We start from the raw sequence: 288358 nt of genomic DNA, 5'->3' as shown, positions 1-288358 counted from the left end.
CACGCAGACACGGGGAGAACGTGCAGACTCCGCACAGAGCAGTGACAGGGTATCGAACCCAGGTTCCTGGCGCTGCGATGCAACATGGCTAACCACTGTGCTACCGTGCTGCCCTTAATCCACCACCCCTATAGCGCATCACATGAGCAGATTACAACCAATTGAAATATGTTGTTCATTGCATCGAAAGTCTGTAAGGAAATTAAAGTTAATTTAGTTACGATTTGCGCTGCCCATTTATTTCCAGTTGATGTAAAGGCACGGCTTTTTCCATAAAACGTTCGAATGTAACTGGGATAAAAGAGTAAAGTGGATTACACAAATCCCTAAAACGCAGAGTTAGATTATTGTGCATTTCATTCCTGCGTTATTGTCCTTTTGAAAATGTATTAATGAATAATTTAGATTCTTGAAGAATGAGGATTCAATCGCAATCTTAAATTTTTTCGATACTTAAAAACTGAGAGAAGAAATCTTAGCATTAGGGTAAACAAATATCTGCAAATATTTTCCAAAGCAGAGAGCCAAAAGAACTGAGAGTTTTACAACTTTTCAGAGTGAAAGGAGAAAAAAGACTTATCTGGATGTGATTTTGGAACAGGTCTGAAATGTTTCAGTGACATTTAATGTTGATAACTGTGGTGTATTGCAATTGTGCAGGGCGAATGTGAAGCCTGTTTGGTGGTACATTACGCCAAATGAGTTTTTAGTTTTGCAGGGCTGTTGCTGAGAGAAAAATAAGAGAGCGCGAGGTCAAGGACGAACGATCACATAACATAAAGACAAATAGTGGTCTTATTGCCGACCTAATGTGGCCTCATCTGGATGTCCCTGTATACCCCAATCTCTCACACATCCAATGTTACATAAAGGTCCGTAAAAATGTAAGGAAATGCACTAGAGAAAACGTACTTGGAATGTTCTAAACCATTTTTATTCAATTAACACCTTAAAAAACAGGTTCATGCAAAGATAAGTGCCAAAGAGTGTGATCGAAATCATTTTCAATTATAGGTTCAAAACATCCAGATTCTCTGGTTTCTGTTGTGTCTGCTTCCATTATCCGAAGGTCACCAGTTGCTATTCCTCCTTGCTATGAAACTCGTCCAAGAAGGGTCAGAATGCGAGAATTCTGCTCGTCCATCTGACGCCCACTTTCTTAAGTAACGGTGATTGCTCGATACAAAACTTTGAACATCACAAATGAAGATTTATTTCCATTCTCCATTGTTTGGCTTATCTTCAAGTTGCTGTAATTAACGCAAGTAATTTTATGAGTCAGATTTATTCATAAATGCGAGACGATCCCAAAACTTTCCTTCAAATGAAACTCCAGACCCAAACGTTTGAAACTGAACGAGCCAATTAATAATGGATATGACCACAAAGACTGAGTTGTTCTAGATTTGGAAGTTTGATTTTCAGGGTACATTTGAGGGTAACCTTGTCGTGCTTTGTTGGAGAAAATGGCTAAACAGTTTGCATGATTACGTTTACCAACTGTAGCGTAGTTTTAATAAATCATCCTTTCCCACAGAAATTATCATTTATCGCACGCCCCCCCCCCCCCAAAGAGTTTTCTTATATTCGTGTGCATGATCAGCTAAGCCTTGGGGAGAAACAGTTCAATTGTTGTCGAGTTCGGATACATGACATCCCCTCCCAAAAGTGATGTGTCATTGGAATATGTTTAAACTGTCTTTCAATGCATCCAGAAATACATTTATGCTTCCATGTAATTTCTAAGAGGCATCAGCTAATTTCAGATTTTAAAAAAAAGTTCGCTGATTTTGCAACCTCACCTGCTCAGAAAATGTAAGTTGTGCTTTCTGCTTTAAACACAAACTTGATAAGCCGACCAGGACCTAATATTGGCCGAAGCAAAACAACAACAAAAAAGATGCTTCATTTATTAAATATTTCCCTTCAGTTTCTTCCATATAAAAACAAGGTAAGTGATCACGGAATCAACATGACAACATTAAGCATTTTATAAGTATTGAAAACAGCAAACTGTTTCCCAAAGTAAAATCTAAAAGCGAGAATGTTAATAGAGATTTTGAACAGAAAGCGCTCGAAAAATCATTAACTATATTTGTAGGTAGTGAGGGAAATGTTGTTTCTCAATATTTACGAACTTTAGCGTAAAATAAATTACAACAAGTACCTCTCCAGGTATTTATGTGAACATTAACACAATATGCTCTACTGAAGGCATTCGAGACACTGGTATTTATCAAACAAACTTTACGATTATAATCTACACATATCGAAGGATATGTTTATGTGCTGAAATGAATTTGCACTTTACTGCGCAATGGATCAAATTCTACAACAGTAATTGGCTGTCAATTATCCCCAGCCTATAATTTTCTCACGCTGCTGCCACGAACGTTCAAATCATTCATCGGTAAAGTTGATTCGCATGGTTTTAGGAACAGGAAATCACTTTTGGGTGATTCTGGAGCTAAACAGATCGTGTACTGACGTCGGTCAGAAATGGGAAGCGTCTGACGGCCAGAATAACATGCACTTTCTTTGGGGACAGCTCTCCGATTAAAGACCTCATTCGAATTCCTCCGCATGCAGCAACAACAACTTGTGGAGCGGTAATAATTTGCATTCCTGTTCTGTTTGCACTTCAGGACCACCAGGAAAATGATTATTGCAAGAAATATGAAGGACGTTGAGCCAAACATGATGATTAAATAAGCATTCAGATCAGATAATTGTCCAGGACTTCTGGGCTGGTGACTCTGCACCGAGTCATTTTCAATAACATTGCGTAAGATCGAAACGAAGATTGTAGCTGTGCTGGAGAGACTGGGCTGCCCATTATCCTTCACCTGGATTATAACTCGATGTATGGTGGAGTCATGCTCCCTAAAACGTCGCGCAGCTCTGATTTCTCCAGAGAGTCGGTCCAGACTGAAGAGACTGGCGTCAGTGGCCGCCAGAATTTGGAAGGAAAGACGCATATTCTGTCCAGAATCCGCATCAGTTGCGATTACCTTGGCGATCATATACCCCGGGATTATGGATTGGCGCAGAATCTCCACGGCCGAGGAACTGTTCCAAGCCAAAGGTGAAACAATAATTGGAGCATTGTCGTTTTGATCCAAGATGATAACATTCACAGTGGCAGTGCTGCTCAAGGATGGAGATCCGCCGTCTTGAGCTTGAACGATGATCTGGAAAATTTTCAGCAGTTCATAATCAAATGAAAGTACTGTATTGATGTCCCCACTCTTCAAGTCAATCATAATATGAGGAGATGCAGATGGATATTTTATATTGTTTTCCAACATAAGGTAGGAAACATCTCCATTATGATCCAGATCTGAATCTGAAGCGGTAACTGTAAAAATAGAAGCGCCGGGCAAATTGTTTTCCATCACAAACACGTTATAGGAGGATTGTGTAAACCTTGGAGAATTGTCATTTACATCAGAGACTGTCACCATTATATTTTTTATTGTTTGAAGAGGCGGAGATCCTTTGTCCCGAGCCCTGATTGATATATTGTAGAGCGGGGTCACTTCCCGATTCAAATCACCACTTGTAACTAATTTATAGTTATTGCTGAAAGAGTTCTCAAACTTAAACGGTATATCCAAGGCAAGTTCACATTTAACCTGTCCATTTTCAGTGGAGTCTGCATCCGTTACACTGATTGTAGCTATCACAGTCCCCGGCTGCGCATCTTCCGGCACTGTACTGGATATCGACGTCACTTCAATCTTCGGGGCGTTATCATTCACATCAATTAATCCGACCATAACTTTGGCATGTCCTGCCATTGGATAAGGATCCACAGCTTCAACATCAAGTTCATACATATGTGATTCTTCAAAATCTAATACTCCTTCAACTCTTACCTCTCCAGTTATCGAGTCCAGTGTGAACAATTCGCGAGCCTTTCGCGAAACGTGGCTGGTGAAAGAATATGTTAGCTCAGCGTGTGTACCTTCATCTAAATCAACAGCATTCAGTTTTATCACTAACGTACCTTTAGGGGTGTTTTCTAGAACACTGGTTCTGTATGTTTCATGATCAAATACTGGTGCGTTGTCATTCGCATCCCCAATATTAACAACAATCCGAGTAGTTGCAGATTTCTGGGGAACACCGCCGTCAGTTGCAGTCAGCACAAGATAAAACGCTGACTGTTGTTCGCGGTCCAAAGGTTTCTCCAAGAGCAATTCCGCACTTTTAGTTCCATCATTTCTTGTCTGAACTCTGAGGCCGAAGTGTTCGTTTGGGCTGATCTGGTAAGTGCTGATTGCATTTGTGCCGACGTCTGGATCGTGCGCGCTCTCGAGAGGCAAACGCGTGCCTGGCGCAATTACCTCAATAATCCATAAAGAATATTCATCCTTTGAAAAACTAGGCGCATTATCATTTATATCTAGTATTTCAACTGCAATGCGGCGCATTTCCGAAGGATTTTCCAGCATTACCTGAAACGAAATTGAACAGCTAGGGCTTTGTCTACAAAGCTGTTCTCTGTCGATTCTTTCATTAATAAATAAAATCCCATTTTCCAGATTTACCTCAATGTATTGCCTTCTGTTGTCGGAGACCAGTCGAACATTGCGGCCCGATAATTCTCCAGCGTTTCGGCTTAAATCCTCAACGATGTTCCCAACAACGGCCCCGTACTCCAGCTCCTCGGGAATCGAGTAACGAATTTGTCCTGAAACCAGGCCCGATATACAGAGCAGGAAAATGAAAGACGCCCGGCTGCTCAGTGTATTCGCCATTGTTCTGGCTGAATTTTCCAAACACTAAAAGTAACCACTGTCACCAAAAAGGAAAAGGATCTTTCAACTGAATACTATTGCTCAATCGAGAAGCAATTTCATTCTGTGTCTTATTTTCTGAACACGTCCGCTCAACATAAGCGCAGGAACAGTCTGACTCTCACCCTTCCAATCTGCTCAGTGAATCTCTGCGAGAGGCGGGGGAGATCTCGAGAAGTATTTCAGCTCCTTATTGGTAGACAGCGACACAAAGTGTTCCAACCAATAACTGCAACATCTGTTCTTAAAGCTACACTGCTTCGAAAGTGTTTATATTTAAAAGTGTGCAATTAAAATATTCAGACAAGCGTCATTACATTATTCGGTCATTAAATAACTATATACAATGTTAAAACGAGTTGAGATGTACAAACGAAATACTCCTGTTGCTTACGTCTGTGATGTTAACAGTCGTCAATGATTCACTCCCAAGCTTCATGTTACGCCGCTCTGTCTATGATATGAATAAATTAGATTAGCTTTCTCATCAATTAATTGCATTGTGAAAAGGTAAGCGACTTCTTTAATGATCTGAAAGGATCGTTTTTGTTTATGCTGCATTTTTAATGCAGCTTTTAGGTTATATACATTTATGTCCGATGCACTCATTTCTGTATTTTTATTGCATGATAATAATTATTTGCACAACCTGTTTTTACATTCAGAGCGACCTTTGCAAATTTGTAACGTTTTCAGTCTACTTTCAAGTCAATGCAATAAGATTTTAATTCACGAAAAAGCTAACACCTTGTTGGGACCTTTGTGCCTTTGACAGACTGCTCTATCTTCAGTGAGACAATAACATGTCTGTTTCCTGAAGTAACTTTCGAAATTGCTTGCCTTTAGCGACTCATCTTGGATAGATTGTACTCTTTATAAATGTCCATTCGAGTTGGGCCGGAATATATCTCCACTTCCATGTTCTTTAATTCCACAGCGTTAAAAATGACATAATAAACTATCTCCCAAACTGGTGCTTTGGGTATATTTTTTCACTTACGATCCAACATGTCGCTTTGTTAAAACTTAAATATGAGGCTAGTCGTTTTAAATGAAAGGACATGAGCCTCGACCATTCACTGCAATTCTACTTCCACAGATGCTGAACATTTTCAGCATTTTCTGTGTTTATCGTTAAATATCCTTACTACCCTGCCTCCTCTCTCTGATACAAAAGAGTTTCCAATATTTTTATTGAAAAACTATGTAATAAAATATGTTGGATTCAGGAACAATATTTATTATTGTAAGAGGTTCTAACGTCAATAAATTTGTTGAAAAAGTAGGTTAGTAAACTTGACCAGTTTCGCAACCCGCAAAGTTTAGACATCGAAGCATGGTCATACACCTGCAACTACCAACCTGATGTTAGAACGAGCACTTCGACGATCATGATTCGTCGGGTTAGGGCTGAAACTATTTTGGGTAAGAACAGAATTATCCTATAGTAATAATGTAATAATGTGGCATTTGAAACATGTACCGACTATGTTTATTTGATGAATAATCATCTACAACAAGCAGCAAGTAAGTCCGGACGGTCCCAGATAACCATAGGCTGTTTTCCCCTTTGAAGCCCGGAGGGGGCGAGGCGGGGGGAGCTGGCTGGTGGCGAATTAACCTGAGAGTCAGCACACCTCATGCGATGGACAAGTTCCAAAGGCGGAACCTTCACGAATAATCTCAGCCGGTACGAGGATTGAACCTGTTTTGCTGACATTGCTCTGGATCACAAAACACCCATCCAGCTAACTGGGCCAAAAGCAAGCATTGCACTATTTATTAACAGCATATTATGAACACAGCACTAGTGTGATTTTTTGTTGTTGCAGTATCTTGTCCAGTATTTGTGAAGAATAATAATTACATAAAAGGTAATGTAAACCTAAGTTTGCATGGATATCAGGATAGTTATAGTGTGGATCAACAGCCGCATCACTGGTGAATGCACGTGGGCTACCAATCATCGCCCATTGTATGACTGTATGACGTAAACTGTAATGTGCATTCTACTGACGTCTCCAATCGATTTCAGATTCTCGCGTTTGAGAGCTTATTCATCTAGATTGGTGATCGGTGTTGTTTCTTACTTAATAAGTTGCACAAACCCATTGTCAATAAGAACTTCTCCCGACTATACCATTCCACCGAACCCATTTTTCTCAACAAGGATAATGTGTGCTTCCCAAATTTATAATTCAGGACAGTTTTATCTTTTTAACCGGAATTTTCTTTTGAAACAGTTGCACTAAAATAAATTAATTGACCTTCCAAGCCGGAATAAGTGTTGTTGAAAGTGAAATGTCAACTTCTGTTGCAGAATAAAAGTTGTTAATCAATTGTTATTTCATTAAAGTGTATACTTTAACAATACGTAGACGTTTTCAGCTGCTTTGGATTAAATAATGCTTTATAATGCTAAATAATACGACATCAGTAGGTGTTCTGCAAGAGTTTTTCTGGCTATCATGGCTAATATTATGGGTTCAGTGCGAATATCACAAGTCAGTGAACTGCAAAGTCGGGAAGGGTGGCTCAGATAATCCATCCAACTAAATAGTGCTTTTACAAGCAGCTGTATTAGGTTAGTTCGGCTTTGCCTTCCTGCCAGCACATTGCGTGGGATATTTTTATCCTACCAGTTGTTGAATAGTATTGATCACATTGCTGCATCTACATATTGTTGGAATCCTTCATTAAATCCTGCGGCAGGTATTTTTTGTGCTGGCATACTGTTAGCTGGGAGAGCAGCTGTTATCTGCAGTTTAGTTTGGTATTTGACGGTCTGTTATACTAATTACTGACAAGATCAGACATCTCCCGGACATGCGAGTTGAGATTTTTAAACCGTACTTCTGATTTTCTTTTATTAGTTCTTTGGATCTGGGTGTCGCTGGCAACGCAGCGTCTATTTCCCATCGCTAAATTCAGTATTGGTGAGTTGTATTTTGAAACTGTAGCCATGTATGTCGTGCAGAGACACTGAAAGAATGTTTGGAAAAGAGTTGCAGGATTTGGGCCCATGGAACATCGTGGCACGACAATACAATTTAAAATCTGTATGGTGTGGGGTTTGGAAGGAAACTTTCAGGTGATGGTGCTCACTTGAGTTTACTGTTTTTGCCCTTCTAGATGACAGTGACCGCACGAGTTTCGGAGAATAGATATCAAAACGGGCAAGAAATAGTTAGCGCATAATGCTAACTGGAGAATGATCATATTCGGTGAGTGAAAAATATCAAACATTTGTCAGAAAAACGGTAACAGTATAATTGGAGGAATTGTTTTGGCTAGAATCATAGACTCCCTATAGTGCAGAAGGAGGCCATTCGTCCCATCGAATCTGCAACGAACCTCTGGAAGAACACTCCAGCCAAGCCCACTCCTGCGCCCAATCCGTGGACCCCTTAACCTATACATATTTGGACACTAAGGGACAATTGAGCATTGCCAATCCACCTAACCTACATATCTTTGGATCTTTGGGATGAAACTGGAGCACGTGGAGGAACCCTATGCAGATACCGGGAGAGTCTGAAAACTCCACACAGAGACCCAGGGTCGGAATTGAACCCGGGTCCCTGGCGCTGGGAGGCAGCAGTGCTTGCCACTGTGCCGCCGTCCGTACAAAGGTGCCGAGAGGTGAAGAAAACGCCTCCATTAGTGTAGCTGCCTGGACGAATAAGACATCGAGATTAAATTTAAACAGAAGAAATAGGTTTCTAACAAATGTAAGGCACAGGGTACAATAGACAACACTGTGGAACACAGAAGACACAGAACATAGAACATAGAACATAGAAAATACAGCACAGAACAGGCCCTTCGGCCCACGATGTTGTGCCGAACCTTTGTCCTAGATTAATCATAGATTATCATTGAATTTACAGTGCAGAAGGAGGCCATTCGGCCCTTTGAGTCTGCACCGGCTCTTGGAAAGAGCACCCTACCCAAACTCAACACCTTCACCCAACACCAAGGGCAATTTGGACATTAAGGGCAATTTATCATTGGCCAATTCACCTAACCTGCACATCTTTGGATTGTGGGAGGAAACCAGAGCACCCGGAGGAAACCCACGCAGACACGGGGAGGACGTGCAGACTCCGCACAGTCAGTGACCCAAGCCGGAATCGAACCTGGGACCCTGGAGCTGTGAAGCAATTGTGCTATCCACAATGCTACCGTGCTGCCCTTGAGAACAAATAAATCTACACTATATCATTTAACCGTAATCCATGTACCTATCCAATAGCTGCTTGAAGGTCCCTAATGTTTCCGACTCAACTACTTCCACAGGCAGTGCATTCCATGCCCCCACTACTCTCTGGGTAAAGAACCTACCTCTGATATCCCTCCTATATCTTCCACCTTTCACCTTAAATTTATGTCCCCTTGTAATGGTTTGTTCCACCCGGGGAAAAAGTCTCTGACTGTCTACTCTATCTATTCCCCTGATCATCTTATAAACCTCTATCAAGTCGCCCCTCATCCTTCTCCGTTCTAATGAGAAAAGGCCTAGCACCCTCAACCTTTCCTCGTAAGACCTACTCTCCATTCCAGGCAACATCCTGGTAAATCTTCTTTGCACCTTTTCCAAAGCGTCCACATCCTTCCTAAAATGAGGCGACCAGAACTGTACACAGTACTCCAAATGTGGCCTTACCAAAGTTTTGTACAGCTGCATCATCACCTCACGGCTCTTAAATTCAATCCCTCTGTTAATGAACGCGAGCACACCATAGGCCTTCTTCACAGCTCTATCCACTTGAGTGGCAACTTTCAAAGATGTATGAACATAGACCCCAAGATCTCTCTGCTCCTCCACATTGCCAAGAACTCTACCGTTAACCCTGTATTCCGCATTCATATTTGTCCTTCCAAAATGGACAACCTCACACTTTTCAGGGTTAAACTCCATCTGCCACTTCTCAGCCCAGCTCTGCATCCTATCTATGTCTCTTTGCAGCCGACAACAGCCCTCCTTACTATCCACAACTCCACCAATCTTCGTATCATCTGCAAATTTACTGACCCACCCTTCAACTCCCTCATCCAAGTCATTAATGAAAATCACAAACAGCAGAGGACCCAGAACTGATCCCTGCGGTACGCCACTGGTAACTGGGATCCAGGCTGAATATTTGCCATCCACCACCACTCTCTGACTTCTATCGGTTAGCCAGTTCGTTATCCAACTGGCCAAATTTCCCACTATCCCATGCCTCCTTACTTTCTGCATAAGCCTACCATGGGGAACTTTATCAAATGCCTTACTAAAATCCATATACACTACATCCACTGCTTTACCTTCATCCACATGCTTGGTCACCTCCTCAAAGAATTCAATAAGATTTGTAAGGCAAGACCTACCCCTCACAAATCCGTGCTGACTATCCCTAATCAAGCAGTGTCTTTCCAGATGCTCAGAAATCCTATCCTTCAGTACCCTTTCCATTACTTTGCCTACCACCGAAGTAAGACTAACTGGCCTGTAATTCCCAGAAAGATAAAAACCACAATACAAAAGAAATATTATGAAAATAAATTACAGACGAATATATCGATTAGGTTAATAAAATCATTAAGGACTAAGTTTCTTCTAAACTTGTGAACAGCCACGATTTGGTCAAAATAAGTATTTAATGAATGATGTTCAAGCCCGAGAGAGAGTGCAGAAGAGATTTACTAGAATGATACCATGAATGAGGAATTTTAGACACAAGGAAAGAGTAGAGAGATTCAGATTGTTCTCCTAAGAGTAAATAAGATTAAGAGGCGACCTTATTGAAGTGCACAAAGTTATGAACAATGTTAGCGCGATAAAGAAGGATACTCTGTTTCCACTCGGTGGTAAGTCGGTGACAAGTGGGGGGGGGGGTAAAAATTAAAAGATGGTCAGCAAGAGAGCTCGGGGTGAGATGAGAAGAAACCTTTTTACTCTGAGCGTTGTTGGGATTTGGAACGCGCTGCCTGGGACAGTGGTGGAGGCCGATTGCATAGAAAGTTTCAAAGAGAGCTGGATAAATATTTGAATGTTATTTATTTAGAGGCCTACACAGATAGGGGTGGGGAATGGAACTAGCTAGGGAGGTCTTTCATGAGTCGGTGCAGACGCGATGTGCCAAAGCGCTTCCTTATGTGCTGCGAAATACTATGATTCTACGATTCTATTTGTATTATTATTATTCCTTCCTGCGTCATTGGCCATACTGACAAGCCAGTATTTATTTTCTACCACTCATTGTCACTTTGAATTCTCCGGGATAATTAATGAAGTTCAGCTTACTATTAAAGACAAATCGTGTTTGACGAACTGGATTAAACGCTTTGTTGAAGCTTTGTTGATTAAGTTAGTCTGACAAATATTGTTAGTTCAAAAAGCATTTCGTTAAGTAGAATGCAAGAGACGTACAATACAAAAAAATAATGACCGTGGGGTTAACAGAGCTGTGGTTGCGGAGATACTAAATTGGCAAAGCTACTGAACACATAGATGTTGTCAATGGTTGTCTTTCAAGATCGAGGGAAATATATAGCGTTCTTTTCCAAAGTTCGGTATGAGGACCATTGCACCTTTGATGTATGTTAGCAGCATAGTCTTGGGTACAGAAGGCATAATTCCAAGGTTTACAGATGACAAGAGACTTGTACATTTAGCAAACAGTGAGGATCGTACTAACAGACTTCAGGACAACCTAGATTAGGTAAATGTCAGGCATATCACAGATGCCATTCAACGCAGAGAACTGCGAAGAAATACTTGTTTCTAGTAATGTTGAATATAAGAATATAAACTAATCGATCTTATTTTAACGATGATGTGGACTGGGGTGGGCACAGTAAGAAGTCTTACAACACCAGGTTAAAGTCCAACAGGTTTGTTTCAAATCACTAGCTGTCGGAGAACTGCTCCTTCCTCAGGTGAATGAAGAGGTAGGTTCCAGAAACATATGTATAGACAAAGTCAAAAGTGCAAGACGTTACTTTGAATGCGAGCATTTGCAGGTAATTAAGTCTTTACAGATCCAGAGAGATCCTCGCATTGTTTCAAATCACTAGCTGTCGGAGCACTGCTCCTTCCTCAGGTGAATGAAGAGGTAGGTTCCAGAAACATATGTATAGACAAAGTCAAAGGTGCAAGACGTTACTTTGAATGCGAGCATTTGCAGGTAATTAAGTCTTTACAGATCCAGAGAGATGCTCCCATTCAAAATATCGTGTTGCATCTTTGACTTTGTCAATGTATATGTTTCTGGAACCTACCTCTGCATTCACCTGAGGAAGGAGCAGTGCTCCGAAAGCATTTGAAAAAAACTTGTTGGACTTTAACCTCGTGTTATTTTTAAGAAACTGCAGGAACGGAGAGGCCTGAGAATTGGTGTGAACAGGTCACTGAAGATGGAACGACCAGTTGAGAAAGATATCCACAAGGATCCTTGGTTGTATTAATAGGGAAAGGGAGTATGAAAGAAACAACGTTATGCTACATCTTCACGAAACAGTGGTTAGGCCTGAACTTGTTTTATGTGTATTTCTGGATACAGCACGTTATGTAAACTTTGTAGCGGGGTGGCATGTTGAAATTAAAATCGCTTTTTGTCACAAGTAGGCTTCAAATGAAGTTACTGTGAAAAGCTCCTAGTCGCCACATTCCGGCGCCTGTTCGGGCAGGCTGGTACGGGAACTGAACCCTGCTGCTGGCTTGTCTTGGTCTGCTTTCAAAGCCAGCGATTTAGCCCTGTGCTAAACCAGCTGTTGCAAAGGCGACCAAAGAGAAGTAGGAGGAGGTGAGTTAAGATCTGTTTTGTTTCTTATTTATGGGATTTAATAAACAAGGGATGCAGAGCATCCTTTGTTTGCAGAATTAAGACTCCCTACATGGTCTGTTCTTATATGGTTCAGAGTGCACGTCAGCCGAAATGTGTTGGAAGAATGTTGGAGGGGAAGTGAGCAGACAATATGTTTGCAGCGTTTGCATTATGTGAGAAAATGTTTCGTGACCCATGGTGTTTGGAAGAATAGAAAACTAGAATATTATTTAATTGGATATTGACTGCAGAGTGCTGTGGCACGGAAAGGTCTGATAAATGAATTTGAAACCGTTAGTGTGCAGGTACTGCAAGGAATCAGAAAGGCAAAGTGAATGATGCTATTTATTGCAAGAAGGGTGGAGAAGAAGATAGGCAAGTCTTGTTATAAATAGACAGATCACCTCAAGCACTGGATAACATTCTCTCCTTATTTAGGGAGAGAAATAATTGCATTGGAGGATGTTGAGCGGAGTCACAGTAGGTTAAATTACAATAAAATAATAATCTTTATTGTCACGATTGGCTTACATTAGCACTGCACTTAATTTGCTGCGAAAAGTCCCCAGTCATCACATTCCGGCACCTGTTCAGGTACACAGAGGGAGAATTCAGAATATCCAGTTCACCTAATAGCATTATACCTTGGATGAAGAGGTTGTTTTATGAGGAAAGCTTAGTTTGGCTGGGTCTCTAGCCATCAGATTTCAGAAGAATAAGTAGTGATCTTGTTGAAATATGCAAGATCTGAGAGGAACGGCAGGGTTGCTGAGAGGACATTCCTCTGTGGGGAAATCTAGAACGAAGGGGTGGAATTTGAAAAAAAGTGGCCTCTCATATAAGACCAGAATGAGGAGTCATTTAATCTCTCGGAGGGTCGTTAATTATTGAAGAGCTGTACAGTAGGGAGCAGTGAGGACTGCAATGTTGAAAAGATGCACGGCTGATATTGACAGCTTTTTTTCTCGCCAAGCGAGTCAAAGGTTATTGAATGTGGGAGATGAACGTAGGAAAATTTGAGTTATTGGAACAGCCATAATCGTATTGACTGGCGAGCAGCCACATGACCTATTTCATGCCCTACACCTGATATTGTAATGCTCTACGGAGAAAGATCCAATCGCTGTGATCCATATTCTGACCAAAATGTTCTATTCATTTGCTGACCCAAATTACGATGAAAGAAAACATTTTAAAGGAACCTCTGTTGGGAGGGCTGAGAGTACACAATTTGGAAGGGAAGATACCCTGCTTGGAACTGGGAACTAACTTAAAGAACAGAACTTCAAAAGTTATGATGTCTTGATTGGTACATTTGTCTTGTACAAGCCAGATTCAGAAGGTGAAGGAGTGGTGTGGGAGGAAAGATTTAATTTCTCGGGGTACTCCCACAAGTGCTGCAAAAGGGATGAAGCGCACTGTTGGCAAGGGCTGAGCCCGAACCAGGCTTGATCACGGATCTTATGGCCATTCAGAAGTATTTTGAAATAATAACCCCAGGTGAACCAGGCAGAATACACAATGGTTTGCAAATTTTAAAAAACAGGATAAATTTGAGTGGCAGTGAAAAATTGCGGTTCAGGCATTACAGGTAAATGGAAAAGTAAAAAATAATTAGACCAGAACAGAGAAATTATAAAAGTCTGTATGTATAATACGACCGCAGAATGATAGATTAAGCAGTTTCACAGAAAGAAATGGGGCGGCATTCACCATTGGCCGATGCCAAAATTGTGAAACGTGATTGGGCAGAGAGTCGGTGGAGAGTCGGTGCTGACATCAATATCGTGGCCGGCGCCGTTTTGGCGACAAATCGCAATTCTCCATCCCCTTTGACAGCAGTGTCATTGCAGTCTGAAGTGCACATACAGTAAACACTATTTGCATGCCATGAGCAGGCCTGACCCGATATTCTCTGTGTCCTCTGCGATTCTCTGCCTCCGCTGAGATAAATTCCTGACAGCGCAGTTCACTTGTGCTTTGAAAAATCGTGAAACAGGCATTGTGGCTGATGAGGGAGATAGAGGTGGTAGGACATAGAGAGGCACAACCATGGGCAGCAGGGCCGGCCACTGGCCAGGCTGGCTGGGTTGGTGGGAGCTGGGCCAAGGCCGGGGGAGGCGGTTGATGGGGGAATGCGCCAAGTGGTTGCGTTGACCCCCCATGGGACTGGGGCAGTACCCAGGCACAGACCGCCATTAACATAGAACATATAGTCCAGAAGGAGGCCATTCGGCCAGTCTAGTCTGCACCGACCCACTTAAGCCCTGACGTCCACCCTATCTCCCCAACCCAATAACCCCCCCTAACCTTTTTGGACATTACGGGCAATTTAGCATGGCAAATCCACCTGACATACATGTCTTTGGACTGTGGGAGGAAACCAGAGCAGCCGGAGGAAACCCGCACACACACAGGGAGAACGTGCAGACTCCGCACAGACAGTGACCCAGCAGGGAATCGAAGCAGGGGCCCTGATTTTCTGAAGCCACAGTGCTAACCATTATGCTACCATGCTGTGAAGCCACAATGCTGGACACTACTCTACCATTGTCACAGCCTGCAAGACAGCCATCTTCCTGTGAACCCCACTGGCCATCCACCATGGCTATCTGGTTGTGCAGAGTGACATCGGCCGTATGGGAGCCGCCATCCCCGCATGCCACCGTACACTATACCCACATCCCAACTTGGCTGCCACCCGCCTGGGGGCGTCAGGCAGCCTACCCAGGGCAACACTCACTGTGGCCCTGTGTGGGGATTTTGGAGCATGCCCCTGGCAAGGGCAGCGACAGCCGATGGTGCCCCTGGCAGATGGGATGGGTGCAGGGCAAGGGACCTCACGATGCAGGGCACGGTTGGGGACAAGGGTAGGTGGGTGGGGATGTGACATGTGGGGTTGGAGCACACAGTGCAATATCGTTCCCCATGGAGACTGGTGGACCTGGCTGGAGACGGGGGTACGCACCATGGTAACATGTTGGACTTTCACCCTCTGGAAACAATGGATATTGGAATTTAACCAGCATGGTGGCCCTCCTGCGAGTCACCACAACCCTGGGGATGCCCTGGAGGAGTATGAGCACTGCACTGCTCGAGGTGGAGAAGACTGCAGCAGCAGCACATGCAGCAGTGGAGCGTGCAGAAGCGAGTGTGCAGCAGCGGAGCGTGCAGCAACAGAGCATGCTGCAGAGGAACTTATGGCAGCCTCCCAGGATGGAGTGCCAACTGCCCAACAGGTCGAGGAGGAGGAGCTGCCAAGGAGGTGCCACATGAGGCCTCGTGTGTACTGGAAGCGCCTATCATTCGAGGACCTGCTGAACCAGGAATGCCATTGAAGACTCTCGCTGAGCAACGAGACAGTGTGACATAACAGCCAGATCATGGCACATCTGGCACTGTGGGGGTATGGGGGAGTAGACATTCTCCCGGTGGCCATCATGGTGATGGTCACCCTGATCTGTTACGTGATGGGGTCCTTCCAGGCACCAAGTGCAGACCTGTCCTGGCCACGCACAAGATCTGCCCATTTCCACTCCCTCTCTGGCTAGTCCAGACCAGCACACATCACCATTCTGACAGAGTACCAGGCAGGTTGTAACATTGTGAACACGTGTGTAATGTGACAACATATATACAGATTTGTGCCCTGGCTCCTATAACTAACTGTGCCCTGCACCTGTGCCAACTTAACACGTGTCTAACTTTCTGGCTTTACGGGCAATAATGCTATGTGTTAGTGGTTCCTCAGACGGTACAGCAGGAGTAGAAGCGGCCTGCTGTGATTGCCGCCCTGCGACCTGTGTCCCCATTGGCGGCCGTCACCTGGGGCGCCCGGGCCTGGAATGGTCCGGCTGCTGTTTGGGCGTCCAAGGTGGCGTGCTGCCGCCATGTTCTGCCTGCCGCCGACCAGCTGCACCAGTGACTGGAGGGGGGGGGGGGGGGGGGGGGGTCCGAGGTGCTGTCGTGTTCGTGCACCTCCCATGCTGGAGTCACCGGCACGTGCCCCATTACCTTTTGCTCCATCCGGCTACTCCATGGGACAGGAGTGCGAGCGGAGCTATCCGCTGATGCTCCCCGCCACCTGGCTCTGCTAGACCAGGAGGCCGAGTCTGGGGTCTGCATGTTGGAGGCCATCAAACACAGGGGGTAGACCATCTTCGTCTGGCATTGTGCCACATCACCCATTGACTGTACTACCACCTTCTGGGTTTGTGTCACATCAGCCAATGACTGTAACATCACCCGCTGCGTTAGGGCCACCTCCCCCTGTGTCGGTAAAACGTTGGTCAGCGGCTGGGTAATGCCGCTGACGCTCACAGACATGGCCCTCTGTAAGTGGGCTTGCTCAGTAGCGCCGCTACGATTTTCAGCTGGCTCTGGCACATGTTTGATTGTCAGGCGGAATTCTTGGGCATTGGTCAGCGCTTGCATAGAACGCCCCAGACCTAGGACATGCTGATCCACAAACAAAACCATCGCCCCCAGTGCCTCCATCGCAGATGCAACCCGTGCAGTGTTGGCCTGATTGAGGATGGTGGAGGGTGAGAGTCATGTTATGGTGAGAGATATGTGGGGGTGAGGGTGGTACGGGAGCGAGTGTGGTGGGATGGCTGAGGGTGGTGGTGGTGGGGGGGGGGGTGTTAGGGGGAATGACACACGTGTCATTGGCAAGTGCAACTCAGCAGGATCTCACTTCATCGCTAGCGGCTGAACTCCACCCGGTGACATAGAACATAGAGCATTACAGCGCAGTACAGGCCCTTCAGCCCTCGATGTTGCGCCGGCCTGTGAAACCACTCTTAAGCCCATCTATACTATTCCCTTATTGTCCATATGTCTATCCAATGACCATTTGAATGCCCTTATTGTTGGCGAGTCCATTACTGTTGCAGGCAGGGCATTCCACGCCCTTACTACTCTCTGAGTAAAGAACCTACCTCTGACATCTGTCTTATATCTATCTCCCCACAATTTAAAGCTATGTCCCCTCGTGCTAGACATTACCATCTGAGGAAAAGGGCTCTCACTGTCCACCCTATCCAATCCTCTGATCATCTTGTATGCCTCAATTAAGTCACCTCTTAATCTTCTTCTCTCTAACGAAAACAGCCTCAAGTCCCTCAGCCTTTCCTCATAAGGTCTTCCCTCCATACCAGGCAACCTTCTGGTAAATCTCTTCTGCACCCTGTCCAATGCTTCCACATCCTCCCCGTAGGCATGGTAGCATTGTGGATAGCACAATTGCTTCACAGCTCCAGGGTCTCAAGTTCGATTCGAGCTTGGGTCACTGTCTGTGCGGAGTCTGCACATCCTTCCCGTGTGTGCGTGGGTTTCCTCCGGGTGCTCCGGTTTCCTCCCGCAGTCCAAAGATGTGCAGGTTAGGTGGATTGGCCTTGCTAAATTGCCCTTAGTGTCCAGAATTTCCCTTAGTGTTGGGTGGGGTTACTGGGTTATGGGGATAGGGTGGAGGTGTTGACTTGGGTAGGGTGCTCGTTCCAAGAGTCGGTGCAGACTTGATGGGCCGAATGGCCTCCTTCTGCACTGTAAATCCTATGATAATCTATGATTTCCTATACTGCGGCGACCAGAATTGCACGCAATACTCCAAATGCGGCCGCACCAGAGTTTTGTACAGCTGCAACATGACCTCATGGCTCCGAAACTCAATCCCTCTACCAATAAAAGCTAACACACTGTACACCTTCTTAACAACCCTCTCAACCTGTGTGGCAACTTTCAGGGGCCTATGTACATGGACACCGAGATCTCTCTGCTCATCCACACTGCCAAGAATCTTACCATTAGCCCAGTACTCTGTCTTCCTGGTATTCCTTCCAAAATGAATCACCTCACACTTTTCTGCATTAAACTCCATTTGTCACCTCTCAGCCCAGCGCTGCAGCTTATCTATGTCCCTCTGTAACTTGTGACAGCCTTCCGCACTGACCACAACTCCACCGACTTTAGTGTCATCTGCAAATTTACTCACCCATTCTTCTACGCCCTCCTCCAGGTCATTTATAAAAATGACAAACAGCAGTGGCCTCAAAACAGATCCTTGTGGTACACTACTAGTAACTGGACTCCAGTCTGACCAATTTCCATCAACCCCTCCCACCCCATCCCCCCGGCCCCTTTTGTCTTCTTCCAGCTAGCCAATTTCTGATCCAAACTGCTAAATCAGCCTGAATCCCATGCCTCCGTATTTTCTGCAGTAGCCTACCATGGGGAACCATATAAAACGCATCCCCTTCCTTTTGGCCACCGACCACATTAGGTGCCCACTGCTCTGCCATGGTGAGGACCGGCAAGAATGATTGTCCCCATCCAGTAATCTCCCTCTCGCGGTGGTTGTGGGCAGCCTTCTCCTGGGAGCAGGGGGGTGGGGGGATGCAAACAGAGAACGACAGTATTAGGCAGTCCAAAGCATGCAGCCCAGGGGTGGGTAGCTGGTGGCCTCAGTGCCCAAGGCACCCGGCCATAGAAGCCGGTATGGGTGCCAGCATGCGGTGCAGGGAGGGTGTTCTGCTGCCCTCTGGGTTGGGAGACGTAGGATAACGGGTGTGTGGGACATGGGTTAGTGCCCGATCTAATCTTTTTCTTGATTTTACAGGCTTCTATGGGATCCCCCCTCATTCTTCTAAACTCCAGCGAATATAATCCTAACTATCTAAATTTCTCCTCATACGTCAGTCCTGCCATCCCACGGATCAGTCTGAAAATAATCACTTCACACTTTTTGCAGCAATTACATTCTTTCACAAATAAGGAGACCCAAATTGCACACGGTATTCAGCTGATGTCTCACCAAGGTGCTGCATAATTGCAGCAAGACATCCTTCATCTTGTCTCGAATCATCTTGGAAGATGACCACCAATGCATCGATTATATCTCGGACCACTTCTTTAAGAACCCTGGGATTTAAAATATCGGACCCGGGGATTTCATCGGCCTTCAATCCCATCAATTTTCCAAACACAATTTCCCGACTAAAACTGATTTCCTTCAGTTCCTCCCTCTCACTAGACCCTGTGCCCCCCATAATTTCTGGTCTGTTATTTGTGTCCTGCTTTGTGAAGATGGAATCAAAGTATGTATTTAGTTGGTCAGCTATTTCTTTGTTCCCCATTTCAAATAACCCTCTTTGTGACTGTGTTTGCTATTTGACTGCCATTTGTCTTAACAAATCCATTCTTCTTAAGATTCCTTTCGAAGCTTGTAGAGCCAGTTTTCTGTACCCTACAAGCTGACCACCTCTTGTTCAATCACTTTGTCCACATTTGCTGAATTCTAAACTGCTCCCGACCCTCACTCAGCAATTTTTTCTGGCCAATAAGTCTGCCACTTCTTTGGATCTAATGTTATTTCTAATTTCCTTTGTAACCTATGGTTTGGCCACCATTCCGGTTTTATTTTTGTGTCAGACAGAGATGAACGATTGTTGTAGTTCACCAATCTGCGTTTTGAACGTTTGCCATTCCATATCCACCATCACGCCTTCAAGTGACTTTCCCCAATCGATGATGTCACAGAATCCCTGAAGTGCATAACGAGATCATTCGTCCCATCGAGCCTGCACCGTACCTCTGAAAATGCGGGGCCCATCCCCCACCCTATCCCCGTAACCGCACCGAACCTACACATCCCTGGAACACAAAGGGACGACACCGACCTCTCATCACAGCTGCCACTTACACCCTCCACCATCCCAGATTCACTCACCTCGACTGGGCACGTAAGTGAAGAGGCTGCTGGGACATCATGTGAAGCGCCGCACACACATGCAGTCGTCCATCTGATGGAGGCAGGAACTCCCGAGGGGACGGATAATCGGAGGGTCGCCTGGTCCCAGGGACTAGCTTCCGGCCAGATGGATTTTGCGTTTCTGGAAAGGGCAGCCCCATCAATGTTAGATATGCCGATGCAGAGCTGGGGACTACCTAAGTATGCAACAATTGAGTGCCTGCAGGTGTACTTGGAGATGTCCAACTGCCAAGGAGCAGGAGGCGGTTCCGAAAATGCATGTCACCCAGGCCAACACTGTGTCATCGAACGGTGCATCGGCGACATGATGATGTGCTTTAGGTGCCTGGATTGCTCTGGAGGCGCTGGAGTGAAGGGTCCCTCCAGAGCAATGCACACACCTGAAGCGCACTTTCAGGACGCTGAAGCACCGCTCGACGCACCTGGTCGCTGCATGGGCATCAGTACAGCGGTTCCAGGCCGACCCCACAGGCTGAAGCATGACATTTGACTGAGCGTTGAGTGCTGAGCGCCCGCCGCCCACCTCGATTTCGGGCTAACGCGTGATTCTCCGCCCATTCACGATTCGCGGCATGGACCGATGGAGAATCCAGCCGAATTATTTTGCGTCGTCTGAAATCAGCTAAGATTTGCGAGGCTGTAATTCTCAAACGTTTAGTTGTGTATCTTCAGCGATATTTTCAACAAAGGCTATGTTGCATTTCCTCAGGAATCGAGTAGAAAAGCTGTTTCGAAACCAGGTAGGACACACAGAGCAGGAAAATGAAGGACGGCCGGCTCATCAGCCCATTCGCCATTGTTCTGATTGTGTTCCAAATTATTGAAATATCTCACCCTGCATTGCATTGACTTGCCACGACACACGCCAACAGTATATCCTTCTGTTACTATCGAATCGACGAATGTAAAGACACAATCTGAGGAGCTTTTCTAATCATGGCCGCGCACAATAAAAGTAGACACTGACTGTCTCTTCGATTCCGTTCCCCTGACAGAGGAGGGGGTCCATCTCTCGCAGAATCTCGGCTTCTTATTGTTGGACAGAGACCCGGAGAGTTCCAACCGGTAACTGCAACAAATATTCTTAAAGCTCGGCTTCTTCTAAATAATTTATATGTTGCCGAACTTCATATTTACGGGTGTACAATTACAAATATGCAGACAAGCACCCATAGACATCGCGTTTTAATTTTCAGCCTATTTTTAAGTGATATATATCGGAATCCAAAGGCTTTTCGTAAATTTCCCTCGAATTGTCGCCAACGTTTAATCGGCACATTTCCAGCAACCCGCCCACACATACATTTAGTTATTGGTAGATTTCATATTTTAAAACGGCGGCTAAACTTTAAACGTCCTTTGTCAGTTTAAAAGGGCGTCGAGATGTCTTGAGCGTTGCATAAATATTAAGCGCATTCTTGATTTTCTTGACATTCATTTCACCTGATGAAATCTGTAGCACGTTGTTGGCGCTTGGGTATAAAAATAAACACTTTAGTGTAAAAATGCCAAAGAATACTTGAAGCGGATTTTGAGTTTTTTGGATATCCTTTCTGTATGACGCAATGTGTTCTGCTTTCACCGCGATACCAATTGATGGCCTGCCTTCTTGCCACCACGCTTGTGAATTGGTGCCCATCAAACAATATATCACCCAACGTTGATTAAACGAGGAATCTTACGTCGTTAGCATCATACCGTTTTGATTCATATTTCCTTTACCAATGACTATATTGCGTAAAGAGGACACAATAAGAATTAGTGAAGAATAATTTTATGTATCACACGATTTTCAGGATACATCTATATTAAATGCAGCGGAGTTTTCCAGACATGTGAGATGCCAGTTGCAGGCGCATGCGCCACTTAGCCCAATATAAAGCATGCCTTTGTATGTTAGTTTGACTGTAAGCTGTAAGTTAATTTGACATTCCAGTACAAATACTAGGATTTGTTTTGAACAATCAGAAATATCTTCATTTCCAGAGGGCACAAATCTGTGACAATGTGGCAATTTCCATCTTCATGCTACCATGTTTGCAGCATTCGGGTACACTTATCTTCAATATTGAAAGTATGGTCAAAATAAAGTCAACGTTGTTACATATTCTGCATGCTTAAATAATTTCAGACTTATATATTTCGGAATTGCTTGTTCATTTCGTTCATTGTCGAATTAAAGTACATGTTCACATCGGACCCCATCATATCTACAATGAGCACGACTTGATGCTTGGTCACATTTATGGAACTGAGTGAGGGTATTCAACTGAACAGGACCATGACTGCACGTATACTCCTCATGAGCTTCCTCCCAACTCCTCTTCATCTAAACGTATTAACTAGTATTTACATTCGTTCCTGCCTCATGTGTCTATCTTGGGTCCCCTTAAATCCGTCCATATTATTGACCTCAAGTTCTCCTGTACCTGGAAGTTCCGCGTTTGAGTAGTAACCACCAACCTGGGTAGGGAATTCAAGACTCCAACTATCCTCTGCGTAAAAATGTTTTTCCTCATGTACACTCTACACCTTCTGCCACTTATCTTGAGACTCTAAACTATTTTGAAAGATACCTGGATCTGCACCTTAACTTCTCTAAGCTACAGGGCTCTGGACCGGGTGTTGGAATGTGGGAATAGAATGTCCACCTGGTGTCGCCGGGCTGGCATGGGCAAGATGGGCCGAATGGTCTCCTTCCGTGCTGTAACTTTCCTATGATTCTATGGCATGGTGGGTTATCTGGAATTGGGACAAAATATGTGTTTAGAAGTATTGAACTAACTGAAATTTGAAGAACATGGAACAAGCAAATCCTGAGGCAGAGTATTGGAATACTTAAATTGAGAGCTGATTTAAAAAAAAACATGGATAAAGAAGAGTTCAGTAGGACAAAGTTCGGAGGTTGTTAAAAGCAGTGCACGTGATACAGAGGACCAGCTCAGTTCGGATGCGAATGGATGCGCAGTTTTCTGCAGATGCAGAGCCTTACCAAGCAAGGAATCTTTTGCAATGCTGTAGAGGTTGTTTTTAAGAGGGTATGCGTGTTTTTGTACTGATTAACAGAAGAACATAGGTCGTGCAAAAGAGAATATCCGACAAGATGTGCAGCTCGAGAAAGACAGTGCATCGCTGAGCGTGAATGATAGAAAGGACGATCTGGTTATAAGCTGCAAACGATGTCGAACCTGGCCCCAAATCTGTGGATGATGTAACCAAGTAGCAACACGCAGAATAGGAAGAAAAACGAGGGAAGTGCAAACGTTTGGTTTGGGACAAGAAAGTGAGTAACGCTTCCTGACGATTGAGATATCATGCACTCTGAGTGTACGACCAAATGAAGGAAGTCACACTGAGGAGGAAACAGAGGGAAAATGTCGGAGGAGCACCATCTGTTCCTTTTGTCAAAGATTTCAAGGAGATCATGATGGTCTTGTAGGGACAGTGTACCAAGGTCACGGTGACAAAGGATATAATTTGTTCCATTGGTTTGGACCATTTTAGTTGGCTGGTGGATCTCTAGTTGGTGGAGATCTTCAAACAGTTAAAGCCGGGTTTGTGTCCTCGATGGAAAGCGTGGCATCGATGTGTCTTGCAATTGCATTTCAGTGGTATTGCTCGCCAATTGGTGTGTTTCTGTCATGGAGGCAATAACATTAGTGTTACTGATTTATGGAATATTGTGTGCTATTCTGTTCGCCACATTACAGGAAGAACGTTATTGCTCTGGAGAGAATGCATTAATAAGTCAAGTTTCATCTTTTGAAATAATTTGTCAATTTTTATTGTTTGGGGGAGTGAAGTATAGAACTCAGGTCAGTTTGCAATAAAAGTAAACCATTTAGGGGAGCGTAAATTGAGTCAATGTTTGCTATAAGTGTATTGTTTGATTCCTTCCTTTGTAAAACTAATAAAATACTGCAATATGGCGCATAGATAGGCGCAGTACACTTTACATTCTAAATTTAGATTTATTGTCACGTGCACCAAACCACAATGAAAAGTATTGTTTTGCGTACAGATCAGGCAGATCCTTCCATGCATATAAACATAGGCCATACGATAAATACATGAGATTACACAATGAAACTACATAAGCTCGGCAGCGGGTGAAGTATATGGTATATAGTGCTACAACTGTATAGACGATGCAGAGAAAGATCAGTTCTATCCATAAGATCACTTCAGATCCGAAGAAGGTCATTCAGGAATCTGGTAACAGCGGAGAAGACGCAGTTTTTGTATCTATTGGTGCGTGTTATCAAACTTTTGTCTCTCCTGCCACATGAAAGAGGGGGGAAGGAGAATAGCCCGGGCGAGTGGTCTTTGATTATACTGCATGCTTTCCCAAGGCAGCGGGAGGTGTAGACAGAGTCAATGGATGAGAGTATGTGTCCCGTGATAGACTGGGCTGTGTTCACGACTTTCTGTAGTTTGCTACGGTCTTGGGCCAAGAGGTTCCATACCAAGCTGTGATGGAGCCAGATAGGCTGCTTTACATGATACATCTATAGAAATTGGTAAGGGTCCTGTTGACATGCCGAATTTACTTAATTTCCTGAGGAGGTATAAGCGCTGTTGTGGTTTCTTGGTCGTAGCATTGACGTGGGTGGACAAGGACATATTGTTGGTCATGTTTACATCTAGGAATTGAACCTTTCCACAATCTCCACCTCTGCACCATTGACACAAACAGGGACGTGGACAACATTTCGTTGTTTCAGATCTGACCCACTTTGGTTGGGTAATCACTAAACGTGTAGATGAAATTGGAGCTGGATTTCGCCATGCAGTCATGTGTGTATAGGCAGTATAGTACGATGCTAAGTATGCAGTCTTGTGGGGCCCTGGTATCGAGGACCATAGTGGAGGAGGTGTCGTTGTTTATCCTTAAAGAATGTGGCCTGTGGTTCAGGAAGTCGAGAATCCATTTACAGAGGGGGGAGCCGAGTCCTAGGTTTCGGAGTTTGGATATGAGCTAATGGTGTTGAAGCCGGAGCTGTAATCAATGAACAGGAGTCTGACGTAGGTGCTCTTGTTGTCGAGATGCTCCACATAAGAGTGTAGGGCCAGAGAGATAGCATCTGCTGTGGACCGGTTGGCGAATTGCATTGGATCAAGCCTATCTGGAAGGTTGGAGTTGATGTGTCTCATGACTAACCTCTTGAAGCACTTCATAATAATAGATTTCAGGGGTACTGGTCGATATTCATTAAGGCATGTTGCCTTGTTCCGTTTTGGCGCCGGAATGATAGTGGTCTTCTTGAAGCAGATGGGAAACTCGGAGCAGAGTAGGGAGAGGATAAATATGTCCGCTAACACATCCAGAAGGTGGTCCATGCAGGATCAGAGTGCATGACAAGTGACTCCATCAGAAGTGTCTACTTTCTGTGGTTCACTTTTGAGAATACCGGTCTTACTTCTGAGACTGTGACAGTCTGTATGTCTGTGTCTGAAGCTACTGGGCAGGTGGCATCGGTTGTTGCCTTCCTCTCCAAAATTAGCATAGAATGCATTGACTTCATCGGGGAAAGATGCTCAGTTGACAGAGGTTCTACTCGGCTTTGTTTTGCAGCCCCTTGTATTGTTTAAGCCTTGCCACGAGAGTTTGTGTCATTAATCTGGGACTCTAGCTTAGTCTGGTATTTTCTATTGGCGTCCCTAATGGCTTTGCAGAGGTCGGACCTAGATTTCTTGTGTAGGTCAGAGTCACCCGTGTTGAACGCCTCAGACCTGGACTTCAGTATGGAGTAGATGTCCCGGGTAAACCATGGTTTCCGGTTGGGAAATGCACGTACGACCTTCTTTCGAATGCAATCTCCTACGCTCTTGCTGATGAAGTATGTGATGGTAGTGGCATACTCTTTTCGGTTGGCTGCTGAGTTCTTGAATATGAATCAGTACACTGGCTCCAGAAAATCGAGTAGGAGCTCTTCAGGGCAGCGTTTCACAACCTTCTCAAACGGATCCTCCCGCTTACATTTCTGCTTGTGTGCCGGGAGAAGGATAACCGTCCGGCGGTCTGATTGTTTGAAATGTGGTCGGGGAATGGAGCGGGAGGCGTCCTTGGTGGTTTGCAGCAGTGGTCAAGGATGTTAGGGTACCTGGGGGATAGGGGATGTGTTGGTATAATTTTGTCAGGACACTCCTGAGGTTGGCCTGGTTAAAACCCCCGGCCATGATGAACAGGGCTTCTGGGTATTCAATTTCCAGGTTGTTTATAGCGATGTACAATTCATCAAGCGCCTTATTTACTTCCGCCTGGGGTGGCATAAAAACCGCTGTGATGATGGAAGAAGTGAACTCCCACGGAAGGTAGGATGGGCGGCACTTCAAAGTCAGGCATCCCAGGTCCGGGGTGCAGCAGTTATCCAGGTTCACCATGTCTGAGCACCAGGAGCCATTGATAAGGAGGCATACTCCACCAACCTTCGCCATGCCCGAGGATACCTGTGGTCTCTAGGGTGAATGGTGAAGCCCTCAGGTTGAATGACACAGTCCAGTGATGCAGGAGTGAGCCATGTCTCTGTAAAAAAGAGCACATATGATTTCCCTTTGAGCGATAAGTCTAGCGTTAAGCTCCTCCAGCATTATTCGACCACTTGGACGTTTCTTAGGAGTATGCTGTGGAGACCAGATTTGAAACCACAGATGTTTTTGTCTCACGTGCAGACCGGCTCATTTCACTCGTTTTCTATGTTGGCGGCTGCTTCTGGGTGGTCTTTGGATACGATGAGAGAAGTCTGACCTTGTGGAAGGTAAGTGGTTGCGTCTGGAGGGGTCCAGGGCTTTGGTTGCGATTTCGGGCTCGCCGAGGGGGCATGTTCACGATCCGGTCGGGTCCCGGGCTTCCATCAGGTCAGGTCTGTTATGACTCGTACTCTATCCAACTCAGAGACAAACAGTTCAGTACTAATGTCCAAACTTTACACTATTCGAAAGATATTTCCTTGAATAGTAGCAGGAATGAAAGACGTCAATTAAGTGCAGGGAGTGGGAGTTTCGGAATGATTTCCTTAGAGTGGCAAAGATTACGTCGGGATTTGAGGTAAGTATGCACAATTATGTTTGGCTTTGGCAAAGATAATAAGAAAAAGTATCTGTTTCCAGATAAAGAGATCATATTCAAATAGTTGACAAATAATCAAGAAGAAAGTTGATGAGAATTGCTTCCGCAGGTATTATACTATGGGATGCATTACCTGAAAGGACGATGGAACAAATTACAATAGTTACGTTCAGCAGGAAATTGATTAGCTACGTGACTAGTAAAGGATTGCACTGGCATATTATTTAACCAACTTAATGTGAAACTTGATTACTTTTGTAAGAAACCATTGCTTTTATATAAAAGCTGGACGAAAGCGCAGAGAACCTTGATGATCGACATACTCTTTAATTATTGTATTATTTTCTTGGGACAAATATGAAACTTTTACAAGTGGACACATTTACTTAAAATTAGTGAATATTCCGGTGCATACAATGATAACAACAAATGCAAATCAGCCCTATATCAGGAAAAAATAATTGTAGTTACGTAAAGGGTTAAAGTCGCCCTGAAATTAATCTTGTCACATTTTCCACCTCAATATATACATGCGATGTAACATTAGCAGAGCAGTGGCTGTGGAATATCAGAGACCATATTGATATGTACTTTAACAATTTTTTAAAAACGGAACAGTTATTAATCAGATTTAAATCTAACATTAAGTAGGAACTGCTCAGGGCTTTGAGTAACTAGGTAGATATATATTTAGCATAATTGAAAGGTAAGAGCATACAAACAGAAGGAAGCAATTTGACTACTTCGGTCTTAAATTACCAAACTTGAGGATCTAGCTGTCCACCAAAGAAAAATTACTCACGAATTCAAAGAATAGTAGACAGCTTTTCAGCAAAATGAATTATTTTCTATTCCCAGCATTGAAATTGCTCCCAACTTTTTTTCCTGCGTTGGTGTCTCGTATACTCAAGTCATTGAATGGCAAGGTAGAATTACAGAGCTTTAGAAACAGAAAATCACTTTTCGATTATTCTGGTGACAAACACACTGTATACCGAAAACCTTCAGTCTGAACAGCTTCGGCATTGTGAAATGATTCGTTTGGTGCAGACCTCCGATTAAAGGGATGGTTCGAATTCCGACTTGTGTAACAACAGTGGTCTTCAACAACATTTCTCTCTTGATTAAACTTCAGCATGACCAGGAAAATTATGGTGAAAAGAAACAAAAAGGATGTTGATCCCAATATGACGATCAGATAACGATTAAGATGAGAAAAATACGTCGATGCTCCAGTATCTTCAGTTCGTTCAGAAGAATTTTCTGTTACATTAGACGAAATGGAAAATGACACTGCAACCGTAGTGGAGAGGCTTGGTTGGCCATTATCCTTCACAACGACGACCAATTTTGTTGTGCTGATATCTTCCTCCCTTACAAATTGTGATGCTCTGATTTCCCCAGAGAGACGCCCCACGGTAAACAGACCGAGCTCATTGGCTCGCAACAATTGATAGGAAAGCCGTGAGTTCTGACCAGAATCTGCATCAGTCGCGATTATCTTTGTCACCAAGTATCCTGGGTATACTGATTGTGGCGCAATGTCCACTGATGCTGAACTGTTCCAGGTCAAAGGCGAAACAATAGCAGGTGCATTATCATTTTGACCCAGGATAATGACATTGACAATGGCAGTGCTGCTCAGTGGGGGTGATCCAACATCCTGGGCTTGAACTTTGATCTGGAAGTGTTTTAATTGTTCATAGTTAAAGGAGCGCTGGGCGTAAATGCCCCCATGTTTGGAATTGATCGAGACGTAAACTGACCCACGTCCGTCTTCATTCTGAGTCTCCGGGATTGAATAGTTAACATCACCATTCTGGTCTAAATCTGGATCCAAGGCGGTAACAGCAAATATAGAAGCGCCTGGAGTGTTGTTCTCCATTAAATATATGTTATATGATGATTGCGTGAACTTCGGCGCGTTGTCATTTATATCTGAAACGGAAACTAAAATGCTTTTGTTGGTTGAAAGAGAGGGGGACCCTCCGTCCCAGGATGAAATAGAAATGTTGTATATCGGGGCGGTTTCACGGTCCAAAATATCGTTGGTAATCAACTTGTAGCTGTTCCTCAAGGCTTTCTGAAGTTTAAACGGAAGTTGCCCTGGAATGTGACATTGTATGTGCCCGTATTCGCCAGAATCGGGATCCATAACACTGATTAAAGCTATCACAGTCCCCGGCGGAGCATCTTCCTGCACCGGGTTGGACACCAAAGTCACGTCTAGTTCGGGGACATTATAATTCGTGTCTATCAGTCCAACCATAACTTTTGCATGTCCAGCCATGCCAGCTGCTGCGTTGTCCAGAGCTTCTATATCAAGTCATAAATACGTGCTTCTTCAAAATCCAATACACCGTGAACTGTAAATTCTCCAGTTTCCTGGTCTAAGTTGAACAATTCGATAATATTCTGAGAAACATGGCTGGTGAATGAATAGGTCAGCTCAGCATTGGTACCTTCATCTATATCAGCAGCGTGGACTTTCACCACCAGCATCCCTTTGGGAGAGTTTTCTGCAACACTAGATTTGTATATTTCCTGATCAAATACCGGCGCGTTATCATTGACGTCAACTACATTGATCGAAATCCGAATTGTGCCAGATCTCGGGGGTACGCCGCCGTCAAAAGCGGTTAGTACAAGATGAAAGGTTGACTCTTGTTCACGGTCCAAGGCTTCCTCTAACAACAGCTCGGCACTTTTGCTCCCATCATTCCTTGTCTGAATTCTGAGGCCAAAATGTTCATTTTGACTGATCTGGTAAGTGCTGATTGCATTTCTGCCGATGTCCGGGTCGTGCGCGCTCTCGACAGGGAAGCGCGCACCTGCCGAAATTGACTCGCTAATCTGCAGAAGGAATTCGCTATTCCGAAAACTGGGTGAATTATCATTTACATCTATTATTTCCACTGCAGTGGGGTGTATTTCCAAAGGATTGTCGTGTACAACTTGCAAAGAAAGGGAACAGGCCGAACTTTGTCTACAAATTTGTTCTCTGTCGATCCGTTCATTAACAAATAAAACACCATTTTCCAGATTTACCTCCACGTATTGTTTCCTTTCTTCGTGGGCCAGGCGAAATTTACGAGCCAATAATTCCAAAATATTTAATCTCAAATCTTCAGCGATGTTCCCAACAAAGGCCCCGTGCTCCAGCTCTTCGGGAATCGAGAAGAGAATTTGTCCTGAAATCAGATCCGACAGACAAAGCAGGAACACAAACGATACCCCGCTGCTCAGTTTCGCCATTGTTCTCGGGCGGATGCTTTTTGCTAAATTTCAATAAATCGTCCAACCGATTGAGCTAACTTGCCTCTTACACGTACCCGACCATAATATTTGGGGGAAAATCCAAATAGGAATATGAAACGGAGAATGGTAAAAACTAGACCTGAGGAATTTTGCTGAACATGGCCGCACAGCATAAACGCAGACACCGTCTGTCTCTTCGCTTCTGTTCTGATTCCCTGTTCAGGGAGCGAGGTAGATCCCTGGCAGCGTATCCGTTTCTTATTGGTAGACAGCGACACGAACAGACTCAACCAATAACTGCAGCAACTGTACTTAAAGCGAGAACGTCTTGTGATTATTTGCAATATAAGGAAACTGAAGGATTAGATGTGCGTAATTTAAAATCCCTTCAAAACACATACATTTTGCAATCTTCGGTTTTTTAATCGGCATAACATTCTGTAGCAGCAAAAAGACTCAAGTCCCTCGCAATAACATTTTGCACTTTTTCCACATCTGTCGCTGACGCAAATCCTTACTGTGATCATGATAGCCTTACCTGCAACATCCAGTTTATTGCTGCTAAATATTATTTGTATTTTTATTAACGCAATCTGTAGGTGGCCATTCATCTTCACGTGGGTGAACAATCATTGTGTTGTTTGATAGTGCCTTGAAAGGTCTGATTAAACTTGGTCACTGGAAGACGAAGTACATTTGGCGATTATATTTCAGGAGTTATCATATTTGAATGATTGTAATTTTCAGTTTATAATCTGAGAGGATAATTTTAGTTATCATTACAGTTTCCAATAGTTATATCAATAGCCGGCTTCACATAACTGGGTCAAAAGCAAAAATACTTTTTGGGGGGACCTATCTGGAACTCACAGAGCTCGGTACACAAGTGCATCCGTGCCATCCTAGAGACCCTATGTCCCCAGTTAGAACAATACACAATACATCCAATTCAATGTGGACCGAGCCCGTCAAGAAGGCCGGGCCGAGATGCCCCGTGACCAGCGGGTGATTCAAGGGATACATGTCGCCCTACGAGCACCTGCAGATGCTAGGCCAATCTTCACAAACTGAAAGGGGTTCAGTCGATGAACATCCAAATGGTGTGTGGCCATCAGCTCCGCATCATTCCCGTCAGCATCCGATAACCGGGCAGTCTGCACAACACCATCATCCTGGCTCACTCGATGGTTCCTGGTCTCGTTGAGGAGCATCTCCAGGGCTGGGGATTGGCTCTTGTGTGGCAGGGCTTATCCGCTGCAGTAGTGGAAGATGCCAACAATCCAGAGGCAACAGCCCGAAGGGTACATCCGCGACGGCAATGCCCATGCCGCAATCAGGGACATGAGTGAACAGTGATTCGGCATCCTGAAAATGTGGTTCAGGTGCCTAGATTGCTCTTCAGGGACCTACAAGTATAAGACAGGGAGGGCCGCCGACAGCGCAGTTGCCTGCTGTATCCTGCACAATATCGCACAGCAGAGGGGCGATGTGCTGCAGGCGGAGGGTGAACGCCAGTCCTACGAAGTTAGATGTGGGAAAGGGTGAGGATGGACAGGGCATGGGGCCTGGGGAGGCACAAGAGGCCGCATAGCATGTGTGCCAAGGCCCAACGTGCACAGTATGTTTGGATTGGATTGGATTGGATTTGTTTATTGTCACGTGTACCGAGGTACAGTGAAAAGTATTTTTTTGCGAGCAGCTCAACAGATCAACAGAGGCTCTGATCACCTCCAGGTTTATCGAGTAGGAGAGCAGGAAAGGAGAGTGGCACGGACACTGCATCTACCCCACACAGCAACCCCGCCACCAGCTGCAACTCCGATGATACATACCTGCTGCACTACGGGGTGCAGGCTCATGATTGACAGCAACAGCAGGTATGGTACATGGCATGGAGGATAATGACAACCAGCCCAGCAATGAGCTCTGGAGCTCTGCATCATTTGATAATTTCTGACTCCTGCCCACGGTAGCAGTTCCCACTGGCCTCGTGGGTGATCCCTACATGAGAGCATCACACGGTCCCATTGATCCCCTCGGGTGGTGGAGGAGGGGAATGTGGGGGACGGGGGGGGGGGGGGGGGGGCGTGGTGAGACACCAGAGTGGTAAGCGTTGGCTGAACCGTGTTCCCTGGACCAAGCCCACCCTCAATGTCTGCAAGTCCCCTCCTCGACCTGCGACCTCTCTGCAGAGCAGCCTGCCACTCACAACTTTCCGACAGAGCACCGAGCAGTTTGTAGTATTGTGCACAGATGTTTTATGTGAAAACATATATACAGGTTTGTGCCCTAGCCCCTATACTGAATTGTGTCCTGTACCCTTGCCAATGTAATTGGTGTCTACTTTTCTGGCCTTATAGCCCCTAACGCTACGCCTGTGGTGCATCCCCAGATGGCATGTCAGGAGTGGAGGCGGCCAAGTAGTGATTCCCTCCCTGTGACCAGGGTCCCCTTTGGAGGTCGTCTTATATGGCGACCGGGCCTGCATGGACCCGGCTGCTGCTCTTGTGTCGCAGGTGGTGTGGTGCCGTTCTGCTCTTCCCGCTGCACATGTGATGCATCAGGGACAGGAGGGCAGACGTCCAAGGTGCTGCAGTGTTCCGGAACCTCCCCTGTGGGAGTCCTCGGCACAGACTAAATCACCTCCTCCTCTGTCGGGTGGCTGGTGACCACAGGACTACACATGGAATGGTGTTTCGAACGGAGGTAACCCCTGAGGCTCTCGCACCACCTGGCGCTGCCAGTCCTGATAGTCCACTGCCATCTCCACTTGGGTCTGTATGCTCGAGGCCATGGAGCACAGGGAGAGGACCACCACTGTCTGGGACTGCATGACATCCGGCTGTGACTATGCCAACACCTTCTGGGTGTGTGTGACATCAGTCAATGACTGTGCCATCTCCCTCTGGGACTGGGCCACCTCCATCTGTATCTGTGCCATGCAACCAGCAACTGGGCAATTCCGCCAGTGTTCTCAGTCATGGTCTGCTCTGAATGGGCCACATTCAGGAGTTCTGCTGCAATGTCCAGGGGTCCTGCTCTGTTATAGCACAGCCCTGTCCTGGGCCTTCTCCAGCCCTGCAAAATAACAGTAATCTGTATTATTTTCACAGGTAGGTTCACATTAACACTGCAATGAAGTTACTGTGAAAATCCCCCAGTCGCCACACTCTGGCACCTGTTCGAATACACAGAGGGAAAATTCAGAATGTACATTCCCCCTAACAGCACGTCACTCTGGATTTGTGGGGCAAAACTGGAGCACCCGGAGGAAACCCACGCAGACATTGGGAGAACGTACAGACTCCTCACAGATAGTAACTCAAGCCGGGAATCGATCTAGGACACTGGTGCTGTGACGCAACAGCGCTAACCACTGTGCTACCATGCCACCCCAGGCATAAAACATGTCGTTCCATGGCTGAAATCTTCGCCTCCAAGGCGTCCACAGGGGACGTGTGTGATGTTGCCAGGTTGCTTGCATGGCTGGCACTTCGGCCTGCTCCTGCACGTGGCTGGACTCCTCCAAATACCCCTGAAGGTGCTGGATTCTCGCCAATGGCACCTCATGCAGTCTCTGGCTCTGCGACTGCATCTCCATAATTGATGGAACCGTCCATTCTAGAAGACCCAAACGTGTCTGGATAGCAGCTGTCCGATCCTCCATCCCCTCGGGAGTTCCTACCTCCACCTGCTATACCAGAGGATGTGGGTGGTGCGCACCAGAAAATGCCCCAGCAACCTCTTCACTCAGGTGCCCAACCGAATTGGGTGTCTCTGGGATGGTGGAGGTTGTTGGAGGCAGCTGTGATAGGAAGTCAGTGTCTTCCCCAGACTCGAGTTCCGGGATGTCCCGGAAAGCAGGTCAAATGCTTCCGTATGTGTCAGTGTCGTCCTCGGCGCTGCTCGGCACCTGGGGTTCTGGATGTGGCTGGGGTCAGGGGCGGGGGACAACAGAGGGGCCTGCTCCATCACCAGCAGTTCATGCAAGACACAAGATATGGCACATGATTGCATCACGGGCCGGGTTACGGAGTGAGGCTGGTGGGGGGGGGGGTGGTGTTGGGGAGGGTGGTGGTTGTGGAGCAGGGATGCGTTTGTAGTGTGCGGTTGGTGTGGGTGTGGGGGTGAATTTGGTGTTGAGATGGGTGTGAGGGTCGTGTCGGGGCGTTGGTGGGGCGGTGACACACGTGCCATGGGGAACCGCAACTCAGCAGGCTCTCACTTCCTGACCATATGTTGTCTTTCACTCCGGCGACTGCCCTTTGTTCGGGCGGCTGACCATGCCCAGTGTCCTCGTTTGTGCTGCCGTGAGGGGCCGCAGGTCCGGCAGTCCACCTCCAGTCTTCTCCCGCTCCCGGCGCATATGAGCTGGGTGAGGGGGGGGGGGGGGGGGGGTGGGGGGGGGGGGGGGGGAGGAACTGAGAAAACGCAGAGAATTAGACAGTTTAATGCATGCAGCCCAGGGGTTGGGTATCTTCTGGCTTCAATGGGCAGCCTATCCCGGCCGGTATGGGTCCCGGCAAGTGGTGCAGGATGGGGTTCTGCTGTCTGCCAGGCAGGGGTGGAGTAGGATTACCGGTATGTGGGACGGGGGTTGGTGCCAGGGGCACAGTGCCACCTTCTCCCCCTGGCCGCCTTGAGGATGTTGAGTTATTTCTCTCCGGCATATTGGCTGGTCTGAATGATGTGGCACATGTCCACTTTTGACACCTACGTCCAGGCCCAGCAAATGGTGTGGCTGGCATTCTCCTTCCCACCCCGGGGTACAGGGTCGCTCACCTCTCCTCCATGGCGTCTAGCAGAGTCTCCAGCCTACTTGTGCATCAGAGAACCTCGGGGCTGGGTGCCTTTCTGCCATCTTGTGGGCTGGGATGGTGTGTGGGGGAGTGCATTGTATATATGCGGCTGCAGCCTGTCAGCCGCCTGAGTGCCAATTCCGGGCCCAGCGAGTCTGGCACGCTTTCTCGTTGGAATCGATTATGTTCCATGTGACGCCAATGCTAGCCCATTAACGGCAATTATACTTGTTAATCTTTTCATCATTATGTGCTGTTTTTGATATTCTGTGCAATATGTTACCTGCCACCAACATTGCACAATTATGTGTTTGTCCTTTAAGGTGATGCTGTATTTAACATATTTGGTTACCCAGTAGCAAAAGCAGCGGGTGATATAGTTGATGCATTATTTGAAATTTTCCAATATATGCTAGATTTGGGCAAGGTCCTCTTCTTGATGTTTTTCATTCTCTTTGGAATGTGTCCATTCTATGTATTTTGCAATACATCGTTCAGAGTTTGCCACTTCATCTCGATTGACCTATCGCTTAACATAATTCGCAAGTTTAATTTAAATATCTGTTTTCATGCCCTCATAATTGTCCACATTTATGTTTAAAGTACTTGTCTTGGACACACCCTTCTCTCCCTGAACTTGAACGTAAATTCAATAATATCATGATGGTGCCATGAATTACAAGGCCATTCTTCAACCGTATTTCTTTGGACATTACTAGGGCTAGTATAGTCTGCTCGTTGGTTCAATCCAGAATATGCAGTTCCAAGGAACTATCCTGAAATAATTCTATGATGTCCTCATCTATGCTTCATTTGGCCACCTGTTTCGTTTTTACTCTAAATGTAGATTCAAGTCCACCACGATTACGATTCTGACAGTCTCTCACTATTTATTCCATTATATTGCATCCTGACATGTGATTACTATTAGGGCCATGTGCCTCACTCCGACAAGTGACTTACCTTTATGATTTTTAATCTCAAACTAAACTGCTTCGATATTCTGTTCGCCTGAATTTAAAACATTTGTTTCTATTGTGCTGATAGCAGCATTAATTGACAGAATCACCATGCCACCTTCCAATGCTATATGTCATATGCTATTCAATATGCAAGTCCAAATCTATGTCAACCTGCAGCTATGTCTCTGTAATGGCTATCATAAAGTATTTATTCGTTTCTTTTTCCGCGATCAATTCATCTCTTGTTTGTGTGGATGCTACGTGAATTAAGATACAGCGCCTTTTGTTTTGTCATTTTATTATTTTTATAACCTCTAGACTTATCTGTTGACATAGTCCATAAGACCATAAGACTATAAGACATAGGAGTGGAAGTAAGGCCATTCGGCCCATCGAGTCCACTCCACCATTCAATCATGGCTGATTTCAACTCCATTTACCCGCTCTCTCTCCATTGCTCTTAATTCCTCGAGAAATCAAGAATTTATCAAATTCTGCCTTAAAGACACTCAACGTCCCGGCCTCCACCGCCCTCTGTGGCAATGAATTACACAGACCCACCACTCTCTGGCTGAAGACATTTCTCCTCATCTCTGTTCTAAAGTGACTCCCTTTTATTCTAAGGCTGTGCCCCCGGGTCATAGTCTCCCCTGTTAATGGAAACAACTTCCCTACATCCACCCTATCTAAGCCATTCATTACCTTGTAAGTTACTATTAGATCTCCCCTCAACTTCCTAAACGCCAATGAATATAATCCCAGGATCCTCAGACGTTCATCGTATGTTAGGCCTACCATTCCTGGGCTCATCCGTGTGAATCTCCACTGGACCCGCTCCAGTGCCAGTATGCCCTTCCTGAGGTGTGGGGCCCAAAATTGCTCACAGTATTCTAAATGGGGCCTAACTAATGCTTTATAGAGCTTCAGAATTACATCCCTGCTTTTATATTCCAAGCCTCTTGAGATGAATGACAACATTGCATTTGCTTTCTTAATTACGGACTCGACCTGCAAGTTTACCTTTGGAGAATCCTGGACTAGGACTCCCAAGTCCCTTTGCACTTCAGCATTATGAATTTTGTCACCGTTTAGAAAATAGTCCACGCCTCTATTCTTTTTTCCAAAGTGCAAGACCTCGCACTTGCCCACATTGAATTTCATCAGCCATTTCTTGGTCCACTCTCCTAAACTGTCTAAATCTTGCTGAAGCCTCCCCACCTCCTCCATACTACCGGCCCCTCCACCTATCTTCGTATCATCGGCAAACGTAACCAGAATGCCCTCAGTCCCGTCATCTAGATCGTTAATATATAAAGAGAACAGCTGTGGCCCCAACACTGAACCCTGCGGGACACCACTCGTCACCGGTTGCCATTCCGAAAAAGAACCTTTTATCCCAACTCTCTGCCTTCTGCCTGACAGCCAATCGTCAATCCATGTTAGTACCTTGCCTCGAATACCATGGGCCCTTATTTTACTCAGCAGTCTCCCGTGAGGCACCTTATCAAAGGCGTTTTGGAAGACAAGATAGATAACATCCATTGGCTCTCCTTGGTCTAACCTATTTGTTATCTCTTCGAAGAACTCTAACAGGTTTGTCAGGCACGACCTCCCTTACTAAATCCATGCTGACTTGTCCTAATCCGACCCTGCACTTCCAAGAATTTAGAAATCTCATCCTTAACAATGGATTCTAGAATCTTGCCAACAACCGAGGTTAGGCAATTTGGCCTATAATTTACCATCTTTTTCCTTGTTCCCTTCTTGAACAGGGGGGTTACAACAGCGATTTTCCAATCCTCTGGTACTTTCCCTGATTCCAGTGACTGTTGAAACATCATCACCAACGCCTCCACTATTTCTTCAGCTATCTCCTTTAGAACTCTAGGATGTAGCCCATCTGGGCCCGGAGATATGTCAATTTTTAGACCTCTTAGCTTCTCTAGCACTTTCTCCTTTGTGATGGCTACCATATTCAACTCTGTCCCCTGACTCTCCGGAATTGTTGGGATATTACTCATGTCTTCTACTGTGAAGACTGACGCAAAGTACTTATTCAGTTCCTCGACTATTTCCTTGCCTCCCATCACAAAATTACCAGCGTCATTTTGGAGCGACCCAATGTCAACTTTTGCCTCCCGTTTGTTTCTAATGTATTTAAAGAAACTTTTACTATCATTCCTAATGTTACTGGCTAGCCTACCTTCAAATTTGATCCTCTCTTTCCTTATCTCTCTCTTTGTTATCCTCTGTTTGTTTTTGTAGCCTTCCCAATCTTCTGACTTCCCACTACTCTTTGCCACATTATAGGCTTTCTCTTTTGCTTTGATGCATTCCCTAACTTCCTTTGTCAGCCATGGCTGCCTAATCCCCCCTCTGATAACCTTTCTTTTCTTTGGGATGAACCTCTGTACTGTGTCCTCAATTACTCCCAGAAACTCCTGTCATTGCTGTTCTACTGTCTTTCCCACTTGGGTTTGCTCCCAGTCGATTTTCGTCAGTTCCTCCCTCATGCCACTGTAGTTACCTTTATTGAACTGTAACACCTTTACATCTGATTCTAACTTCTTTCTTTCAAATTGGAGATTGAATTCGACCATATTATGATCACTGCCTCCTAAGTGCTCCCTTACTTTAAGATCTTTAATCAAGTCTGGCTCATTACATAACACTAAGTCCAGAATGGCCTGTTCCCGCGTGGGCTCCATCACAAGCTGTTCCAAAAAGCCCTTCTGTAAACATTCAATGAATTCCCTTTCCTTGGGTCCACTGGCAGTATTATTTACCCAGTCCACCTGCATACTAAAGTCCCCCATGATCACTGTGACCTTGCCTTTCTTACATGCACTTTCTATTTCGTGGTGCATCTTGTGCCCCTGGTCCTGACCACTGTTAGGAGGCCTGTATATAACTCCCATTATGGTTTTTTTGCCTTTGTGGTTCCTCAACTCTACCCACACAGACTCCACATCATCCGACCCTATGTCGTTTAGTGCTATTGATTTAATTTCATTCCTAATTAACAAGGCAACCCCGCCCCCTCTGCCCACCTCTCTGTCTTTTCGATAGGTTGTGAATCCCTGGATGTTTAAATGCCAGTCCTGAACCCCCTGCAACCATGTCTCTGTGATGCCTACCACATCATACCTGCCAGTCACAATCTGGGCCACAAGCTCATCTACCTTGTTCCGTACACTGCGCGCATTTAAATATAGAACCTTTAATTCTCTATTGACCGTCCCTTTTTGTTTTCTTAGTGTGGTGGACCTTGGTTTACTGAGCCTTTCCATGTACTGTGTCATATTTTGTGGAATGGGGACTATTGTAACCTCTCCTGAGTTCTGTCTTTTCGTTCTTTTTTGTATTCCTAAGCAGCTACGCTTCCCACTGATTACTTCAGCTCTTGGTTCCCTGACTTTCCCTTCTCCCCCAATCTTTAGTTTAAAGTCCTATTGACTTTAATAATCGCAGATTTATACTTTCTATCGTTCCCTGTTGACACCTATTTATCAATGCCCTCATTATTACGTTTCTCACTTGCCTTCTCACTACTTTTTGAGTTAGCTCATCTTCCCAAATTCGATTCCTTAAACTCCTTAAACAGAGAAATATGTGACATTGGTAGTTTCGTGGTTTTTCTCCCTAATAACAGAGGGAAGTGGCAAAGCATGCATTAAGTTCATGAAAATTTCACAGCCAACATCTTTTGATATAATGCTCTTATATATCATAATACGATTAGATTTCAGGGGTTGAGATTGATTCCTGAACAGACGTCATAATCCGTAGCTTCCTGTCTTTCTCTCTTCCTTCTCTGTCATAAAATGTCACCAATCGAATTAGTATACCCAATTGTCAATGTTAAGATGACCCATATTTCTTTCAAATTAAAGGACAATTTAGTGTGGCCAGTCAACCTAACCTGCACAACTTTGAGTTATGAGGATGAGACGCACGTGGACACGGGGAGAATGTCGAAACTCCACAGAGACAGGGAATTGAGGCTGGGATTGAACCGAGGTCATCAGCACCGGAGCATCAGTACTACCACTAGTCCACCACGCCGCCCCAAAATTGTCAAAATTTTAAAATCAATTCAATTTGTGCTAATTCAAGATGGAATTCAAATAATGAAGTTCAGTCGTTTCTTTCTGTGGTTCATCCGACTGCAATTAGGAAGATGAAGGTTTCAATATTCTAAAGGCCACCTTAAACGGAAATAACCGAATGATATAATAATAAACACATTTCTTCAGTCATAGCATTGCGTGATCAATGTATGAATTTAAGAAATATTATATTTTATGCCGTATGTGCAGTAAGATTAGACGTCTGGGTTAGGATGTGACTGTGCAAACATGTTTTTTTTTAATGAATTTAGAGTACCCAATTATTATTTTTTCCTATTAACGCGCAATTTAGCGTGGCCAATCCACCTAGTCTGCACATCTTTGGGTTGTGGGGGTGAAACTCACGCAGGTACGGGGAGAATGTGCAATCTCCACACGGACAGTGATCCAGGGCGGGATTCGAACCCGGGTCCTCAGTGCTGTAGGCAGCGGTGGTAACCACTGTACCACGTGCCGCCCGGGCTGCAATCATGTTTATCAAGATCCTGCATTGAAAGGCAGGAGGAAGTTTGGATACAGACGTGCAATTTAAGCATCATGAAAGTTGGGATCTGTCTGGGATTGGAGTAAAATTGGGGGCTCACCCGGCATCGCAATAAATTTGGGCGCTCTTCACCAGTATTTAAAATTATAATTCCGTGTTTGGATTGCGATTGTTGAAGTTAAAGACAGTGAGTGCGTGTAGAACTGCTACTTACCTTGAGGTGTTGAAGTTTAAATGAGGAGTGACTTGAGAAATGACTTTCAGTTGCAAATGATTTCCTGGATATTGAAGAGGTCTGGCAAAATCAAAGGTTTGGGTTTTGCGGTCAAGCTGCAGTTGACTTTACCTGAAGGGGTTGAAGGCGGTGTCCAGCGATGAGACCTCTTACAACTGAGTAGCTAGGATGCCGCTTGAGTAGTTTTACATAAATTTGCTTATTAAGATTGAGATTAATTATAGAAAGTATAGCCAGTAATCATTATTAACCATTACACCTGTATTTTAGGACATAGCAGTGATAATCATGTAGGCTCTGGCTACAAGCAGTGGCCACAATGCATGATGGGATTTTGGCTAGCTAACGTGCCCATGTTTTTGAGACACACGAGATATGTGGTCAGCAGATTACAAAGTGGACTGAGTAAACAAGTTTAATCGGTGGCCCCCAATATCCTCTGAAACAATCCATGAAGCAAAGAGGAAGCCAGTTCTGACATCCTGTCTCTTGCTGGACAATGGGTGGACAGGATCTGACGGCGATATTAGGATGAGAAAAACAACTTAAAATGGACACAGAACCTTGGTAAACAACAGGTGATAGGATGAGGGTAAATCATGGGTTGGTCACAATTTTATTGGATAGTTTGAACATGACACCTTCAGGGATTCGATCGAGTCAAACTGGGGTGGGCTATTGATTTTTGGAAATCGCATAATTGATGTTTTTTAATCAGTGTTCAGCAGATCGATCTTGGCATCATCCAAGTCCATCTCTCGCGTCCACGAAACCAAGCTTGGGATAATAAAAGCCGTCTTATCCAAGGCTGTTATCTGCCTGCTCAGATTATTAAGTTAAGGCCTAACAATGAGGGAGGGATCCCACGTTAAGGCTGGCTCAATACCCAGGCCTTGGAAAACGTTCCTACAGGGGTGAGGAAGGTGGAGATATACAAGCAATGGTTGAACATTTACAGATCATACTGGGCAACCCCAGCAGATCTGGCATCATCTGTGCAGAATGGAGCTGACGTTTCGAGTCAAGATGACCCGTTAACAAAAAATCATCCAGTCTCGAAACATTAGTTCACTTCTCGCTCCACAGAGCCTGTCAGACCAGCTGAGGTTGCCCAGAATTTTCTCTTTACGTTTCAGATTCCAGCATGTAATTTGCTTTAAGATCAACATTAAAATTTGGTGGAAACGTAGCCTCAGTCTTTAGAATTAGACAGAGTTCAATTACAAATGAAACAATCAGAGGAAAAGGGGAAAAAATGCAAGGAAAGGAGAGAATGGCCAAGGCAGAAGAAAATAAAGAGAGAGGTTTTTCAAAAGGAAATAGAAAAGAGGAAGTTGGAGGTGGAAATAGAAAGACAGAAGTAGAGGGCGCAAAGGAGACACCACATGAGGTCTCGTGTGTACCGGTAGCGTCTGTCAGTCGAGGACATGTCGGAGCGGGCAAGCCATTGAAGGCTCTCGCTGAGCAGGAGGACAGAATGACATATGTGCCAGATCATGGTGCACCTGGCACCGCGGGGAAATGGTGGAGGACAGCCGCTCCCAAGGCCATCAAAACAATATATGTAGCAGGGGGGAAAAACGTGATTGCAGATGTTTTATCATGAATTTGAAATGTGGGACGATGGAGAAGGTGCAAAAGAAAGACTGAAATGAACTATATTCATGTTTGAATATAATATGAAGTGTAACTTATCAAGTAGTGGTGGTGTTTAGTAATAGGTAATGTTCAGAGTTGAAAGGCTTTGTAAAATTTAGACACCTTTTCACGTTGCTGGTTCATTCTTAAGGGGGAAGCATGGAAAATGTAGGAATTTCAGATATATTATATTATATGTAGTTAGTGCAGCAAGGATGAAAAGCCTAGGTTATTATGGACTGCTACAGTCATGCTTTTAAAAATCCTGGTTTGAAAGGCAGGAGGCAGATTTGACACAGTGGTGCAATTAATGCATTGTCAAATATTGAGTCTGCCCGGGATAGTAATATCAGTTCCATTAAGGATATACGTCCCCTCTGAATGTTACGTGCCTCCTCAACTTTAAATAGCTAAGACAAAATTTGCTATAGGTTTGTCATGAGTATCTGGTGGTTTTTTTATGCCTCATTGATAATAATACAGATACTGCCTTTCAAGAATACCATAATTAATCATCAACTGAGTAAATATTTTGAAATTTATTCCTGAACATTTCCTCGAAAGGAATATCGGTGGGCAGAGGTTGCTGGAGCATTCTAGCTGTCTAAATTACTGAACAGATCCGATACCCATCAGAAATGAATAATTGAACGTGCAAAGACAGGACAATCTAAATTCAAGTTACCTCGGTCATGTGATCTGTAGAATTCCACGACCCACGTGTGGGCTTCAAGATTAAGCTTGAATTAGATCACGAATGGACAATTATTTTTGAAGACCTTAATCTTATTGTCAGCTGTACATTATTTACATTTTTTTTTGTTTTGTTTAACTCCTCACTTTCAACATTCGAAATATTAGTTACTGGGGAGCAAAGTGTCACACAAAAAAAGCTTACAAGCGTTTTTAATCAAGTATTAGAGCCCCATGGCTCGAGTGCCCAATCACAATGCCATGTACTCATGCTAAAGCAGAAGTGCACATGCATGTTAGAAGCTGTGGCAGGAAACGATTATTGTGAATGTAAATCACGATGTGACGTATATAGTACAAGCTATCAATCTATTGAATGTGGTGATTGCAATTCGTTAGTACCTAAATACATTTGAAATAGGTTGCTTCACCAACAGCTCAGTTAATTGTGCGATGACAGTAGGAAATCTGACTTCCACGCATTCGATTCAATTACAACATATTATTGTGGATATTATGGAATATTGTTTTCAGACCAATGTTTACTTAAAAAAGCCAGGATTGTCACTACACGCAAGGTTAAATCCAAAAGGTATGCACGTTGGCGTGTAATACACAGGTCTACAGTATTAGATCAAATAACTCTGGGCCGGAAGTTTTGGAACTGTAAAATCAAAGAATGATTCCAGCAAATTCGACGCATCGTATCCATGCCGCCTCCTGCAAGTGCAAGTCAGCTCATCCCACAATTCCATGTCTTTTCCCCGGAGCCCTTCAATTCTTTCTCTACGGTTAGGTACCCAAGCCAATTTGGAAAGCAGAGATTTAATTAGAATCCACTATACTCACAGGCAGACTTGGGCAGTCCCTCAGCGTCGAGCATGACTTGCTTCCACGTCGGGGAGGTGGGTTCTGAGGTGGCTGAAAAGTGTGATCCTGGATGCGCAGACTCTGCCACAGGTTTGTCACGTGGTACTTGATGATTTGGATGGGATGCTCTGGATTCTATGCTCTCCTTCCGCTGTTTAAGCACAGCCTTCGCGAACACCACCCTACGACACTCCAGGTGATTGGCGCCTTAGCGTATTCTTTTTCTCCAGCTTGTGCGTTCTAAGGCAAGCCATCCCACACATTGGTGAGGATGTTCCATTTATTTAGGGAGTCTTTCAGAATGTCCTTATAGCATTTCGTCTGCCCTCCTAATGATTGCTTGCCATTGCAGAGCTAGGAGTGGAGTACGTATTTTGGGAGTCTTGTGTCGGTTATGCAGGCAAACTATCTGGCCTGTCGCTGCGGGTTGAACTTGACCAGTGCCGCAATACTGGGGATATTGGCCTGAGAGGACGCACACGTTGGTATGTGGTATGTGTTTCCTGCCAGTGGATTTGCAGGATTTTGCAGAGGCAGCATTGGAGATATCTTTCCAAGGATTTGATGTGTCTGCTATACATTGTCCATGTTTCTGATGCATACAGGAGGGTGCGGACCACGGTTGCTCTGTAGACCATGAGCTTGGAGCTGGGTTTCAGATCTTGGACTTCATATACCCTGTTCCTCAGGGTTCCAAAGACTGCACTGGTGCATTTGAATCGATGTTGGATTTCATCGTCAATTTTGCTCATGCTGTGAGGAGGTTCGCAAGTTATGGGAAATGATCCACATTATAGAGGAATTCACCTTGGATCTTGATGGTTGGGGGGAAGTTTTGTATGACAAGGGCGGGCTGTGAGAGAACCTTTGCTTTCCAGATGATTTGTCTGAGGCACATCCTCACATATGCCTCGGAGTATGCAACAAAGATGATTTGCAGCTTGCCCTCTAAATGTGTGCACTCACACGCGTTGTCTTCCTACTGCAGCTCAATTGCAGAAGTTGAGTGGTCTTATGTCTGGCATGGAGGCATCGTAGGTTGAGCCTCTTGTCCAATAGGTCGCCGCCACTCCATTGGGGAGTTTCAGGGTGACTGGCAAAGCAGAAAGAGAAGCGAGTGGTGCAATGGTGCGGCCCTGTTTGTCCACGGTTGCACACGTATTGGATCTGTGGTGGTTCCGTTGGTGAGGATCAGGGCTTGCATATCGTCGTGGAGCAGGTGGAGAATGGTGACGAATTTCTGCGGGCAGCCAAATTTGAGGAGGATGCTCCACAGACCCTCGTCGTTGACAGTTACGTCCTCACGTTGAAGCTCTTCAGGCAATTGGAGGATGCTGTTGAAGAGTATTCTCGTGATGACCCTTCCCGTGGCGGAGAGTACGGAAATCCCTATGTATGTCCCGCAGTCGGAACTGTCTCCTTTCTTGAAGATGGTCACAAGCTCTCTCCCAGATCATCCGACATGCTCCCTTCCTTTCAGACAAGGATAATGAGGTTGTGCATTCCAGATCACAACTGCCGATAGCGTAAAATCGTTTTTTGTTTTCTCAAGTCTCCTCTGGTTCATCAACCAATCGGTTTAAATAGATGTTCTCCAATCTTGGACACTTAAGCCAATGGAAACAAGCATGCCTTGTGATAATATTCAGTTTTATATGCATGCGAAAAAACACCAGCTGCTCAATGATTTCATGCTGAGGTTAATACAGCGTGTGTCTCTTAGGGTTCTTAGAAAAGTAGCATTTTACAGATAATCAGTGCCAGGCATTAAACTAACATAGGAAGAGCAGTAATAAAGTAGCCTATCGCGCCTTCTGCTGCCAGTGGAAGAACTTAGTCAAAAATACAAAAACGCATCTGTTAACTGAACACCTGTAACTGTTCATTAAAGTGAATTACCTGCCTGCATCAAAGTTGCTTCTAAATTAATGCATCACTTTCGTTTCCCGGACATTCATTTCCTTGAATGGCAAAGTCGGATGACAGGGTTTCAAAAACAGAAAATCACTTTTCGATGAATCTGGTGATAAACAGACAGTATAACCAAAACCTTCAGTTTGAGCAGGAACGCTGTAATTTAAAGGTTGCTTTGGTGCAGGTGTCTGATTAAAAGCGGTTTTCGAATTGCTTCGCCTGTAAGAACAAGCTGTCGATGTGTAATTTTCTGCGATGTTTCTACTTTGTGTAAACTTCAAGACGATCAGAAAAATTATGGTGACAAGAAACATAAATGAAGTGGACCCAAAAATGATAATCAAATAACGATTTAAATCGGAGAAATGTTCGGACTGGTTCGGGGCGTTACTTCGTTCAGAAAATGTTACAGTAATATTGGGAACGATTGAAAATGAGACTGTGACTGTTGTGGAGAGGCTTGGCTGACCGTTGTCCTTCACGCTAAGGATTAATCGGTCCGCAATGATGTCTTCCTGCCTAAATCGTCCAGTTGTTCTTACTTCCCCAGTCAAAGGCCCCACTGTGAACAGACTGGGATCATAAGCCCCCAACAGTTGGTAGGAGAGCCGTGCGTTCTGTCCGGAATCGGCATCAGTTGCCATTACCTTGGTGATCAAGTAACCTGGATACACTGACTGAGGCATAATCTCGACTGACGCGGAACTGTTCAATGTTAAAGGTGAAACGATAACCGGGGCATTGTCGTTTTGGTCCAATATAATAACATTCACGATGGCGGTGCTGCTTAGCGGGGGAGATCCAACATCCTGAGCTTGAACTTTGACATGGAAATACTTCAGTTTTTCATAGTCAAAGGAACGAATCGCGTAAAGATTCCCATTTTTAGAGTTAATTGTGACGTAGGCTGACGTCGGACCCTCGTCAATCTGATTCTCCAAAACTGAATAGATGATTTCCCCATTCTGATCCAAATCTGAATCCAAAGCGGTAACAACAAATATAGATCCTCCAGGAGTATTGTTCTCCATCAGATACACGTTATATGAGGATTCTGTAAAGCGAGGTGCGTTGTCATTGATATCTGCAACGGAAATCATAATAATTTTGCTTGTATGAAGAGGGGGGGCACCTCCGTCCCAGGCTGAAATAGAAATGTTATAGAGTGGGGCCGTTTCGCGATCCAGATGGTCTCGCGTTACCAATTTATAGTTATTCGCCAAAAACCTTTGAAGTTTAAATGGAACATCTCCGGACACTTCGCATTTGACCTGACCATTTGCTGCAGAATCTAAATCTGTGACACTGATTGCAGCAACTACCGAGCCTGGCATAGCATCTTCAGGGACGCTGCTGGACAATGATCTCACCTCTATCTGAGGGACATTATCATTCACATCAATTAGATTAACCAAAACCTTGGCATGTCCCGTCATTATGGGCGGGGCATTGCCCACGGCTCGCACACCAAGTTCATAAACTCCTGATTCCTCAAAGTCCAGTACAGCCCGAACTCTGATCTCTCCAGTTATTGGGTCCAATTTGAATAGCCCGCCCATTTTGTCGGACACATGGCTTGTGAAAGAATAGGTCAACTCAGCATTCACGCCTTGATCTACATCAACAGCATTGATTTTGGTTACTAAGGTACCTTTAGCGGCGTTTTCTGGTATTCTTGCCCGATAGATTTCCTGATCGAATACTGGTGCGTTATCATTGCCGTCCACTACTATAACCTGAATCTGTGCTGTGCCAGATCTGTGAGGAACACCTCCGTCAATGGCCGTCAGTACAATATGAAAGCTGGACTGTTGTTCACGATCCAAGGACTTCTCTAATAACAGCTCAGCAGTTCTACTGCCATCTGTTGTTGTCTGCACTTTAATGCCGAAATGCTCGTTTGGGCTGATTTGATAAATGCTGATTGTGTTTGAACCCACATCTGGATCGTGCGCGCTCTCGACGGGGAAACGCGCCCCTGGACCGGTTAACTCACTGATCTGCAGAGAGAATTTGTCCTTCGAAAAACTCGGTGAATTGTCATTTACATCCAGTATTTCCACTGTGACGTGATGCAGCTCCAGAGGATTATCGAGAGCTACTTGAAACGAAAGGGAACACGGAGCTCTTTGTCTACAGAGCAGCTCACGGTCGATTCTTTCATTAACAAATAAAATCCCATTTTCTTGATTAACCTGCATGAATTGTTTCCTGTCATCAGAGATCAACCGAAATTTGCGAGTCGGTAATTCCCAGACTTTGAGCGCTAAATCCTCAGCGATATTTCCCACAAAGGCCCCTTGCTCCAGTTCCTCCGGAATCGAATAGCGAATTTGTCCGGAAACAAGGTCTACCACACAAAGCAGTAAAATAAACAATGCCCCGCTCCTGAGTACATTCGCCATTGCTGCGACTGCAATTTGCCGTAAAATCTCAAAACATCGGCCGACCGTTTATTTTAACTTTTCTCTTCTGCCGCAGAAATTGAGCGAATGTATTTCTAAATGCTAACGTGGAACTGAGGAATTAAAAACCCGGTGTGGGCAACTTCCCTGAGCATGGCCGTCCACCGAAAAGGCAGGCACCGTCTGTCTCTTCCCTTCTGTTGCTTCGCTGGCGCAGGAGGCGGGTAGATCACTGGCAGTCACTCAGCTTCTTATTGGTAGACAGCGACACGGCGAGACTCAACCAATAACTACAGCAACTGTTCTTAAAGCTAGACTGTTCCAACTGTTTTAATATTTATGAGTGTGCAACTTAAAATCTAGCAGAAGGTCTTGTGGCTCAATGGGTTTCAAACTTCCTCTGAGACTGAAGCTCTGGATTTGAGTCTCACTTCAAGCCTTGATATCCAGGGAACATGCGTTTATAATGCAGCGTCACTGGAATATCAATCTGAAAATCCTTCCAATGTATCTATAGCAGATGCAATGAGTAGAAGAGCATCAAAGGGGCCTACGCCTCCTTGATTGTCGGGCGGAGACTTCTGCTTGGATGGAGATCCGCAGCACTACTCAGATCCTGAGACTGGCTTTCCGACCGAGTGGATGTCCTAAAGGTAGAAAAAAGAACATTTGAAATGAGGGGCTCAGATGAAGGATTCCGCCGTACGTGGAAACCATTCACCAGCCTCTTCGACGACCTGATCATGTCCAGCAACTAGGACCGAGGGGGAGCAAAAGAGGAAGAATGGGCAGGGCGTAGGGAAGGGAGGAACACCCGGAGAAAGGGGAGTGTCAAGAGGGGGAGTGCGAGGAGGGAACAGCCACACCACAGACAGAAGAAGGGGAACTCTACCTTACGAACCCTGGGGCGCAGGTGCCTGCACACGGAAGTCCCAAACAAAATCTAAATTGTACGGAGACCCAAGAAGCATTAAGATACAAAAAGAAGCACAGAAAATGGAGCCATCAGTCTTCATTGGGAATAGCGCCAGTCAAGGCAATGTAAATAGACCACCTGTTGTTTGCTTTCGTATTTCTGTTCTACCCCATCAATTTATTGCATGTGTTTTCTCTTTCCATTTATTTATCTTTGCGGGAACTACAGGCCGGTGAGCCTTACGTCAGTGGTCGGAAAATTACTGGAGAGAATTCTTCGAGACAGGACCTACTCCCATTTGGAAGCAAATTGACGTATTAGTGAGAGGCAGCATGGATTTGTGAAGGGGAGGTCGTGTCTCACTAACTTGATAGAGTTTTTCGAAGAAGTCACAAAGGTGATTGATGCAGGTAGGGCAGTGGATGTTGTCTATATGGACTTCAGTAAGGCCTTTGACAAGGTCCCTCATGGTAGACTGGTACAAAAGGTGACGTCACACGGGATCAGGGGTAAGCTGGCAAGGTGGATACAGAACTGGCTAGGTCATAGAAGGCAGAGGGTAGCAATGGAAGGGTGCTTTTCTAATTGGAGGGCTGTGACTGGTGGTGTTCCACAGGGATCAGTGCTGGGACCTTTGCTGTTCGTAGTATATATACATGATTTGGAGGAAAATGTAACTGGTCTGATTAGTAAGTTTGCAGACGACACACAGGTAGGTGGAATTGCAGATAGCGATTAGGACTGTCAGAGGATACAGCAGGATTTAGATTGTTTGGAGACTTGGGTGGAGAGATGGCAGATGGAGCTTAATCTGGACAAATGTGAGGTAATGCATTTTGGAAGGTCTAATGCAGGTAGGGAATAGACAGTGAATGGTAGAACCCTCAAGAATATCGAAAGTCAGAGAGATCTAGGTGTATAGGTCCACAGGTCACTGAAAGGGGCAACACAGGTGGAGAAGGTAGTCAAGAAGGTATACGGCATGCTTGCCTTCTTTGACCGGGGCATTGAGTACAGGAATTGGCAAGTCATGTTGCAGCTGTATAGAACCTTAGTTCGGCCACACTTGGAGTATAGTGTTCAATTCTGGTTGCCATATTACCGAAAGGATGTGGAGGCTTTAGAGAGGGTGCAGAAGAGATTTGCCAGGATGTTGCCTGGTATGGAGGGCATTAGCTATGAGGAGCAGTTGAATAAACGCGGTTTGTTCTCACTGGAACGACGGAAGTTCAGGGGCGACCTGATAGAAGTCTTCAAAATTATGAGGGGCATAGACAGAGTGGATAGTCAGAGGCTTTTCCCCAGGGTAGAGGGGTCAATTACTGGGGGGGGGTGGGGCATAGGTTTAAGGTGCGAGGGGAGGTTTAGAGGAGATGTACGAGGCAAGTTTTTTACACAGAGGGTAGTAGGTGCCTGGAACTTGCTGCCGGAGGAGGTGGTGGTAGCAGGGACGATAGTGACATTTAAGGGGCATCTTGACAAATACATGAATATGATGGGAATAGAGGGATACGGACCCAGGAAGTGTAGAAGATTTTAGTTTAGACGGGCAGCATGGTCAGCACGGGCTTGGAGGGCCGAAGGGCCCGTTCCTGAGCTGTACTGTTCTTTGCTCTTATCTTATTTATTATGTTTTTCCATTGCTCTCCGTAGATGCTTGATAAAGCCAGTGTAAATGTTTTTTTTAATAAATGTTTTTTATTGGGTTTTTGAACAAAGTATATTTACCGTTATGTACACAGGATAAGAAACATATATAAAGAAAACACAAATATATAGAAGAGAAGGGCACACCCAAACATACCAAAGAGAAGTAAATAGTTTTTTTTAAAAATACAATAAAAATAAAAAAATAGGATAACAATTGTGCACCAGCTCAACAGCACCAACTCTGTACAATTGGCAAAATTATTTACACCACATAAGTAGGCGACTGTTTGCGGGAGGGAGGGAGGGGGAGGGTGGAGACCGCGGAGGTAAATATACATTCGGGTGTCGGAGAGACATTTACAGTGGGCAATACTCGAATGGGTTCGGTGTTGTTGTCGCTTCTCCCAGATGGATCTCGCTGCCGTTCCACGCTCACCGCCACTTCTGCCGTTCCTCCCGTCTTTCGTCTTCATTCTCCTCGTTCCCTACTCCTGGAGATGCCCTGTTCGTTATTGTTTCCCGTGCCTTCCTTCCGGCTCTCATTTCCCTGCCTCTCCCCCACCTCCCTGATTCTCCTCTCTTGTTCCCTGTCTCTTCCTTCTCCCCTTCCCTCCCGCCCCCCGTGGTTTGCCTTTCTTTCCTCGTAGGCTTAGCTGTCCACCCCACTCTCCCGGTCCACCCCCACCCCCCATGCCGCGGCTACTCCCCGATGATTCTTGGCTACCTGGCTATTCTTCCTCTCGTTCGTTGGCCACAAACAGGTCACGGAACAATTGCGTGGATGGCTACCACGTTCTGTGGAAGCCGTCGTCTGAACCTCGGATAGCGAATTTGATTTTCTCCATTTGGAGAGATTCCAAGAGGTCGGACGGCCCGTCTGCAGCTTTGAGCGGCGCTGCTGACCGCCAGCCGAACAGGATTCTACAGTGGGAAATGAAGGAGGCAAAGGCAAGGGCGTCCGCCCCCCTGCCCAGGTATACATCTGGCTGGTCCGAAACTCCAAAGACCGCCAATTTCGGGCATGGTTCCACCCTCATCCCCACCACTTTGGACATTGTCTTGAAGAAGGCTGTCCAGTACACTGCAAGTCTGGGGCAAGACCAGAACATGTGGGCGTGGTTGGCCGGCCTCCTTGGCACCGTTCACATCTATCCTCCACCTCCACCAGTGTAAATCTTGACCATTTGTATAGCAAGCAATGTAACTTATTTATAACCTCGGTAAGGAGGGATGCAATTGTAAACTGGAAAACCGTGCTGCGCCAAGTCGGAAATTGTTGATGAATATCTGTGTACAGCCCACATTTTACAGAGTCTTCCATCGCACTTCGTGATTTAATGAGTCAAAAGCCTTGGTCAGATCTGTGAAGGCAATGTAGAGTGGTTGATGTTGCTCCTGGAATTTCTCTTGATGTTGCTGAGCGGTGAAAATCATGTACACTGTTCCATGGTTTGGTATAAAGCCACACAAGAGCATCGGATGCCTGGGAACCCCATCACCTGGAGGGTTCCCTCCAAGTCACTCACCGCCCTGATTTAAAAATATATCACAGTTCCTTCGATGTTGCTAGGAAAAAACCCTGGAACTCCCTCCCTAACAGTGAGTGTACCTACAACTGAATGGCTGCAGTGGTTCAAAACGGCACCTCACTACCACCTCCTGAAGGGGAACTAGGGATGGGCAATGAATGCTGGCCTAATCAGCAACGCCCACATAAATGAATAAAACACAAATACTGGCTTTTTGCAAGGATGTCTTCAGAGACTAGGAGACGATGTCTAGCGAAGATTCAGGCACTGATCTTCCCAGCGATAAAGAGGAGGGCTATTCCTCGGTCACTCCCACAATCCGCTGTGTCTATGTTCTTGAAGATTGTGGCGACGATTCTGCCCTGCCATTCCCCTGTCAATCAATATGATCATGGCTGATCATCCAATTTAGTAAACTCTTACGACTTTCCCCTATATCCTTTGAACCATTTAGCCCCAAGAGCTATATCTAACTCCTTCTTGGAAACATGCAATGTTTTGGCATCAAATGTTGCTGCTGTAGAGAATTCCACAAACTCTACATACTGTTGGTGACGAAATGTCTCCTCAGCTCAGTCCAAAATGGTGTACCCCATATACATAGACCATGCCCTCTGTTTTTGGACTCCCCTGCAATCAGTAACATCCTTCCTGCATGTACCTTCTCTAGTCGTGTTAGGATTTTAGACGTTTGTGTGAGTAAAACATTCTTTTACTCATTCTTTTAAACTCCAGTGATTATAATTCTAACCAACTCAATCACAAATTAGTCTGGTAAACCATCGCTGAATTCCCTCCACGATACGACAGCCTTCCCCAGATAAGGATACCAAAACTGCACACAGTATTCTAGGGATGTTCACTCCAAGGCCCAATATAACAGCAGCAGGGCATTTCTTCTCTTGCACTCGAATCCGCTCGTTATGCAGCCAACATAACTGTTGCCTTCTTTAATGCCTGCTGCATCTGCATGCTAACTTTCAGCGACTGATGGACAAGAGCAACTAGGTCTCGTTGCACATTCCCCTGTACCAATCTGTAGCCACAGTTAGAAGTCTTATAGCACCAGGTTAAAGCCCAACAGGTTTGTTTTGAATCACTAGCTTTCAGAGCGCAACTGAGGAAGGAGCTGCTCTTCGAAAGCTAGTGATTCGAAAAAAACCTGTTGGACTTTAACCTGGTGTTGTCAGACTTCTTACTGTTCCTACCCAATCCAACACTGGCACCTCCACATCAATCTATAGCCATTCAGATAATAATTTGTCTTGTTGTTTTTGCTCACAAAGTGAGTAACCTCGCATTTATCCATAATGTACTGCATCTGTCATTCATTTGCCCATTCACTCAACTTGTCCAAATCACATGGAAGCATCTCTGTATCGTCCTCACAGTTCACCCACCCACCCAGTTTTGTGTCATTAACAGTTTTGGAGATATAATATTTAGTTCCCTCATCTAAATTATCAACATGCATTGTTAATAGTTGGGCTAAGCACTGATTTCTGCAGAACCCCCAGAGTTTCCGGCTGCCACCTGAAAAACACCCTTTGATTTATATTATTTGTTTCCTACCTGCCACCCAGCTACTATCCGTGTCAATAAATTACTCCCAATGCCATGCACTTTAATTTGACATGCTAATTTCTTACGTTGGACCTTGAAGAACGCGTTCTGCAAGTCCACATAAACCACATCCACTGATAAATTCGACGAGTTTCATCCTCGAAGTATTCCAGTATATTTGTCACGCTTTCTTAAATCCATACTGAATCTGTTCGATTCTGTCATGGTTTTCCAAGTACTCTGCTATCAAATCTTTTACAGTGTACTCCAGCATTTCGCCCACTACTGACGTCAGACTCACTGGTCCGGAATTCCCTGTTTTCTCTCCATCTCCTCAGTATGTTATGGGGTTATATTAGTCACACTCTAATCTGTGGGCACTGTTCGATATTCTATAGAATCGTGGAAGGTGACCATCAGTGCATTCAATATTTCCATGTTTGCTTCCTTAAATCCAATCCAATGTATAGTATCAGACCCCGGGGTGGTATCCGCCTTCCAACTCATCAATTTCCTCAACACCATTTCCTACCAATACTGCTTTTCTTCAGTTCCCCCCTCTTAATAAACCTTGTGTTACCCAAATCTTCTGGTACGTTATTAGTGTCCTCCTTTGTGAAGACAGGCCCAACGTAGATATTTAGTTCATCAGCCATTTATTTCTGCCCCTATAAATGCCTTAGTTCCTGATTGTAACTCGCCTACATTTAAACGCAAAAATACAGAGGTTGCTGTCAGAGACACCCTGCTCCTCAGGAGGGTTCACTGCTGGAGATGTCACTGATACGCTCAGCCCTGAAATCACGGGCGTTAATCAGTGTATCTTTGCTTTATCTTCCACTTGGGATGACTGAAAATGTAGCGCTCGTGCATTTAGGTATGTGTGCGTTTTCAATTATGTATTGTGAAAATAATCACCTCTGGCCATGGGATCAATATCTGTACAAGTGCAGAGTCATATTACCTCAGAACTAAATAAAAGTGGCAGGGTTAAAAGAAAATCACAATTTCTCTTTGTCTCTTTTATTAGTACAGAGGAACAAGAGTTGGGCATTCGGAACACCGAATCAGCTCCGCCTTTCAAATAGATTATGCCTGCTATGCCAGTTTTCCGACTATCCCCAGATCCCGTACTACAATTAGTACCGAAACAAATCGATTTTTGTCTTGAACATCCACAATGATTGAACTTCCACGCGCCTCAGAGATGGATGACTCCAAAGATTCTCCATGGTCTGAGTGCAGAAGTTGCTCCTCAACTCAGTTTGAAATGTTTTTTCCCTTATTCTGAAACAGCGAACCCGGTTCTAGGCATAAGCATGAAAGGGAAGCCTCAAACAGCTGTGCGGTCGGGCGGCGGTTAGCACTGCTGTCTCACGGCGGTGGGGATCAGTGGTTGACCTGGCCCCGGCTCACTGCCTAAATGCAGTTCGCACATTCTCCCCGTGTCTGCGTGGGTTTCAGCTCCACAACCAATGATGTGCAGGGTAGGTGAATTGGCCACGATAAATTGCACCTTCAAAGAAAGGGTACGCTAAATTTATAGAAATAAAAATGAACGGGAACCATCCCATTCACATCTACCGCATCATGCCCGATAAGGATTCTGTAAGTTTCAATGACATCACTTTTCACTCTTCGAAACGCCTGAGAGCACAGGCCCAGTTTCCTCAATCTCACATAAAACAATCTGATCATTCCAGGTATGAGTCTGTTTACTTCCCATTGCACTCGCTCTGTGGCAAGTACGCACTTCCTTAGGAATGGAGAGCAAATGGTACACGATACTCCAGATGTTATCCCGCTTAAACTCTATGCAATTCCATCAAGACATCTTTACTCCTGTCCTCAAATCGTCTTGTGAAGAATGACACCATACCAGTTACCTTCTTAATTGTTTGCGCAAACTGCATGCTAAATTTTAGCCACTCGTGAACAAGGACACCCAATTCGGTTTGGTCATCAACGATTCCCAACCTGTCACCATTTAAGAAAGACTCGATCTTCTGTTTTTCATACCATGTGGATATCATCATACATATATTGTATCTGCCATGTTGTTGCCCAGTCACTGAACCTGTAAAATCCTCTTGAAGCATCCTGACATGTTTCTCATAACTTATCTTCTCACCTAACTTGCTATCATCAGCAAATTTGTAAATACTACATTTGGTCCCAACATCCAAAACGCCAATGTTGATTATGAACATCTATGATTCGAGTATTGGCAGCCTGCCATCATGAGAATGACACGTTTATTCTTACTCTCAGTTTTCTTTTCATTAGCGGATTCGCAGTCCAGACTTGTCAATTACCCCCAATCTCACATGTTCCAATGATATTTACTAAGTTCCTGTGTGAGACTGTTTTGAAAGCTTTCTTAAGTACCAAAAACAATAAATCAACTGGTTCTACGTTATCATTACTACAAGTAGCATCCTCAAAAGACGCCAACAGGTTTGTGAAAAACGATTTCCGTTTCATAAATCCGTGTTTACTCAGCTTAATAATAACACGGTTTGTCCAGTAGTCATATTTTGGATAACAACTGGTGCCGGATTAGCACAATTGGCTAGACAGATGGTTCACGCTGCAGAGCAAGGCCAGCAGCGTGGATTCAATTCCTGTAATGGCAGAGGTTATTCATGAAACCCCTACCTTCTCAACCTTGCCCCTCACCTGAGGTATCGTGATCCTCAGGTTAAATCAACCCTCGTTAGCTCTCTCCCTCAAAGGGCAAAGCAGTCTATGGTGATCTGTGACTATAGCGACTTTACATTACCCTTTGTAACATATTCTAATACTTCCCCTCCCAATGACATCAAACGACGAATTATGTAGTTCACATTTTACTCTCTACCGCCCTTCTTTAAGACGATGAGATTGGCAACTTTCTAGTCTGCGCGAACCTATTTAGAATCCGTAGAATTTCGAAATATAACCATTAAGGCATCCGATAACCCTCTGGCCAAGTGCTCCAACACTCTGAGACATAGCTCACCTGATCCAATAGATTTATCAATCTTCAATCCAATTAAAGTTTCGAGTCCTACCATTTCATTAATGCTACTTTATTTCAATTCCTCATTTTCATTAGTCGATTGTTTCCCTAATAATACTTGGAGATCATTTGCCTCTTTGTCCATGAAGAAAAATAAAAATTATTTGCTTAGTTTTCTGCCATTATTCAGCTGCATATTCAGCCAATTAAACTATCTATCCCTTTGCTCCCTAGTATAGGGCACTGGGCATAATCTTCAGATTATGGTTTAGCACACTGGGCTAAATCGCTGGCTTTTAAAGCAGACCAAGGCAGGCCAGCAGCACGGTTCGATTCCCGTACCAGACTCGCCGAACAGGCGCTGGAATGTGGCGACTAGGGGCTTTTCACAGTAACTTCATTGAAGCCTACTCGTGACAATAAGTGATTTTCGAGTCGATTTCGGCGGCGTGAGAGCAGCTGGTTAGTCAATTTCAGCGGGAGCATTGCGGAAGGAGGGTGCTGGGAGGTAAGTCAACCTTTAAAAGCACTTCTCTTTGCAGGGGCAGGCCAGTCGGTTTCGGCGGCGTGAGAGCAGCTGGTTAGTCAGTTTCAGCGGGAGCATTGCGGAAGGAGGTTGCTGGGAGGTAAGTCAACCTTTAAAAGCACTTCTCTTTGCAGGGGCAGGCCAGTCGATTTCGGCGGCGTGAGAGCAGCTGGTTAGTCAGTTTCAGCGGGAGCATTGCGGAAGGAGGTTGCTGGGAGGTAAGTCAACCTTTAAAAGCACTTCTCTTTGCAGGGGCAGGCCAGTCGATTTCGGCGGCGTGAGAGCAGCTGGTTAGTCAATTTCAGCGGGAGCATTGCGGAAGGAGGTTGCTGGGAGGGAAGTCAACCTTTAAAAGCACTTCTCTTTGCAGGGGCAGGCCAGTCGATTTCGGCGGCGTGAGAGCAGCTGGTTTGTCAATTTCAGCGGGAGCATTGCGGAAGGAGGTTGCTGGGAGGTAAGTCAACCTTTAAAAGCACTTCTCTTTGCAGGGGCAGGCCAGTCGATTTCGGCGGGAGAACAGCTGGTGAGTGGTGAGTCAGTTTCAGCAGGAGCTGAGAATTTTTCTTTTTTTTTAAATTAGTTTTTTAGGCGGGATCAGGAAGTCGACCCGCGGACGTCTGGGAAGACCCTCAACAATAAATTCTGGTGGAGAGGAAACCCGAGACACTACACGTGTAGTGTCTCCCACCCGCCCTCCTCCTCTAACCTAATAATAAAACCCATTGGTCTGAGGTAAGTACCATATTTTTATTATATTATTTTTATTTTTTATAAAAATTTAATTTAGTTGTTAGCCAGATCTTGGTAGAGAGTTAGAGGAATGGCAGGGAAGGGAGTGCAATGCTCCTCCTGCAGGATGTTTGAGGTGAGGGATGCAGTTAGTGTCCCTGCTGATTTTACCTGCAGGAAGTGCTGCCATCTCCAGCTCCTCCAAGACCGAGTTAGGGAACTGGAGCTGGAGTTGGAAGAACTTCGGATCATTCGGGAGGCAGAAGGGGTCATAGATAGCAGCTTCAGGGAATTAGTTACACCAAAGATTGGAGATAGGTGGGTAACTGTAAGAGGGACTGGGAAAAAACAGTCAGTGCAGGGATCCCCTGCGGTCGTTCCCCTGAGAAACAAGTATACCGCTTTGGATACTTGTGGGGGGGGGGGACTTACCAGGGGTAAGCCATGGGGTACGGGCCTCTGGCACGGAGTCTGTCCCTGTTGCTCAGAAGGGAAGGGGGGAGAGGAGCAGAGCATTAGTAATTGGGGACTCTATAGTCAGGGGCACAGATAGGAGATTTTGTGGGAGCGTGAGAGACTCACGTTTGGTATGTTGCCTCCCAGGTGCAAGGGTACGTGATGTCTCGGATCGTGTTTTCCGGGTCCTTAGGGGGGAGGGGGAGCAGCCCAAAGTCGTGGTCCACATTGGCACCAACGACATAGGTAGGAAAGGGGACAAGGATGTCAGGCAGGCTTTCAGGGAGCTAGGATGGAAGCTCAGAACTAGAACAAACAGAGTTGTTATCTCTGGGTTGTTGCCCGTGCCACGTGATAGTGAGATGAGGAATAGGGAGAGAGAGCATTTAAACACGTGGCTACAGGGATGGTGCAGGCGGGAGGGTTTCAGATTTTTGGATAACTGGGGCTCTTTCTGGGGAAGGTGGGACCTCTACAGACAGGATGGTCTACATCTGAACCTGAGGGGCACAAATATCCTGGGGGGGGAGATTTGTTAGTGCTCTTTGGGGGGGTTTAAACTAATGCAGCAGGGGCATGGGAACCTGGATTGTAGTTTTAGGGTAAGGGAGAATGAGAGTATAGAGGTCAGGAGCACAGATTTGACGTCGCAGGAGGGGGCCAGCGTTCAGGTAGGTGGTTTGAAGTGTGTCTACTTCAATGCCAGGAGTATACGAAACAAGGTAGGGGAACTGGCAGCGTGGGTTGGTACCTGGGACTTCGATGTTGTGGCCATTTCGGAGACATGGATAGAGCAGGGACAGGAATGGATGTTGCAGGTTCCGGGGTTTAGGTGTTTTAGTAAGCTCAGAGAAGGAGGCAAAAGAGGGGGGGGTGTGGCGCTGCTAGTCAAGAGCAGTATTACGGTGGCGGAGAGGATGCTAGATGGGGACTCTTCTTCCGAGGTAGTATTGGCTGAAGTTAGAAACAGGAAAGGAGAGGTCACCCTGTTGGGAGTTTTTTATAGGCCTCCTAATAGTTCTAGGGATGTAGAGGAAAGGATGGCGAAGATGATTCTGGATATGAGCGAAAGTAACAGGGTAGTTATTATGGGAGACTTTAACTTTCCAAATATTGACTGGAAAGTATATAGTTCGAGTACAATAGATGGGTCGTTTTTTGTACAGTGTGTGCAGGAGGGTTTCCTGAAACAATATGTTGACAGGCCAACAAGAGGCGAGGCCACGTTGGATTTGGTTTTGGGTAATGAACCAGGCCAGGTGTTGGATTTGGAGGTCGGAGAGCACTTTGGGGACAGTGACCACAATTCGGTGACGTTTACGTTAATGATGGAAAGGAATAAGTATACACCGCAGGGCAAGAGTTTTCGCTGGGGGAAGGGCAATTATGATGCCATTAGACGTGACTTGGGGGGGGATAAGGTGGAGAAGTAGGCTGCAAGTGTTGGGCACACTGGATAAGTGGGGCTTGTTCAAGGATCAGCTACTGCGTGTTCTTGATAAGTATGTACCGGTCAGACAGGGAGGAAGGCGTCGAGCGAGGGAACCGTGGTTTACCAGGGAAGTGGAATCTCTTGTTAAGAGGAAGAAGAAGGCCTATGTGAAGATGAAGTGTGAAGTTTCGTTTTTTTTGCAATAGCCTACCGTGGGGAACCTTATCAAACGCTTTGCTGAAATCCATATACACCACATCAACTGCTCTACCCTCGTCTACCTGTTCAGTCACCTTCTCAAAGAACTCAATAAGGTTTGTGAGGCATGACCTACCCTTCACAAAGCCATGCTGACTATCCCTGATCATATTATTCCTATCTAGATGATTATAAATCTTGTCCCTTATAATCCCCTCCAAGACTTTACCCACTACAGACGTGAGGCTCACCGGTCGATAGTTGCCGGGGTTGTCTCTGCTCCCCTTTTTGAACAAAGGGACCACATTTGCTGTCCTCCAGTCCTCTGGCACTATTCCTGTAGCCAATGATGACATAAAAATCAAAGCCAAATGTCCAGCAATCTCTTCCCTGGCCTCCCATAGAATCCTAGGATAAATCCCATCAGGTCCCGGGGACTTATCTATTTTCAGCCTGTCCAGAATTGCCAACACCTCTTCCCTACGTACCTCAATGCCATCTATTCTATTAGCCTGGGGCTCAGCATTCTCCTCCACAACATTATCTTTTTCCTGAGTGAATACTGACGAAAAATATTCATTTAGTATCTCGCCTATCTCTTCAGACTCCACACACAATTTCCCATCCCTGTCCTTGACTGGTCCTACTCTTTCCCTAGTCATTCGCTTATTCCTGACATACCTATAGAAAGCTTTTGGGTTTTCCTTGATCCTTCCTGCCAAATACTTCTCATGTCCCCTCCTTGCTCGTCTTAGCTCTCTCTTTAGATCCTTCTTCGCTACCTTGTAACTATCCATCGTCACTATGCTATCCCCATAAACCCCACTCACCAATTTTGGACACTAGGGGCAATTTAGCATGGTCAATCCACCGAACCTTCACATCTTTGGACTGTGGGAGGAAACCGGAGCACCCGGAGGAAACCCGCGCAGTCATGGGGAGAAAATGCAAACTCCGCAGAGACAGTGACCCAAGCCGGAATCGAACCTGGGACCGTGGAGCTGCGAAGTAGCTGTGCTAACCACAATGCTACCGTGCTGTGGTTAAGGGAACAAGGGCGGAGAATGGGTGGGGATGAGAAACATATCAGCCATGATTAAATGGCCGAGCAAACTCGATGGGCCGAATGGTCTGATTCTGCTCCTATGTCTAATGGTCTTTGGTTGAGGTGCGACCACCTCCATAATCGTCGTATTCGCATAGTTATCTGCCCTACGGATGCACCACGGTTTCTGAAGCCTCTGCTCGAGTTTCGGAATCCAGAGTTCAAGTTTTTGCAGCCAGTGACACGTCCTAAATATATGTTTGCCTCGGACACATGTGCCATTCGCCACTTCACACAGACCACAGGGGGCAAATTCCCAACCTTCTTCTTGCTCCATTTATAATGTTTGGATGTAATGTATACAGTGTTTTAATTCCTCGTTTGTCATCTGAGTGCCTCAGTGGGGACATTTCTATTTGATTGATTGAGGAGTCTTTAGTTGATTGACCTGCTCACAGATGCCACCCATGGCGCAGCACTAATCGGGTCACTGACACAGATTAATTACCTCATTCGATAAAATTGGGGAACGCCTATGGGTAACTTTACCCAAGGTGAACTAACAAAGTCGATTCTTAGCTACTGTGACTGAAATCCAATGTTAAAAAAGAAAAATCACTTACGTAGAAAACCGGGGGGGGGGGGGGGGGAGGGGGGGGGTGTCTAGCAGATCGAAAACCATTTAGAAGACAGCCTGAGTACTTTTTTCGGAAGCGTGACGCAATTTTTCTCATTATGACGTTGCAGCAACAATGCGCTACCGACTATCGGGGAAAAGCTGTTAATCTTTGCTTTCGGTAATACCAGTTCAGCAGCACCATCAGAAATAAGAAACGCATTAGCGCTTCCGGAACATGATATCAAATAACTAAATACATATGCAGCAAACCAAGCGTCTGGTGTAAATTCTGGAGCAAAGCTGAGAAAATATTTTTCACCCCTTAACATATTAGATACATAATGAACGTTTGGAAAATATGATCATTTTCCATGGGAATTATTTTTTGTTAAGTGCCAAAATTCCTTCTATGTGCACTGATAATACCAGAGCATTAATTCCACTCTACCTTTTAAAGAAAAGTGTATTCTACGAAACGTCCCGTTTACAATCACGCGAAAATGATGTCTTGTGATACCAATCAGTTTAATGTACATGCAATAAAGCGCCAGCATAGCAGTGGAGAAATGAAAATAGAAAAAGCACATTGATATCACCAAAGCCCTCACTCCACCCTCATCCTCGCCCTCACCTTCATCCCACCACCCCCACTCGCCCCCCGGCCCATGGTCTAATCATACATCTTGCCTTGTGTCTTACAGGAGCTGCTGGTGATGGGGTGGGTCCCGCTGGTGTCCTCCGTCCCTCAGCCAGTGTCAGAGACAAAGCTTTGTCTCACCCCTCCCGCGCCATGTGTCGACCAGCGATGAGGAGAGCAGAACAGATAGCAACCATCGACAAGACCCAAAACAATCCAGAGCTCGAGTCAAAGGATGACAGTGATTTCCCATCACAGCTGTCTCCAACAGCCTCCACCACCCCAGAGACACTCACCTCGGTTAGGCGTTAAGTGAAGCGTCTCTGAAGACACTATCTGTTGTGCACCACACAGCTGATCTGGTATATAATGTCCAGGCGGGAACACCTGAGAGGGCGGACGGTTGAAGGGCAGGCCACCTCAGGAACTGGAGGACGTCCAGATGGGTTTCGGACTTCTGGAACGGATGATCTTATCGATCATGGAGATGCAGTCACAGAGCCATAGTCTACATGATGGGTTGTCGGCGAACATACAGTGCCTGAACGTGCAGTCGGAGCAGTCCAACGCCTGCAGGAGCAGAACAATGTGCCAACCATAGGTGCTACAAAGCCAACATCGCTTGTGTGGCGCCCATGGTGGGGGCACTGGAGGCAACGGTTTTTGCATTGGGTAAGCATGTCCAAAGCCTGCGGCATTCTGTGCAGGCGATGGCCAAGGCGCAGGCGAATGTTGCTGCCTCACAGGCTGCTATATGCCAGAGCCACCTGGAATTTGCAATGGTGCTTCTCAGCATGGCCCAGTCACAGTGGGCCATGGCTGAGAATATTGGCAGCATTGCACAGATGCTCTGTGGCGCTGCGCAGACACAGAGGGAGGTGGCCCCTCCCCAGAGGGACAAAGCACAGTCATTGGCTGATGTGACACAGACCCAGAAGGTGGTGGCACAATCAATAGGTGATGTTTCAGCTGGTTCTGGCCCACTCCCTGTGCTCCATGGCCACGAGTATGCAGACCCTGGTCGAGACCAGTGCGGTCCTCCAGGACTGGCAGTGCCAGGTGGTGGGGGAGCCTCAAGGGATACCTAGTCTCGCACGGCCGTCCCGTGGAGTACGCACGTGACTCCCGCAGTGGAGGTGCCAGAACACCGCAGTACTTCAGACTCCTCACCTTCTGTATCTGGTTGGCAGCGGGCTGAACACAGCAGCACCACGCCACCTGGGACACTCGACCAGAAGTCGATCCCATTCAGGCAGCCCCAGTCGCCCCAGATGACAGACGCCAATGGGGACCCACGCCATGGGACGGGAGTCAGAGCAGGCCGCCTCCACTCCTGCTGTACCGTCTGGGGTCCATGTAGATGTGGCATTAGGAACCCTAAGGCCAGAAAGTTAGACACCAGTTAAGTCAGCACAGTTGAGTGAAAGTGTGTGGGAAACGTGTTGAACCCCATTCGTGATGGGAATTGGGAATTGCAATTATTTCCATGAAATACGAATTACCAGCAAGTGTGGGTCATAAGCTCGCGTTGATTACGTCCTTGCCCTTTGCACACGCATGTATCTAATTATATGTTTTCACACAAAATACCTGTTAACACTGTTAAAGCCTGCCTCGGTGCTCTGTCAGATGCGTGTGAGTGCTGGGCTTTTCTGGGCTGGCCAGATAAGGGGTGCGGGGGTGCATGGGAAAATGTTGTGGGCTACATGATGACCCCGGTTGGCCCTGTGTGTTCTGTCCCCGCATGTTCCTCCCATCACCGCACCCCTAGCCTCGTTGGTGCCTGGCACTGCCAGTCCTGGAGGACCGCACTGGTCTCGACCAGGGTCTGCATACTCGTGGCCATGGAGCACAGGGAGTGGGCCAGAACCAGCTGAAACATCACCTATTGATTGTGCCACCACCTTCTGGGTCTGTGTCACATCAGCCAATGACTGTGCCTGCATCAGAGCCTTTGTCCAAATCAACAGCGTTCTTTTCTTCACCAAGCTGTTTGGAGTGACATTTCCAGCTAGAATTACGCCGTAGAGCTCATGTTCAAATTCAGGGCGTTATCATTCCCCCCACTACAGAAATTATATCCTGAGCGGTGACAGGTCATTGGGGAACCCCATCGTCAATAGTGGTCAAAAGAAGATGAATGGTTGACTGTTGTTCACGTCAGTGGGCTTTCTAATAATCGTTGTGAACTTACACTGCCTCTCCTTTTTGTCTGCACTTTAATACCGAAATGCTCAACTGAACTGATCTGGTAGGACATTGTGTTGCACCCACATTCGGATCACACGCACCTTCGTAAGAAATTATACTCCTGGTACAAGCTTATCCGGAAGGAGAATTTGCTCCTCTCCAAACTGGGTGAATTGTGATTTACATCTAAAATTTCCACTGCGATGCAATGCATTTCCAGACGACAATCGAGCGCTATTTGAAAATAAAGGGAACAGGTAATATTTTGTCTGAAAATCTCTACTCGATCAATTCTCTCATTCACAAATAAATTCCCATTTTCCAGATTAATCTCCAATCGGACATTTGCCGAAACTTCTGTGCCGATCATTTTCGAACGTTTAGTTCTAAATCCTCAGCTACATTATCAACAAAGAACCCATGTTCCAGCTCCTCCGGAATTGTATAGCGAAACTGTCCGGCAACCTGGCCCAGAATGTCTTGAAAAATATGGATCTATGGAAAATGTACTATATATCAATACATTAATATTAAAATGAAGAATGCAAATACCCACCTTCGGCAGCTTTTCTGAACATGGCCGCACAAATACAAAGAGGTGCCTCTGTCTCTTCAAAACTGTTCTGTAATTCCCAGGTGGGGTAGGGGTCGATCTCACTGAATGCTGAATGCCCATGCTGCCAGGGGTACCATTGGCTGGTGCTGCCTTTGCCAGTGACACGCTCCATGGACCGCGTCTGTCTCTCCATAGGGGCTGCAGTGGGCGTTGCCCGGGGTGGGCCGCCTGATGCCCTGCCAGCAGCTGGCGGCCGGTTTGGTGGTGGGGTGTATGGCGGCTGGTGGTGTGAGGGGTGGGGGCACCCATATGGCCGGTGGCATTCTGCAGAACCAGGGGAGAAGGTGAGTGTTCAGTGGGGTGTGCTGCATGATGGCTGTCTTGCACTCTGCCATAATGGCGGTTCATGCCCGGACACCACCCCAATCCCACAGGGGCGGGCTTCATCCCAGCCACACGGCCCACTCCCCCATCACGCATCCACCACTCCCACCCCCTTAGCCAGTCCACGGTCGCTCCTCTCCTTGTCCTAACTCCTCTCTATCGTCAGCCACAAGGCCGGTTTCACGATTTTTAAAAGCACAAGCGCACCTCGCCGTTGCGAATTCGGGCCATCGGTGGCGGAGAATCGCGGTGGACCCGAAGATTACCGAATCAGGCCTGTTAATGATATGCAAACGGAGTGAAACCCCTGTGGAGGCGACAGAGAATTTCTATTTGGCCTCAAATCGGTGGCCGCCAAGATTTCGGCGACGGCTGACGTAGAATCCCGCCCAGAAACCGAGATGCTTTTACGTGATGACAAAGGCGGCGATCCGCTGTCCCAGACCAAGGTGGACATATTGTACGATGTGGTTGTTTCACGATCCAAAATCTCATTGCGAAGCAATCTATTATTATTGCTCGAAAGGCTTTGAAGTTTGAATGGAACACCTACAAGAGCTTGACGCTGAGCATCCCCATCACTCTCCGAATCTGAATCTGTCAGGCTGATTGTAGCAGTCACAATTCCAAACAGCGCATTTCAGGGGACCATGCCAGTTACTGGCGTTACCGCTATCTCTGGGGCATGGTCATTCATACCATTTACGCTGCCGATAATATTTGAATGTTCAGGCAAATTGTCCACAGCATGGTCATCAACTTCATAAATGCGTGAGGATTGGACCTGTACTCTGAACACTCCAGTTTTGGAATTCATTTTGAACAAGTCGCGACTCCTTTGTGAAACGTAATTGGTGAAAAACTATGTTAGGCCTGCATCAGAGCCTTTGTCCAAATCAACAGCGTTATTTTCTTCACCAAGGTGTTTGGAGTGACATTTCCAGCTAGAATTACGCCGTAGAGCTCATGTTCAAATTCAGGGCGTTATCATTCCTCCCACTACAGAAATTATATCCTGAGCGGTGACAGGTCATTGGGGAACCCCATCGTCAATAGTGGTCAAAAGAAGATGAATGGTTGACTGTTGTTCACGTCAGTGGGCTTTCTAATAATCGTTGGGAACTTACACTGCCTCTCCTTTTTGTCTGCACTTTAATACCGAAATGCTCAACTGAACTGATCTGGTAGGACATTGTGTTGCACCCACATTCGGATCACACGCACCTTCGTAAGAAATTACACTCCTGGTACAAGCTTATCCGGAAGGAGAATTTGCTCCTCTCCAAACTGGGTGAATTGTGATTTACATCTAAAATTTCCACTGCGATGCGATGCATTTCCAGACGACAATCGAGCGCTATTTGAAAATAAAGGGAACAGGTAATATTTTGTCTGAAAATCTCTACTCGATCAATTCTCTCATTCACAAATAAATCCCCATTTTCCAGATTAATCTCCAATCGGACATTTGCCGAAACTTCTGTGCCGATCATTTTCGAACGTTTAGTTCTAAATCCTCAGCTACATTATCAACAAAGAACCCATGTTCCAGCTCCTCCGGAATTGTATAGCGAAACTGTCCGGCAACCTGGCCCAGAATGTCTTGAAAAATATGGATCTATGGAAAATGTACTATATATCAATACATTAATATTAAAATGAAGAATGCAAATACCCACCTTCGGCAGCTTTTCTGAACATGGCCGCACAAATACAAAGAGGTGCCTCTGTCTCTTCAAAACTGTTCTGTAATTCCCAGGTGGGGTAGGGGTCGATCTCACTGAATCATAGAGTGCTGAAGAGACACTTCGGCACATCGGGCCTGCACTAACACGTGAAAAACACCTGACATGCCTACCTAATCCCATTTGCCAGCACTTCGACCATGGCCTTGAATGCTATGACGTGCACAAGTGCTCATCCAGGTACTTTATAAAGGGTGTGAGGCAACCTGCCTCTACCCCCCTCCCAGGCAGTGCATTCCACACAGTCACCACACTCTGGCTAAAATCGTTTTTACTCACATCCCCCTAAACCTCATGCCCTTCACCATCAACTTGTGTCCCCTCGTGGCTGACCCTTCACCTAAGGGGGACAGCTGCTCCCTATCCATCCCACCCAAGACCCTCATAATTTTGAAAAACTTCATCAGGCCCTCTCTCAGTTATCTCTGTTCCAACTTAAACAACCCAACCCAATTCAACCTCTCTTCACAACTTAAATGTTCCATCCCAGGCAACATGTTGGTGCTTCTCCTCTGAATCCCCTCTAATGCAATCACAACCTTCCTATAATGTGGGAACGAGAACTGCGCACAATACTCCAGCTGTGGCTTCAGCAAAGTTCTATGCAAATCCTACATGACATCCTGCTTCTAATCTGTGCCTCGATTGCTGAAGGCAAATGTCCATATGCCAACTTCACTACCCTATTAACTTGGCCTTCTGCCTTCAGAGATCTATGGACACACACGCCAAGATTCCTTTGTTGCTTTGATCTTCCTAGTGCAATGCCGTTGATTGACTATTTTGTGGCAAATTACTCCTTCCAATGTGTATCACCTCACACTTTTCAGGGTTAAATTCCATCTACCACGTATCTACCAATTTGGTTATCCCGTCTACAACTTTCTATAACCCAAGACACTCAACCTCACTATTAACCACCCGGCCAATCTTTGTGTCATCCGCAAACTTATTATTTCCACCCCTACAAACCCTTGTAATTTACAAAAGTGTAGATGAAATCATATAAACATTTAACTTCGCCGTTTTCCATACTTAGGGCTGTTTTCCTTCACGTGTCATTTTATTGATTCGTAGTGACAGGAAGAGTTGCAACCAATAACTGCAGCAACTCTTCTTAAAGGGAGACTGTTTCGAAATCATTTCGAATGTACCGACCGTTATATTTGCGGATATCGAATTAAAATATCCCGAAAAGCACGTAAAAATGTTTTATTCTAAGGGAAGTCTGTGCAGCTGATGGTCAAGGCATTTTTGTGAATTTCACCGTTCACATCATCAATGGTCGCCACTGATTGTTCGACATATGGTCACACCGCCGAGCCAAAGCCGATTTCATTAATTCTTGAACAGAGATGGGATCATAGGACCAGGAGTAGGCCATTCAGCCCCTGAAGCCTGTCCCGCCATTCAATGAGATTACGGCTGATCTGCGACCTAACTCCACATACCTGCCTTTGGCCTATATCCCTTCATACGTTTGCTGATCAAAAATGTATCTATCTCTGATATAAAATTAACAACTGATCTCATTTCAAGTGCTGTTTATGGGAGTGAGTTCCCAACGTCTACCAACTTTTCAGTGAAAAAGTTCTTCCTGACATCTCTCCTGATTGATCTAGCCATAACCTTTAAACTATGCCACAGAGTCATAAAATATCCAACCAGTAGAAATGGTTTATATTTATCTACCCGGTCTTTCTCTTTTAATATATCGAATATTTCGATCAGGTCACAAGTTCAATTCCAGCAAAAACATGTCTAATTTGAGAAATATTTCCTCGTGACTCCAACCCTGTCATCCAGGTGTAATTTCGGTGAACCTACGTTGCACTCCCTCCAATGCCAAAATATCCTTCGTGAGGTGTGGTGTAGAGAACTGCTCACCGTACTCCGTGGGGTCGAATCAGGGTTTTGCACAGCTGCAGCATAACCCTTGTGTCTTAATATTTCAATCCTCCAGATATAAAGGCTAGCATTCCATTTGTCGTTTTGATTATGTTCTGCACATCTTCTTGGCATTTTTAGGACCTATGCACCTGAACCCACAAGTCTCTTTGAACATCCACTGCATCTAACCTCTTTCCATTTAGAAAGTATTCTGCTCTAACCATTTTTGGTCCAAAATGGATAACCACCCACTTGCTTACATTAGGTTCCGTCTGCCACAATTTTGCCCATTGACCGAGTCTGTCGATATCTCCTTGCAGTTTTTTTGCTATCATCTGGGCTGCCCAGAATGCCTGCTAATTTTGTATCATCCGCAAAATAAGAATATGGCATTCTATGCCATCTTCCAAGCCATTAATGATTAGTGTGAACAATTGAGGCCCCAACACATATTCCTGTGGTACACTACTAATCACCCCTGCCAATTTAAATAATTACCATTAACCCCAAAGTCTGTCGCCTGTCACTCAACCAGTTTCCTAATCAGTTCAATAGTTTGCCCTCAACTCCGTGGGCTTCCATCTTAGTTAACAGTCTATTGTATGGGTTTAATCAAATACCTTCTGGAATTCCATATCAGTGATATCCATAGGCATTCCCCTATTCACTACCTTAATCATCTCCTCAGAAAATTCAATAACATTAGTCAGACATGATCTTCCCTTCAGGAATCTATGCTGGCTCTCCCTGATCGACCGAAATATTTCGAGGTGTTCAGTTACCCTATCCCTGATAATAGATTCCAGCTATTTTCCCACCACAGTCGTTACGTTAACTGGTCTGTAATTCACAGGTTTCTCCCTTAAAGCCTTTTTAAAACGTGGAGTGACGTGCAATTTTCAAATCCAGAGATCAATGACGAAGAAAGACTTGTCAAGGTCGCATTGAACAGGTGGCGACCATAGAGTGAGAGGTCGCACATTTGGCAGCTCCCGCTCATGGTGGTCTTTTTATGGACTTTACGCGGGTTTGTTGCAGGAATGTTGTAGCGGAAAGGTGCAGAAGTAAGATCAGAAGAAATTGACCCCTAGTTTATGGAGCTGCGGTCCAGAAGTAATCAGAAAAGAACGAACCAGGTGATGGCAGTGAGTGAGAAGCGGACAACGCGTGTGGAGATGATGGATGAGCAGTGTCGGCCCCCGTCAGCTCAGTGTCGCTGGAGCAGCTGGTGAGCTTCTTAAATGAGAAGTTCACCCAACAGTGGAAGAAGAGTGCAGAATACCTGGCCCGGGCGGTGGAGAAGCGGTGGTTGACGGCGTGGAGATGAGACTGGCAGCCCAGGGACAGGTGATCCAGAGGTTGAAGGAGCAGGCGGGGGAACAGGAGGAAGAGCCTCGATGGCAGCAGAGATTGAGATGCTGCGTGAACAGCAGAAGAGACTGCTGGAGCAAGTGGAGGACCTGGAAAATTGTTCTCGGAGGCAGAACATTCTGATCGTTGGTCTGGTGGAGGAAATCGTAGGATCAGATTCCGATGCGTATGTGGGGAAGATGTTGGAGAAGCTGTTTGTAGAAGGTGTGTTTGATTGACTGTTGAAGGTGCATCGGGCCCACAGGGCACTGATGCGCAAGCCCCAAGGGGGTGAGCCGCCGAAGGCGATCGTGGTACGATTACATTGGTTCCTGGACAAGGAACGTATTATTGGATTGGATTTGTTTATTGTCACGTGCACTGAGGTACAGTGAAAAATAGTTTTCTGCGAGCAGCTCAACAGATCATTAAGTACATGAAAAGAAAAGGAAATAATAGAAAATACATAATAGGGCAACACAAGGTACACAAGGTAACTACATAAACACCGGCATCAGGTGAAGCATACAGGGTTGTAGTGCTAATGAGGTCAGTCCATAAGAGGGTCGTTTAAGAGTCTGGTAACAGCGGGGAAGAAGCAGTTTTTGAGTCTGTTCGTGCGTGTTCTGCGACCTCTGCATCTCCTGTACCTCCTTATGAGGTGGGACAGGCAGACGAGGCGATGCACTTGGGAAGATATCGAGATCCGGGTGTATCAAGACCTGAGAGCAGAGCTTGCGAAGAGGAGGGCGAGCTTTAATAAGGTCAAGTCGGCCCTATACATAAATGGCATAAAGTTTGGTCTACTGTACCCGGCTTGCCTATGGGTGACCTGTGGGGCCCGGGAGTTGTACTTTAGTTTGGCAGAGGAGGCAGCAGACTTTTTAAAGGAGAATAGACTGGCAGGAGAAGGAGGAGAATCTTGAACTTTGACTGTGGAGATCTGAACTATGTTCTGTAAATACTTTGGGTTTGCATTATTCAGATGTATTTCGGGGTTTTTGTTTGTTCCTTTGTATTTTTTATGTTCCGTGTGGTTTAGGCTGACATATAGTTCTTTGCTAAGGGAGGAGGGATGGGCCGTTGGGTTCGGACCTTGGGCGGGATGGTTTGTTTGTGTTTACCTCTTGCCTTTGTTTCGATTGTTTCAAATACTTGCACGAAGAGCCGCGGGGAGGTGAACCAGTAGGGGGGTGCGGTAAGATGCTAGGTGCCATTAGCGGAGGCTGCCAGGCTAGCTTTGCGGGCTAGTTCATGGAAGCAAAGTGGGGAGTGAGCTGAAGACCGATGTGTGGGAGGGGGGATGAGAGAGAAGGAGGAAGTGGGGGATTAGATGGGGGTGGGTGGGGGGAGTGGACTGCTGACGGGAGGGGACTTTCAAGGTGGAGGAGGAGGAGGGTGGATAATGGTAGTTGCCCGAGGGCGGGACTGGGGTGGTGTGCGACTTGGGCCGAAGATTGGTCTAAGAGAGGTTATGGTTGATCGGCAGAGGAGGGGGGCGGGGTGCCTCCCGACCAGGCTGGTCACGTGGGACGATCGGGGAGTAAATGGGCCAGTCAAAAGGGCCCATTTGTTCGCTCACTTGAGGCAACTGAAACTGGATGTGCCTGTGTTGTAAGAGACACATCTGAAGGTGTGGGATCAGGTTATGTTAAGGAAGTGACAGGTTGGGCAGGTGTTCCATTCCGGATCAGAATTTAAAACGATGGGGTGGCAATCCGGGTCCATAAGCGGGTGGGATTCGAGTTGGGGAATATAGAGATGTACGGGGGGGGGGGGGTTGATGTATTATGGTTAGTGGGAAATTGGAGGGAATGGCCATGGTGTTGGTAAATATATATGCCCAAACTGGGATGACGTTGAATTTGTTTGACGGGTGCTGGGGAAGATCCTGGACATGAACTCACATCGACTGATTATGCGGGCCGGGGGGGGGGGGGGGGGATTGCAGCACGGTCCTGGATCCAAGGCTGGATTGACCGAGTGCGAGGACTGGGAAGTTATCACCTGTGGCAAAGGAGCTGCGGGGGTTCATGGAGCGCATGCGGGTGTGTGTGTGTGTGTGTGGGGGGGGGGGGGGGGGGGGAAGAGGGGGGGGTGATCCGTGGAAATTTTCTTTTGGGGGGGGCAAGGACTAAGGGGTTTTCATTCTACTCCCATGTGCACAAGTTGTATTCCCGGATAGACTTCATTGTGTTGGACAAAGCGCTGCTTGCTGAGGTGGTAGATGCTGAATATTCAGCAGTTCTGGTGCCAAACCACGTCCCACGCTGAGTAGACCTACAAGTTATCAAAGGAAAGGCCCAGCGCCCGCAGTGGAGGTTAACAATTACGCTTCAAAACTCTTGCACAAATGTTCGATCAAATCCACTCATGCCAAGAAATTGCATTATTTCCCTTTGTCTTGAGGGTATTGAAAACTCCTCAATAACTGTTGGCATTACATCCCATGGGACCATTCGACCCTGTCCGATTGTATGGCCAAGGAAAGTGACTTGGGCTTTTCCAAATTCACTTTTGGCTAAGTTTATACCAAAACCGTCTCCTGAAGTCGATCGAATAACTCCATCGAGATATTTTAAATGTCCTTTCCATGTCTGGCTGAAAATTACCAGATCGTCGATGTGTACCGCACAATTGGGTACTCCTGAAACAAATTTGTTAGTTAACCGTTAAAATGTGGCTGGGGCGTTTTTCATGCCAAATGGCATACTTTGAATTGGTATATACCATGTGGAGTCACAAAAGCTGAAATCTCCTTCGCCCTTTCGGATAAAGGTAGCTGCCAGTAACCTTTAAGTAAATCCAGTTTGTAAATAAAAGCTGATTGTCCCACTTTCTTAATGCAATCTTCCAAACGTTGGATTGGATAAGAGTCCGTTGTTGTAACTGCATTAACCTTTCTATAGTCCGCACACAACCGTTGGGTACCACCTGGTTTTGGTACCATTACTATGGGTGAGCTCCATTGGCTGCAACCCACTTCAATTATGCCATTTTTAAGCATACTCTCAATCTCTTTGTTAACCTGTGCCAATTTTCAAGGGTTAAGTATGTATGGATGTTTTTTGATTGGAACAGAACTTCCCACATCTACATAATGTATAGCCATTTTAGTACTTCCCTATTTATCTCCACAAATATGCACAAGTGATATCAATAACTGTTCCAGGTCAGTTCGTTTATCCTCTGGAAGGTAACTCAACAATTTATCCCAATTTTTAAGAACATCCTCGTTTTCCAATTTAATTTGAGGTATCCAAATTCACAGTCATCTGGTTTTGGTTCGTCACTTTGAATTAGAATCATTAAAATCTCCTCCATTTTCTCTCCTTGCCTTTCAAAGCAACTTTTAATCATATTCACATGACCCACTCGGTGAGTCTTCCTTCTATCTGGTATTTTTACCACATAATTCACCTCACCTAATTTCCTTTCAATCTGATAACGTCCACAAAACCTAGATTTTAAAGATTCCCCTACCACTGGTAACAATACTGAAACTTTATCTCCACTGGCAAAACTACGAACTTTGGATTTCTTGTCCGCTACCCGTTTCATCACATTTTGTGCAAACTTTAAATGATGTCTAGCCAATTCACCTGCTCTATTTACTTGTTCCCTAAAAATTGACACGTAATCCAATAATGTAATTTCCGATTTCTCACCCACCAATTTCTCCATAATCAATTTAAGTGGTCCTCTTACCTCATAAATTTGGTTGACTCATTAGGTGCATCCCTAATTGCAAACAGTACGACTGGAATTCCTTTATCCTAATACTCTGGATAATCGTGACAATAAGCCCTCGACATTGTCTTTAATGTCTCATGCCACCTTTCTAACGATCCCTGCGATTCTGGATGGTATGCAGTTGAGTTAAATTATTTTATTCCTGAGCTATGCATAACTTTTTTGAATAACCTTGAGGTAAAATTTGGTCCTTGATTGGATTGTATTTCTGTGGGCAGTCCATATCTCGTAAATAATTTAAGTAACTCCTCCACAATCTTTTTAGCTGTAATATTACACACTGGAATGACCTCTGGAAACCTAGTAGACACATCCATTATAGTCAAAAGATATTGATTCCCACTTTTTCTTTTTGGAAGCGGTCTTACGCAATCAATTAGGACCCTTGTAAAAGGTTCCTCAAATGCTAGAATGGGTATTAAGGGCGCTGGTGTTTTCACTGCTTGAGGTTTCCCTATCACTTGACATGTGTGACATGATTGACAAAATTTAATTACATCTTTAAGTAGTCCAGGCCAATAAAAATGTTTCTGGATTTTAACTTGAGTTTTCTTTGTTCCCAAATGACCTCCCACTGGTACCTCATGTGCAATTCGCAACACCTCCTTTCTATACCCTACCGGCAAAACTACTTGATGAACTTCTGCCCACTTTTCATCTGCCTCCATATATAAAGGTCTCCATTTTCTCATCAAGACATCACTTTTACTGTAATAACACTCTGGTATACACACAGAGTCCTCTTCTAAGAATGCTTTCTGATACACCTGGTTTATTTCTACATACTTTTGTTTTAACTCCGCCAATTTTCCTGAACTAAAAATATCCGCCTTATCCTACACCTGGTCTTGTTCTTTTTCAACCATCTGATCAAAAATCGTTTCTGATAATTACACTTCAACTTCATCTTCACTCTTTGATTGCTCCTCTTGTCTTAACCTGTGACTTTGCGACCTTGTCACTACACAATCCGGAAATATCCCAGGATATTCGTCCTTCAACACTTCATTTGTCTGATTTTGCACTGGCTTATCAACCACAGTAGGCATCACTCCCACCTGCGATCCAGCTATATCATTACCCAAGATATTCCTGGACAAGATAGTTTATCTATTACTCCTGCTACAACTTCACCACTCTTCACTGGACTTTCCAACCTTACCTTATATAATGGAACACTGCTCCTCTCACCCTGAATTCCACATATTACCACCTTTTCTGGCAACATTCCACCAAACTACATAACTCCTCATCTCTTTCCATTAAAGATTCACTAGCTCCCGTATTTCTTAAAATCGTGGCTTCTTTACCTGCTACTCCTGATACACATGAGTAAACTTTACCCATGCAAGTAAATTCTTTGAAGAGATCTGGCACATTCTTATCAATCACCTCTTGATCAGGCTGTGCAATCTTTTGCACCTCCTTCGCTTCACTTGGGCTTTCCTTCATAAGGCCATACGACCATAAGACATAGGAGTGGAAGTAAGGCCATTCGGCCCATCGAGTCCACTCCACCATTCAATCATGGCTGATTTCAACTTCATCTACCCGCTCTCTCTCCATAGCCCTTAATTCCTCGAGAAATCAAGAATTTAGCACCTTCTGTCTTAAAGACACTCAACGTCCCGGCCTCCACCGCCCTCTGTGGCAATGAATTCCACAGACCCACCACTCTCTGGCTGAAGAAATTTCTCCTCATCTCTGTTCTAAAGTGACTCCCTTTTATTCTAAGGCTGTGCCCCCGGGTCCTTGTCTCCCCTGCTAATGGAAACAACTTCCCTACATCCACCCTATCTAAGCCATTCATTATCTTGTAAGTTTCTATTAGATCTCCCCTCAACCTCCTAAACTCCAATGAATATAATCCCAGGATCCTCAGACGTTCATCGTATGTTAGGCCTACCATTCCTGGGATCATCAGTGTGAATTTCCGCTGGACCCGCTCCAGTGCCAGTATGTCCTTCCTAAGGTGTGGGGCCCAAAATTGCTCACAGTATTCTAAATGGGGCCTAACTAATGCTTTATAAAGCTTCAGAAGTACATCCCTGCTTTTATATTCCAAGCCTCTTGAGATAAATGACAACATTGCATTTGCTTTCTTAATTACGGACTCAACCTGTAAGTTTACCTTTAGAGAATCCTGGACTAGGACTCCCAAGTCCCTTTGCACTTCAGCATTATGAATTTTGTCACCGTTTAGAAAATAGTCCACGCCTCTATTCTTTTTTCCAAAGTGCAAGACCGCGCACTTGCCCACGTTGAATTTCATCAGCATTTCTTGGACCACTCTCCTAAACTGTCTAAATCTTTCTGAAACCTCCCCAGCTCCTCCATACTACCTGCCCCTCCACCTATCTTCGTATCATCAGCAAACTTAGCCAGAATGCCCTCAGTCCCGTCATCTAGATCGTTAATATATAAAGTGAACAGCTGTGGCCCCAACACTGAACCCTGCGGGACACCACTCGTCACCGGTTGCCATTCCGAAAAAGAACCTTTTATCCCAATTCTCTGCCTTCTGCCTGCCAATCGTCAATCCATGTTCGTACCTTGCCTCGAATACCATGGGCCTTTATTTTACTCAGCAGTCTCCCGTGAGGCACCTTATCAAAGGCCTTTTGGAAGTCAAGATAGATAACATCCATTGGCTCTCCTTGGTCTAACCTATTTGTTATCTCTTCAAAGAACTCAAACAGGTTTGTCAGGCACGACCTCCCCTTACTAAATCCATGCTGACTTGTCCTAATCCGACCTTGCACTTCCAAGAATTTAGAAATCTCATCCTTAAGAATGGATTCTAGAATCTTGCCAACAACCGAGGTTAGGCTAATTGGCCTATAACTTTCCATCTTTTTCCTTGTTCCCTTCTTGAACAGGGGGGTTACAACATCGATTTTCCAATCCTCTGTGACTTTCCCTGACTCCAGTGACTGTTGAAACATCATCACCAACGCCTCCACTATTTCTTCAGCTATCTCCTTTAGAACTCTAGGATGTAGCCCATCTGGGCCCGGAGATTTGTAAATTTTTAGACCTCTTAGTTTCTCTAGCACTTTCTCCTTTGTGATGGCTACCATATTCAACTCTGTCCCCTGAGCGGCCCAATGTCAACTTTTGCCTCCCGTTTGTTTTTAATGTATTTAAATAAACTTTTACTATCATTCCTAATGTTACTGGCTAGCCTATCTTCAAATTTGATCCTCTCTTTCCTTATCTCTCTCTTTGTTATCCTCTGTTTGTTTTTGTAGCCTTCACAATCTTCTGACTTCCCACTACTCTTTTCTACATTATAGGCTTTCTCTTTTGCTTTGATGCATTCCCTAACTTCCTTTGTCAGCCATGGCTGCCTAATCCCCCCTCTGATAACCTTTCTTTTCTTTGGGATGAACCTCTGTACTGTGTCCTCAATTACTCCCAGAAACTCCTGCCATTGCTGTTCTACTGTCTTTCCCACTTGGGTCTGCTCCCAGTCAATTTTCGTCAGTTCCTCCCTCATGCCCCTGTAGTTACCTTTATTTAACTGTAACACCTTTACATCTGATTCTACCTTCTTTCTTTCAAATTGGAGATTGAATTCGACCATATTATGATCACTGCCTCCTATGTGCTCCCTTACTTTAAGATCTTTAATCAAGTCTGGCTCATTACATAACACTAAGTCCAGAATGGCCTGTTCCCACGTGGGCTCCATCACAAGCTGTTCCAAAAAGCCCTCCTGTAAACATTCAATGAATTCCCTTTCCTTGGGTCCACTGGCAGTATTATTTACCCAGTCCACCTGCATATTAAAGTCCCCCATGATCACTGTGACCTTGCCTTTCTGACATGCACTTTCTATTTCGTGGTGTATTTTGTGCCCCTGGTCCTGACCACTGTTAGGAGGCCTGTACATAACTCCCATTATGTTTTTTTTGCCTTTGTGGTTCCTCAACTCTACCCACACAGACTCCACATCATCCGACCCCATGTCGTTTAGTGCTATTGATTTAATTTCATTCCTAATTAACAAGGCAACCCCGCCCCCTTTACCCACCTCTCTGTCTTTTCGATAGGTTGTGAATCCCTGGATGTTTAAATGCCAGTCCTGAACCCCCTGCAACCATGTCTCTGTGATGCCTACCACATCATACCTGCCAGTCACAATCTGGGCCACAAGCTCATCTACCTTGTTCCGTACACTGCGCGCATTTAAATATAGCACCTTTAATTCTCTATTGACCGTCCCTTTTTGTTTTCTTAGTGTGGTGGACCTTGGTTTACTGAGCCTTTCCATACACTGTGTCATATTTTGTGGGATGGGGACTATTGTAACCTCTCCTGAGTTCTGTCTTTTCGTGCTTTTTTGTATTCCTAAGCAACTACGCTTCCCACTGATTACTTCACCTCTTGGTTCCCTGACTTTCCCTCCGCCCCCCCCCCAATCTTTAGTTTAAAGTCCTATTGACCACCCTATTTACTCTTTTCGCCAGAACACTAGTCCCAGCTCGGTTCAGGTGGAGACCATCCCAACGGTATAGGTCCCCCCTGCCCCCAAACTGATGCCAGTGTCCCATGAAAAGGAACCCCTCATTCCCACACCACTCTTTCAGCCACGTGTTAACTTCCCTTATTCTTGCCTCCCTATGCCAATTTGCACGTGGCTCGGGCAGTAATCCGGAGATTATGACCCTTGAGGACCTGTTTTTAATTTGAATCCTAGCTCTTTCTAATCTCTAAACAGGTCCTCTTTCCTAGACTTGCCTATGTTGTTGGTACCGACATGGACCTCAACAATTGGATCCTCCCCTCCCTCTCCAGTATCCTTTCAAGCCGGTCAGAGATGTCCCGCACCCTAGCACCGGGCAGGCAACATACCATGCGGGACTCTTTATCCTGCTCACAAAGGATACTATCTATCCCCCTGATAATAGAATCCCCTACAACTACAACTTGCCTATTTACTCCCTCCCCTTGAATGGCCCGCTGAACCATGGTGCCTTGGTCAGCTGACTCATCCTTCCTGCAACCCTGTTCGCCATCCACACAGGGAGCAAGTGCCTCATACCTGTTGGACAGAGTCAAGGGCTGAGGCTCCTGAGTTCCTGACTGCTGGTTCCCTTTGCCTGCCTGACTTGCAGTCACACCCTGCTGTCCCTGGCCACTAGCAGGATTTAAACTACTTACTCTGACAGGTGTGACTGCCTCCTGAAACACAGTGTCCAGGTAAGTCTCCCCCTCCCGGATGTGCCTCAGTGTTTGAAGCTCAGACTCCAGCTCATCAACTCTGAGCCGGAGCTCTTCGAGAACCCAACACTTACTGCAGATGTGGTCGCTGCAGCTCGCAATGGGATCTGCCAGCTCCCACATCAAGCAGCTCAAGCACATCACCTGACCAGCCATCACTAATTAATTAATTAGTTTAATTTAAGTTTATGGTGGGGGCAGCTTCAGCCAATCAGAAACTACCCTGCACTTTTAACTGAAAAACAGCACAATTCACCACTTTAATAACCCCCACTGCCTTATCGTGTTTTACCACATCAGTCTTCCGAGTGCTTTTCTTCAACCACCAACACTGTAACTTTACATGGCCTAATTTATTACAGTGAAAACATTTGAAACTTTTCATTTCTTTTCCACCCTCCTGGATTTCTTTTTTAATCTGAGGTACACTCCCCTTGTTATCACCCATCAGATCCTTTACCTTTACCACTTGAGTATTTCTTATGTCCCCAGTTTCTATCCCTCACAGGCTGAAACTGATGTCGGAAACCAAGCTTTGATTTATAAACTAATTCATAATCACCTGCCATTTCTGCTGCTGAACTCGCAGTTTTAGCCCTCTGCTCTTCTACATGAGTTCTCACTACATCAGGAATTCAATTTGTAAGCTCCTCCAAAAGCATAATTTCTCTGAGAGCTTCATACGTTTGGTGTATTTTCAAAGCCCTTATCCACCTATCAAAATTACTCTGTTTGATCCTTTCAAACTCCATGTATGTTTGACCAAATTCTTGCCTTAAATTTCTAATTTCCAATTGTCGGTCGGCTTCAGGCACTAGGTCATATGCACTTAAGATGGATTTTTGCACATCCTCATACGACTCAGATACCTCCTCTGATAGTGATGCAAACACTTCACCATCCCTACCTACCTACCAGTTTTGTTTGAATCAGTAATACCCACATGTCCTGTGACCATTTCATTTGTTTAGCTACCTTCTCAAATGAAATGCAAAAGGCTTCTACATTCTTCTCATCAAACCTTGGCAATGTTTGGACATATTTAAATAGATCCCCACCAAGCCTTCGACTATGACACTCTTTCTAACTGTCATCCAACTGTAGGTTTCCCTTTACGCCTGCCAATTTTACCTGACTGTCATGTTTCATGGCCATTTTCTGAAGTTTAACCTCTCTCTATTTATCTTTTTCCCTGATCTGTATCTCCATTTCTCTTTCCTTTTCCTCTCTCTCTCTTTCTTTTTCCTCTCTCGCACTTTCGTATTCAAGCTGCCTTAATTCTTCCTCATGTTCCATTTGTTTAATTTGGAACTGAACTTTTGCCATTTCCAATGAGTCAAACTGTATCTCAGGCAGCTTTAAATGCCACCGCCATAATTACCTCGCCTTTTCGCATTTTGTCAGTTAATGTTAACTGCAATGTTTTTGCCAAATCTACCAGTCTGCTTTTAGTCTCTGTCCGTAAGGTGACTGCTTGTGACCGTCTCCACCCCGAAAAACTTCTGAGCCTCTGAAAGAGCCATTGTCCACATCACACTCCCTACTTAAACTAGAATACCACACCTGAAAAGCAACCACAATATGCTTACCCCTCACTGTCTTTAAGTTCACTAAGCCAATCCAATAGATAGACTTTAATCCCCCTCGAGCCCCCAATTTGTTATGGGCCAGGGTATGGAGAACCCCAAAGTGTATCAATGAATTCACCTGACCCACAACTTTTACTAGATTGTGCTATGGGGATTACACGGCCCACTCTCCAGGTGTGGTACAGCAGAAATGGAAAAGTGTTTTTTGAAGCAAAACAATGTTTATTCTATGAACTCAAGTTAACCTTTTTAAAACATACAGTGAACATCGTAGCAACTATTAATTCAAATACAACCTCCAAAGAGTACAGCACTAAGCAATGCTTACGCTGTCCTTTTAACATCCAGAAGCCTTACAAAAAACATAACCTTTAACAGAAGCACATCAGGTTAAAGTCACTCATGAAAACATTTATCTTTCTGTATTCACCAAATGATCAAGAGATAGTCTTTTCATGGCAGAGATATCAACAGTACACCTGATTTGTCTGGCTTGAGCTCCAACACTGAAAACGAAACTAAAACACACCCTGCAGCAAACAGCCTAAAACGAAAGTGAAAAGCTTACAGACAGCCCAGCTCCACCCACACTCTTACATCACTGATAAACACCCATTTCCTAAAGGTACATTTCCTAAACACCCATTTCTTAAATGTACTCTCACATGACAGTTGTGTTTAGAGGTATAAAAAAGGACGAGAGTTCCAGCAACATATGCAATGAGGTACAGACAATGCCGGATGACGTTATGAAGGCAGTAAGCAAACGTTCAAATATAGAGAACATTCGATGTTCAATTCAGGGTAGAATTGGGTGCTGAGTGGAAAAGGTTCCGTGGAGTCTGAAAGAGTGGTCACAGAGGAAGATGGGGTAATTTTCAAGGATGAAAAACTTCTCATTATTTAACTGGAGTCAATTGCAGTTCATTCCAAACTAAATGTCCATCAGGAAATATTGAAACACATAGTTAGTGGAGTGTTCGACAGTGGTGATGGAGAGGGATATATGGTTGTCAACAGCATGATCGGCGTAAGCTGACCTCAACTCTGTGGATAATGTCAGGCAGAAGCAACTTGTCGATGAAGAGCAGAATTGGGAAATGGTAGATAATTGGGGTTGAGAAAGAGTAGCTCTGCTCCGATAGAGAAATTAGCCAGTTATGCAAATGTCTGGACTTTTGCGAGGTATGAATGTAATCAGAGGAGGAAAGCCGCAATTAATATGATAATAGAGAGATGTTGGTCGTTCTGCATCTGGGCGAGTAAAAAGTTGATAAAAGTGATTCAAACAATTAAGAGTTATGATTGGTGTCGCAAATGGAATATATTTTCATGTAAATTAAATGGGTATCTCCATGGAGTGATGCGCCAATAGATGTTTTCGTGAGATGTATACGATAATTCTGGTGCCCCTTAATTATATTAACCATTAGAAGTCAAACTTCAACTATAAAATTGGATTCTGGAATGTTTACTGTTATTTGGGGGATTGATTTTACAAATGAGCAATTCTTCAGGAACTCTTTAATGAGTCATAAAATATCTTTTAGCGCATTACTTTTTATCTCTTACTATTGCGAATCTAGTAATACTTTTCATTGTGGTATGCATAATGTAAAAAATCAAGATAGATATCTCAATTACGCGTCACATGGTGTAATGACCAAGAGTAAACATCACACTTTAAGAGCGTTGTCCGTGCTTTGGTTAGAGACCAGATCATGTTTGCGAGAACCGTATCAAGGACAAACACATTTAGTTATGTGGGGAGCAATTAGAAAATGTTGCATTCTGTGCTTAGAGCAGAAAGGGTCAGGGGAGAATTAATAGATTTGTTCAGAATTCTGAAGAGCTTTGAGAACACAAATCATGAGAATTTGTTTTCACTGCAAATCAACAAGGGGAGGCGGATTTCAGACTATTGGCAAACTGGCAGAGGGAGGGTGGCACAGTGGCTAGCACTGCTTCCTCAAAGCGCAAGGGACCCGGGTTCGATTCTGGCCTTGGGTGGATGTTTATGTCGAGTTTGCACTTTCTCCCCGTGTCGTCTTGGGTTTCCTCCAGGTGCTCCGGTTTCCTCCAAGTCCAAAGATGTGCAGCTTAAATCACTTGGCCTTGGTCAATTGGCCATGATAAATTGCTCGCTATTGTCCAAAGATATGTAGATTCCGTAGATTTACGGGGATAGGGCGGGTGAGTGGGCCTAGGTAGGCTGCTTTTTCAGAGGGCAGGTGAGACCTGATGGGCTCTAGGGATTCTATGATTTTATGTGTTTTTTCCCTGTGGGTTTTTAGAAGAACGTTCATGTAGGAGCTGGATGCATATTTGACATATAATAATTTGCAGTTTAATTTGATCTCCTCGGGTAACCGAATGAAAATGAAGTACCAAAATTATTCGACGAACAAAGCAATGCTTTAAATAAAATTTGGAGCACTACAATATTCAATTTAATGGATGTATGATTTGTTTTTAGAAAATATATAAATCCTTGTATTATTGTTCAAAAACAGGCTCAGGCGGTGTTCACAATGTGTGCATTGCTATAATCGATAATTCTAATACAACCTGCCATCAGAAATATGTTACAGTTCCGTAAAATGTAACTGGGCGAGTTCACTCCGGTGCTGAAATTGTACACCGGATACACATCAGTCCCATGTACATGAAACATCACCTCATCAGCAGAAGAAAAGTGACAGGGGAACACAATGACATGTATTTCACCTTAACAGAATTGAAACAAATAATAATCAGAATTTATGCTGACTTTAATAGATTGCATACTAAAAGCAGAGTGTTCATTCAACACTACAAATAAAAAGGTAATGAGGGCAAGTGAAGCACTTTAGCCTGCCAGTGCTTCTGATCACAGTTTGTGGTGTTATACAAATATTTTACCCACTTCTCATCGCATAATGGCAGTCCTTCGGCAAAGTAAACTAACGCATATTCCCAGCATGGCAATTGTTTCGAAATTATTTTATTCCCTTGTGTCCCGATTACCCAGGTCATTGAATGGCAGCGTCGCATTACAGGGCTTTAGAAACAAAAAATCACTTTTCGATGATTCTGGTGATAAACACACTGTATAACGATAACCCTCAGGCTGACCAGGCCCGGTATGATCAAATGCCGCTGCAGGTCTCGGATTAGAGGCATCATTTGAATTCCCACCTTTGCAACAACAAATTGGCGAGTCGCGGTTTTCAGCAAAGTTTCTGCCTTGCTTAAACTTCAGGACGACGAGAAAAATGATGGTTACAAAAAACAGAAAGGACGTTGATCCTAAAATGATAATCAGGTAGCGACTAATATGCGAAAAATATCCTGGCTGGCTTGGTTGATCACTTATTACCAAAGATTTTTCGGTAACATTGAACACAATTGAAAAGAATATTGTGGCGGTACTGGAGAGGCTCGGCTGTCCAGTGTCCTTCACACAGATGACCAGTCTTTCTGCTATTATGTCTTCGTCCATTAAACGCCGCGTTGCTCTGATTACTCCAGAACGAAGGCCCACAGTAAAAGGACTGGGTTCAGAGGCCCCCAACAGTTGGTAGGAAAGCCGTGCATTCTGACCGGAGTCGGCATCAGTCGCGATTACATTCGTGATAAAGTAACCTGGATACACTGACTCAGACACAATCTCCACTGTGGCTGAATTGTTCCAAGTTAAAGGGGAAACAACAACAGGAGCATTATCATTTTGGTCCAGAAGAATGACACTGACAGTGGCCGTGCTGCTTAATGAGGGAGATCCAGCATCCTGGGCTTGAACTTGAAATTGAAAACCTTTCAGTTTCTCATAATCAAAGGAACGCAGTGGGTAGATGTTTCCATTTCTGGAGTTAATCGTGACGTAAACTGACGTTGCGAATTCTTGGAACGGATTCTGCAGAATGGAATACGAGACCTGTCCATCCCGATCCAAATCAACATCCAAAGCGGTAACAGTAAATATAGAAGCCCCTGGAGTGTTGTTCTCCATCAGATACACGTTGTATGAGGATTGCGTAAACTGTGGTGCATTGTCATTTATATCAGTTACCGAAACTAAAATGGTCTTACTTGTTGAAAGTGGCGGAGAACCTCCATCCCAGGCTGAAATTGAGATGTTGTAGAGCGAGGCCGTTTCACGATCGAGAAAATCACTTGTAATCAATTTATAATTGTTTCTTAAAGGGTTTTCCAGCTTAAACGGAATATTGCCCAGGACCTGACACCGAACCTCGCCATATTCACCGGAATCTAGATCCGTTACGCTCATCAATGCTATCACAGTCCCCGGAGGAACATCTTCCCGCACATTACTGCTCACCAAAGTCACGGCTAACTCAGGGGCATTATCATTAATGTCAATTATATCAACTACAACTTTGCAACGCCCTGACAACCCGGGCGGAGCATCATCCACAGCCTGGACGTAAAGGTCACAAACACGTGATTCTTCAAAATCCACTTTTCCTTGAACTCTGATTTCTCCAGTTTCCGGGTCCAATGTGAACAACTCACGATTTATTTTAGAAACGTGATTAGTAAAAGAATATGTCAGGTCAGCGTTGGAGCCTTCGTCTAAATCTGCAGCGTTAAGTTTTATCACTAATGTGTCTTTAGCGACATTTTCTACTACTTGGGCCTTGTAAATTTCTTGATCGAATATAGGAGCGTTATCATTCGCGTCCACTACGGTAATAATAATCCGCACAGTACCAGACCTGTGAGGAATCCCGCCGTCAATGGCCGAGAGTACAAGTTGAAATGTCGACTGTTGCTCACGGTCTAACGGCTTCTCTAATACCAGCTCGGCACTTTTACTCCCATCTCTCATTGACTGCATTTTAATACCGAAGTGCTCGTTTGGACTAATCTGGTAAATGTCGATTCTGTTTGTGCCCAGATCCGGATCGTGCGCGCTCTGGAGGGCGAACCGAGCCCCAGGTGCTATTAGTTCACTGATGTACAACGAGAATTCATCCTTCTCAAATCTGGGCGAATTATCATTTACGTCCAGTATCTCCACTGCGACACGGTGCAGTTCGATGGGGTCACTGAGCGCGATTTGAAAATGAAGGGAACAGATAGAGCTTTGTCTGCAAAGCTGCTCTCTGTCGATTCTTTCATTAATAAATAAATTCCCGTTTTCCAAATTTACCTCCATATATTGCTTTACATCATCTGACACCAGCCGAAACTTGCGAGCCGATAATTCCCTCATATTTAGTCTTAAATCCTCAGCGATATTTCCAACAAAGGCCCCGTGTTCCAGCTCCTCGGGAATCGCGTAGCGAATTTGTCCCGAAACGAGTTGCCAGACAAAATGCAGGAAAAAATAAGATGCCCCGATCGTCGGTATATTCCCCATTTTTCTAGTCCAGAATTTATTTCAAAATGTCGAAATAGCGTAAAATGATTAGAATAATTACCCTTTTGTGTCACGACTGCATGAATATATTTCAAAAGACTGAAATTGAACCGTGAATTGCAGAGACTGAATGGGCGCAGCTTTCCGGAATATGGCCGCACAGCAGAAAAACAGACAACATCTGTCTCTTCGATTCTCTTCTGTGATTTCTCGGCGGAGGAGGGGGTCGATCTCTCGCAGCGCCTCAGCTCCTCATTGGCCAACAGCGACACGAAGAGTCTCAACCAATAACTGCAGTACGTGTTCTTAAAGCTGGCTTGCTTCGCAATGATGAGTAACGTGGTAAGCAATATTTATGAGTGCACAATCAAAATACTCTGACACACACGCATGAAAAGTATTGGATATGTTTTCCAGAGTTGCCGTAAAATTCTGCCTGTGCAATTACATTCGAGAGGTTGTTTTCGATTACATCATCCACGTCAGCAATGGTCGTCATTTATTTCATGCCAATGCTGTTAACCTTCAATATCTTTTCGAAATGTTGCACATTAGCCATTCAAAAGGAGTTCCATAGTGTACTGTATGAAAGGCTTATAATTGTTACTGACTTGGATAAGATGAAATGGACACTAATGCTTGATAACATAATTTGCAAAGGGACAGAAAATGCTGGTGCTGAGCATTTTATTTTCGACGAGAGAAAAATGCGAAGTGATAACTATCGTCCTCAAAAATCTGTAGATATTCGTTAACACTGATGCATAATTATAATTAAACACGAGAGTAATTATTTTGGTGGTAATTTTGACCCGGTGTTGGAACCAGAATTGAAAATTAATTTTTGAAGCTCACAACGTTCAACTTAACGCGCGACAAAGCCGTAGAGGTCACACACTGTGACGCTGGAGGCACCCGGCCGTATCTTAATTAAATATTTAAGTAATCCACATCAAAAAGCTTGTACTGACAAGTGTCAAGCAAGATGTTTGCCACACAAATGTCAAGCAATGGACATTTCCAACAAGAGAGATTCAAACCATATCCCCTCAGCATTCAATGTCGTTACCGCTAATGAATCCCCACGATCATCATCCTGTAGTTTACAATTTACTTGATTTATAAATACATGGCTACAAGAGCAAATCAGAGGCTAGAAATCCTCTGGCGAGTAACTCACTCTTGATTCCTCAAAGCCTGTCAACATCTACAAGGCATCATTCGGAGTTGTAATCCAACACTCTCCAATTGCCTAGGTGACTGCAGCTCCAACAATATTCACGAAGTTTGACACCATCAGGATAAATTAGCCCACTTCATTAGCATCCCTTAAGCAAAGATTCGCACCCGCCACCACCGACAGACAAAGAACAAAGAACAAAGAAATATACAGCACAGGAACAGGCCCTTCGGCCCTCCAAGCCCGTGCCGACCATGCTGCCCGACTAATCTACAATCTTCTACACTTCCTGGGTCCGTATCCCTCTATTCCCATCCTATTCATGTATTAGTCAAGATGTCCCTTAAATGTCATTATCGTCCGTGCTTCCACCACCTCCTCCAGTAGCGAGTTCCAGGCATCCACTACCCTCTGAGTAAAAAACTTGACTCAGTGGAAGCAGTGAGCACCATCCACAAGATGCACTGGAATAACTCAGCAAGGCATTTTAGGCAGATCCTCCCAATACAGAGCCATTCCATTCAGAATGATAAGGGTCGCAGATACCTGGGGACACCTCTGCATGAACGTTCCTCTCCAAGTGACTCACTATTCCGACTTGGAAATATATCACCCCTCCTTCACTGTCGCTTGGGTAAAATCCAGGAATTTCCTCCCCTACAGCACTGTAGATGTATCTGCACCACACGGACTGCATCTGTTCAAGAACAGAGATCACCGCCACCTTCTCAATATGATTAACGATGGGCAGTAAATATTAGCCTAGCCAGCGATGCACATTATGTCCATCTGGCATGTCGATACAAATCCTTCTGTATCTGTTTTACATCTCCCTCGCAACGTACGTTCCCACATAGTATTGTATCATCCACAAATTTCAAATATTCCCCACATCCAAAGTGTTGATATATGTAGTGAACAGCTAGGTCCCAAGAATTGATCTTTGCAGTGCTACACAAGCCTCAGCCTGCCAATGCGAGGATGACACATTTATTGCCACTCTTTGTTTTTTTGCCTGCTAGCCAATCTTTATTTCATGTCAGTACATTAACATAGAAACAAAGAAAATAGAAGCAGGAGCAGGCCATTTGGTCCTTCGAGCCTGCTCCGTTATCCATTATGATCATGGCTGGTCATCAAGTTCAATACCCTGATCCAGTCGCCCTCCACCCCCAAATAGGTGATCCAAATAGCCCCAAGAGCGATATCTAATTTCTTCTTGAAATTACACAACGTTTTGGCCTCAACTACTTCCTGTGGTAGCGAATTCCAAAGATTCACCACTCCCTGGGTGAACAAATTTCTCCTCACTTCATTCCTCAAATGTTTAGTCCTTATCCTCAAACATTGTCTGCTATACTATGTGCTTTTAGTGCACTAATCAGCTTCCTGCCGGGGACTTTGTAAAAGGATTTCTGAAAATCAAAATATGCCTCTTCCATCGAAATTCTTTCATCAATTCTGTTCGTAACATGTCAAAACATTCCAACAAGTTCGTCAAATATGATCTACTCTGCGTAAATCCATGCTGACTGGGTCCAATCATATCATGATTATCAGTCCATTTATCCCATCCTTTATAATAGATTCTAGGATTTTCCTCTGACTGATGGAAGGCTAATTGGGCTGTAGTTTTCTGTTTTCTATCTCCCTCATTTCTGAAATAGTTGGTGATATTTGCTACCTTCCAAAAAGAGGGAAAAGTCTTACTTGACCTCTTACTCCCAAATTTACTGCACCAGTGCATCTGTCAGCGAAAGGAAATCGGCGATTACCACGCAGTTCTTGTGGAGACGGTCCCATTTTCACATTGATGATACCTCTATTGACTTCTCTGGCAATACTACCATTTAAGGTGGGATAGGTTTTGATCAGATCTAGCAATTCGAAACTGGACATTCAAGAGACGTGGTGGGCCATCAGAGCAGAATAACTGGATACAAACACAATCTGTCAACTTTTTGTTTGGTAAATAACCATTACCACCAAAACGGTGGCCAACCCTAGTTCCATGAAGAGCACAGGACGTCATGCCAGGAACAGCACCAGGCCACAATAATCTGGACAAATCCAGCCTGATCAATTATGCCTCATCAGTCTACAGTCGATAATCAGCAAAGTGAGGGCAGGTTTCGAAGACAATGCTGTCAAGTGCTACCTGCTCAAAAACAAACTGATTGCAGACGCTCAGATTGGTTTCCACCAGAACCATTCAGATATGGGCATCATTGCAGCCTTAGTCCAAATATAGACAAAAGATCTGTACACATGGCGTGAGGTAGTGTAGCCATCTGGGATGTCCACTTTCAGAATACAAAAGGGACATTTGCAAAGATTGCAGGGACAAATGGACAATGTTAAGAAAGCAAGCAGGCACAAAGCCTGTCTGCATATTGGAGCCACAGCTCCCAGACAAGACTGAAACTGTAGACCCATTAGCATATGGATGGCCCATCTCCGGGAACAAAGGAAGATACTTAAGTAACCGATCTGGCCCCAGACCTCGCGGCGCCAGTTCCCCAAACCGAAAGGAGAAAACAAAGCAGGCCAACGGCCACCTAGGACACACCCAGCCATCAGGGCAGCCACCCCTTTATTGGTCAAGATCAATACGAGTGATCAAGAAACGGACCAATTGATTGGGGCCAAGTTCAAGGCCCGCCCAAAAGCGCGCGAAGCCCCTTCGGGTATAAGAAGTAGGCCCCAAGAGAGAATCGCTCTATTGGACTCGGCTCGGGTCCACCAGCTGCACCAGAAGCAAGTAAGTCCAAGGTCAACGCTCGCTACCAGACAGACGACCTTATCTGTTCCCCTCTACCACTTCGACCCCAGCATCCTCAGAACCGAACAACGGCCATTGTTCCTCTGACTGAGTGGGCGCCCGAAGCTAAGTATAGGCTTTAGCAGTATTGCTAGTTTAGTATGTAGTATTTCGTGCATGAGTAGATATTACTGTGTGTGTAAATAAATAGTATTGACTTTGAACTAATTAACTTGTGTACCGACTCTTTGATCAGTATTCGGGTTTGAACCTTGTGGCGGTATCGAAAGACATCTGGCGACTCTAGAGCAAACATAATTAGGATGAAGGAAGGCGACTATATTGACCGCCTTATTCAGAGCGAACCAAAGAGAGTAACAGTAGCAATGAACGTCTTGACAGCAAGTGTGCTTTTGATCAATTGTGGCATCAAGAAGCCCTAGAAAATCTGGAGTCAATGGGAATCAGGAGGAAAAGTCTCCACTGGCTGGAGTCATACACAGAACAAAGGCTGATATTTGGTATTATTGGAGATCAATTATCTGAATCCAAGACTATCCCTTCATGAGTTCCTGACGGTGCTGTTCGGGAGTAAGAATCTTCAGCTGCTTCATCAAGGACATTCGCTCCAACATAATACCGGCTGTGGAGACATTCGCTGATGATTGCACAATATTCACAGCCATTCATGACTCCGCAGATATTGAAGGAGTCCATGCGTGCCAAACATACACAGATCACCAGTCCGGAGTGTCATGGAATGCTCTTCAGTTGCCTGGATGAGTGCAGCTCAATCGTACTAGAAGCTCGATACCATCCATGGCAAAGCAGTCCGATTGATTGGAACACCATCAATACCTTCAACAGCCTCTCCCTCCACCACCGACGCACAATGGCAGCGGTTTAGAGATAATGGGCTGCAGAAATTCTTTAAACAAATCCTTTGTCGGCGGCTTCCAAATCCGGGGCCTTCAGCACCTCGAAGAACAAGGACATTAGATTCATGGGAACACGACCACCTGAACGTTCCCTTCGAAACTACACACCAGCCTGACTTGTAACTATATCGCCTTTCCTTCAATATAGCTAGATCAAGGACCCGGAACACTCCCACCCCACGCCCTACCTCCACCGTCTAGCAACACTGCAGGTGTACCTGCACCACATGGACTGTGAATTGCAAGACGTTTTCTTACCACCACTTTCTTAAGGTCAATGAGGGATAGACAACCTCAATGTCCGCCTTGCCAACGGCGCCTACATCTCAAAACAAATAATAAAAATGACTGTGAGTGGACTTCCGGTGACGGAGATGTGCTGAGCGAACGCACGGAAAATTGCCCCCTCCTAGGTAATCAAATTTAGGAACTTTTATCCGAAATAGCACTCCGGAACCGAGGAAATCAACCTCCACTCATCACGCTCTTCAACCTACAAGTGAATATATCATATATTTGCTCACATGCCAAACAACAGCTGCGCCAGAGGCCGCAAGGAGGCAACAGGCGCTTGGAAAAACCGGCGAGTGAGCCAGTGGACTCACGACTCGAGTAAACCCAGGCAGCACCTGAAGGAGACAGATCAACCAGCCGTGCAAGGAATCCGCCCTCGCCAGACGGTGGCTGGCTGAAGAGCCTGATCAGAGGGTTAATGGAGCTCATAAGGAGGACATAAGGCTTGTAATCCAGGCAACGGTCAAACTGGCGGTCACACAAACACTTGCTGCCATGCAGGTGGCCCTCGACAAAGCAGAGGGGCGACTAGGTGACCTGGGGAGCCCGATCAGGAAGGTTTAAAAGGCCTCCATTGGCCAGACCGACCGGATCGTTGCCCTCGAACAGAAATAGCCAGATGGGTGGTGACGCAGGGGGACCTTAAGGGGAAGATGGAGGACCAAGAGAACCGCTCGCGGTGCCAGAACCTCAGAATAGTGAAACTGCCGGAGAAAACGAAAGGCAGAAAGCCCACGAACTGCCGATCCCAGATGCTAGGAAACCTGGTAGGAAGGGCCGCCAGAGAGCGGGAAGGTACATAGGTCACTCCGGCCGGAATCCATGCCGGGTAACAGCTGACGCAATAATTGTGAAATGAACCATGAGCTGCCATGTGTGAATCCTGAGATGGCCCACACAGACGAGAACCTGTAACTGGAAGGGACACTAGATATGAATATATCAGGACATTGGGGCAGGCCTGGCCAAGGTCAACAGAGCGAAGGAGACGCTGTTCAGAATTGGGGTGAAGTTTGTGATGCTCCACCAAGCCAAGCTGTGGGTAAACCTCAAGAGGAAAGAGCCCTATTTACGGCCCCTGCAAAAGCTGGTGCACTCGTCCAAAATAATGGGCTGGGAAAGGAACAGCAGGAACAGCGGTGACGCTTTCACCCTGAAAGACTGAGAGACTGAGCGACAATGTTTGTGGGACTGTACCACATCATTCTGAAACCGAAAGCCAAGGCACACGAAAGAGGGGGTGAGGGCAACGGGGCTCTGGGTAAATGGAGAATGAGGAAGAGTAAAAAGAGAAAAAATGCAGCCGGGGTAGGAAAGGCTCAGACCGACCCCGGGATGGAGGCCAGCACACTAGAGGGAAAGCTACCGTCAGGAGGTATGGGGGCGGGGGGGGGGGAGGGGGGACGCGGCGCAACTCCCGCGGGGGAGAGAGTACCTGGCAACAAGGGGGGGGGGGTAACTATCACAAGAGGACGATAAGCAGAGGGGTAGAAAGGGGGGGGGGAAGTGAGAGAGGAGACATTGGTAAGAGGGGAGGGGAAGACTGGGGAAGGGGCAGAACCATAGGAGGAACAAAAGGACGAGACGGGAGAGTTCTCGGCTGGCCAGAATAGGCTACATATGGCAATAGGGAACAAGATGGCAAGAAGCCACTTTGGACTGTCCCCAAACGAAGGGAAACCCCGGAATGCAGGGGCTGACTCAAATGGCGTTAATATAGTTGGCTGCAATGTTTGGTGGCCCCTGGACAAAGAGAAACGATGGCGCGCAGGGGCCGGCATCATGCTGATTACCGTGACTGTGGCAATTTTGGGTGGCCCCCTAACAAACGGAAATCCCGGAGTCTAGCGGTCCGTCCTCCAGGTAAGTATGGTTGATCCCAAAGGCGAGGTTGGTCGACCCCCCCCCATCAGAATAGTCACCTAGAACGTCAGGGATCTTAACAGCCCAGTTAAAAGATCAGAAGTCTTCGCCTACCTGAAAAGTATGAAAACCAACAAAGTCTTCCTCCAAGAGACACGCCTAAAGGAGAAGGCCCAACAGCAGACAAGAAAGAGCTAGGTGGGGCAGACATAAGATTCGTGCGATGAGACAAGAGCTAGGGTTGTAGCATTACTGCTCAGTAAGAGGGCGGTGTTTACAGTGACGAGGACAGTTACGGACCAAGTGGGGCGGTACATTATAGTCAGCGGGTGTCCTGGATGGGGACCCGTGGTCCTGTTTAACGTGCCTGCACCCAACTGGGACAACATAGATTTATTAAAAAGACCAGGGCGGAAATTCCCGACATAGATACACCATAGAAATGCAGGACCCATGCACAGACAAGTTGAACCCCAAACCACGGAAAACCTCCAACGTGGCGACAGAACTCAGCACATTTATGGAACAGATAGGGGCAGTGGACTCGTGGAGGTTCACACACCTAGGGGAGACGGAGTTCTCCTTCTTCTCCCATGTACATAAGACATAAACACGCATTGACCTATTAGTAGTGGGGAATATGTGCTTCTAGGGATAAGAGGGGAATACTTCGCAATAGTGATCTCCGATCACGCTCCACACTTCCCCAGCGCCCCCATTGCATTTTGAACACAGCTTTCTTATCCGACAAGCCTTTCTGTAAGAAACTATCACAGGCCATAGACAGGTATATTACCACCAACCAGAATGGTGGTGTCTCACCCCCCACATTCTGAGAGGCGCTGAAGGCTGTGATCAGTGATGAGATTATTGCCTATGAAACACGTCGAGAAATAGACGAGAAGGTGGATAGGAAACGTCAAGTCGACTCTATACTGGAGATAGACCAAATCGCTGAATTTGAAAGCAGACCAAGGCAGGCCGGCAGCATGGTTCAATTCCCGTACCAGCCTCACCGAACAGGCACCGGAATGTGGCGACGAGGGGCTTTTCACAGTAATTTCATTTGAAGCCTACTTGTGACAATAAGCGATTTTTATTTCATTATACTCCACGGCCACAACCGGAGAGCTTCTGTCGGAGGGGAAAGCGCTATGAATGGGCTTTCGCTTGCTCTTCACGAGAAAAGATGTGCAACAACTCCACCAGGCACGGGGGATCTTCTACTGACACGGAGTCAAATCCAGCTGCCTGCTTAAACACTCAGCGAGAAAGCAAGCAGCCACGAGGAGAATAGGTTAGATCGGGGACAACAAAGGCAGACTAGTAGTCGAGCCAGAAAAGATCAAATTGCATTTTAGCCTTATACCAGGGACTGTACACCTCTGTACAGAGTCGTGTTGAAGTACTTATTTGACATCCTGGAGCGATGTGGGCTTAGAGCAGCCTTCAAAACATAGGTAAAAGTTCTGTACAGCCCTTCCATGGCGAGCGTGCGGACCAACACCAGAAGTTCTAAATACTTTCCAGCTGCACGGAGGTGCAAGACAGGGATGCCCGCTGTCTCTGCTGCGATTCGCCCTGGCAATCGAGTCACTTATGGTGGGAATCAGGGTGGCGATAAACATGAAGGGGATCCGGAGGGGTGACAGAGATGACAGAGTCTCACGCTTTATGATCCTCTGCATCGCAGAACCCCAAAAGTCTGGTGGTGGAAATTAAAAAGAATCTGCAGAGCAGGAACACATTGTCACTCTTCATGGCGGGAAGGGTGCAGCCAATCAAGACCATAGAACCATAAGGTCAGAAGAAAAGGGAGCAGAATTCGGCCTCTCGGCCCATCAAGCCTGCTCCGCCATTCAATGAGGGCAGATATTTTCTCATCCCCATTCTCTAGGCTGCTCCCCATAACCCCTGACCCCCATATCAACCAAGAACCTATCCATCTCTGTCTTAAAGACACTCAGTTACTTGGCCTCCACAACCTTCTGGGGTAAAGAGTCCCACAGATTTACCACCCTCTGGCTGAAGAAATTCCTCCTCAACTCAGTTTTAAAGAGCAGTCCCTTTAGCTCGAGATGGTGTCCACTGGTTCTAGATTTTCCTACAAGTGGAAACATCCTCTCCACGTGCACTCTTTCCAGGCCTCGCAGTATCCTGTACGTTTCAATAAGATGCCCCCTCAGCCTTCTAAACTCTAACGAGTACAGACCCAGAGTCCTCAACTGTTCCTCATACGACAAGTTCTTAATTCCAGGGATCAGACTTGTGAACCTCCTCTGGACCCTTTCCAAGACCAACACATCCTTCCTTAGATACGGGGCCCAAAACTGCTCACAATACTCCAAATGGGGTCTGACCTGAGCCTTATACAGCTTCAGAAGTACATCTCTGGTCTTGTATTCAAGCCTTCTTGGCATGAATGCTAGCATTGCATTTGCCTTCTTAACTGCCAACTGAACCTACACATTAACCTGAAGAGAATCGTGATCAACGACACTCAAATCCCTGTGTGCTTTTGATTTCCGAAGCGTTTCCCCATTTAGAAAATAGTCCATGTCTAAATTCCTCCCTCGAAAGTGCATAACCGCACACTTTTCCACATTCTATTTCATTTGCCACTTCATTGCCCACTCTCCTAGCATGTCCAAATACTTCTGCTGCCCTCTTGCTTCCTCAGTGCTACTTGTCCCTCTGCAGATCTTTGTATCGTTCGCAAACTTAGCAACAGTGCCTTCAGTTCCTTCTTCCAGATCATTTATGTATATTGTGAAAAGTTATGGTCCCAGCAAAGACCCCTGAGGCACACCACTAGTCACCGGCTGCCATCCTGAAAAAGACTCCTTTATCCCCACTCTCTGCCTTCTACCAGTCAGCCAATCCTCTATCCATGCCAGGATCTTACCCTTAACACCGCGGGCTTTTAACTTATTTAACAATCTCCTATGCAGCACCTTGTTAAAGGCCTTCTGGAAATCTAAAGAAATCACATCCACTGGTTCTCCTTTGTCTAACTTCCATGTTACCACCTCAAAGAACTCTAACAGATTAGTCAGACACGATCTCCCTTTGACAAAGCCGTGCTGACTCAGTCCTATTTTACCATGCACTTACAAGTACTTTGCGATCTCATCTTTAATAACAGACTATAAAATCTTACCAATGACCGAAGTCAGGCTAACCGGTCTATAATTTCCCATCTTCTGCCTTCCTCCCTTCTTCAAAAGTGTTGTTACATTAGCCATTTTCCAGTCCTCTGGGACCCTTCCTGCCTCCAGTGATTCCTAAAAGATCATCATCGATGCCTCCACACTTTTCTCAGATATCCCTTTTAGGACCCTGGGATGTAGTCGTCCGCTCCAGGTGACTTATCCACCTTCAGACCTTTTAGCTTCCCCAGAAACTTCTCCTTAGTAATGGTCACTGCACTCACCTCTGCCCCCTGGTTCTATTGAAGATTTGGCATCCCACTGGTGTCTTCCACCGTGAAGACTGATGCAAAGTAACTATTCACTTCGTCTGGACAAATAATTCTTTGTTTCCTATTATTACTTCTCCAGCCACATTTTCCAGTGGTCCAATGTCTATTTTTGCCTCTCTCTTACCTTTTATACGTTGGGAAAAAACTTTTCCTATCTTACTTTGTATTACTAGCTAGCTTGCACTCATACTTTGTCTTCTCTCTCTCTCTCTCTCTCTCTCCCCCCCCCCCCCCCCCGCCCCCCACCGCCCCCCCCCCCCCCCCCCCCCCCCGGCGTATTGCTTTTTCAGTTGTCATCTGCTCGCTTTTAAAGACTTCCCAATCCTCTAGCTTCCCAGTGGTCCTCGCCACTTTATTTGCCTTTTCTTTAGCTTTTATGCTGTCCTTGACATCCCTCGTCAGCCATGGATGCCTTATCCTCCCTTTTGCCTGTTTCCTCCTCCTTGGGATGAATTTCTGTTGTGCCTCCCTAATAACCCCCCAAAAATCCTACGATTGCTGTTCCAGTGTCTTCCTTGCTGGGCTCCTTTTTCAATCACCTCTGGCCTGCTCCTCCCTCATGTATTTGTAGTTACCCATATTTAGTTGTAATACCGTTACATCTGATTGCAGCTTCTCCCTCTCAAACTGCAGGGTAAATTCTATCATATCGTGGTCACTGCCCCTATGGGTTCCTTCACCTTAAGTTCACTAATCATGTCTGCCTCATTACACATCACCAAGTCCAGAATTGCCTGTTCCCTAGAAGGCTCTACATAAAGCTGCCCCAAAAGACATCTCTTAGACATTCTACAAATTCCTCTTCTTGGGATCCACTAGCAACCTGATTTACCGAGTCCACCTGCATATTGAAGTCCTCCATGATTACTGTTATATTGCCTTTTTTACATACCTTTCCTATCTCCTGACTTATTTTCTGCCCCACATCCTGACAACTGCGAGGTGGCCTGTACATACTCCCATCAAGGTGTTTTTAACTTTGCGATACCTCAACTCTACCCACAGAACTTCTATGCCTTCTGAATCCTATATCGTTCATTGCTATCGACTTAACTTAATTCCTTAATGACAATGCCACCCCGCCACCTTTACCCATCTGACTGTCCTTTCCATAGGACATATATCCTTGCATATTTCGATCCCAGCCCTGATCCCATTGCAGCCACGTTTCTGTGATACCCAGAACATCGTGCCGGACACTTTCAATGTGCGCAACAAGCTCATTTAACTTGTTCCATAGACTGCGTGCATTTAGGTACTACACCCTCAATCCTGAATTGACCACCTCCCGTTTCACATTGTCCTCAGTCACTGTACCCTGTACTATGGCTCTTTTTGATTTTTGACTGTGGCTTCTCTGCCTTACACTTTCCCCCTTACAGCTGGTTGTTTCTGGCCCCGTCTTACTTCCCTCTGACTTCCTGCATCTGTTCCCATCCCCCTGCCACATTAGTTTAAACCCTCCCCAACAGCACTAGCAAACACTCCCCCGCTCGATCATCGGTCACAGTCCTGCCCAGGTACCGACCGTCCGGTTTGTACTAGTCCCAACCCCCGCCCTCCCCCCCTCCCCCCACCCCCCGCCGCCCCCCCCCCCAGAACCGGTTCCAATGCCCCACGGATTTGAATCAGTCCCTCTTGCACCATCTCTCGAGGCACGCATTCATCCTATTCCTAATCTGACTAGCCCGTGGCACTGGTATTAATCCTGAGATTACTACCTTTTACGTCCTGGTTTTTCTTTTAACTCCTAACTCCCTGAATTCAGCTTGTGAGGACCTCATCCCGTTTGTTTATCTGTATCGTTGCTGCCTATGTGCACGACGACAGTTGGCTGTTCACCCTCGCAGCAGCCCCCCCCCCCCCCAAGAATGTCCTGCAACCGCTCCGAGACATCCTTGACCCTTGCAGCAGGGAGGCAACATACCATCCTGGAGTCTCGATTGCGACTGCAGAATCGCCTGTCTATTCCCCTTACGATTACCCAATCACTATAGCCCTGCCAATCTTCTTCCTGCCCTCCTGCGCAGCAGAGCCAGCCACGGTGCCATGAAGCTGGCTGCTGTTGCCTTCCCCTGGTAAGCCAACTCCCTCAACAGTATCCAAAAAGGTACACCTGTTTTGCAGGGATGTGCCCGCAAGGGACACCTGGACTGCCTTCCTACTCTTACTCTGTCTTTTGGTCAACTTAGTGCCCATCTTCCTCTTCCTGCTGAGATCCACACTGATCTGATCATGAAGCGCATCACCTCCATACTCCCAGAACGCCTTGATCCACTGCAATTAGCATACGTCCGCAACTGGTCCACAGCAGACGCCATATCCATGGCCCTACCCTCCTCCCTGGAGCATCTCGACAACAAGGACAACATGAGACACCTATTTATTGACTAAAGCTCCTCCTTCAACACCATAATACCAACCAAGCTAATATCAAAGCTTGAAAGCCTAGGACTTGGCTCCTCTGTCTGCAGCTGGATCCTCGACTTTCTGACCCACAGACCACGATCAGTAAGAAACCACAACACCTCCTCCACAATAATCATCAATACCGGGGCCCCGCAAGGCTGCATACATAGCCCACTACTATACTCCCAGTACGCACACGACTGTGTGGCAAAATTTGGTTCCATATCCATCTCCAAGTTTGTTGACGATATGACCATAGTGAGCCGGATCTCGAATAGCGACGAGTCAGAATGCAGGACAGAGATAGAGAACCTAGTGGAGTAATGCAGCGACAACAATCTCTCCTTCAATGCCAGCAAAATTGAAGAGCTGGCCATTGACTTCAGAAAGCAAAGTACTGTACACACCACTGTCAGCTTCAATGGGGCCAAGTTTCAGATGGTTAGCAGTTTCAAATTCCCAGGAGTATACATCTCCAAAAATCTGTCCTGGTCCATCTACGTCGACGCAACCACCAAGAAAGCACAACAGTGCTTTTACTTCCACAGGAAACTAAGCAAATTTGGCATGTCCACATGAACTCTTACCAACTTTTGCAGTTGCACCATAGAAATCATCCTATCTGGCTGCATCAAAGCCTTGTATAGCAACTGCTCGGCCCAAGGCCGTAAGAAACTTCAGAGAGTCGTCAACACAGCCCTGTCCACCACATGCACCTGCCTCCCATCCATTGACTCCATCTACACCTCACGCTGCCTGGGGAAAGCAGGCAGCAGAATCAACGACCCCTCCCACCCGGCTTACTCACTCTTCCAACTTCTTCCATCGGGCAGCAGATAGAACAGTCTGAGAACTCGCACAAACAGGCTCAAAAACAGCTTCTTCCCCGCTGCTACCAGACTTCGAATCGACCCTCTTATAGACTGACCTCATTAACGCTACACCCCTGTATGCTTCACCCGATGCCAGTGTTATGTAGTTACATTGTGTACCTTGTGTTGCTCTATTATGTATTTTCTTTTATTTCCTTTTCTTTTCATGTACTTGATGATCTGTTGAGCTGCTCGCAGAAAAATACTTTTCACTGTACCTCGGTGCACGTAGCAATAAACAAAATCCAGATCTACATCCTCAGGCCTTCTTTATCACAGCAGAAAAAAGATTATGGCGTTTGTGTGTGTGTGTGGGGGGGGGGGGGGGGGGGCGGGGGGCGGGCGGGTAGAGAATCCAAGAATCCCCAAATATGTTTTGAAAAGAACGGGAAGCATCGGGTCCTCGCCCTCCCAAACCTACAATATTGCGACTGGGCAGCCACAGCCGAAAGAGAGAGGGATGGGTAAAGGATCCAAAAGCGGAATGGATGAAAATGGAGGAGAGTTCCTTTACACGGACATCCCGCCGGCCCCCAGCAGCTCTCCCATCCCCACTGGCCCAAACTCTACGAGCCCAGTGGTAGTACCCACGCTCCGGATGTGGAACGAACTAGGGCAACACTTTTGGTTTGACCGAAATGTCCACCACGGCACGCAATTGCAACAATCGAGGTTCGCACCAGCCAAAATAGACGTCACCTTCAAAAGGTGGAAACATGATGGGGAGCTGGGCACTGACAGCTAGTGACTTCAGCACCGATAACAGACTGAGAACGCTAGACGAACAGACAGGGAGGCTCCAACTGACCAAGGGGAACGACTTATGACACATGCAATGCACAGGCGTCCTCCGTAGGGAAACAAAGACAAACCCACGGGCATAAGTACAATCACGATTAGAGGATCTGTTGGAAGTGGGCAACGTACCAGGGGCGCGGCTGTGGGGACTTGTATGGGTGACGGTTGGGAAAGGCACGCTTCCCACTGGACGAGACATGAGAAAAATTGGAGGAAGCACTAGGGATTGTAAGAGGGTGGAGACTCTGGAGCGAAACACTGAACAGGGTCAACTCCACCTCCACATTCGCAAGGCTAAGCCTAATACAGCTGAAAGTGGTACATAGAGCACAACCAGCCATAACCCAAAAGAGCAGATAAATCTGAACGGTGCCCGGGAGTCCCGGCCAACCACACCCACATGTCCTGGGCTTATCTCAGACATGTCGGGTTCTGGACAGCCTTCTTCGAGGCAATGTCCAATGTTCTGGGGGTGAGTGTGGATCTTTGCCCAAAAGTGTCAGTATTCGGGCTATCATATTAGTAAGAAGTATTCATGGGGAATGGGACGACGCTCTAGCCTTTTGCCTCGCTATTCGCCCGCAGAATTATCCTGTATGGCTGGCGATCAGCAGCATCGTCCATAGCTGCGTACTGGCTGGCCGGCGTGTCGGCATTTCTCCGGCGGTAGGAAAAGGGCATCCCCAGAAGTATGAATCATTCACCACCTTGTTCCAGAACCTGTTTTTAACCAATAGAGGAAACTGGGGGGGGACCCACAAAGGGACCACAAACATCAACGAAAAGGGAGACGGGGATGGAGGTGAGGGGGAAGAGTATAGGGAGGCACATATGCTGACCACACCTTAAATGGTGGGCCCCACTACCACCCCTCAGACCAAAGGTTTGTAAATACAGGAAGTCGATTGGTAACAACTTACCACGGTGTAATTCATATATGTATCGCTATACGACCTTACAATGAATGATAATGAAAAACGGATAAAGAAAACTTGCCAGAAAATACAAAGGGGGTGTTGGGGGAGAAAGGGGAGTTGGAGTGAAGCGGCTACGGAAACCAGCGGAAAGCAATTGGTCCTGACTGACACCCTGGTTGTGCACTCATGTCCTGAATGGACCAACTGGTGGGATTGTTCGTGGACATGTTCAACCTCTCCCTACTTCATTCTGAGGTTCCCATTTGCTTCAAGAATAATAATCTTTTTATTATTGTCTTATGTAGGCTTACATTAACACTGCAATGAATTTACTGTGAAAATCCCCTAGTCGCCGCACTCCGGCGCCTGTTTGGGTATACAGACGGAGAATTCAGAATGTCCAATTCACCTAACAGCACATCTTTCGAGACTTGTGAGAGGATACCGGAGCATCTGGAGGAAATCCACGCAGCCACAGGGACAACGTGCAGACTCTGCACAGACACTGTCCCATGCCGGGAATAGAACCGGAGATCCTCGCATTGTGAAGCAACAATGCTAACCACTGTGCGACCGTGTAGCCAACCATCATAATAATAAGAAGAACAATCTTTAATAGTGTCACAAGTGTGCTTACATTAATACTGAAAATGAAGTTACTATGAAAGTCCCTGGTCAGCAAACTGCGGTGCCTGTTCGGGTACACTGTGGGAGAATTTAGAATGTCAAGTTGACCTCACAAGCACGTCTTCAGGGACTTGTGGGAGGTAACTGGAGCACCCAGAGGAAACTCACGGAGACACAGGGAAAATGTGCATGAATTCGCACAGACAGTGACCCAAGCCAGGAATCGAACTTGGGTCCCTGGAGCTGTGGAGCAACAGTGCTAACCACTGTTCTACCGTGCTGCACAAACCGGTGCCAAAGAAGAACCAGGCAATGTGCCTCAGTGACTACCGTCCAGTGGTCGTGTCATCTATCACCATGATGTGCTTCAGGTAGAAGTTCATGAGACACATCAACTCCATACTCCCAGAATGCCTTGATCCACTGCAATTCACATACCCCCGCAACCGGTCAACAACAAACGCCAACTCTCTGGCCCCTCACTCATCACTGGAGCATCACGACAACAAGGACTCCTTCGTCAAACTCCTATTCATTGACTACAGCTCTGCCTTCAACACTATAATCCCAGCCAATATCATATCAAATCTCCAAAGGTTAAGCCTTGGCTCCTCCCTCTGCAATGGTTTCCTCGACCTCCTGACCCATAGCCCTCAATCAGCAAGGATAAACAACAGCACCTCCTCCACGATATTATTCAATAGCGGTGCCCCGCAAGGCTGTATACCTAGCCGCCTGCTGTACTCCCTATACACACACAACTGTGTGGCAAAATTTGGCTCAAACTCCATCTAAACGTTTCCTGATGACACGACCATAGTGAGTCGGTTCTCAAACAAAGATGAGTCAGAGTACAGGGGGAGATAGATAACCTGGTGGCGTGGTGTAATGACAACAATGTCTCCCTCAATATCAGTAAAACTAAGGAGCTGGTCAATGAATTCAGGAAGGGAAGTATTGTACACCCCTGCCTGCATCAACGGTGTCGAAGTGGAGATGGTTGACAGCTTCAAATTCCAAGGTGTGCACATCACCAAAAATCTGTTCGGGTCCACCTACGTCGATGTTACAGCGATGAAAGCAGAACAGTGCCTATGCTGCATCAGGAGACAGTAGCGTAATGGTGTTGTCACATGAGTAGTAAACCAGAAACACATGGTAATGCTCTGGAGTCTCAGGTTCGAATCCTACCATAGCTGATAGTGAAATTTGAACTCAATCAAAATCTGGAATGAAAAGTCTAATGACGACCATGAAATTGATTGTCTTTAAAAGCCCACCTGTTTCAGTAATGTTATTCAATTATGAAATATGCCGCCCTTTCCCAGTCTGGCCTACACGTGATCCGAAGAACGAATAAAAAAAGGAAACTAAGGAAATTTTGAGTCCACATTGATTCTTACCATTTTTTACAGATGCGACATAGAAAGCACCCGTATGGTAACTGCTCAGCGAAGACCATAAGAAATAACATAGTCGCGAACACAGCCCAATCTATCACGTGAATCCGCCTCCCATCCATTGCATCTGTCTACACCTCCCGCTGCCTTAGGAAAGTGGGCAGCACAATCAAAGACCCTCCCAACCAGGTTAGTCTCCCTTCTAACCTTTTGCAGAGGGCAGGAGATAGAAAAGTCTCAGAACACGCACTAACACATTCAAAACCAGCACCTTCGCCATTGTTACCAGACTCCTGAGAGACGCTCTTATAGCCTGAACTGAACACACCACGCACCTTCTCTACTGAGTAGAACAACACTCTGTATGCTTTACCCAATGTATATGCCTATGTATTTGCATTGTATATTTATCGTATATCCTATGTTTTTTTCAAATATGGAATGATCAGCCTGGACTGTATACAGAACAATATTTGTCACTGTAACTCGGTACTCATGGCAATAAATGTAAACTCCAACGTGGGGCTTTTGTAAATTGCAATTGGTTTCTACAGATTTGTTTATTTTTACTCTCGTTGTGTATAAAAGGAAAAACTCTAATATTAAAACATTTTTTTAAGAAATGACTGTGAATAATTGAGGATTCATAGTCAGTGTGAAATTAAAATCAAGCAAGGGTAAAGTTTTACTAGAGATCGGGTCATACCTCACTCAAAGGTATGGCGTTTAAAGCAGGAGACCAATCACTTCAACTTCCGAACAACGTGGAACGAATCCCTTCGGCCAGAGTTACATGCCCAATCGCCTCCAAATGCTTGTGCGAGCGGTAAACTTTAGAGCAGACATGCGAGGCAGTTTTTTTACAGAGAGGATCGTGGGTGCCTGGAACTCGCTGCCGGAGGAGGTGGTGGAAGCAGGTACGATGGTGATAGTTAAGGGTGTCTTGGAAAATACATGAATAGGATGGGAATAGAGGGAATCGGACGCCGAAATCTAGAAGGTTTTAGGTTAGATGAGGACCATGGGTCGGTGCAGGCTTGGAGAGCAGAAGGGCCTACTCCTGTGCTGTACCTTTCTTTGTTCTTTGTTCCTTCTACTTCATATATGCCATTCGCTCTGCATCATAATCAGATGTGAGAATATTCGCTGATAAATGCAGTTTAGTTTACAACTCTTAAGGTAATGCAGACGTTCTCAGTCGGAAACCTGGAAATATTTTCGCTTGGGTTCATCAATGGAAGGTAATATGGCTTCCAAAACTGTCAGGCGATATTTGTATGAAAAGAGGGAACTGACCCACATCAGCTTCAAATTTAACGGCATTAAAATAAAAACAATATCTCACATCATCTACATCCTGAGGGATCAACATTGGCAGTAACTGGATCAGTCACGTATATACGGTCGGCACAACAGCAGGTCAGAAACCAGGAACTTTGCAGTTTGGACCATCTGTCCCGGCTCCCTAAAGGCTTTCAATCATTAGCAAGACAGAGCAACAAGTGTGTTGGGATAGTCGATGCTTGACCTTATGACTGAAGCTTCGACAAAATGTACGCTGCTTGACACCATCCAGCACAAAGCAACCCGCTTGATTTGGACCCACCACATCGCCTTAAAGATTTACACCCCACCAGTAGTGCACGGTGGCTGTAATGTTTAGCATCTAAAAATGTAATGTAGCAACTCGCCAATCTGGGCAAATCCTCAAATACTTCCACATCGAAGATGGGAAATTGCCTTATGGGAACACTGCGAACAACATGTGCCTCTCCCCGTCACTCGCCATCCTGACGTTTAACTATAACAGTCATTCCTTCAGCGTCACTGGGTCAAATTCGAGAGCACCCAATCTAACAGTACCCCAAGAACAGTAGTACTGCGATAACGAAGCTCAGCATCACTTCTTTAAGGTTGTTTATTATTCTTTCACAGGATATATGTGTTTCTGGCGAGGCCAGCACTTACTGCTCTATGCTGATGGTTGATAAGATGATGGTGAGCCACCTTCCTGTGTTACTGTTTTCCATGTTCTGTGACGACATACACTCTGCTGCTAAGGCGACAGTTCCTGGACTTTGAGACAGTGACAATGAACGGTAAGTGATCCAATTAAGAATGGCTTCTGGCTTGGAGGGAAACGTGCAGGTGATGGTGTTGTCCTTCTAGGTGGCAGAGATCGTGGGTTTGGAAATTCCTGTCGAAGGAGGTTTGGTGAGTTGCTGCCTCGCAGCATGCACATGGTAGAACCTCTTCTATTTAGAGGGAATGGATCTTTACACTGCTCGATAGAGTGCCAGAAAAGCACGCTGTTTTATTCTGAATTATATAGAAGTTCTTGAGTGTTGTTTGAGCTCCACCAATCCAGACAAGAGGAGGGTATTCCTTCACACTCCTCACTTTAGCCTTGCAGATGGTGGATAGATTTTGAGGAATCTGGAGGTGAATGACTCGCCACAAAATTCCCTCCCTCCGACTTACTCCTTTAGTCACAGCATCTAGATGGCTGGTGCAGTTCAATTTCTGATGAATGGTAAGCACGACACCCGAGTGTTGTCTGGGTCTTGCGACTCCAGAACTGCACACAGTACTGTAGCTATGGCCTAACCAACGTCTTATGCAGTTCCAGCATAACGTCTTGCTCTTAAAATCTATGCCTCGGCTAATAAGATCAAGTACACGATATGCCTTCTTAACCATTGTATCCACCTGCTCTGCTACATAAAGGACTGGTGTGCATGCACACCAATCTCCCTCTGATCATAGGTTCTTCCAAGGGTCCTGCTATTTGTCATATATTAGCATGCTTTGCGTCTGCTGCCCAAGTGCATCACCTGACACTTATCCGGATTGAATTCCATGTGCCACTGATCAGTCCATCTGACCAGCCCGTCTATATTCTCCAGTGATCGACATCTATCCTCCTTACTATTTATCACCCCACCAATTTTCGTATCATCTGCAAATTTACTGATCGACCCTCCTACATTCATATCTAAATCATTCACAAAACCCACAAACAGCAAGGGCCCCATCACCGATCCCTGTGGGACCCCATTGAACACAGGCATCCAGGCAGAAAAACACCCCTCGACCATCACCCTCAGCCTCCTGGCACTCAGCCAATTCTGTACCGAATTTTCCACATTTCCTTGGACCCCATGTGCTCTTACCTTCGCTATCTGTCTCCCATGTGAGACCTTATCAAAAGCCTTGCTGAAGTCCGAGAAGCCGACATCAAATGCATTTTCCTCATTTACACACCTGGTCACCTCTTCGAAAAATTTAATCAAGTTGGTCAGACACGACCTCCCCTTACCAAAACGATGCTGATTGTTCATAATGAATCCCTGCCTCTCCAAATGCAGATTAAGTCTGGCTCTCAGAATTGCTTAGTTTTCCATCACTGAGGTTAAACTGACTGGCCGGTAGTTTCCTAGTTTATACCTTCCTCCCTTCTTGAATAATGGCACCACATTGGCTATCCTCAAGACCTCCGGAAACTCACCTGTGACCAGAGAGCAATTGAACATTATAACCAGTGCCTCTACTATTACATCCCTTGTCTCATCAACTACCTGGGATAAATGGCATTTCACCCTGGATATTTGTCTACTTTTAAGGTTGCCAGACCATTCTGAACCTCCTCTCTGTCTATGTGAATTTCTTTAATTTTATTACAGTCCTTCTCTGATTAATATACCCACACTCTCCCTCTCACAGTAAACGCTGCCACCAAGAATTAATTTAGAAAACTACCTATATCCTCCAGCTGCACACACAAATGGCCACTGTGGTTCTTAAGGGGCCCTACCCTTTCGCTAACTTTCCTTTTACCCTAATGTCCTTGTAAAACAATTTAGGATTTTCCTTTATTTTATCTGTCAGTATCCTTTCATGTCCTCCTTTGGCTCTCCGAATTTCCTTCATAAGTTCGCTCTGTACTCCTCTCGCACTTCTGCTGCTTTGACCCCTCCATATCTGCCGTTAGGGGCTGGCTTAGCACAGTGGGCTAAATAGCTGGCTTGTAATGCAGAACAATGCCTGCAGCACGGGTTCAATTCCCGTACCGGCCTCCCCGAACAGGCGCCGGAATGTGGCGACTAGGGCTTTTTCGTAGTAACTTCATTGAAGCCTACTTGTGACAATAAGCGATTATTATTAGAAGAATCAGCCATCTTTTTTCTGTTTATCCATCGCTGTATATGCCTCGACATCCACGGTTCACTGGCTTTTTGGTCCCACCCGTTTTCTTGATTGGACCATGTTGGCCTTGTGCTCTCCCTGTTTCCTTCTTCAATGTGTCCACTGTTCTGTTACAGATTTGCCTAGTAGTGTCAGCTTCCAGCACACTCTGGACAAATCATATCTGATCTCATGAAAATCGGCCTTCCCCCAGTTTAGAACTTTGATCTTAGGCCCATCCTTTCGTTTTTCATAACAATCTTGAACCTAACGGAGCTATGTTCACTCTCTGCAAAATACGCCCCCATTGATTCTTCAACCACTTACCCAGCTTCGTTCCCGAAAATTAAGTCCAGGACGTAACATGCTCCCTCTAAACATTTCAAACCGGCTACCCCCGTTAATATTTCGGAAGTTGAAATCCCCCACTGTCACTAACCTATTAATTTTACACCTCTTTGAAATTTGCCTACATATCTGCTCTTCTATTTCTCTTAGTTCCAGCAATGTGATTGCTCCTTTTTGTTTTCTTTAGTTGTATAATATGAGTTAATATCTCCACTTCTGTTCTTATTATAGAAGGAATGTCATTGATCAAGCAGCTAAAGATGCTTAGTCTTGGACTCTACTATGAGGAAATCCTGAAGAGATATCCTTGGGCAAGAAAATTGACATCCAACAACCGCAACTTCCCTCCTTGGCGCGAGGTAAAACTCCAACCAGTGAAGACATTTCCCCCAAATTCAGATTTACTTCACTTTTGTTAGTGCGATGAGCACAACAGATTCTAATTGCTTAGCAAGACAAATCCCGGAGGGGAACTTGCCGTAATGTGCCATACTCTTTTTTTCCGTAGTCTGGAACCGAGATTTTAAAAACGCATTAATCTTAGCAGCACGAAATCCAGTTATACTTTTGGATTTGAAAATTAAAAGAAAACGGTTTATTAACAAGAAGAAAATAAATCTTAAGCACACAAGGTAACAGTTGACCAGTTAAAATTGGTTTGGCAAAACATTCCCCAAACATACTCAATACTTTGTCGGCCCACAAATAAGCAGCTTCCAGCTAACACTCCCTTAGAGATGCTTTCATATACAAAATCCGGTGATTTTACCCCAATTAAAAGCTTCTCTCGGTGTACTAAGGTAAACCACATGATCCCTCAAAATGGCTTGAATTCTGCTCTGGAAATCCAAGAATTCAGAACAATAATGCTTTTCTCAGCCAAAAGAGTTTTCTGGCTTAACTGGAAGGTTGGTTCAAACTGCACCATCTCCCAGCTCAAAACTGTTTCTTACAGGTCTGCCTCACACAGTCCAACAACTAAACTCTCAACACTTCTCCTTAAATATCCATTTTCCCTTTCATCTGCGACTCCACTGTCCTCAGCATTTCTTTGAACTTGACTTCTCCAAGATATTTTTTTTGAAAACATGCTTTCCTATCACCTCCACCTTTGGGTCAAATAAAAATTAACAATTTTCCTTTGTTTATTTATGAATTATTTTCAATCTGTAAAAGCCTTTTACTTCCCATTGTAATTTAAAGCGGAAAACAACAGATCTTTAGCTATCTTCTTCTTAACAATTCTAAACCTCGCTGTTTTAATGATAACCCGCTTGACCAGGAAAGTCTCATTATAAAGCTTGTAGCTGGCACCTTTGTTCCCGTACTCTCAACTCTTCCAGTCAAAAGAACATCACTATTGTTCTCAGCTTAATCACACACACACAACCTTCTTCATGACATTGCAGAATATTGCCTATATATATATATATTTTTTTTTTTAAATTAAAATGCATTCTCACACTCCGGCTCATTGATGCCACATTCGGTTGAAGGCATTCACTTTCACCTCACAACTTGATTTCAGATCTTTGGCCCCTGTTTGGACTAAAGCTGGAATGTGGTCAGGAGCGTAATGGCCCTGTCAGAACCCAAACTGAGGTTCAGTTCGCAGGTTGTATCTCAGTAAGTGCGAGTTGATGGCATTGTCGATGACTGCTTCCAGGAAACTACTGATGATCGAGGGCAGACATGTGGGGTGGTAATTGGCTGGGTTTGATATTTCTTGCAGTTTATGAAGAGGACACACCTGGGCGATTTTCAAAATTTCTGAGTAAATGTCAGTGTTGCAGTCGTTCTGGAATACCTTAGCTCAGACCGTGAAGAGTTATGGGGTACAAAAATCTTCAGTACTATTGCTGGATATTTTTCAATGCCCAATAGCCTTCAGACATGTCTCATATTACTTTAAGTGAAATAAATTGGTTGAAAGTTGGGATCTGTGATGCTGGGGACATGAGGAGGACGTCGAATTGAATTATTTACTTTAGACTGCAGATGCTTGCAAATGTTTCAACCTTGTCTTTTGCGCTGATGTGCTGGGCTTTCTCACATTGAGGATGGGGGTATTTATGGATCCTCTTCCTCCTCTTAGTTGTTATTGCTAAGACACCAGCATTTACGACGGGATATGGCAGGACCTCAGTGTTTCCATCTGTTCCGCTAATTTAGGGATCACTTAGCTCTGTGTATCACAGGATGCTTCCGCTATTTCCATTCAATTAATCCTATGTTGTACATTCGCCTTGTTGACACTTCAGTTTAACTATGGCTGCTGCTGCAGCTGGCATCTCCTCCTACATTCTTCATCAAAGTTCATTCTCTCCATTTTTTTGGTAAAGGAACAATGGCAGATATGATAGACTATGAAGTTACAATTTGTGGTTCAATTCTTTACTCAGAGTAGAATCTTCACTCAGAGAGTAGTAAGGGCGTGGAATGCCTGCCTGCAACAGTAGTGGACTCGCCAACACTAAGGGCATTCAAATGATCATTGGATAGACATATGGACGATAAGGGAATAGTGTAGATGGGCTTTAGAGTGGTTTCACAGGTCCATAAGACCATAAGACATAGGAGCGGAAGTAAGGCCATTCGGCCCATCGAGTCCACTCCACCATTCAATCATGGCTGATTTCAACTCCATTTACCCGCTCTCTCTCCATAGCCCTTAATTCCTCGGCGCAACATCGAGGGCCGAAGGGCCTGTACTGCACTGTAATGTTCTATGTCTATGTTCTAATACAGTTCTGCTCCTGATAATGGCCCACAGCGTATCATAGGTATCTAATTTTGAGTTCCTCGATCTGTTAGAAATGTATCTAATTGAGCATGATGATACTGATACTCAATACAATTGAGATGATCCTCAATGTGAAAATGGAACTTTGTTCCCACAACGACTGTATGGTGTATATTGAACACCAATTGGAAGAAGCACTGGAGGCAGCAAGGGAATGGAATGTATTCGCGGTGCAGTCTTCAATGTCCATCATGTGAACTGTTCCAGTACCACCACCAATTATGATACCAATAATGTAATGGACAGATGCATCTGCGGCAGATAGATTTCTGTTAACGGGATCAAGTAGGTTGTTCCTCTTGTTGTTTATCTCACTACCTGCCGTAGACACAGTCCAACAGCTATGCCCTTTATGACTCGACCACCTCGGTCAGTGGTGTTGGTACGGAAACAGTTTGGTGATGGACATTGAAGACTGCCACAGAGAGTACATTCCATTCCATTGCTGCCTCCAGTGCTTCTTCCAATTGGTGTTCAATATAAAGGAGTACTACTTCATCAACTGAGATTTTTTTTTTTTTTGGGGGGGGGCGTTTTTGGTGAGGGCGATAGGTTTTACTCAACAAGACCTTTCCTTGCGCAAGTTTGTCTTCATGCCATGAGATTTCATGAGGTCGGGCGTCAAAGTTGAGGCCTCCCAGCGCAACACCTTCTTGAATGTTTACTACGGTACCAGCCCTCTGGCGGGACTGTCCTGCCGGTGGGACAAGGCATACCTAGGCGTGGGGGTGGTGGTGTCGGGAATACGGTCTGTCACCTATGATTCCGCGGGCATGACTATGCCAAGCGGTTGTTTGAGCTGGTGTGGTGAGCAGTGGGCCTATCAGAAGCAAATGTGGAAGAGGAACAATCTCGGATTAGCGGTGCAACAAGCAGTGAGCTGCGTCTGTTCGTTTACACAGCGTGCACTCTCTCTACGTCTGGCCACACTACCTCTCGCCCACCCCCGCAGGTACCGGATCCCAAAAGGAGCACAGGAGTCAACATGTTATTGCGGGCCTGGGAGTCAACGGGACCGCAGACGCAGCAACAGCGCCTGTGTAATTTATAGGTATTATTTGAACATAAGTTCTCATCTTGTTCACAATGATCCTGCAACCTTTGGGCTTCCCGTTCCCGATTGCACTATGAGCCTGTCAGATAAGGGGCTGGTTTAGCTCAGTGGGCTAGACAGCTGGTTTGTGATGCAGAACAAGGCCAGCAGCGCGGGTTATTACCGTACCAGCTGAGAGTTCTGAATTCTCCCTCCATGTACCCGATCAGGCGCCGGAATATGGCGACTCGGGGCTTTTCACAGTAACTTCATTGTAGTGTTAATGTAAGCCTACTTGTGACAATAAACCGATTATTAATATTATTCACGGATATCTTTTGTCACAATATCAGGGGGTTAGATAGTTCTGTACTAGTAATTGTTCAACCTTTATGTCTTACATCAATGCTGCAAGGCCATATCTTCTTCGTCGCTTGACAAGTTTGAGTATGACGCTATTACAAGTAACTTGATTAGGGCAGCACGGTAGCACAAGTGGATAGCACGGTGGCTTCACAGCACCAAGGACCCGGGTTTGATTCTCAGCTTGGGTCACTGTCTGTGAGGAGTCTGCGCGTTCTCCCCGTGACTGCGTGGGTTTCCTCCGGGTGCTCCGGTTTCCTCCCACAGTCCAAAGACGTGCAGGTTAGGTGGACTGGACATGATAAATTGCCCTTAGTGAACAAAAAGTTTCGGAGGGGTTATTGGGTGAAGAGGATAGGGTGGATGTGAGGGCTTAAGTGGGTCAGTGCAGACTCGATGGGTCGAATGGCCTCCTTCTGCACTCTATGTTCTATTGCGTCCCAGACTTCAGTAAAAAAAACATATTGGGGTGACATAATTCGGCTGTGTGCAAACTAAACTAAAATCAATTATTAAACATCAATTTCCTACATCTTCCCGGCCCACGACACCGTCAGGGGCAGTCGGAGTCTCCGGCAGTGCGGAGTGAGGAAGTGCATCATGGCAGCCTCACAGCCATCCTGAGTACCTCCCGGCAGTTAAATGTCGAAACCGGCCTGGGTGGGGAATTAATGAACCTATAACAATTTGTGAGTCTGTTTTTGAAGTTTGTGGTAGTCACCTGCACATATCTTTCTGTGCACATATCTTTCTGTGTCCATCTCTCGCTGACACTAGCATATCTTCTGCCATTTTTAGTATCCAATCTATAAATTGAAAAGTATTTTGTTAAAATCATGAGGATATGCCATCAATAAACAGGATTGAGTGGTATTGATGCATCCTCAGAAATTGGTGGCACTAAGCATTCTGAGGTGTCACATTCCAAATTCAGCACCCAGAGAGACATCACATGCAAACAACCTCGTTTGCAACCCGAGGATTTTAGACTGTCCTTCGACTAAAATTTATAACTGGGTTATGAAAAGATAATTGAGCTGCCAGCTTCAAAGTTTCAATCGTATAATTCGAATGTTTGCACCTTTTGTGAATTTATTCACGTGTACTAAACATATACTTAACCATTCTGAATTATAGGTACTTGAAAATTAAACGCATTTGAGCAGTTTAGAGAAAACCCGACTCTACTGCTTTCACTGGTAAATAACAGCAGCACCATGTGACTGTTTTCGCTCTGAGAATAATACCACAATAAAAATATTTATATTTGGGGCAAATTAAAAACAAAATTATGTCCAGTATACTCCTTTTAATTGTCATTATTTGTTTTGGAAACCAGCAACCTTTTCAGATACACGTATTAACTAAAAGTCTCTATGTTCTCACTGCATGCACTCATTAAATACTATCCTAATTCCGCGTGGGATCTGAAATGAAGGCTACAGTTTTATCAGAGTTCCCTTTTGCAGTCGCAAATGAATGCGCTTCAGACGCCTTATAATGTTAATTAAACTTATATATGCATGCGTAAAAACACCATCTCATCAGCGGATAAATTACAGGAATTAATTGATATGTAGTTCTTCAAACGAAATAGATGAAACAAACAAAAGCAAGCTTTCATTCTTATGCTACTATTGTATATACTCAAAGCGCTGCCACAAAAACAAGTATATCATTACTGGCATCTGTGATCACAGATGCAGCAGTAAACAATACGGCCCATCCGGCCTTCAATTACCAGAGCGAGAATCCAATAACATGAAGAAACGTTAACATTAATCGATTTGTTAAAGGCAAATGGTGCCCCTCAATAAACTGTTTGAGTTATTTGATGAAGTAACGAAAGAAGGCTGATGAAACTACTGCAACAGATATATAATTATGCATTAAAATGATGTTTGATAAGTTACCACACAACAGCAGTACGGTAGCACAGTAGTTAGCACAGTTGCTTCACAGATCCAGGGTCCCAGGTTCGTTTACCGCTTGGGTCACTGTCTGTGCGGAGTCTGCACATTCTCCGCGTGTCTGTGTGGGTTTCCTCCGGGTGCTCCGGTTTCCTCCCAGGGTCCAAAGATGCGCAGGTTAGGTAGATTGGCCATTCTAACTTGCCCTTAGTGCCCAAAAGGTTTCGGTGGGGTTACTGGGTTACGGTTGCGGGCTTAAGTGGGGTGCTATTTCCAAGGGCCGGTCCTGATTCGATGGGCTGAATGGCCTCCTGCTGAACTGTAAATTCTATGATTCTGTGACAACAGATTTATTCAGAACATGGCAGAGTATGGGATTGGCAGATCGGTGGAAACTTGCGTAAATAAACGACTAAAAGAGAGGAGGAATAGCGTAATCCTGAACGAAACGTTTGGCCCGTACCTTCCCCAGTGACAATCTCCGGTGGATTGCCACTCTCGCCACTCTCTTACCCACGCTGCGATTCCGAAGCGCCTGTCTCGCCCAACCTTTCCCAAACAGGTTGCGCGGGACAGAAGCAGGGAAGCGCACTTCCGCAACATCTTCGTGGAGTAACTGAAGCGAGAGAGATTATTTACTCCCCAGTTTTACGGTGGGAGCTGCAGTAAAGAAGAGGTTTAAACGGACAATTTATAGGAAACCAATAAGTATAGGGACTACGAGGTGGGGGGGGGGGTCGGCTTGGAGTCGGGTCCCGTGGTTGAGGAGGGGGTGGAGGAATCGAAAATGGAACCAATGTTTGGGGGCTTCGGTCCCGGACCCGGTAGTTGGGAGGCGTCTGGGTCAACCGGAGGTTGTGGACTGGGCGTGGGTGGGGGGGGGGGGGAATTCGGGCACGATTGCTTGTGGGGGGGGAGGGTGTGGCCGACATGGTTGTCGGGGAGAGGTGGGACCCGTTGATTGGGGAGGGGGCCAATCCGGCAGAGGCACAGTTTGAGAGGGGTGCAGTCCAGGGTTGGGATGAGTCTGGATGGGGCTAAGTCCGGGATGGGGCTCAGTCGGGGATGTGGGGGCTCAGTCCGGAAAGGAGGAGAGAGAGGGAAGGAGGGAGGGAGGGGGGAATCAGTCCGAGAGGGAGTGGGCTCAAATGTGGGAGAGAGAAATGGCCGAAGGGAGTACAGTCTGGAAAGAGGTTTATTCTGGAAGGGGAAGTCAGTTCGGGAGAGGACTCAGTGCGGCTGGGGTCAATCCGGGAAGGGGGAGGTCGGACCAGGTCGTACCGGGAGGGGGTGTCGGATCGGGTTGGTGAGGGGGTGGGGGAGACAGGTCTGGCCGGGTGAAACTGGGGGAGGGGGTGCGGACGCTCGGCTATGGCGGGTGGAGTTCAGGCGTGAGCGGGGAGTGGGTTGAGGGATTTCGGGCTGGGATTTGATTCTGGCCGATGTACAGTGTTGGGTCGGCTGTGCGGGTGTGTGATGGGTCCACTGAGACGTTTTGTTTGTGAGGGGTGTCCCGTAAGATGCTGAGTCTGGATGAGTAAATAGTTACTCTGGATTCCCAACGCAGCATAGGCGTACCGCCTAAAAGCGACACTGCGGAAGGCGGAGGTTGTGTGTCATCATTCTTTTTCTTTGACAGGTGTTAGCCATGCAATAGTACCCCTCTCCTCTCCCACCGCCACCATTGATATTACAACCCTGGCTTATATTGTTACATATTTAATAACCGGGACCATGGAACAGGAACAAAGATGTCTTGCTGTAATTGTAGAGAGGTGTGCTGTGGCTGCCGCTGGTGTATTGTGCACAATTTTGGTCTACTTATATTTGCACAGACGGAGTGCAAATAAAGTTCACCAGGTTGATTCCGAGGATAGTGGGGTGCTCCTGTGAAGAAAGATTTCCTCGAATTTGCAAGAATAAGAGGTGATCGCTCTGAAACAAGCACAATTCTTACGGGCCTCGACAATATTGATGTTTCCACTGGCTGGGGGATCTCGAAGCAGAGGCCGCAGTTTCAGAGTAAGGGATAGGCCATTTAGGTCATCAGATGAAGAGGAATTTCTTCCTCATTGGGAGGTAAATCTTCGAAGTTCCCCGCCCCAGGAGATTTTTGGCGCTCAGTCCTTAAATATGTTCAGGACTGAAATCTAGAGATTTAAATATAGTAAATACATCAATGGATATGGTAATAGTGCGGGGAAATGACTTTAAAATAGATCAGTCATGATCAAATTGAACAGAGGAGCAGACTCCTGGGGCCTAATCATGCTCCTATTTCTTATGGCATAGAGTCATGAAATATTACAGCACAGAAAGAGGCCCTTTAACCCATCGCGTCCACGGACCATCAGCACCTAACGCTTTGAACCCCATTTTCCAGCTCTTGGTCTGTATCCCCGTCTGCAGATACATTTCAAATGCTCAACTAAACACTTATTAAAAGTTGCGAGCGTTCCTATGTGCCTATAATGCTTACGATGTGGAGATGCCGGCGTTGGACTGGGGTGAGCACACTAAGAAGTTGTACAACACCAAGTAAAAGTCCAACAGATTTGTTTTGATGTCACTAGCTTTCGGAGCTGCTCCTTCCTCATGTGAATGAAGAGGTATGTTCCAGAAACATATATATAGACAGGCAATCTCTGCAAGACGTGCCAGATCATCGACATGGATACCACCATTACACGTGAGAACACCACCCACCAGGTACACGGTACATACTCGTGCGACTCGGTCAACGTTGTCTACGTCATACGCTGCAGGAAAGGATGTCCCGAAGCGTGGTCCATTTGCGAGACCATGCAGACGCTGCGACAACAAATGAATGGACATTGTGCGACAATCACCAGGCAGGAATGTTCCCTTCCAGTCGGGGAACACTTCAGCTGTCAAGGGCATTCAGCCTCGGATCTCCAGGTAAGTGTTCTCCAAGGCGGCCTTCAGGACGCGCGACAACGCAGAATCGCCGAGCAGAAGCTTATAGCCAAGTTCCGCACACATGAGTGCGGCCTCAACCGGGACCTGGGATTCATGTCGCATTACATTCATCCCCCACCATCTGGCCTGCGAAATCCTACCAACTGTCCTGGCTTGACACAATTCACACCTGGGGTTACCCCATCTCTGGATCTGTAAAGATTTAATCACCACCTAATGCTCGCATTCCAAGCATTGTCTGGCATCTTTGAATCTGTCTATATATATGCTTCTGGAACATACTCTTCATTCACCTGAGGAAGGAGCAGCGCTCCGAAAGCTAGTGACATCGAAACAAATATGTTGGACTTTAACCTGGTGTTGTAAAACTTCTTACTCTAAAGCTTACAATATCCAATATTTTTTTTTTAAACATGACTGCGTAACAAAAAATTGTGGAGGCAATTAAAATATTTCAGGAGAACACAGATGGACTAGTGACATCGGCAACACATGATAAATACTATTGAATACGATTGAATGCGAAAAACTATACTTTCGGAGAAACAGTATGAAGCACCAAATAACTGAAGCTGTGCTATTTCAGGTGCTGCAGGAACAAAGTAAATCAATGTGCATTTTCACATATCCTTGAAGATAGGGGTTTGGTTAGGAAGGTCAGTGGGGTATTTAGATTAATGAATAAAATACAAAATAATTAAGGCATAGGTAAATTTACCCCATCAACAGTTACCTTTCAGCGGAATTATCCATTAGAATTGTGGGCACAAGACTTTGGAATGGATGTTTAAAATATGAACAGGGTGCTCTGATGATTTGCCCGAATTAGACCCGAATTGAAGTGTTTAAATGGTGTGGAGACAATGGAAAATTTGAATTTGGCCCCCTTCGAGAAACCAATGCTGAAGAGAGATCGCACATAATAATTCGAAAGGTGGGGGTGGTCGATTTTGAGAAACGGCTTCTTCTGATAACTCTTGGTAATCGGACGTCACAGATTTCAAATAGTTGACAAAAGAACTGGAAAGAAAATTAAAAGAAAAATGCTTTCAAAAAGGAATTTGCTACAATCCGGACCGCTGGGTCTTGAAAGGATTCAAGGTTCCATGGGAAAATTTAAGTGCGATTTGACATGTACTGGAAGTTGTGTGGTTACCCAGAACGTTCTGGAATGAAGACTAGACTGTTCAAACGACTGACACTGGCACGAAGGGCAAATGGCTTGCATCTGTGCTTTATCATAAGAACATAAGAACTAGGAGCAGGAGTAGGCCATCTGGCCCCTCGAGCCTGCTCCACCATTTAATGAGATCAAGGCTGATCTTTTGTGGACTCAGCTCCACTTTCCGGCCCGAACACCATAACCCTTAATCCCTTTATTCTTCAAAAAAATGCTTCAATTATATACACCATTCTCAGCAGAGAAACTGATCTAAAATTATGCTTATGCGATTGAGTGTGGGATGACCGGGTCCGTGAAAGGAAGGGTAGGATGACAAGGCTTCAGAAACAGAAAATCACTTTTGGATGATTCTTGAGATAAACAAACGGCATAACGGTAACTTTCAGCCTGACCTGGCCCAGTGTAATTTAATTGTTCGTTTACTGCTGGTCTCCGATTGTAGCTATTGTCTGAATTGCTCCGGCTGTAACAGCAATCTGTAAAACAACTCTCTCCAACAACGTTTCTGTCTTGTTTACATTTTAGGACGACCAGAAAAATGATGATTACAAGAAACAAGAAGGATGTTAATCCCAATATAATGATTAAATAACGATTTATATCCGAAAAATATTCCAAAGATCTTGGTTGGTGACTTAGTTCCGAAGTTTTTTTAGTAACATTAGACATGATTGAAAAGAAAATTGCGACCGTAGTGGAGAGAGCTGGTTGGCCATTGTCCTTGACGCAGAGGACGATTCTCTCTGTGGTGAGGTCTTGATCTCTCAAATTGCGAGTTGCTCTAATTTCTCCAGACTGAAGATCCACAGAAAACAGGCCCGGATCAGACGCCCCCATCAGATGATATGAAAGTCGTGCATTCTGACCAGAATCCGCATCCGTCGCCATTACCTTCGTGACCACATAACCTGAATGTACTGTTTGGGGCTGAATCCCCACTGTTGCTGAATTGTTCCAGGTCAACGGCGTAACAATGACAGGAGCGTTGTCATTTTGATCCAAGATAATAACATTCACCAAGGCCGTGCTACTCAGTGGGGGAGATCCGTTATCCTGAGCATGGACATTGATCTGAAAATGTTTCAGTTGCTCATAGTCAAAGGAACGCAGTGCGTAAACGTCACCATTTTTTGAGTTAATGCTGACATAAGCTGATGCAGACATGTTTTGTATCGGATTGGATGAAACAGAATATGATAACTCCCCATTTGAATCTATATCAGGATCCACAGCAGTAACAGCAAAGATAGAAGCACCGGGAGTGTTATTCTCCATCAGATATACATCCTTGGAAGATTGTATAAACCTCGGGGCGTTGTCGTTTACATCAGTTACTGAAACTAACACAGTTTTATTTGTTGAAAGTCGGGGAATCCCTCCGTCCCAGGCGGAAATGGAAATGTTGTACATCGGGAAGATTTCGCGATTCAACATGGCTGTGGTAACCAATTTGTAGTTGTTCCTCGAAGATTTTTGAAGGTTGAAAGGAAGCTGCGGTGGAACCTGACACTGAACCTCTCCATATTGGCCAGAATCTAAATCGGTTACACTGACAAGAGCTATCACAGTCCCCGGAGGAGCATCTTCCCTCACAGCGCTGGACACCAAGGTCACGTCAAGGTCGGGAGCGTTATCATTCGTGTCGATTAGTCCGACGACAACTTTAGTGTGTCCTACCATGCCGGCCGAACCATTGTCCACAGCTTGTAAGTCAAGTTCATAAACACTTGATTCCTCAAAATCCAGTAAACCTTGAACTCTGATCTCTCCAGTTGCGGGCTCCAGTGTAAACAATTCTCGAAACTTTTGGGAAACGTGGCTCGTAAAAGAATATGTCAGCTCAGCATTCGTACCTTCGTCTGAATCAACCGCATTAATTTTTGTTACCAAGGTCCCTCTGGCAACGTTTTCGGCTACACTCGCCCGGTACGTTTCCTGATCAAATACAGGAGCGTTATCATTGACGTCCACTACAGTGATCCGAATCCGAGTTGTACCAGATCTCGGAGGAAAACCGCCATCAACTGCGGTCAGTACTAATTGAAAGGTTGCCTGTTTCTCGCGGTCCAAATATTTTGTCAATAACAACTGAGCACTGTTAATCCCGTCACTTCTTTTTTGCACTTTGAGACCGAAGTGATCATTTGGACTGATGTGGTAATTGCTGACTGTGTTTGTGCCCACGTCCTGATCGTGCGCGCTCTCGAGGGGTAAGCGCGCTCCTGGCGCAATTAATTCATTAATGGGCAGGTTAAATTCACTCTTTGTGAATCTGGGTGAATTGTCGTTAACATCTAGTATCTCCACTGCAATGGGGTGTATTTCCGCCGGATTATCGAGCGCTATTTGCAAATTAAGGGAACAAGTCGAGCTTTGCCGGCACAACTGTTCCCGATCGATTCTATCACGAACAAACAATTTTCCATTTTCCAGATTTACCTCCACGTATCGCATCGGTTCATCGGAGACCAGCCGAAATTTCCGAGCTGTTAATTCCCAGACGTTTAATGCTAAATCCTCTGCGACATTCCCGACAAATGCCCCATGTTCCAATTCCTCAGGTATTGAATAGTGAATTTCTCCCAACACCGGGTCCAGCACACAAAGCAGCAAGAGAAAATACGCCCCGCTCATCGCTGCATTCAACATTATCCCGGGCTGGATTGCGTCTTCAAATTTCAAAATAATTTCCAGTCAAAAACATTAACTGACCGCTGATGGTGATCCAATCGCTCAAGAATATATCTATGTACAATTATGGAATCTGGAAATGCAATGTCTCGGACTGAGCTGCTTTGCTGAACATGGCCGCACACCACAAACGCAGGCACCGTCTGTCTCTTCGTTTCTTTTCTGTGTTTCCCGGAGGCGGAGGGGGGAGATCCCTGGCAGCATCTCAGTTGCTTATTGGTAGACAGCGACACGAAGAGCCGCAACCAATAATTACAGCAGCTGCTCTTAAAGCTGGACTGTTCCGACATCGTTTACAATTATGACACACAGAAATATTTCAGAGTGCGCAATTTAAAATGCCCACAAAAGCACCTGTAAAATAATTCAAAGATACAGGGGTTGATGGTCGCGTCACATTTGCAACGCACTTCAACATGCATTGGAAGTGTCCTGATTTACAACGCCAGGGGTAGGAGGTGGAAAATTGAAAATGGAAAAGAACTGGAAAATGTAATGAGGTTGCATTTCATAGATTATCATAGAATGCACAGTGGAGAAGGAGGCCATTCGGCCCATCGAGTCTGCACCGTCTCTTGGAAAGAGCACCCTACCCAAGGTCAACACCACCACCCTATCCCCATAACCCAGTAACCCCACCCACACTAAGGGCAATTTTGGACACTAAGGGCAATTTATCATGGCCAATCCACCTAACCTGCACACCTTTGGACTATGGGAGGAAACCGGAGCACCCGGAGGAAACCCACGCACACACGGGAGGATGTGCAGACTCCGTACAGACAGTGACCAAAGCCGGAATCGAACCTGAGACCCTGGAGCTGTGAAGCAATTGTGCTATCCACAATGCTACCGTGCTGCCCCAATTTGTCTTTTGTTTCAGGTCAACACCAGGACGGAAGTAATTATCATCTTCAGTGTAACTGCACGGTGTTGGGATACTCGAATTTTGGATTTTAAGCCGGCTTTCCCACTGTCAGAGAGGTGTCCGCCACTGAGGCCAGCGGCTGGCAAAGCGGGATAAAAACTGTCGATGCAAGTCCAGCAGGGCTCTGGCACATTTTAGTGAGTTTCGGTATGTAATATAACCTTCCATTAACGGTAACATTTCATGGGCTTAACAAAACGGAACAGAATTTTCAAGGGTAATCATTGTCGAAATAAAGTCCTGAACGGAAACGTTTTCGTTGAAAGATTGTGTGAGACAGCTGTTTCCAAATCGGCAGCCTGTTTTATATTCGTGTACATAACTGCTTGACCTTAATTAAAATCACAAAAGGGGTTGATCGAAAATGTGTTACCGACCCGTTCCCCGTCGTTATACACTTACACAGTGGTTAACATAATTGTCCACAGCTCCGGGGTCCCAGGTTCGAGTCCCGGTTTGGGTAACTGTCTGTGAGGAGTCTGCAGGTTCTCCCCGTGTTTGCGTGGGTTTCCACCGGTTTCTCCGGTTTTCTCTCACAGTCCATAGATGTGCAGGTTAGGTGAATTGGCCACACTAAATTGCCCTTAGTGTCCAAAAATGTTTAGGTGGGGTTACTGCGTTACGAAGCTAGGGTGACGATTTGAGGTGCTCTTTCCAAAGGTCGGTGCAGACTCGATGGTCCGAATGGTCTCCTTCTGCACTGTAAATTCTATGTCTGGCTATGTCTGCACACAAAGTCAAGATCCAGCGAACACAGCCCCTTGTCAACCATTTGCATTCAAGTTGTAGATCACAATTTAAAAATTAGGGACGGAACGTCAATACGTTCCGGAGAATAAGACCTATGATGGGGTATACTCGGTGTGCGATAGAAGGTGACAGCAGCGTTTTTCATTAGCTGAAATTTGCGCAATGTGGAGGACAGGCCAGGAGGCCGATCAGAAGAACTTTGAACTAGCAGAGTCAGGAATTGATGAAGGTATCAGAATTGCTTCACTGCGAAATGGGCTGGGATATGAATGCATGGAGGTGTAAGCATTTGGGATTGCAAGCAGAATTGATTGGGTATGGAGCGCTGTGTCAAATTATTGAAAACACTCCTGTTCCGATTGAGGCAATGGCTGAGATGAATTAAACGATGGATCACTTACGATGGAAGCTGAAAACGACAGGTCTGTCTTCTCAATTCTTAATGGAAATGAACTGCTGCTCATCTAAAACTTGTGTGTTTGGTCAACATTCACATAGTATAGACGTAATGGACTCCTCATTGTAATTCGAGCTAACTGAGATAAATTAAACATAGTTATGGATCTTTTTCATGCTAATCGCTGAAGTCCCTCGTATTCATAGTCGACGACGTTTAATTCCGGAACAGGGAGCCGGGAACGGGCGTGGGTAGACAGTTGGATGGCTCCAGAAAGAACACAATGTGTTCAGAAACAGAAGTTACCAATGTCCTTCAGGGAAGGAAACCAGTCACCGCACCTGGACTAGCCAACATGTGACTCCAGATTCAGAACAATGTGGTTGACTCCTAAATGCCGTCTGAAATAGCCTAGCAAGCCACTCAGTTGTACCAAAACCACGACTGTATACCACTGTGCCGCCATCACTGCTGTGTTTGTTCTGTCGGTCGAAAAAGAAAGAAACAGGACGAAGCCCCGGGCATTGACCTACGCACTGGAAACGACAACGGCAAACCCAGCCGAGTTGACCCTGCAAAATCTTCCTCACTAACATCTGATAGATTGTGCCAAAATTGGGAGACCTATCCAACAGACGAGTTAAACAACAGCCTGACATAGTCATACTCACTGAAACATATACAATCCCAGACACCATTCTCACTATCCATGGGCATGTGCTGTGTCACCAGCAGGACAGTCCCAGCAGAGGTGGTGGCACAGTGGCATACAGTCAGGAGTGTGAGACTCTGGACCCTATAAAGTCACATGATTCATGTCAAACATGGGCAAGGGAGCCTCTTGCTGAATACAACCTACCATCCACTCTCAGTTGATGAATCAATACTCCTTAATATCGAAAACCACTTGGAGGGTGGCCAAGGCACAGAATGCACTCTGGGTGGGGGAGTTCAATATCTATCACGAAGTGTGGTTACGTAGCACCTGGGTGGCATGGTAGCACAGTGGTGAGCACTGTTGCTTCACAGCGCCAGGGAACGGGTTCGATACCGGACTTGGGCCACTGTCTGTGCAGAGTCTGCACATTCGCCTCATGGTGCTCCGGTTTCCTCGCACCAGTCCCGAAAGACGTGCATGTTAGGTGAATTGGACATTCTGAATTCTCCCTCAGTGTGACTGAAAAGGCGGCGTGATGTGGCGACTAGCGGATTTTCACAGTAACTTCATTGCAGTGTTATTTAAGCCTACTTGTGACACTAAGAAATATTATTATTATACCTACTGAGCTGACCGAGTTGTAAAGGACATAACTGCTAGACTGGGTCTGCGACAGCTAGTGAGGGAATCAACAAGAGGGGGAAAACATAATAGACCTCACGCCACCAACCGGCCTGCCAAAGATGCATCTATCCATGACAGTATCGGTACGAATGACCACCGCACAGTCCTTGTGGAAACAAAGTCCCCTTTTCACATTAGGATATCTCCATTGTGTTGTGTTGCACTATCATCGTGCTAAATGGGAGACATTCAGAACAGATCTGGCAACACAAGACTGGGCAACTATGAGATGCTGTGGGCCATCAGCAACAGCATAATTTAAATGGTGCACAAAAGAATGCTTCACACGATCCATAGTCAAAGAGGAATCAGAAAATGTCCTCTTTTATAAAAATACTGGTTGGTTATACCATATGGAAGTAAACATGGGGATAGATATTTTAATTGACCAAATTCGATTTGAAGAAAATTGATTCTGCGATGTTCACTGCTCCTTTGGTTATCAAGTTTTTGGTATGTAAACTCCAAGAGGTGGATAACTCTCCAATATACATTTTGCATGGCAAAGAGTTTGATTTTCTTTCCTGCAACGTACTGCAAGCAAAGGTCAGAATATAATAATCCCGAATGTATATTGAATTGTGTTAAGAATATTGTGGGGCATTGCACACCCACAGTTCGTGTCCTCTCATAAAACTGCAGGTAGAGTCTGTAACATATCAGTCATGGCACGGTCTATAGAGTAGTGGGCATTGATCATGATATTGTTGCGAGTCCCGGTATCCTATTATTATAAAGTAGATTAATTCATCCCAACAAATCAGAGACATTAGAAGCCAATGTAAGAAATTATATGATTCGGGCAAAATCGATCGAATTGGTGCATATTATATGAGGAAGACATTCAATATTTAAAATGGTGCTTTAATTGAACAATTTCACTATACGTAATGAGAAAGGGAAATAGCTGAATTCAGCGTGGCTTCGAAGAGAACGCTTTCAAGGTTGCATTCAACTTTGCAAGCCCAAGCTCCGGAATGATGCTGTCTGTTACTACTCAATTCATTGCACATGCGGACAGATACGAAGGAAGCAGGGGAGAAAGGGATCACAGAGAGACAGATTAATATATTCTTCATGTAAAGATAAATTGAAACAAGTGAAACCCTTGGTTTCATGCTAACCTTACTATTCATTTCATAGTGTGCACTGCTCATCGCTGTCAAATAGTCGATAATTATTTCGCATTGTGGACATATGTGAAGATAGGAACAGCAGGATGCAGTTTCTCCTATAATGCCTTCAAATAACTGCACAAGGAGTTAATCAGATATACAAAATACTTTGTGATCGAACACTAAAACTAACTCTTCATCAAAGTGAATTACCTGTCAGCATAACGGTTCTTGTCTAAATTAAATCATCGCACTGGTGTTGCAGATATTCACTTCCGTGAAAGGCAAAGTTGGATGACAGCGTTTCAAAAATAGAAAATCACTCTTGGATGATTCTGGAGTTATACACACAGTATAACCAAATCTATCGGCCTGACCAGGTCCAGAAGAACTTAAAGATTCATTGCCTGCAGGTCTCGTGTTAACGGAGTGAGTAGAATTCCTCCGGCTATAACAACAAACTGTGGCTTCAACAAAGTTGCTTTCTTGTTTAAACTTCAGCGTGATCAGAAAAATTATGATGATAAGAAACAAAAACGAAGTCGATCCTAAGATGATTATTAAATGGCGAATTAACTCCGAAAAATAAGCCGAACGTTTGCTTTCGTAGGTTCGTTCAGAAGATTTCTCTGTAACATTGGACAAGATTGTAAATGAGATTGTAGCCGTAGTGGAGAGACTCGGCTGCCCATTATCCTTTACCAAGAGGACCAGTCTTCCTGTGGTGATATCTTTGTCTCCACAAGATCGAGTTGCTCTCATTTCTCCAGAGAGAAGACCCACAGTAAACAGGCTGGGATCAGTGGCCTCCAGCAATTGGTATGAAAGCCGTGCATTTTGTCCAGAATCGGCATCAATAGCGATTATCTTGGTAACCAGCTGTCCTGCATAAACTGAATGCGGCATAATATCCACTGATGCTGAACTGTTCCATACTACAGGTGAAACAATAACCGGGGCATTGTCATTTTGATCCAAGATAATAACATTCACGGTGGAAGTGCTACTCAGTGGAGGAGATCCAGCATCATGAGCTTGAACTTTGATCTGGAAGTGCTTAAGTAGTTCATAGTCAAAGGAGCGAAGCGAGTAAATGTGGCCATTTTTGGAGTTAATTGTGACGTACCCAGTACCCTGCTGTAGCCTATTCTCTAAAATAGAATAGGCTACCTCACCATTCTGGTCCATATCAGAATCCAAAGCTGTAACGGCAAATATGGAAGCACCAGGAGTGTTGTTCTCCATCAGGTACATGTTATATAATGATTGTGTGAAACTCGGTGCGTTGTCATTTATATCAGAAACAGATACCATAATGGTTTTGCGTGTTGACAGAGGAGGCGATCCTCCGTCCCATGCTGAAATAGAGATATTGTACTGTGGGGTTGTTTCACGATCGAGAATATCACGTGTAACCAACTCAAAGGTGTTTCTCAAAGACTTTTCAAGTCTAAATGGAATACTCACAGGAACCTGACAATATATTTGGCCATTTTCTTCTGAATCTAGATCTGTCACCGTAATTACAGCAATAACAGTTCCAGGTTGGGCATCTTCGGCGATTGCACTGGATACTGACGTCACTTCAATCTTCGGTGCGTTATCATTCACATCAATTAGTTCGATCATAACTTTGGCGTGTCCTACCCCACCGGGTGGAGCGTTATCGACTGCTTGTACATCCAATTCAAATACACTTGACTCTTCGAAATCCAATGCTCCTTGAACAACAATATCGCCCGTTAGCGGATCCAATTTGAAGATTTCACGAATTCTTCGGGGAACGTTTCTGGTGAAAGAGTATGAAAGCTCAGCGTTGGTCCCTTCATCTAAATCAGCAGCGTTGATTTTTAACACTAATGTGCCCAAAGCCACGTTTTCTGCCACACTCGTCCGGTATATTTCATGGTCGAATAGCGGTGGATTATCATTGCTGTCCAGCACAGTAATAACGATCAGAGCAGTGCCAGATCTGTGAGGAATCCCGCCATCCATGGCCGTTAGTACAAGTTGATAACGGGACTGTTGTTCCCGGTCCAAGGGCTTCTCTAGTATCAACTCCGCACTTTTACTCCCATCGCTTCTGGTCTGCACTTTGAGGCCGAAGTGTTCGTCTGGACTTATCTGGTAAGTGTCGATTGCATTTGTGCCCGTGTCCGGATCATGCGCGCTCTCGACGGGAAAGCGCGTCCCAGTTGCAATTAATTCACTGATCTCCAATGAAAATTCCTCCTTTTCGAAACTCGGTGAATTATCATTTATATCTCGTATTTCCACCGCAACGCGATGCATTTCCATAGGATTGTCGAGCGCTATTTCAAGAGAAAGGGAACAGGTCGAGCTTTGTCTACATATATCCTCTCTGTCGATTCTTTCATTTATAAACAAAATTCCATTTTCCAGATTTACCTCAATATATTGCTCTCTGATATCGGAGAGCAGCCGAATGTTGCGGGATGATAATTCCCAAATCTGCAGTTTTAAATCCTCGGCGATGCTCCCAACAAAGGCCCCATGCTCCAGTTCCTCGGGAACCGAGTAGCGAATGTGTCCCGAGACCAGGTCAAACACACTAAGCAGGAAAATAAAAGGCGTTCCGCCGCTGAATGAATTCGCCATTGTTCTGGGCTTGCTTTTGTTGTAATAACATCCAAATCTCTGCCAATCTTTTGCATAAACTGAATGTCTATGTCACATGGAAATTGTAAACCGATATTAAACCGAGAAATTAAAATATTAAACCTGACTCTTATTACTCAACATGGCCGCAGGGCAGAGCAGACACACAGCATCTCTGTCTCTCTCTGCTTCTGGTCTGCGCTTCCTCGATGGGGGAGGGGGTGGATCTCCTGCGACGTTGCAGCTCCTAATTGGTAGATAGCGACACAAAGAGACTCGCCCAATAATTGCACCAAAGCTTTCTCAAAGATTGCCTGTCGCAATATTATTTCGGATACAGCAAGCCACGACATTAAAACTTATGCAACTAAAATCTTCAGAAATGTATATCGCATAAAAGCACCGTTAACATTTCAAGCCAGCGAAAACTGTTGTTCATCCTGTTCATTATTTTTTATTCTGAACAGCACCGATGCACATACCACATGGATTTTCCTGTGTAATTATTATCAGTACATCTTGGCTTGCGTGACGCAATTTGGAAACATCATATAAAAGATGAATAAATACACTGCTGGCAGAAACATAAGTAAATCTGCCGCTTGTAACACTTGTCTTCAGTTAAGCATTGCTTCATAAATTCACTGGACTACCAATTCGTCGGGCGGCTGCGTTGGCGGGTGTTCCACTGTCGAAACGCATCATATACGGCAAAATGCCAAACGAGAAACTTGCCTGTCCCAAAACCGTAGATGCAAGCAAAACAATTTTACAATGTCTTGCTCGTAATTCTGGCAATACTCTTCCGATGAGCTGACAAGACTCGAGTGACAAATTGAATGTGGCGTAACCAATAGTGAAAGTATAAATGTTCATAAATGCGCAGTTAACTTTACAATTTACCTCATTAAAAAAATATATGCAAAATACAAAACGGAACAATTACTTAGCAGCATCGAGCGGGGTCGCAGTTATTTGTGGTATAGGAGGAGGTCTTTCGGCCTCCGGCCCACCGAGTCCATTCAGTCCCATCACCCGCTCAATCCCTTAAACAGTGTAAGTTTACTTCCTTGGCGTGCGCATCCAATGTCCTTATTCAAATTGTTGATTGTTTCTTCCTCCACCAAACTTGTGGGCAATGAATTCCAGATCATTGCCACTCGCTGCGTAAAAATAACTTTTTCAGATCCCCACGTATCCCTTGCCCAAAATCTGCACCCTGCAGCCCTCGTATTATCAGCTAATCCGAACAGTTTATCCTTCTCCTTAACCAATCCGACCATCATTTTGCACACTTCCCACAGGCCTTCCCTCACTCTCCTTTGGTCGGGGGGGGGGGGGGGGGGGAGAGTGGCGGGGGGCAACTCTTCCAACTTATCCCTGCAACTGAAATCCCTCACCCCTGGACAGATTCTGCAAAATCGATTCCAGACCATATATAAGACAGTCACATCCTTCCTAAAAAGTGATAACCAAAATTTGTCCTAAGGTCGGCACCAAGCAAAGCTTTATAAACGGTCAGCATATTTCCCCTGCTTTGTTACACAATGCCTTTCTTTATGAAGTTTAAGATACCATGTACTTTGCAAACCACTCTCTACAATTGCTCTGCGACCTGCAGAAAAGTTGATGCACATGCACTTCCAGGGCCCACTATTCCCGCACACACTTTAGAGCTGTGCCATTAGGTTTAGGTTTACTCTTACTGTCACTTCTGCCAAAATACATCATCTCGCACTTCCCCATGTAAAATTTAAATTGCCATTTGCAAGCCTAATCTGCTCGCCTGTCCATGTCAAGTTGCATACCATCCTTATGGTTTGCCAGTGCTCCAGGCTGGAACATCGGCAACGTTTAAAATTATATACGGCATTTCATGATCTGAGCCATTACATGTAGCGAGGAGCAGTGCTCCAAGTCCAATAATCTGTACTTTACAAAATGGAGCAGCCTATTCTTAATTAGCTGAAGTCTCTCTCAGTGCACGTTGAATTATTCCCTGATTCTTGTTTCTCAAACCATTCCCATTGCTGGCGTTGAAGTAACTGGCGTAGTGTTGGGAATTTATTTCCACCCTTTTTGATACTAATTTATACATTCTCCCCTCACTAATCCTCCACACCTCCCTCGTATATCGGGAACATTGAAGTTTTATTTCAAACCCCTCCACTATCTCACCTCCATTTCCTCCAGCAACCTATGGTGCAAGTCTATGGACAAGATGGCCTATCTATCCTAAGATAGTCAGTTTTTCCAATATCGCTTCCCTTTCAATTTTAATTCTATCCATTGCTTCTATCTTTGCTTGTACATATAGTTTGTCAGCTTTCTCCAGCTTAGTAAACACCTATACCAATAACTCATTCATTATTATAGCCTTGATTTCACGCGACCTGCATCGTGCATACTCTTTTTTGCTTTCGTCGTGGCACATGTTAAGATCTGTCAAGTCAGGCTCCACTCTGGAGTTTCACCTGTGCATTAGTAAAACTAGCTGGGGTTTAACAACAAACAGTTGGGCATCTGGTTCACCTAATGTCCCCAAACCCTATCAGGCAATGCCTATTTTCCCATTCAAACAGTTAACATACTGAACAAGGAAGCTTTCCTTAACACATTTACGAAATTGCTCCCCTTCCTTTCACTTGACTCTTGCCAGGTACTGAGCAGGGCCCAACGGAGTGTAGAAGAGTAGCAAATGTATCTATGAATGAAGTGAAGCTATTGGAAATGATTGCACGCATAGCAGACAGCAGAAGCAGCACAGTTCAGACAGAGGTGAATGATCATGCAACCACGCCTGCGACATCCAAAGGTGAATGGTAGCTGGTAGTTAAATGGGTAACCGTAATAGACAGCCCGATGACCATCGCCATTCCCAATGATCTCGCAAGTACAAAAGACAAGGCTTTTGCACTCAATTTCAGCCAGAAGTGGCGGATGTATCACCTATCTTGACCTGCACCTGAGGATCCCTCCTTCCCAGCCGCCAATCTTCAGCACTTTTATTCAATCCACGTGATATCAAAGAATATCTTCGCACAACGGATGGAGCAACAATTCGGGGCCCAACCACGGGCTAGCTGTAATGCTAAAGTAAAATATTGGCAGAAATCGTAAAAGACGGAATAATCTCCAGGTCTGTCACGTGCACAGTATGCGAAACACTTTCAATCTGGCCCGTTATTGTACCGCCAATCTACTCTGAAACATAAGATAAGTGATTGAAGGTGTCAACGACACGGCTATCAAACAGCATTTTCTCAGCATTGACCTGCTCACCCATGCTGGGTTTGGATTTCTAGACCTTGAGTTCCTTCGTCCAACAATGAACAAGACTCAAATTGCATAGGTAAGGGCATTTTCCCTTCAGTGAAAGGAAATATGTGACCGAATGTAACATGAAGTAAAATTGAAGTCATTTGCAACCCTGGCAAAAGCTCCACTTGTTGGAACCAGACCTCGCACTAAGAATGAAACTTGTGGCTGCAAAAGGTAATTTCTCACAACCCAGGGTGTGGTTGCAGAAGTTCTTCGAAGCACTGTCCTAGGTCCCACCGTGTTCAACCTCTTCATCCATAGTCCTCCCTACATCATAACATCAAAAGTTGGGATGCTCGCTGATCATTGCGCAGTCCTCATATCCATTCACAACTCCTCAGATGCTGATACTGTTCATGTGCATATGCAGCAACAAATGGGCAATATCCAGCTTTGGTCTCAAAAGTGGCAAGTGACATACTCACACCGTACAAGTGCACGTCACAGAACATCACAATCTACGTATTGCGTTCCATCACATTATCTTCGCTCACTCCCCTACTATCAACAGGCCTGGAAATCACCAAAGACCAGGTCAGTAAATGCACCAAAGGCATATATACTGTGCCTTTAGCAATAGGTCAGATTCTGGGAATTCTGCGATGAGAGGTTATTCTCCAGTCTCTCCAAACCCTTTCCGCGTTTACAAGGTGCAAGTCAGTTATATCTTTGGGTTGTGGGGCGAAACCCATACAAACACGGGGAGAATGCGCAAACTCAGTGACCCAGAGCCAGGATCAAACCTCGGACCGCGACGCCCTGAGGCAGAAGTGCTACCCATTGCGCCACCGTGCTTCCCCCTTGTGCAGATAATTAACAATTTTTACGACCGTCTGAGAAAATAAATTCCTGCTCCCCTACATCTTACATGGGCTACCCCAGATTCTGAAAGGTGTGCCTAACTCAAGATTCCCCCATGGGTGGAAGAATCCTCTCATCATCTACCCTGTCAAGCCTCCAATAAACTCATGTGCTTTAATAAGTTAATTTCTCTTTCCTCTGAACTTCAGTGAATATAATCCCACCCTGATCAACCGTCCCTCACTAGGCAACGCGCTTATCCCAGGATTCAGTTTAGTGAAACTTCTCTGAAGTGTTTTCAATGCAAATAAATCCCTCCTTAAGTAAGGAAACAAAACTGTGCACAGTACTCTAGGTATGGTCTCACTACAGCCCTATGCATTGGAACAAGACTTCCATACTTTATACTCCATCCTCTCTTGCAACAAGGACCAATGTTATATTTGCCTCCTTCAATGCGTGCTTACTTATGTTAATTTAGTCGTTTTGGGATGCAGCCGTCGCTGCCTAGACCAGAATTTATTGGCAATCCATAATTGTCCTTCAGAAATTGGAAGTGAGCCGCCACCTTGAATCGCTGCAATCCGTGTCTTGTATATATGTCTGTAGTGCTGATAGGAATGAAACTTGAAGTGAATTCCTGGAGTTGCAGTCATCCAGGCAAGAGGAGATGGTCCATTTGCACATCTGCCTTGCGTTTGTAGACGGTTGGCAGGTTTTGGGAAAGAGGTTAGTGAGTTACTCGTCATTGAATTCCCAATCTCTAACCTGTTCATGTAGCCACAGAATTACTATGGCTGGTACAGCTCATTTACTGGTCAACGGTGTCATGTGGGAGTATGTTTAAGAAATGGGTGTTTATAAATAGCTGTGTATATAAATACCTGTTGTGAGAGTACCTTTACGAAATGGGTGTCTACTACTGCAGTAATGTCAGAGAGTGGTTGGAGCTGGGCTGTCTGTCAGGTTTTTACGTTCGTTTTAGGCTGTTTGCTGCAGGGTGTGTTTTAGTTTCGTTTTCAATGTTGGAGCTGAAGCCAGACAGAGCAGGTGTACTGTTGATATCTCTGCCATGAAAAGACTACCTCTTGATCATTTGGTGAATTCAGAATAATAAATATTCTCAGTAGTGAATGTAAACCACATGTGCTTCTGTTAAAAGTGTTTCTTTTGTCTTCTGCATGTTGTTTGGGAAGTTATTAAGGATTACTTAGTGTTGTATTCTTTTGGAGTTGTATTTGAATTGATGGTTGCTAAGATGTTCGCTGTACTTTTTAAAAAGTTTAACTTGAGTTCATAGAATAAACATTGTTTTGTTTTTAAAAAAAATTTCCATTCGGGCAGCACAGTATCATTGTGGATAGCACAATTGCTTCACAGGTCCAGCGTCCCAGGATCGATTCCGGCTTGAGTCACTGTCTGTGCAGAGTCTGCACGTCCTCCCCGTGTGTGCGTGGGTTTCCTCCAGGTGCTCCGGTTTCCTCCCACAGTCCAAAGATGTGCAGGTTGGGTGGATTGGCCATGATAATTTGCCCTTAGTGTCCAAAATTTCCCTTAGTGTTGGGTGAGTTTACTGGGTTATGGGGATAGAGTGGAGGTGTTGACCTTGGGTAGGGTGCTCTTTCCAAGAGCCGGCGCAGACTCGATGGGCCGAGTAGCCTCGTCCTGCACTGTAAATTCTATGATAATTTCTGTTCTACCACAACTGTAGAGTGGGCCGTGTGCACAATCTATTAAAGGTTGTGGGTCAGGTGAACTCCATGATAGACTTTGGGGTTCTATAAACCCTGGCCCATAACAAGAGTAACCTGCAGAATGTTGCTGGTGGGTGATTTAGCGATGGTAAGGCCTTTGAATGTCACGGGGAGATGACTGGATTCACTCTTGTTGGCATGGCCATAGCATGCCATGGCCATGACACTTGTTGGGCGTGTATTTTACTTGAAACTTATCAGCCCACGCCCGAATGTTGTCCACGTCTTGCTTCATATGGAAACAGGCTACTTGAACATCCGAACAGTCACCAATCTTGCACAATCATTATGCAATCATCTTTTAATATTTAGACCCCTGATCATATGATGTAAGGCAATTCCGGGGCCCTCAAACGTTGCTGTATCGAGAACGCTCAGCCATTGTTTTACTTCTCTGGCTGGTACCTATATGACTGAAGACTGAGATCTGTGAAGGTGAGACACTTAGGTAAAGGCCCAGTCGAGTCATCCCATTGAAAGCTCTGACTGAATATGATTGTGTATCCTTCAGTTTTGTCTTTTGCACTCATATACTGGGTGTCACCATCATCGCTGATGGGGATGTGCATGCAACCTCTTCCTCGGACTCTTTGCGACTGAATGTTGCAGGACTGCAGTGCTCTAAACTGATTCATTACTTGTGGGATCACTTATCATTCTTTACAGCATGCCACTTCTGCCATTTCGTATGTATATAGTCCTTTCCTGTAGCTTCTTTTGATATTCCCAAGGTTCTACCTGGCATGCCTCATTGAACCAGAATTGTCCCTTGACTTTATTGTAATGTGGTGTCAGGGATATGTTGGGCCATGAGGTTAGACATCGGGGTGAAGTACAATTCAACTCCTTCCGGATGCCCGAAGTGTTTCATTGATGCCCATTATGAGCTTTTAGATGTGTTCTTAATCCATCAGATTTAGCAGGATATTGATACCACATGACACGATGGAGGATGTTTGCAGTGTGAAGATAGGACCGCGTTTCCACAGGGTGTGCTGTGAACCTTCCGACCAATATTGTTATGATATATGGACTTTCACACTGTTGGTTATTCAGGAAGAAGATGAGTAAATGTTTTCCTGCGTGTTGGTTTCTCTCACCACTTGCGAGGCGTCACGTCTGACGGCCATGCCCTTCAGAATTCAGTCAGCAACGTCAGCAATGGTGCTACCGTCCAACACGAGGATGTTGACGTTCCACCTCACAGAGTTACATTATGTGCCCTTGCTAACCTTAATGTGTCTTCCGAGTGGTGCTCGGCATGGAGAGATACTGAGTCATCAGCTAAGGAATTGATACAATGAAAACTTATGGAGTCTGAAGCCAATGATGAAGACTCTCTATAAATGCGAACAAACAAACATTAATTGAGGAAGTACGACAGGGAACAAATAGGCCATATAGAAGCTAGCTTCCATTTTAATTCCACACTTAGATCACTGCAGTTCAATCTTCATGGGAAGATGCCACCACGCACAGCAAATAAGGCTTAGAGAGCAGGGCTTCGTATTGTAACACTACTGGTGGATCTGTACTTATAATGGGAATGGACACATCCTGGGATAGTGATGGCGGAGTCTTGACATTGATGAAAGGTGTGATCCTGTGAGTAGGAAGATATATCAGGTTGTTACTTGCGGACAGTATGAGACTGCTTGCAATTTTGACGCAATTTGCCAGATATTAGTAACTTCACAGATGCACCTGAGCTGGTTGTATCTTTTTGCTGTCCAGTACCTGAGTCAGTTTTTGGTTTCTCAGTCCAAATATATTCAAGTTTTCTGAAGCAATTTGAATCCACTGAACGGTTTGTCAATTTGAAAGGAATCAACGTTTCTTTAGGTCTGGGGTCACATGGAGGCCAGACAGCATTCATTCACTACACGATATGAGTGAACCAGAAAGAACTACACAACAATCTGGTAGTTTTCAGATTAATTTCTAAACTTGAATAACCCAGCGGGCAAGGTGGGATATGAACTTATGTCTTTGGGTCATTAGTCCAGGTCCCTGGATCACTGGTCCAATAACACCATTATGATGCTACTGTTCCCTTATCTATTCCGAATATTTATTCAGATGTCCACGTACCTAAAATATGGACAAAGATAAAGCTTGATGTTTTCATGCAAAATTAACATTTAACATGTTATGCAATGATTTCTGTTAATATTTTGCATCAATCTGTGAGAGCCTGCTTATGTTAACCAAAGAACATTTTAAACAATTGCACTGATTTATGAGCTAAGGTGCAACTAATACTCAAAAGGAAAAAGGACAATTGAACACAATGCGTTTCATTATTCATTTATTCTCTTGATCAGTTGTTCAGTTTTTATGGACGTTCTTGACTCAGGATTTATCGATATTTATAAAGTTACATTGTAATAAACCATTGCATTCCTATTCAATTTCCCAAGGAAGAAGACAACTACATAGAACTAATTTATTCTGCGGCTGTTTCAATAATAATAACATTACCTAACATTGCTCTTGAGGCAATGAAGAAATGTATAGCTTCAAGAACAGAAAATTAGTGTTGGAAGATTCCGGAGATAAACAAACGGTATAATGATAAGGTTCAGCGTTGGGAACTATTTCTCCAGCGCCAGTATAATTCTGCCCAGGTCCCTCATCATACGTAAACTGTGAATTTACCCATCTGCAGTAACATAATGCGGAGTTGTAGTCTTTGATAATATTTCTGTCCTGTTTACGCTTGAGGCCAACCAGGAAAATTATGGTCACAAGAAAAATTAAGGTGGTTATACCTAAGGTGATGATTAAATAGAAATTTAAATCAGTGGCATATTCAGCATTTCTGACTAAGTTGCTAATTTCAGAGAATCTTTCAGTAATATTGGCCAAAATAGAAAAATGGATTGTAACCGTGCTGGAGATGCACGGCTGTCCATTATCCTGCACTAAGATCACAAGGCTCTGGGTGGTGGAATCCTGTTCCAAAATTCCTCGGGCCGTCCTGATTTCTCCAGAATTAAGCCCCACGATGAACAAACTGGGATCAGTGGCTTCCAGCACATGATAGAGGAGCCGTGCGTTCTGACCAGAATCAGCATCAGTTGCGGTTATCTTGCTGAACAAAGACCCTGGCCCGCTGTCTGAGGCACAATCTCCACCTCTGCTGATCCGCTTTGTGATGAAGGTGAAGCAATTACTGGAGCGTTGTCATTCTGATCCAGGATGATCACATTCAATGTTGCGCTGCTGCTCAGAGGGGGAACGCCAGCGTCTTGGGCTTGGATTTGGACTTGAAAGTTCTTCAGTTGCTGGAAATCAAAAGAGCGCACCGCGTAAATGTCCGCATTATTGGCGTTAACGCTGGTGACAGTAGAGGAAGGCAGGTCTTGGATCATGTTCGCCATCATGGCATAAGAAACAAATAAATTCTGATCCCTGTCTGGATCCAGAGCAGTAACCGCAAAAACGGAAGCACCAGGCGAATTGTTATCCATCACATAGACTGTGTACACATTTGAGTACATTGGACTACGTTATCATTTCAGTCAGAAATCGCAATCTGGATGGTTGTATTTGTTGATAGTGGAGGAGACCCTGAGTCCCTGGCTAACGTGTATGTTTTTCATTCAGACGGTTTCACGATCCAACAAGTCGCTGGTGATCAATTTATAATGGTTACTGGAAGAGGTTTGAAGCTTGAAAGGGATTGTCTTTGTAATTTCACAGTGAACCCGTCCGTTTTCACCAGATTCCCGGTCAATCACATTAATTAAATATATCACGGTTCCTGGCGGAACTCTCGGAAACCGTGCTTGACATGGATGTCACCTTTATCTCGGGGGCGTTGTCGTTTACATCAATTAACTTGATGAGGAATTTCGAATATCCCGCAATTGCAGGTGAACCGTTTATTAATCAAGTGAATAACTGTTTGCTTCTTCACAAACGAGCGTTCTTTCAACTCGAATCTCCTCTGTGTGTGGGTCCACACTTTATAATTCGCGCAGTCTTTGCGAGGCAAGTTTGCTGAAAGAATATGTCACCTCAGCATATGGACCATGGTCCAAATCATTCGCGCTGACCTTGATCACCAAGGTACACCTGGGTGAGTTTTCTCTCACGCTGCTCCGGCAAATCGCAAGGTAAAATACATCCAGGTTATCGTTACTGTCCAGCATATTAATGAGAATCTGAACTGTATCGGACCTGTGAGGGCTCCCACCATCATTCGCTGTAAACACCAGCTGATAGGACGCCTGCTGCTCGCGGTTCAGAGGTTTCTCCAACAGCAGTTCGGCAATTTTAACTCCATCCTCCGTCGTTTGCATTATTAGGCCGAAGTGCTCGTTGGGACTGATTGTGTAAGTTGCGACTGTGATTATTCCAACGACCGGATCTTGCGCACGCTCCAGGGGAAAACACACGCCTGGAGCAATTGATTCAGCCAGTTGTATAGAAATGGTGTTATCCGCGAAACTGGGGGAATTATCATTTATATCCAAGATTTCAACTTCACCGCGATACACCTCCAAAGGATTTTCTATTACTATTTCGAAAGGAAGAATGCACGAAGTGATTGATCTACAGATAAACTCCCTGTCGATTCTTTCACAAATGGATAAAACCCCATTATCCAAATTAACCTTCATGTACTGCCTTCCGTCATCAGAGGCCCGCCGCAATGTGCGGCTGACAATCGCCGTATGTCCAGTCCCAAATCTCGAGCAATATGCCCAACAAAAGCGTCTCGGCCCAATTCCTCAGGAATGGAATAGCGAATCTGTCCGAAAATCAGATCTGGCGTACCCATCAGAAAAATAAAAACAAACGTTTTGCATACGGAAACGCTATTACTGTGTGAATTCGACATTGTTCTAGAATGACTCATTTTGCAAAACCAGGCCTGTCATAGTACATAGAACATGAAAATGAAAATGAAAAATAAAAATCGCTTATTGTCACGAGTATGCTTCAATGAAGTTACTGTGAAAAGCCCATAGTCGCCACATTCCGGCGCCTGTTCGGGGAGGCTGTTACGGGAATGGAACCGTGCTGCTGTCCTGCCTTGGTCTGCTTTCAAAGCCAGCGATTTAGCCCAGTGTGCTAAACAGCCCCTATACAGTGCAGAAGGAGGCTATTCGGCCCATCGAGTCGGCGCCTACCCACTTAAGCCCTCACATCCACCCTATCCCCGTAACCCAATAACCCCTTCGGCCATTTTTTGGTCACGAAGGGCACGTTTATCATGGCCAATCCATTTACCCTGCACGTCTTTGGACTGTGGAAGGAAGCTTGAGCACCCGGAGGAAACCCACGCAGACACGGGGAGAACGTGCAGACTCCTAACGGACAGTGACTCAGCAGGGAATCGAACCTGGGACCCTGGCGCTGTAACGCCACAGTGCTAATCACTTGTGCTACCCTGCTGCCCCCGTGCTGTCGAGGATTAAACTGCAGAAGCGGGCTTCCCACAAATTACGTACACCAATATGTCTGCAGCCGAATTTGCAAAGTCGCAACCTTATTCTGTTGAACTTCTCTCCACAGTCTAACGACAGGCACTGATCGCTCGTCTCGTTGATTGTGATATTTCTCCGTGGTGGGGGGAGTGACAATAGATCCAACACAGCATTTGAGTTTCTTATTCGTACAGAGCGACACAAGTAGGCCTCTTCAATAACTGCATCATCAACTCTTAAATCTAGACTGTTCTTGCAGCTTTGTACAACCACAAAGTGTAGTCGATAATAAAATCACCTGTTCATCTTGCTCTGAGAAAGTCATTGCTGGTTTGAGTGTACTTTAAGCTGAAATGGTGAAACTCATAATCAGTTCAAAATCAATGTGATACAGTCCGCATGTCGACGGCCCAACACATAGTGTAGGCGAACTTATTGACTTGTGACTGTAAAGATTTTGGAGTGAGTGAACTTCAGTTAAGTGAATTGTTAGCAAATGAAGTGCACGCATTCCACAATCACAAGCCTCTCAAGTCAAAAACAGGGATATTTCTTGACTATTAGAATATGAATGTTTCCATATAATGGTGACCTCGTTATCCAAGAATCATGTTCAGAAATGTGGGTTTCAATTTACAGATAATCTAATTAAAATTCAACATTCTTCCAAATTTGATGTTACAAATTATTGAGATTCAGATCAATCTAACAAAAGACAAATTAGCCGTGGGGGTCGGCACAAAAAACTATTAACAAGGTTGTGAAAAAGTGAAAGCTTTTGTTATTTTGCCTTTCAGAGACAAAGAGAATCTGTAAAACAACGATATGGTCCAATGAAAGAAAGTTACAGCCTGCTCCAGTCTATCACTCGCCAAATATCAGGAATATAAACGCAATGTTAAGTCATATCAGTAAAAATCAAGTAACGTAAACTTGTAATGTGAAATAAAGTGAAACAGGTCCTTGTAATACGAATTCATGTCGTAATGGGTCATCCCCACCAAGATGACGAGAGTGTGTTTGGTGGCATCGTGCTCCAAAATAACTCGCCTGTCGACTTCCCTTCCCAGTGAACAGATGCAACATTCACACTCATCGCTGTAGTTTCATTGAGCCTTTTTATTTTACACCATATCTTTTGATTAACAGCACTGGCAGTTGCATGACAAGAACAATCCTTTAATTCTCTAATAGAGATCCAGGACGGGAAAGAGTTTAAATAATTCAAGCGGCAGAGACGGATTTATCTGAGATGGCCATTAATTACAGCCTGCTTCAATGTTGTCAATTCTTTAGAATTTAACATTGGCCCTGAGTCATCGGCGGTGTGTAGGCCTTCAAAAACAGAAAATCGCTCTTAGCTGATTCGGGAGATAGACAAACTGAATACTGATGCGTGTCCGGAATTCGAATAATTTCTCCAGCCCCAGTATCATTTAAAGATTCTTTCAGTGTGGGCCTCAGATTAAAGGTATTATTAGAATCGTCCAGTCCATAGCAACAACTTGGGGAGTTGTAGTCTTGAGGAAAGTTTCTGTCCTGTTTACACTTGATGCCAATCAGAAAAATGATGGTTACAAGAAATATGAAGGAAGTTGAACCTAAAATGACAATTAAATAAAGGTTTATATCAGAGACATATTCAGGATATGTCACTAAGTTACCATTTTCTGAAAAAATTTCAGTAACATTGCCCGAGATTGAAAAGTGGATTGCAGCCGTGCTGGAGAGACACGGCTGTCCATTGTCCTTCACCAAGATCACAAGGCTCTGGGTGCTAGAATCCTGCTCCAAAATGCCTCGGGCTGTTCTGATTTCTCCAGAGTTAAGGCCCACGATGAACAGACTGGGATCAGTGGCTTCCAGCACCTGATAGCGGAGCCGTGCGTTCTGACCAGAATCAGCATCAGTTGCGATTATCTTGGTGACCAAGTACCCCTGGCCCGCTGACTGAGGCACAACCTCCACTCCTGCTGATCCGCTCTGTGCTGAAGGTGACATAATTACTGGGGCGTTGTCATTCTGATCCAGGATGATCACATTCAATGTTGCACTGCTGCTCAGAGGGGGAACGCCAGCGTCTCGGGCTTGGACTTGAATCTGGAAGTGTTTCACTCGCTCGTAGTCAAAGGTGCGCAGCGCGTAAAAGGTCCCGTTCATCGAATTAAAATTGAGATAAGTTGACAATGGTACATCTTGAATAAAGTTATCTGTGAAAGTGTAACTGACGTAGGAATTCTGACCCTGGTCAGGATCGAAAGCAGTAACTGCGAAAATAGAAGCACCCGGAACGTTGTTCTCCATCACATACACGGTGTTCATGGGTCGAGCAAACCTTGGGGCGTTATCGTTTATATCAGACACCGTTATCTGAATCGTTTTATTTGTTGAGAGCGGAGGAGACCCCGAGTCCCTGGCTAAAATAGCTATGTTGTACAGAGGGGTGGTTTCACGGTCCAACATGGCACTGGTTATCAATTTGTAATGACCACTTGACGATGTCTGAAGGTTAAAGGGAACATTCTTCGGGATCTCGCAGTTCACCCGTCCGTTTCTTCCAGAATCTCGATCAATTACATTAATCAGAGCTGTTACAGTCCCGGGAGCAGCATCTTCAGGGACCATGCCAGCAACGGACTTGAATAATATCTCAGGGGCGTTGTCATTGACATCGATCACCTCAATCAGTATTTTGGAATGTCCTGCAATTGCCGGTGAACCATTATCTACAGCCTGAACATCTATTGAATAATTGTCTTCTTCTTCAAAATCTATTATGCCCTGAACACGAATCTCTCCTGTTCGTGGATCCAAAATAAACAGTTCCTGTATTTTCTGTGAAACACGGTGGCTGAAATAATAAGTTACCTCCGCGTTCGAACCTTCGTCTGGATCAGTGGCATGGACTGAAACCACCAAGGAACCTCTTGGAGAGTTTTCTATCAGGCTGACCTTGTAGGCCTTACTATCGAACGCAGGCGCATTGTCGTTGCTGTCCAGCACAGTGATGAGAATGCGAGCGGTCCCAGATCTGGAAGGACTCCCTCCGTCAGTGGCCGTCAGCATCAGCTGAAAGGACGACTGCCGTTCGCGGTCCAACCGTTTCTCCAATAACAACTCGACAATTTTGGTACCGTCTTCTGCAGTCTCCACTTTTAGACCGAAGTGCTCATTGGGGCTGATATTATAAACAGAGACAGCATTTGTCCCCATGTCTGGATCGAGAGCGCTCTCTAGTGGATATCGAGAGCCGGGTGCAATAAATTCGGCCATTTGTAAGAGAATGACATTCTCCGGGAAATTGGGTGAATTATCATTTATATCAAGAATCTCCACTTCCCCGCGGTACATCTCCAAAGGCTCCTCCACGAAAATCTCGAAAGAAATAACACAAGCTGGCATCTGCAAACACAGCTGTTCCCTATCTAACCTTTCGTTCGCAAATAAAACGCCGGTTTCTAAATTCACCTCCAAACATTGCCTTTTATCAGCAGGAATCAGTCGGAATCTTCGAGCTGACAGCCTCCGAATGTTCAATCCCAAATCTTCGGCGACATTTCCAATAAATGCACCCGGCTCTAATTCTTCGCGAATAGAATAGTGAATCTTTCCGAAAACCAGATCCGATACAAGAAGATGGAAAATAATATGCAATGATCGGAAGTTTAAGGCGTTGGTTATCAGTGACTCTGCCATTGCCTGTATTTGGAGACTTGCAAAAATAAATCGGTCGTCGACACAGGTCAAGCGCTGCCCGATCGCATAATCCACAAAATACCTCAATATCAGAATGCCTAGCGAATTGACAGAGACCTTGCCACAAAATGAACGCAGGCAACGATTGTCTTTCTGTGCCGGAGGAGGAGCAACAGATCTCTGCTTGCATTTGAGATCCTCATTGGTCCGCAGCGATACAAAGAGTCCCTGCCCATCATTACACCATTTTTTTCTTAAAGCGGCACGGCTCCTGATGTGAGGGCCTTCAATCACGGACGCTATTAAGAGTGCACAACCATAATACGCACACGCCGGCATAAATTTCCTCCCGCATCCTTTCTCTTTAAAGATCATCACTACTCCTTCCAAAAGCAATTAAATTATAATCTGGAATCTTTCCATTCAAGCCATCACAGCATTTTAAGGTTAGTTAGAAAACAGTATCTTCTGACCAATTAAATTCATGTTTTACCAAAGAAGCATCGACAACATACGTGAAGCATGTCATTCCATTTCGGTTCCTCTGACTAGCTAGCTAGCTTCTAGCTGCAGCAACCTTATTGGAATTATAAACAGGGGGGAAATTAGAAAACTGAAATACAATAAATAATTAAACCATTGAAATAAATGGCGATGGATATGCAAAAAATATATAAAAGAGTATTCAATCATCACTATGCCTGTGCAAGTCAGTAGTGGAAGCATGAATATTTGAAAAATATGTCTTCTTGATCAATCCTAAAAATGCCGAGTTAAGAAACCATTACATTCTACATCGGAGTTTAGCTGGGACTTTCTAATTTATTGATCAGAATGCTGTTTGTCCTTCGTGAAACATGATTGGCAGATATTTGCCACATTCCCCTTCTCGTTATTTTGACTATCATGTTAATCAAACAGTGTTCGGCCGGTCGGACCCTACAGTTGATTGTTACAGAGGAATCTTCTGAACGTGTTCAGTATTTAGGAACTATTGCAGCCGACCATATTTTGTTGATTCTGGATATGTTTATGCCCAATCACAGCCCATGAAAATCAAACACTATCATTAAGTAGAGGGAAAAGCGCATACACATAACGAGAATGAAATACCAGGAATGATAACGGAAATGCAATTCCAGCGTCCAAATTTGTTGGTTTAGATATTTGAAAAAAATATTAACCCATATTAAACTGGCAAAGAAATGTAAACTGATAAAAAAATAATCTTAAGGAGAGTCGGCACCTTATTCCATCCAGAACAGCAGGATAGGTTTATCATTGGGTAAGTGGACCTTGAAACTGGAAGTGGGATTGCCAATGAAATTTCAAGCTTCACTCACCCTGCGTGTAAATTAACCTGGCGTCACCATCACCCAATTGTTACTTGATGAAATCATTTCTGCTCAGAATCTTGAACCAATTCACTCTGATGCAAATGTCTGTCGCCCTCTGTTACTTGGGTAGCTTGAGTAAAAACAGGTTGGTTTCAAACACTAGCTTTCGGAGCACCGTTCCTTCCTCAGGTGAATGAAGAGGTATGTTCCAGAAACATATATATAGACAAATTCAAAGATGCAAGACAATGCTTCGAATGCAAGCATTTGCAGATAACTAAGTCTTTACAGATCCAGAGATAGGGGTATCCCCAGATTAAAGAGGTGTGAATTGTCTCAAGCCAGGACAGTTGGTAGGATTTCGCAAGCCCAGGCCAGATGGTGGGGATGAATGTAATGCGACATGAATCCCAGGTCCTGGTTGATGCCGCACTCATGTGCGCGGAAGTTGGCTATAGGTTTCTGCTCGGCGATTTTGCGTTGTCGCGCGTCCTGAAGACCGCCTGAGAGAACCCTTACCCGGAGATCGGAGGCTGAATGCCTTTGACTGCTGAAGTGTTCCCCGACTGGAAGGGAACATTCCTGCCTGGTGATTGTCGTGCGATGTCCGTTCATTCGTTGTCGCAGCGTCTGCATCAAAATGTTGTTTCCCCTCATTGTACCTTTCTCCATGCACTGTGAACTGTCAGCTTCAGTAATTATCACTTTCACAGTTTTCATATTGCTAGACTAAGGATCAGCCCTTCCAGCAGCAATCATCAAATGTCCTGTACACTCGGACAATGTTCGATTATTGACGACTCAAAGGGAGACACAACGTTATGTACATGAATGAGACAACATGACCACAAAGGAAATAATCAGCTGAATGCCCAGCAAACCATCAAGTACAAATACAGCGAAGTTGCAAGTTATGAATCCTTCGTTCTGACAGTGTATTGTAAACATTTTTATAATCGTAGAGCCTTAGCTATTCTGCTTCAGTGCCATTCGCGTCATTTGGGGCCAATTGATTTTACAATGCAGCGAATCACGGGCTGCACAGCAAACGTTCAAACCTTCAGCTTTTTTCTGACGAAAATACCTCAGCGTTTTGTTATTTTTTTTAAACTTAGTTTAGAGAGGGTAAGTCTCTTTCTCTTTTCTGAGGTTCAGTCTTCGACCCATGTTTAAGATCAGATTAATGTCACTTCTGAACAATGAGACAACCTGGGTTGAGTTTACGAACAGCACGGTGTCAGTCACAGTGTCGGGGGTTTATTAGAGGCCCTCGAACTGCCAGCGAGAGATAGAGGAGCAGATAGGTAGAAACATTTTGAATAGGTGCAAACATAACATGGTTGTTGTGGTAGGGGATTTTAACGTCCGCTGTATTGATTGGGACTCACTTTGTGCTGGGTGCTTGGATGAGGCAGGGTTTGTAAGATGTATTCTGGAAGGCTTCTTGATGCAATATGTAGGTCGACCAACTCGGGAAGAGACACTACTGGACCTCGTATTGGGGAATGAACTTGGACGGATGGTTGTCGTTTCAGTCGGGGAACATTTTGGGAGTAGTGACCACAATCCGTAAGTTTAAGGGTACTCAGGATGGTATGTTGCCTCCCTGGTGCCAGGCTTCAGGATGTCTCCGAACGGGTAGCGGGCATCCTGAAGGGGGGGGGGGCAAACAGGCAGAGGTCGTAGTACACATAGGTAGGAAGGGGCATGAGGTCCTGCAGCAGGAGTTCAGCGAGCTAGGCAGAAAGTTAAAAGACAGGACCTATAAGGTTGTAATCTCGGGATTACTCCCTGTGCCACGTGGCAATGAAGCTAGAAATAAGAAGATAGAGCAGCTAAACGCGTGGCTAAACAGCTGGTGTAGGAGGGAGGGGTTCCGTTATATGGGCCATTGGGAGGTCTTCCGGGGCAGGTGTGACCTGTATAAGAAGGACGGTTTGCATCTAAACAGGAGAGGCATAATTATCCTGGCCGTGAGGTTTGCTAGTGTCACAGGGGAGGGTTTAAACTAGTATGGCAGGGTGGTGGGCACCGGAGCAATAGGTCAGAAGGTGAAAGCATTGAGGGAGAACGAGGGAATAGGGCCAGTATGGCTCTGAGGCAGAGCAGACAGGGAGATGTTGCTGAACACAGCGGGTCTGCTGGCCTGAAGTGCATATGGTTTAATGCAAGAAGCATTACGGGTAAGGCAAATGAACTTAGAGCTTGGATTAGTACTTGGAACTATGATGTTGTTGCCATTCCAGAGACCTGGTTGAGGGAAGGACAAGATTGGCAGCTAAACGTTCCACGATTTAGATGTTTCAGGCGGGATAGAGGGGGGGGGGGGGGGGGGGTGTAAAAGGGATGGCGGAGTTGCGCTATTGGTTAGGGAGAATGTCACAGCTGTACTACGTGAGGACACCTCAGAGGGCAGCGAGCCTATATGGGTAGAGATCAGGAATAAGAAGGGTTTACTACAGGCCTCCCAACAGCCAGCGGGAGATACAGGAGCAGATAGGTAGACAGATTTTGGAAAAGAGTAAAAACAACAGGGTTGTTGTGATGGGAGACTTCAACTTCCACAATATTGACTGGGACTCACTTAGTGCTCGGGGCTTAGACGGAGCAGAGTTTGTAAGGAGCATCCAGGAAGGCTTCTTAAAACAATATGCAGACAGTCCAACTAGGGAATGGGCTGTACTGGACCTGGTATTGGGGAATGAGCCCGGCCAGGTGGTAGATGTTTCAGCAGGGGAGCATTTCGGGAACAGTGACCACAATTCAGTAAGTTTTAAAGTGCTGGTGGACAAGGATAAGAGTGGTCCTAGGGTGAATGTGCTAAATTGGGGGAAGGCTAATTCTAACATTATTAGGCAGGAACTGAAGAACCTATATTGGGGGCGGATGTTTGAAGGTAAATCAACACCTGACATCTGTGAGGCTGTCAAATGTCAGTTGAAAGGAATTCAGGACCGGCATGTTCCTGTGAGGAAGAAGGATAAGTACGGCAAATTTCGGGAACCTTGGATAACGAGAGATAATGTAGGCCTCGTCAAAAAGAAAAAGGAGGCATTTGTCAGGGCTAGAAGGCTGGGAACAAACGAAGCTTGTGTGGAATATAAGGAAAGTAGGAAGGAACTTAAGCAACGAGTTAGGAGGGCTAGAATGGGTCACGAAAAGTCATTGGCAAATAAGGTCAAGGAAAATCCCAAGGCTTTTTACACGTACACAAAAAGTAAGAGGGTAGCTAGGGAAAGGTTGGCCCACTGAAGGATAGGCAAGGGAATCTATGTGTGGAGCCAGAGAAAATGGGCGAGGTACTAAATGAATACTTTGCATCAGTATTCACCAAAGAGAAGGAGTTGGTGGATGTTGAGTCTGGAGAAGGGTGTGTAGGTAGCCTGGGTCACATTGTGATCCAAAAAGACGAGGTGTTGGGCGTCTTGAAAATATTAAGGTAGATGAGACCCCAGGGCCTGATGGGATCTACCCCAGAATACTGAAGGAGGCTAGAGAGGAAATTGCTGAAGCCTTGACAGAAATCTTTGGATCCTCACTGTCTTCAGGTGATGTCCCGGAGGACTAGAGACTAGCCAATGTTGCTCCTTTGTCTAAGAAGGGTAGCAAGGATAATACAGGGAACTACATGCCGGTGAGCCTTACGTCAGTGGTAGGGAAATTACGGGAGAGAATTCTTCGAGACAGGACCTACTCCCATTTTGAAGCAAATGGACGTATTAGTGTGAGGTAGCATGGTTTTGTGAAGGTGAGGTCGTGTCTCACTAACTTGATAGAGTTTTTCGAAGAGGTCAGAAAGATGATTGATGCAGGTAGGGCAGTGGATGTTGTCTATATGGACTTCAGTAAGGCCTTTGACAGGGTCCCTCTTGGTAGACTGGTACAAAAGGTGATGTCACACTGCATCAGGGGTGAGCTGGCCAGGCGGATATTTTGGCAACATTGAATTCCATCTGCCAGACTCTAGCCCATTCACCTAACCTATCCAAATCCTTCTGCAGACTTCCAGCATCCTCTGCACTTTTTGCTTTACCACTCATCTTATTGTCGTCTGCAAACTTGGACACATTACACTTGGTCCCCAACTCCAAATCATCTATGTAAATTGTGAACAATTGTGGGCCCACTCTTTGCTTTCCATTAATTAACCAATCCTCTATAAATGCTACTACTTTACCCTTAACTCCATGCATCTTTATCTTTTGCAGCAGCCTTTTGTGTGGCACCTTGTCAAAAGCTTTCTGGAAATCCAGGTACACCACATCCATTGCCTACCCGTTGTCTACCGCACTAGTAATGTCCTCAAAAGATTCCACTAAATTAGTTAGGCACGACCTGCCCTTTATGAACCCATGCTGCGTCTGTCCAATGGAACAATTCCCATCCAGATACGTCGCTATTTCTTCCTTGCTGATAGATTCCAGCATCTTCCCTACTACTGAAGTTAAGCTAACGGGCCTATAATTACCCGCTTTCTGCCCAACTCCTTTTTTCAACAGTGGTGTCACGGTTGCTAATTTCCAATCCGCTGGTTTATCTCGCAGTCTAGTGAATTTTGGTAAATTATCACGAGTACATTTGCAATTTCCCTAGCCATCTCATTTAGTCCACTGGGATGCATTTCATCAGGGTCGGGAGACTTGTCTACCTTTAGCCCCATTAGCCTGCCCATCACTACCTCCTTAGTGATAACAATCGTCTCAAGGTCCTCACCTGTCATCGCCTCATTTCCGTCCGTCACTGGCATGTTATTTGGGTTGTCCACTGTGAAGGGCGACCCAAAAACCCTGTTCAGTTCCTCAGCCACTTCCTCATCACCCATTATTAAATCCCCCTTATCATCCTCTAAAGGACCAATATTTTGGTCTAACATGGAGAAGAAATGTACAGTAAATGGCAAAACTCTTAGGAATATACAAAGTCAGAGATATCAGGGCGAGCAAGTCCACGGATCTTTGAAAGTGGCAACACAAGTGGACAAGGTAATCAAGAAAGCATTCGGATTGTTTGCCTTCATTGGATGGGATATCGAGTTTGAAAACTGGCAAGTCATGCTACAGTTGTATAGAACCTCAGTAAGGGCGCACTTGGACTATTGCGTACAATTCTGGTCGCCACATTGCCAGAAGGATGTGTAGGATTTGCAGAGGGTGAATAGGAGGTTTACCAGGATGTTGTCTGGTGTGGACGGTGTTAGATATGCGGATAATCTTAATAGGCTCGTGCTGTTTTCATTAGAACAGCAGAGGTTGAGGGGCGACCTGATAGAGCTCTACAAGATTAAGCGGGACACGGATCGAGTGGATGGGCAGGCACTCTTTCCCAGGCTGCAAACGTTTTACGCAGAGTGTGGTGAGTGCCTGGAACTTGCTGCCAGGGGAGGTTGTGGAAGCAGATCCCTTAATGGCGTTCAAAAAGCATCTCGACAAATACATGGATAGGATGGGTGAAGGGGATACGGCACTAGGAAGTGCTGAGTGTTTTGGCCAAGCGTGGTTTCATGACCGGTACAGGCTTGGAGGGCCGAATGGCCTGTTCATGTGCTGTGTTGTTGTTTGTTCTTTGGAACCAAACTAGGGACTGGTTTAGCTCACTGGGCTAAATCGCTGGCGTTTAAAGCAGACCAAGGCAGGCCAGCAGCACGGTTCAATTCCCGTACCAGTCTCCCCGACGAGGCGCCGTGAATGTGGCTTTTCACAGTAACTTAATTGAAGCCTACTCGTGACAAGAGGCGTTTTTCATTCATTTTCATTTCATACTTGCCGGCAGTACTTCAAAAAATGTTGATTTTGTTTGACAACTAAAGGCGGGAGGAGACTGATGTGGAGCATTAAAACCCTTTGGACCTACTGGGCCGAAAGCAATGCTTTTCTGTTCAGGATTATTTGTAAAATAAGTAATTCTCTGTTACCTATTCTTTCAGACAATATCGGCGTACTTACAGAAATGGTGGTGAATCATCTACCTCTGATAGACCTTTTATCAACTCTTACTTCTTATTGCACTTATTATATTGGAGTCTGCAGGGTCCGACAATATGTTATAGTTTATCACCCTGATATGCTATATTTTGGAAGTATTTTTCCCGCATGTTCGCGTCATTGTAAAAGGCACTTCTGCAGAGAATCTCTGTGGCTGACAGCATAAGGATCCATTGGGCAAGCTATAAAAATTGAGCCTTCCAAACGTTTATGCTGGTATTTCAAATTGCAAACCGTGAAGGGAAAACACCCAAATATATTCAGGTATCTATGCCCTGAGGTCCATTTTGGAGCCGACCTGACACCAAACTCAATTGTGTAGCTTGTGGAACAATTCGCCTGCCGGCTTCCCTTGCCAGTTAACATATGTCAATTTCAGGCGAGTGTCACGAGAGTATCATCGAGCTATTTATTTCTCACAATGTCTCCGGATTAACAACAATTGACAGTTGCATGACAAGAACGGTCCTTTCATTCTATAATAGGCATCTTCAAAGGGAAATATTTTCAGTGATTCAACAGGCAGGGACGGATTTAACAGAGATGGCCATTAATTTCACCTTGCCTCTATTTTGTCAAATCTTTATATTTTAACATTCGTCCTGAGACATGGGCGGTGGGTAGGGCTTCAAAAACAGAAAATCACTCTTAGCTGATTCGGGAGACAGACAAACTGAATAATGATGCGTTTCAGGGATATGGACAATTTCTCCAGCCCCAGTATAATTTAATGTTTCTTTCAATGTATGTCTCGGATTAAAGGTATTATTGGCATCGTCCAGTCCATAGCAACAACTTGGGGAGTTGTAGTCTTCAGGAGAATGTTTGTCCTGTTTACACTTGATGCCAATCAGCAAAATTATGATTATAAGAAATATAAAGGAAGTTGAGCCTAAAATGACAATTAGATAAAGATTTATATCAGAGACATATTCAGGATTTGTCACTAAGTTGCGATTTTCGGAGAAAATTTCAGTAACATTGCCCAAGATAGAAAAGTGGATTGTAACCGTGCTGGAGAGACTCGGCTGTCCATTATCCTTCACCAAGATCACAAGGCTCTGGCTGGTAGAATCCTGCTCCAAAATTCCTCGGGCTGTTCGGATTTTTCCAGAGTTATGCCCCACGATGAACAAACTGGGATCAGTAGCTTCCAGCACCTGATAGAGGAGGCGTGCGTTCAGACCGGAATCAGCATCAGTTGCGATTATCTTGGTGACCAAGTACCCCTGGCCCGCTGACTGTGGCACAACCTCCACTTGTGCTGATCCGCTCTGTGCTGAAGGTGAAACAATTACTGGAGCGTTGTCATTCTGATCCAGGATGATCACATCCAATGTTGCGCTGCTGCTCAGAGGGGGAACGCCAGCGTCTCGGGCTTGGACTTGAACCTGGAAGTTTTTCACTCGCTCGTTATCAAAAGAGCGCAGCGCGTAAATGGTCCCGTTCATCGAATTAAGATTGAGGTAATTTGACAATGGTAAATCTTGTATAAGGTTGTCTATGAAAGAGTAAGTGACGTAGGAATTCTGATCCAAGTCAGGATCGAAAGCAGTCACTGTGAAAATAGAAGCGCCGAGAGCGTTGTTCTCCAGCACATACACTGTGTCCATGGGTCGAGCAAACCTTGGAGCGTTATCGTTTATATCAGACACCGATATTTGAATGGTTTTATTTGTTGAGAGCGGAGGAGACCCCGAGTCCCTGGCTAAAATAGCTATGGTGTACAGAGGGATGGTTTCACGGTCCAACATGTCACTGGTTATCACTTTGTAACGACCTCTCGAAGTTGTTTGAAGTTTAAAGGGGACGTTCTTAGGGATCTCGCAGTTCACCCGTCCGTTTCTTCCAGAATCTCGATCAATTACATTAATCAGGGCTGTTACAGTCCCGGGAGCAGCATCTTCAGGGACCATCCTAGCAACGGACTTGAGTAATATTTCAGGGGCGTTGTCATTGACATCTATTACTTTAATAAGTATTTTAGAATGTCCTGCAATTGCCGGTGAACCATTATCTACAGCCTGAACATCAAATGAATAATTGTCATCTTCTTCGTAATCAATTATACCCTGAACACGAATCTCTCCTGTTCGAGGATCCAAACTAAACAATTCCTGTATTTTCTGTGAAACACGGTTATTGAAAGAATAATTTACCTCCGCATTCGAACCTTCGTCTGCATCAGTGGCATGGACTGAAACCACCAAGGTACCTCTGGGTGAGTTTTCTATCAGGCTCACTTTGTGGACCTTATTATCGAACGCAGGCGCATTGTCGTTGCTGTCCAGCACAGTGATGAGAATCCGAGCGGTCCCAGATCTGGGAGGATTCCCTCCGTCAGTGGCCGTCAGCATCAGCTGAAAGGATGACTGCCGTTCGTGGTCTAACGGTTTCTCCAGTAACAACTCGACAATTTCAATACCGTCTTCTGCAGTCTCCACCTTTAGTCCGAAGTGCTCATTGGGGCTGATATTGTAAACGGTGACTGCATTCGATCCCACGTCTGGGTCGACAGCGCTCTCTAGCGGAAATCGAGAGTCTAGCGCCATGGTTTCGGCCATTTGTAAGAGAATGACACTCTCCGGGAAACTGGGTGAATTATCATTTATATCAAGTATCTCCACTTCACCGCGGTACATCTCCAAAGGCTCTTCCACGAAAATTTCGAAAGAAAGAACACAAGCTGGCATCTGCTCACACAGCTGTTCCCTATCTATCCTCTCGTTCGCAAATAAAATGCCGGTTTCTAAATTCACCTCCAAACATTGCCTTTTATCAGCAGTAGCCAGTCGAAAGTTTCGAGCTGACAGCCTCCAAATGTTCAATCCCAAATCTTCGGCGACGTTCGCAACAAATGCACCACGCTCCATTTCTTCGCGAATAGAATAATGGATTATTCCGAAAACCAGATCTGATACAAGAAGAAAGAAAATAATATCCAACAGTCTGAATTTTAAGGCGTTGGTTATCCACGAGTCAGCCATTGCCTGTTATATATGAAGACGTGCAAAAATAAACCGGTAGTCTATCAAGGTCAAGCGCTGCGCGACTGCATAATCCACAAAACACCTCAATATCAGAATGCCCAGCGAATTGACAGAGCCCTTTTCACAAAATGAACGCACGCAACGATTGTCTTACTGTTCCTGTTCTGGTTCTGAGCCGGAGGAGGAGTAATAGATCTCTGCTTGCATTTGAGATCTTCATTGGTCCGCAGCGACACAGCGAGTCCCTCCCTATAATTACATCAGTTTTTCTTAAAGCGGCACAGCTATTGACGTGAAGGCATCCAATCACGGACCCTATTAATGGTGCACAATCATAATACGCATCCACGAGCATACATTTCCTCTTAGCAGCCTTTCTCTTTAAAGGTCATCAACACTCCGTCCAAATGCAATGAAATTATAATCTGGAATCTTTCAATTCAGTTCCTTTGCATATAATCTGCCATTAAACAATTTCAGCAGTTGTCAGGGCAGCATCATCGGTGTTTTCCACCTATCACCAGGCGATCTTGCTTTGCGAACAGTGAGAAGTCTTCCAACACCAGGTTAAAGTCCAACTGGTTTGTTTCGAATCACTAGTTTCAAAGCACTGCTCCTTCCTCAGGTGAATGAAGAGGTGGGTTCCAGAAACATATATATAGACAAAGTCAAAGATGCAAGACGATACTTTGAATGCGAGTCTTTGCAGGTTATTAAGTCTACAGGTCCAGACGGAGCAACTGGAGAGAGGGATAATCACAGATTATTAAGCGAAGGAGAAGCTTCCAGACTTTTACCTATTGCCAAAGGGTCATCTGGACTTGAAATATTAGCTCTTTTCTCCCCCTAAAGATGCTGCCGGACCTGCTGAAATTTTCCTGCATTTATTCTTTGGTTTTCTTCCAGACCTATAAAGGTATTGATGCCCTTCTTCTCTCATTCTCTTTGAATCTTTGAGGAGTTGTTCGACTGCTTTCATGAAGTACTTTGAAATGCTGCCAATATCGCATTTCCGGATGCAGAAACGGAATAATCTTTTGAATCTGATCTTGATTATTTTTTAGCACAGCATTTTAAGCTTAGTTAGAAAACAGTATTTTCTGACCAATAAAATTCATATTTTTGCCAAACAGGTACCGACAAGATTCGCGAAGTAGGTCATTCAATGTTGTTTACTTTGTCTAGCTAGCTAGCTTCTAGCTGCTGCAACCTTATCAGAATTATAAACAGGGGGAAATTAGAAAACTGAAACACTAAATTTTAAAAAAAATTGAAATAAATGGCGACGGAGATGCACAAAATACATAAAAGGGTACATGAATCATCGCCAATGCTGTGCAAGTCAGTTGTGGAATCATGGATATTTGAAAAATATGTTTCCTTAATCAATCCTAAAACTGCTGAGTTAAGCAATGAATACATTATATCTCGGAGTTATGTTCGCACTTTCTAATTTATTGATCAGGATGCATTTTATCCTCAGCGAAATATGATTTTTGATATTGGTGAACGTGAGATTGGCACATATTTTCCACATTTCCCTTCTCGTTATTTTGATTCTCGTGTTAACCAGACTGTGTTAGGTGGGTGGGACCCTACAGAGAAACGTTCTGAATGATGCCTGTATTCCAGAACTATTCCGGCCGACCATAATTTGTTGATTCTGGATATGTTTATGCCCGATCGCAGCCCATTAGAATTTAACACTATCATTAAGTAGGGCGCATAACTAGAATGAGATACGAAAAATGATCCCGGAAATGCAATTACAGCGTCCAAATCTGTGGTTTGAGAATTTGAATAATAAAAATACTAACCTACATTAAACCGGCACAGAACTGTAAACTAATAAGAATTAATTTTAACGAGAGTCAGCAACCTATTTCTTCCAAAACAGCAGGATCGGTTTATTATTGAGTAACTGGACTTTGAATTTGGAACTGGGATTCCAATGAAATTTCAACCTTCACTGACCCTCCGGGTAAATTAAGCCTACTTCACGATCACCATGCTGCTACTTGATTAAACCATTTCTGCTCAGAATCTTGAAATTATTCACTCTGGTGCAAATGTCTGTCACCGTCTGTTATTTGGGTGGTTTGAGTAAAATAATCTTCAACTTTTGTAAATGTTGTTTTCTCTCATTGTACCTTTCTCGATGCAATGTGAGCTGTCAGCTTCTGCAATTACTTATCAGTTTCACAGTTTGCGTAATGCCAGACTAGGGATCAGCGCGTCCAGCACCAATCAGCAAATGTTCTGTACCCTTGAACAATGTACTATTATTGACGACTCAAAAGGAGACAGCACGTTATTTAACATGAATGATATAACATGGCCACAAAGCTAATAAGCATCTAAATGTCCAACGAACTGTCAAGTACAAATACAGCTAAGTTGCAAATTCTGAATCGTGCGGTCTGGCCAGTGTATTGTAAACATTTTCATAATCTCAGGGCCTTAGCTATTCTGCTTTAGCGCCATTAGCGTGGTTTCGGCCTGTTGATTTTACTGGTCAGTGAATCGCGGGCTAAACAGCAAAAGATCAAACCTTCAGCTTTGTGCTGACAAAAACACCTCAAGAATGTTCTTATTTTTTAAAACTTAGTTTCCCGTACCAGCCTCGCCGAACAGGCGCCGGAATGTGGCGACTAGTGGCATTTCCCAGTAACTTCATTTGAAGCTTACCTGTGAGAGTAACGATTTTCATTTTCATTTTCATTCATTAGTTTAGAGGGGGTAAGTCCCTTCTTCTATTATGGGGTTCAGTCTTTGACCCCGATTTAGGGTCAGGTTAATGTCAGTTCTAAATAATGAGGCAATGTGGGTAAATCTCAGGAAGGGGGCAATCACAATGTTCATTGCAGGCCCTGCAACTTCCAGCGAGAGAACGAGGTGCAGATAGGTGGAGAGATGTGGATCGGTGCAAAATAAACAGGCAGCCAGACCTACAGCCTGCACCACATGCCAGCACCCATACCGGCTGCCATGGCCGGGTGCCATTGCCACTGCAACCATTAACTACCCACCCACTGGGCTACATGCTTGAGACAGTCTAACACTGTGCATATTCTGCTTCGACCCCGCCCCGTCAGGAGACTGCCGCCCATGCCCTGGCAGGAGCGGGGGAATACTGGAGGGGGAACCGCCGGACCTGCGGCCCCTCACCATGATGGAGCAAAGGGCCCTGGACGTTGTCCACGGCCCAGAGGAAAGGGAGGTCGCTGGGGTGGAGGTCGGCAGTGAGTAAAGAAATGGAAGCCCGCTTAGTTGTGGTTCCCCATGGTCAACGTGTCAAACACCCAAAATGATTCCTGCACGACCCTCACCCCCACACCGCCCTCACCCCCACACCATCTTCACCCCCACACCACCCTCACCACTACCACGCCAAGCGCCCCCCCCCCCTCACCACGCACCCGCAGACTAATTATGCATCTTGTCTTGTGTCTTGCAGGAACTGCTGGAGGTGGAGCCAGTCCATCGAGTGCCCACACCTCCCGAACAGTGCCACAGCCTGAGCCCCCAAATGTCATGAGCAACGAGAACGACACTGAAATGGACGGGTGTGTCCGGGGATGACATAAACATCAATTCACGGTTGTCTCCAACACCGTCCACCATCCCAATGGCACTCGCCTTGGTCGGGCACATTAGTGAAGAGGCTCCTGGGATACTCTCTGGTCTGCATCACACAGCCACTCCGGTACATCTGTTGGAGGTCAGAACCTCCAAGGGGCAGACGGTCTCAGGGCAGACCGATGCCAGGGGTTAACCGCTGTTCACATGGGTTTCAGGCTTCTGGAACGAACGGTCACATCGATTTTGGAGATGCAGTTGCAAAGTCAGGGACTACATGAGGGGTGGGCGGCCAGCAACCAGTGGCTGCAGACGCAGCTGGAGGATCCAACAAACTGCATCAGCAGGAGATGTTGCAAACCATGTATGTCACCCAGGCCAACATGGCAAGGGTGGCGTCCATGGTGGAGGCACTGGGGGCGTGGGTTTTGTTGGGGATCAGCATGTCCAAGATGTGGTGAATTCTGTGCAGCTGCTGGCCGAGGCCCAGGACAGGACTGCCCTCTGACAGGTATCCATGTGCTGGAGCCACTTAGACATTGCAGCATCGCTACTGAGCATGGCCCAGTCACAGCAGGCTATGGCTGGGAACGTCGGTAGAATTGCCCAGATGCTAGCCGACGTGGGGCATACACAGAGGGAGGTGGCCCAGTCCCACAGGGAGATGGCAGCCACTGTCTAATGTGTCCCAGAACCAGAAGGTGGTGGCACAGTCACAATGTGCTGTGGCGCAGTCCCAGACAGAGATAGTCCACTCCCTGTGCTCCATGGCAGCGAACATTCGGACCCTCGTTGAAATGAAAGCGGGCCTCCAGGACTGGCAGAGCCAAGTGGTGGGGGAGCCTCAGTGCCATCTCTACATCCACCCCCTCCCTCCCCCCCTCCCCATCCCATGGACTAGCGCGGGGCCACTGGTCACACTGAGGGAGGAGACGCAGTTGGGGGCTGTGCTGTTGGTCTGGGTAGGGATGGTGCCGGAACACCGCAACATCCGGACTCCCAGCCTCCTGCCCCTGTTGCAACCTGTGGGCAGCAGGTAGGATGGGGTGGCACCACGCCACATAGGACACCCGAGCAACAGCCGAGCCCATCCAGGCACTGGCACCCCATAAACTGGCCGCCAAAGAGGAGCCAGGTCATAGGGCAGGAATCGCCGCAGGCTTCCTCCACTTCTGATGTACCATCTGGGGATGCACCTGGACATAATGTTATGGCCCATAAGGCCAGAAAGTTAGACACTGGTGACATCGGCCCGGGTGCAGGGCACAGTTCAGTTATTGGGGCTAGGTCAGTGTTTTCAAAGTGGTGGTCGCGGCCCGCGCGTGGGTCGGGGGGTGATGTGAAATGGGTCGCCAAAAGTTCTGCAAAAATGATCCCGGGGATCGTCTGACCTTGTTTCCCTTTTCCCCCCTGGATGAATTCTGATTACAGCGCCGTGTGTGGCCGCAATAGGCTGAAGTAGAGGCCTGTGTCATGGACTTTCTACCTCCCTGAGTCACTCTTATAGTCACCGCCACCGATACAGACTCTAGCAGCCACACCCGTTTCTGCAGCAGCTGATTAGCAGGTTAGTCAGCACCTACACATACAACCCAAGAGTTTAAAAGAAAAAAATCAATTATATTTAAATTCATTTTCTGCAGATACTCCTCCTGCACAGTGTTAGTTTGCAATAGTGCGTCGCGCTGTTTTTTTTCCAGGCCTGCAGTTCCCACCCAAAACCAAAGTGGCTGATGACTAGAGTATGTTTCCACAAGTACCCCAGACAGTAACTCGTGCTGTCGCATTGCCATATACAGGATTTCACAGATAGTTCTTGTGTAGCCTATGGGATCTCCCCACCTTTCAATTGGCCCACTGTCACAAAGCTGATTTCAGTTTGTCCCATTCTTAACTCGGCTCTGGGACGACGCATGTGGTGTTGGGAACTCCATCCACTCCAGTCAGGTGGGAAATGCATCTGTTGAAGTGCAGACCAATTGGAACCACAGAGTCAATGATCACACAAAGAGACCAACTTCAGCGTTAACATTCTGAATCGGATGCATCTTTAATGCCTGACACTATTGCCATTGTCAATGAATCTTGTGTTTCTGTTACCATTACTGGGGCACTTATCTGTATGTACTTCTGCACATTACACGCTTGTTCACACCATTACAACCGGCCTTGGTGCTCTGTCGCATAGGTGTGAGTGGTGGGCTGGCCAGGGAGGGGGGAACCTCTGGGGAATGGGCAGACATTTCGGGTGGGCGGGTGTCCCCAATGGGTACCGCTGGCTAGTCACACACGCCCCCCTCCAGCCAGTGAAACTGGAGGCAATCAGAGCGTCCCATGCACATTGGCCGTGGTGCCATGTCATGCGGCCTCCCGTGACTTCCTTGGCCCTCTATCCCGCCCTTCCTGGCCTTACCCCGCTTCCTCCTCATCGGACGAGTTCTGGCCTTCATCCTTCTCCTCCAACACATCGCCTCTCCCCTGTATGATGTTGTGGACGGCGCAGCAGGCCACCACAATCCAGCGAACCTCTCAGTGACATACTGGAGGGCTCCTCCAGAGCGGTCCATGCACCTGAACCACATCTTCAGGATGCTGAAGCACCACTCGATCATGCCCCTGGCCGCTCCTTGGGCGTCATTGTCGTGGGTCTCCACGCCTGTTTGTGGGCTCCAAATAGGCATCATAAGCTACGACCCCAGTGAATAACCACCGTTTCCCAGTAGCCATCCTCCCATCCAGGGCTGCATCTCAAACATCTCCGGGATCATCAAGTTTACCAGGATTAACGCATTGTGCACACTGCCTGTTTATGAGGTGCAGACGTGCATGATGCACATCTCATGGTCACATATCAACTGCACTTTCATCGAGGCAGAGGCTGCAGTGCCAATCGGGGCCACCATGTCATCCATTGGGCCAGGTTGGGCCGGGGGGAGGGTACACACCATGCTAACATGTTCCCTTTCCAGTTTGTGTAAAGCAGCCTGTCATCTGCCAGTGCTCATAGGGCAACATACATCCCATTGAACACCCTCTGGACCCAGGGCATGTTGGCGATGGCTGCAAACCCTGCTGCCCAGCCATCCTGGTGTGCTCAGTCTACATTGAAGTGGAAATATTGTGCCGACTGGGCATATAGGGCATCTGTGATGGCGCCTGTGCACCGAGATCTGGGAGATGCTGGACAGGTCCCGACTCGGCCCTGGAAGGACCTCGTGACTTAGATGCTGAGGGAGACCATCACCTTCATGGCCATCTGAAGCAGGTGTCCTCCCTCATTCTGCTGCAGTGCCAGGTGCGCCATGATGTGGCAGATAATCTGTACTGTCCCCCTGCTCAGCTGGAGTATTCGACAGCATGCCCGCTCTGGCAGGGCCTCAAATGACAGGCGCTGCCAGTACACACGGGACTTCATGAGAACTCTCCTTCACATTTCCTCCTGCGTCTCGGCCTGTTGGGCAGTTGGCTCTCCAACCTGGGTGGCTGCCTCCTTTTACGCAGCTGCACGCTCCGATGCTGTACACGCCGCTGCTGCAGCTTCCTCCTCCTCGAGCAGCTCCAACACATACAGCTGCAGGGCACCGCCCAGGGTTGCGGTGACTAACAGGAAGGCCACCATCGCTGGTCATATTCCAATAGCTATTGTCTACAGGGGGTGAAAGACCGATATGTTAGCATGGTGTGTACCCTCCCCCCGGCCCAACCTGGCCCAATGGGCTACATGGTGGCCCCGATTGGCACTGCAGCCTCTGCCTCTGCATGTCCCCTCCCTCCCCATTCCCGCACCCATGAACCCATTGTTGCCTGGCACCATAGGGGTTTCATGCCCTGGCGCCAATCCCTGCTGCCCGAAATATTATTGGTCAGCACTGCCCATGCCAGCATTGTGCTCTATGGCCCCTGTCCGGCGCCCCCGTAGGAGCTGCTGTGGGCGTTGCCCTTGAGTGGGCCATGTGTCGCCAGCAGGTGGCGGCCGGGAGCTGGTATGATGAGGGTGGGAGAAGTGTGGGGGCAGGGGTGGCAGGGTGGTGACACCAATACGTCCGTTGTCACTCTGCGAAACTGGGTGCTGAGGTGGATGGTATTGGGGCACGTAGAATGATGGCAACCTTCCAGGCTGCGGCAATGGCGGTCAGAGCCTGGGCACCATCTCAGTCCTATGGAGGGCCAAGCCGGTCACACAGCCCTTTCCCCCATCACCCCACACCCTGAAGTCCTGGCAGCTCCCCCCCCCCCCCCTCCGCCTCCCACCCCTGCCCGGCCAGTGTCCGGCCCGGCAGCCCACAGTATCGCCTGACGTCTCCTACATCCTCTCTTTATTCCTCATCTGCCAGGATGCATGTTTTACGATTATTAAAAGCAGAAGTGAATTGCGCCGTCATGAATTTGGCCCCACCGGAGGCGGAGAATCGCGGAGGCCCTGGAGAATAGCTGGTCAGGCCCGCTAATGATATGCAAATGGTGTTCACTGTCCGTGCGGGTGGAATGCCATGACACGCTGTGACACCAGAATTGCGATTTGGCCTGAACCAAGCGCTCGCCGCGATTTCAGCATCGGAAGTGATTCTCCGCCCATTCGCCTTTCCCAATTTTGGCTTGGCCGACGGGGAATCCCGCCCACCTTTCGAGAAACTAGCTAATTCCTGATGTACAGAAACAAACGGAAAATGCCCCACCTTCGTTCCCCATGTCGCAATGCTGCTCGTGATTCTGGCTCTCCTCTTATGAAGTAACCAACGTATTTGAATAAGGAACTAAATGCGCAATAAACAGCGCTGAAGAGAAAACCCGTTGTCCTATTTCAATGACAGTTGCATTTCGCTTGATTTACTTGTCCTGGCGTAAAACCCGTCCAAATAGGGCTCTAAAATGGGAAGAATGAATTTACAGCGAACGTAGTATGATTGTGCATGATTGTGGGACATTGCGCCTGAGAGATTCTGCTTGGTGTTTTATTCACCTCATTGCAATCGGGCGGTGTGAATATTTGACCATGCATTTTGACGCATCAAGAACACAAAATGTAGAACATTTCCCAAAATTGATACAATTGAATGGATTTGCTTTCACACATGCCCAGACGTATAAGTATTAGGTAATATATTTCACTTGAGTGTAAGGAATGGTTACTGCATCAGGAACTGATGAACGTGCATGTAGAGGTTTTTCTAGACATGTAAAAAGGAAACAAACACAGTTTTGATTGTGACGGGTTAATCCGATAATTAAGAAGGCAGAAAGAGCATTGGACTTCATCAATCGTGGCATAGGTGATCAGAACAGGGAGGTTATGTTGCAGCTGTTCAGAACGTTGGTTAGGCACAGCTGGAGTATCACAGAATCACAGAATACAACAGTGCAGAAGAGGCCCTTGGGCCCATCGGGTCTGCACTGACACATGTAAGACCCTACTCTGCCCACCTAATCCCACTTGCCAGCAGTTGGCCCATAGCTTTGAATGTTATGGCACTTTGTGCAGTTCTGGTCGCCTCCCTATAGGAAGGATGAAATGAAATGAAATGAAATGAAAATCGCTTATTGTCACAAGTAGGCTTCAAATGAAGTTACTGTGAAAAGCCCCTAGTCGCCACATTCCGGCGCCTGTTCGGGGAGGCTGTTACGGGAATCGAACCGTGCTGCTGGCCTGCCTTGGTCTGCTTTCAAAGACAGCGATTTAGCCCTGTGCTAAACAGCCCCTTGATTGCACTGTGATTGCACTGGAGAGGGTGCAGAGGCGATTCACCAGGATGTTGCCTGGGTTGCAGGATTTGAGTTATGAAAAGAAGTTGTATCAGCTCGGGTTTTCTTTAGAGCTGAGAAAGCTGAGGGAGGCCCATTTGAGGTGTATAAGATTATGAGGTACATGGACAGGTTGAAAGGAAACAGCTGTTCCCCTGAGCTAAAGGTCAATAAGGAGTGGTATAGTTTTAAAGTAACGCGCAGAAGTTTTTGAGGAACATTGTTTCACCCAGAGGGTGGTGGGAGTCTGGGATACATTGGTTGTGAAGGTAGTAGAGTCAGGAAGGTACATGTATGAACAATTGAGAAGTCATAACATTCAAGGCTATGGACCAAGTGCGGGAAAGTGGGATTAGTGTAAATTTAGTGTTGTTTTGTCGGTGGAGACTCGATGGGCCGAAGGGTTATGTACTGTCGGGTTCTATGGTTTTGTTTCACAATTAATTTTATGTTGCCAACGATCCCGAAATTAGTAAAAAGTTCTTGGACAGATTTTGAAATCGAAGACGCAATTGTCACACCAGGCAAGAATGTTCCCTTCCAGTCGGGGAACACTTCAGCAGTCAAGGGCATTCAGCCTTTGATCTCCGGATAAGCGTTCTCGAAGGCGGCCTTCAGGACACGCGACAAGGCAGAATCGCCGAACAGAAACTTAAAGCCAAGTACCGATCACATGACTATGGCCTCAACCGGGACCTTGGAGTTATGTCGCATTACATTCACCCCATCTCCCCAACCACCTGGCCTGGGCTTGCGAAATGCTACCAACTGTCCTGGCTTGAGACAATTCACACCTCTTTAACCTGAGTTTACCCCTCTCTCTGGATCTGTAAAGGCTTAATTACCTGCACATGCTCGCATTCAAAGCATTGTCTTGCATCTTTGACTTTGTCTATATATATATGTTTCTGGAAGCTACCTCTTCATTCACCTGAGGAAGGAGCAGTGCTCCGAAAGCTAGTGATTTGAAACAAACCTGTTGGACTTTAACCTTGTGTTGTAAGACTTCTTACTGTGCTCACCCCAGTCCACCGCCGGCATCTCCACATCATGGCTGCATCATAAGAGTGTACACCTCCATCAGGTCATCACTCATCTTCTATGCTCCAATGAAAACAACCCAAGCCTCTCTAATCTCGCTTCATAGCTTATATGTTCCATCCCAGGCAACATCCAGGTGAATCTCCTTTGCACCCTCTTCAGTGCAATCACATCTTCCCATAATGTGACGACCAGAGCTGCAGACAGTACTCCAGCTGTGGCCTCACGAAAGTTCGATACAACTCCAACATGACCTCCTTGTTTTTTAATCTATGCCTCGATTGATAAAGGCAAGAACCATATGCCCTTCCCACCACCCTCACAAAGCCATGCTGACTATCCACGACAAAACCTTGCCTCTATACGTTGCAATAGATTCTCTCCTTCAGAATTTTCTCTCAGTAGTTTCCCTACCACTGATATGAGACTTACTGATCTGTCGCTCTTCTTAAATAGTGCATCCACATTAGCTATTCTCCAGTCCACTGGCACCTCCCTGCGGCCAAAGAACAATTAACATTTTGGGTCAGAGCCTCTGGAAACGCTTCCCTCGCCTCCCACAGTAGTCTCGGAAACAATTCACCGTGACCTGGAGATTTGTCCACTTTTAAACCAGCCAACACCTCCAACACCTTGTCATTCCCTCTCAATTTTCTCAAGGCTCACAGCCTTTCTCCCTATGTTCCACACATACATTCTCAATCACCTGGGTGAAGGCCGATGTGAAGCATTCGTTCAACACCCTACCAATGTCCTCTGGCTCCACCAACAGATTGCCCACTTGGTCCCAAATGAGTCCTAACCTAGTTTTCCTCTTTTGCTTGACATACTTATAGATTATTTTGGGGGTTTCCCTACTTTTACCAGCCAGAACTTTCTCACATTCCCTCTTTTCCCTCCTAATTGCTTTCCTAAGTTCCACCTTTCACTTTCTGCACTCCGCTAACGACTCTGCTCATTTGATCCCCCTGTACCTGCTAAAAGCCTTTCTTTTCCTTCTTATTGTATCCTAAATATAGCTGGTCATCCATCGTTCTCTGGGCTTGTTACATCTTCTTATCATTCCCAGAGAGAACATGTTGGGTCTGTACCCGCCTCCGTTTCGTTTTTGAACGCCCCCCATTGCTGTTTAGTAGATGTCCCCACAAATAGCTGTTCCCAGTCTACCTTTGCCAGACCCTGGCTTATTTTACAAAAATCCGCACTCCCCCAATCCAACATTTTGTTTTGCAACGTGTATATTTATCTGTGTATAGCAAGCTTCAATTGTAATATGCTGTGGGTGCTATCACTAAAATGCTCCCCGTCCACCACCTCAACAACCTGTCAAGCTTCATTCCCCAGAATTAGGTCCAACACTGGGCCTACCCTTCTTGGACCCTTTGCATATTGACCTAATAGATTCTATTTTATATATTTGAAGAAATCCACACCATCTAAGCCTTTAACACTATGACTATCCCATTAATGTTGTGAAAGTTGAAAGCAACCTATTGTTATTATTTTTACACATCTCCATGAATTGTGCTCATCTTTGCTCGTCAATTTCCCGCTGACTGTAATAAACACCTAGCAAGGTGGCTGCCCCTGTTTATTCCTAATCTCTACCCACAAAGCTTTATTCGATGCCCCCTCCAAGATATCATCTCTCCTTACTGCAGTAACTGTCTCCTTGACTAATAATGTAATGGTTCCGTCTGTTTCACCCCTCCGCTGTTTCGCCTGAAAGTTCTATATCCTGCGAAATTGTGCTGCTAATCCTGGCCCTCCCTCAACCACGGCTCTCTTATGTCTTCGAAATCACAATTCCACCTGTTTATCGTCGCCCTTAACTCATCCTTTTGACTTGTAACTCTCGTGGTATTAAAGTAAAGAACAACAACAAAGAACAAAGAAATGTACAGCACAGGAACAGGCCCTTCGGCCCTCCAAGCCCGTGCCGACCATACTGCCCGACTAAACTACAATCTTCTACACTTCCTGGGTCCGTATCCTAAAGAACAGTAGAAGCAATCCGGCCCAGCCTTACTCCCTTGAAACTGCTATAATCACTCTGACTTGTTTGCTTTCCTGTATTCAGCACTGGCTCTACTTTACCAACAGTCTGTGTCCCCTCCACCTGCCCAATTAGTCTATCATACCTCTCAACAGAATCAGCAAATCCACCTGCAAGGATGTTCAGGTTCAGATGAAAACCGCCCCACTTGTTCAATTTACACATTCCCCCAAAACGGTACCAGTGAGCGAGGAATCTAAACCGCTCCATCCTGCACCAACTCTTTAGCCACACATTCATCTGCACTGTTCTCCTATTTCTGTACTCGCTAGCACCTGGCACTGGGAGTATTCCAGATATTGTCATCTGAGAGGTCCTGTTTTTTTAGTCTATTGCTTGGCTGCCTGAATTCCTGATGCAAAACCTAATTCCTCTTGCTACCTGTGTCATTGACACCAACATGTACCACGAGCTGTGCCTTATCATCCTCTCCCTTGATCGGTTCAGTGGCATCCCAGACTCTGGCACCAGTGTCCATTTTCAGAATTTCAAATTCTCTCTCGTTTTCTTTTGATTCCATCATTGCCACTTTCTCACTCTTTCCCTCTGCCATTGCTTCTCTCTCTTTTTCTCTTTCTTCGACCATTGACACCTTCTCTCTATCTTTTCCTTATAGTTACAATGCACACTGTCGAATTTCTTTATACTGTTACAAGTGTTTCATTTTTAAATGATTTCCAGCTAATTCTAAGGGCTCAAACTGTGTCTCCAGCAAACGTAAATGCTGAGCTATGCTTGAATTATCTCCACGTTCTTCACCCCTTAAGTTAATATTAACTGCAGTTTAACCACCAAATCCAAAAGCTGTGTCTTAACCACCCTTTCTAAACCACGGAGGAAACTCTTAGCTACTGTGAGAGTCGTTTTACCTGTCACTCGCAATTTAAACTGACAAGAGTATCAGCACCTGAAACAAAACACCAGACCCTCTAACTCGCTGTCTTTAAGTTCAATGATTCCAAGCCAAACTATGAATTATACATTTTATCCTGGACGAGCCCAAATTTTGTTACAATACCAGACCGGGTGCTGCAGAAGAACCCCCAAAATAACTTTTACAATGTAAAACTGAACGAAAGGGATTCTTCACCCCAGGAATTATAAGTCTGACCAATCGGTATCTTTTATGTTAGAACAAACTTTAGGTAAAACACAGAATTAACCACATTAACAACAAATAAATTGTTTTGCAAGTATTAGTTTAAACAGTTCTTAAACACAAGGAAAAACCTAAACTTACTACCTATACCTGCTACTAACACCAATAAGCAACCCACGACGGTTCAAACGCCATTTACAAATAAAGTTAACAAATCAGGTTTACTTGCTCAGCTGTGTCGAGACTTTTTAAGAGAGTTCCTTTCATGACCAGATCCAGTAGAGCTCTGATCAACCTAGCAGCATTCGGTAAATCTGCTGTTCAACTTACAAATCCTTTAACAGACTGTAAAACTACAAACAGACCTGTGTCCTTCCATTAATTACGTCATCTGTACCCCAACAGTTTCCATTACTTTGTTATCTAGGACTACACAGCACTCCCTAATAAATAACCTACACTTCAGGGAATCTCCAGCAATCAAACCACGATTCCATTTGCCCTTTAACTGTAACCACGGAAGTGGTTGGAATCAATCATGGCCTCGACTTTTACAACTCTCTGATTACAGCTTTAGCAGACATACCGTCTGTATACATTTTAAACCAGGGTTATTTCACAATATTACTGCAACAAATGTAAAATATAGAATATAACAATTTCTATATTCATCACAAAATGAAAAATGGTTGCACTGTGAAATGAAGTGACTTCCATTAAAAATGGAAAGTTCAACTGTACTAATTTAATGCACAAGGCACAAAAATGTTATCGTTTTTCATTGCATAATAGGACCTTGAATTTAGAGAACAGAGTGGGTGATTTTGATTGCAAGGGAGTTAGATAGCTCTATACGAATATTTTTTACAACCTTGACGTCTTACATCACCGCCTTAAGGTCATATATTCCTTGCACCTTGTCTAGTTTGAGTTTGATGCTACAACCAAGTCATGTGTCTCAGAATGCAGCATAAAACCATATTGGGTCAACATACTTCGAGTGTGTCCAAATTAAACTAAAACTATTTTTTTTTGTTCATTCACAGGATGTGGGCGTCGTTGGCTGGGCTAGTATTTATTGCCCTTCTCTAATTTTCCTTGAACCGAGTGGCTTGCTAGGTCATTTCAGAGTCAACCACATTGCTATAGATCTGGAGTCACGTGCAGGCCAGACCAGGTAAGGATCGTAAATTTCCTTTCCTAAAGGACATTATTGAATCGGATGGGTGTTTACGACAATTAGCAATGGTTTAATTTGCATCATTAGACTTTTAACTATATTTTTATTTATTGAATTCAAATTTCATCATCTCCCATTGTGGGATTCAAACCCAGGTCCGGAGTGTGTTACCCTGGATCTCTGGATTACTAATCCTGTGACAATTCCACTACATCACCTCCATTAAATGTCAATTTCCCTACACCAGGGCCTGATAATCTACATCCCAGAGTGCTAAATGAAGGGACCCAAGAAATAGTGGATGCATTTGCGGATACATTCCAAGATTTTATGGACTTTGGAACAGTTCATATGGAATGAAGAGTAGCTCATGTAACCCCACTATTTAAAAAGGGAGGTAGATATAAAATTGGGAGTTAAACACAGTCAACCTGAAGTCAGGAATAACAACAATGCCAGAGTCCATTATAAAAAAGTAAGCAGCAGAGCTCTTCAGCAGGATCGGGCAGACTCAGCCTGGATTTACGAATGGGTTATCATGCCTGAAAAATCTACTGGAATTTTTCAAGTTGTAACTAGTAGAAATGAAGACGGTAGCCAGTGGATGTGCTTTATATGGACTTTCGGAAGGCTTTCAACAAGGTTCCAGAAAAGAGATTGATGCGTAAAACTGAAGCATCTAGGATTGGGGCTAATGTATTGAGATGGATAGGAAACTGGTTTGCAGGCTGGAAACAGGAAGAAAGTGGTCTTTCCACGTGGCAGGCAGTGACCAATGGAGTGCCACATGGATCAGTGCTGGTATCTCAGATATTGAGAATATATATTAATGATTTAGATGAGGGAACTAAATGTAATATCTCCATCGTTGCAAATGACACAAAGCTGTGTGGGACGGTGAGCTATGAGGAGGACGCAGAGATGCTTCAGTGTGATTTGGACAAGTTGAGTGAGCAGAAAAATCCATGGCAGGTGCAGTATAATGTGGAGAAATGTGTGGAACAAAAACGGGAAGACAGAATATTATCTCAATGGCTACAGATTGGAAGATTCGAATGTGCAATCAGATCTCAGTGTATTTGTACACGTGCCACTGAAATTATGCATCCAAATGCAGTAGGCTTGAAGAAAGTATGTTGACCTTCATCGTGATTTGAGATATTTAAAATTGATTTTCTGGGATGGGACGAGAGCGTTGCTGGTTGGACCAGAATTTATCACCCGTCACTAACTGCCATCCATTTCAGATGGCATTTGAGAGTGAACCACACTGCTGTGTGTTGTGGATCTGGAGTTACAGACAGGCCAGACCTATGGCAGATTTACTTACCTATACGGCACTAATGAACCGAATGAGACTATGACGGTCAGCTGATTTCATGGACATCAGTAGACTTTATTTAATTCCTAAGTTTTATTTGAATTCAAATTTCACCATCTGCCAATCCATTGTAGGATTTCAACCCGGGTCCCCAGATCTTGCCCTGGGTTTCAGAATGGCTAGTCCAATGATACTGCCACTACACCACGGCGTCTCCAGTGGACAGGAGCCAGGATGTCTTGCTGAAACTATGCAGAACCTTGATGAGCCCACACCTGGAATGTTGTGCGCAGTTCTGGCCTCCATATCTGAGGAAGGAGGTTCTTGCGATGGAAGAAGTTCGGTGAAGGTTTGCAGACTGATCCCTGGAATAGCAGGACTAACATATGAGGAGAAATTGAACCAATTAGGATTATATTCGCTGGAGTTTGGAGGATGTTGCGGGGGGGGGGGGGGGGGTGCATAGCCACCTTTACAGTTCTAAAAGGACTACAGGGTAGATTCAGGGAGTACGGTCCAGATCGCAAGGCAGACCAGAATCAAGAGTTACTGTCTAAGGATACAGGTAAACCAGTTAGGACTGAGATGAAGTGAAATGCCTTCACATAAAGAGAGCAGAAAGCAGATGAGGAATTTCATAGAATTTTAATAGAATTTACAGTGCTGTATGAGGCCATTCGGCCCATAGAGTCTGCACAGGCCCTTACAAAGAGCGCCCCACTCAAGCCCACGTATCTACCCTAACACCGTAACCCAGTAACCGCCCCACTTAACCTTTTTAGACACTAAGGGCAATTGAGCATGGCTAATCCACCTAACCCGCACATATTAGGACTGTGGGAGGAAACCGGAGCACCCGGAGGAAACCCACGCAGACACGGGAAGAACATGCAGACTCCGCACAGACAGTGACCCAAGCCGGGAATCGAACCTGGGACTCTGGAGCTGTGAAGCAACTGTGCTAGCCCCTATGCTACCGTGGTGTTTACACGAAGGAGATAGAGATAGCTCTTGTGTCTAAAGAGATGAAATGATTTGGGGGGAAAGGGGAAACAGGTCACTGAGTTGAATGGTCAGTCATCTTCATATCGGATGGCAAAGCAGGCTCGAAAAACGAAATGCCTACTTACGCTCCTAATTTCTGTATTTCTATGAGAGCAACTCACCGCCGGATATTTGCTTCCGACCTCCTCCTGTACCTGCAGCATTTATGCGACTCACTCAATGGATTTTCTAGTCAATGTCCATCTCTAGGTTGTCGGTGCTGGGGAATTTAGCACTGGTGTTCCTGTTGACAGCCAAGGGGAGGAGGTGAGAATCTTTTTTGTTTGAAGATGGAAATTACCTGACACTTGTGTGGTATGAATGTTGCTTTCTAATTATCGACACATGAATGTATCTGTCAATTCCTTGTTACAAGCGAGCATGGGCTTTTTCTTTCAGGAGTTACTCCTTCGACAGCACCTTGGAAACCCCTAACTTCTACCACCTCGAAGGACAAGGAAAGCAGGAAGATGGGATCATGACCCAACTGCATGTTTTCCTCCAAGCCACACACCATGCCTGACTTGGATTTTTTTTGTTGGTCTCTCTTGGTTTTTTAAAAATTTAGAGTACCAATTATGTTTTTTTTCCAATTAAGGGCCAATTTTAGCGTGGCCAATCCACCTACCCTGCACATCGTTTGGGTTGTGGGGGCGAAACCCAGTTCTTTCACTGTTGCTGGGTCAAAACCTAGCATTCCCTTCCAGCCAATACATTGGATGTACCTACAGCACACAGACTACAGCAGTCCAAGAAGGTGGCTCACTATCACTTTCTCAAGAGCAATTAGCAATGGAAAATAAATACTCGCCTAGCCAGGGACGATCCTATCCTGTGAAAGAATAAATTAAAAAATGAGACGTAATGTGAGTGCGGCAACAGCGGTGTTTCGCGTACTTCAGCTCTGGTGATCTTTCAATCCTTTCTTTTAGCCGTGTGCGCATCATTTTGTTTCTTTTTAGGTCTGCATATTTAGTGCAATGTGCCACGAGTTGTTGATCAGTGTTTCAGCTTTATTGAGTCGAGTAAAAGACGTTCGTCCTCGTCCATATGTGGAAGCTGAAAAAAACTGGGTTTGTGAACTTGCTGAGATGTCTCAGGATTCTCGATTTGCACGGCGGGCAGCTCAAATAATAATCTTTATTGTCACAAGTAGGCTTTCATTTGCACTGAAATGAAGCTACTGTGAAACTCCCCTCGTCGCCACAACTCGGCGCCTGTACGGTTACGCAGAGGGAGAATTCAGAATGTCCAAATTACCGAATAGTACGTCTTTCGGGACGTGTAGGAGGAAACCGGAGCACGCGGAGGAAACCCACGCAGACACAAGGAGAATGTGCAGACTTCACAGAGACAGTGACCCAGGCGGGAATCGAACCTGGGACTCGATGGTGCGCCTTTAACACATTCTTTGAAGCCAGGGGGTGGCCTTCCAACATGTAGTTCTAAGGGGCCCTGCTCCAATTGGTGACCGAGATAGGTAGGGCTTCCTCAGCCGGAAGGTCGGCCGGTTTGTTGATTTTTGGGTGGTCGAACCCTTTCCTTGTTCCAATGGTCTCGCTAGTGGGGGGTTCCTGCAGTTTTGGGGAGGGGTGGGTGAGGTTCGACCCTCCCTTACAGGGAGCCCCTCAGTTTCGGTCTGCTCTCATGGCCCTCCGATCATTGTGTGGTTTTCCCCCTTCTCTCCAACTAGGGCCAGGACATGTTCCTCTTGAGTCATGGGTCTTGACCCTAAGATTGCCATTTGCCCTATTGGGGACAGTGTTGGTGGTTCGATTATTGTGTCGTTTGTCCTGGGGCTTGGAAATGGGGTTGTGGGGGTTCGATTCTTCTCTCTTAGCTTTTGTTCGTGCCCCCTCTTTACTTTCTCTGTCTGAGACCATGGGTTGTTAACGTGTGTCTGGTTATGCCCGGTCCGCTCATTGAATTTGTCTTTTGACATCACGAATTTGAGGATGGCTGATTGTTCTGGCCTGGGTCTGCAAAAGAGTTCAAATTGCTCTGTAAGAGTTAGCCGAATTCCCCTTAATGTGGAGATGCCGGCTTTGGACTTGAGTGAGCACACTAAGAAGTCTTAAAACACCAAGTTAAAGTCCAACAGGTTTGTTTCAAACACTAGCTTTCGGAGTACTGCTCCTTCCTCGGGTAAAGGAAGGAGCAGTGCTCCGAAAGCTAGTGTTTGAAATAAACCTGTTGGACTTTAACCTGGTGTTGTTAGACTTCTTACTGTGAATTCCGCTTAGTACTGGAGTTCTAGGCTATTGTTTTATTCTTCTGTCATTCTGTTTCTAAGCTATGGGTATGATGTATAGTGCGAAATTGTATCCAGTTCGGATGCAGGCGGGCCATTTATCCATGAGGCAAATTTTCTGGGGGTTTTATCCCTGATTCATCCTTTGTTCCTTCCGCTGTAGCAACTGTTGTTTTGGGCTGTACCTGTTGCACATTGACACGTGTAGCTGTCTTTTTGCTGTTTGTTTTGTGTGAATTTGTGTAAACATTGAAAACTCCAATGAACAGACGTTAAACAAATTCAACTAAAATCTGTCCATTCATCAGCAAGGGTCTTCATTCCTCGCCTAACGATGGAGACTCATGGAGAGGTAGTGTGTGCTGGGATACGCCCATGAAGAACATAGGAGGTTGAGAAATGGGAGCGGGAGTAAGCCATTCAGGCCCTGGTTCCTGTGCGCTATAATTCAATAATATCACTGCTGATCCGATTGTGGAAATAACTCAACATTCTTGCCCCCCTGTCATATATCTTGACTTCCTCGTAGATCAAACATTTGTGTAACTCTGTCTAAACGGTGAATCCTCCTCTGCTCTCTCGTGCAGATAATGAACAATATGTACGACTGTCTGAGAGAAGAAATTTCTCCTCCCCTGCATCTTAGATGGGAGACCCCAGATTCTGAAAGGTGTCCCAAACTCTAGATTTCTCCATGAGTGGAAGCATCCTCTCATCATCTACACTGCCAAGCCTCCTAATAACCTTAAGTTGTTCAATACATTAATTTCACATTCCTCTGAACTTCAATAAAAATAATCCCAATCTGGTCAACCTGCCCTCACAAGGCAATCCGTTTATCCCTGGATTCAGCTGAGTAAAACTTCTCTGAAGTGTTTTCAATGCAGGTGTATCCCTCCTTAAGTATGGAGACAAGTCTGTGCCCACTACTCGAGGTATGGTCTCACCACTGTCTTTTATTGTGTAACAAGATTTCCCTACTTTATACTCCATATCCTCTTGCAACAAGGACCAATGTTCTATTTGCCTCCTTCAATACTTGCTTACTTTTGATAATGTAGGAGTTTTGGGATGTAACCATCGCTGCCTAGACCAGAATGTATTGCCCATCACTAATTGTCCTTGAGAAGTTGGAAGTGAGCCGCCACCTTGAATCGCTGCATTTCATGTGTTGTATATATGTCTGTCGAACTGGTAGGAAGGGGGTTTCAAGAGATCTTTTGGAGCTGCAGTCATCCAGGCAATAGCGGATGATTCCACTGCACATCTGCCTTGTGTTTATAGACGGTTGACAGGTTTTGGGTAACAGTTTAGTGAGTTACTCGCCATAGAATTCCCAACCTCGAACCTGTTATTTTAGCCACAGCTTGCTATGGCTGGTATAGGTAATTTTCTGGTCAATGGTAACACCCAAAATGTTGATGGTATGGGATTTGGCGATGGTAAGGCCACTGAATGCCACGGGAAGATAAGGAGATTCTCCTTTGTTGACATGGCCATTGCCCGACACTTGTTAGGCGCGTATTTTACTTGCCACTTATCAGCCCACGCTCGAATGTTGTCCACGTATTGCTTCATATTGAACAGGCTACTTGGACATCTGAACAGTCACCAATCTTGCACAAACAGTATGGAATCATCTGTAAACATTGAAACTTCTGATCGTATGATGGAAGGTGATTCCGTGGCCCATATATGTTGCTGATTCGAGAGAGCTCAGCCATTGTTTTATTTCACTGGCTGGTACCTACATGGCTAAAGACTGAGATCTGAGAAGGTGGGACAATTAGGTAAAGGCCCAGAAGAGTTATCCAATTGACAGTTCTGACTGAATATGATTGCGAATCCTTCAGTCTTGTCTTTTGCACTCATATGCTGGGTGTCGACATCATTGATGATTGGGATCTACATGCAGCCTCTTCCTCCGACACTTCGCAACTGAATGTAGCAGCACTGCAGAGATCTAATCTGATTCTTTGCCTGTGGGATCATTAGGCGTTCTTTCCAACCTGCCGCTTCTGCCATTTAGTATGCACATAGCCTGTTCTGTAGCTTCACCAAGGTTCTACTTGGCATGCCTCATTGAACCAGAGTTGACCCCTGACTTAATTCTAATGCGGTGTAAGGGATATGTTGGGTCATGAGGTTATACATTGGGATGAAGTGCAATTCTGCTCCTTCTGGAGGCCCGAAGTGTTTCATTGATGCCCATTATGAGCTCTTAACTTTGTTCTTAATCCATCCTATTTAGCAGGATATTGACAAGATGCAGGTGTGAAGATAGGACCCCGTTTCCCAGGGACTGTGCTGTGAACATTCCTCCCAATATTGTCATGAATAAATGGACGTTCACACTTTTGGTTATTTAGGACGAAGATGAATAAATTATTTCCTGCGTGGTGGCTATCTGACCTCTTGAGAGGGGCCACTTCTGACCGCCATGTCCTTCAGAATTCAGTCAGCATATTCAGCAATGGTGCTACCGTCCAACATTCGGATGTTGACGTTCCCCTGTGCCCTTGCTAACCTCCGTGTGTCTTCCAAGTGGTGGTCAGCGTGAAGAGGTATTGAGTCATTAGCTGAGGAAATTGATGCAATGAAAATTTATGGAGTCTGAAGCCAATGATGAAGACTCTCTGTAAATACGAACAAACAAATCTTAATTGAGGCAGTGCCACACAGAACAAACAGGCTAACTAGAAGCCATCTTCCATTTTAATTGCACACTTAGATGAATGCATGTCAATCTTCAAGGGATGGCACAGTGCAACAATGCCACCACGTACAGCAAATACGGGTTAGAGACAAAATTGTACCAGGGCTTCGTATTGTAACACCATTCCTAGTGGATCTGTACTTATAGTGGGAGAGGACACACCGAGTGATAGTAATGGCGAAGTATTGACATTGATTTTTTTAAATTTAGAGCAGCCAATTATTTTTTCCAATTTAGGGGCAATTAGTATAGCCAATTTACCTACTCAGTACGTTTTTTGGGTTGTGGGGACGAGACCCACGCAAACACGGGAAGAGTGTGCAAACTCCACACGGACAGTGACCCAGAAGGAATCGAACCTGGGACCTCGGCGCCGTGAGGCAGTCTTGATATTGATGAATAGTATGATCCTGTGAGTAGGAAGAGATATCAGGTAGTTACTTGCGTACTGTATGAGACTGCTCCCAATTCTGACGCAATTTCCCAGATGTTAGTAACTTGACAGAGGCACCTGGGCTGGTCGGATATTTTTCCTGTCCAGTACCTGTGTCAGTTTCGGGTTCTCTGTCCAAATATATTCGACTTTTCTGAAGCACTTTGAATCCACTGAATGGTTTGCCAATTTGAAAGGAATCAACTTTCCTTTACGTCTACAGTCGCGCGGAGGCCAGACAGCATTCCTTCCCTACAGAATATGATTGAACCAGAGAGATCTTTACAACAATCTAGTAGTTTCCAGAATAATTTCAATAACTAAATTTGAATTACCCAGCTGCCAAGGTGCGATATGAACTCATGTCTTTGGGTCATTAGTCCAGGCCTCTGGTTCATTGGTCCAATAACAGCATCATGATGTTACTGTTCCCTTACATATTCCGAATTTATTCAACTGTCCACACACTTAACATGTGGATAAAGCTCAAGCTTGAAGTTTTCATGTAAAATTAATATTAAACATGTTATGCAATGGTTTCTGTTCATATATTGCTTTAGTTCGTTAGTGTCTGCCAATGTTAACCAAATAATTGCATTGATTTATGAGCAAAGAGGAAACTAATGCTTAAAAGGAAACAAGACAATTGAACACAAAGCGTGTAATTATTCATTTATTCTCTTGTTCAATTGTTCAGTTTTTATGGACTTACTTGACTCCGTATTTATCGATATTCATAAAGTTACATTGCAATAAAACATTGCATTCCTATTCAATTTCCCAAGGAAGAAGACAGCTACATGTCACAAATAGAACTAATTTATTCTGTCGCAGTTCCAATAATAGTAACATTACTTAACATTGCTCTTCAGGCAGTGTTGAAATGTACGGCTTCAAGAACAGAAAATCAGTCTTGGAAGATTCCGGAGATAAACAAACGGTATAATGATAAGATTCAGCGTTCGGAACTATTTCTCCACCGCCACTATAATTCAAAAGGTCAGTCTGCCCAGGCCTTTCGTCATACGTAAAATTTGAATCCTCCCGTCTGCAGCAACATAATGGGGAGTTGTAGTCTTTGACAATATTTCTGTCCTGTTTACATTTGAGGCCAACCAGGAAAATTATGGTCACAAGAAAAATTAAGGTGGTTGAACCTAAGGCGATGATTAAATATAAATTTAAATCAGTGACATATTCAGCATTTCTGACTAAGTTGCTAATTTCAGAGAATCTTTCAGTAATGTTGGCCAAGATTGAAAAGTGGATTGTAACTGTGCTGGAGAGACTCGGCTGTCCGTTATCCTTCACCAAGATCACAAGGCTCTGGCTGGAGGAATCCTGCTCCAGAATTCCTCGGGCTGTTCTTATTTCTCCAGAGGTAACACCCACGATGAACAAACTGGGATCAGAGGCGTCTAGTACCCGATAGCGGAACCGTGCGTTCTGACCAGAATCAGCATCAGTTGCTGTTATCTTGGTGACCAAATACCCCTGGCCCGCTTTCTGAGGCACAATCTCCACCTCTGCTGATCCGCTTTGTGATGAAGGTGATGCAATTACTGGGGCGTTGTCATTCTGATCCAGGATGATCACATTCAATGTTGCGCTGCTGCTCAGAGGGGGAACGCCAGCGTCTCGGGCTTGGACTTGGACTTGAAAGCTTTTCAATTCCTCGTAATCAAAGGAGCGCAGCGCGTAAATGTCCCCATTATTGGCGTTAACGCTGATGACAGAAGAGGAAGGCAGATCTTGGATCATGGCATAGGAAACAATGGAATTCTGATCCCTGTCTGGATCCAGAGCAGTAACCGCAAAAACTGAAGCACCAGGCGAATTGTTCTCCATTACATAGACAGTGTACAACATTTGAGTAAATTGGGGTGCGTTATCATTTAGGTCAGAAACAGAAATCTGGATGGTTTTCTTTGTTGATAGTGGAGGAGATCCTGAGTCCCTGGCTAAAATCTGTATGTTATACACTGCGACGGTTTCACGATCCAGCAAGTCGCTGGTGATCAATTTAAAATGGTTACTGGAAGATGTTTGAAGCTTGAAGGGGATATTCTTTGTAATTTCACAGTGAACCTGTCCGTTTTCACCAGAATCCTGGTCAATCACATTAATCAAAGATATCACAGTTCCTGGCGGAACATCCTCGGAAACCGTGTTTGACACGGATGTCACCTTTATCTCGGGGGCGTTATCGTTCACATCAATTAACTTTACGAGGACTTTCGAATATCCCGCAATTGCAGGTGAACCGTTGTCCACAGCTTGTATATCAAGTGAATAACTGTTTGCTTCTTCAAAGTCGAGCGTTCTTTCAACTCTAATCTCCCCTGTATGTGGGTCCACGCTGAATAATTCGCGCAGTCTTTGCGAGGCAAGTTTGCTGAAAGAATATGTTACCTCAGCATTTGGACCATCGTCCAAATCATGAGCGCTGATCTTGATCACCAAGGTACCGCTGGGAGAATTTTCTCTTACGCTGATCCGGTAAACCGCACGGTCGAATACAGGCGGGTTATCGTTACTGTCCAGCACACTAATGAGAATCTGAACTGTACTGGACCTGTTAGGGCTCCCACCATCACTCGCTGTAAACACCAGCTGATAGAACGCCTGCTGCTCGCGGTCCAGAGGTTTCTCCAACAGCAGTTCGGCAATTTTAACACCATCTTCCGTCGTTTGCAATTTTAGGCCGAAGTGCTCGTTGGGACTGATTGTGTAAGCTGCGACTGTGTTTATTCCAACGTCAGGATCTTGCGCACGCTCCAGGGGGAAACACACGCCTGGAGCAATTGATTCAGCCATTTGTATAGAAATGGTGTTATCCGCGAAACTGGGGGAATTGTCATTTATATCCAGGATTTCAACTTCACCGCGATACACCTCGAACGGATTTTCTATTACTATTTCGAAAGAAAGAATGCACGGAGTGACTGATCCACAGATAAACTCCCTGTCGATTCTTTCACGAATGGATAAAACCCCATTATCCAAATTAACCTTCATGTACTGCCTTCCGTCGTCAGAGGCCAGCCGCATTTTGCGAGCTGACAATTGCAGTACGTTCAGCCCAAAATCTCGAGCGATATTCCCAATAAAAGAGTCCCGGTCCAATTCCTCAGAAATGGAATAGCGAATCTGTCCGGAAATCAGATCTGGCATACACATCAGAAAAATAAAAACAAACGTTTTGCATACGGAAGCGTTATTACTCTGTGAATTCGCCATTGTTCTGGACTGACTCATTTTCCAAAACCAAGCCTGTCGGAGATTAAACCGCAGTACCGGTTTTACCACAAATTACGTACACCAATATGTCTGCAGCAGATCTTGCACAGTCGCGACCTTATCCTGCTGAACCTCTCTCCGCAGTCGAAAGACAGGCACTGAGCGCGCGTCTCGCTGATTCTGATCTCTGTCCGTGGTGGGGGGAGGGGCAATAGATCCAACACAGCATTTGAGTTTCTTATTGGTACACAGCGACACAAGCAGTCCTGTTCAATAACTACATCTGCAATTCTTAAAGCTAGATTGTTCTTGCAGCTGTTTAATATTGTACAACCACAAAGTGTAGTCAATAATAAAATCAACTGTTCAGTTCATTCTGAACTGTTGCTCTGAGAAACTTATTGCAAGGACTTTCGAGTGTAATTGAAGCTGAAATGTTGAAACTGATCATCAATCAATCAAAGTGATGCCGTCAGCATTTCGCGGCCCAACACACAGTGCAGGCGAACCTCTTGACTTATGACTGTAAAGATTTGGGGGTTTGTGGACTTCAGTTAAGTGAATTGTTAGCAAATTAAGTGCACGGATTCCAAACTGAAATGCCTTACAAGTCAAAAACAGGATATGAATGTTTCCATATAATGGTGACCTCGTTATCCAAGAATCGGATTTCAGAAATCTGGGTTTCAATTTCCAGATAATCTAATTAAATGCAACATTCTTCCAAATTTGACGTTACCTATTATTGAAACAATTAAGATGAATCTAGAAAATAAGATAAATTGGCCGTGGGAGTTCGCACAAAAAACTATTAACAAGGTTGTGAAAAATTTAAAGCTCTTGTTATTTTATCTCGCAAGGCCAAAGGGAACCTGTAAAACAACGATATGGTCCAATTAAAGAAAATTGAAGCATGCTCCAGTCTATCACTGGCTAAATATCAGGATTCTAAACGCAATGTTAAGTTGTATATCACTAAAAATCAAGCAATGCATATATGTTTAATGTGAAATGAAATGAAGGGGATTCTTGTAATATGAGTTCTTGTCTTAATCGCTCCTCCCCAAGATTCTTTATAATGCAATTTTACATTTGCAGATACATTGTTTGATTTGGCCAGCGGCATTATGCATACCACTTTTGCTGGAATAGTGAATGACAAATACTGTACTGTGCAATTAAGACACACAGAAACATAGCAATGTATTCCATCTTAAACCCTATGCAACGATAAATACTTTCTGTCCTCGATTGCCAACAATTACAAAGAAATTAACGTTGCTCTTGGGGGAAGGGATGACTGGAAGGCTTCAGGAACAAAAAGTCACTCTTGCATGATTCTGGTGACAGACTATATAACCATGTGTATCTGGGATGGGGAATGTTTGAGCAGTGTAATTTGAAGATGTTGGCACCAATCTCTTAGTAAAGGCACCATTCGTACCTTTTGCTTTGCAGCAACAAATTGCGCAGTTGGGGTCTTCAGTAACCTTGCTACCCGGTTTGCATTTGATGCCGAACAGGAAAATGATGATTCCAAGAAATACAAACAACGTTGACCCCAAAGCAAAAATCAAATAACGACTGAAATTTAAACCATGTTCAGTATTACTGACCAGGTTACTACCATCAAAACATTTTTTCATAACATTTCCAACATTGAAAAGTTAATGTAGCTGTGCAAGAGAATCTCGGTTGTCCATTAACCTTCACCAAGATAACGAGAGTGTGTTTTGTGGCACCGTGCTCCAAAATAACTCGCCTGCCGGCTTCCTTTCCCAGTTAACAGGTGGTACTTTCACACTCATCGCTGTAATTTCATGGAGCCTTTTTTATTTTACACAATATCTTTTGATTAACAGCACTGGCAGTTGCATGAGAAGAACGATACTTTCATTCTTAATAGAGATCCACGAAGGGAAAGAGTTTAAACAATTCAGCCGGCATGGCGCATTTAACAGAGATGGCCATTAATTTCACCCTGCCTCAATGTTGTAAAAACTTTACATTTTAACATTGATCCTGAGACATGGGCGGTGGGTAGGGCTTCAAAAACAGAAAATCGCTCTTAGCTGATTATGGCGACAGACAAACTGAATAATGATGTGTTGCAGGTATGCGAATAATCTCTCCAGTCGCAGTATTAAACAAAGATTCTTTCAGTGTTGGTCTTTGATTAAAGGCATTATTAGAATCGTCCAGTCCACAGCAGCAACTTGTGGAGTTGTAGTTTTCAGGAACATTTCTGTCCTGTTTACACTTGATGCCAATCAGCAAAATGATTGTTATAAGAAATATAAAGGAAGTTGAACTAAAATGACAATTAGATAAAGATTTATATCAGAGACATATTCAAGATTTCTCACTAAGTTACTGCTTTCGGCGAAAATTTCTGTAACATTGCCCAAGATTGAGAAGTGGATTGTAGCCGAGCTGGAGAGACTCGGCTGCCCATTATCCTTCACCAAGATCACAAGGCTCTGGGTGGTAGAATTCTGCTCCAAAATTCCTCGGGCTGTTCTGATGTCTCCAGAGTTAAGCCCCACGATGAACAAACTGGGATAAGTGGCTTTCAGCCCATGATAGAGAAGCCGTCCGTTCTCATCAGTTGTGATTATCTTGGTGACCAAGTACCCCTGGCCCGCTGACTGAGGCACAACCTCCACTCCTGCTGATCCGCTCTGTGCTGAAGGTGAAACAATTACTGGAGCGTTGTCATTTTGATCCAGGATGATCACATTCAATGTTGCGCTGCTGCTCAAAGGGGGAACGCCAGCGTCTCGGGCTCGGACTTGAATCTGGAAGTTTTTCACTCGCTCGTAGTCAGAAGAGCGCAGCGCGTAAACGGTCCCGTTCATCGAATTTAGATTGAGATAATTTGACAATGGTAACTCTTGAATAAGATTTTCTGTGAAAGAGTAAGTGACGTAGGAATACTGACACTGGTCAGGATCGTAAGCAGTCACTGCGAAGATAGCAGCACCGGGAGCGTTGTTCTCCATCACATACACCGTGCCCATGGGCCGAGAAAACCTTGGAGCGTTATCATTTATATCAGATACCGTTATCTGAATGGTTTTATTTGTTGAGAGCGGAGAAGACCCCGAGTCACTGGATACAATAGCTATGTTGTACAGAGGGGTGGTTTCACGGTCCAACATGTCACTGGTTATCAATTTGTAATGCCCGCTCGAAGACGATTGAAGTTTAAAGGGAACGTTCTTAGGGATCTCGCAGTGCACCTCTCCGTTTCTTCCAGAATCTCGATCGATTACATTGATCAGAGCTATCACAGACCCGGGAAAAGCATTTTCAGGGACCATGCTAGCAACGGATGTCAGTAAGATCCCAGGGGTGTTATCATTGACATCAATTACATTAACAGTATTTTAGAATGTCCTGCAATTGCCGGTGAACCATTGTCGACAGCTTGAACATCAAGTGAGTAATTGTCACCTTCTTCATAATCAATTATGCCCTGAACACGAATCTCTCCTGTCCGAGGATCCAAACTAAACAGTTCCTGTCTTTTCTGTGAAACACGGTTACTGAAAGAATAAGTTACCTCCGCGTTCGTACCTTCGTCTGGATCAGTGGCATGGACTGAAACCATCAACCTCTGGGTGAGTTTTCTATCAGGCTGACCTTGTAGGTCTTGCTGTCGAACGCAGGCGCATTGTCATTGCTGTCCAGCACAGTGATGAGAATGCGAGCGGTCCCAGACCTGGGAGGACTCCCTCCGTCAGTGGCCGTTAGCATCTGCTGAAAGGATGTCTGCCGTTCGCGATCCAACGGTTTCTCCAATAACGACTCGACAATTTTGGTACCGTCTACTGCAGTCTCCACTTTTAGACCGAATTGCTCACTGGGGCTGATATTGTAAACACTGACTGCATTTGTCCCCATGTCTGGATCGAGAGCGCTCTCTAGCGGAAATCGAGAGCCGGGTGCAATAAATTCGGCCATTTGTAAGAGAATGACACTTTCCGGGAAACTGGGTGAATTATCATTTCTATCAAGAATCACCACTTCATCGCGGTACATCTCCAAAGGTTCTTCCACGACAATCTCGAAAGTAAGGACACAAGCTAGCATCTGCGCACACAGCTGTTCCCTATCTATCCTCTCGTTCACAAATAAAATGCCGGTTTCTAAATTCACTTCCAAACATTGCCTTTTACCAGCAGGAATCAGTCGGAATTTTCGAGCTGACAGCCTCCGAATGTTCAATCCCAAATCTTCGTCAACATTGCCAACAAACACGCCAGGCTCTATTTCTTCGCGCGAATAGAATAGTGAAATTTTCCGAAAACCAGATCCGATAAAAGAAGGAAAATAATATCCAATGGTCTGAATTTTAAAGGCGTTGGTTATCCGTGGCTCTGCCATTGCCGGTTATATTTGGAGACGCGCAAATATAAACCGGCAGTCTATTAACATCCAGCACTGCCCGATCGCATTCTTCACAAAATGCCTTAATATCAGAATGCCGAGCGAATTGATAGAGACCTTTGCACAAAATGAAGGCAGGCAACAAGTGTCTTTCTGTTCCTGTTCTGGTTCTGTGCCGGAGGAGGAGCAATAGATCTCTGCTTGTATTTCAGATCCTCATTGGTCCGCAGCGACACAGCGAATCCCTCCCTATCGTTACAACAGTTTTTCTTAAAGCTGCACAGCTCCTAATGTGAGGGCCTCCAATCATCGTTCCTATTAATAGTGTACAACCATAATACGCATACACCGGCATAGATTTCCTCCAAGCAGCATTTCCCTTTAAAGATCATCACTACTCCTTTGAAATGCAATTAAATTATAATCTGGAATCTTTCCTTTCATTTAAGTGAACCATTGGTCTGAGGTAAGTGCCATATTTTATTATATTATTGTTTTTTATAAAAAATTTAATTTAGTTGTTAGCCAGATCTTGGTAGAAAGTTAGAGGAATGGCAGGGAAGGGAGTGCAATGTTCCTCCTGCAGGATGTTTGAGGTGAGGGATGCAGTTAGTGTCCCTGCTGATTTTACCTGCAGGAAGTGCTGCCATCTCCAGCTCCTCCAACACCGAGTTAGGAAACTGGAGCTGGAGTTGGAAGAACTTCGGATCATTCGGGAGGCAGAAGGGTCATAGATAGCAGCTTCAGGGAATTAGTTACACCAAAGATTGGAGATAGGTGGGTAACTGTAAGAGGGACTGGGAAAAAGCAGAAAGTGCAGGGATCCCCTGCGGCCGTTCCCCTGAGAAACAAGTATACCGCTTTGGATACTTGTGGGGGGGGGGGGGACTTACCAGGGGTAAGCCATGGGGTACGGGCCTCTGGCACGGAGTCTGTCCCTGTTGCTCAGAAGGGAAGGGGGGAGAGGAGCAGAGCATTAGTAATTGGGGACTCTATAGTCAGGGGCACAGATAGGAGATTTTGTGGGAGCGTGAGAGACTCACGTTTGGTATGTTGCCTCCCAGGTGCAAGGGTACGTGATGTCTCGGATCGTGTTTTCCGGGTCCTTAGGGGGGAGGGGGAGCAGCCCCAAGTCGTGGTCCACATTGGCACCAACGACATAGGTAGGAAAGGGGACAAGGATGTCAGGCAGGCTTTCAGGGAGCTAGGATGGAAGCTCAGAACTAGAACAAACAGAGTTGTTATCTCTGGGTTGTTGCCCGTGCCACGTGATAGTGAGATGAGGAATAGGGAGAGAGAGCATTTAAACACGTGGCTACAGGGATGGTGCAGGCGGGAGGGATTCAGATTTCTGGATAACTGGGGCTCTTTCTGGGGAAGGTGGGACCTCTACAGACAGGATGGTCTACACCTGAACCTGAGGGGCACAAATATCCTGGGGGGGGGGGGGGGGGAGATTTGTTAGTGCTCTTTGGGGGGGTTTAAACTAATCCAACAGGGGCATGGGAACCTGGATTGTAGTTTTAGGGTACGGGAGAATGAGAGTATAGAGGTCAGGAGCGCAGATTTGACGTCGCAGGAGGGGGCCAGTGTTCAGGTAGGTGGTTTGAAGTGTGTCTACTTCAATGCCAGGAGTATACGAAATAAGGTAGGGGAACTGGCAGCATGGGTTGGTACCTGGGACTTCGATGTTGTGGCCATTTCGGAGACATGGACCGAGCAGGGACAGGAATGGATGTTGCAGGTTCCGGGGTTTAGGTGTTTTACTGAGCTCAGAGAAGGAGGCAAAAGAGGGGGAGGTGTGGCGCTGCTAGTCAAGAGCAGTATTACGGTGGCGGAGAGGATGCTAGATGGGGACTCTTCTTCCGAGATAGTATGGGCTGAAGTTAGAAACAGGAAAGGAGAGGTCACCCTGTTGGGAGTTTTTTATAGGCCTCCTAATAGTTCTAGGGATGTAGAGGAAAGGATGGCGAAGATGATTCTGGATAAGAGCGAAAGTAACAGGGTAGTTATTATGGGAGACTTTAACTTTCCAAATATTGACTGGAAAAGATATAGTTCGAGTACAATAGATGGGTCGTTTTTTGTACAGTGTGTGCAGGAGGGTTTCCTGAAACAATATGTTGACAGGCCAACAAGAGGCGAGGCCACGTTGGATTTGGTTTTGGGTAATGAACCAGGCCAGGTGTTTGATTTGGAGGTAGGAGAGCACTTTGGGGACAGTGACCACAATTCGGTGACGTTTAAGTTAATGATGGAAAGGGATAAGTATACACCGCAGGGCAAGAGTTATAGCTGGGGGAAGGGCAATTATGATGCCATTAGACGTGACTTGGGGGGGGGGGGGGATAAGGTGGAGAAGTAGGCTGCAAGTGTTGGGCACACTGGATAAGTGGGGCTTGTTCAAGGATCAGCTACTGCGTGTTCTTGATAAGTATGTACCGGTCAGGCAGGGAGGAAGGCGTCGAGCGAGGGAACCGTGGTTTACCAAGGAAGTGGAATCTCTTGTTAAGAGGGAGAAGGAGGCCTATGTGAAGATGAGGTGTGAAGTTTCAGTTGGGGCGATGGATAGTTACAAGGTAGCGAGGAAGGATCTAAAGAGAGAGCTAAGACGAGCAAGGAGGGGACATGAGAAGTATTTGGCAGGAAGGATCAAGGAAAACCCAAAAGCTTTCTATAGGTATGTCAGGAATAAGCGAATGACTAGGGAAAGAGTAGGACCAGTCAAGGACAGGGATGGGAAATTGTGTGTGGAGTCTGAAGAGATAGGCGAGATACTAAATGAATATTTTTCGTCACTATTCACTCAGGAAAAAGATAATGTTGTGGAGGAGAATGCTGAGCCGCAGGCTAATAGAATAGATGGCATTGAGGTGCGTAGGGAAGAGGTGTTGGCAATTCTGGACAGGCTGAAAATAGATAAGTCCCCGGGACCTGATGGGATTTTTCCTAGGATTCTCTGGGTGGCCAGGGAAGAGATTGCTGGACCTTTGGCTTTGATTTTTATGTCATCATTGGCTACAGGAATAGTGCCAGAGGACTGGAGGACAGCGAATGTGGTCCCTTTGTTCAAAAAGGGGAACAGAGACAACCCCGGCAACTATAGACCGGTGAGCCTCACGTCTGTAGTGGGCAAAGTCTTGGAGGGGATTATAAGAGACAAGATTTATAATCATCTAGATAGGAATAATATGATCAGGGATAGTCAGCATGGCTTTGTGAAGGGTAGGTCATGCCAGACAAACCTTATTGAGTTCTTTGAGAAGGTGAATGAACAGGTAGATGAGGGTAGAGCAGTTGATGTGGTGTATATGGATTTCAGCAAAGCGTTTGATAAGGTTCCCCACGGTAGGCTATTGCAGAAAATACGGAGGCTGGGGATTGAGGGTGATTTAGAGATGTGGATCAGAAATTGGCTAGCTGAAAGAAGACAGAGGGTGGTGGTTGATGGGAAATGTTCAGAATAGAGTACAGTCACAAGTGGAGTACCACAAGGATCTGGTCTGGGGCCGTTGCTGTTTGTCATTTTTATCAATGACCTAGAGGAAGGCGCAGAAGGGTGGGTGAGTAAATTTGCAGACGATACTAAAGTCGGTGGTGTTGTCGATAGTGTGGAAGGATGTAGCAGGTTGCAGAGGGATATAGATAAGCTGCAGAGCTGGGCTGAGAGGTGGCAAATGGAGTTTAATGTAGAGAAGTGTGAGGTGATTCACTTTGGAAGGAATAACAGGAATGCGGAATATTTGGCGAATGGTAAAGTTCTTGAAAGTGTGGATGAGCAGAGGGATCTAGGTGTCCATGTACATAGATCCCTGAAAGTTGCCACCCAGGTTGATAGGGTTGTGAAGAAGGCCTATGGAGTGTTGGCCTTTATTGGTAGAGGGATTGAGTTCCGGAGTCGGGAGGTCATGTTGCAGCTGTACAGAACTCTGGTTCGGCCGCATTTGGAGTATTGCGTACAGTTCTGGTCACCGCATTATAGGAAGGACGTGGAGGCTTTGGAGCGGGTGCAGAGGAGATTTACCAGGATGTTGCCTGGTATGGAGGGAAAATCTTATGAGGAAAGGCTGATGGACTTGAGGTTGTTTTCGTTGGAGAGAAGAAGGTTAAGAGGAGACTTAATAGAGGCATACAAAATGATCAGGGGGTTAGATAGGGTGGACAGTGAGAGCCTTCTCCCGCGGATGGAAATGGCTGGCACGAGGGGACATAGCTTTAAACTGAGGGGTAATAGATATAGGACAGAGGTCAGAGGTATGTTCTTTACGCAAAGAGTAGTGAGGCCATGGAATGCCCTACCTGCTACAGTAGTGAACTCGCCAACATTGAGGGCATTTAAAAGTTTATTGGATAAACATATGGATGATAATGGCATAGTGTAGGTTAGATGGCTTTTGTTTCGGTGCAACATCGTGGCCGAAGGGCCTGTACTGCGCTGTATTGTTCTATGTTCTATGTTCTATGTTCTATTTCCTTTGCATATAATCTGCCATAAAACAATTTCAACCATTGTCAGGATCATCAGTGTTTTCCACCCATCACCAGCCGGCCTTGTTTTGCGAAGGATAAGCTTCCATACCTATAAATGTATTGATGCCCGTCTTGTCTCAATCATTTTAATTCTTTGAGGAATTGTGTGACTGCTCTCGTAAAATACTTTGAAATGTTGCCAGGATCTCCTTTCCAGATGCAGAAAATGAACAATGTCTTGAATCTAGCCTTGATTATTTTTGATTACATTATTTTAATGTTATTTCGAAAACCGTGTCTTCTGACCAATAAAATTGATGTTTTTCCAAACAGGCATGAACTAAGATATGAAGTATGTCATTCAATTTCGGATTGGACGTGTACGTGTACCTAGCGTCCTTCTAGCTGCAGCTAACGTTATCATGATGATAAACAGGAGCGAAATTGGAAAGCTGAAATACTAGAAAAAATTTAATCATTTAAACAAATGGTGAAGGTTATGCAAAAGATATACAAGGATACACGAATCATCGCAATGCTTGTGCAAGTCCAGAATTTTCTGTTTCCATTTCATGGCACAGTGATTAGCACTGCTGCCTCACAGCGCCAGGGAACCGAGTTCAATTCCGGCCTCGGATACCTGTCTCCGTGGAGTTTGTACGTTCTTCCCCTGTCAACGTGGGTTTTCTCCATTTGCTCCTGTTTCCCCCCACAGTCCAAAGGTGTGCAGGTTATGTGGATTGGCAATGCTAAAGTGGCCAAAGGATAGTTGCGGCTAAAGGGGAATGGACCCAGGTAAGGTGCTCTTTCAGTGGACCTTCGTTGGGCCGAATGGCCTCCTTCTGCGCAGTAGAGATTCTATGATTTCAAAGTCAGATGTGGAATAGTGAATATTTGACAGATTTTTTTTTCTTAATCAATCCTATACATGATCAGCTAGCCAACCAATACATTGTATTTCGGGTTCGGCTCGGACTTTCTATTTATTGATTAGATTGCATTTTATCCTTAGCGAAATATGATTTTCGATGTTAGTAAACGTGTGATTGATTAGCACATATTTGCCACATTTCCCTTCTCGTTATTTAGATTATCATGTTAATCAAACTGTGTTAGGTCGGTGGGACCCTACATTTGATTATTACAGAGGAATCTTCTGAATGTGTTCGGTATTTAGGAACTATTGCGGCCCACCATAATTTGTAGATTCTGGGTATGTTTATGCCTGATCACAGCCCACGAGATTCATACACGATCAATAAGTAGGGCGCTAAGCGCATAAACATAACGAGAATGAGATACCAAAAATGATAACGGAAATGCAATTCCCGTGTCCAAAACTGTTGATTCAGACTTTTGAAAATAAATATATTAACCTACATTAAACCGGCAAAGAAATGTAAACAAATAAGAAGTAATTTTAACGAGAGTAAGCAACCTATTTCACCCAAACCAGCAGGATTGGTTTATTGTTGGGAAAAGGGATCTTGAAACTGGAATTGGGATTCCAAATGAAATTTCAAGCTTCACTCACTCTGCGGGTAAATCCACCTGCGTCGCGATCACCATACTGTTACTTGATGAAATCATTTCTGCACACGATCTTGAAATTATTCGCTGTGATGCAAATGTCTGTCGCCCTCTGTTACTTGAGTGGTTTGATTAAAATCATCCTCTACTTTTGTAAATGTTGTTTTCTCTCATTGTACCTTTCTTCTTGCACTCTGAACTGTCAGCTTCTGTAATTAATTATCAGTTTCGTAGTTTGCATATTGCCAGACTAGCGATCAGTCCGTCTAGCACCAATCAGCAAATGTTCTGTACCTCGAACAATGTTCGATTATTGACGACTCAAAGGGAGACGTCACGTTATGCAACATGAATGAGATAATACGACCACAAAGGCAATAATCAGCTCAATGTCCAACGAACTATCAAATACTGAGACAGCTGAGTTGCAAGTTATGAATCGTGCATTCTGACCAGTGGATTGAAAATATTTTCATAAATCTGAGCCTTAGCTATTCTGCTTCAAAGCCATTAGCGTGGTTTGGGTCCAATTGATTTTACTACGCAGCGAATCGCGGGTGAGATAACAAAAGTTCAAACCTTCAGCTTTGTTCTGACGAAAATACCTCGGCGTTTTATTATTTTTTTTAAACTGAGTTTAGAGGGGGTAAGTCTCTTTTTCTTTTCTGAGTTTCAGCCTTAGGCCCAGAGTTCGGATCAGATTCATGTCAGTTCTGAACATGAGGCAATTTGGGTAGAGCTCAGGAACAGGAAGGAAGCAGCCACAATGCTGAGGGTTTATTATAGGCCCCCGACCCGCCAGCGACAGATAGAGGAGCAGATAGGGAGAGATATTTTTTGCTGTTTAGAGGGGCTGTTTAGCATAGGGCTAAATCGCTGGCTTTGAAAGCAGACCAAGGCAGGCCAGCAGCACGGTTCAATTCCCGTACTAGCCTCCCCGAACAGGCGCCGGAATGTGGCGACTAGGGGCTTTTCATAGTAACTTCATTTGAAGCCTAAAACTTCATAGAATTTACAGTGCAGAAGGAGGCCATTCGGCCCATCGAGTCCGCACCGGCTCCTGGAAAGATCACCCCACCGAAGGTCAACACCTCCACCCCATCCCCATAACCCAGTAATCCCACCCAACACTAAGGGCAATTTTGGACACTAAAGGCAATTTATCATGACCAATCCACCTAACCTGCACATCTTTGGACTGTGGTAGGAAACCTGAGCACCCGGAGGAAACCCACGCACTCACGGGGAGGATGTGCAGTCTCCGCACAGACAGTGACCCAAGCCGGAATCGAACCTGGGACCCTGGCGCTGTGAAGGAATTGTGCTACCCACAATGCTACCGTGCTGCCCTACTTGTGACAATAATCGATTTTCATTTTATTTCATTTTGGATAGGTGCAAAAGTAACAGGGTTGTTGTGGTAGGGGATTTTATCTTCCACTATATTGACTGGAACTCACTTGGTACTAGGGGGTTGGATAGGGCAGCGTTTGTAAGATGTATTCAGCAAGGCTTCTTGATGCAATATCTAGATAGACCAACTCGGGAAGGGACACTACTGGACCTGGTATTGGGGGATGAGCTTGGACGGGTGGTTGAGAATTCAGGAGGGGAACATTTTGGGAGTATTAACTACAATTCCGTACGCTTTTGGGTACTCCTGGACAAATCAAGTTCCTGAAAGAATGGAGGATACGAATGGGAAATTTGGGGAGCTTTGGAAAACGAACCTCGTCAAAAAGAAAAAGGAGGCTTTTCTGTGGTCCAGAACGGTTGGGACAGCCGAAACCCTTAAGGAGTATAAAGAAAGTAGGAAGGTGCTTAAGCGGGAAATTAGGAGGACAAGGAGAGGTCATGAAACACCCGTGGCAAGAAGGATTAAGGTGATTCCTAAAGCTTTTAATTCATATGTAAAAAGCAAGAGGGTGGCCAGGGAAAGGATTGGACCACTGAAGGGCAGTGGAGGTGGGAGGGGTGTGGAATCCGTGTGTTCAGCCAGAAAGATTGTGCGATGTACTAAATGAGTACTTTGCATCAGTATTCATCAAAGAAAAGGACGTTGTGGAAGCATATTTGTGGGAAGGGTGTGTGGATAGTCTGGGTCATGTTGACATCGAAAAGGAGGAGGCATTAGGTGTTTTAAAATACATTAAGGTAGATAGGTCTCCCGGGCCAGAATTCATTTACCCCACAATACTAATGGGAGCAAGAGGTTTCTGGGGTCTTGACTGACATCTTTGTATCATCATTGACTGCAGGTGAGATCCCAGAGGACTGGAAAATAGATAATGAGGTTCCGCTGTTAAACAAAGGTAGCAGGGATAATCGAGGAAACTATAGGCTGGTGAGCCTCACGTCGATAGTATGTAAATTAATGGAGAGAATTCTAAGTGACAGGATTTCTACCCATTTGGAAACGAATGGACTCATCAGTGAGTGATAGCATGGTTGCGTGAAGGGGAGGTCGTTCCTCACTAACTTGATCGAGTTTTTTGAGGAGGGGGCAAAGATGATTGATGAGTGGAGGATGGTGGACGTTGTTTACTTGGACTTTAGTAAAGCCTTTGATAAGTTGCCTCATGGGATACTGGTACAAAAGGTGAAGTCACACGGGATCAGAGGTTAGGTGGCAAGGTAGATACAGAACTGGCTGAGTCAAAGAAGGCACAGGGCAACATTAGAAGGGTGTTTTTATGGAAGGAAGTTTGTGGCTCGTGGTGTTCCACAGGGATCGGTACTGGGGCCTCTATTGTTTGTAGTATACATAAACAATTTGGAGGAAAATATAACTGGCCTGATTAACAAGTTAGCTGATGGTGCCAAGGTTGCTGGAGTGGCAGATCGTGTCGAGCATTGTCAGAGAATACAGGAGGACGTAGATACGTTCGAGAAGCGGGGAGAGAAATTACAAATGGGGTTTAATGCGGACAAATGTGATGTTATGCATTTTGGTAGGTCTCACATAGAGGAGAAATATATAATAAATGGCAAAACACTTAGGAATATAGAAAGTCAGGGATATCAGGGCGTGCAAGCCCACAGATCTTTGAAAGTGGCACAACAAGTGGACTAGGTAGTCATAAACCATTAAGAATGCTTGCCTTCATTGGACGGGGCATCGAGTATAAAAACTGCCAAGTCATGCTACATTTGTACAGAAACTCAAGAATGTACCACTTAGACTATTGCTCACGATTCTGGTCACCACACTGCCAGAAGGATGTGGAGGCATTGGAGAGGGCGCAGGGGAGGTTTCCCAGGATGTTGCCTGATCTGGAGGATATTAGCGAGGCGGATAAACTGAATAGACACGTGGTATTTTCATTAGAATGACGGAAGTTGAGGGATGACCGGATAGAGGTCTAGAAGATTATTATGAGGGACACGGAGAGAGAGGATGGGCAGGCACTCTTTTCCAGGATCGAGGGGTCAGTCACTAGGGGGCATAGGTTTAAGGTCCGTGGTGCAAAGTTTAGAGTATATATGCGAGGCAGTTTTTTTACGCAGATGGTGATGAGTGCCTGGAACGCGCTGCCAGGGGAGGTTGCGGAAGCAGATACCTTTATGGCGTCCAAAAGGCATCTCTACAAATACATGAATAGGATGGGTACAGTGAATATGGTACTAGGAAGTGCCAAGGGTTTTGGCCAAGCATGGTAACGTGACCGTTACAGGCTTGGAGGGCCGAATGGCCTGTTCCTGTGCTGTGTTGTTCTTTGTAAACCAAACTACTTTCCAGCAGCACATAAAAGTGTTGATTTGGTTTGATACCTAAAGGCGGGAGGAGACTGATGTGGCACATCAAAACCTTCTTGGACCTAGAGGGCCGATAGCAATGTGTGATTCTTTATAAATTATGTAATTCTCTGTAACCCATGATTTCAGATAATATTAGCGTACTTATAGAAAAGGTGTGAACCATATACGTCAAGTAGACCTTTTTTCGACTCTTACTTCTTATTAAGGTTAATATATTCGGGTCTGCAGGGTTCTACAATGTGTTATATTTTATCACCCTGCTATCCTATATTTTAGAAGTAGTTTTACCCCATTTTCGCGTCATTGTGAAAACCCCTTCTGTAGAGCATCAATGTGGAAGTCAGCATAAGAATCCATTGCACAAACTATGAAATTTTAAAGCTCACCCTTTTCGATGTCATAAGTGCACAAGGGACTGCCAAATGCTTATGCTGGTATTTCAAATTGCAAACCGTGAAGGGAAATTATCCCAAATGCATTCAGGTATCTGTGCCCTGAGGCCAGTTTTGGCGTCGAACTGACATCAAGCTCAATTGTGTAGATTGTGGAACAATTCGCCTGCCGGCTACCCTTCCCAATTAACATATGCCAGTTTGAAACGCGGGTCTCTGGGGTGTCATGGAGCCGTTTATTTTTTTCAATTTCTTTGGAATTAAAACGCTGGACAGTTGCAGGCAAGAACGATCCTTTCATTCTATAATAGAGATCCTCGAAGGGAAATAGTTTCAGTAATTCAACCGGCAGCGACGGCGATAACACAGATGGCCATTAATTTCACCCTGCCTCAATGTTGTCAAAACTTTACATTTTAACATTGGCCCTGAGTCATGGGCGTTGTGTAGGGCTTCAAAAACAGAAAATCGCTCTTAGCTGATTCGGGAGACAGACAAACTGAATAATGATGCGTTTCAGGGATATGAACAATCTCTCCAGATTCAGTATAATTTAATGATTCTTTCAGTGTGGGTCTCGGATTAAAGGGACTGTTAGAATCGTCCAGTCCATAGCAACAATTTGGGGAGTTGGAGGCTTCAGGAGTATGTCTTTCCTGTTTACATTTGATGCCAATCAGCAAAATGATGGTTACAAGAAATATAAAGGAGGTTGAAGCTAAAATGACAATTAGATAAAGATTTATATCAGGGACGTATTCAGGATTTGTCACGAAGTTACCACTTTCGGATAAAATTTCAGTAACATTGCCCAAGATTGAAAAGTGGATTGTAGCCGTGCTGGACAGACTCGGCTGTCCATTATCCTTCACCAAGATCACAAGGCTCTGGGTGGTAGAATCGTGCTCCAAAATTCCTCGGGCTGTTCTGATTTCTCCAGAATGAAGCCCCACGATGAACAAACTGGGATCAGTGGCTTTCAGCACCTGATAGAGGAGCCGTGCGTTCTGACCAGAATCAGCATCAGTTGCGATTATCTTTGTGACCAAGTACCTCTGGCCCGCTGACTGAGGCACAACCTCCACTGCTGCTGATCCGCTCTGTGTTGAAGGTGAAACAATTACTGGCGCGTTGTCATTCTGATCCAGGATGATCACATTCAATGTTGCGCTGCTGCTCAGAGGGGGCACTCCAGCGTCTCGGGCTTGGACTTGAATCTGGAAGTTTTTCACTCGCTCGTAGTCAAAAGAGCGCAGCGCGTAAAAGGTCCCGTTCATCGAATTAAGATTGAGGTAATTTGACAATGGAAAATCTTGAATCGGGTTGTCTATGAACGAGTAAGAGACGTAGGAATTCTGATCCTGGTCAGGATCGAAAGCAGTCACTGCGAAAATAGAAGCACCGGGAGCGTTGTTCTCCATCACATACACTGTGTCCATGGGTCGAGCAAACCTTGGGGCGTTATCGTTCATATCAGACAGCGTGATCTGAATGGTTTTATTTGTTGATAGCGGCGGAGACCCACAGTCCCTGGCTAAAATAATTATGTTGTACAGAGGGGTGGTTTCACGGTCCAACATATCACTGGTTATCAATTTATAATGACCACTCGATGACGATTGAAGTTTAAAGGGAACAGTCTTAGGGATTTCGCAGTGCACCTTCCCATTTTTCCCAGAATCTCGATCGATTACATCAATCAGAGCTGTCACAGTGCCGGGAGCAGCATCTTCAGGAACCATGCTAGCAATGGACGTCAGTAATATCCCAGGGGCGTTATCATTCACATCGATTAACTTAACCAAAACTTTAGAATGTCCTGCAATTGCCGGTGAACCATTGTCTACAGCTTGAACATCAAGTGAGTAATTGTCACCTTCTTCATAATCAATTATGCCCTGAACACGAATGTCCCCTGTTCGAGGGTCCAAACTAAACAGTTCCTGTACTTTCGGTGAAACACGGTTACTGAAAGAATAAGTTACTTCCCCGTTCGAACCTTCGTCTGGATCAGTGGCATGGATTGAAACTACCAAGGTACCTCTGGGTGAATTTTCAATCAGGCTGACCTTGTAGGTCTTGCTATCGAACGCAGGCGCATTGTCATTGCTGTCCAGCACAGTGATGAGGATCCGTGCGGTCCCAGATCTGGGAGGATTTCCTCCGTCAGTGGCCGTCAGCATCAGCTGAAAGGATGACTGCCGTTCGCGATCCAACGGGTTCTCCAATAACAACTCGACAATTTTAGTACCGTCTTCTGCAGTCTCTACTTTAAGACCGAAGTGCACGTTGGGGCTGATATTGTAAACACTGACTGCATTTGTCCCCATGTCTGGATCCAGAGCGCTCTCTAGCGGAAATCGAGAGCCAGGTGCAATTAATTCGCCCATTTGTAAGAGAATGACACTCTCCGGAAAACTGGGCGAATTATCATTTATATCAACAATCTCCAGTTCACCGCGGTACATCTCCAAAGGCTCTTCCACGATAATCTTGAAAGAAAGGACACAAGCTGGTATCTGCTCACACAGCTGTTCCCTATCTATCCTCTCGTTCACAAATAAAATGCCGGTTTCTAAATTCACCTCCAAACATTGCCTTTTATCAGCAGGAACCAGTCGGAATTTTCGAGCTGACAGCCTCCGAATGTTCAATCCCAAATCTTCGGCGACATTCCCAACAAACGCGCCAGACTCCATTTCTTCGTGAATAGAATAGTGAATCTTTGCGAAAACCAGATCCGATACAAAAAGAAGGAAAATAATATCCAAGAGTCTGAATTTTAAGGCGTTTCTGATCCGTGGCTCTGCCATTGCCGGTTATATTTGGAGGGGCGCAGAAATAAACCGGCAGTCTATTCAGGTCACAATCGCTTTGGCTGCCCGATCGCATAATCCACAAAATACCTCAATATCAGAATTCCGAGCAAATTCTCAGAGTCCTTTGCACAAAATGAACGCAGGCAACGATTGTCTTTCTGTTCCTGTTCTGGTTCTGTGCCGGAGGAGGAGCAATAGATCTCTGCTTACATTTTAGAACCGCATTGGTCCGCAGCGACACAGCGAGTCCCTCCCTCTCATTACACCAGTTTTTCTTAAAGCGGCACAGCTCCTGATGTGACGGGTCCTATTAATAGTGCGCAACCATAACACGCACATGCCGGCATGAATTTCCTCCCAGCAACCTTTCTCCTTAATGATCACCCGCCTCCTTTAAATGCAATTCAATTATAATCTGGAATCATTCCATTCATTTCATTTGGGCATTTCATTTCATTGCTTCAACGCGCCAGGGTCCCGGGTTCGATTCCCTGCTGGATCACTGTCTGTGCGGAGTCTGTACGTTCCCGTGTCTGCCTGGGTTTCCTCCGGGTTCTCCGGTTTCGTCCCACAGTCCAAAGACGTGCAGGTTAGGTGTATTGGCCATGATAAGTTGCCCTTCGTGACCAGAAAAGGTTAGCAGGTGTGTATTGGTTACGGGGATAATGTGGATGTGAGGGCTTAAGTGGGTCGGTGCAGACTCGATGGGCCGAATCGCCTTCTTCTGCACTGGATGTTCTATGTCCTACGTTACATGTTCCTTTGCACATCAAACAATTTCAACAGTTGGCCGGACAGCATCATCGGTATTTTTCACCTATCACCAGGCGATCTTGGTTTACCAGGAGAAGCTTCCATACCTATAAATGTAATGATGCGCGTCTTCTCTCAATCACTTTGAATTTGAGGAGTTGTCCAACTCGGGAGGATTCAAACTAGTAGGCAGGGGGTTGGGAACCAGAATGTGAGCTTAGAAGGTGTAATAACTGAAGGGGAAACAGAGAACAAAAATAAAAGAACAACATCACCCTCAGGCATAGCAAACAAGGTGACAAGTGTGAAAAGGAAGGTGGGCAATGCAGGATTGAGGGTGTTGTAACTAAATGCGTGCAGTCTATGGAACAAGGTAAATGAGCTTGTTGCGCACATTGAAATTGGCCGGTAGGATGTTATAGGCATCACAGAGACGTGGCTGCAAGGGGATCAGGGCTGGGATTGGAATATCCAAGGATATGTGTAGCATCGAAAGGACAGACAGATGGACAAAGGAGGCGGGGATGAATTCTTAGTAAGGAATGGAGTTAAATCGATAGCAAGAGTGATATAGGATCAGAAGGCATCGAATCTCTGTGTGTAGACTTGAGCAATCGTAAAGGTAAAAAGACCCTGATGGGAGTTACGTACAGGCCCCCTAGCAGTAGTCAGGATGTGGGGCAGAAAATAAAGCAGGAGATAGAGAAGGCATGTAAAAAAGGCAATATTACAATAATCATGAGGGACTTCAATATGCAAGTGGACTGGGAAAATCAGGTTGGCAGTGGATCCCAAGAAAAGGAATTTGTGGAATGCCTGGAGCAGGTTGTGACAGAGCCTACTAGGGATCAGGCAATTCTGGATTTGGTGATGTGTAATGAGGCAGACTTGATTAGGGCACTTAAGGTCAATGAACCCTTAGGGATCAGCGACCACAATATGATAGAATTTACCCTGCAGTTTGAAAGGGAGAAGCTGCAATCAGATTTAACAGTATTACAGTTAAATAAGAGTAACTACAAAGCCATGAGGGAGGAGCTGGCCAGAGTTTATTGGAAAAGCAGCCCAGCAGGGATGACAGAGGAACAGCGATGGCAGGAGTTTCGGGGGGTTATTCGGAAGGCACAACAGAAATTCATCCCTAGGAGGAAGAAATGTGCTAAGGGGAGGGGAAGGCATGCATGGCTGACGAGGGAATTCAAGGACAGCATAAAAGCTAAAGAAAAAACATACGAATTGGCGAGCATTAGTGGGAAGCCAGAGAATTGGGAAGCCTTTAAAATCGAGCAGAGGACAACTAAGAAACCAATAGGGGGGAGAAGATGAAGTATGAGTGCAAGCTAGTTAGTAATACAAAGGAAGATAGGGAGTGTTTTCTTTCAATATATAAGAGGTAAGAGAGAGGCAAGAATAGACATTGGTTCACTGGAAAATGGGCTGGCTGGAGAAGTAATAATAGGAAACAGAAAAATAGATTGGAACGAAATAGTTACTTTGCATCAGTCTTCACGGTGGAAGACACCAGTGGGATACAAGAGCTCCAGGTGAACCACCAGGGGGCAGAGGTGAGTGCAGCGACCATTACTACGGAGAAGGTTCTGGGTATACTGAAAGGTCTGAAGGTGGATATATCACCTGGACGGAAGGACTACACCCCAGGGTTCTAAAAGAGGTCGCTCAGGAGATTGTGGAGGCATTGGTGGTGATCTTTCAGGAATCAGTGGAGGCAGGAAGAGTCCCTGAGAGCTGTAAAGTGGCTAACTTAACACTCCTGTTTAAGAAGGGAGGGTGGCAGAAGACGGGAAGTTACAGGCCGATTACCCTGACTTCGGTAATTGGTAAGATTTTAGAGTCCATTATTAAAGATGAGATCGCGGAGTACTTGGAAGTGCATGATAAATTAGGACTGAGTCAGCACAGCGTCGTCAGCGGGAGGTCATGTCTGACAATCTGTTAGAGTTCTTTGAGGAAGTAACAAGGACGTTGGACAAAGGAGAACCAGGGGGACATGATTTATTTAGATTTCCAGAAGGCCTTTGACAAGGTGCCACATAGGAGACTGTTAATTAAGTTAAGAGTCCACGGTGTTAAGGGTAAGATCCTGGCACGGATCGATGATTGGCTGACTGGCAGCAAGAAGAGAGTGGGGATAAAGGGATCGTTTTCAGGATGGCAGCCGGTGGCTATTATTGTGCCTCAGGGGGCGGTGCTGGGACCACAACTTTTGACAATATACATTAATGATCTGGAGGAAGGAACTGAAGGCACAGTTGCTAAGTTTGCAGATGATACAAAGATCTGTAGAGGGGCAGGTAGTATTGAGGAAGCAGGCGGGCTGCAGAAGGACTTGGAGAGGATGGGAGAGTGGGCAAGGTATTGACAGATGGAATGCAATGTGAAAAAGTGTGAGGTTATGCACTTTGTAAAGAGAAATTGAGGCAAATACTTTTCTAAATGGGAAGATGCTTAGGAAATCAGAAGCACAAAGGGACTTGGGAGTCCTTGTTCACGATTCTCTTAAGGTTAACGTGCAGGTTCAATCGGCAGTTAGGAAGGCAAATGCAATGTAAGCATTCATGTCGAGAGGGCTCGAATACAAGACCAGGGATATATATGGCTCTGGTCAGACCCGATTTGGAGCATTGTGAGCAGTTTTGGGCACTGTATCTAAGGAAGTATGTGCTGGCCTTGGAAAAGGTCCAGAGGAGGTTCACAATAATGATCCCCGGAATGAAAAGCTTGCCGTATGAGGAACGGTTGAAGAATTTGGGTCTGTTCTCGTTGGAGTTTAGAAGGATGAGGGAGGATCTTATTGAAACTTACAGGATACTGCGAGGCCTGGATAGAGTTGACGTGGAGAGGATATTTCCACTTGTAGGAAAAACCAGAAGCAGAGGACACAATCTCAGACTAAAAGGACGATCCTTTAAAACAGGGATGAGGAGGATTTTGTTCAGTCAGGGGGTGGTGAATCTGTGGAACCCTTTGCCGCAGAAGACTGTGGAGGCCAAATCACTGAGTGCCTTTAAGACAGAGATAGATAGATTTTTGATCAATAAGGGGATCAGGGGTTCTGGGGAGAAGGCAGCAGAATGGAGATGAGAAAAATATCAGCCATGATTGAATGGCAGAGCAGGCTCGATGGGCCGAGTAGCTTAATTCTGCTCCTATGTCTTATGGTCTTGTGGTCTTATGGACTATTTTGTACTTGAAAGTTATGGAGTACTTTGACATGCTGCCAATATCGCCTTTCCAGATGCAGAAATTGAACAATCTTTAATCTAACCTTGATTATTTTTCATCACAGCATTTTTATTTTTTTATTTTTTTAAATTTAGAGTATCCAATTATTTTTATTTTTTTCCAATTTAGGAGCAATTTAGCGTGTCCAATCCACCTAACCTGCACATCTTTGGGTGTGGGGGTGAAACCCACGCAGACATGGGCAGAATGTGCAAACTCCACTCATCACAGCATTTTGAGGATTGTTAGAAAACCCTGTCCTCTGACCAATAAACTTGATGTTTTTCCAAACAGACATGGACAAGATACGTATGTCATTCAATGTCGGTCCTTTGACTAGGTAGCTAGCCTCTAGCTGCAGCTAACCTGATCGGAATCATAAAAGGAGGGAAATTATAAAACTGAAATACAAGTAAATATTAAATCATTGAAATTGCCTTTGTATCATCTTTGTGACCTATATTAAACCGGCAAACACCTGTAACCTAATAGAACGTAATTTTAAGGAGAGTCAGCAACGTATTTAATCCAAACCAGCAGGATCGGTTTATTGTTGGGCAGGTGGACCTTGAAATTGGAAGTGGGATTCCCAATTAAATTTCAAGCTTCATTCACCTTCCGATAAATCAACCTGGCGTCACGATTAACGTGCTGTTACTTGATGAAATCATTTCTGCTCAGAAGCTTGAAACTATTCACTGTGATGCAAATGTTTGTCGCCCTCTGTTACTTTGGTAGTTTGAGTAAATCATCCTCTACTGTTGTAAATGTTGTTTTCTCTCATAGTACCTTTCTCAACACACTGTGAACTGTTACCTTCTGTAATTACTTATCAGCCCGTCCAGCACAAATCAGCAAATGTTTTGTAACCTCCAACAATGTTCTATTATTGACGACTCGAATGGAGACATCACGTCATGTAACACGAATGAGATAAGATGACCATAAAGGTAGTAATCAGCTGACTGTCCAACGAACTGTCAAGTACAAAGGCAGCTAAGTTGCAAGATCTGAATCGTGCGTTCTGACCAGTGGATCGTGAACATTTTCATGAATTGGAGCCTTAGCTATTCTGCTTCAAGGCCATTAGCGTGGTTTTGGTCCAATTGATCTTACTGCGCAACGAATCGTGGGATACATGGCAAAGGTTCAAACCTTCAGCTTTGTTCTGACAAAAATAGCTCAGAGTTTTTTTAAATAAACTTAGTTTAGAGGGGGTAAGTATCTTTCCCTCTTCTGAGATTCTGTCTTAGATCCCGATTTAAGATCAGATTGCTTCAGTTCTAAGCAATGAGGCAATCTGGGTAGAGGTCTGGAACAGGAAGGGGGCACTTACAATGTTGGGGGTTCATTGCAGGCCACCGAAAGTCCAGCGAGAGGTAGAGGAGCAGTTATGTAGAGAGATTTTGGATAGGTGCAAAAGTAACAGTCTTCTTGTGGTAGGCGATTTTAACTTCCCGTATATTCACTGGGCTCACTTAGTGCCAGGGTTTTGGTTGGGTCAGCGTTTCTCAGGTGTATCCAGGAAGGCTTCTTTATGCAATATGTAGATAGTCCAACGAGGGAATGGACAGTACTGGACCTGGTTTTGGGGAATGAGCCTGGACAGGTGGTTGAAATATCAGTAGAGGAACATTTTGGGTGCAGTGCCCACAATTCTGCGATGATGTAGAGATGCTAGCGTTGGACTAGGGTGGGCACAGTAAGAAGTCTGACAACACCAGGTTCCCCTAATGAAGGAGCTGCGCTCTGAAAGCTAGTGATTTGAAACAAACCTGTTGGAGTTTAACCTGGTGTTGTAAGACTTCTTACTCTGACTACAATTCTGTGCGTTTCAGGGTACTTTTCAATAGGGTTGATCCTCGGGTTAAGGTGCAAAACTGGGGAAAGGCAAATTATGATAACATTAGTCAGGAATTGAAGAATTTGGATTGCGTGCGGCTGTTGGAGGGTAAATCAACATCGGACATGTGGAAGTCCTTCAAGCGACAGTTGATTAGGATTCAGGAAGTCACGTTCCTGAGCGAACAAAGAATAAGGATAGGATGTTTAGGGAGCCTTGCATTACGAGTGATATTTTGAACTCGTCAAAAAGAAAAAGAAGGCTTTGTGCGGTCTAGAATGGTAGGGACAGTCGAAACCCTTGAGGAATAAAAAGAAAGTAGGAAGGTGCTCAAGTGGGAAATTAGGAAGGTTAGGAGTGGTCATGAAAAATTCTTGGCAAGTAGGATGAAGGTGAATCCCAAATCTTTTCATTCATATATAAAAATCAATAGGGTGGCCAGGGAAAGATTTGGTCCACTTAAGGGCGGTGGGGGAATCTACATGTTGCGGAAGAGGAATTGGGCGAGGTACAAAATGGGTACTTTGTATCAATGTTCACGAAAGAAAAGGGCTTTGTGGAAGATGATTATTGGGTAGGGTGTGTGGATAGTCTGGGTCATTTTGACATCAAAATGGAGGAGGTATTGGGTGTTTTAAAAGACATTAAGGTAGATAGGTTTCCTGGGCCGAATGGAATTTACCCTAGAATACTGATGGAGGCAAGGGATGAAATTGGTGGGATCTTGACTGACATCGTTGTCCCTTCATTGGCTACAAGTGAGATCCCAGAGGACTGTAGAATAGCAAATGTGGTGCCGCTGTTTAAGAACGGTAACAGGGATAATGCAGGAAACTATAGGGTGGTGGGCCTTACGTTAGTAGTAGTTAAATGATTGGAGAGAATTCTCAGGGACGGGATTTATACCCATTTGGAAACAAATCGTCTCATCGGCAACAAACATCATGGTTTTGTAAAGGGGGGTGGTGCCTCACTAACTTGATCAATAATTTTTGAGGAGGTGACAAAGATGATTGATGAGGGGAGGGTGGTGAATATTATTTACATGGACTTCAGTAAAGCCTTTGACAAGGTGTCTCATGGTAGATTGGTACAAAAGGCGACGTCACACAGAGTGCATACAGACCTGGATCAGTCACAGAAGGCAAAGTGTAGCAGTAGAAGAGTGTTTTCCTGAATGGAAGGTTGTGACTAGAGGTGTTCCACAGGGAGCAGTGCTGGGGGCTATGTTATTTGTAGTATACATTAATAATTTGGAGGAAAATGCAGGTGGTCTGATTAGCATGTTCACAGATGACAGAGTGGCAAATAGTGTTGAGAATTGTCAGAGGATGCAGCAGAACATAGATAGGTTGGAGACGCGGGCAGAGAAATGGCAAATGGGGTTTAACCAGGAAAAAATTGAGGTCATGCATTTTGGGAGGTCGAACATAAAGGGGAAATGTACAGTAAATAGCAAACCTCTTAGGAATATAGACAGTCAGAGGTATCTGGGCATACAGGTCCACAGAACGTTGGAAGTGGCAAAACAAGTGGACAAGGTAGTCAAGAAAGCATACGGAATGCTTGCCTTCATTGGACGGGTCATCGAGGATAAAAACTGACAAGTCATGCTACAGTTGTATCGAACCTCGGTGAGGCCGCACTTGGAATATTGAGCACAATTCTGGTCGCCACACTACTGACAGATGTGGGGGCTTTGGACAGTGTGCGAAGGAGGTTTACCAGGATGCTGCCTGGTCTGCAGGGTGTTAGCTATGCAGATAAACATAGAACATAGAACATACAGTGCAGCAGGAGGCCATTCGGCCCATCGAATGCGCACCGACCCACTTAAGCCCTCACTTCCACCCTATCCCCGTAACCCAATAACCCCTCCTAACCTTTTTGGACACTAAGGGCAATTTAGCCTGGCCAATCCACCTAATCTGCACGTCTTTGGACTGTGGGAGGAAATCAGAGCATCCGGAGGAAACACACGCAGAGACGGGGAGGACGTGCACACTCCGCACAGACTGTCACCCAGCGTGGAATCGAACCTGGGATCCTGGCGCTGTGAATCCACAGTGCTGTCCACCTGTGCTGCCGTGCTGCCCAAAGGATTAGCTGAATAGACTTGTACGGTTTTCAGTAGAACGACAGAGGTTGAGGGGCGACATGATAGAGGTCTACAAGATTCTGAGGGGCACCGATAGAGTGGATGGGCAGGGACTCTTTCCCAGGGTAGAGGGATCAGTCACCAGAGGGTGACTAGCTTTAAGGTCCCTGGCGAAAAGTTAAGGGGAGATGTGCGAGGCAGGTTTTTTATGCAGAGGGTGGTGAGTGCCTGGAACGCGCTGCCAGGGAGGTTGTGGAAGCAAATACCTTAATGGTATTCAAAGGACATCTAGACAAATAATGAATAGGATGGGTATGGGTGGGTACGGTACGAGGAAGTGCTCAGAATTTTGGCCAACCGTGTTATCATAACCGGTACAGGCATGGAGGGCCGAATGGCCTGCTTCTGTGCTGTGATGTTCTTTGTTCTTTGTAAACCACACTACTTGCCGCCAGTACTTTAAAAAAATGTTGATTTGCGTTGATAATTAAAGGCAGACGACTTACGTGGAGCATTAAAACCTTCATGGACCTATTGGGTCGAAAGCAATGTGTGTTCAGGATTATTGGTAAAATATGTAATTCGCTGTAACCTATCATTTCAGACAATATTAGCGTACTGATAAAAAGGTAGTGAATCATGTTGGTGAAATAGACCTTTTTGCACTCTACTTTTCATCGAGGTTATTAAATTCGAGTTTGCAGGGTCCGACAATGTGTTGTAGATTATCATGCTAATATGCTATATTTCGAAAGTAGTTTTACGCCATTTTCGCGACATTGTGAAAAAGCTTTGGGAGAGCAACACTCTGGAAGTCACCAGAAGAATCCATTGAGGAAACTACGAACATTTAAAGCTCACCGATTACCTCTTTGATGTTATGAAGGGATAAGGGCAGTCCAATCGCTTATGCTGGGATTTCAAATTGCAATCCGTGGAGGGAGATTGTCCAAATGCATTCAAGTATCAATGCCTCGAGGTCAATTTTGGAGCCGACCTTGTAACTAACTCAATTATGTAGCTTGTGGAATATATCGCCTGCCGGCTTCCATTCCCAGTCAACAGATGCTAGTTTCAGACACGACGATGTAGTATCATGGGTCCTTTTATTTTTCACAATTTCTTTGCATGAACAACACTTGACAGTTGCAGGACAACAATGATCCATTAATTCCATAACAGAGATTCTCAAAGGGAAATAGTTTCAGTAATTCAACCGGCAGGGACGGATTTAACAGAGATGGCCATTAACTTCACTCTGCCTCATTGTTGTCAAATCTTTACATTTTAACATCGGACCTGAGACATAGGCGGTGTGTAGGGCTTCAAACACAGTAAATCACTCTGCTGATTCGGGAAATAGACGAACTGAATAATGATGCGTTTGAGAGTTCTGAATAATCTCTCCAGCTCCAGTATAATTTAAAGATTATTTCAGTGTGGGTCTCTAAATAAAGGCATTGGTAGAATTGTCCAGTCCATAGCAACAACTTGTGGAGTTGTGGGCTTCAGGACTATTTCTGTCCCGTTTACACTTGATGCCAATCAGCAAAATGATGTTTAAAAGAAATATAGAGGAAGTGGAACCGAAAATGACAATTAAATAAAGATTTATATCAGAGACATATTCAGGATTTGTCACGAAGTTACTACTTTCGGATAAAATTTCAGTAACATTGTCCAAGATTGAAAAGCAGATTGCAGCCTTGCTGGAGAGCTCGGCTGTCCATTATGCTTCACCAAGGTCACAAGGCTCTGGGTGGTAGCATCCTACCCCAAAATTCCTCGGGCAGTTCTGATTTCTCCAGAGTTAAGCCCCACGATGAACAAACTGGGAGCAGTGGCTTTCAGCACCTGATAGAGGAGCCGTGCGTTCTGACCAGAATCAGCATCAGTTGCGATTATCTTGGTGCCCAAGTACCCCTGGCCCGCTGACTGAGGCACAACCTCCACTCCTGCTGATCCGCTCTGTGCTGAAGGTGGAACAATTACTGGGGCGTTGTCATTCTGATCCAGGATGATCACATTCAATGTTGCGCTGCTGCTCAGAGGGGGAACGCCGGCGTCTCGGGCTTTGGCTTGAATCTGGAAGTGTTTCACTTGCTCGTAATCAAAGGAACGCAGCGCGTAAAAGGTCCCATTCATCGAATTAAGATTGAGGTAATTTGACAATGGAAAATCTTGCAGAAGGTTGTCTGTGAAAAAGTAAGTGACGTAGGAATTCTGACCCTGGCCAGGATCGAAAGCAGTCACTGACGAAAATAGAAGCACCGGGAGCATTGTTCTCCATCACATACACTGTGTACATGGGTCGAGCAAACCTTGGGGCGTTATCGTTTATATCAGATACAGTAACCTGAATGGTTTTATTTGTTGATAATGGAGGGGAGGCCGAGTTCCTGGCTAAAATAGCTATGTTGTACAGAGGGGTGGTTTCATGGTCCAACATGTCACTGGTTGTCAATTTGTTATGACCTCTCGAAGACGATTGAAATTTAAAGGGAATGACCTTCGGGATCTCGCAGTGCACCTGTACATTTTTCCCAGAATCTCGATATATTTCATCAATCAGAGCTGTCACATTTCCGGGAACAGCATTTTCAGGGACCATGATACTATTCCGTCAGTACTACCCCAGGGGCATTATCGTTTACATCTATTACCTTAACCAGAACTTTAGAAAGTCCTGCAATTGCCGCTGAACCATTGTCGGCAACTTGAACATCAAGTGAATAATTGCCACCTTCCTCTTAATCAATTACTCCATGAACACGAATCTCTCCTGTTCGAGGGTCCAAACTAAACAGTTCCTGTATTTTCGGTGAAACACAGTTACTGAAAGAATAAATTACCTCCCCGTTGGAACCTTCGTCTGAATCAGTGGCATGGACTGAAACCACCAAGGAACCTCTGGGTGAGTTTTTGTATCAGGCTAATCTTATCGGCCTTGCCATCGAACGCAGGCGCATTGACATTGCTGTCCAGCACAGTGATGAGAATCCGAGCGGTCCCAGACCTGGGAGGATTCCCTCCGTCAGTGGCCGTCAGCATCAGCTGAAAGGATGACTGACGTTCGCAGTCCAACGGTTTCTCCAAAAACAACTCGATAATTTTACTTTCTCCAAAAACAACTCGACAATTTTAGTACCGTCTTCGTAGTCTCCACCTTTAGACCGAAGTGCTCATTGGGGCTGATATTGTAAACACTGACTGCATTTGTCCCCGAGTCTGAATCGAGAGCGCTCTCAAGCTGAAATCGAGAACCGGGTTCAATTAATTTCTGCCATTTGTAAGAGAATGACACTCTCCGGGTATCTCGGCGAATTTCATTTATAGCAAGAATCTCCACTTCACCGCTGTACATTTCCAAAGGTTCTTCCACGACAATCTCGAAAGAAAGGACACAAGCTGGCATCTGCCCTATCTATCCTCTCGTTTGCAAATAAAATGCCGGTTTCTGAATTCACCTCCAAACCGTTAGTCTATTCAGGTCAAGCGCTGCCCGATCGCATAATCCACACAATACCTCAATATCAGAATGCCGAGCGAATTCACAGAGACCTTTGCACAAAATGAACGCAGGCAACTATTGTCGTTCTGTTCCTGTTCTGGTTCTGTGCCGGACGAGGAGCAATAGATATCTGCATGTATTTGAGACCCTCTTTCGTCCGCAGCGACACAGAGACTCCCTCCCTATCATTACACCAGTTTTTCTTAAAGCTGCACAGCTCCTGATGTGAGGAGCGCCAATCACTATTATTATGTTAACAGTGTACAACTATAATACGCACAACCCGGAATAAATTTTATTCAGGGACCATTCTTTTTAAAGGTCATCACTACTCCTTTCAAATGCAAATAAATTATAATGTCAAGTCTTTCCATTGATTTCCTTTGCATCTAATCAGCGCCAAAATAATTTAAATATTTGTCACGGCAGCATCATAAGCACTTTTCCACTTATCACCAAATTATACCGTTTTGCAAAGGAAAATATTCCATATCCATACTGTATTAATGTAGTCGTCTCTGGATTACTTCGTACCTATCACGAACTTTCGTAAAGGATTTTGGAAATGCAATCAGTGTCCCCTATCCAAATGCAGAAATTGAACAATCTTTAGAATCTCAACTTATTTAGTTTAATCACACTATTTTATGGTTATTTTGAAAACAGTTATCTATTGAGCAATAAAATGGATGTTTTTGAAAATAGGCATCGATGAGAGATGTGAAATATGTAATTCAATTTCGGATACTCTATGTATAGCTATCTTATAGCTGCAGTTAACGTCATCGAAACATAACATAGAAAATAGTAGCAGGAGGAGACCAGTCGGTCATTTATTCTGATCATGGCTGATCATCCAACTCAATAGCCTCATCCCGCTTTCTCCCCATATCCTTTAATCCCCTTCACCCTAAGTGCTATATATAACTGCTAGTTGAACATGTGCAATATTTTGGCCTCAACTACTTCCTGTTGTAACAAATTCCACAGGCCGACCACTGTCGGTGTATACATTTCTTGTCATCGCTGTCCTACCGTGCACCCTCAGACTGTGACACCTGATTGTGGACACACCCACCATCCTTCCTGCATCTACCTTGTCTAATTCTGTTAAATGTTATAGGTTTCTATGAGACCACCAACCCCTCTCCCCAACATTCTTCGAAGATTCAGTAAATACAATCCTAACTGATTCAATCTTTCGTCCTACATCATTCCCGCCATCCCAGGGATCATTCTAGGATACATTCGCTGCACTCCTTCAAGATCAAGAACATCGTTCCTCAGATCAGGAGACCAAAACTGCACACAATATTTCAAGTGTGGTCTCACGAAGACCCTGCATAATTGCAGCAAGATATCCCTGCTCCTGTAGGCGAATCCTCTGGCTATGAAAGCCAACATCCATTTGCCTTCTTTAACCCCTGCTGTACCTGGTTGCTTACCTTCAGTGATTGTTGTACGACGACACACAGGCACAGGTCTCGTTGCCCGTCCCCCTCGCTTAATTTATGGGCATTCAGATCATAGTTTGCCTTCTCGTTTTTGCTACCAAAGTGGATAACCTCTCATTTCTCAAAATTATACTTCATCTGCCATTCATTTGACTGCTCTCTCAACTTGTCCCGATAACAGTGAAGGATCTCTGCATGCTCCTCACAGTTCACCCTCGCGCCAAACTTAGTATCAGCTAAAAATTTAGAGCTATTACATGTTGTTCCCTCATCTAAATCATTGCTATATATTGTGAAGCGCTGGGGCCCTAGCACTGATCCCTGCGGTACCCCACGAGTCACTGCCTGCCAATACAAGAAACAGCCATTAAATCCTATTCTTTGTTTCCAGTCTGACAAACACTTTTCTATCTATCTCAATGCACTAACCGTTATCCCATGTGCTTTACTTTTGCACACTAATCTCGCATGTCAAAAGCCTGCTGAAGGTCCAAGTACACCACAATCACTGGTTCCCCTCGTCAACTTTACGAGTTACCTCTCAGAAGAATTCCAGTAGGTTTGTCAATCACGACTTCTGCTTAATAAATTCATGCTGGCTCTGTCCAAACCTACCATTATTTTCAAGTTCTTTGCTATAAAATCTTTGAGAATGGATTCTGTAATTGTATCACTAGTGACGTCAGGCTTACTGGTCTTTAGTGCCCTGTTTTCTCTTGACCTCCCATTTAAATTAGTGGAGTTTCATTATCTACCCTCCAATCTGCAGGAATATTCTGGGTTCTCTCGAATCCTGAAAGATGGCCACCAATGCATCGACTATCTCTCGAGCCACTTCCTTAAGTACTCCAGTTCGGAGATTACCAGGCACTGGGTGTTTATCAGCGTTCAATGCCATCAATTACTCCGACAACATCTCTCTAGTAATAGTGATATCCTTCAGTTCCTCCTCTCACTGAACCCTGTGTTCCCCAACAGTTCTTGTACCTGATTTGTGCCATTTGTGAAGACAGAACCAGAGCATGTGTTTAGTTGTTCAGTCAATTCTCTGTTCCCTATTATACATTCCCTTGTTTCTGACTGTATAGGAACTACATTGGTCTTCACCAATCTAATTCTCATCACGAACCTATTGAAACTTTTACGGTCAGTTTTTATGTTCCCTGCGAGTTTCGTCTTGGACTCTAATTTCCCCTTCTTAATCGATCCCTTGGTCCTTCTTTGCTGAATTCTAATCTGCTCCTAATCCTCAGACCTGTACTTTTTCTTGGTCAATTTGTATGCTTCTTCTTTAGATCAAATACTATCTCTAATTTCCCTCGTTAGCCAAGATTTAGCCACCTTTCCCATTTTACGTTTGTGCAAAAGACAGGAATAAACAATTGTTGCAGTTCGCCCATGTGCTCCACTGCCACCTCTTTAAGTAACATTTCCCAATCTACCATAAACAACTTGAACTCATACAATGGTAGTTTCCTTTATTAGGATTCAGGGCCCTAGTCTCAGAGTCAACTACTTCACACTCCATCTTGATGAAAAATTCTATCATATTATGCTTGCTCACTTGCAAGGGGTCTCGCAAAATTAGATTGCCAATGATTCCGGTCTCATTGCACAGTATCCAGGATTGCCTGCTCTCTCGTTGTTTGCTCAAGGTATAGGTCCAGAAAAGCATCCCGTATACACTCCAGGAATTCCTCCTTTATAGTATTGCGGCTAATTTGATTTGCGCAATATATGTGCAGATTAAATTCACCCATAATTACAGATGTTCCTTTAACGCATATGTCTCTAACCTTATCGCGATTATAAACAGGAGGGGGTTTAGAATACTGAAGTCCAAGAAAAAATTCAATATCTGGAATAAGTGGCAATGGATATGCAAAAAAGTATATTTAAAAGGGTGCATAAATCATCGCTCTGAACATTTGAAAAATATTATTTCTTAATCAATCTTCAAATCCTAACCTAAGCAACCAATGCATTTTATCTAGGCGTTATGCTCGGATATTCTATTGAGAATGAGGTGCCATAAATTATTACGGAAGACGAAATTCCTGGGTCCAAATCTGTTGTTTTAGGTAATCAAAAAAAAGAAAAATATTAACTTACATTAAACCGGCAAAGAACTCCAAATTAATGGAAAGTAATTTTAGCGAAAGTTAACAACTTATTTCATCCAGAACAGCAGAATCGGTTTTATTGTTAGGTAAGTGGATCTTGAAACTGGAGGTGGGAGTCCCAGTGAAATTTCAAGCTTCATTCACCCTCCGGGAAAATCAACCCGGCTTCACGATCATTTTACTATTACGGCTCTCATTTCTACTGAGAATCTTGATATTATTCGCTGTGATTAAAACGCCTGTGGCCTCTGTTACTTGGATGGTTTGATTAAAATCACGCTCTGCATTTGTGAATTTTGTTTTCTCTGATACTGCCTTCTCCATGAATTTTGAACGTTCAGCTTCTATAATTACTCATCAATTTCACAACTTGCATAATGCAAGTCTAGGGGCCAGCCCGTCTAGCACTAATCAGCAAACATTATCTACCCTGGGACAAAGTTCATATATTGACTACTCAAATTGAGACACCGCGTCATTTATCCCGAATACGTTAGCACCACCACAAACGGCATAATCAGGTGAATGTCCCACCAACTGTCAAGAACAAGTACAGCTAAGTTACAAGTTATGAGTGTGCGTTCTGATCAGTGGATTGCAAACATTTTCATAATCTCTGAGCCGTACTATTCTACTTCAGCTCCATTAGCCTGGTCTTGGGCCAACCCATGCTGGGCAGTGAATCGCGGGTTTGACAGGAGAAGTTCAAACCCTCAGCTTTGTTCTGACAAAAATACCTGGGAATGGTGTTGTTTTTTTCAACTTCCTTTGGAGGGCGTAAGTATGTTCCCCTTTTCTGAGGTTCAGACTTAGGCCCCAATTTAGAATAAGATCTGGACCAAACAACTTCCCAGCAGTACATATAAAAAAGTATGCTGATTGGGTTTGACAACTAAAGATGGGATAAGACTGGTTTGGAACATCAAAACTTTGATTGACCTACTTGGCCTAAAGCAATGTTTTTGAGTTGAAGATTATGAGTAAATTATGTAATTCTCTGTAACCTATGATTGCAGACAATATTAGCGTACTTATAGAAATGGTGTGAATCATGTTGGTCAAATTGTCTTTTTAGACGCTTACTTCTTATCTATATTATTATATTCGAGGGTCCGACAATATGTTAAAGGCTATCACTAATATGCTATATTTTGAAAGAGGTTTTACACCAATCTCGTGTCATTCTGAAATAACTTCGGTACCGCATCAATGTGGACGTCAGCATAAGAATCCATTGGCCAAACTATGGAATTTTAAGGCTCACCCTTTTCGATGTTATGACGGGATAAGGGCCAGCCAAACGCTTATGCTGGTATTTCAAATTGTAAAGGGAAAGTATCCAAATGCATTCAAGTATCAATGCCCGATGTCAATTTTGGAACGGATCTTACTACAAACGTAATTGTGCAGCTCGTGGAATAACTCGCCTGTCGACTTCCCTCCCCAGTTAACACATGCCAGTTTCACACGCGTGTTGCTGTATCATGGTGCCTTTTATTTTTCACCATATCATTGGATGGAAGACACTTGGCAGCTGAAAGACAAGAACGACCCTTTCTTTCCATAATAGCGATCCTGGAAGGGAAAGAGTTTCAGTAATTCAACCAGCAGAGACGGATTAAACAGAGATGACCATTATTTCCACCCTGCCTCAATGTTGTCAAGTCTTTACATTTTAACATTGGCCCTGAGACATGGGTGGTGTGTATGGCTTCAAAAACAGAAAATCGCTCTTTGCTGGTTCGGGAGACAGACAAACTGAATAATGATGCGTTTCGGGGATGTGAGTAATCTCTCCAGCCCCAGTATAATTTAAAGACTATTTCAGTGTTGGTCTCTGATTAAAGGCATTATTCGAATCTTCCAGTCAAAAGCATCAGCTTGGGGAGTTGTAGTCTTCAGGAGTATTTCTGTTCTGTTTACACCTGATGCCAATCAGCAAAATAATGGTTACAAGAAATATAAAGGAAGTTGAACCTAAAATGTCAATTAAATAAAGATTTATATCAGAGACATATTCAGGATTTGTCACGAAGTTACTACTTTCGGAGGACATGTCAGTAGCATTGCCCAAGATTGAAAAGTGGATTGTGGCCGTGCTGGGGAGACTCAGCTGTCCATTATCCTTCACCAAGATCACAAGGCTCTGGGTGGTAGAATCCTGCTCCAAACGTCATCGGGCTGTTCTGATTTCTCCAGAGTTAAGCCCCACGATGAATAAAGTGGGATCAGTGGCATTCAACACTTGATAGAGGAGACGTGCGTTTTGACCAGAATCAGCATCAGTTGCGATTATCCTGGTGACTGAGTACCCCTGGTCCGCTGACTGAGGCACAACCTCCACCCTTGCTGATCCGCTCTGTGCTGAAGGTGACTCTTTTTTTTTGGAGCGTTGTCACTCTGATCCGTAATGATCACATTCAATGTTGCGCTGCTACTCAGAGGGGGAAAGCCAGCGTCTCGGGCTTGGACTTGAATCTGGAAGTTTGTCACTCGGTCGTCGTCAAAAGAGCGCAGCGCGGACAAGATCTTCGTCTGGATCATTGGCATGGACTGAAACCACAAGGTACCTCTGGGTGAGTTTTCTATCAGGCTGAACTTGTAGGCCTTGCTATCGAACGCTGCCGCCTTGTCATTGCTGTCCAGCACAGTGATGAGAATCCAAGCGGCCCCAGATCTGGGAGGACTCCCTCAGTCAGTGGCCGTCAGCATCAGCTGAAAGGATGACTGCCGTTCGCGGTCCAACGGTTTCTCCAATAACAACTCGACAATTTTAGTACCGTCTTCTGCAGTCTTCACTTTTAGGCCAAAGTGCTTATTGGAGCTGATATTATAAACAGAGACTGCATTTGTCCCCATGTCTGGATCGAGAGCGCTCTCTAACGGAATCGAGAGTCGGGCGCCATGGATGGATTCGACCATTTGTAAGAGAATGACACTCTCCGGGAAACTGGGTGAATTATCATTTATATCAAGAATCTCCACTTCACGCGGTACATCTCCAAAGGTTCTTTCACGACAATCTCGAAAGAAAGAAGACAAGCTGGCATCTGCTCACACAGCTGTTTCCTATATATCCTTTCGTTCACAAATAAAATGCTGGTTTCTAAATTCACCTCCAAACATTGCTTTTTATCAGCAGGAGCCAGTCGGAATTTTCGAGCTGACAGCCTCCGAATGTTCAATCCAAAATCTTCGGCCACATGCGCCAGGCTCTATTTCTTCCCGAATAGAATAGTGAATCTTTCCGAAAACCAGATCCGATACAAGAAGAAGAAAAATAATATCCAAAGGTCTGAATTTTAAGGCGTTGGTTATCCGTGACTCTGCCATTGTCGGTTATATTTGGAGACGCGCAAAAATAAATGGCAATCTATTCAGGTCAAGCGCTGCCTGATCGCATAATCCACAAAATACCTCAATATCAGAATGCCGAGCGAATTGAGAGACCTTTGCACAAAATGAACGCAGGCAACGATCGGTTTTCTGTTCCTGTTCTGGTTCCGTGTCGGAGAAGGAGTAATAGATCTCTGCTTGCGTTTGAGATCTTCATTGGTCCGCGGCGACACAGCAAGTCCCTCCCTATCATTACACCAGTTTTTCTTAAAGCGACACACTTCCTGATGTGAAGGCCTACAATCACGGATCGTATTAATAGTGCACAACCATAATACGCGTACACCGGCATAGATTTCCTCCTAGCAGCCTTTCTCTTTAAAGATCATCACTACTCCTTTCAAATGCAATTAAATTATCATCTGGAATCTTTCCATTCATTTCCTTTGCATAGAATCTGCCACAAAACAATTTCAGCAGTTGTCAGGTCAGGATCATACGTATTTTCCACCTATCACCAGGCGATCTTGTTTTGCGATGGAGAAGCTTCCATACCCATATCTTTTGACAAAAGGTCATCTGGACTCGAAACATTAGCTCTTTTCTCTCCCTACAGATGCTGCCAGACCTGCTGAGATTTCGCAGCATTTTCTCTTTGGTTTTCTTCCGTACCTATAAATGTATTGATGCCCGTCTTCTCCCATTCACTTTGAATCTTTGAGGAGTTGTTCGACTGTTTTCGTGAAGTGCTTTGAAATGCTGCCAATGTCGCCTTTCCGGATGCAGAAATTGAACATTCTTTTGAATCTAAACTTGACTATTTTTCATCACAGCATTTCAAGGTTAGTTAGAAAACAGTATCTTCTGACCAAACAGACATTACAAGATACATGAATTATGTCATTCAATTTCGGTTTCTCTGGCTAGCTTCTAACTTCAGCTAACCTTACCAGAATTAAAAACAGGTGGGAAACTAGAAAACTGAATTACTAGAAACAATTAAATCATTGAAATAAATTGCGACGGATATGCGAAAAATATATAAAAGGGTACACGAATCATCGCTATTGCTGGGCAAGTCAGTTGTGGAATCATGAATATTTGAAAAATATGTTTTCTTAATCAATCCTAAAACTGCTCAACTGAGCAACCAATACATTCTATCTCGGACTTCGGCTCGGACTTTCTAATTTATTGATCAGAATGCATTTTGTCCTCAGCGAAATATAATTTTCGATGTTGGTGGACGCGTGATTGGCACATATTTGCCACAATACCCTTCTCGTTATTTTGATTATCGTGTTAATCGAACTGTATTAGGGTCGGACCCTACAGAGAAACGTTCTGAATGTGTTCAGTATTTAGTAACTATGGCGGCCGACCACAATTTGTTGATTCTGGGCATGTTCATGCCAGATCACAGCCCATGAGAATTATACACTAACATTAAGAAGGGAGCAAAGCACATAATCATAACGAGAAGGAGATACGGAAAATGATAAATGAAATGCAATTCCAGCGTCAAAAACTGTGGTTTTAGATTTTTTTAAAGAAAAATATTAACGTACAATAAACCGGCAAAGAATTATAAACTAATAAGAAGTCATTTTAACAAGAGTTAGCAACTTACTTCATCCAAACCAGCAGGAACGGTTCATTGTTGGGTAAATGGACCTTGAAACTGGAACTGGCATTGCCAATGAGATTTCACTCACCCCACGGGTAAATCAACCTGGCGTCACCATCACCATACTGTTACTTGACGAAATCATTTCTGCCCATAACCTTGAAACAATTTGCTGTGATGCAAATGTCTGTCGCCCTCTGTTTCTTGGGTTGTTTGAGTAAAATCATCCTCAACTTTTGTAAATATTGTTTTCTCCCATTGTACCTTTCTCCATACATTGTGAACTGTCAGCTTCTGTAATTAATTATCAGATTCACAGTTTGCATATTGCCAGACTAGGGATCAGCCCGTCTAGCACCAATCAGCAAATGTTCTGTACCCTAGAACAATGTTCTGTTATTGACTACGCAAATGGAGACATCACGTAATGTAACATGAATGGGATAACATGACCACAAAGGTAATAATCAGCCGAATGTCCAACGAACTATCAAGCACAAACACAGCTAAGTTGCATGTTATGAATCGTGCGTTCTGACCTTGGTAGTGAAAACATTTTCATAATCTTTGAGCCTTAGCTATTGTGCTTCAGCGCCATTAGTGTGGTTTTGGTCCAATTGATTTTACATTTCAGCGAATCACGGTAGACAAAGCAAAACTTCAAACCTTCAGCTTTGTTCTGTCAAAAATACCTCAGAGTTTTGTTATTTTGTTTAACTGAGTTTAGAGGGGGTAAGTCCCTTTCTCTTTTCTGAGGTTCAATCTTAGACTTCGATTTACGATCAGGTTAATGTCAGTTCCGAACACAGAGGCAATCTGGGTCGAGCTCAGGAACATGGAGGGGGAAATCACAATGTTGGGGGTTATTACAGGCCCCCCAACTGCCAGTGAGAGATAGCGGACCAGATAGGTAGTGAGATTTTGGATAGGTGCAAAAGTAACAGGGCTGTTGTGGTTGGGGAATTTAACTTCCCCTACGTTGACTGGGACTCACTTGGTGCTAGGGGCTTGAATGAGGCAGAGTTTGTACTGTGTAGCCAGGAAGGCCTCTTGATGCAGTATATAGATAGTCCAACGAGGGAAGGGGCAGTACTGGACCTCGCAATGGGCAATGAGCTTCGAAAGGTGGTTCAAGTGTCAGGAGGGGAAAGATTTGGGAGTAGTGGCCACAATCCCGCACGTTTAAGCGTACTTTTGGATAGGGATGAGCGTAACACTCGGGTTAAGGTGCTAAACTGGGGAAAGGCGTATTACGATAACATTAGACAGGAATTGAATAATTTGGATTGGTTGCGGCTGTTGATGGGTAAACAGCATCGGAATGTGGGAGCCTTTCAAGTGACAATTGATCAGGATTCAGGAAGTCACTTTCCTGAGAGAACGAAGGCTAAGTTTAGGGAGCCTTGGATAACGAGGAATATTGTGAACCTCGTCAAAAAGATGAAGGAGGCTTTTGTACGGTCTAGAAGTGTGGTGACAGTGGAAACTTTGAGGAGTATAAATAAAGTAGGAAGGTACTTAAGCAGACAATTAGGAGGGGTAGGGGGATCATGAAGAGTCCTTAAGGCAGATACGTCTTCTGGGCTGCATGGGACTTACCACAGAATACAGATGGCAGCAAGGGAGGAAATTGTTGGGGCCTTAACTGACATCTTTGCATCCGCATTGGCTGCAGGTGAGATCCCAGAGGACTGGAGAATATGTAGTGTGGTACCGCTGTTTAACAATGAAGCAGGGACAATCCTGGAAACTATAGGCTAGTGAGCCTCACATTGGTAGTACATAAATATTGAAGATAATACTCAGGGGCAGGATTTATACCATTTGGAAACAAATGGACTCATCAGCGATAGACAGCATAGTTTTGGGAAGGGGAGGTCGTGCCTCATTAACTTGATCGGGTCCTTTGAGGAGGAGACAAAGATGATTGATGAGGGGAGGTCGGTGGATGTTGTTTTCATGGGCTTCAGTAAAGCCTTTCACAAGGTGCCTCATGGCAGACTGGTACAAAAGGTGTAGTCACACGGGATCAGAGGTAAGATGGCAAGATGGACAAAGTACTGGGTCATTCACAGAAGCCAGAGAGTAACTGTAGAAGGGTGATTGTTTTCTGAATGGAAGTTTGTGACTAGCGATGTTCCAAAGGAATCTGTGCTGGGGCCTCTGTTGTTTGTAGTATACATAAACGATTTGGAGGAAAATGTAGCTGCTCTGAATAGTAGGATCGCCGATGACACCAAGTTTGGTGTAGTAGCATATGGTGTTGACGATTGTCTAAGGATACAGCAGGACATAGATAGGTTGGAGACTTAGGTAGAGAAGTGGCAAATGGAGTTTAATCCGGACAAATGTGAGGTAATGCAATTTGGTAGGTCTACCATATGGGGGAAATATACAGTAAATCACAAAGCTCTTAGGGATGCAGAAAGTCAGACAGATCTGGGCATACAGGTCCACAGACCTTTTGAAGTGGCAACACAAGTGGAGAAGTTAGTCAAAAAAGCGTACGGAATGCCTGCCTTCATTGGACAGCGCATCGAGGAGAATAACTGGCAAGTCATGCTACAGCTGGAGAGAACCTTGGTCAGGCCGCACTTGGAATATTGCGCACAGTTCTGGTGGCCACATTACTAGAAGGACGCAGAGGCTTTGGAGAGGGTGCAGAGGTTTATTAGGATATTGCCTGATCTAGAGAGTGTTAGCTCTGCGGAGAAGCTGAATAGACCCGGACTGTTGTCTCTTGAACAAGGAGGTTGAGAGGCGCCCTGATAGAGGTCTACAACATTATGAGGTGCATAGATAGAGTTGATGGGCAGGCGTTCTTTCCCAGGGTGGAGGTGTCAGTCACTAGGGTCACAGGTTTAAGGTCCGTGGGGCAAATGTTAGTAGAATGTGCGAGGCAGGTTTTTTACGCAGACGGTGGTGAGTGCCTGAAACGTGCTGCCAGGGAGATTGTGGAAGCAGGTACATTAACGGTATTCAAATGGCATCTCGAAAATACATGCATAGGATGGGTATAGAGGGAAACGGCACTAGGAAGCGCTAAGGGTTTTGGCCAAAGGTGTATCATGGCCGGTACAGCCGTGGAGGGCTGAAGGGCCTGTTCTTGTGCTGATTTGTTCTTTGTTCTTTGTCAACCGAACTTCTTCCCAGCAGTACATATAAAAAGTATCCTGATTGGGTTTGATAACCATAGGTGGGAGAAGACTGGTGTGGAATATCAAAACCTTCATTGACCTACTGGGCCGAAAGCAATGTTTCTGTGTTGAAGATTCTTTGTAAATTCTGTAATTCCCTGTAACCTATGATTTCAGACAGTATTAGTGAACTTCTAGAAATGGTGTGAATCACATAAGTGGAATAGACCTTTTTTCCACTCTTGTTACTTATCGAGGTTGTTACATTCGCGTTTACAGGGTCCCACGATTTGTTGTAGTTTATCACACTAATAAGCTATATCTTGGAAGTATTTTTACTCCATTTCGGGTATATTGTGGAAAAACTTCGGGACAGCATCTACGTGGAAGGCAAGAGAAGAATCCATTGGGCAAGGTACGAAAATGTAATGCTCACCCATTACCCTTCTCGATGTTATGAGGGGATAAGGGCCTTCCAATCGCGTATGCTCGTACTTCAAATTGCAAAGCGTAAAGGGAAACTATCCAAATGCATTCAGGCATAAATGCCCCGAGGTCACCTTTGGAGCCGACCTTACAGCAAACACAAATGTGTAGCTTGTGGAATAACTCGCCTGCCGGCTTCCTTTCCCAGTTAACAGATGCCAGTTTCAGACACGTCGATGTGGTATCATGGAGCCTTTAATTTTTCATAATTTCTTTGGATGAACAACAATTGGCAGTTTCATGACATGATCGATCATTTCATTCTATAAGAGAGATCCACGGAAGGAAAGAGTTTCAATATTTCAACCGACAGAGACTGATTTACCAGAGATGGTCATTAATTTCACCTCGCCATAATGTTGTCATTTTGTTTTTGAATTTAACATTGGTCCTGAGTCATAGGCGGTGTGTAGGGCTTCAAAAACAGAAAATCGCTCTTAGCTGATTCGGGAGACAGACAAACCGAATAATGATGCGTTTCAGGGATGTGAATAATCTCTCCGGCCCCAGTATAATTTAAAGATTCTTTCAGTGTAGGTGTCAGATTAAAGGCATTATTAGAATCGTCCAGTCCATGGCAACAACTTGGGGAGTTGTAGACTTCAGGAGTATTTCTGTCCTGTTTACACTTGATGCCAATCAGCAAAATGATGATTATAAGAAATATAAAGGAAGTTGAACCCAAAATGACAATTAAATAAAGATTTATATCAGAGACATATTCAGGATTTGTAACTAAGTTGCTACTTTCGGAGAATATTTCAGTAACATTGCCCAAGATTGAAAAGTGGATTGTGGCCGTGCTGGAGAGACTCGGCTGTCCATTATCCTTCACCAAGATCACAAGGCTCTGGGTCGTAGAATCCTGCTCCAAAATTCCTCGGGCTGTTCTGATTTCTCCAGAGTGATGCCCCACGATGAGCAAACTGGGCTCTGTGGCTTTCAGCACCTGATAGAGGAGCCGTGCGTTCTGACCAGAATCAGCATCAGTTGCGATTATCTTGGTGACCAAGTACCCCTGGCCTGCTGACTGAGGCACAACCTCCACTCCTGCTGATCCGCTCTGTGCGGAAGGTGAAACAATTACTGGAGCGTTGTCATTCTGATCCAGGATGATCACATTCAATGTTGCGCTGCTGCTCAGAGGGGGAACGCCAGCGTCTCGGGCTCGGACTTGAATCTGGAAGTTTTTCACTCGCTCGTAGTCAAAGGAGCGCAGCGCGTAAATGGTCCCGTTCATCGAATTAAGATTCAGATAATTTGACAATGGTAACTCTTGAATCAGATTTTCTGTGAAAGAGTAAGTGATGTAGGAATTCTGACCCTGGTCAGGATCAAAAGCAGTCACTGCGAAAATAGAAGCACCGGGAGCGTTGTTCTCCGTCACATACACTGTGTCCATGGGTCGAGCAAACCTTGGGGCGTTATCGTTTATATCAGATACAGTAATCTGAATGGTTTTATTTGTTGAGCGCGGCGGAGACCCCGAGTCCCTGGCTACGATATCTATGTTGTACAGAGGAGTGGTTTCACGGTCCAACATGTCATTGGTTATCAATTTGTAATGACCACTCGAAGATGACTGAAGTTTAAAGGGAACGTTCTTCGGGATCTCGCAGTGCACTTGTCCGTTTATTCCAGAATCTCGATCGATTACATCAATCAGAGCTGTCACAGTCCCGGGAACAGCATCTTCACGGACGATGCCAGCAACGGACGTCAGTAATATCCCAGGGGCGTTATCATTGACATCAATAACCTTAACCAGAACTTTAGAACGTCCTGCAATTGCCGGTGAACCATTGTCGACAGCATGAATATCAAGTGAAAAATTGTCATCTTCCTCATAATCAATTATACCCTGAACACGAATCTCTCCTGTTCGAGCATCCAAACTAAACAATTCCTGCATTTTCTGTGAAACACGGTTACTGAAAAAATAAGTTACCTCCCCGTTCGAACCTTCGTCTGGATCAGTGGCATGGACTGAAACCACCAAGGAACCTCTTGGAGAGTTTTCAGTCAGGCTGACCTTGTAGATCTTGCTATCGAAAGCAGGTACATTGTCGTTGCTGTCCAGCACAGTGATGAGAATCCGAGCAGTCCCAGATCTGGGAGGACTCCCTCCGTCAGTGGCCGTCAGCATCAGCTGAAAGGACGACTGCCGTTCGCGGTCCAACGGTTTCTCCAATAACAATTCGACTATTTTAGTACCGTCTTCTGCAGTCTCCACTTTCAGACCGAAGTGCTCATTGGGGCTGATATTGTAAACACTGACTGCATTTGTCCCCATGTCTGGATCGAGAGCGCTCTCTAGCGGAAATCGAGAGACTGGCGCCATGGTTTCGGCCATTTGTAAGAGAATGAAACTCTCCGGGAAACTGGGTGAATTATCATTTATATCAACAATCTCCACTTCGCCGCGGTACATCTCCAAAGGTTCTTCCACAACAATCTGGAAAGAAAGGACACAAGCTGGCATCTGTCCACACAGCTGTTCCCTATCTATCCTTTCGCTCGCAAATAAAATGCCGGTTTCTAAATTCACCTCCAAACATTGCCTTTGACCAGCAGGAACCAGTCGGAATTTTCGAGCTGACAGCCTCCGAATGTTCAATCCCAAATCTTCGGCGACATCCCCAATAAATGCGCCAGACTCCATTTCTTCGCGAATAGAATAGTGAATCTTTCCGAAAACCAAGTCCGATACAAAAAGAAGGAAAATAACACCCAATGGTCTGAATTTTAAGGCGTTGGTTATCCGTGGCTCTGCCATTGCGGTTATATTTGGAGAGGCGCAAAAATAAACCGGTAGTTTATTCAGGGCAAGCGCTGCCCGATCGCATAATCCACAAAATACCTTAATATCAGAATACCGAGCGAATTCACAGAGACCTTTCCACAGAATGAATGCAGGCACCGATTGTCTTTCTGTTCCTGTTCTGGTTCTGTGCCGGAGGAGGAGCAATAGATCTCTGCTTGTATTTGAGATCCTCATTGGTCCGCAGCGACACAGCGAGTCAGCCCCTTGCATTACACTAGTTTTTCTTAAAGCTGCACAGCTCCTGATGCGAGGAACTCCAATCAGGATGATTATTTTAACAGTGTACAACCATAATACGCATAATCCGGTATTCATTTCATTCGGGGAACTTTCTTTTTAAAGTTCATCAATACTCCGTTCAGATGCAATCAAATTATAATGTCAAGTCTTTCCATTTATTTCATTTGCATGTAATCCGTGACAAAACAATTTGTCACGGCAGCATCAAGAAGCATTGTCCCACTTGTCACCAGATGATAACGTTTTGCAAAGAAACAAAATCCATATCTACATTGTATTAATGACAGTCTTCCCATAATTACTTCCAACCTATCATGGGTTTTCTAAATGCTTTCGTAAAGAACTTTGAAATGCTATTAGTGTCCCCGATCCAAATGCAGAAATTGACCAATCTTTTGAATCTCAGCATGTTTTGCTAACATCATTTTATGCTTATTTTGAAAACAGTTAACTTCTGAACAATAAAATTGTTGTTTTTGGAAATAGGCATCGACAAGAGATGTAAAGTATGTAATTCAATTTCGGATACACCATGTGCAGGTAATCTATAGCTGCAGTTAACCTCATAGAGGCACAACACTGAAAAAAGGAGCAGGAGGAGGCCATTCGGCCATTTATTCAGATCGTGGTTGGTCATCCAACTCAATAGTCTAATCCCACTCCCCAGCCCCCCCCCCCCCCCAATACCATTTAATCCCCTCCCCTAAGTGCTATATCTAACTGCTTCTTTAACATATGCAATATGTTGGCCTCAACAACTTTCTGTGATAACAAATTCCACAGGCCGACCACTCTCTGGGTAAATACATTTCTTCTCATCTCTGGCCTATATGGCCTATCGCGAATCCTCAACTCTGACCCCTGATTTTGGACGCACCCACCATCCTTGCTGCATCTACCTAGTCTAATTCTGTTAAATGTTTCAGGTTTCTATGAGATCCACCCACCCCCCACATTCTTCTCAGCTTCAGAAAATACAATCCTTACTGATTCAACCTCTCCTAATACATCAGCACCGCCATCCCAGGAATCATTCCGGGGTACATTCGCTGCACTCCTTGTAGAGAAAGAACATCCTTCCTCAGATCAGGAGACCACAATTGCACACAATATTTCTGGTGTGATCTCGCGAAGACCCTGCATAACTGCAGCAAGGTATCCCTGCTCCTGTACTCGAATCCTCTCGCTGTGAAAGCCAACATCCATTTGCCTTCTTTAACACCTGCTGTACGTGCATGCTTACCTTCAGCGATTGTTGTACGACGACACACAGGTGTCGTTCATGTCTCCATCTCTTAATGTATTGGTTTTCAGGTGATAGTCTGTCCTCTCCTTTTTGCTACCAAAATGTATAACCTCGCATTCCTCCAAATTATTCTTCACCTACCATTCATTTGACTGCTCACTCAACTTGTCCAAATAACACTGTAGGATCTCTGCATCCTCCTCACAGCTCACCCTCCAACCAATCTTGGTATCAGCTACAAATTTAGAGATATTACATGTTGTTCCCTCTTCTAAATCATTGATTTTATTGTGAATAGCTGAGGTCATAGCGCCGATTCCTGTGGTACCCCATTAGTCACTGCCTGCCAATACAAGAAACACCCGTTAATTTTTATTCTGTGTGTCCTGTCTGCCAACCACTTTTCTATCCATCTCAATACACGAACCTTTAACCCATGTGCTTTAAATTTGCACACTAATCTCGCATGCGGGACATTGTCAAACGCCTTCTGAAAGTCCAAATATACCTCATCCACTGGTCCCCCCCTCGTCAACTTTACTAGTTATATCATTGAAGAATTCCAGGAGATTTGTCAGGCATGACTTCCGCCTCATAAATCCATGCTGGCTCTGTCCAATCCTGCCATTATTTTCCAAGTTCTTTGCTATAAAATCCTACGAATGGATTCTAGAATTGTCTCACTACTGACGTCAGGCTTATTGGTCTTTAGTGCCCTGTTTTCTCTCTACCTCCCAGTTTACTCAGTGGAGTTTCATTATCTACCTTCCAATCTGAAGGAACTATTCCAGAGTCTATGGAATCCTGGAAGATGACCACCAAAGCATCCACTATGTCTCGAGCCACTTCCTTAAATACTCTATGATGTGGAGATGCCGGCGTTGGACTGGGGTGAGCACAGTACGACGTCTTACAACACCAGGTTAAAGTCCAACAGGTTTGTTTCGATGTCACTAGCTTTCGGAGCGCTGCTTCCTCAGGTGAATGAAGAGGTCTGTTCCAGAAACACATATATAGACAAATTCAAAGATGCCAAACAATGCTAGGAATGCGACCATTAGCAGGTGATTAAATCCTTACAGATCCAGAGATGGGGTAACCCCAGGTTAAAGAGGTGTGAATTGTGTCAAGCCAGGACAGTTGGTAGGATTTCGCAGGCCAGATGGTGGGGGATGAATGTAATGCGACATGAATCCCAGGTCCCGGTTGAGGCCGCACTCATGTGTGCGGAACTTGGCTATCAGTTTCTGCTCGGCGATTCTGCGTTGTGGCGGGTCCTTGGAGAACGCTTACTCGGAGATCAGAGGCTGAATGCCCTTGACTGCTGAAGTGTTCCCCGACTGGAAGGGAACATCCCTGCCTGGTGATTGTTGCGCAATGTCCATTCATTCGTTGTCGCAGCGTCTGCATGGTCTCGCCAATGTACCACACTTCGGGACATCCTTTCCTGCAGCGTATGAGGTAGACAACGTTGGCTGAGTCGCACGAGTATGTACCGCGTACCTGGTGGGTGGCGTTCTCACGTGTAATAGTGTTATCCTTGTCGATGATCTGGCACGTCTTGCAGAGATTGCCATGTTAAATACTCTAGTTCGGAGATTATCAGGCCCTGGGAGTTTATCAGACTTCAATCCCATCAATTACTCTGACACCATCTCTCTACTAATAGTGATCTCCTTCTGTTCCTCCTCTCACTAAACCCTGTTTTCCTCAACAGATCTGGTATCTGCTTTGTGCCATTTGTGAAGACAGAGCCAAAGTATGTGTTTAGTTTCATAGTTTCTTATCATAGGATGTATTGCGCAGAAGTAGGTCAACTGACCCATCGAGTCTGCACCGGCTCTTGCAAAAAGCACCCTATCCAAACCCAGACCTCCACCCTATCCCCATAACCCAGTAACCCCACCCAACACTAAAGACAATTTTGGACACTAAGGGCAATTTAGCATGGCCAATCCACCTAACCTGCACATCTTTGGACTGTGGGAGGAAGCCGGGGAACCCAGAGGAAACCCACGCACACACGGGGAGCATGTGCAGCCTCCGCACAGGCAGTGACCCAAGCCGGGAATCGAATCTGGGACCCTGGAGCTGTGAAGCAATTGTGCTAACCAAAATGCTACCGTGCTGCCCTTAGTTACTCAGTCAGTTATTTGACCCCTATTACGCATTCCCTTATTTCTGACTGTGAGGGACCTACATTTGTCTTCACCAATCTATTTCTCCTCACGTTCCTATAGAAACTTTTGCAGTCAGTTTTTATGATCGCTGCGAGTTTACTATCGTACTCGAATTTCCACTTCTTAATCGATCCCTTGATTCTTCTTTGCTGAAATATAATCTGCTCCCTATCCTCAGACCTTGGATTGGATTGTATTTGTTTATTGTCACGTGTACCGAGGTACAGTGAAAAGTATTTTCCTGCGAGCAGCTCAACAGATCATTAAGTACATGAGAAGAAAAGGGAATAAAAGAAAATACATAATAGGGTAAAAGATTATAACGAGTATAAATTAAGTAAACAGTGGATCTGTTTGGGAGAGCTCACAGAGAGTCGCCTCGCTCCGGCACCATCATTGTGTGACCTGTACTTTTTCTTGCTCAATTTGTATGCCTCTTCCTTGCATCAATTACTATCTCTAAGTTCCCTTGTTAGCCATGGTTTGGCCAACTTTCCCATTTTACTTTTGTGCAAAAAACAGAAATAAACAATTGTTGCAGTTCGCCCATGTGGTCCACTACCATCACTTTAAGTAACGTTTCCGAATCTATCATAAACAATTTGAACTTATACCATTGTAGTTTCCTTTATTAAGATTCAGGGCTCTAGTCTCAGAGTCAACTACTTCACTCTCCATCTTGATGAAACATTCTATCATATTATGCTTGCTCATCCGCAAGGGGTCTCACACAACTAGATTGCCAATAATTCCGTTCTCATTACACGGTACCCAGGATTGACTGTGCTCTCGTTGTTTGCTCAAGGTATTGATCCAGAAAACCATCTCGCATACACACCAGAAATTCCTCCTCTTTAGTATTGGGGCTAATTTAATTTGCCCAATGTATATGCAGATTAAATTCACCCATAATTACAGATGTTCCTTTAACGCATGTGCCTCTAACCTTATCGCTATTATAAACTGGAGGGGAATTAGAAAACTGAAGTACGAGAAAAAAATCAGTATTTGGAATAAATGGCACTGGATATGCAAAAAAAATATTTAAAAGGGTGCATGAATTATCGGCATACCTGTGCAAGTCAGGTGTGGAATCATGAACATTTGAAAAATATTATTTCTTAATCAATCTTCAAATGCTAATATAAGCAACCAATACATTTTATACAGCAGTTATGCTCGGACATTCTAATGAGAATGAGATACCACAAATGATTACGGAAGATGAAATGCCTGGGTCCAAAACTGTGGTTTTAGGTAAACAAAAAACGAAAAATATTAATTTGCATTAAACCGGCAAAGAACTCCAAATTAATAGAAAGTAATTTTAACGAGAGTTAGCAACTTATTTTATCCAAGCAGAAGAATCGGTTTTATTGTTGAGTAAGTGGACCTTGAAACTTGAGGTGGGATTCCCAATGAAATTTCAACCTTCATTCACCCTCCGGGAAATCAATCCGACTTCACGATCATTTTACTATTATGGCTGTCATTTCTGCTGAGAATCTTGATATTATTCGCTGTGATTAAAATGTCTGTCGGTCTCTGTTGCTTGGATGGTTTGGTTAAAATCACGCTCTGCATTGTGACTTTTGAATTCATTAATACTACTATGAATTTTGAACGTTCAGTTTCTATAATTACTCATCATTTTCACAGCTTGCATAATGCCAGTCGAGGGGCCAGACCGTCCAGCACCAACGAGCAAATGTTATCTACCGTGTGACAATGTTCATATATTGATGACTCAAATTGAAACATGAATGCGTTAACACCACCACAAACGTCATAATTAGGTGAATGTCCCACCAACTGTCAAGTATAATTACAGCTACGTTACAAGTTATGAATCGTGCGTTCTGATTAGTGGATTGTAAACATAGAACATACAGTGCGGAAGGAGGCCATTCAGCCCATCGAGTCTGCACCGATCCACTTAAGCCCTCATTTCCACCCCATCCCCGTAACCCAATAACCCCTCCTAACCTTTTTGGTCACTAAGGGCAATTTATCATGGCCAATCCACCTAACCTGCACGTCTTTGGACTGTGGGAGGAAACCGGAGCACCCGGAGGAAACCCACACAGACACGGGGAAAACGTGCAGACTCCGAACAGACAGTGACCCAGTGGGGAATCGAACCTGGGACCCTGGCGCTGTGAATCCACAGTGCTATCAACTTGTGCTACCGTGCTGCCCATTTTCATAATCCCTGAGTTTTATCTATTATTCAGCGCCATTAGTGTGGTTTGCTCCAGCGCATGCTGGGCAGAAATGCGCGGGCTGGACAGCAGAAGTTCAAACCCTCAGCTTTGTTCTGACAAAAATGTCTGAGAGTTTTGTTGGTATTTTTACATTTCCTTTGGAGGGGGTAAGTATCTTTCTCTTTTCTGAAGTTCATTCTTAGACCCCGATTTAGGATCTGGTTAATGTCAGTTCTAAACTACTTCCCAGCAGTCCATATAAAAAGTATGGTCATTGGGTTCTGTAACATCAAAACCTTCGTTGACATACTGGGCCGAAAGCAGTTTTGGACCCTGGTGCTGTGTTGTGCATTCTATGTCAATTATGTAATTCACCGTGGCATATGATTGCAGACAATATTAGCGTACTTATAGAAATGGTCTGAATCATTTCGGTCAAGTAGTCTTTTTCCCACGCTTACTTAATAATAATCCTTATTGTCACAAATAGGCTTACACTGCAATGGAGTTACTGTGAAAAGCCGCTAGTTGGCACATTCCCGCGTCTGTTCGGTTACACAGAGGGAGAATTCAGAATGTCCATTTCGCCGAACGAGCCCGTCTTTCGGGACTTGTGGGAGGAAACCAGAGCACTCGGGGAAACCCACGCAGACACGGGGAGAACCTGCAGACTCTGCACAGACAGTGACCCAAGTCGGGGACGAGCCTGGGACCCCGGTGCTGTGAAGCAACAGTGCTAACCACTGTGCTATCGTGCCACACTTCTTATCTAGGTTATTATATTCGAGGATCCGACAATATGTTATAGTATAGAACACGAATATGCTATATTTTGAAACAGGTTTTACCCCAATCTCGTCATTGTGAAATAGCTTCGGTACAGCATCAATGTGGAAGTCAGCACAAGAATCCATTGCGCAAGCTATGACATTTTAAAGCTCACCCGATTCGATTTTATGAGGGGATAAGATCCTTGCAATCACTTATGCTGGTATTTAAAATTTTAAGCCATGAAGAAAATTATCTAAATGCATCCAGGTAGCAATGCCCATAGGGCAATTTTACAGCGGATCGTACAACAAATTTAATTGTATAAACTCGTGGAATAACTCGCCTGACGGCTTCCCTTCCCAGTTAACAGATGCCAGTTTCGCACGCGTGTTGCTGTATCATGGAGCCTTTTATTTTTCACCATATCATTGGATGAAAAACATTTGACAGTTGAAGAACAAGAACGACTGTTTCATTCTATAATACAGATACTGGAAGTGAAATAGCTTCAGAGGCGGATTTGCCACAGCTGGCGTTTACTTTCATCCTGCCTCAATGTTGTCAATTCTTTTGAATTTAACATTGGTCCTGAGTCAAGGGCGCTGTGTAGGGCTTCAAAAACAGAAAATCGCTCTTAGCTGATTCGGGAGACAGACAAACTGAATAATGATGCGCGTCAGGGATGTGAATACTCTCTCCAGCCCCAGTATAATTTAAAGATTCTTTCAGTGTAGGTGTCAGATTGAAGGCATTATTAGAATCGCCCAGTCCATAGCAACAACTTGGGGAGTTGTAGTCTTCAGGAGTAGTTCTGTCCTGTTTACACTTGATGCCAATCAGCAAAATGATGATTATAAGAAATATAAAGGAAGTTGAACCCAAAATGACAATTAAATAAAGATTTAAATCAGAGACATATTCAGGAAATGTCTCTAAGTTACTGCTTTCGGTGACAATTTCAGTAACATTGCCCAAGATTGAAAAGTGGATTGTAGCCGTGCTGGAGAGACTCGGCTGTCCATTATCCTTCACCAATATCACAAGACTCTGAGTGGTAGAATCCTGCTCCAAAATTCCTCGAGCAGTTCTGATTTCTCCAGAGTTAAGCCCCACGATAAACAAGCTGGGATCAGTGGCTTTCAGCACCTGATAGAGGAGCCGTGCGTTCTGACCAGAATCAGCATCAGTTGCGATTATCTTTGTGACCAAGTATCCCTGGCCCGCTGACTGAGGCACATCCTCCACTCCTGCTGATTCGCTCTGTGCTGAAGGTGACACAATTACTGGAGCGTTGTCATTTTGATCCAGGATGATCACATTCAATGTTGCGCTGCTGCTCAAAGGGGGAACGCCAGCGTCTCGGGCTTGGACTTGAATCTGGAAGCTTTTCACTCGCTCGTAGTCAAAAGAACGCAGCGCGTAAAAGGTACCGTTCATCGAATTAAGGTTGAGGTAATTTGACAATGGTAAATCTTGAATCAGGTTGTCTATGAAAGAGTAAGTGACGTCGGAATTCTGACCCTTGTCAGAATCGAAAGCAGTCACTGCGAAAATAGAAGCACCGGAAGCGTTGTTCTCCATCAAATACACAGTGTCCATGGGTCGAGCAAACCTTGGGGCGTTATCGTTTATATCAGATACCGTTATCTGAATAGTCTTAATTGTTGAGAGCGGAGGAGACCCCGAGTCCCTGGCTAAAATAGCTATGTTGTACAGAGGGGTGGTTTCACGGTCCAACGAGTTACTGGTTATCAATTTGTAATGACCACTCGAAGATGTTTGAAGTTTAAAGGGAACGTTCTTTGGGATCTCGCAGTGGACTTCTCCGTTTCTTCCCGAATCTCGATCGATTACATTGATCAGAGCTGTCACAGTCCCGGGAGCAGCATCTTCAGGAACCATGCCAGCTATGGACGTCAGTAATATCACAGGTGCGTTATCGTTCACATCGATTACCTTAACCAGAACTTTAGAATGTCCTGCAATTGCCGGTGAGCCATTGTCTACAGCTTGAACATCAAGTGAGTAATTGTCACCTTCTTCATAATCAATTATGCCCTGAACACGAATCTCTCCTGTTCGAGGATCCAAACTAAACAGTTCCTGCATTTTCTGTGAAACACGGTTACTGAAAGAATAAGTTACCTCTGCGTTCGAACCTTCGTCTGGATCAGTGGCATGGACTGAAACCACCAAGGTACCTCTGGGTGCGTTTTCTATCAGGCTAACCTTGTAGTTCTCGCGACCGAAAGCAGGGGCATTATCGTTGCTGTCCATCACAGTGATGAGAACCCGAGCAGTCCCAGATCTGGGCGGATTCCCTCCGTCAGTGGCCGTCAGCATCAGCTGAAAGGATGACTGCCGTTCGCGATCCAACGGTTTCTCCAGCAGCAACTGGACAATTTTAGTACCGTCCTCTCCAATTTGTACCTTTAGACCGAAGTGCTCATTGGGGCTAATATTGTAAACAGAGACTGCATTTGTCCCTACGTCTGGATCGAGAGCGCTCTCTAGCGGAAAGCGAGAGCCTGGCGCCATGGATTCGGCCATTTGTAAGAGAATGACACTCTCCGGGAAACTGGGTGAATTATCATTTATATCAAGAATCTCCACTTCACCGCGGTACATCTCCAAAGGTTCTTCCACGACAATCTCGAAAGTAAGGACACAAGCAGGCATCAGCCCACACAGCTGTTCTCTATCTATCTCGTTCGCAAATAAAATGCCGGTTTCTGAATTTACCTCCAAACATTGCCTTTGATCAGCAGGGGCCAGTCGGAATTTTCGAGCTGACAGCCACCGAATGTTCAATCCCAAATCTTCCGCGACGTTCCCAATAAACGCGCCAGACTCCATTTCTTCGCGAATAGAATAGTGAATCTTTGCGAAAACCAGATCCGATACAAAAAGAAGGAAAATAATATCCAACGGTCTGAATTTTAAGACGTTGCTTATCCGTGGCTCTGCCATTGCCGGTTATATTTGGAGAGGCGGAATAATAACCCGTTCGTCTATTGAGGTCAAGCGCTGCCCGATCGCATAATCCACAAAATACCTCAATAACAGAATGCCGAGCGAATTCACAGAGACCTTTCCACAAAATGAACGCCGGCACGATTGTCTTTCTGATCCTGTTCTGGTTCTGTACCGGAGGAGGAGCAATAGATCTCTGCTTGTATTTGAGATCCTCATTGGTCCTCAGCGACACAGCGAGTCCCTCCCTCTCATTACAGCAGTTTTTCTTAAAGCTGCACAGCTCCTGATACGAAGGCCTTGAATCAGGACGATTCGTTTAACAGTGTACAACCATAATTGACACACGCCGGCAACCTTTCTTTTTAAACGCCATCTCTGCTCCATTCAAATGTAATTACATTATAATGTCAAATCTTTCCATTTCAGTTCCTTTGCATGTAATCTCTGAGAAAACAATTTTCAATATCGGTCACGGCAGCATCATAAACATTGTTCCACTTATCACCAGATGAGATTTTGCGACGGAAAATGTTCCATATCGGTATGGTATTAAAGACAGTCCTCTGTTAATTACTTTAAATCTATGTTGGTATTTCCAGCTGCTGTCGTAAAGAACTTTGAAATGCTATCAGTGTCCTCTCTCCAAATGCAGAAATTGAGCAATGATTTGAATCTCAGCTTATTTATTTTTGATCACAGCATTTTATGCTTATTTTCAAAACAGTTAACCTCTGCCCAATAGAAAGGATGTCTTTGGTAACAGAAATCGACAATATATGTCAAGTATGCAATTTAATTTCGGATACTCCATGTACTGCCAGCTTGTAGCAACAGCTAACCTCATAGAAACATAACGTAGAAAATAGGAGCAGGAGGAGTCCATTCGGCCCTTCGAGCCTGCTCTGCCATTCATTCTGATCATGCCCGATCACCCAACACAACAGCATAATCCCACTCCCCCCCCCCCCCATATCCTTTGATCCCCTTCACCCCAAATGCAATATATAATCTTGACTCTTTCTGTGGTAACAAATTCCACAGAGGACAACTCTCTGGATGAATACATTTCTTCTAATATCTGTCCTAAATGGTCTATCCCATATCCTCAGACTGTGTCCCTGGTTCTGGGGACTCCAACAATCGGGAACATCCTTGCTGCGTCTACCATGTCTAGTCCTGTTAGAATTTGATGTTTTTCTATGAGATCCTCCCTCCTGTTCTGAAATCCAGCGAATACAATCCTAACCAATTTAATGTCCACTCATACGTCAGACCTGCCATCCTAGGAATCTGTCTGGTAAATATTTGCTGCACTACCTCTAGAGCAAGAACATCATTCCGCATATAAGGAGACGAAAACTGCACACAATATTCCGGATGTGGTCTCACCAAGGCCCTGTATAATTTCAGCAAGACATCCCTGCTCCTGTATTTGAATCATTTCGCTATAAAGGCCAAGATACTATTTGCCCCCTTTACCGCCTGCTGTCCCTGCATGCTTATGTTCAGTGACTAGTGTACGAGGATGCCCAGGTCTCGTTGCAAATTTCCCTCTACTACTTTATGGCCATTCCTAAAATAGTCTGCCTTCTCGTTTTTGCTACCAAAGTGGAAAACAAAGCATTTCTCAAAACTACACTGCATCTGCCATTCATTTCCCCCCTCACTCAATTTGTCCAAATCACACTGAAGGATTTCTGTATCCTCCTCACAGCACACCCTCCCAACCAACTTGATATCATCTGTAAATTTGGAGATATTACATTTTGGTCCCAAATCTAAATCATTAATATATATTGTAAATGGCTGGGATCCTAGCACCGATCTCTGTGGCGCCCCACTAGTCACTGCCTGCCAGGACAAAAAAGACCCGTTAATTTCTACTCTCTGTTTCCTGTCTGCAAACCAGTTTTCGATCCATTTCAATACACTATCCCTAATCCCATGTGCTTCAATTGTACACACCAAACTCTTATGCGGGACTTTGTCCAAAAAACCTTCTGAAAGGCTACATATACCACATCCCACTTCCTCACCTTGTCAACTCTACTAGTTACATCCTCGAAGAATTCCAGTAGATTTGTCAAGCATGATTTCCCCTTCATAAATCCATGCTGTCTCTGTCCAATCCGGTCATTATGTTCTAAGTCCTGTGGTATAAAACCATTGAGAATGGAATCTAGAATTTGCCCACTACTGACGTCAGCCCTGCTGGTCTGTAATTCCCTGTTTTCTCTCTAGCCATCGTTTTACATAATGGAGTTACATTACCCACCCATACTCTGCAGGAACCTTTCCAGAGTCAATAGAATCCTGGAAGATGACCACCAATGCATCCATTATTTCTATAGCCACTTCCTTACGTACTCTAGGACGTAGATTATCAGGTGCTGAGGATTTATCAGCCTTCAATCCCATCAATTTCGCCAACATCGTTTATTTACTAATATTGATCTCGTTCAGTGCCCCCCCCCCCCGCCCCCCCCCCCCCTTACTAAACCCTGTGTTTCCCAACATTTCTGTTATCTGATCTGTGTCCTCATTTGTGAAAGCCGAACCAAAGTATGTGTTTAGTTGTTCAGCAGTTCTTTGTCCCCTGTTATACATTCCCCTGTATTTGACTGTAAGGGAGCTACATTTGACTTCACCAAACTTTCTCTCTGCATGCACCTATAGAAACATTCACATTCACTTTTTAAGATCCCTGCAAGCTTACTCTCACACTCTACTTTCCCCTTCTTATTAAATATCTTGGTCCTTCTTTGCTCAATTCTAAACTGTTCCCAATCCTCAGACCTGTTGTTTTTCTTGGCTAATATGTGTGCTTCTTCCTTGGATCGAATTCTGTCCCTAATTTCCCTTATTATCCATGGATTGGCCATCTTTCCCATTTTACTTTTGTGCCAGAGAGGAAGAAACAATTTTTGCAGTTCCCCCATGCACTCCTTGAGGGTTTGCCATTGCCTATCCACTGGTATCCCTTTAAGTAAAGTTTCCAATCTATCCAAGCCAACTTACGCCTCATACCATCGCAGTCTCAGAATCAACTACTTCATTTCCATCTTGATTAAAAATTCTATCATGCTATCGTCGTTTTTCCCAAGCGGTCTCACACAACTACATTACCAATGATTCATTTCTCATTACACAGTAGTACATAGTCTAGGATTGTCTGCTCTCTACTAGGTTGCTCAACATATTAGGCCCGAAATCCATCTCGCATACATTCCAGGAATTCCTTCTCATGCTGTTGGGGCTAATTTGATTTGCTCAATCTATATGCAGATTCAACTCAGCCATGCTTACAGATGTTCCTTTACCGCATGTGTCTCTAACCTTATCACGATTATGAACACGAGGGGAACTAGAAACTGAAATACTAGAGAAAAAGAAATATTTGGCATGAATGGAAATCTATAAGCAAAAAACCCCAAAAAGGCACAGGAATCATCGCTAAAACTAATAAAGTCAAGTGTGGAATCAAGAATATTTGAAAAAAAAAATTTTTTCATCAATCAAAAATGTGCAGATTAGGCGGAATGACCATGCTAAATTGTCCCTTACTGTCCTAAAGGTTAGGTGCGATTACTGGATTATTGGGATAGGGCGGAGTTGTGGGTTTAAGTAGGGTGCTCTTTCAGAGGGTCAGTGCAGAATCGATGGGCCAAATGGCCTCTTTCTGCACTGTGTATTCTATGATTCTATGCTTCTGTCTTCAAATGCTGATCAAAGCAAACAATACATTTTATCTGTCCAAACAATTCTGGTCAATTGCCATCCACCACCACTCTCCTCCGCTTGGCTGAACTCGTTCTATCTCTCAACAAATTCTCCTTTTACTCATCCCATTTTCCCAAAATCAAAGGTGTAGCAATGGGTACCCACATGGGTCCTAGCTACGCTTGCCTTTTTATGGGGTATGTGGAACATTCCTTGTTCCAGGCCTACCCGGGTCCCCATTGATGACTATTTTGGTGCCACTTCATGCGCTCGTCCTGACCTGCAAAAAATCATCAACTTCGCTTCCAGTTTCCACCCCTCCATCACTTTCACCTGCTCCATCTCAGACACTTCCCTTCCCTTCCTTGATCTTTGTGTCTCCATTTCCGGCAATAGACTATCTACTAATATCCACCAGAAGCCCATTGACTCCCACAGCTATCTGGACTACAGCTCTTCGCACCCTGCACCTTGTAAGGACTCCAATCCTTTCTCTCAGCTCCTTTGCCTCCGTCGCATCTGTTCCGATGATGCCACTGTCCACAATGGTGTTTCGAAAATGTGTTCCTCCTTCCTCAACCGTTATTTCCCACCTACAGTTGTTGACAGGGCCTTCAACAGTGTGTGGTCCATCACCCGCGCCACTATCCTCGCCCCTTCCCCTCCCTCCCAGGACAAGGATAGAATCCCCCTCGTTCTTACATTTCACCCCACCAGCCTCTGTTTGCAAAGCATAATCCTCTGCCATTTCCGCCAACTCCAGCGTGATGCCAGCACCAAACACATTTACCCTTCACTCCCTCTGTCAGCATTCCGCAGAGACCGCTCCCTCCGCGTTAATCTAGTCCACTCCTCCACCATACCCAACACCTCTCCCATCACCCATGGCACCTTCCCATGCAATCGCAGAAGGTGTAACACCTGCCCCTTTACCTCTTCCATGCTTAACATCCCAGGCGCAAAACATTAATTCCAGGTTAAGCAGCATTTCACTTCCACCTCTTTCAATCTGGCCCATTGCATTCGCTGTTCCCAATGTGCTCTCCTCTATATAGGAGAGACCAAACGCAGACTGGATGTTTGCTTTGCTGAGCGTCTGTGGGCTGTGAGCTTTCAGGACCCTGACCTTCCCGTTGCTTGCCATTTTAACACAAGACCCTGCTCCCATGCCCACATGTCGGTCCTTAGCCTGCTGCAATGTTCCAGTGAGGCTCAACGCAAACTGGAGGAACAACATCTCATCTTCCGGTTAGGCACGCTACAGCCTTTCAGTCTGAACATCGAATTCAACTATTTCTACCCCCACCTCGACCAATTTGTTTTCATTCCATTTCATTTTAACTGGCTTTTACCATTTCTTTCTTTCTTGTCTTTCTTTATATATATTTAACCCCCCCCCCCCCCCATCTTATCCACCTTATCTTTCCTTTCCTCCTCCTTACTTCTCCTTCCCCAGATCTACACCTGTCACAGTTTACTCTCTGATGTTAGTTTCTCTGCTGTTTGGCCTTTCACGCCTTTTGTTCTCTCTGGGGACTGCCATTAGCACTCTTTCCCCGGGTTCCTGCGGCTATCAGCACCCCTTTCTCTGGGTTTCTGTGGCTATGAGTCATCTTTAATTTTCACTCCACAGTATGAACATTTCCCACTCTCTCTGTCTAATAGCTTTGACAAAGGGTCATCTGGACTCGAAAGGTTAGGTCTTTTCTCTCCCTTCAGATGCTGCCAGACCTGCTGAGATTTTCCAGCATTTTCTCTTTGGTTTCAGATTCCAGCGTCCGCAGTAATTTGCTTTTAATACATTTTATCTTGCAGTTATGCTCTGACAGTCTAACGAATTGCTCAGAAAGCATTTTATCCTCGTGAAATTTGCGCAATATTTGATAGGCAAATATTTCCCACATTTCCCTTCTCGTTATTTTGATTATATGTTAATCAAATTGTGTTAGGTCGGTCAGAGCCTACATTTGATTTTTACAGAGGAATTTTCTGAATGTGTTCAGTATTTAGTAACTATTGCTGCCAACTATAATTTGTAGGTTCTGAATATGTTTATGCCTAATCACAGCCCATGAGAATCACACACTAGCATTAAAGAGGTCGCAAAGCGCATGAACATAACGTGAATGAGGTACCAAAAATGATTGTGGAAGGTGCAATTCCTGGGTCCAAAACTGTGGTTTCAGGTAAAATATAAAAATATTAATTTACATTAAACTGGCAAAGAACTGTAAACTAATATGAGGTCATTTTAACCAGAGTTAGCAACTTATTTCATCCAGAACAGCAGAATAGGTTTTATTATTGGGTAAGTGGAACTTTAAAACTGGAGGTACAATTCTCAATGAAATTTCAACCTTCAGCTACCCTCCGGGTAAATCAACCCTGTTTCACGACCATGTTACTGTCACTTGATGGAAATAATTTCTGCTGAGAGTCTTGATATTAGTCGCTGTGATTAAAATGTCTGTCGTCCTCTGTTACTTGGGTGTTATGACTAAAATCACCATCTGATTTTGTGTATTTTGTTTTCTTTCAGGCTACCTTCTCCATGTACAGTGACCGTTCAGCTTCTGTAATCACTCATCAATTTCATAGTTTGCATTATGCCACTCTAGGGACCAGCCCATCTAGCACCAATCAGCAAATATTCAGTATGCTTGCACAATGTTCATATATTGCCGACTCAGATAGAGACACCAAGCTATTTAACATGAATGCGTTAACGCCACCACAACGATAATAAACCGATGAATGTCGCACCAACTGTCATGTACAAATACAGCTATGTTACAATCGTGCGTTCTGACCAGTGGATTGTAAACATTTTCATAATCTCTGAACATTAGCTCCTCTGTTTCAATCACATTTGCATTGTTTTGGTCCAACTGTGGGCAGCAAATCGTGGGCTGGACAGTAAAATCTCAAACACTCAGCTTTGTTCTGACACAAATACCTCAGGGAATTGTTTTATTAATAATCTTTTGGAGGGGACAAGTCTGTTTCTCTTTGCCCAACACTCAAATAGCTCGACACCATCCAGGACAAAGCAGCCCGCTTGATTGCTCCCCCTTCCACAAACATTCAAAACCTCCACTACCGACGAACAGTGGCATACCGTGTATACCATCTATAAGATGCACTCAGTAACTCACCAAGGTTTCTACGACGACGCCTTCCAATCCCACCACAACTACCATCTAGGACAATAGGAGCAGATGCCTGGGAAGCCCACCGCCTGGAGGGTCCCCTCCAAGTCACTCACCAACCTGACCTGGAAATATATCGTCGTTCTTTGGCTGTAACTGGGTAAAGATCCTGGAACTCCTTCTCTACTAACACTGTGGATGTATCTACACCTGAGGGACTGCAGCGGTTCAAGAAAGCAACTCACCACTACCTTCTGAAGGGCAAGTCCGAATGGGCAATAAATGCTGGCCTAACCAGCAACGCCCACATTCCGGAAATGATTTTTAAAAATTAGTATCAGGAAAATGTCAGTTCTAAATGTCAGTTCTAAGACCGCCCAGCACTACTTTTGAAAAATTATGCAGATTTGTTTTGATAACTAAAGACGGGGGAGGCTGATATGGAGCTTTAAAATCTTCATTGACCTACCGGGCCAGAAGCAATTTTTAAAGTAAAACTACTTTGAAAGTAGTTTTATGCCAATTTTGCGCCATTGTGAAATAACTTCAGGGGAGCATCTATGTGGAAGTCACCATAAGAAGCCATTGAGCAAGCTATGAAATGTAAAGCTCACCCATTACTGTTTTCGATGTAATGAGGGTAAGGTCCTTCCAATCGCTTGTGTTGGTATTTAAAATCGCAAACCGTGAAGGAAAACTATCTGAATACATTCAGGTATCAATGAGGTCAATTTTGGAGCGGACCTCAACAACAAACTTAATTGTGTAGCTCGTGGAATAACTCGCCTGCCGGCTTCCATTCCCAGTTAACAGAGCCCAGTTTCACATGCGCGTTGCTGTAGTATCATGGAGCCTTTTATTTTTCACCATATCTTTTGATGAACAACACTTGACAGTTGCAGGACAATGACGATTCTTTCATTCCATAATAGCGATCATCAGAAGGGAAATAGTTTCAGTAATTCAACCGGCAGAGACGGATTTAACAGAGATGGCCATTATATTCACCCTGTCTCAATGTTGTCAATTCTTTACAATTTAACATTGGTCCTGAGACATCGGCGGTGTGTAGGGCTTCAAAAACAGAAAATCGCTCTGAGCCGATTCGGGAGACAGACAAACTGAATATTGATGCGAGTCAGGGATAATCTCTCCAGCCCCAGTATAATGGAAAGATTCTTTCAGTGTTGGTCTCGGATCAAAGGCATTATTAGAATCGTCCAGTCCATAGCAACAACTTGGGGAGTTGTAGACTTCAGGTGAATTTCTGTCCTGTTTACACTTGATGCCAATCAGCAAAATGATGGTTACAAGAAATATAAAGGAAGTTGAACCTAAAATGACAATTAAATAAAGATTTATATCAGAGACATATTCAGTATTTATCACTAAGTTCCTGCTTTCGGAGAAGATTTCAGTAACATTGCCAAAGATTGGAAAGTGGATTGTAGCCGTGCTGGTGAGACTCGGCTGTCCATTATCCATCACCAAGATCACAAGGCTCTGAGTGGTAGAATCCTGCTCCAAAATTTCTCGGGCTGTTCTGATTTCTCCAGAATGAAGCCCCACGATGAACAAACTGGGATCAGTGGCTTTCAGCACCTGATATAGGAGCCGTGCGTTCTGACCAGAATCAGCATCAGTTGCGATTATCTTGGTGACCAAGTACCCCTGGCCCACCGACTGTGGCACAGCCTCCACTCCTGGTGATCCGCTCTGCGTTGAAGGTGACACAATTACTGGAGCGTTGTCATTCTGATCCAGGATGACCACATTCAATGTTGCGCTGCTGCTCAGAGGGGGAACGCCAGCGTCCCGGGCTTGGATTTGAATCTGGAAGTTTTTCACTCGCTCGTAGTCAAAAGAGCGCAGCGAGTAAAAGGTCCCGTTCATCGAATTAAGATTGAGATAATTTGACAATAGTAAATCGTGAACCAGGTTGTCTGTGAAAGAATAAGTGATGTGGGAATTCTGATCCTGGTCAGGATCGAAAGCAGTCACTGCGAAAATAGAAGCACCGGGAGCGTTGTTCTCCATCACATACACTGTGTCCATGGGTCGAGCAAACCTTGGGGCGTTGTCGTTTATATCAGTTACCGTTATCTGAATGGTTTTATTTGTTGATAGCGGCGGAGATCCCGAGTCCCTGGCTAAAATAGCTATGCTGTACAGAGGGGTGGTTTCACGGTCCAACATGTCACTGGTTATCATTTTGTAATGCCCACTCGAAGTTGTTTGAAGTTTAAAGGGGACGTTCTTAGGGATTTCGCAGTGCACCTGTCCGTTTTTTCCAGAATCTCGATCGATTACATTGATCAGAGCTGTCACAGTCCCGGGAGCAGCATCTTCTGGGATCCTGCTAGCAACTGACTTCAGTAATATCTCAGGGGCGTTGTCATTGACATCAATTACCTTGACCAGAACTTTAGAATGTCCTCCAATTGCCGGTGAACCATTGTCTACAGCTTGAACATCAAGTGAATAATTGTCATCTTCCTCATAATCAATTGTGCCCTGAACACTAATCTCTCCTGTCCGAGGATCCAATCTAAACAGTTCCTGTATTTTCAGTGAAACACGGTTACTGAGAGAATAAGTTAGTTCCGCGTTCGAGCCTTCGTCTGCATCAGTGGCATGGACTGAAACCACCAAGGTACCTCTGGGTGAGTTTTCTATCAGGCTGACCTTGTAGACGTTTCTATCGAACGCAGGTGCATTGTCGTTGATATCCAGCACAGTGATGAGAATCCGAGCCGTCCCAGATTTTCGAGGGCTCCCTCCGTCAGTGGCGGTCAGCATCAGCTGAAAGGATGACAACCACTCGCGGTCCAACGGTTTCTCCAGCAGCAACTGGACAATTTTAGTACCGTCTTCTACAGTCTCCACTTTTAGGCCGAAGTGCTCATTGGGGCTGATATTATAAACAGTGACTGCATTTGTCCCCACGTCTGCATCGAGAGCGCTCTCTAGCGGAAACCGAGAGCGTGGCGCCATGGATTCGGCCATCTGTAAGAGAATGACACTCTCCGGGAAAGTGGGCGAATTATCATTTATATCAAGAATCTCCACTTCACCGCGGTACATCTCCAAAGGTTCTTCCACGAAAATCTCGAAAGAAAGAACACAAGCTGGCATCTGCCCACACAGCTGTTCCCTATCTATCCTCTCGTTCATAAATAAAATGCCGGTTTCTAAATTCACCTCCAAACAGTGCCTTTTATCAGCGGGAGCCAGTCGGAATTTTCGAGCTGACAGCCTCCGAATGTCCAATCCCAAATCTTCGGCGACATTCCCAACAAATGCGCCAGACTCCATTTCTTCGCGAATCGAATAGTGAATCTTTCCGAAAGCCAGATCGGATACAAAAAGAAGGAAAATAATATCAAATGGTCTGAATTTTAAGGCGTTGGTTATCCGTGGCTCTGCCATTGCCGGTTATACTTGGAGACGCGCACAAATAAACCGTTAGTCTATCCAGGTCAAGCACTGCCCGATCGCAAAATCCACAAAATTTCTTAATATCAGAATACCGAGCGAATTCACAGAGACCTTTCCACAAAATGAACGCAGGCAACGATTGTCTTTCTGTTCCTGTCTGGTTCTGTGCCGGAGGAGGAGCAATAGATCTCCTCTTGCATCTGAGATTCTCATTGATCCGCAGCGACACAGCGAGTCCCTCCCTCTCATTACACCAGTTTTTTCTTAAAGCTGCATTGCTCCTGATTTTGAGGGCCTTCAATCAGGATGATTCTTTTAACAGCGTACAACCATAATTCGCACACGCCGGCAATATTTCTTTTTAAATGTCATCTCTGCTCCATTCAATTGCAATTATATTATAAACTCAAATCTTTTTCATTGTTCCACTTATCACGAGATGATATTTTGCGGAGGAAAATGTTCCCTTTTCTGCATTGTATAAATGACAGTCCTCTGTTAATTACTTTCAATCTATGTTGATCTTTCCAACTGTTTTCTTAAAGAACTTTGCAATGCTATCAGTATCCTCTATCCAAATGCAGAAATTGAGCAATGATTTGAACCTCCGTTTATTTATTTTTGATCACAGCGTTTTATGTTATTTTCAAAACAGTCAAATTCTGAACAATTAAAAGCATGTTTTTGGAAACAGACATCGGCAAGAGATGTCAAGTCTGAAATTTAATTTTGGATACTCCATGTATAACTAGTTTATAGCTGCAGCGAACCTCATAGACATATAACAGAAAATAGAAGCAGAATGAGTCCATTCGGCCCTTTGAGCCCGCTCCGCCATTCATTCTGATCATGGCTGATCATCCAACTCAATAGCGCAATCCCATCTTCACCCCAAACCCTTTGATTCCCTTCACTCTAAGTGCTGTATATAACTGCTTCTTGAACTCATCCAATGTGTTGACCTCAACTGCTGCCTGTGGTAACAAATTCCACAAGCCGACAACTCTCTGGGTGAATAGATTCCTTCTCATCTCTGTCCTAAATTGTCTGCTGCGTATCCTCAGATTTTGACCCCTGATTCTGGACACAACAACCATAGGGAGCATCCTTCCTGCATCTACCCTGAATAGTTCTATTCAGAAGTTTAGGCTTTTCTATGAGATCCTCACTCATTTTCAGAACTCCAGTGAATACAGTCCTAACCGATTCAATATCTGCTCATACATCAGTCCCGCCATCCCAGGAATCAGTCTGGTAAACCTTCTCTGCACTCCCTCTAGAGCAAGAACATCCTTTCTCAGATAAGGAGACCAAAACTGCAAATAATATTCCAGGTGTGGTCTCACCAAAGACCTGTATAATTGCAGCAAGACATCTCTGCTCCTGTAAGCGAATCCTCCCGCTATCAAGGCCAACATACCATTTGCCTTATTTACTGCCTGCTGTACCTGCACGCTTACCTTCAGTGACTGGTGTACGAGGACACCCAGATCTCGTTGCACGTTTCTCTCTACTACGTCATGGCCATTCAGGTAATAGTCTGCCTTCTCGTTTTTGCCACCAAAGTGGATAACGTCACATTTCTCCAAATTACACTGCATCTGCCATTCATTTGCCTACTCACTCAACTTGTCCAAATCACACTGAAGGATCTCTGCATCCTCCTCATAGCTCACCCTCCCACCCAACTTTGCCTCATCTGCAAATTTGGAGATATTACATTTTGTTTCCTTATCTAAATCGTTAATATATATTGTGAATAGCTGGGGTCCTAACACCGATCCCTGTCGCACCACACTTGTCACTGCCTGCCAATACAAGAAACAGCCGTTCATTCCTATTCTTTATTTACTGTCTGCCAACCAATTTTCTGCACATCTCAATACACTACCCATAATTTCATGCACTTTAACTTTGCACACTAATTTCGAATGCGAGGATTTGTTAAAAACCTTCTGAAAGTCTAAATATAACACATTCACTGGCTCCCCCTCGTCAACTCTACGGGTTACATCTTCGAATAGTTCCAGTAGATTGTCAGGCATGATTTGCCCTTCATAAATCCATGCTGGCTCTGTCGATCCTGCCATTATTTTCTAGGTTCTCTGCTTTAAACCTTTGATAATGGATTCTAGAATGTTCCCACTGCTGTCGTCTGGCTTACTGGTCAAGTCCCTGTTATTTTTCTCTGGCTCCGATTTTAGGTAGTTGAGTTATATTAGGTACCTTCCAATCTGCAGGAACTGTTCCAGAGTCTATAGAATCCTGGAAGATGGACACCAATGCAACCACTATTTCTAGAGCCACTTCCCTTGGGGCGGCAGGGTAGCACAGTGGTTAGCACGGTTGCTTCACAGCGCCAGGGTCACAGGTTCGATTTCCGGCTTGGGGCACTGTCTAGGCGGAGTCTGCACCCTCTCCCCGTGTCTGTATGAGTATCCTCTTGGTGCTCCGGTTTCCTACCACCAGTCCTGAAATTTGTGCTGTTCGTTGAATAGAACATTCTGTATTCTCCCTCAGTGCAACCGAAGAGTGTGGCGGCTAGGGGATTTTCACAGTAACTTCATTGCAGTGTTAATGGAAGTTTACTTGTGACAATAATAAAGCTCATTATTATTATTATGTACTCTAAGGTGTAGATTATCAGGCGCTGGGGATTTATCAGCCTTCAATCCCATCAATTGTACCAACAACATCTCCAGGAATATTGATCTCCTTCAGTTTCTCCGTCTCACTAAAACCTGTGTTCCCCAATCTTTCTGGCATTAGATTTGTGTTTCTTATTTGTGAAGGCAGAACCAAAATATGTGTTTAGTTGCTCAGCCATTTCTTTACCCTATTATACATTCCCCCGTTTCTGACTGGAAGGGACCTACATTTGTCTTCACCAATCTTTTCATCTTCAGGTACCTCTGTAGATACTATTGGAGTCATTTTGTGAGGTCCTTGCAAGTTTACTCTCGTACTCTATTTTCACCTTCTTAATCAATCCCTTGGTCCTTCTTTGCTGAACTCTAAACTCTCCCCATTTCTCAGACCTGTTTCCTTGGTCTATTTGCCTGTTTCTTCCTTGGATCGAATAATGTCTCCAATTTCCCTTGTTAGCCATGGATTGGCCATCTTTCCCATTTTACTTTTGTGCCAGAGAGGAATAAACAATTTTTGCGCTGCTTGAGTATTTTCCATTGGCTATCCACTGTCATTTCTTTAAGTAAAGTTTCACATCTATCATAGCCAACTTGCACCTCAAACCATTTTAGTTTCCTTTACTAAGATACAGGGCCCGAGTCTCAGAATGAACTACCTTTCTCTCCATCTTGATGAAAAATTCTACCATATCCAAGAGGTCTCGCACAACTAGATTGACAATGATTCCATTCTCATTACACAGTGGTACCTAGTCTAGGATTGCTTGCTCTCTACTTGGTTACACAACATATTGGCCCAGAAATCCATCCCGCATACATTCCGGGAATTTTTCCTCAATGGTATTGGGGCTAGTTTGATTTTCCTCATCTACATATAGGGTGATGAGTGCTTGGAACGTGTTGCCAGGGGAGGTTGTGGAAGAAGATACATTAACAGCGTTCAAAAGGCATCTCAACAAATACATGGACAGGATGGGTATAGAGGGATACGGCAGTAGGAAGTGTTGAGGGTTTTGGCCAAGGGTGATATCATGACAAGTACAGGCTTGGATGGCCGAAGGGCCTGTTCCTGAGCTGTATTGTTCTTTGTTGTTCATATATGCAGATTAAATTCAGCCATACTTACAGCTGTTCCTTTACCACATGTGTCTCTAACCTTATCACATTTCAAAACATGAGGGAAATTAGAAAACTGAAATACTAGAAAAAAACAAATATTTGGAATAAATGGCAATGCATAAGCAAATAAATGCAAAATGGCACTTGAATTATCGCTATGTCTGTGCAAGTCAGGTGTGGAATAAAGATTATTTGAAAAATAGTTTTCCTTAAGCAATCAATCAAAGATGTGCAGATTTGCTGGATTGACCATGCTAAATTGCCCCATCGTGTCCAAAAGGTTAGGTGGGGTTACTGGATTATGGGAATAGGGTGGAGACGTGGGTTTAAGAAGGGTACTCTTTCAGTGGGTCAGTGCAGACTCGATGGACCGAATGGCCTCCTTCTGCATTGTAAATTCTTTCATTTTATGCTTCTATCTTCGAATGCTGATCTAAGCAACCATTACATTTTATCTAGCAGTTATGTTTGAATATTCTAACGTATTGCGCAGAATGCATTTTATCCCAGTAAAATATGATTTTAAAGTTGCGCAATGTGTGTTTGGCACATATATTTCCCTTCTTGTTATTTTGATTATATGTTAATCAAATTGTATTCGGTAGGTCGGATCCGACATTTCATTTTTACAGAGGAACTTTCTGATGTGTTCAGTATTTAGGAACTATTGCTGCCAACCATAATTTGTAGATTCTGAATATGTTTATGCCTGATTACAGCCTGTGAGTCATACATTAGCATTAAAGAGGGCACAAAGTGCCTAACCAGAATGAGATACCAAAAATGAATGCGGAAGATGCAATTCCTGGGTCCAAATCTGTGGATTTAGGTAAAAAATGAAAATATTAATTTCCATTAAACCGACAAAGAACGATAAACTAATATGAAGTCATTTTAACTAGAGTTAGTAACTGACTTCGTCCAGATCGGCAGGATCGGTTTTGTTATTGGGTAAGTGGAACTTTGAAACTGGAGGTGGAATTCCCAATGAAATTTCAACCTTCAGGTATCCTCCGGGCAAGTCAATCCTGTTTCACGACCATGTTGCTGTTACTTGCTGTAAATGATTTCTGCTGAGAGTCTTGATACTAGTCGCTGTGATTAAAATGTCTGTTGCCCTCTGTTACTTGGGTGTTATGACTAAAATCACCATCTGATTTTGTGAATTTTGTTTTCTCTCATGCTACCTTCTCCATGTACTGTGGCCATCAGCTTCTGTAATTACTCATCAGTTTCACAGTTTGCATTATTCCACTCCAGGGACCAGTCCGCTAGCACCAATCAGCAAACATTCACGACCCTTGCACAATATTCGTGTATTGCCGATTCAGATGGAGACACCAAGCTATTTAACATGAATGCGTTAACACCAGCACAAAGGTAATAAACAGATGAATGTTCCACCAACTGTCAAGTACAAGTACAGCTAAGTTACAGGTTATTAATCGTGCGTTCTGACCAGTGGATTGTAAACATTTTCATAACCTCTGAACCATAGATATTCTGTTTCGCCCAATTAGCGTGGTTTGTCCAACTCATTATGCTGGGTAGAATATCACGGGCTGGACAGCAAAACCTCATAACCTCAGCTTTGTTCTGACAAAGATACCTTTTTTAAAAATCATCTTTCTCTTAGACCCGACACATACGAAGCTCGATACCATCCAGGACAAAGCAGCCAGCTTAATTGCTTCCCCTTCCACAAATATTCAAACCCTCCACCGCAGACGAACAGTGGCAGCCCATGTGTCCCATCTGCAAGATGCACTGCAGTAATTCACCAAGGTTCCTTCGACAGCACTTTACAAACCCAGAACCACAATCATTTAGAAGGACAAGAGCATCAGATACCTGGCAACCCCACCGTCTGGAGGATCCATCCAAGTCACTCACCATCCTGACTTGGAAATATATCGCCGTTCCTTCGCTGTCACTGGGCCAAAATCCGGAATCTCCCTCTCTAAAAGCACTGTGGGTGTACCTACACCTGATGGCCTGCAGTGGTTCAAGAAACTAACTCACCACCACCTTCTGAAGGGCAACTCGGGATGGGCAATAAATGCTGGCCTAACCAGCGACGCCCACAACCCGGAAATGAACGTTTTAAAAATTAGAATGAGGATAATGTCAGTCGGAAACTAAAGGACTTCCCAGCAGTACTTATGAAAAAGTATGCACATTAAGTTTGAAAACAAAAGGCGGGAAGAGACTGATATGGAGGATCAAAACCTTCATTGACTTACCGGGCCAGAAGCAATTTCTCTGTGTTGTACATTCTTTGTAAATTATGTAATTCTTTGTAACCTATGAGTGCAGATAATATTAGCGTACTTATAGAAATGGCGTGAATCATGCAGATCAAACAGTATGTTTTCGGCGCTTACTTCTTTTCTCAGCTATTACATTCGAGTGTGCAGGGTCAGAAAATGTATTATACTTTATCACACTAACATGCTGCACTTTGAAAGTAGTTTTACACCAACTTCGCGCGTCATTGCGCAGTAACTTCAGTTGGGCATCTATGTGGAAGTCACCATAAGAATCCATTAAGCAAGCTATGAAATATAAAGATCACCCATCACTCTTTTCGATGTTATGAGGGAATAAGATCCTTCCAATCGATTATGTTGGTATTTCAAATTGCAAACCGTGAGGGAATTAATCCAAATACATTCAGGTATCAATGCCCGGAGGTCAATTCTGGAGCGGACCTTAAAATAAACTTAATTGTGCAGCTCGTGCAATAACTCGCCTGCCGGCTTCCCTTCCCAGTTAACAGATGCCAGTTTCAGACACGGCGCTGTACTCTCATGGGGCCTTTTATTTTTCACACTATCTTTTGATGACCACCACTTACTTGACAGTTGCAGGACAAGGACGAGCCTTTCATTCTATAATACAGGTCAGTGGTAGGGGAATAGTTTCAGCAATTCAAACGGCAGGGCGGATTTAACTGAGATGGCTATTCATTTCAGTGTTGTCAAGTCTTTACATTTTAACATTGGCCCTGAGACATGGGTGGTGTGTAAGGCTTCAAAAACAGAAAATCGCTCTTAGCTGATTCGGGAGACAGACAAACTGAATAATGATGCGCGTCAGGGATGTGAATAATCTCTCCAGACCCAGTATAATTTAAAGATTCTTTCAATGTTGGTCTCTGATTAAAGGCATTGTTAGAATCGTCCAGTCCATAACAAATACTTGGGGAGTGGTAGTCTTCAGGAGAATTTCTGTCCTGTTTACACTTGATGCCAATCAGCAAAATGATGGTTACAAGAAATATGAAGGAAGTTGAACCTAAAATGACAATTAAATAAAGATTTATATCAGAGACATATTCAGGATTTGTCACTGAATTACTACTTTCTGAGAAAATTTCAGTAACATTGCCCGAGATTGAAAAGAGGATTGTAGCCGTGCTGGAGAGACTCGGCTGTCCATTATCCTTCACCAAGATCACAAGGCTCTGGGTGGTAGAATCCTGCTCCAAAATTCCTCGGGCTGTTCTGATTTCTCCAGAGTTAAGGCCCACGATGAACAGACTGGGATCAGTGGCTTTCAGCACCTGATAGACGAGCCGTGCGTTCTGACCGGAATCAGCATCAGTTGCGATTATCTTGGTGACCAAGTACCCCTGGCCCGCTGACTGAGGCACAACCTCCACACCTGCTGATCCGCTCTGTTCTGAAGGTGACACAATTACTGGAGCGTTGTCATTCTGATCCAGGATGATCACATTCAATGTTGCGCTGCTGCTCAGAGGGGGAACGCCAGCGTCTCGGGCTTGGACTTGAAACTGGAGGTTTTTCACTCGCTCGTAGTCAAAAGAGCGCAGCGCGTAAATGGTCCCGTTCATCGAATTAAGATTCAGATAATTTGACAATGGTAAATCTTGAATCAGGTTGTCTATGAAAGAGTAAGTGACGTTGGAATTCTGATCCTGGTCAGGATCGAAAGCAGTCACTGCGAAAATAGAAGCACCGGGGACGTTGTTCTCCGTCACATACACTGTGTCCATGGGTCGAATAAACCTTGGGGCGTTATCGTTTATATCAGACACCGTTATCAGAATGGTTTTATTTGTTGATAGTGAAGGAGTGGCCGAGTCCCTGGCTAAAATAGCTATGTTGTACAGGGGGTTGTTTTCACGGTCCAACATGTCACTGGTTATCAATTTATAATGACCTTTCGAAGACGATTGAAGTTTAAAGGGAACGTTCTTATGGATCTCGCAGTGCACCTTTCCATTGTTCCCAGAATCTCGATCGTTTACATTGACCAGAGCTGTCACAGTCCCGGGAGCAGCATCTTCTGGGACCATACTTGATACTATGGTCACTTTTATCTCAGGGGCATTATCATTGACATCTATTACTTTAATCAACACTTTAGAATGTCCTGTAATTGCCGGGGAGCCGTTATCAACAGCTTGAACATCAAGTGAATAACTACTTGCTCCTTCATAATCAATTATGCCCTGCACCCGAATCTCTCCTGCTCGAGGATCCAAACTAAACAGTTCCTGCATTTTCTGTGAAACACGGTTACTGAAAGAATAAGTTACCTCCGCGTTCGAACCTTCGTCTAGATCAGTGGCATGGACTGAAACCACCAAGGTACCTCTGGGTGAGTTTTCTATCAGGCTGACCTTGTAGATCTCACGTGCGAAAGTGGGCGCATTGTCGTTGCTGTCCAGCACAGTGATGAGAATCCGAGCGGTCCCAGATCTGGAAGGACTCCCTCCGTCAGTGGCCGTCAGCATCAGCTGAAAGGATGACTGCCGTTCGCGATCCAACGGTTTCTCCAACAGCAACTGGACAATTTTAGTACCGTCATCTACAAATTTCACTTTTAGACAGAAGTGCTCATTGGGGCTGATATTGTAAACAGAGACTGCATTTTTCCCCACGTCTGGATCGAGAGCGCTCTCTAGCGGAAAGCTGGAGCCTGGCGCCATGGATTCGGCCATTCGTAAGAGAACGACACTCTCCGGGAAACTGGGCGAATTATCATTTATATCAACAATCTCCACTTCACCGCGGTACATCTCTGGAGAATTTTCAAACACTATTTGGAAGGAAAGAACACATGTTGTGATTGGTCCGCAAAGCTTGTCTCTGTCTATTCTCTCATTGGCAAGTAACAAGCCATTTTCCAAATTGACTTCCAAATAGCGTTTTGTGTAGTCAGCGACCAGCCGACCTTTCCGACCTGACAATGTTGCAAGATTCAGCCCCAAATCTTCAGCAATATTACCAATTACAGCTCCTTGCTCCATTTCCTCGGGAACCGAATAACGAATCTGCGCAGAAACCACATCCACTGCACAAATCAATTCAACAAAAACCATCACCATGAATTTCCAGGCGTTGTTGCTTTGTGAATCCGCCATTGTTGCCGGACTGGAAAGCTCACAAAAGCACAAAGGTTGGTTTGCAGCCGGTTGCTCCGACCGCTCGGTGCTGTTAATCAGCCTTCCAATATTTTGAACTGTCGAATTTACCAAATATTTCGCTCTAGCCTTCGTCAAGTGGACGCACAATCGAAGCGCAGCCAACCTATTCTGATTTTCTGTGATTCTGCTCTCCTTCTGTGATGGGGGTGGAGCAATGGATCTCTCGCCCTTTTCTGATTTTTATTGGTGGACAGCGACACAACGCGTTCCTTTCAATAATGACACAAAAAATTCTTAAAGCTGAGCTCTTCCTGTACTGATAGTGATCGTAATGAACCTTTTAATGGTGTGCAACTCTAATACCCACACTATTTTCCAGGCCTCTGCTCAATCTATTTTATAACATTTCTCTTCAAGGTCGTTATCCTTGCTTTGAAATGTGAGTTCACTTGAACGTTTGACGTTTCATACCCGCTAGATCCCATATATTAAAGTAATGTCCATGTAACATGTTCCTTCTGAGTACCAACAATATAATCGCTCTCTATTACAACACTTCATTATTTCCTACATGGGTTTACATTAGTACCTTTTCCTCAACCACTGGTGCCACGACTCTAACTGCTAATTTCTTCTGAATAGAGGTATGGTTTCTAACTTCGTAATTCGCTGTCATAATAAGTTTTTATACTCTGCACCTAGTACGTATATGAGCGAGTATTTGGAGAATCCCTTTGATTTTTGGAGGCCAATAATTTCGTTTCCGCTCAGTATAGTTGGTAGTAACAGTCAAGTGGTAAGACCCAATTTGACTGTGGACGGCAGCACTATGAGGCCTCCTTAAGTGATATTTGTCGCACCATTTGCGTTTGACATCACCCAGAATGCAATTCAAATGCGGCGCTGAATCTCTTTTATGCAGACCGCATGAAATCTCATCTTCCTTCACAACACATCCATAATGTTTCAGGATGTGTTGCTAAAGGGTCTGTTCATTCTGTACTGTAAAATATTTGGTGGAAGTTTGCACAAGAACATTCATACGTTCATACATTGTGTTCTCTCCTGATTAAAATAATTGGCATAGGGACCAGAAACCTGGAAAACAATATTATAAGCGATAATGTTCCGGTGGCATGGTTGGCGCAGTGGTTAGCACTGCTGCATCACGGCGCCGAGAACCTCGGTTCGATCCTGGCCCCGTGTCTGCATGGTTCTCACCCCAAAGGTGTGTAGGGTAGGTGAATTGGCCTCGTTAAAATTGCCTTAATTGGAAAAATGTGTTTAAATAACAAGCAAACGACATTGTCAGGGAAACGTATAGGTTTATTCTCTCTTAAGTGTCACTACTGAATATAAATCGATATGTGCCCTAAGTACTCCTTATTTGAAAAAAATCAAGTTAGTTATGGCTTATTATTAACCAAGTATCATGATTGAAAACAGAGCTAAAGGTGGATCAGTCGACCAGGCGTCGTATGTCAAAATAAGGTCGTTATAACCGACCTCCAAATCGTGGAAGGGAGGCGGAGGGTGAAATATGTCAGTAAATTTAATGAATGAGGAAAAGTTATCGAGATGTATGTATGATCGATTGAAATCACAGCGAAACAAATTGGCAAGAAAGTAGAAAAGTGAGTGCCTCGAACTGTTCTCACCCAGCACAAGAGAGGGGCAATTTCTGGATCTAGTAATAGAAAATTAACCTGGATAGTTAAGAAAAACAAAAATCGAGGAGCATCCCAGCGTAAGCAACGATAAAATAATAAGGTGTAAATAAATGGTTAAGAGATATATAAGTGAGACAAAGTCTAAAATAATAGATTTGATGAAATACCTGTAAAAGTGAAACGATAGACAAAGTCATGCATTAAGTACACAGGCAACCAGGAGAAAACAGTCAACAGGAGCATGAACAGGTACAAGAAGAATTAGTCAAAAAGACTGAAAATAAAAAATAACTGCAAACTTAAATTATCAGTGAACATACAAATAAATAACGTGTACGGCAGAAAGTTGCACAGCAGAAGAAAACTGAAGACCGGGACAGGGCTGCTGACAGATGCACAAAGGAACTGAAGCATTGTTGGTGTTTTACCAGAATAATAATCTCACTATGGCTGGGGAATTTAATTTCAAATAATTAATCACACCTGGATTAATACGTTAGCAACTGTAATGCTAGTCAGAAAACTAAGGGGTGAAAATATAAAAACGTGTTTTTTCCCTTTCTTCCTCTTCTGGTCTAATTTTTGGCTGCAGACCCATTGCAGTGGCTTGACTCTGAGGGTGACTCGGCAATGTCCGAACCAGTCACTAAAGGCCAGTTATGAATGAGTAATAAATGCTGGGCTTGTCAGACATACCTACAGCACCTGCGATTTTGTAAATTAAATCAAAATGATGGTAGATATATTTTGTTAGTTACGTTTCAGTTACTCATTTACTATGGAGAGTTTACATTGTGTCATTTAGACAGTGGCAACACATATGAAGAAATAAGAGACATTTAACATGGAAATAAAATGGACAATTGAAAAAATAATCAATCTTAGAAAGAGTAATACCCCTATTCCGAATGGATTGGCTATTCAGTGCTAATATAATCAGTTGAGGAGATGGAAGGGGCACAATTACATACCTTTATAAATGTATGAAAAAATGAAATATTGCCAAAGACCTTGGGGGAGGTCGATTTTAGCCTGTATTTAAAAAGGGTGTTCAGTTTTGGAGCCCATGCTGTTTGTGGTTTACATAAATGTTTCATATATGAATGCAGGACGATTAATTAGTAAATTCGTAGATGATACACACATTGGCGGAATGGTAAATAGGAGTAAGGTAGCTCTAGTTTAGGCGAGGATTGAGATGGACTGATCAGTGGCAAATATTATTCAATCCAGTTAAGTGAGAGATGATGTACTTGGGCAGGGTAACAAGGCAAGTGATACACGATAAACAGAAGGACCCCGGGAAGCACCGAGAATCAGAGTGACATTGAGCATGTACATGGGTTACTTAAGGTAGTAGGCACCATCTCTCAAGCCACGTATTCACCCTGTAAATCCTGTCATTTCTACTCTGACTAGCACGTGGCACTAGGAGCAATCCTGAGATTACTACCTTTAAGGTCCTACTTTTTAGTTTACTTCCTAACTCCGTACATTCAGCAAGTAGGAACTCATCCCGTTTTTTACCTATACCGTTGGTGCCTATATGCACCACGACAGCTGGCTGTTGAAATGAAAATTAAATGAATGGAATGAAAATGAAATGAAAATCGCTTATTGTCATGAGTAGGCTTCAATGAAGTTACTGTGAAAAGCCCCTAGTCGCCACATTCCGGCGCCTGTTTGGGGAGGCTGGTACGGGAATTGAACCGTGCTGCTGGACTGCCTTGGTCTGCTTTAAAAGCCAGCGATTTAGCCCAGTGAGCTAAACCAGCCTCCCCTTTTAGAATGTCCTGCAGCAGCTCTGAGACATCCAGGACCCTTGCACCCGGGAGGCAACATACCTTCCTGGTGTCTCGTTTGCGTCCGCAGACACACCTGTCTACTCCCCTGACAATCGAATCCCCTATCACTATACCTCTACCAGTCTTTTTCCTGCCCTCGTGCGCAGTAGAGCCAGCCACGGTGCCATGGGCTACTGCTGCCTTCCCCTGGTGAGCCATCCCCCTCAACTGTATCCAAAAACGGTTTACCTGTTTTGGAGGGAGGTGACGGCAGGGGACTCCTGCCTTCCTGCTCTTCCTCTGTCTGATGGTCACCCATTTTCCATCTCCCTCAGAGCTCTTTGTCTGCGGTGTAACCAACTCGCTAAACGTGCTAACCACGACTCTCTCAGCATCGTGGATGCTCCAACGCGAGTCCATCCGAATCTCCAGAGCCGTCAAGCAGTCTAATAGGAGCTGCAGCTGGACACACTTCTTGCAAGTGAAGGAGCCAGATAACACCACCACAAAGATAGTAACCAGATGAATGTCCCACCAACTGTCAAGGACAAGTACAGCTAAGTTACAAGTTATGAATCGTGCGTTCTGACCAGTGGATTGTAAACATTTTCATAATCTCTGAGCCATAGATTCTCTGCTTCGACCAATTAGCGTGGTTTAGGTCCAACTCATTATGCTGGGCAGAAAATCGCGGGCTGGGCAGCAGAACCTCATACCCTGAGCTTTGTTCTGAGAAAAATACCTCATAATATTTTACAAATCATCTTTTGGATGTAAGTCTGTAAGTCTGTTTCTCTTTACTGAGGCCAGTCTTAGACCCCGCCACTCAAGACGCGCTACACCATCTAGGACAAAGCAGCCCATTTGATTGCTCACCCTTCCACAAACATTCAAACCCTCCAACACCGACGAACAGTGGCAGCCGTGTGTACCATCTACAATATGCACTGCAGTAACTCACCAAGGTTCCTTCGAAAGCACCATCCAAACTCACGCCCACTACCGTCTCTCAAGACCAGGCCAGCAGATGTCTGGAAACCCCAACATCTGGAGGTTCCCCTCAAAGTCACTGACCACCCCGACTTGGAAATACACCGCCGTTCCTTCGCTGTAACTGGAACAAAATCCTGGAACTCCCTCTCTCCCAGCACTGTGGATGTACCTACACATGAAGGCCTGTAGTGGTTCAAGAAAACAATTCACCACCGCATTCTGAAGGGCAACTAGGGATAGGCAATAAATGCCCATCCCTAACCAGCGACGCCCCTATCCCAGAAATGATTTATTTTCAATAAGGATCAGGAAAATGTCAGTTCGAAACCAAAGGACTTCCCAGCAGTACTTATGAAAAAGTATGCAGATTAGGTTTGATAAATAAAGGCGGGAGGAGGCTGATATGCAGGACCAAAAACGCCATTGACCTATTGAGCCGCAAGCAATGTTTCTGTGTGTACATTCGATGTAAATTATGTAATTATTTGTAACCTATGAGTGCAGACAATATTAGCGTAGTCATACAAATGGTGGGAATCAAGTTCTTTTTTGACGCTTACTTCTTATCTAGGTTATTGTATTCAAGTCTGCAGGGTTCGAAAATGCATAATACTTTATCAGACTAATATGCTGTACTTTGAAAGTAGTTTAACGCCAATTTCGCGTCATTGTGAAATGTCTTCACGAGAGCATCTACGTTGAAGTCACAATAAGGATTAATTGAAAAATGAAAATCGCTTATTGTCACGAGTAGGCTTCAATGAAGTTACTGTGAAAAGCCCCTAGTCGCCACATTCCGGCGCCTGTTCGGGGAGGCTGGTACGGGAATTGAAACGTGCTGCTGGCCTGCCTTGGTCTGCTTTAAAAGCCAGCGATTTAGCCCAGTGTGCGAGCAAGCATTGAAATTTTAAAGCTACCCATTACTCTTTTCGATGTTATGAGGGAATAAAGTCCTTCCTTCCAAATACTTATGTTTGTATTTCAAATGCAAACCATAAAGGAATATTATCCAAATACATTCAGATATCAAAGAGGTCAATTTCGGAGCGGACACAACAACAAACTTAATTGTGTAGCTCGTGGAATAACTCGCCTGCCGGCTTCCATTCCCAATTAACAGATGCCAGTTTCACACGCCCTGTAGTATCATGAAGCATTTTATTTTTCACCACATCCTTTGGTGAACAACACTTGACAGTTGCAGGACATGAACGATCCTTTCATTCTATAATACAGATCTCGAGGTACGGAAGTAGTTTCAGTAAGTCAACCAGCAAAGACGGATTTAACAGAGATGGCCATTAATTTCACCATGCCTCAATGTTGTCAAATCTTTAAAATTTAACATTGGTCCTGAGACACGGGCGGTGTGTAGGGCTTCAAAAACAGAAACTCGCTCTCAGCTGATTCGGGAGACAGACAAATTGAATAATGATGCGTGTCAGGGATGTGTATACTCTCTCCAGCCCCAGTATAATTGAAAGATTCTTTGAGCGCAGGTCTCAGATTAAACGCATTATTAGAATCGTCCAGTCCATAGCAACAACTTGGGGAGTTGTAGTCTTCAGGAGTATTTCTGTCCTGTTTACATTTGATGCCAATCAGCAAAATTATGGTTACAAAAAATATAAAGGAAGTTGAACCTAAAATGACAATGAAATAAAGATTTATATCAGAGACATATTTGTCATATTTGTCACCAAGTTACTACTTTCGGAGAAGATTTCAGTAACATTGCCCAAGATTGAAAAGTGGATTGTAGCCGTGCTGGAGAGACTCGGCTGTCCATTATCCTTGACCAAGATCACAAGAGTCTGGGTGGTAGAATCTTGCTCCAAAATCTCTCGGGCTGTTCTGATTTCTCCAGAGGGAAGCCCCACGACGAACAAACTGGGATCAGTGGCTTTCAGCACCTGATAGAGGAGCCGTGCGTTCTGACCGGAATCAGCATCAGTTGCGATTATCTTGGTGACCAAGTACCCCTGGCCCGCTGACTGAGGCACAACCTCCACTCCTGCTGATCCGCTCTGTGCTGAAGGTGAAACAATTACTGGAGCGTTGTCATTCTGATCCAGAATGATCACATTCAATGTTGCGCTGCTGCTCAGAGGGGGAACGCCAGCATCTCGGACTTGGACTTGAATCTGGAAGTTTTTAACTCGCTCGTAGTCAAAAGAGCGCAGCGCGTAAAAGGTCCCGTTCATCGAATTAAGATTGAGGTAATTTGACAATCGTAAATCTTGAATCAGATTGTCTGTGAAAGAGTAAGTAACGTAGGAATTCTGACCCTGGTCGGGATCGAAAGCAGTCACTGCGAAAATAGAAGCGCCGGGAGCGTTGTTCTCCATCACATACACTGTGTCCATGGGTCGAGCAAACCTTGGGGCGTTATCGTTTATATCAGACACCGTTATCTGAATGGTTTTATTTGTTGATCGTGGAGGAGACGCCGAGTCTCTGGCTAAAATAGCTATGTTGTAGAGAGGGGTGGTTTCACGGTCCAACATGTCACTGGTTATCACTTTGTAACGACCTCTCGAAGATGACTGAAGTTTAAAGGGAACGTTCTTATGGATCTCGCAGTGCACCTCCCCGTTTTTTCCAGAATCTCGATCGATTACATTGACCAGAGCTGTCACCGTCCCGGGAGCAGCATCTTCTGGGACCATACTTGACACCACGGTAACTTTTATCTCAGGGGCGTTATCATTGACATCTATTACCTTAATCGACACTTTAGAATGTCCTGCAATTGCCGGTAAACCATTGTCTACAGCTTGAACATCAAGTGAATAACTGCTTGCTCCTTCATAATCAATTATGCCCTGAACACGAATCTCTCCTGTTCGAGGATCCAAACTAAACAGTTCCTGTATTTTCGGTGAAACACGGTTGCTGAAAGTATAAGTTACCTCCGCGTTCGAACCTTCGTCTGGATCAGTGGCATGGACTGAAACTACCAAGGTACCTCTTGGAGAATTTTCTATCAGGCTGGCCTCGTAGGCCTTGCTATCGAACGCAGGCGCATTGTCGTTGCTGTCCAGCACAGTGATGAGAATCCGAGCGGTCCCAGATCTGGGAGGACTCCCTCCGTCAGTGGCCATCAGCATCAGCTGAAAGGATGACTGCCGTTCGCGATCCAACGGTTTCTCCAATGACAACTCGACAATTTTAGTACCGTCTACTGCAATCGCCACGTTTAGAACGAAGTGCTCATTGGGACTGATATTATAAACCGAGACTGTATTTGTCCCCATGTCTGGATCGAGAGCGCTCTCTAGCGGAAATCTGGAGCCTGGCGCAATAAATTCGCCCATTTGTAAGAGAATAACACTCTCCGGGAAACTGGGCGAATTATCATTTATATCAAGAATCTCCACTTCACCGCGGTACATCTCTGGAGAAGTTTCAAACACTATTTGGAAGGACAGAACACATGTGGTGATTGGGCCACAAAGCTTGTCTCGGTCTATTCTATCATTGGCAAGTAAGAAGCCATTTTCCAAATCTGCTTCCAAATAGCGTTTTGTGTAGTCAGCGACCAGCCGACCTTTCCGACCTGACAATGTTGCAATATTCAGCCCCAAATCTTCAGCAATATTACCAATTACAGCTCCTTGCTCCATTTCTTCGGGAACCGAATAACGAATCTGCGCAGAAAGTACATCCACTGCACAAATCAATACAACAAAAACCATCACCATGAATTTCCAGGTGTTGTTACTTTGTGAATCCGCCATTGTTGCCGGACTGGAAAGCTCACAAAAGCACAAATGTCGGTTTGCTGCCGGTTACTCTGACCACTTTGGTGCTGTTAATCAGCCTTCCAGTATCTTGAACGTTCGAATTTACCAAGTATTTCGCTCTGGCCTTCGTTAAGTGGACGCACTATCTGAGCGCAGCCAACCTATTCCGATTTTCTGTGATTCTGCTCTCCTTCTGTGATGGATCTCTCGCCCTATTTTGATTCTTATTGGTGGACAGCGACACAACGCGGTTCCTGTTAATAATGACACCAGAAATTCTTAAAGCTGAGCTGTTCCTGGAATGATGGTAATTGTAATGAGCCTTTTAACGGTGTGCAACTATAATACCCACACTATTTTCCAGGCCTCTGCTCAATCTATTTTATAGAATTTCTCTTTCAGGTTATTGTCCATGCTTTGAAATGTGAGTGCGCTTGAACTTTTGACCTTTCCTACCCGCTAGATAATAAGACAACCCCATGTATTAAAATAATGTCCATTTAATATGTTCCTTCTCAATACCAACAATACAATCTCTCTCTATTGCAACACTTAATTATTTCCTACATGCGTTCTCTTTAATACTTTTTCCTCAACCACTGGTGCCACAAAACTAACTGCTGATTTCTTCTGCATAGAGGTATGTTTTCTAACTCCATTTAGAAAACAAGAAAGCAGCAGTCACTTTATTGGGAGTTTTCTCTCGACCTCCCAATAGCAACTGAGAGATGGAGGGACAGATTTGGCGGCAGTCATGGGTGACTTCACCTTCCTTAATATTGACTGGAGCCGCATTCGTGCAAATGGTTTGGGTGGAGCAGATTTTGTCAGGTGTGCACAAGAAGGATTCCTGACTCAATATGTAGATAGGCCGAGTAGGGTGGAGGCCATATTGGATTTGGTGCTTGGCAGCGAACCAGGCCAGGTGTCAGATATCTCGGTTGGAGAGCATTTGGGTGACAATGATCACAACTCCTTGAACTTTACCATAGTCATGAGGAGGGATAGGAACAGACAATGTGGAAAGGTATTTAATTGGGGGAGGGGAAATTATACTGCTATTAGTCAGAAGCTGAGGAGCATAAATTCTGAACAGTTGTTCTCGGGGGAAAGCACAACAGTAATGTGGGAGTTGTTTAAGGAGCACTTGCTGCGCTTGCTGGATAGTTTTGTCTGACTGAGACAAGGAACGAATGATGAGGTGAAGGAGCCTTGGATGACAAGAGAAGTGGAGCTTCTAGTCAAGAGGAAGAAGGAAGCTTATGTAAGGTTGAGGAAGCAAGGATCTGGTACGGCTCGAGAGGGTTACAAGATAGCCAGGAAGGAATTCAAATATGGACTTAGGAGAGCTAGAAGGGGGCATGAAAAAGCCCTGGCGGGAAGGATTATGGAAAACCCCAATGCGTTCTACACTAATACCAGACATAAGAGGATGATCAGAGTGAGAGTAGGGCCGACAGGGATAGTGGAGGGAACTTGTGCCGAGAGTCTGAGGAGGTAGGGGAGGCCCTAAATAAATATTTTGCTTCAGTATTCACGAGAGAGAGGGACCTTGTTGCTAGTGAGAACAGTGTGAATCAGGTTAATAGGAACGAACAGGTCGCTATTAAGAAAGAGGATGTGCTGGAAATTATGAAAAGCCTCAGGATAGATAGATCCCCTGGTCCTGACTGGATATAACAAAGGTTAATACGGGAAGCAAGGGAGGATATTGCTGCGCCATTTCCAATGATATTTGCGTCCTCACTCTCCACTGGACTAGTACCGGATAATTGGAGGGAGGCAAATGTTGTTCCCTTGTTCAAGAAAGGCAAAAGGGGAATCCCTGAGAATTACAGACCAGTCAGTCTTACGTCTCTGGTGAGCAAAATATTGGAAAGGTTTCTGAGAGATAGGATTTATGATTATTTACAAAAGCATAGTTTGATTAAAGGTAGTCAGCATGGCTTTCTGAGGGGCAGGTTCTGACTCACAAGCCTCATTGAGTTATTTGAGGATGTGACGAGCCACATTGATGAAGGTCGGGCATTGGATGTGATGTATATGGATTTCAGTAAGGCATTTGAGAAGGTTACTCATGGCAGGCTCATTCAGAAAGTTAGGGGGCATAGGACACAGGGAGATTTGGCTGTCTGTATGCAGAATTGGGTGGCCGAAAGAAGACAGCGAGTAGTAGTCGATGGAAAATGTTCTGCCTGGAGGTCGCTGGCAAGTGATGTCCCACAGGGATCTGTTCTGGGACATCTGCACTTTGTGTTTTTTATAAATGACTTGGATGAGGAAGTGGAAGTCTGGGTTAGTCAGTTTGCCGATGACACGAAGGTTGGTAGGGTTGTAGATAGTGTTGAGGGCTGTTGCAGGTTACAACAGGGCATGACAGGATGCAGAGCTGGGCTGAGAAGTGGCAGATGGAGTTCAACCGAGATAAATGTGAAGTGATTCATTTTGGGATGTCGAATTTGAATAGAACAAAGAACAAAGAAAAGTACAGCACAGGAACAGGCCCTTCGGCCCTCCAAGCCTGTGCCGACCATGCTGCCCAACTAAACTAAAATCTTCTACGCTTCCTGGGTCCGTATTCCTCTATTCCCATCCTATTCATTTATTTGTCAAGATGCCTCTTAAATGTCACTATTGTCCCTGCTTCCACCACCTCCTCCGGCAGCGAGTTCCACGCACCCACTACCCTCTGGGAAAAAACTTGCCTCGTACATCTCCTCTAAACCTTGCCCCTCGCACCTTAAACCTATACCCCCTAGTAATTGACCCCTCTATCCTGGGAAAAAGCTTCTGACTATCCACTCTGTCTACACCACTCAAAACTTTGTAGACCTCTATCAGGTCGCCCCTCAACCTCCGTCGTTCCAGTGAGAACAAACCGAGTTTATTCAACCGCTCCTCATAGTTAATTCCTTCCATACCAGGCAACATCCTGGTAAATCTCTTCTGCACGCTCTCTAAAGCTTACACATTCTTCTGGTAGTGTGGCGACCAGAATTGAACACTATACTCCAAGTGTGGCCTAACTAAGGTCCTATACAGCTGCAACATGACTTGCCAATTCTTATACTCAATGCCACGGCCAATGAAGGCAAGCATGTCGTATGCCTTCTTGCCTACCTTCTCCATCTGTGTTGCTCCTTTCAGTGACCTGTGGACTTGTACACCTAGATCTCTCTGACTGTCAATACTCTTGAGGGTTCTGCCATTCACTGTATATTCCCTACCTGCATTAGACCTTCCAAAATGCATTACCTCACATTTGTCCGGATTAAATTCCATCGGCCATCTCTCTGCCCAAGTCTCCAAACAATCTAAATCCTGCTGTATCCTCTGACAATCCTCATCGCTATCCGCAATCCCACCAACCTTTGTGTCGTCTGCAAACTTACTAATCAGACCAGTTACATTTTCCTCCAAATCATTTATATATGCTCCGAACAGGAAAGGTCCCAGTACTGATCCCTGTGGAACGCCAGATGTCACAGCCCTCCAATCAGAAAATCCTGAATACAGGATTAAAGGCAGGATTCTTGGAAGTGTGGAAGGAACTGAGGATCTTGGGGTCCACGTAGAAAGATCCCTCAAAGTTGCCACCCAGGTTGATAAGATTGTTCAGAAGGTATATGGTAGGGCAGCATGGTGGCACAGTGAATAGCTCTGCTGCCTCATGGCGCCGAGGTCCCAGGTTCGATCCCGGCTCTGGGTTACTGTCCGTGTTGAGTTTGCACATTCTCCCCATGTTTGCGTGTGTTTGGATTTGGATAGGTTCCAAATAATCCAAAATTATTTATGGCTTATTAATAACGAAGCACCAATATTATAAACATAGCTGAAGGTGGATCAGTCGACCAGGCATCGTATGTTCAAAGAATGTCGTTAAAACCGACTTCCAAATCCTGGAAGGGAGACGGAGGGTGAAATATGTCAGTAAATTTAATGAATGCGGATAAGTTATAGAGATCTATGTATGATCGATTTTAATCACAGCCAAACAAATTGGCAAGAAAGTAGTAAAGGGAATGCTCAGGACTCTTCTTGCCCTGTACAAGAGAGGGACCATTTCTGGATGTAGTAATAGAAAATTAACCTGAACAGTTAAGAAAAACAAAAACCGAGGCGCATCCCAGCAAAAACAATGATAAAATAATAAAGGTATAAATAAATGATGAATAAATATATGTGAGACAAACATTAAAATAATAGACTGGATGAAATATATATATAACTGAAACAATAGACAAAGGCATGCACTAAGTACATGGGAAACCAGGAGAAAACAGTCAACAGAAACATGAACAGGTAAAAGAAGAATTAGTCAAGAAAGACTGAAAACAAAAAATAACTGCAAACTTAAATTATCAATGAACATACAAATAAATAATGTATATGGCAGAAAGATACACAGCAGAAGAAAACTGAAGACCGGGACAGGGCTGCTGACAGATGCAAAGGAACTGAAGCACTGTTGGTGTTTTACCAGGATAATAATCTCACTCTGGCTGGTGAATTTAAATTCAAATAATTCAACACACCTGGAATAATACGTTAGCATCTATGATGGTAGTCAGAAAATTAAGGGGTTACAATATAAAAACGCTGTGTTTCCCTTCGTGAAGGACACTGCCTTCCTTCCTTCCTCTTATGGCCGACGTTTGGCTGCAGACCCATTGCAATGGCTTGACTCTGAGGGTGACTCTGAAATGTCCTAACAAGTCACTAAAGGCCAGTTAAGGATGATTAATAAATGCTGGGCTTGTCAGAGATGCCTACAGCCTATGTGTTTTTGTAAATGAAATCACAAATGATGGTAGAAACATTTAATAATTACGTTTCAGTTACTCATTTACGAGGGAGAGTTTACATTGTGTCATTTAGACAGTGCCATCACGTGAGAATAAATAAAAGCCATTTAACATGGAAACAAAGGGACAATTGAAAAAACAATCAAACTTAGAGAGAGTTTTACCCCTATTCCGAATGGATTGTCTATTCAGTGCTAATATGATCAGTTAGAGTAGATGGAAGGAGCACAATTACATACCTTTAGAAATATATGGAAAAAATAAAATCTTGCCAAAGGCCTTGAGGGAGGTTGATTTTCTGCAGTATAAGAATTGGCAAGTCATGTTGCAGCTGTATAGAACCTTAGTTAGGCCACACTTGCATTATAGTGTTCAATTCTGGTCGCCACACTGCCAGAAGGATGTGGAGGCTTTAGAGAGGGTGCAGAAGAGATTTACCAGGATGTTGCCGAGTATGGAGGGGATTAGCTATGAGGAGTGGTTGAATAAACTCAGTTTGTTCTCACTGGAACGGCGGAGGTTGAGGGGCGACCTGATAGAGGTTTACAAAATTATGAGGGGCATAGACAGAGTGGATAGTCAGAGGCTTTTCCCTAGGGTAGAGGGGTCAATTACTAGCGGGCAAGGTGCGAGGGGCAAGGTTTAGAGCAGATGTACGAGGCAAGTTTTTTACACAGAGGGTGGTGGGTGCCTGGAAGTTGCTGCCGGAGGAGGTGGTGGAAGCAGGGACGATAGTGACATTTAAGGGGCATCTTGACAAATACATGAATAGGATGGGACTACAGGGATATAGACCCAGGAAGTGTAGAAGATTGTAGTTTAATCGGGCAACATGGTCGGCACGGGCTTGGAGGGCCGAAGGGCCTGTTCCTGTGCTGTACTTTTCTTTGTTCTTTGTTCTTTTATCCTGTATTTAAAAAGTGTGTTCAGTTTTGGGGACTTTGCTGTTTGTGGTTTACATAAATGTTGCAGACATGAATCTAGGAAGATTGATCAGTAAGTTCATAGATGATACAAAGATTGGTGGGGTGGCAAATATGAGTAAGATACATTTAATTTAGGGGAGAATTCAGATGGGTTGATCAGTGGCAAATAGTATTCAATCCAGTTAAGTGTGAGATGATGCAGTTGGGCTAGGTAACAAGGCAAGCGATGCACGATAAAAGGCAGGACCCGGGAAGCATGGAGAATCAGAGGGACCTTGATGTGCATGTACATTGGTTACTTAAGGTAGCAGGGCACCATCTCTCAAGCCACGAAGTCATTCTGTCTATCCTGTCATTCCTACTCTGACTAGCACGTGCCACTGGCAGCAATCCTGAGATTACTACCTTTGAGCTCCTACTTTTTAGTTTATTTCCTAACTCCCTAAATTCAGCATGTAGGACCTCATCCCGTTTTTTACCTGCATCACTGTTGCCAATATGCACCACGACAGCTGCCTTTTCACCTTCCCCCTTTAGAATGTCCTGCAGCCGCTCTGAGGTATCCAGAACCCTTGCACCCGGCAAACAACATACCTTCCTGGAGTCTTGTTTGCTTCACAGAAACCCCCGTACAATCCAATCCCCTATAACTATAGGTCCACCACACTTTTTCCTGGCCTCCTGCGCAGCAGAGCCATGAACGTGGCTATAGCCGCCTTCCCCTGGTGAGTCATCTCCCACAACTGTATCCAAAGCAATATACCTGTTTTAGAGGGAGATGACCACAGACCCCTGCGATGCTTCCCTACTCTTCCTCCGTCTGGTGGTGACCATTTCCTATCTCCCTCGTAACTCTTTATCTGCGGTGTGACTAACTCGCTAAATGTACTATCCACGAATCCCTCAGTATCGTGGATGCACCAAAGTAAGTCCATCCGCAGCTCCAGAGACGTCAAGCAGTCTAATAGGAGCTGCGGCTGGACACACTCCTTGTAAGTGAAGGAGCCAGATAACACCACTACAAAGATAATAAAAAGATGAATGTTCCAACATCTGTCAAGGACAAGTAGAGCTCAGTTCCAAGTTATGAATCGTGCGTTCTGACCAGTGGATTGTAAACATTTTCATAATCTCTGAACCATAGATATTCTGCTTAGTCCAATTAGCCTGGTTTTGGTCCAACTCATTATGCTGGGCAGAAAATCGCGGGCTGGACAACAAAACCTTATACCCTCTGCTATGTTCTGACAAAAATACCTCAGAATTTTTTTAAAATCATCTTTTGGAGGGGGTAATTCTGTTTCTCTTTGCTGAGGGCCAGTCGTAGACGCCGAAACTCAAGAAACTCGACACCATCCAGGACAAAGCAGCCCGCTAGATTGCTCCCCCTCACACAAACATTTATACCCTCCACCACCGAAGAACAGTGGCAGCCGTGCAAGATGCACTGCAGTAACTCACCAAGGTTCCTGAGACAGCACCTTCCAAACCCATGACCACTACCATCTAGAAGGACAAGAGCAGAAGATGCCTGGGAACACCGCGACCAGGAGGTTGCCCTCAAAGTCACTCACGACACTGTCTTGGAAATATATCGCCGTTCCTTCGCTGTCACTGTGCCAAAATCTTGGAACTCCCTCTCTAACAGCATTGTGGGTGTACCTACACCTGAATAATAATAGTAATACGCAGAAGGACTGCAGTGTTTCAAGAATGCAACTCACCACCAACTTCTGAAGGGCAACTCGGGAGGGGCAATAACTGCTGGCCAAACCAGCGGAGCCCACATCCCGGAAATGATTTCTTTTTAAAATTAGGATCAGGATAATGTCCGTTCTAAACCAAAGGACATCCCAGCAGTACTTATGAAAAGGTATGCAGATTAAATTTGAAAACTGAAGGCGGGAGGAGACTGATATGTACCCCCTGGGCCAGAAGCAATTTTTCTGTGTTGTACATTCGATGTAAATTATGTAATTCTATAAGTGCAGACAACATTAGCGTACTTCTAGAAATGGAGTGAATCATGCAGATCAAGCAGTATTTTTCGGCGCTTACTTCTTCTATCAGCTATTACATTCCTGTCTGCAGGGTCCTAAAATGTATCATACTTTATCACACTAATATGCTGCACTTTAAAAGTAGTTTTGCGCCAATTTCCAAATTGCCGCGTCATTGTGAAATACCTTCAGTCGAGCATCTGTGTGGAAGTCAGCAAAAGAATCCATTGAGCAAGGTATGAAATGTAAAGCTCGCCCATTACCCTTTTCGATGTTATGAGGAGATAAGGTCCGCCCAGTCGCTTATGCTGGGAATTCAAATTGTAAACCGTGAAGGGAAATTATCCGAATACATTCAGGTATCAATGCCTCGTGATCAATTTTGGAGCGGACATTAACATCAATCCTGATTGTGTAGTTCGTGGAATGACTCGCCTGTCGGGTTCCCTTCCCAGTTAATAGACGACAGTATCGGACACGTCGCTATAGTATCATGGAGTCTTTTATTTTAGACAATATCTTTTGATGAAAAACACTTGACAGTTGCAGGACAAGAACGATCCTTTCATTCTATGATAGAGATCCTCATGGTAGGGAAATAGTTTCAGTAATTCAACCGGCAGGGACGGAGTTAACAGAGGTGGCCATTAATTTCACCTAGCTTCAATGTTGTGAAACCTTTACAATTTAACATTGATCCTGAGATACGGGCGGTGTGTAGGGCTTCAAAAACAGAAAATCGCTCTTAGCTGATTCAGGAGACAGACATACTGAATAATGATGCGCGTCCGGGATGCGAATAATTTCTCCAGCCATAGAATAATTTAAAGATTCTTTCACTGTGGGTCTCAGATTAAAGGAATTTTTAGAATCGTCCAGTCCAGAGCAACAACTTGGGGAGTTGTAGTCTTCAGGAGTATTTCTGTCCTGTTTACACTTGATGCCAATCAGCAAAACGATGGTTACAAGAAATATAAAGGAAGTTGAACCTAAAATGACAATTAAATAAAGATTTCTATCAGAAACATATTCAGGATTTGTCACTGAGTTGCTGCGTTCGGAGAAGATTTCCGTAACATTGCCCAAGATTGAAAAGTGGATTGTAGCCGTGCTGGAGAGACACGGCTGTCCATTATCCTTCACCAAGATCACAAGGTTCTGGGTGGTAGAATCCTGCTCCAGAATTCCTCGGGCTGTTCTGATTTCTCCAGAGTGAAGCCCCACGATGAACAAACTGGGATCAGTGGCTTCCAGCACCTGATATAGGAGGCGTGCGTTCTGACCGGAATCAGCATCAGTTGCGATTATCTTGGTGACCAAGTACCCCTGGCCAGCTGACTGAGGCACAACCTCCACACCTGCTGATCCGCTCTGTGCTGTAGGTGACACAATTACTGGAGCGTTGTCATTCTGATCCAGGATGATCACATCCAATGTTGCGCTGCTGCTCAGAGGGGGAACGCCAGAGTCTCGGGCTTGGACTTGAATCTGAAAGTTTTTAACTCGCTCGTAGTCAAAAGAGCGCAGCCCGTAAATGGTCCCATTCATCGAATTAAGATTGAGATAATTTGACAATGGTAAATCTTGAATCAGGTTGTCTATGAAAGAGTACGTGATGTAGGAATTCTGATCCTGGTCAGGATCGAAAGCAGTCACTGCGAAAATAGAAGCGCCGGGAGCGTTGTTCTCCATCACATACAGTGTGTCCATGGGTCGAGCAAACCTTGGGGCGTTATCGTTAATGTCAGACACCGATATCTGAATGGTTTTATTTGTTGATAGTGGAGGAGACCCCGAGTCTCTGGCTAAAATAGCTATGTTGTACAGAGGGGTGGTTTCACGGTCCAACATATCACTAGTTATCACTTTGTAATGACCACTCGAAGATGTTTGAAGTTTAAACGGAACGTTCTCCTGGATCTCGCAGTGTACCTTCCCATTTTTCCCAGAATCTCGGTCGATTACATTGACTAGAGCTGCCACAGTCCCGGGAGTAGCATCCTCTGGTACCCTGCTAGACACTATGGTCACTTTTATCCCAGGAGCGTTATCATTGACATCTATTACGTTAATAAACACTTTAGAATGTCCTGCAATTGCCGGTGAACCATTGTCTACAGCTTGAACATCAAGTGAATAACTGCTTGCTCCTTCATAATCAATTATACCCTGAACACGAATCTCTCCTGTTCGAGGATCCAAACTAAACAGTTCCGGCATTTTTTGTGAAACACGGTTACTGAAACAGTAAGTTACCTCCGCGTTAGAACCCTCGTCTGGATCAGTGGCATGGATTGAAACCACCAAGGTACCTCTGGGTGAGTTTTCTATCAGGCTGACCTTGTAGGCCTTGCTATCGAACGCAGGCGCATTGTCGTTGCTGTCCAGCACAGTGATGAGAATCCGAGCGGTCCCAGATCTGGGAGGACTTCCTCCGTCAGTGGCCGTCAGCATCAGCTGAAAGGATGACTGCCGTTCGCGATCCAACGGTTTCTCCAATAACAACTCGACAAGTTTAGTACCGTCCTCTGCAGTCTCGACTTTTAGACCGAAGTGTTCATTGGCGCTGATCTTGTAAACGGTGACTGCATTTGTCCCCATGTCTGGATCGAGAGCGCTCTCTAGCGGAAAGCTGGAAACTGGCGCCATGGTTTCGGCCATTTGTAAGAGAATGACACTCTCCGGGAAACTGGGCGAATTATCATTGATATCAAGAATCTCCACTTCACCGCGGTACATCTCTGGAGAATTTTCAAACACGATTTGGAAGGAAAGAACACATGTAGTGATTGGTCCACAAAGCTTGTCTCTGTCTATTCTCTCATTGGCAAGTAACAAGCCATTTTCCAAATTTACTTCCAAATAGCGTTTTGTATAGTCAGCGACCAGCCGACCTTTCCGACCTGACAATGTTGCAATGTTCATCCCCAAATCTTCAGCAATATTACCAATTACAGCACCTTGCTCCATTTCCTCTGGAACCGAATAACGAATCTGCGCAGAAAGTACATCCCCTGCACAAATTAATACAACAAAAACCATCACCATGAATTTCCAGGCGTTGTTGCTTTGTGAATCCGCCATTGTTGCCGGATTGGAAAGCTCACAAAAGCACAAATGTCGGTTTGCTGCCGATTGCTCTGACCACTTTGGTGCTGTTAATCAGCCTTCCAGTATCTTGAACTGTCGAATTTACCAAGTATTTCGCTCTAGCCTTCGTTAAGTCTTCGCACAATCTGAGCGCAGCCAACCTATTCCGATTTTCTGTCATTCTGCTCTCCTTCTTTGATGGGGGTGGAGCAATGGATCTCTCGCCCATTTCTGAGTCTTATTGGTGGACAGCGACACAACGCGTTTTTGTCAATAATGACACCAGAAATTCTTAAAGCTGAGCTGTTCCTCGGACGAGAGTAATCGTGATGAACCTTTTAATGGTGTGCATCTATAATATCCACACTATTTTTCAGGCTTATGCCCAATCTATTTGGTAGAATTTTTCTAAAAAGTAGTTGTCCATACTTTGAAATGTGAGTTGGATTGAACGTTTGACGTTTCCTCCCCACGAGATCATAAGACAACCCCATATATTAAAATAATCTCCATTTAATATTTTCCTTCTGAGTACCAACAATAACAATCTCTTTCTATTACAGCACTTAATTATTTCCTATGTGGGTTCACCTTTTCCTCAACTACAGGTGCCACAACCCGAACTGCTGATTTATTCTGCATAGTGGTATTTTTTTAACTCCATTCTTTGCTCACATAATAAGCGTTTATACTCTGCGCCTAGTATGTATGATGTGGAATTGCCGGCGTTGGACTGGGGCGAGCACAGTAAGAAGTCTGACAACACCAGGTTAAAATCCAATAGATTTGTTGCAAATCACTAGCTTTCGGAGCCCTGCTCCTTCCTGAGGTGAATGAAGAGGTAGGTTCCAGAAACATATATATAGACAAAGTCAAAGATGCATGACGATACTTTGAATGCGAGCATTTGCAGGTAATTAAGTCTTTACAGATCCAGAGAGAGGGGTAATCCCAGGTTAAAGAGGTGTGAATTGTCTCAATCCAGGGCAGTTGGTAGGCTTTCGCAAGCGCAGGCCACATGGGGGGGGGGGGGGGTGAATGTGATGCAACATGATTCCAAGGTTCCGGTTGAGGCCGTACCCATGTGTGTGGAACTTGACTAGAGGTTTCTGATCGATGATTCAGCGCTGTTGCACATGCTGAAGGCTGCCTTGGAGAATGCTTACCCAAAGATTAGAGGCTGAATGTCCTTGACTGCTGAAGTGTTCCCCGACTGGAAGGGAACATTGGAATGGTGGTACCCATGTCGAAGATCTAGCACGTCTTGCAGCAATTGCCATGGCAGTGTTGTGTGGTGTCGTGCTCGCTTTTCTGAAGGCTGGGTAGTTTCCTGCAAACAATGGTTTGTTTGAGGTTGAGCGGTTGTTTGAAGGCAAGTAGTGGGGGTGTGGGGATGACCTTGACAAGATGTTTGTCTTCATCGATGATGTGTTGAAGGCTGCGAAGAAGATGTCGTAGTTTCTTTAATGTGTTTAGGGTGGAAGCTGGAGAAGTGGAGCATCGTGAGGTTATCCGTGGCTTGTGATAAAGCAAAGTGCTGAGATGACTGTCCTTGATGGAGATGAGTGTGTCCAAGAATGCAACCGATTTTGGAGAGTAGTCCATGGTGAGTCTGATGGTGTGATGAAACTTATTGATGTCATCGTGTAGTCGTTTCGATGATTCTTCACCGTGGGTGCAAAGGAAAAATGACATTTATATGAACGGGATATGGCGCTCGACTCATCAATCAACAGTTCCAACACGCCACATCAAAAAGCTGTACCGACGTCCTCAGAAGACGACAGAGTACCCTTCGTTATCCAGTACTTCCCCAGAGCAGAGAAACTATGACATCTTCTTCGCAGCCTTCAACATGTCATCGATGAAGATGAACATCTTTCCAAGGTCATCCCCACACCACCACTACTTGCCTTCAAACAATCACACAACCTCAAAACAAATGATTGTTTGCAGCAAACTCCCCAGCCTTCAGAACAGCAACCACAACACCACACAACCCTGCCATGGCAATCTCTTTAAGACGTGCTAGATCATCGACATAGGTACCACCATTACACATGGGAACACCACCCACCAGGTACATGGTACATACTCGTGTGACTCGGCCAATGTTATCTACCTCATATGCTGGAGGAATGGATGTCCCGAAGCATGGTACATTGGCCAGACCATGCAGATGCTGCGATAACGGATGAAGGGACATCACACGACAATCGCCAGGCAGGAATGTTCCCTTCCAGTCAGGGAACACTTCAGCAGTCAATGGCATTCAGCCTCTGATCTTCGGGTGAGTGTTCTCCAAGGCAGCCTTCAGGACGCGCGACAACGCCGAATCGCCGAGCAGAAATTTATAGCCAAGTTCTGCACACATCAATACGACCTCAACTGGGACCTTGAATTCATGTTGCATTACATTCACCCCTCACCATCTGGACTGGGCTTGGGAAATCCTACCAGCTGTTCTGGTTTGAGACAATTCACACCTCTTTAACCTGGGATTATCCCTCTGGATCTGTAAAGGCTTAATTACCTGCAAATGCACGCATTCAAAGTATCGTCTTGCATCTTTGATTTTGTCCATATATATGTTTCTGGAACCTACATCATCATTCACCTGAGGAAGGAGCAGTGCTCCGAAAGCTAGTGATTTCAAACAAATCTGTTGGACTTTAACTGGTGTTGTAAGACTTCTTAGTATGTTTGTAAGCCAGTATTTGGAGAATCCCTTTGATTTTTGGAGACCAATAATTTCGTTTCCGCTCTATATATTTGGTCGCAACAGTCATGTGGGAAGTCTCAATTTGACTGTGGAGGGCAGCACTTAAATACCTTAAGTGGTATTTGTCGCACCATTTGTGTTTGATACCACACAGAATGCAATTCTAATGCGGCGCCGAATTTCTTTTCGAAAGTGCACAGCACACCGCATGAAATGTTACCTTCCTTCACAACACATCCATAATATTTCAGGATGCATTGCCAATGGGACTTCGCATTCTGTGCTGTGAAATATTTAGTGGAATTATGCACAAGAACATTCGTGCGTTCATACATAGTGTTCTCGCCTGATTAAAATAATTTCCACAGGAACCAGAAACCAGGAACGCAGTATCGCAAGCGATATTATTAGGGCGGCACAGCGATGCCGTGGTTAGCACTGCTGCCTCAAGGCGCCGAGGACCTGGATTCGATCCCGGCACCGGGTCACTGCATGTGGAGTTTGCACATTCTCCCCATGTCTGCGTCGTTCTCACTCCCGCAAACCAAAGATGGGATGGTCGGTGGATTGACCACATTAAAAATACCGCTTCATTGGATAAATGTTTTTTTTTAACTTTATTGTCAGGGGAACTTATACTGTTCGTTTGCCATCATACTCTCAGTTAAGTGTCCCAGCAAAAGCAACGATAAAATAATAAGGTGTAAATAAGACCATAAGACCATGAGACATAGGAGCGGAAGTAAGGCCATTCGGCCCATCGAGTCCACTCCACCATTCAATCATGGCTGATTTCAGCTCCATTTATCCGCTCTCTCTCCATAGCCCTTAATTCCACGAGAAATCAAGAATTTATCAACTTCTGTCTTAAAGACACTCAACGTCCCGGCCTCCACCGCCCTCTGTGGCAATGAATTCCACAGACCCACCACTCTCTGCCTGAAGAAATTTCTCCTCATCTCTGTTCTAAAGTGACTCCCTTTTATTCTAAGGCTGTGCCCCCGGGTCCTAGTCTCCCCTGCTAATGGAAACAACTTCCCGACATCCACCCGATCTAAGCCATTCATTATCTTGTAAGTTTCTATTAGATCTCCCCTCAACCTCCTAAACTCCAAGAATATAATCCCAGGATCCTCAGACGTTCATCGTATGTTAGGCCTATATAAAAAACTGGTTAGGCCACAGCTAGAATGGTGTGTGCCATTCTGGAATCCCCATTATAGGAGGGATGTAATAGCACTGGAAAGGGTGCAGAGGAGATTTACCAGGATGTTGCCTGTGCTGGGGAGTTTCAGCTATGAAGAGAGATTGGACAGGCTTGGGTCATTTTTCTGGAGCAGAGGAGATTGAGGGAAAGAGGATTGAGGTGCATGAAATTATGAGGGGCATTGATGGAATAGATAGGAATGACCAAGGAGCATGGATTTAAGATAAGGGCCAGGAGGTTCAGAGGGCTTGTGAGGAAAACACAGCCTGAAAGACTGGCGGAGGCAGGGGCCTTCATAACATTTAACAAGTATTTACATGTGTATTTGCGACGCCAAGAGACACAGAGCTATAGGCCAAGTGTTGGAAAATGGGGTTAGAATAATTTAGGTGATTGTTTTTAACCGGCATTGACGCGATGGGCCAAATGGCCTTTTCTGTGCTGCAAACCTCTATGAGTCTAAAACTCTATGCTTGGATAAGTTCAGGGAATTACATACAGTCGTGCTAACATTGTGGTAGTAAAACTAAATGAATATTTACGAAAGATACAATAGACAGGCAGCTAGAAACAAAAGGTATAAATGGAGCACCAAGCTTGACCATCCTTGCTTTCTTAATTGAAGGAATAACATCAATGATTGGACAGTGTAATTGTAACTAAGGCCCCCAACTTTCTCAGAGTGGCCATCTCTGGCGGATGGCCACTCTGGTGGACTTACCCACAATGGAATTCCAAAGCTCCGTCTCGTCCAACCTTCCTCACTCAGGCTGGGTGAAACAGGGGCAGCAAAGCGCACCTCCGGGCGCACCGGCGAGGAGGGATACAGGGAAGAAAGAAAGTTTTTTGCTGCACTATCTGACCTAAAATAGTTGTTCAAAGGGGCAATTTGAACGGAGAACTTAGGTTTCAAAGGTCGGTGGTCCAGACAATCAGCGAGGGAAGACCGGGAGGGAGGGGTTGAGTCCGGGAGGGAGATGAGCGAGCTGGAGGGATGGCGGGGCGGGGCGTGAACGACAAGGAGGGGGAAGGCATTTAGGTAGATCGAGATCGGAATAGAATAGGGGGCAGAGCGGGGTTGCCCTGTGGGGGTGGGGCGGGGGGGGCGGGGCGGGGCGGGCCAGAATGTGTGTGAGGGGCGTGGGGTGGTCAAGTCGGTACAGGTGAGTGGGCGGGGGCTTGTCAGGCGTGGGTGGCGGGGTCGGGTCGAACCATGGTGAGGGGGTGGGGTTGTCGGACCGTGGGGGTGGATCGGCCGGAGTGCCGGGGGGGGGGGGGGGGGGGGGTCGGGTTAGGTCGAGACGGTGAGGGATGGTGGGTTGTTGGGTTGTGGATGGTGGCCCTGTGGGGGCCCCACTGGGGTGCGTGAGCCGAATGTGTGCGGGGTGACCCGTGGAAAGCTCGGTCTGGGTTTTAAATAGTTACTCTGGAGTCACAACTAATATCTTTCCTTCCAAGTCTTTCAGAGTAATTGTCTCGCTAAAACTTTCAGAACCATCCAAAGTTAGACATTTAAATCATTTCTGTCGAGTAGTTCACAGCCCAGCGCAATTGTCCAGAGGAAGTTAACGCTTCTGGACAATTGCCCTGTAAACCTTTGTGTGGGAACTTCAGAGAGGGTCTCCCCAGCGCATTATTAGGATACTAAATGCAGTACTGAGGGCACAACAAGTTTGCAGTCAGAGTTTTGTTTCTCAACAGTGGGATATGGGCATCGCTGGCCAGACCAGCATTTATAGCCCATCTCTAATTGCCCTTGAGAAGGTGATATGAGCTTCCTTCTTGAATCACTGCAGTCCATGTATTCTGTGAACAGCCTTGGTGCTGTTAGGGAGGATGTGCGGGTTTTGACCCAGTGGCCGTGGAGGAACAATTGAATGTCGAAAAGACATGTAATGTGGAGGTGGAATTTGCAGGTGGCTGTGTTCCATCTGCTGTCTGTGTCCTTCTAGATGGTTTAATTCTTAGGATTGGAAGGTGCAGTTGAAGGAGTCTTGGTGAGGTGATGAATGTAGCAATTTCAGATATATTGGATTGGATGTATTTGGTGCCGTGACGGTTAAAAGCCTGAATTAGTATGTGACTGCTCCAGTCATGTTTTTCAAAGAAGTGCTGGAATGAAAGACAGCTATGTTTTTGGCTGGCCAGATGTGCAATTAAAGCATCGTAAAAGTTTAGGTTTCTGTTTGAACTTAAAGGATTGTCTTGTCGTAAACGCTGAGGCTATTGGGTATTTGTTTGTATTGGGGTGGCAGCTCTGTGGCCCTGTCTGGAAACGTTGGGGGCATGTAGCCCCTTCCAAATAAGGAGCTTAGATGCCGCTGTGCTGGGTAAACAAGTGTGATTCAGAAGACAGTTCTATTGTTCCTGGCATGGCATGGCCTGGAGATGCCCATTTGCTTATGTTGTTCGCATCAACCTGTGAAATTTTTTGAAGTCTGCAAAACCTTTTGCTGCAACTTTGTTTGATCTGTTCTGCAGTCTGGTTGTCCATGAAACCTGACCACTTTTTCCAGCATCCCTTGCTGGACACCGTTTTAGATGGCCACATATCCCTTCTCTTGATCCTGAACGCGAAGCACGGTGGATCACAGAATCAAGGCCAATACTTGTCCAGCATCCCCAGTGACTTGTAAGACTTGGTACTACCCAATAACCTAACGCTTTTACAAAATACAAATAACATTACATATATAGCTAATAAACGACAAAAAGATACGGGTACATTAATGAAAAAAGTAAACTTACAAATTAGAATAAATTATTACAATGAAATATAAATTCACGGAAACATCAAAAAGCTATTTCAGCAGGTACAATGGGGACAAACAGTTCAAAAATACATGAGAGGCGCAAATATTCTTAAGATGGTGTCATCAGAGAAGCCCGTGGTGCAAGCATGGGTCCCATATACTGACCATGAATGACTTTCGCTTGCCATCGGCGGAATTTGACTGTGAAAATAATCAGGATGATAGCCAAATGTGACTTGAGTCGAATGAATGGACGTACTTGTAGATTTGAAGCCCAGTTCCAAAGACCATCCCACCAGTTGGTGACTTTAATTTCAGAAATTTGCTTTTGTTTGTCCTGGGATGGCATGTCCTTCTAGTACAGCTACCATATGGTTGTTACTTGCATTTCCAGTTAATTCTTCCTCTCCGTCCTGTCCACTGTCCTAATTGGTGGAATTTAGAACCAGTTTAACCTGCTGCATCAGGAGTATACGTTTATTGTCCAAATTAGCCAAATCAAGGGAATTCATAGTCGATACTCCCGCTCCGTATGCTGTTGCTACATCTTTCACTAATCCGCTTTTAACTCAGTCCAGCCTCTCGTCCATTCCTACCTTCCTTTCTAACAGTCGGCGGGTCAGGTGAAGATAAAGTATTTTAAGTTGGGGAGAGCACCACTCTGGCAGTTGTGTTCCAGCTATGTCCACAACCACAGGTACCAATTCCTGGTGGATGTTATCACACAGGATTTTTCCTCTGTGTTTTCGGACAAATCCACTTTGTGGTCCGGGAGTGGTTTCAGGAGAAAGAGAGTGCGGTGTGTCTGGTGCTGGCTTTGGCCCTGTCCTGATCTCCTCTAGGTCAAAATTACCCTCTATCAATGTCCCAAGGCACCTCTCCAATCCTTTCTCGGGGCAATTAGCTCAACATCCAGTATTTGAAAAACCCCCACCAATCTTTTTATGGTAAGGGTCAGGTCGCATTAGACTAAGCTTCCATTTGGCTTTTTGGAAATAAGCCTCTGGTTATTACACCCAAACACAATGCTTTTATTGGGGTGTATCCATAATACACTATCGTCACATTCCCCGGCGTCAGGTGAAGCAAACCATAAATAACTTTGATATAAAAAGTTCATCTGATTTGGAGTATCCTGAGTGCTGAGTCCGGTGAATTCAATGAAAAATGGACCGATGTAGGTGTAAGGTTTCATATCGTCGTGGTTCTGGTTCCCGTGGTTTCCTGAGGAAATGAAGCACAATTTCTGTTGCTGTCGCATGTCTAATATCTGCATTTATATTGTCACTATACGTGACCGCCCCCCCCCCCCCCCCCCCCCCCACCATTTTCTTTCAATAAACCAAAGGAGACAAGGCACTTGTTGTATCTTTAACCACAACCAATCGCGGTTGAGGCTTGGAATGGTTGGAGTGCGACCTTCTTAACTGGCCGAATTTTAGGGCAGTCAGTTTTATAATGTTTCATCCCGGGAGGAAGGAGGTTTGTCTCAGGCCAAATGCAGGGAAGCAGCACACACATGCTCTTGAATGTAAAAACCTTGACTTACACCTTGACGAGCAAAAGTGTTTACATGTTGCCACCGAGAACGCCAGTGGCGGTGGCTGTGCGTGGCAGACACCATCAGAAATTCTGCTATCTGAGGATTGTGAATAGGTAGGCCAAACATCATCATCTGGCTGCCTCAATAATCAGCGTGCCACAATACATTCTGTAGTTCACTCAGGAGAGGCTCATCCGCAGAATCACTGGACTCGCCTGGTTGCCAAACCTGCGATTGGCCATGTACTCCTGAGAGGAACTGGGCTGTTCAGTGTCATCATCAGGTATACAAACAAGACGACTAGTATGCTCCCTTGGGGACTGGGGTTCTCTACCCTCATTTCTCCACACGTGACCCTGGTTAACCCTCATAGGATGCATAGTTGCCTCCTTATCGGTACGTGCAGGTGGGTGTTCGTGAACTGACTGTTTCCAAACCCTGGATAAGCCCCAAAGAATCCATGCTTCATTGTGCGTGAGGTCGGCTGGGTGGAAATTTATGCAAGCCTTTTTGCCTGCCTCGGTACTGTGGGATACTAACATCCTGCCCATTTGGAGAAATCGGAGTCATCTGATGCGGAGCGTTGTAAGCCTCTGTACATATCTCTTGAAAATGAATCCAGAGCCGACCCGCGAATGCAGTCGGATGTTCCCCTTTCCTTTGCCTACATTTGTTTAAACTGTCTAAGGGAGCCTCCTTATTGTATCCTACTGCTGTTACTATGGCCTCCTTCACTTCTCTAAAGTTCTTTCTTCCACGTTTTGCGGTGATGGTAAAGCTGACCTGACTAACAGAAGAAGGCACATTACTATGAGCTTTACTTCCTCCCTTTTGGCTAGCCCATACATTATTTTCTGTTGTCTAATGTCCTCAACGAAGCAGTGTGGGTCCGCGATAGGCTCAGAAGTGGTGATTTCATTACAGGCATCATTTAATTGGGTCACTGTTAGCGAAGTTGTGTACGTAATTGTCGGGCTTAGGCTATCCCGTATCCTCCACTCGGTGGTAACTGGCTGCATTGGTACTAGGGGTGAAACCGGTGGTGTAACGGGTACAAATTTCTCTGTGGTTCGTGGTGGCGCGGTCGGGATGGCTATTTCTGGGGGTTGCGGTGGCGGGTCCCAACCCTCGGTCTTCATGACGTACATTTTCTCCCCTTTAATAAAGCTCTGCCCAATCTGCCCTCTCCTCCCCTCCTACCTCAACTGTCCCGAATCTACAAATAAAACCATCTTGAACCGAGAGTAATGATTTTAATCTATCAATTTCGCGCTGGCAAAATGGTCAATGGTCAGCGGTCACTTGTCGCTGCTCCTGACTGGTCTGTTGGACAGCTTTTAATGCTGCCTGCAGGTTGGTTCATTTCACTTCGAAGCGGGTGACCTTCTGCTCGGCTTTATCTCTTACCACGGAAGCACGTTGGGTGTATTGGCCGGCTTTTGAACATTGTGTTTGAAAGCTGCCTAAGTGCACCAGGTTAGCCTGATTTGAACGTTTCAGATCACTAATCCCCCTGTCTTTATCTGCTGCCATTTGCCCAAATCTCACCTGATGTTTTTCTTTCAATCTTTGTATCTCCTCCTGCCTTTCCTCTTTCGATTTCTTTATCTCTTCCTGTCTTTCATCTTTTAATTTCATTACCTCCTCCTGTCTTTCTTTTATTAATTTCGTTACTTCCTCTTGCCAGTCACCTTTTAAGTTCTTTACTTCATCATGCCATTCGCTTTTTAATGTCTTTATCTTCTGCTGACTCTCCGCTCGCTGTCCGCGGACGGCCTTTTGACCTCCTCGATTCCGACTAGTTGTTCCAAGCCGCACACTACCGCTATCGCTTTCTCATACATTAGCGCTCACTTTCCCTGCGCTTTATTCAGGCCTCCCAATAGGTTTGGCCTATTGCTTCGGGACCTGTCTCTGTATTCTCACAAAATTCTGCCCATTGGGGCCATCCTTTCTTCTTTATATACTCCCTAATGTTCTCCTCCCATTTGGGACACCTTGCTACCTGCGAATCTCCGGCAGGGAGTGTGTAGGGAGTAGATTGTAATAGGGGCACGGCTTATGGGCTATTTTCCGGTCCTAATACCTCTGCGTTTGAGTGAAAACTAGCAGAGTTTATCCTATTTTCCCTGTTATGAACGCATGCAGTTAGTACAACACAAAATTTGCGATTTGTCTAATACACCTGCGGTTTCTGATTTTTAATTAGGTTTGTGGGATCTTTCGGAGCAGCAACTATTACTTCTAATGACCTCCCATCTGGGGTGCCAATGTTGTGCCTGCCTAAACCACAGTGTGGCTTAACCCATATACGGTGGACAAATTACGATAAGAATGTTTCATACAATGATTCAATATTTATTCACGACCAGACAATTGTTACTGTTAATCAATCACACGCACACACTTAACTCAAACTACAAAGCTAGTACTCAAAAGATCTTAACTTATCTTCAGTTAGCAAGGACCAGACAGATATTGGCCATTATCTGTATCCTGAATCTTGTGGACCTCAATGTTCAATCCCTGGTCTGGTCTGTTCCTGGGTCTCATCTTCCTTTAGTTGGTTGGGTGATGGTCTCCCTCGTCGGCCGTTGGAAGTCACCATTATTGGTTGCTGAGAGAGATCCTCAAGTTGTGCAGCACCTTTCAAATCTGCTTGAATTTCGTCCCCTAATGATGGGGTTGATGTGTTAGCGCGGTCATTCCCCATAATTAGGTGCAGCACTGCACCATCCATTATTGGACCCTCTGCAGAAAGTTCTCCTGTATACATTTTAAGAACTCTACTCCATCAAAGCCCATAATATGATGCCTATCCAAATTAGTTTCGGGAAAGTTGAAATCATCTAATATAATTATCCTTTTATCATTTTATACTCCTCTGTGAATTGCACACATATTTGATCTTCAATTTCCCGCTGACTATCTAGGGATCTGTAGTAAACACCTAGCAACATAGCTGTCCCATTTTATTATTTTTTTCTTTTTTTAAATAAAATATATTTATTCTCCTCCTTTGTCTCATTTATCATATTTACTTCACCAAATAATTGACAATAACAACAAATACAATGGCAATCCCCGAGCCAACAATCCCCTCCTCACACCCACCCTCAAACAGCTCCAAACATTTCGATTACTAAACACAAATGAAAAAGAATCATCATTAATTGATACATTCGAACCCCCTCCCCCCTAATGTTCGATGTCATTCAATTCATGAAAATGCATGATGAACAAGGCCCATGAGTGGTAGAACCCATCTATCCACCCCCTCAACTCGAACTTCACTTTCTCGAACATTAAGAACTCCAGTAGATCTCCCCACCACACCGCGGCACAAGGCGGAGAATCAACCTCCACCCCAACAGAATCCGCCTTCGGGCAATCTGCGAGGTGAAGGCTAGGACATCTGCTTCCGCACCCGCTTCCAACCCCGGCTGATCCGACACCCCAAAAATTGCTTCCAGAAGGCCTGATTCGAGTCTCACGTGCACCACCTTTGAGATTACCCTAAAGGCCTCCCTCCAATATCCCTCCAGTTTTGAACAGGATCAAAACTATGAACGTCATTTGTAGGAACACCCCACAGCGTTCACAAGCATCCGCCACACCCTCAAAAAGTGTGCTCAAAATCGACCTTGTGAGGTGCGCCCTATACACCACCATCAAATTAATCAGCCCCAACCTTGCGTATAAAGTTGACGCATTCACCCTCCAAAGCACTTCACACCACAACCCCTCCCCCATGCCCTCCCCGAACTCTTCCTCACACTTTCCCTTAATCCCATCCATTGATACTTTATCTTCTCCCAGAATAACCCCATAAATCGCCAACACCACCCCTTTCTCCAATCCCCCCGCCGTCAATATCTCTTCCAACAGTGTGGGGGCCGGTGCAATCGGAAAGCTCTGTACCTTCTTCCTGGCAAAATTTCGGATCTGCATATATTTAAACATCTTCCACTGCCCCAATCCACATCCGCAACACCCCCAGCCCAAGCTCCTCCTTCACAAACCAGACTCCCAGAAACAAATCCGTTAATACCCTAACTCCCTTCTTCTCCCATTTCCGAAAATTCCCATCCCACCTCCCTGGTTCAAATCTATGGTTCCCTCGAATCGGCTTTTCCCTTGACCCCACCCACAACCCAAAGTGCCGGCTCAACTACCTCCAGATCTTGAGCGTCGCCACTACAACCGGACTCCCTGAGTGTTTCCCTCGGGCCATCGGGAGCGGCGCTTTGCCAACGCCCTCAAACCTGACCGGTTGCATAGGCTCTCCTCCATTCTAACCCACTGGGAGTCCCCTCCTTTAACCCAGCTTCGCACCTTCTCAGCGTTCGCCACCCAGTGCTAATACAATACATTTGGGAGACCCAACGCCCCTGACTGCCATCCTCTCTGCAACAGCACCTTAAAATCCTAGCCACCTTACCCCTCCCAAATAAACGAGGTAATCATCTTTTCTACTTCCTTAAAAAATGCTTTTGATAAAAAGATCAGCAGACACTGGAAAATGAACAAAACCACATTTTTTTGTTACATTCATCTTAATTGCCTGCACCCGACCTGCCATCGATAGAGCAAGACAAGTCTATCCTGTCAAATCTGCTTTCACCCTCCCAACCGTGATGTTATATCTACGAGCTCCACCCCAGTCTCGTGCCACATGCACCCACTGGTATTTAAAATAGGTTACCGCCCTACAGAATGGCAGCACCCCCCACCCTCCCCAAACCCTGCTCCCACCCCGGCTGGGACACCAAAAGTATTTGCTTTTGCCCAAATTTAGTTTATACCCCGAGAACACTCGAAGCAGCTCCAATATACCATCAACGCACTTGTTTCTGACACATACAATAGCAAGTCAGCTGCGTCCAAAGATACCCTATGCTCCACCTCCCGCCACACTATCCCCCTCCACACCCCAAACTTCTCAATGTGATGGCCAAAGGCTCCATTGCAAGTGCAAACAACCTCCATTGCAAGCGCCTGGTCCCTCGATGTAGAGCAAAATACTCAGAATTCATATTATTCATGCGGACACTCACACTCGGCTCCCTGTAAAGTAATTTTACCCAGTCCACACATCGCGGCCCAATCCCAAAACACTCCAAAACTGCCATCAAATACCTCCACTCTATCCGGTCAAACACCAACTCGGTGTCCTATGCCACTACTACTTTTTTCCAACTCGCCTGCACTGGTGCCATAACTACATTCAGAGCCCTCTTAATGTTTGACAAAAGCTGCGTCACTCTTACAAATCCCATCTGATCTTCCCCTATCACCTCCAGGATGCAATCCTCCAGCCTACCCACCAAAACTTTCACCAACAACTTTGCATCTACATTCAAGAGTGATATGGTCCTCTGTGACCGACACCCTGTTGGATCACTATCCTTCTTTAGCAACAAGGAGATCGATGCCTTCCTCAAAATCTGTAGCAACATCCCCTTCCCTATCACCTCCTCAAACATCTTCACCAGCAGTGGCGCCAACTTATCACTAAATTTTTTATAGTACCCCACTGGAAACCCATCCAGCCCTGCTACCTTGCCTGGCTGCATCCTCCCAATCGAGTCCTATATCTCCTGCTCCCCTATCACCCACTCCAATGTGGTCTTATCCACCTCCCCAAACTCGGATATTTCAAACCATCCAGGAATTCCTGCATTCCCCGATCCTCCTCCGGTGGTTCCGATCTATACAACATCTCATAGAACTCCTTTAAAACCCTCTTAATATCGTCCGGAGCCACCACCAACTTCCCTGTCCCATCCCGAACCTGAACAGTTTCCCTCACCACTGCCTCCCTCCGAAGGTGGCATGCCAGCATGCGCCCACCTTCTCTCCATATTCGTAGACTGCTCTCCTCACCCGTCACAATTGGTGCACCCGCCTTCCTTGTGGTTAGCCAGTCAAAAGTCATCTGCAACTCCTTCCTCTTTTCCAAAAATGTTGAATCCACATCCTCTGCATACCTCCTGTCCACTTCAAACATCTCCTTTATTAACCTTTGCTACTCCACCCGCTCCTCCTTATCAACTTTTTCCTTAAACAATATCACCTCCCCCCTCACCATTACCTTCAAAGATTCCCATGCCACGGCCTGGGAGACCTCACCCATACAATTAAAACACACATATTCCTCAGTCACTTTTCCAATCTTATCACAAAACCCTAGGTCCCCCAACAGCCCCACAACCAATCTCCAACCCCGCCTCTGCACTATTCCCTTCTCCAACACCATATCAACCCAGTATGGTGCATAGTCAGATATCGCAATTGGCGAATATTCCGACCCCTTGATCCCGGCCAACAGCAACTTCCCCACCACAACAAAATCTATCCACGATTGGCCTCATGAACTGAAGGGAAGAAAGAATATTCCCACTCTCCCAGGTGCAAGAACATCTATGGGTCCACTCCTCACATTTCCACCATTAGCCCAGCCAACACCTTCGCTCCCACTGACTGAGTAAGCAATCGCGGCCGTGACTTATGCAATTTTTGCTCCTGCACCATGTTCCAGTCTCCACCCACTATCAATTCATATGAGTCCAAGGCGCGGGTGGCCCCATACACCTTCTTTACAAACCATGCACATTCAAAACGGGCCCATACACGCTTACCAACACCACCAACCTCCCCTCCAATTTGGCTTGGGTCACTGTCTGTGCGGAGTCTGCATATCCTCCCTGTGTGTGCGTGGGTTTCCTCCGGGTGCTCTGGTTTCCTCCCACAGTCCAAAGATGTGCAGGTTAGGTATATTCGCCATGATAAATTGCCCTTAGTGTCCAAAATTGCCCTTAGTGTTGGGTGGGGTTACTGGGTTATGGGGACAGGGTAGAGGTGTTGACCTTGGGTAGGGTGCTCTTTCCAGGAGCCGGTGCAGACTCGATGGGCCGAATGGCCTCCTTCTGCACTGTAAATTCTATGATCTAATACCCCAGTCACTATTACATACCTACTTCCCTGATCTGCCACAACTTTATACATGTGGAACATCAAACTTTTTTTCACCAGGACCACAACCCCCCACGCTCTATTATCAAAACCCGAGTGAAACACCAGGCTAACCCAGCCCTGTCTAAGCCTCACCTAATTGGAGGGCTGTGACCAGTGGTGTTCCACAGGGATCAGTGCTGGGACCTTTGCTCTTTGTAGTATATATAAATGATTTGGAGGAAAATGTAACTAGTCTGATTAGTAAGTTTGCAGACGACACAAAGGTTGGTGGAATTGCGGATAGCGATGAGGACTGTCTGAGGATACAGCAGGATTTAGATTGTCTGGAGACTTGGGCAGAGAGATGGCAGATGGAGTTTAATCCGGACAAATGTGAGGTAATGCATTTTGGAAGGGCTAATGCAGGTAGGGAATATACAGTGAATGGTAGAACCCTCAAGAGTATTGAAAATCAAAGAGATCTAGGAGTACAGGTCCACAGGTCATTGAAAGGGGCAACACAGGTGGAGAAGGTAGTCAAGAAGGCATACGGCATGCTTGCCTTCATTGGCCGGGGCATTGAGTATAAGAATTGGCAAGTCATGTTGCAGCTGTATAGAACCTTAGTTAGGCCACACTTGGAGTATAGTGTTCAATTCTGGTCGCCACACTACCAGAAGGATGTGGAGGCTTTAGAGAGGGTGCAGAAGAGATTTACCAGAATGTTACCTGGTATGGAGGGCATAAGCTATGAGGAGTGATTGAATAAACTCGGTTTGTTCTCACTGGAAATAAGGAGGTTGAGGGGCGGCCTGATAGAGGTATACAAAATTATGAGGGGCATAGACAGAGTGGATAGTCAGAGGCTTTTCCCCAGGGTAGAGGGGTCAATTACTAGGGGGCATGGGTTTAACGTGAGAGGGGCAAG

At 44.9% G+C, this 288358-nt stretch overlaps 13 protein-coding genes and 2 pseudogenes across 14 annotated transcripts; all 15 read right to left on the bottom strand.

The window, feature by feature from the left end:
• Positions 1 to 912: 912 nt before the first annotated feature.
• Positions 913 to 4931, bottom strand: LOC140427195 (protocadherin-10-like). Of its 2 annotated transcripts, XM_072512780.1 has the most exons (3): positions 3012 to 4931; positions 1803 to 1865; positions 913 to 1250 (listed from the first exon to the last, which is right to left on the bottom strand). In XM_072512780.1, the coding sequence occupies exons 1-3, from the start codon at positions 4761 to 4763 to the stop codon at positions 1212 to 1214; spliced, it is 1854 nt and encodes a 617-aa protein (XP_072368881.1). In that variant the 5' UTR covers positions 4764 to 4931; the 3' UTR covers positions 913 to 1211. The 2 variants fall into 2 exon arrangements, with proteins under 2 accessions (XP_072368881.1, XP_072368880.1); XM_072512779.1 differs by lacking the exons at positions 913 to 1250; positions 1803 to 1865 and having other exon boundaries at positions 1872 to 4931.
• Positions 4932 to 24048: 19117 nt separating this feature from the next.
• LOC140427412 (uncharacterized) lies at positions 24049 to 87371 on the bottom strand. The gene is made up of 7 exons (XM_072512945.1): positions 84808 to 87371; positions 84412 to 84549; positions 67494 to 67626; positions 66681 to 66874; positions 65431 to 65563; positions 44499 to 48887; positions 24049 to 27263 (listed from the first exon to the last, which is right to left on the bottom strand). Exons 1-6 carry the CDS (start codon positions 87185 to 87187, stop codon positions 46445 to 46447), a joined length of 5421 nt encoding a protein of 1806 aa, XP_072369046.1. The 5' UTR covers positions 87188 to 87371; the 3' UTR covers positions 24049 to 27263; positions 44499 to 46444.
• Positions 87372 to 116259: 28888 nt separating this feature from the next.
• On the bottom strand, positions 116260 to 122312 carry LOC140427194 (protocadherin alpha-C2-like). The gene has a single exon (XM_072512778.1). The coding sequence runs from the start codon at positions 122139 to 122141 to the stop codon at positions 119754 to 119756; it is 2388 nt and encodes a 795-aa protein (XP_072368879.1). The 5' UTR covers positions 122142 to 122312; the 3' UTR covers positions 116260 to 119753.
• A 4643-nt stretch (positions 122313 to 126955) lies between these two features.
• On the bottom strand, positions 126956 to 129346 carry LOC140427411 (protocadherin-10-like). Its single transcript, XM_072512944.1, has one exon. The coding sequence runs from the start codon at positions 129332 to 129334 to the stop codon at positions 126956 to 126958; it is 2379 nt and encodes a 792-aa protein (XP_072369045.1). The 5' UTR covers positions 129335 to 129346.
• Positions 129347 to 141736: 12390 nt separating this feature from the next.
• LOC140427410 (uncharacterized) lies at positions 141737 to 197885 on the bottom strand. The gene is made up of 2 exons (XM_072512943.1): positions 195316 to 197885; positions 141737 to 144643 (listed from the first exon to the last, which is right to left on the bottom strand). The coding sequence occupies exons 1-2, from the start codon at positions 197705 to 197707 to the stop codon at positions 141948 to 141950; spliced, it is 5088 nt and encodes a 1695-aa protein (XP_072369044.1). The 5' UTR covers positions 197708 to 197885; the 3' UTR covers positions 141737 to 141947.
• LOC140427191 (protocadherin-10-like) lies at positions 152074 to 154787 on the bottom strand. The gene has a single exon (XM_072512777.1). It carries the CDS (start codon positions 154647 to 154649, stop codon positions 152253 to 152255), a length of 2397 nt encoding a protein of 798 aa, XP_072368878.1. The 5' UTR covers positions 154650 to 154787; the 3' UTR covers positions 152074 to 152252.
• On the bottom strand, positions 177772 to 180621 carry LOC140427190 (protocadherin gamma-C5-like). Its single transcript, XM_072512775.1, has one exon. It carries the CDS (start codon positions 180367 to 180369, stop codon positions 177967 to 177969), a length of 2403 nt encoding a protein of 800 aa, XP_072368876.1. The 5' UTR covers positions 180370 to 180621; the 3' UTR covers positions 177772 to 177966.
• On the bottom strand, positions 180817 to 184856 carry LOC140427193 (protocadherin alpha-C2-like; annotated as a pseudogene).
• Positions 197886 to 206756: 8871 nt separating the features above from the next.
• On the bottom strand, positions 206757 to 221437 carry LOC140427408 (protocadherin-10-like; annotated as a pseudogene).
• A 64-nt stretch (positions 221438 to 221501) lies between these two features.
• Positions 221502 to 225011, bottom strand: LOC140427189 (protocadherin-10-like). Its single transcript, XM_072512774.1, has one exon. It carries the CDS (start codon positions 224461 to 224463, stop codon positions 221704 to 221706), a length of 2760 nt encoding a protein of 919 aa, XP_072368875.1. The 5' UTR covers positions 224464 to 225011; the 3' UTR covers positions 221502 to 221703.
• Positions 225012 to 231078: 6067 nt separating this feature from the next.
• LOC140427188 (protocadherin-10-like) lies at positions 231079 to 234670 on the bottom strand. The gene has a single exon (XM_072512773.1). It carries the CDS (start codon positions 233757 to 233759, stop codon positions 231366 to 231368), a length of 2394 nt encoding a protein of 797 aa, XP_072368874.1. The 5' UTR covers positions 233760 to 234670; the 3' UTR covers positions 231079 to 231365.
• Positions 234671 to 240504: 5834 nt separating this feature from the next.
• Positions 240505 to 244203, bottom strand: LOC140427186 (protocadherin-10-like). The gene has a single exon (XM_072512772.1). The coding sequence runs from the start codon at positions 244061 to 244063 to the stop codon at positions 241673 to 241675; it is 2391 nt and encodes a 796-aa protein (XP_072368873.1). The 5' UTR covers positions 244064 to 244203; the 3' UTR covers positions 240505 to 241672.
• A 4151-nt stretch (positions 244204 to 248354) lies between these two features.
• On the bottom strand, positions 248355 to 253424 carry LOC140427185 (protocadherin gamma-C5-like). The gene has a single exon (XM_072512771.1). It carries the CDS (start codon positions 253229 to 253231, stop codon positions 250835 to 250837), a length of 2397 nt encoding a protein of 798 aa, XP_072368872.1. The 5' UTR covers positions 253232 to 253424; the 3' UTR covers positions 248355 to 250834.
• Positions 253425 to 258822: 5398 nt separating this feature from the next.
• Positions 258823 to 262289, bottom strand: LOC140427184 (protocadherin-10-like). The gene is given in 2 exon segments (XM_072512770.1): positions 258823 to 259379; positions 259382 to 262289. Coding segments are annotated over 2 exon segments (2397 nt in total). The 5' UTR covers positions 261422 to 262289; the 3' UTR covers positions 258823 to 259022.
• Positions 262290 to 268623: 6334 nt separating this feature from the next.
• Positions 268624 to 272409, bottom strand: LOC140427183 (protocadherin gamma-C5-like). Its single transcript, XM_072512769.1, has one exon. It carries the CDS (start codon positions 272240 to 272242, stop codon positions 269846 to 269848), a length of 2397 nt encoding a protein of 798 aa, XP_072368870.1. The 5' UTR covers positions 272243 to 272409; the 3' UTR covers positions 268624 to 269845.
• Between the last annotated feature and the right edge of the window lie 15949 nt (positions 272410 to 288358).

This window comes from Scyliorhinus torazame, chromosome 7, assembly GCF_047496885.1.
Source record: "Scyliorhinus torazame isolate Kashiwa2021f chromosome 7, sScyTor2.1, whole genome shotgun sequence".
Classification (NCBI taxonomy): Eukaryota; Metazoa; Chordata; class Chondrichthyes; order Carcharhiniformes; family Scyliorhinidae; genus Scyliorhinus; species Scyliorhinus torazame.
Note: the sequence above shows the minus strand (reverse complement) of the source record. Positions and strands in the feature narration are given on the sequence as shown.

Coding starts and splice junctions, on each gene's coding strand:
- LOC140427195 (XM_072512779.1), bottom strand. CDS start 4,763: ATGGCGAATACACTGAGCAGCCGGGCGTCTTTCATTTTCCTGCTCTGT.
- LOC140427412 (XM_072512945.1), bottom strand. CDS start 87,187: ATGGGGAATATACCGACGATCGGGGCATCTTATTTTTTCCTGCATTTT. Junction 67,627..84,411: donor CAGTTACATTTTACGGAACT/GTAACATATTTC, acceptor ATTTTCAAATAG/CGCTCGATTGTCGTCTGGAA. Junction 65,564..66,680: donor ATCGCCGCCTTTGTCATCAC/GTAAAAGCATCT, acceptor ATTTTCAAATAG/CGCTCGATTGTCGTCTGGAA.
- LOC140427194 (XM_072512778.1), bottom strand. CDS start 122,141: ATGTTGAATGCAGCGATGAGCGGGGCGTATTTTCTCTTGCTGCTTTGT.
- LOC140427411 (XM_072512944.1), bottom strand. CDS start 129,334: ATGGCGAATTCATTCAGCGGCGGAACGCCTTTTATTTTCCTGCTTAGT.
- LOC140427191 (XM_072512777.1), bottom strand. CDS start 154,649: ATGGCTGACTCGTGGATAACCAACGCCTTAAAATTCAGACTGTTGGAT.
- LOC140427190 (XM_072512775.1), bottom strand. CDS start 180,369: ATGAGTCAGTCCAGAACAATGGCGAATTCACAGAGTAATAACGCTTCC.
- LOC140427410 (XM_072512943.1), bottom strand. CDS start 197,707: ATGGCAGAGCCACGGATCAGAAACGCCTTAAAATTCAGACTCTTGGAT. Junction 144,644..195,315: donor GCCCATGACTCAGGGCCAAT/GTTAAAATGTAA, acceptor CACTCTTAATAG/CGTCCGTGATTGAAGGCCCT.
- LOC140427189 (XM_072512774.1), bottom strand. CDS start 224,463: ATGAATACCGGATTATGCGTATTATGGTTGTACACTGTTAAAATAATC.
- LOC140427188 (XM_072512773.1), bottom strand. CDS start 233,759: ATGGCAGAGCCACGGATAAGCAACGTCTTAAAATTCAGACCGTTGGAT.
- LOC140427186 (XM_072512772.1), bottom strand. CDS start 244,063: ATGGCAGAGCCACGGATAACCAACGCCTTAAAATTCAGACCATTTGAT.
- LOC140427185 (XM_072512771.1), bottom strand. CDS start 253,231: ATGGCGGATTCACAAAGCAACAACGCCTGGAAATTCATGGTGATGGTT.
- LOC140427183 (XM_072512769.1), bottom strand. CDS start 272,242: ATGGCGGATTCACAAAGCAACAACGCCTGGAAATTCATGGTGATGGTT.